The sequence below is a fragment of the Apteryx mantelli genome, chromosome 5 (assembly GCF_036417845.1).
Source record: "Apteryx mantelli isolate bAptMan1 chromosome 5, bAptMan1.hap1, whole genome shotgun sequence".
NCBI classification, from domain to species: Eukaryota; Metazoa; Chordata; class Aves; order Apterygiformes; family Apterygidae; genus Apteryx; species Apteryx mantelli.
This window is the reverse complement of record NC_089982.1, coordinates 19,062,437-19,350,794: the sequence shown is the minus strand read 5'-3', so window position 1 is coordinate 19,350,794 and position 288,358 is coordinate 19,062,437. Positions and strand designations below refer to the sequence as shown.

At 38.3% G+C, this 288,358-nt stretch overlaps 3 protein-coding genes across 5 annotated transcripts; 2 read left to right on the top strand and 1 right to left on the bottom strand.

Moving 5' to 3' along the window:
• The first annotated feature begins 92,988 nt into the window (after positions 1-92,988).
• GIMD1 (GIMAP family P-loop NTPase domain containing 1) lies at positions 92,989-97,002 on the top strand. Its single transcript, XM_013951774.2, has 2 exons — positions 92,989-93,378; positions 96,283-97,002. The coding sequence occupies exons 1-2, from the start codon at positions 92,989-92,991 to the stop codon at positions 96,553-96,555; spliced, it is 663 nt and encodes a 220-aa protein (XP_013807228.1). The 3' UTR covers positions 96,556-97,002.
• Positions 97,003-97,093: 91 nt separating this feature from the next.
• On the bottom strand, positions 97,094-140,378 carry AIMP1 (aminoacyl tRNA synthetase complex interacting multifunctional protein 1). 3 transcript variants are annotated; one of them, XM_067297591.1, is made up of 7 exons: positions 140,246-140,378; positions 118,489-118,622; positions 117,632-117,757; positions 114,915-115,073; positions 112,599-112,810; positions 106,574-106,742; positions 97,094-98,740 (listed from the first exon to the last, which is right to left on the bottom strand). In XM_067297591.1, exons 1-7 carry the CDS (start codon positions 140,365-140,367, stop codon positions 98,574-98,576), a joined length of 1,089 nt encoding a protein of 362 aa, XP_067153692.1. In that variant the 5' UTR covers positions 140,368-140,378; the 3' UTR covers positions 97,094-98,573. The 3 variants fall into 3 exon arrangements, with proteins under 3 accessions (XP_067153692.1, XP_067153693.1, XP_013807225.1); XM_067297592.1 differs by having other exon boundaries at positions 117,632-117,745; XM_013951771.2 differs by lacking the exon at positions 140,246-140,378 and adding an exon at positions 121,225-121,342.
• A 220-nt stretch (positions 140,379-140,598) lies between these two features.
• TBCK (TBC1 domain containing kinase) lies at positions 140,599-254,039 on the top strand. The gene is made up of 26 exons (XM_067297590.1): positions 140,599-140,653; positions 146,025-146,262; positions 148,763-148,835; positions 172,550-172,664; positions 174,125-174,198; positions 175,302-175,443; positions 176,738-176,798; positions 178,124-178,185; positions 178,957-179,018; positions 179,757-179,905; positions 181,026-181,164; positions 182,627-182,726; positions 184,213-184,262; positions 184,626-184,755; positions 185,608-185,706; positions 186,990-187,052; positions 187,952-188,078; positions 188,663-188,713; positions 190,321-190,404; positions 193,869-193,954; positions 201,069-201,105; positions 202,801-202,962; positions 220,375-220,550; positions 235,573-235,748; positions 240,715-240,874; positions 253,365-254,039. Exons 2-26 carry the CDS (start codon positions 146,070-146,072, stop codon positions 253,473-253,475), a joined length of 2,682 nt encoding a protein of 893 aa, XP_067153691.1. The 5' UTR covers positions 140,599-140,653; positions 146,025-146,069; the 3' UTR covers positions 253,476-254,039.
• The last annotated feature ends 34,319 nt before the right edge of the window (positions 254,040-288,358 follow it).

Here is a 288,358-nt window from a genome sequence, read left to right as displayed (position 1 = left end):
TTTTCTCCAGCTCTCCATCTACTGACCCCCAAAGAGTTGACACTGCCCTTCCCAACATGGTCACAGTTGCTGACTCAGTGCTTCAGAAGGGACTTCTGCCTCCTCAGTATGTTGGTGCTATTCTAAGGTAGTTCAACCATGGGAGAAATTTCTTACCTCTTCCCTTCCTTCATAGTGCTTCTACAGAAGAGACTCTGGGACAATACTTCCTGCTGCTTTCTACCTGATCCCAGCAAGTATAAGGCTACTTCTGTTTCATATTTGCCCTTGTCCTTCCCAGTCTCCAAAACACTTTTTTCCCTTTCTACAGCTTACCCGGCCTAGTTCACACCTCCCAAATTGAAGTTTTATTAATTGTGAATCTGATAAAGAAATCTGAAATTATAAGTGTCTCTAAATTCAAGATCTTGTTTTAAAGCTGCTTATGACTTTGCTAAACTGTAAACATTCAGAATGAAATTTTGCATGCTTGTTTTTAAGACACTAAAGCCCTGATTCACATTTGCTATGCAGCGGTATAATCCCAGGTAGTAGAACTAACACTAGCACAACAACAACACACATCCGATCAGAATCTATTTTCACAGACTGTATTCTTTAAAGGGTTCAGTCCCCCACCCCCATGACACACTGGACTTAATGTTTTAATAATTAGCATTAAAAAGTCTCAACCTAACAAAATACAATAAGCATGCAACTAACACAATCCACATAAAAGACAAAAAGCATTTCTTCTTTCATTAGACTGACTTTTCCTTAGATGCATTTAAAATACCACATCATAAAATGCACGTGAGGAAACCTTTTACTGCATGAATGATTAAAGTTTTCCCTTTCTTCCTTTATTTCTACAGGCAACTGAATAACCCACAAATCGCTTGGCCAAACAACCTGTTGGACTACTTCCAGGAAGCATTGAGACACCCACCAAAATATCAAAGCCTGTAATTACACTTTCATTGTATGTTCCAACTCATCCAAGTATAGTCAAGAAACATTAAAGACGACAGTCTCATCTGAATCTAATTATTACTGACAACTAGCTCAATACTGCCTATAAAATTCATCATCTTTGATTTGCTTCATTAAAGAAGGGTCTAATCAGTTCCCATGTTTCTCAAAGTATTTCTTGAAAGGGTTATAACTTAGTGGTGATGAATTCCATGTCTTGGTTTTCTTAACATTTTTGAACCCTGCTGCCCTACTAGGTTCTTTGTAGTGAGCCAAACTTTGGTTATAACTCTATCAATATAATGGCTGGTTGAGAGGGGAGGATGAAGGGAGACAAAACAAAAAAAAAAGCATTGCTAAGTTAAAAAAATGATTTTTTTTTCCAGATAATAAAGATTTTCCAGTCAAACATATTTTATGGTTTCTTTTCCCACCGAAATTTTCAGTATATTTAATAACTTTATCTCTCCTCACAAAAACTCGTATGTGAAAAAAGTATTGTTGTTCATATTCTACAGATAGGGAACATGGGCGCATAGGAAGTCTGTGGCAGAACAGGGAGTTTCAGCTAGGTCTCCAAAATACCAAGCTAGCATTCAAGCTACCGACAATCTTTTCCTATTGCTGTTCTCTAACAGCAGCTGCAATAACTCCAGGCTAACCACATTCCGGCTGAAGTTGTGCTGGAAACCAGATTAATTAAACCAATGGAAATATTGCTGAAATGATTTCCCTAACCAACACGGTCAGCTACTTTTCAGGGGATTTTTTTCCCCTGAGAGAGATACTGGACAACCTATGGAAAAAATGTATGTGATACATTTTATCTCTTACCTCTTGCACACCTTGCGAGTGTGGAGAACAGAAAAGGAGCATTCAGAATCCCATGCAACATGCACAGAGATTTATGAGCCCTTTCCGTGCACTCGTTTCTCCATGCTAGCTCAGGAATGTGCTTGCAGCGTTCAGAAGAGATTTTCAAGTGGGCTTTTTCTCTAAAACCAATCCCCAAAGCCTTAATAACATCTAGTTTCTTTTGTTTTGCTATCAATGCCTCTTCATGATCTGCTCAGTCTTTTTCTTTTATGTGAAGTAGAGGAGATCCTAGCACACAGAAGGAGATTCTTTAGCCTGAAAGGTTTTCCTGCAAGAGCTACTTGGGCCATCCCCAGTTTGACTGAGTAGGCATGTGTTCATACCATTCCCAAAATGGCATTTTCAGGACAGGCTGTCATTCCTACTCAATTTGAGTCCTGTTCAGCTGTGTTCCCAGAACAGCTTCTCATCTTCCATTTCAGAGCAGATTTCTTTAGTTCTGTTAGCAGCTGAACAACTAACTCTTCTGGTTATTTTATCTTTATGCCATCATCAGTAGGAAACAGGAATCAGTATTTCCATTTAAGGAACTGCATCTTTGTGCTATCATGTAGCACGAACTACTACTAAACACAATTAGATATCATCCTCTGGCAAAAGGCCTACTCAGTTAATATCCTCTGTGGGGGGGGAGGGGGGCATGTGTTTGAAGGAGAAGTATTTCACTGTGCTACAAATATTAATCAAGCTTTCAATGGTATCAATATTGTGTTCAAAACACAAAATGAAAAAACAGACAAAGAGCAATAATAATCAGAGGTCATACAGACCTGTGGTATTTTGCGAACCTCACTTCTCCTGTCAGTGATTGCTTCACTTAACTTTGAAGTATTTCATCTCAACAAAGCACATTTCTTGGTGAAACTGGTTCTGCAGGACAGGATCAGTGGGGATTACTCTCCCTCCTCCACTGTGAGGAAGTCTCAGCAGATCACAGGACTGCCACCATCTCCTACAGAAAACACAGGAGGTTCGCACTGTAAGAAGAGGTGGCTAATGGCAGGGTCAGCAAGGCGCGCTTGACAACCTCTAAAACACCTGGAATTGGCTGTCCTTTGGTAATTCGCATAACCCAGCTGCCCACCTTGGTCTGTATCCTGCTAACCCAGATTCCTATAACTGAGGAATGTCAAATACCTTCTTTACTAAAACTGAAGTCATACCAGAAAAGCTTCTATACTTAAGATGACACTCATATCTTTAAGGCTTTCATGTCTGAAGATAAAAAACGCAAACTAAAGCAGAACACCTTACTTCTTTCCTCATGCCGTTTTGACCCCTCACATGCTGAAGTAACCCCCCACTCCTCTCTCCCCAGCTTTCCCTCTCAGAGATCCCGGACGCCACTGTTTCTGCCATTTGCCAACTCTGTATTGTAGCCTTGCTGCCCAGTAAAGCAGTGTTGCCACTGCTTGCAGCAGCCCATAGGTTTTGCATTGCACTAATAGCGTGGGCCTCGGGACTTATCCGTCTTTGTCCACAGTTGTCTTGGCCTGCCTGTGTTTTAGCTTGCTTAGCTGTAGCAGCAATTATCTAATGACTACGAGGTGACTATTACCTACTTAGTTTTAGTTTTTGCTTGGCTTTGTATAATTCTGTGATGTAAGGCTTATATTTATGTAGTAGATAGCCATAACAAGTAGCTATTGTGTGAAGCATGAACTATCCTGGATCCTAAAACAAAACACAGCATGGGATGGCAGCAGAGGCCTTGACAGTACCGGCACAGGATGATCCCAGAGGCCCCAGGGCTATAAGCAACTGGCAACCAGAGGTCCGCTGCTGGCCATGACAGGGATGTAAGCTTGGAAGTTGGGTAAAACCAACTGCAGGAGTAACCAAGAGAACAAAGTAAAAGTTTCCAACATATGTCAAAACCACCATATACAGTAAATTTAGGTGTAATATAGTATTACAGACCAACGAAGAAAGAAGTATGACTGCAAGTGGATCCTAACGTGAGGAGGAGGAAAACATCAATATCAACATCATATTCCTCCCAAGGAAAGGCTCAGGATACTTGGGATGCTGACAACTCACCATAAATCTGCCTTTCTGCCAAGACTGGAATCACTAACCTTAGGACCCAAAAGACTACTGGAAGGGTAAGTAAAGGGGTAGATACTAGTAGATTTGTGTATGTATCATTTTGGCTGTATGTAATCTGAATGGTAAGTGTCAGTATTGTTGCAACTGGAATAGTAATATTTTGATTAAACTATTACGACTTTAATTGTACTAACAGTAAATTCTTGACTTTGCATATAAGGTGTGCTCTTTTTGCCTGTAACAAGATTTCAAGTGTAGCAAATTGGTGAGAATTCAAAAAACCTATTCTGCTACTGGGATACAACAAATAAATAACAGTAACATGCTCACTGGTTCTTCAAACTCAGATTAATTGCTGCTTGCAGAAGGGCTGAAAGCCCTTTTTTCTTCGAAAAAGTCAGAGTTTAATAGGAAACTTTGTAAAGAACATGATACTTACAGGAGTAAAACTCTGTTGGCACCAACCTCTTTGCTACTTTATGGCCTCAAAAATGGTCAAATTTCTAAAGAAACGGATTTCAAACCAATACAAAACACCAACTCAAACAGCACTCAAACCTTAAGCAGATGACACACATCACAGAGCACCATTAACATATGTTATTCATAAACTATACTACTACCAGCTTACATTTGGAGAGGTTTATGATATGTTCTACACGGAGTTATCTTGTCTTAAGGTATCATACACATGGATCACAGTAACAAGATCCACACCTAAGAGAAACCATCAGTCTCCCAGCCAGCTTCGATTCTGAGCAATGGTAAAGAAATAATAGTCTTTCCAATACATTCAAGGTACAGCAGAAATGGCCCCAATAATTCCTCAAGGCTGCATGCCCAAACAAGTGTCATGGCCTCAAAGGAAGAGATCAGCCTCATCCCCTACCTGTGGCTTTTTTGCATCAGCTTTGTTTTGTTTGGACTAGATATCATTATTAGCTTTTCCATCCCCCAGTATCCTTTAAACAGGGTGGGCAGTCATCCAGAACAGCCACTGAGAAGTTATATCAGCAACAGAATCTGGCCAGACTTAGCACCTCAAAAGTGAAATCCTGGTCAGTAATTCAAAGGAGATTTGCTGTTTTGCCTGGATTTTACACCACACATCAGATGCTCCCAATTAAAAAGTCTCAAAACAGTGGAATTCCTGCAGTTGTGTGATTGGCAGAAAGAATAAAGAAGCTGGGCCCATAAATAAGGAGGTTTGTTGAAGAGAAAAAAAAAAAAAGAAAACATGGATCTATAATCCCTCATCTAGCATGAGTTTAGCTTCTGATTTCAGAGAAGTCGTCCTAAATTCGGGTTTTTTTAGATTAAGACTATTAATTGCAGAATCAAATTCTCTGAAGATCACTCATTTTGCCTTTACCCTGTATTTTATTGTTGGAATAAGACACAGCAAATTTTGCCAAGGTAAAATCCTGTGTAATATAGCTGCTCTAGGGATGGCAAGAGGCTGTATAAATTCTCCCAAAGGAAAGGATTTGTATTTTTGTAGAACTATAAATATAAAGCAAATGGAATCACTTAAGAGCCGCTATTTGCCCCGTTGGTTCTTGTTCATCTTGTAAACTAAATGCAATAAAAGAACAAAGACTATTTTCCATTTTTAAGGATTGTTTCTCCATCAGAGCTGCTCAAATGCAGTTTAGTTTCCAGTTGGTGAATTCATATTGCAGAAATTTCTGTTCTGCACCACTATATTTGATGCACTTCCTCTATTTTTCAAAAATGCAGTATCATGTCAATGCTTGATGCTATAACTTTAATGCAAGGCAAAGCCCTGAACTCTGCCTACAAACCAGCTCAGGGAAAGCCAATAAAATGTCCTTAGAAATTTGCTCGAGAAAAAATTAAAATAATTTATATACTCCCTTATGGGAATTTTGGGGAAATATTTAAAAACAGCAAGTATGGTGAAGAAGTTTAGCATGCATTCAATAGTACATTCTTAATTTACCTGAGCCAGCAGATATTTTCAAAGCAAACCAAAAACCTATATGACAAATAATTTAGTAGGGCCACTGAGTGCTTTCTACCTGGATAAAAAGGAAAGTGAAGTTATTTATTTATGTACCGAGTTGTGGTTCTGGTATGCTGAGCATGGGTTTCGATTTTTCAGACTTTAACTAGGGTTCTTTGCAATGAGAACTTGGTTATTTCAGGCCATTGTATTTAAGAATACCTGTAAAAAGTTCTCAGACCCTATCTTAGTTCTTTTTTCTATGTATGGGGACAAAGTGAAAGTTAAAGATTGAGTTAATAACGTTATAATACTTCAGAAGTAACCTGTCATTTCTGAAAAAAAACCCAAAACCCAGCAAACATTAACCTTACAGTTCACTCTCCTTGGTTCTCCTGCCTTGTTTGTACTCAGGACATGTATTGATAGCAATGGACAGTCTTTATAGAGAGGAGGTAGAAAATATGCAAGAGCAATCCATCATGCAGATCTGGGGGAAAAGAAAATTTTACTACTAATGAGCATTTTACATAAAACACATTTTCCTCTCTACAGATCAGAACACATCCAGTCCCTGTTCTTGAGAAATATCTGTCCCAGTGAATATAGAGGAAAACACACCCCAGATTCATCCTCACTGTCACACACAAATCTTCCTTGGTCCAGTTGTTAGAAACAATGGTGATGAAGTTTAGCAAAATGAAGTCTTGAATGTGACTTTACATATAACCAGTCAGGAAGACTTTTGTTGCGAGTTCCACTTTATCCCTTCCTAAGCTTGCACATCAATCTACATAACATAATGAACAAGTTTGAGCAATCTGAATCACGTATGTTAAATGAGAAGCAGGAAGATTTCCACAACATGCACCACTGGACATTGTACATTTATACACTTTTTAAAAGCTACATATAGTGGTACACCTTTCCCAGATGTACTTTGATAAAGGAAAAGAATTTTGGATCCTATTAGTTGCAGAAAAATATTGCAACCTCTTTTTAACAGTTTGTTGTGACCTCTCATAAATCAGACCAGTGTTGTTTGGCAGCCAATGAAAACAGCTGTATAGAAGACAAAGAAATTAGTCCACACTGACATGCAAAGATGATTAAAATCAAGTTCAGACATCAATAATTGATCCCGGGTGTCCCTCTTTTCTTTGACCCATAGCTGTCAGTTGTCACTGATGCAGTTAGTTAGAAAGCTTTGCTTTTTTTTTTTTCTCAAGGTGATTTGGCAAGTTTTTAAAAGCTTTGGAGAGTCAAATCTAGGAAACCATGCAATAAATATCATTTGTGTAGAAGCCATAACAATTAGATTCTTTTTCCAAGAATCTTAAATCATTTGACCTGAAGCATTAAGACCATAAAAACAGTGATGGCTTGGGGATAAATGTTGCTGGCACTTTTTCTTTGGATGCTAGCCATAAGACCAAAGATTTTTGTGACCAGTTTTGGAACAGGCATTGCAGGTATGTTGTAAAGGCAGCAAATATGCTTTGACCATTCACATACTATGCATAGATGCAAATACTTTAAGAGGACAAGCTTTTTTCTTTACATAAAGCATAGACAGCTTCACAGTCACAGGACAGTAATGACTGAGTTCTCCAGTTGAGAACCACTATGGGTCCACAACAGACTTAGTTCTTGGGCTTGCTTATTTATCTTTACTGTTGCTCCTTATTTTAAAAATTAGATCAACATGTTATATGCATGGGCTACCGATACCCACAGTTGAAATTTCAAAGGGCAACCCCCAAACAGCATATGGGGATGGGAGAAGAGGAGAAAAACTATAAGGGGGGGCTCTGCTTTTGAGTCAGCAAAGACCCAGGAATGAGCAAGGACTGCTTTCAGTATGGTGGTTTGTATCAGTAAAGAGTTATAAACTGATTAATAAAACAACAGTAAAAATGTTACTGGACATTACAGAAAAAAAGTACAGATTACCTGCCAATTAAGAACTGTTAGTATCGTCTCACCTTGCTTTTATTATACACACTTAGATGAAGATTGCTGACACCTAGACAGCGATATTAACTCAGGATCACATTTGTTCTGTTAAGCAAACAGAACTTTTTCATGCACATAATACACTTGCACTCTATTTGTCAGACAGGAATAGGATAGAGAAACACTGTTTTAAATACTTATTTGCTAAGGCATGACAAGGACTGTACCAAGATAGAAAGGAGAATGGTTACTATTAAAGGCCTTGTTACTTAAAGGTATTCTGTTTAAAAAGGGTTTGCTTATAAGATGTTTGATCTCCATCCTCTGTCCTGCTACCAAGCTCTAGTTCTGAATTCATGCTTTCCCATTTTCTCTGGAGGGTGTGCAGACATAAACAATAATTTTGAGATAATGTATTTATACACTGCATATCTGTATATGCTGAGCTGAACATTTTTGTTTAGTTTTGGATTTGATTTGTTTTTTAAAGACTATATTACACTATTTACAGACTAGATATATCAGCATGAATCTATTCTGGGTAGAGTTTTTTTTTCCAGGGCTCCGGTGTGGAAGCAAGCATACCCAACACAAGGCTAAGCAGTGCCGCTCTCTTGTTGTGAAGATATGTTGCTTTGCAGTAACCGTAAGCCTGAAATGAATTTACCAGCCCATCATGTGCAAATGGCTGATTTCTTACTTGCTTCAAAGTGGAGGCACAGGAGCAACATTTCTCATGAGTTGTTTAATGCTGGAGTTGCTTTCTCAGCAGGTCTCAACTAAAGAATTTGAAAGCTTAGAACTGAGCCCTTCCCCTAGCCTCTCCTCAATTCCTGGCTTTTCTTTTTTGCTCTAACCCTCACTCTAATACAACAATATACATATACAAACTGAAATCTGAAAGCTTACAAGAGCACAACTGTGGAGCTCCCATGATTGTCATCACCCTCTCAGCCTGCTTTTCACTTGTATATCCTATCCCTCCCTTTACCTGCTTGCCTCTTCTATTTAGGCTGTCAAACTCTCCAGGGAATAGAATGAATGCCTTTCTCTTAAGCATATAAAGCGATTAGCAAAATTCGCAGCTCTGGTATCCCATCAGACAGATCATCACCAGGATGCCACCACACTTATTAAGTATCAAAATAAAGGTCCTTGTTATAACAGAGAAAAAACCACAGGGGTCAGCACTTTTGCAGTTAACAACTGACCCAGCAAAGCGATCCACAGGGTGGACCCTTGTGCCGAGGCAGGTCTCAGTTTTGCTTTGCAGTGAATCCTCTATGCAGGGCATGTTCTCAATCTGTAACTTAAAATCAGAGTTTGTAGAAATAAGCTTTAAAAGTTTGTTCTCCTTTATGTTGAAGTCTTAGGCCTTCTTCATATAAGAAAAGCCTGCATGTAGAAAGAGACATCAAGAGAGACAAAAATGACTGCCCTCAAAAAGCAGTGGCACTGCAGTAAGGCTACAGCCACATCACACTTTACTTGTTACCTTACCAATTGAGGCAATTTGTGGACTTTCCTATTTTTCCTAGAATTCTTCACAGAAAACCTGCAACCTACTATGCCTGGGAACAGCAGACTGTAACCAGCCAAAATAAAAGTCTAATAATGGTACAAATTAACAACCAAAGGCAAAAAAACCAAAGCTTCTAAGCACCAAAAAGTCATATTCATTTATTAAAGGTACTTAAAATACTTGGTAAACACTGAGAAGAAAAGAGAATTTTTGTTGATAGGTGAACATTAATACTTCTGACACTTCCTTTTCCCCCAAGGTCACATGCCAGACTGCTACACAAGCACTCCAGAAAACAGTAGCGGAGAAGCCTTGCTATAGGAAGCATTTTGTTACATCCTTGGGCACCGTGGCTTATACAGAAAAGAGACGTGTATTTCTTAATGAAAATACTCAGTTGCTCTTGCAGTGAAGGACTAAGTGCACGGGAATTTAAACTCACTGCCTCCTAACTTCACGGCCATAACTGTCCTGCGAGGTTCCAGGTTCTTCTGCTTTTCAATATCTAGCTGGAATGTCATACTAAAGAGAAAATTTCCATGAGCTAATTAAAATCTTACTGGAAATCAGCTTTTTACAGACTTCTTAAGTTTAAAAGCAGAGGCATTCAAAATGATGGCATGTTTTTGACTCTTGGAAAACATACAGTCTTTTCCTCTACCAGCTCTCATCATTGTGCATAGAAAGGTCCCCTGCAATTATCATAAAATTAGATTAAGGCCATGATCTTTCTACTGCGATCAAAGTAGCTGCAGATGTTGAAATTATGGGGCAAGGACCGCAAAAAGAGGGTCAGGGTAAAATAATTACAACAGCACTGTCAAGTAAACCAGGTTATTAGTAACTAACATAATTATGTTATCTGCTTTCAAGATACTATCATTTGTATCTGATTTGATTTACTTCTGGTTAACCTTACAAAAGGGAATATCCTAGGTGTCCTAGAAACATTTCTCACCATTTTGGCCTTTGGAAAGAATCAGCCAAACAAATATTTCTTTTTTAAGGTCATATTTTTCTGAACAATATTATCTAAAACAGACCATTCATAACCTTTACAGCCCTCTGTATTATTATCTGAGAGATTCTCATTATGCTTTTCAGTAACTGAGGGCAGGATTTTTCCAGAAGCACCACTAGAGTTCACGTTAGCTTTTTTTAAGCCTAGAGAATGCCTGCAACACAGCATGGAAGTATTTAACATGCACAGAAGAATTAGGTAAGACTATTTTACCCTTTTTCCTTTTTAGTGCCTAATTGTTTTCAAACTCCTGACAAAGTTAATTAGACAAAAAAAAATTTTTTTTTTAATTTGTACTGGCATTTGAAAATCTGAAGGCCCTGTTCTTAATTTCCTTCATTCTTTCATGCAATAATAGTTTTGGTTAAGCCTCCGGATACATGGTAAATTGGACAGAGTTTGTAGCCCTACTTCTTAATAGCTTTTCTTGTAAAAATGTCCCATTTGAATAAATACAATAGGTCCCTTTAGTGCATAAGGTATTTGGAGGGGAAATCACGGAGCAGAAATTGACTGAAACTTTGAGAGAAGATTCGTAGCTTTGGAGAAAAGAAAAAGTTCTCTCGGTGCTCTGCTCAACTCCCCCGTGATACACCACAATCACTCAAATCCACCAAGGTGCACATGCAGACAGCAAAGCAATGCTAGTTCCCTTTCCTTTTGGATCGGTATACTTGGGAGGTAATTAACTTTTGAGCATTATAGCTAGATAAGTGACTGAAGACATTACATGCTTTTTTAGAATAGAAGTGGTTAGCAGAACAGGCGAAGAATGAGAAACAGCTTCCCATAACTAGCAAAGAGAGAAGGTAGATAGTAACATACACTCCTGACCACACTCAAATGCTTAGAAGTTCATCTGAAATTTGAGTTTTCAGAGAACTACAGGAGCTGAATCTTATTGCAGTTCCAAATGAATCTCTAACTATTTTTAATTGTTATGCTAATGCAGACAACATTAATATATTAAGTTTAAAAAAGAAAAGGTATTATATGTCATAAGTCATAAGAACATCCTCATTCTCTTGGGCACTGTCCCCGCAGAGGATACCATAAATTTTTGCAACCCCCGAACTGATAGAACACAGCTTTTTCCCCACTTTTAATTTCTGTTCTCTGCTTCTAATGACTCTTTTCCTATCCCACCCCATAAGTTCCTTTGACTCTCCAGTCTGCCTAATTAAGCCCTTACTCATCTCCTTTGCTTTTGCACTTTACAGATGTCCATACAGCTGTTGATCCACTTAGTTTCTGGCAGTAGTGCTGCACCCGAAGAGGTTACTGTCTCCCAGAGCTCATTGCTGCTGCAGGTTACCCTCCTGCTGAATGCCCTGTAGGAGCGTTCCTGAGCTACTTTCAATCAAAACGAGGCAGGTTACCAAAGACACGCAATTTAAACTAATTAACCTAGCCGCAAGCCTTTTTGCGAAACCAGGTGTGGGGTCACCCACATGGCCAGCTCAGCTGGCAGATATGAGAAGATGAAAACCCCTAGGAGGAAGGATGCGATGAGCAGCTGGTAACCACTGCACTTCCTCTTCCAGCTGCATTCACAGCCCACCCTCCCTCATAATGAACAGTCCTGATCCCCCTCGTAACCTGTTGTGATCCCACTTGCTGAGGGTTATGTTTTCTTCTGCAGACTAACTGAACACGTAATTGTCACTAGCAGGCTGAAATCTGAGAAGAGAAGCTCCAGTACGACTCTTCCTTACACTCTGTCCCAATAGCTCTCACTAGTCTCTGAGGACCTCCTCTGGCTACAGCTTGGCATTTGTAGGTCACCCATTTTGTCCCCATGCCTGTACCGTCAACACCATTTGCTCGTTCCTCTTTCTGACTGTGTCTCCTCCCCAGCTTTCCATAACTGCATTCTGGTCCTCTTCCTGTCGAAGTGCCCCAGTGCTGTTCCAGCTAAACTGCTCTGCGTAAATGAGCTCATTTGGGTGTCTTCACAGAGCAGTGTGCAGTCACTCTCTGCGACCACCCCCTCCAGCTTGTTCAATTAGACTGAGAATAATTTGAGCTGAGATTTATGTTTAAGGCACTTGTAAAATACCAGCTGTTCTGAGGTCCGTAATTACCAGGCATCCCTGACGCATTCACATGCCTACACAGACTGAAATACCCTTTGCAAATAGACTCATTACGTTCTCTGGTGAACCACTGCAACATTGTATTTTATTCCTTAAGTGCCTTAGTACTTGAATTCACTATTCTTCCAAAAAATAAAAAAATAAAAAAATAAATCCTTGATTAAAAATCTTTTTTTCCTACTCCCTTTTTTCCATTTATAAACCCCCTTATTTTTGCCTCTGTACAAAAACTATATAAACATCCCAAAGTGTGCCCCAGAAGTGTCATCATCCAATAAAGTTCCACATGTGCAAAAAAACAGCCCTAAAACAGAGTTTCTTTACTGACAAAATTATAGCCGGCAAGAGGAAACCAAAGGTAATTATGTACAACTTATGAATACTGTTACTAGCCACTGAAGGAGAGTCCAGGGCATATTTCAGAAGTTTGAGAATAAAATCTCCTGGCCAGTATTATAATAGCATTCCCAAGCACGTCCAAAACAAATTTTTATTTCATTTTGAGGAAGCACTATGACTGTGCCTCCTCAAGTCCCATTACAGGACTCTCAGAAACAAAATGTCTGTGAAAACCTTTCCTGCTGTGGCTGAGGGGAGGAAAGACCTGGAGCACATCTGTGCGACACAAGGGCTGGGAAGAAACCCCTGCAGGGCGAGCAACCAGGAGAAGGAAGAGGTCTTTGGTGTGTTTTGAGTTAGCACAGGTGTAGTAGCATCAGTTCCTAGGAGGATTTATGTCTTCATACATGTGAAACCAAGATCCTGAGGAATCAAACTTAATTGTCAAACTCTGTAGCAAAGGTCTCTGTTCAACAAAACACAGTGACGTAACCACATACGTTTTAGATATGGTAAAGGAAGGCAGCGCATGGCCTAATTCTTTGCTAAACCAAAGCCAAAATAAGAAGGTTATCCTTCGCAACACATTTCTGATGCATCTTTTTTCTTCTAAGCCCGCGACCAGAAGCAAGGACTAACACTTCGACAGAAAAACAGTCTTAAAGCTTTAAGACACTATCCTCAGACTAGACATCTTACCAGTAGAGGAAAATCAAGTGTCCTCAAACTGGACTTGCTGAGAAAGCAATCAAGATGTGATGAACAACCTGCTCTAAAGTCAAAGATTATAGTGCTTTAAAGCTAAACCCTGTTCATACCAACATGAATTGTTTCAGCTACAGGACCAAGAAGTCTAAATCCTTTCTCCAAGTTTGCTCCCCTGTTCAAAGCAGCACCGAAAATAGGAAACCACAGGTGTTGCTGTTCCTCAGGGATAAAACTCCCAAGCATAAGAATATAGACCAAGTACACATTAGCAAGTAGTGCAGCGTACTAGAAACAGAACTGTAGAGTGAAACAGCTGGTGCTGAGGATGAGATATCCCCACCACTAGATCTTTGGGGGGGGGGGGGCTACTTCAGACTAGCAGTAGTCTGGTCCCATGAGCTCAATGCCCACTAGCAGGTTGGAGTGCATTTTTTGATTTAATCGTGGCTGAAAGAAATCCAGTTCTCATACTCCCCGTCTGCTCCACACAACACCAATACATGGTAAGCGGGAATGAGCAGGGGATGAGTTTCAAAGTGCACTAATACACTAGTGCAAATGTAGTTGCTAAACATGTTAATACATTAACCTAAACCTTCTTCAGGGTTTCAAATCTTCAGGCCACAAGATATTCAACTTTCTTCTCTGATTACTGGCCATCCTGGCAGATCTATGGATTTCAATGATAACTTCAGGAGTGGCTTAGCTCTGAAAACAAAGCCACTTTTTTCAGCTATCTAGTTTTAGGACCCTCTATCTGATAACCTTTTTTATACGTTTTAAGAAATAGAGAAGTGTAGCTGAGGTGAAGAGACACAGCAAGACTATTCCAGATGGCCAGAGCTGTAGGGGAAGGAAACTGGATAACACTGGTGCATTCCAGACCCCACTAAGAAGAAATTAAAATGAATAATTTAATGATAAATTATGAGTGAAGTATGTGGCACAAATACTAACCACACACAGTGTACTTTGTGAAGCCGTCTGTCTCTGAAAGAATAGCTTTGTAGACACAAGACAGCATCAGTTTATTTAGGGAAGATGGGAACACTGTAGGGAATAGGCATCCTACAGAGTTGAAGAAATTGTCCAGTGTTGTGAAAAACAGAAAATTATTCCTGACTTATAACAGCACACTAAATAATAAAGACATTAAAATTTTATGGCACTCCTAGGGATGGATGGAAACCCATTTCAACAGCAGATTTAATTCTCCCCCGTTATAAAATATCAAGATTTACACAAACTTGGGGAAGAGAGAAAGCCAAGGAGCTATACAAGAAGCATCACAGCACAGTACAGCATTAATTAATAAATTATGGAAGTGTCCTGAGACTCCAAAAATGTAGGCAGAAGTATTAATGTCAGTAAGAGTATTTTTGGAAGGGATACCTATGTGACTTCAGAATGATGTGTTTCTAAGCTTTGGAATGAGACTTCCACATGTCAACAGTAAAAATGAAAAATAAGTTTTCACTTTAAAGTTGCCTTGCTAGGCAAGTGCCTGTGTTTTAGACCTTGTTATAGGAGGAAGAACCTTCTTTTTGAACATTTTAGGGATGTACAACAGTAAGCATAGGCAGTCCTTGAGACTATAGTTTCCTATCCCTTGATAAAGGTTATACAGCAGTATCAGACATGAAGACTGTACTGGCATGTGTCTTGAACAGGGAGTCTGAAAGCACAGTGCTCCTGTCAGCCCTTCCTAAGACTCAAGTACTTGTGGTCAAACACTTCCTGACACAAACACGCAACTTTCCAGATTTCCACTGTTCTGGCATGTGTACACAGCAATGAGGAGGACACAGCCTTGGAGGCCCACACTGGCCAAGGGGGGAAGCAAAGAAACAACCCAGAAACATGCCTAATGCCTGGCTCAGGAACAGGGTTATCAGCAGGGTTCCCGCTTCAGCTATTTTTACAGCAATGAAGAGGCTGAGATGAACCAACGGTGGCCTAAGCACAAGGTGCCCAGGTTATTTGTTATCAGAAAATATAATGAGCCAGGAAGCAAGGACCTAACTAACACCACACACTTCATATTAGGAGTTAAGGCTGAACTGCTCATTCTGTGTATGCGCAATGGGTAGGAAGGGGCCAAGACACAATGTAGGGTACAGACCTGGGAGTGGTGGCAGACAGACTCTAGCACCTAAAGAAATGAAACCCTTGCTACAATGCTGAGATCTCACTGAGGCTTCCCCCCACACACCCCAGCGTTACTTTTCTTGCTTGAAATTACATGCTTCTTCAAGGCATCCAGAAGACTCCATGATCCAGCCATTGCCCTCAAAGTGTCACACATACCACCCCAGTATCAAACTTTTATTTTGGTAAAAAAAGTCTTAGTGTTAGCAATGTCACTTTTAAGGCAGAACATTTTAAGCAGAACACTTTTCCAAATACATAGAATATTATACAAATGATACCATTGGCATAAAGGGATATAAATATGAAGCATTAATAGTGACTTTAAGAATGAAAAGCCTGATGAAGTCAGGGCATGTGTAGTTTACAAGGTTGTCAGCCGTGCAAGAAAACGCCTATGTAGGATTATGTTGACAAATAAAGTTGCATGCAGTATTAAAGATAAGTGACTTTCTCCTTATTTTACTTTCCTTTTTTAGAACAGGTTTTATCTGGATCCAGTGCATCTGTCAATAATTTTCTAAACTAAGTTGACTTCCACAGCTTCAGATAAGGAAGGATAAGTGAACAACAAGCACATTAAAAACAAAACAAAAAAACCCAAACCAAAAAAACCCACAACAGGTTAACTTGACACAGACTGAATATTACTCCACTTTGCAAACACTCAAAGCTTGTTGGTTTTTCCATGTAATTTACTTTCAGAAATGGCTGTACTATTCTGGCATCAGTTTATTCAAAATGTCTGCTTCAGCATGGGAAGGTAATCCTTTTGGCTGCCTTCTGTTATTGTCTATGCTAAACAAACTTCTACAGATATTTTATGACTTTGCAGAGACTTCTGCAACTCTGAAGGAGGATCTCAAATTTGGAAACAGACTTGTGCTGGTAGGAAGGAAGTAATGTCACTGGATAGCATGCCGTGTCTCTCTTGAATACTGTTTTCCACTCTGCATACAAACAGAATGATGATTATAGAACTTGCTACTGTAATAGCTTAATCTAGCTAGCAACAGCACCAACTACTCACTAGCACAGGCTTCAGTGCATGTTCCTAATAGCTTAGGAAACTAGTGGTTCTGCACACATGCTCAGATGGTCAGGCAGACCTACAGCCTGGGTCATGGCATCCTGAAGCACAGTCATCCATGCCTTCACGTTGCTGGAAGAGACCCACTGAAATGTTCCTGTGGTATACTTATCTGTTGTGCTGAGCTATTGTTACACCAGGAAAAAAAAAAAGGGGGGGGGGGGAAAAAAGGCTGAAAGCAAGGAAGAAGAGATTCCTCGACTGGCTGTGTTTTAAAACTGCTCAATCCTACCTGCCGGAAGCCAATAAAGTGAAAGCCAGTACAAGTTCAGGCAGCTCTGCAAGGCAGGCAGCAGAGCCAGGGCGAGCTGTGGGGGAGGCTCGGCTCCCGCACAGCCTGACCTTGCTGCACAGTTTGTCTGGCCGGGGAACCGGAATCTGCATCCTCCGGGGATGCAAGTAGCTCAGGCAGCCACATACAGTTTCTACTGGGTAAGACTTATGGTGAGCTGTGCTTGCTGCCCTGTTTTCCAGTGACATCAGCGCTCATTAACTAACTTTTCACCTGTCCCCTTGTTGTCACCTTTCAAAGGCAGTCCTAATGCTATCCAACGCGTGTCAGATAGCAGACAGAGCAAGTGTATCCTGGCAAGGATAAGTTAAGTGAGTTGAAACAAATGAGGTGTTGCAGTCTATGACACAGGAAAGCAACTAAATGATTAATAGTCTAGTGAAAGATTATCCTCATCTGATATTTCCACACTTGTGAGAAATCCATCCCAGCTGCAATTTAATGCAACTGTTGTCTATTTAGAGTTCTTACCAACTCTGCCTCATGTATTTTTTTTTTAATTATTCACATCTATTCTCCAGTAATCTTTAAAAATTAGTAAACAAGTCCCTCAGAGATCTGAAGATTTTAAGCAGAAGTGTTCAAAGTACTTTGTTTTATAAGCCTAGATACCACAGAATGGGATAGCAAGATCTTCTAGTTGACAAGACAAAGTAACCTGCCAGATGACAACGAAGAGATGGGTTGCTGCTAAGGAAGTGTGAAGATGTACTTCAGGGTCAGACCTATCCTGTAGTATAACACTGAGCCTCAAATTATGACAGTTGCCAACAGCCACAAAGAATGGGCATCAGTTACACTGCGAAGGAGGTAAAAATTCCTTTCTTATTCACTGTGCTCTATTTCCACAAGGGAGGAAAAACAAAACAAACAGGTTCATACCACCAGATTTTCTTCCTGCAGTAGAATGATCTTCCTCCCTGCTTTTTAATTGCATAGTCATATTCTATTGGTGATACTGATACAGAGTATTCTGGATGCCAGTGCATCACATCCAAGAAATTATTAAAAAAAAATACCCCTCCTCCCATATAGAACAAGCTCATGTCTATATTAAATTAAAAATTAAAAAAAAACACACACTGGCAGCTTCAAACATGTTGCCCATTATGTCTCATGCTTCTCTGAATGAGGCTTCTCTGAATCCTTCCCTGCCCACAACAGAGACCCACTTCTGTAAGAGTTTGCTACTTCTGTGCTCATGGTCAGATTAAGCAGACGTTCAGGACTGTAATAATTAGCTTGGCATTAAGGACTATACAGCTAGGCAGGTTATTCAGGATATGAAGCTCAAGAATATTGTCCTTTCAAAAATACAGGTTAACCAAAAACATTTCTAACACATTTGTTTTGACTGGGGTCTAAAGCTTGATAAAACTGCAGGAGGGATTAAGCATGCAAGTGGACAGTGAAATCATCTATATTCTGAAAGATAAAAACAAAACAAAAAACAAACAAAACACCCCACACAGATGAAAGATGAAGTCTACTGCTTGAAGGCAGCGGTAAACGGCTGGCTTACAGAAATCAGTGGTAGATTCCCAGTGACAGACTTCCCAGTGATCTAATATGATCCCCCAACATCAGAACTTCTGTAAAGATGGACAATGGATTGAAACAACTGCCAAGCACAAAACCTGTGATTTACTGTATTAATCATTAAGCCTCTGTTTTACTTTTCATATCTACAGTGACCAAAGGTGACAGGAAGTCTTCTCTAACTTATCTTGCTCCATTCATTTCTTGCATTGCCCAAGGTAAGTCTGCGCAAACAGATCAGGAACTCTTACTGAAACAAGAAAGTTCTTCACACAGGGTGTACTTTTGTCGTGTACAAGAGGCAATCGGGGCGGGGGGGAAGTGTCGTTAGTAAGTCATCATAAGAACATTAGATTCTTTTAAGATACAGTGTTCCTTTTTAAAAGTTCTGCCATGACCATCTCCTTTCCTACAGTAACAGGATTTCTGTTACTTTCTGGTCCTAAAGGGGGGGGGGGGGGGGGCAGGGGAAGAAAAGGAAAAAAAAATAAAAAAAACAAAAAAGGGGTTCTGCACAGAGAGAATGCCAAGATCTGTTGAAGTTTGTCTAGTACAGGAAGTTTAGAAGGTCAGAATTTATAGGGGTAAATAGTCCCTCTGCCATAGAAAGCCCTGTTTCTAGAGAGAGAAATCAACTGACTACTCCCCATCAGTTATCCAAGACGACAGATCAAATCTGCCTTCATTTCCTTCCTCTTTTCATTGCATTTTGTATATCTTCTGATATATTGCCATTGTACGTAATAACAGGTGTCCTACCTTGCAGTAAACTTGCTAAGAAAGAGCCCAGGAAAACATCTGAAAAACCTGAAGACAATATTTTTGGTACCTTTGGGGAAGAATCCTATGAGAAAAAGAATTTCAATCTTTGCCTCCCACCTCTCACTTGAGTGGAAAGACTCAAGGAGAAAAGACTTCAAGACAGGCTTCTCCAGGGAGCAGGAATACTGCACCTGCAGTGAGTGCAGAGAGAATGCTTTATGTCAGTAGAGTTATTAAGATCTCTGTGAACATTCCCGTGACCACAGTCCTGGTAAGATTTCTTTATTTTTTTCATTGTTTTTTCACTATCCCTTTGCTCTTTATCTTTTGGATTGAATAGGCCATGGATGCAGTAAAATAATTAGCTTGGTATTGACTGCATTTAAGGGCAAGTTATATAGATGATAAAGATGCTTTGACTAAATACCATATAGAAGGTACTCAAGAGGCATATATAATTACAGACACAAGGAGGGTGGTGGTGGTGTCCCTTTGAAAAGCATTCCATAATGATCATTTCTCTTACAGTTAAGGAAATGGCATGATCCTGCAAGTCAACCTTTGAACCTGACTAGCAACCACTTATTCCTCCAATTACTTTATCTGACCTTTCAGAAACCCAGTGGTGATGCACACGGTCATAGCTGGGAGCGAGGAATAATCCCAAGGGTCACTACTATTATATTTCCACATGATTTAGTGAACTGGATGCCTGGAGAGAAAAAAAAAAAAGTCTTAGAATATCACAGCATTTTCTTGGAAATTTCATAATATTTTGCTTTCTAAGGTTTTGCATTAACTATCAACAAAGTCAACAAATCGCAACAAAATAAGCAAATAAACACACTGTATATGTAAATACTAAATCTGAGCATTATTCCTAGGTTCAGTCTTATGACTAGGTCAGTCTTCAGTTGTTACTTTCACACTGTTTTTAAAATGCTTCCTCCTTTGAGTAATACTCAAAAAAAAAAAAAAAAAAAGAAGAAGTTTTCTTAAGCAAGTCAATACGATCTCCCATTTTCCTGGGGTCTTTAAAACTTTTCTTCCTCCAAGTCAGAGAGAACTACCAGCTCTCCAGATCTGCTCTGAACAAATTGTGGGTTGGATATTTTCCGAACAAGGACTTTAACAGGTTGAACACAGCTGAAGAAAGGAAGTTCTATAGACTAATATTTCAGCTAATGCCTTCTTCATAAGGCACTCAGCCAAAACATTCATCTGCAGAATTTCCTTCCTAGTTACAGTGAGATTTACCCTCGAGTGTTTGCAGTGATAGATAGAGCTTTCAAGAGACCAGCTCTCACTAACAGTCTCAAAGGTAGACAACAAGAACTACAAACAACATATAACCTGCACCATGAACATCTGTACCCAATGTCTTTGTAAGTTTTCATCATTTTGTCTGACTGCTCATCTTTCCGAATCATTTTCAGGAACCAGCCACCATCCATTGGGGAATTCCCTCTCTTTTATTCCTTGTGAAGACTTCAGCTGCAGATGGCAATGACAGCATTTCAGTTCACGGGGGATTTGGATGCTGAGTGTTCACTATTTTACCAAGCTTGAAGAAAACTTACGTAAAGCTATATTTCATCATCTTTTGGTGTTTATTTTGGGAATAATGTCAGAAGTGTATTTCAGCTCAGCTGACAGTTACAATACAGAATAGTTATCATTAAAAAAAAAAAAGAGAGAGAGAGAGAGACAGACAGACAGACATTTGAGCCTTACTTCACCACATTTGACTCACCACCATTGACTTGAATAAATGACTTTTTAAAAGTATCTTCTGCTTTTGGTTCAAACATCTGAATTTTAACAGTTAAGGTCCAGTTCCAGTCTTGCATCCAGTTCACACCGAGGCAATTCTATTGATTTCAGTGGAATTATTCCAGCTTTCAGTCAATGTGAGGTCAGTATCAGAACACAGAGAAAACTCCTTTTCTTCAGGAATAAGGCCAGATGTCTAGACTGCTTTTTCTTTTGAGTAATTAAAGTCTACATTAATAAACTAATTCTCGATTTTTAAAAGTTACTCCACCTAGATTAGATCACAGATGGTGTCTTTGTTTTAAACAGAATAAACATTTTGTGAGCTAATATCCAATACTGTGAGTAAGACAGGATTATATTAGAGACACTGTTAATTTAAGTGTCAAATGCTTTTAAGAGTTGAACGTGTTCACTCATGAATTCAGCATATGTTATAAATTATAAGCTTATAATGTCAAAAACAGATGAATTATGCATAATGTCTTTTTTCAATTAACAAACTGATTGGCCAAAATGTTTAAAAAAAAAAAAAAAAAGGATAGGTGAGGCTGCTCTCTGGTTAAAAATAAAGGTATCAATGAACCAAAGGGTGCCCTGGTAAAATCTATAACTGTATGGGGGGGAAGGGGCATCTTTTGATTGACTGTCCACAGTAAATTTGTATGTTATTTTCGCACCGAATTTTTACAGACATAAGTGTTGACATTCTTGGTAGTCTATAGTAGCTGAAAATCTCATGGTCAGATGGAAAGCCACAATTTTTCCATCATGAAAGAGCTGGACAGCAACTGGGTATGCTATCTTAATACTTTTTATTATCCCTTGTGTAGACTGTAAAGCATTCAAAGCCCATTTAAGAGGGCAATGAATTCATTAGGTGCCCATTCTGCACCCATTCTCTTACTGAAAGAAAACTAGTAAAGAATATAACCCATACCAATTTTGAATATTTTCACCTTCCAGGCAACTCCCCCTACCCCTGAAACCAAAAAACAAAAAAAAAAAACCACCCAAGGTTATACCAGAGAACCCTTCAAGTGACCCAAGCACCTTTTCTACACCCACCAGAGTCTGGCAAGTATAAGTCAGTTACATGGTGACATTTCCTGGCAAAAGAAAAACTGGGCAAGAACCACCGAGTAGTGGTGAACAGTACTTTGTGATCCAGACTGTCAGATAAGTAGAGTTACAAGCCTGTAACACCCAAGAGCAGTGAGCTGTAAATGAAGGCCAAAAATGTTTTGCATCAAGATATACACAAAGGAGCTGTAAAGCACTCCCACGTATGCACTCTGTTCAAGCATACATGGAATGAGTGCTAAGTCTTGCCACAGTGCTTTCCAGGGTGTTTAAACAAACAAGCAAACAAAGGAAAAAAACCCCCACATAACACAAAAAGACAAAAAACACCTTTCAGACAAAATGAGCAAATGGGATATACATTCTTCATCTAGCGACCAAACGAAATCCAAGATTATCTCCCAAAATTCAAAGAAACTTTTCACCTTTTCTGGCTATTTCAAGTGTTTGTGCATTTTTTTTTCCCCCCTAATAAGTTGATGTGTAGATAAATCATAAGAAAGACTGCCCCTTGTGGTATTGACAACTTCATGGAAACCAGAAAATGCTAAAACATGAGGTTCAATCTCAAGATTTCCAGCCCATGAAACTTTGCAAAGCACACAAAACTATTGCCTTCCTCTATGGTCTGAATCTACCCACTAACACATTCTTCAACAGCCATTAGCAATGAAGCATCTTCTGGAAGATGAGATTAGGCCTTCAAGTCTTCCCAATTGCTTTATATAATTAAGGAACTGATCTTGAAAAGAGCCAAGTGCTCTCTCCTACTGCAGAGACCCCAAGAAAAGTAAATGAACAGGGAGGAAGGATATGGCATCAAAACACTTGGTATAATAAGGGTAACATTCACCTTACAAGCTTTACAGGAGAGAAAAACCAAAGTCAGCCTCAGTTAACTTCTCTACAGTTCTAGTTCTATAACAAGCAGCAAAATCTAAAACAAGGCCCAGGCCTTCTCATTCTCACTCCTCTGTTCAAGCCACTAAGTCAGTTATCTGAATTAGATGTACTAAGGAAAGGTCAAACTCCAGACTACTGCTCCATTTAATATACACCAGGAAAGAGCTGAAGCAAAAGTGAGCCCTAGCACAAACAGCACAGCCAAGTGATGAATAAACTGGGTTTTAGACCAGTTTAATTGAACAGACCAAAACTCTCTCTCAATAGGCTTTGAATGAAACCCTTAGGGTGAAATCCAGGTTCTGCTGGACTCAGTTGGAGCTTTGCCACCGACTTCATTGTTTAAGGAACTCAAACAGACCAGAGTTGACTACAGAAAATACTCAGGGCTTCTCACCTCCAAGTTTAGCTTTCCCATTTAAATTCTCCTGAGGATTACTATTGTAGCCTGCCAATTTCAATCCACAAGAGAGCAAACGGAACCAGCCAGACTCCTCCTGTGCAACGTGCTGCAGACAGCATCTCAAACTCTACTTCCATTCACGACTTCTTAAGTGTCGGACCACCACTTCTGAGTCACAGACACAGCACAGGCTCCAGTCACATTGATGGAAATGCTCAGACTGCTGCAATAAGGATCACAGAAAAGCTTATGAACAGTAAGGAGAAAGTCCTCCACTCTTCATGCAAACAGAAGGCACTATCCTGCTCCCATGAAGCCAAGGGGAAAACTCATGTTGACGTCAATGGGAGCACATTCAAGCCTCAAGTTAGGTTAAGTTTGGGGAGAACTGTTCAAGCAGTAGTTCAGCCTTTGTCTTCCCTTTCACCCTGTAAAAAAGAGAACAACTTCATCATTACTAAATCATTCTCATGCTTCTTAGCTTCCTGCCTCTCCCTGCGTGGTGGAATCCAAGCAGCCAAGCTGTTTATAGATACAGACAGATTGTGCATGATTTTAATTTTATTCAGTTCTAGAGGAGAAGACTAAGACTTACCAGGGGTGGTTTCTGACACTACAGGATTCACTCATTTTCTTCATTCCCTTCATATTTGCAAAAGCAGTGGTAACACATTTAAACTATAAGCCTTCTGTGGGTGTGGCATGAGATACAGTCCACGAATATTTGTAAGAACTCCTAGGAACACTCCGTACAGTTTTAGAAACTTAAGTTGAAAACTTTCAAAGACATTTAGGAACATATAGATACAGGAGAAAGGGATCTCTTCAAATCTTTAAAAGCATCAAGGCAGGTGGATACATAATCCCCCACTGATTTCAAAAGTAATTGGGTACCTAAGCTCTTCAGGCAGAATTGCAGAAGCTTATAAATCCTGATAGCATCTATTTGCATCAATACTTACTAATTACTTTGGAAATATGGATTGAGAATCTCGGCTCCAATTGACTTTCACTGAAACATAGGTGTCTTGGGACTTTAAAAGTTTATATCGGTGATGCCTAACTGCCCAAATGGGATGAACTGAAATGGACTGATGCTCTGAGATACTGAATGCGGTCCCCTTTACTGATGTCAGTTAAAAGTTAAGTACTGGCTGCTTAACTTGGGTATTGAACTTCAGTTCAAAAGTCACAGCTTCAAAAATTTATTTCCCAAATGTTTCAGTCTCAGTTGCATTCACCTAGAGATTTCCAACTACTCAGCCAGGTTCCACTGCTCATCTTATTTCCTTTGATTCATGAGTCTCTCTAGTAGGCAAGAGTTGAGGCAAAGCCTGAACATCTTGGAGAAAGTCAGAGAGCTATCATTAATATACTTATGTTTGTTTTGGTATGTGGCATTCACTGGTTGTTGAGTGAGTGAAAGTCTCAAGGACTACAGGAGTTGGAAAATGAACAAAGAAAACAGGGAGCAAGGCAACGCTATGAGCACACTGACCAAATATCCCTCTTCCTTCTCAAACATATGCACTTTTGAGACTAATCAAGAGAAAGATAGGTTTTACACATTAAAGTGAATTGAGTCTCTCCACATGGTTCGTCTTTGTTGTCTAGTCATCTTACTGCTCTTTGAGAAGTCACTTAATGAAAATTTTGGTATTGTTTGTGCTTAATATTGAGACCAAGTTGTCTGAAATATATGATTTCCTGAATAGCTGCACATAGTTCTTTGACAGCATTTTTGCCTCACAGAGATGTTACGGGGTGTGCTCTTCCCCCATTCCCAAATATTTCTTTTATAGTGATCTTAACTTCAGAGAAAGATCCAGGAGAGTAACTGTGTCAGGCCCCATGCTGGCTCTCCTCAGGGGTGGAGAGCAGGCACTCCAAAGCTATCCTGCACGGCAAGTGGGGTTTGCCCTAATTACTAACAGGCTGACACAGCAGTCACCAAGTTATGTGGAGATCTGAAAATTATTAAATCTCCCTGACATCACTCCAATTGTTACTCACCCCCGTTTTCCCTCTTCTTTCATAGGTGAAAAGAGGCTATGGTTAACCTTGCTGCCTATAAGTAAGGATAAAAACTGGAAGAGAAAGTGATGACTAATTGCACAAGCTTCATGGCATAAACTTTGCATGAATGTAAAGCATTCCTCAGGTACGATTAACATCCATTCCTAAAACTGCCGGCATTTGGCGATTTATCATTTAGTTAGCTTATCACCATTTCAAAGTCTCATCTTCAAGGAAACAGGGCAGATGAGCATATTGTCTGTTGTCTCAGCGTGGCACTCGGCTTTGGATGGCTTTAGCTTATTCTCTATTAAAATAAAATGGGTCATCTAAAATAAAGTTGAATTCAGTTTACAACTTGGGCAAATTAACTGGTTTTGCCAGGATTCCCTGTACAGACAGTATTACAGTAAGAGAGCAAGTTGAAAGCCTCCAAGCACAGCAACCTTCTCATATATATTACTACAGCATTGATCATAATTCAATGAAGTGGACCTGTCCAATTTGGGCCAACCATTAGTAATGCGCACAAGAAGGGACACAAGTTCAACAGTGAAAACAAGCAAGAGCTGGGAACAGAGAATACTTCAGCACGCTAGATACATTCTATACAGTCACCTCAAAGAATATTCACAGGCAACCCAAAGCAAGTCAGCAGAAACTCCAGTAACCTAAAGAGCAGGAGACCACAATATAAGCTGTTGGCATTTACGGAAATTACAAACATAAATCAGATACAGAAAACAGCACTTTTAAAAAGAATTTTTATAAACCATACTGCCATAATCCAGACCATACACACAGCACGGGCAGAAACCTATCAATTTTCACCTTCCCATTCAGGACACAATTTATAGCATCAAATTAAAAGAACATGAAATTAAGATTAGTGTCTAGTGAGTGAAGCGTTTTCTATAAAGAAATAAACACCAACAGATAAGTCTTAATAAAAAAAAAAATAGTTAAGCAGAAGGCAATGCAGAGTGGTTTGTTAGAGATCCATAACGTTGTCAGAGAACTGCTGGTTCTCAAACTTTACTGAACATTTTCCAGCAATGTACTTAGCATGTGACCTTTCTGTGGCTCCACAGTTTCCCCCCCAACTGTTTTCATAGCTCATAAAATGTTTAGGAAGTGTTTATAAAAACTGCTTGAGGAAACCATGCCACAAAGAACTTGAGCTTCATGTCTCAGCAGTCCAGCTTTGATTTAGTTCTCTTCGATGGGATTTCATATTGTAAATGCCCCACTAACATCTGCATACAGGTCCTCTTGGGATAGTACTGAGACATAGTCCAGTTTAATGTATGTTACTTGGCCAAGTTTCTCCAGCGTGTGATGGTTGACTTGCCTCCCTCATGAAATCACACATGCAAGTGTTCCCCTCACATTCACTGAAAGTGGCCATCAGTAAGTGTTCTGACTGTATTGGGAAGAGATATTACGTCATAAACACCATTGCAACATCTGCAAAGGATCCTTCTGGAACCCAACACATGAACCATCAACCCAGAGAGCACTCTCAAATCAGAAGTCCACGACTGAGGGTGCTTGACCTACCGCCCTATAAGCTTGCATTTGCTTTCTTAGGCATGCTCAAGCAGCCTATTGGGAAACGTATAGCCGGAGAAGTGTCACAAATGAGTTCTCAGTGTACAGCTCTCTAGAGAACGACTGGAAAGAGCAAGAACGAACAAGTGAGGTTTAAAGACAGTATTTAACTATGCTTAATTAACTAAAACCAACATTCATAGCATTCTAGAGGGATTCTAGTCTTCAGCCACAGACTCATGAACTTCCTGTGTTTCAGATATTTATTACTAATTATCAGTAGCTAATAAATACGCTCACTAGAGGGAACCTTGCCCCCACAAAAAGACCCTCTACTGATTTCCTATATTTTAGCTTTCAAGTTAAACATAATCAAAACATTCTACTGAATAAACACAAAAGAACTGTTCAGTCATAACCTATTTTCCTTATAAATTTGAAAGGCAACTCTACAGATAAACTGTAAACATCCCAGTACAACCCACTTTAAATATAAGCTAATGTCTTGTCAGTATAAGCGATAACAAAAGGACCATCACCTTGCAAACCGATGGCCCAGTTCACTTGGCTAGTCATATGCTTCACCAAGAGCTTCTTACAGAGTTAGTTTACATAAAAAGGCATTTAAAAAACATATTTTCCTACCTTAATATACCCAACCTAGTTACTAGGACAGTTTGTGGAAAAAAAACACCAATACTTTGCAAAAAAGTATATTATCAATGTGGCAAAGGTTTTGTTCTATTTTACTTGCAGACATGCAGTACCCTTCTGAGTAATAATCCATGCAAAGTAAGAGAAGCACTATTTGTAATAAAAATAAATTATGGCATACTCATAAAAGTTTTAGCACATACTTTTGACAACAGAACTTTTCCAGTTCAAGGCTGTTTTATGACACAAAAACAATGTTATTCAATCCCAGGAATCACCTATGTGATTTTTGAGCGTATAGTCAAGCGTGCACATTCTCACCCCTGTTAATTAATTATCCACTCCTAAGCGGTAAATAAGCAGCAGTCATTACCCCTGAGGAAAAAGCATGACACACATATCAGGTGTTAAACATAAAAAAACAGTTTCAACAGGATACTTTATTCCCAGGTTGAACTCAGAAACTTTAAATGAAGCAGTCACTGGAAAACAGCTACACAGTTCCTAGTTCTGAGGATTGCAGGACCCTTTAGGAGGTGCCAGACAACATAATGGTGCATCTTTGTTTGGACTTCAAGTTACCATAAATCTCGAGTCCCTTGGGTTTTGACTCTATGTAGACCGCTGCACGTAAGACACAGGAAAAGTGAGTGCCCCCTCTACAAGGGCTTGCCATCGTTTACAGTCACGAACAAACTGTGCTTGTTCATTAGGAAACAGGAGAAACTGTAGCATGCCTCTGTGAATCATTTTTTAAAGTCAGTTCAATTAATTTTTTTCAGACACCTGTTACTGGCTACCTTTTATCAACAAAGATTTTTCTGTAGTGCACACAACATGTTATATCAACTGCTTTACTTCATCTTTCTTATTCTCCCTCCCCCATTAAAAAAAAGACCATAATAATGCTCCGACGCTCCCCTCTCTATGCACCCATCCCTCAACTGGATGATCCAACTCAAATATTTCCTATTATCTTACTGGCTAAACAGAGACACAAGACAAACCCTTCAGACTGAGAAATAAGGTCAAATGAAAGGGGTCTGAATTGTGGCAAAGTGTGACTTTTATTACCTATGTGATTTTTAACTTATTTCTGAGCAATTAGCCACATACTGTGCTACAGGTGGTTATACATTATTACAGTCTGTATACTTGAGTACATCCTACAAATAACTTAAACTTCACAGCTATTGTTTTTCTACTTGAAAGAATGGCCAGTACACCCTTCGACAGCTGCAACACTCAAGTTACAGGTTCTGAAAAGTTAGTTTTTGTTGTGTACTTTGTTGTTGACAAGGGCAAATGTAAAAGCATAACTGAGAAGGTGTTTTGCAAGTAGAGAGGAAAACAGAAAATATTGTTCTAGAACAATGAAAAAAGGTCTCAGGATATAATCAAATCCCTGCCTATGGAAGTTCTGGAGAGAATAGAAGAGCTGATACATTATTAAGTACAAATGCAGGTAACTGATGATCTCCATGCCTATAACTCCTATTTCACAGCAACCCAGTCTCAAGAGCCTTGTTTTCTAAAGAAAAAAAGAAACCAGGGGAGAGTAACATCCATCTTCTTCAGCGGGAAGAGCAGAAAAGTCCAGTATTTCCCAATAATGGAAAGTCTCAGACAGTTCCTCTGGAACCAAAGTCAGGCTGGAAACTTAAAAAAAAAAAAAAACCCAACCAAACAAAGAACCCTCACTCAAACTTTAAACAGTTATGGACAAAACTAAAAAGCAGACTCCTGTGTTTATAGTAACAGTACAAGACAGCACAAACAATGTTTTCCATTAAAAAGGACAGCCTTATTTGAGGTGGAAATCAGGTCTGCCCAGTATCCATTACATGACTGTTTATTTGCTATCCTTCTGTTTTCAGAGGGCCATGTAGTAAAGATGTGCACAAACCCATGCTCTCAAAGTCACTGTTCCCACCACTCATCTTGGGAATTAATGCCTTTTTGATATTTCAAAGGTGAAGATAAGGTAATACCAGAAATAAAGAGGACACATATCAAAGTAGCATAGCCTAATCGCTCATTTCTTAATTAATAAAAAAAGTCTACTGGCAACACTACCCTTCTCTCCCCAATATCCACCTCCTGCACTCGACAGTCAATGAGGCAAACTGAACCTCAGCAGTTCTATGCCACCATCACAGTTTGTTCACTTTACTGATCATTAAAAAGCTTTAATAACATAAAAATAAAGGTCACCTTCAATGACCTTCCACTCAAACATATGTTTTCTTGCAGTAGTTGTCTAAATACTTGAAGTTTATCTTCGTGCTTCATCAAAATACATGGCTTCATCAAAATACAAGCCAACCTAAACTTCCTGGAAGAGAGGAGATACCTGAAGCGTGCAATTTAAATTTACTAAGCTCAGTGGGGTTAATACCCTTTTCACTAAGTTAAACTACAGTCCTTCAAACATTGCCAAATGGGAAAGAAACAGGCAGTCAGCAAAAAACATTGCTAGATGTGGAGAGCAATTCACAGAGGAAATGCTCTGGGAAGGCTCTTTGATCTAAGGCATGACCCTTTATGGTCACAGTGAGATCTTTCTTCACACTGGTATCAAACATACTCAGAAAATTTCTCCCTACACTAAGATCACTCATATTTACAGATTTTTTTTTTTTTTTTGTACATGAGAAAAACTCCTGTCTATTTAAGAAATCCCCCTTTGGGTAGCACATTTGCTTTATTACTATGCAGTTATTGATGTAGGCGTCCACTCACACGTCCATAAAATTAATTCACTGTCATGCTGTAGCTGCACTAATGAGCTACATCTGAACAGTTTTATTTTAGAGGTAAAACAGATGGAAGAATATTTATTTAAAGCAGATTAAGTATGTGAATTATGAATAAAAGCTTCTAAACAAGCCTCTTTCACAGGGGAATTAAAAATAGCAAGGTTAGACAAAGATACAAGAATGAGTACTCCAACAGGATCAAAAGCTGCCTGAGGTACCACTCACCATGTAACGTTTCTGCACTGCCAGCAGGATGACCATGAACTCTGCTCCTACGAGCACCTACCTGATCCTGCAGTCTCTTGACTTTACTCTCTTTTCTTTACTCTCCTTTATAATGGGAGAGCTGCATAGCCCCATAACAACTGCTTAGGAGCACATGCCTTTTCCTCCACCTAACTGAACTGGCAATCAGAGCAATCCAGGCTACCTCCTTGTAGTCTGCCCCAACCTACTAGCCTATGATAGTGATTGCAAGAAAGGTGTTTGGTTTTTAACATGACCAAAACCAAAACACCTTCCTGCCACCTGATTTGATAAAAGGAATGATGCTGTGTATTAGACTGAAATTTAAGGAATATATATTTTTTAAAACATGCCATTCCTCAACTATGGATGCATTTTCTGTCATTAACTTGGGAATTGTCTTAGAATTTTCTATCCCATAAAAGTACGACACTACAACTGATGTAGAACAGGTTACGTCTTTGACTGGATGGCAGGCCACTACTTAAAAGGCACCCTCCCTGGCTGACACAGTTATGTTTCTGCCAGCCTTAGAGTACAGACAACTTGGTGTCATGTGGTTTCACTTGTGCATTTGTTTCCCCCCTTATTGCAGATTCCACACCTGAATATGTAATCTTCAATGGTGTTGTTCGTGCTTGGCCAGAAGCAAAATATTTTATGCTGCAGCCTTGCATTTCCCAATACATTGATGAATATGAAGGATTTACACACAGTACTTCTGACCTCCTGCTGCGAGCAGTATTTCAGCAAGATGCCCATTTTTGGCAAGAGTAGGGGAGAGGGGAAAGAGGGAGTCCCCATCCTGTTGCGATGCAGCCAGGACCTCAGTGCTTTAAGACAAGTTGACTGAATGACCAACAGAAATGTCCCATGTCTAATATCGTTGTAAGGTTTGATCACTTTATCTCAAATTCCTTGCTGTGGTTTCCACACTTTTCATTGTATAGCAACACTCATGAAAAGGATATACAATAAAAAACAAACATTTTTGCCATGCTTGTTTTCTATTAGAAAGTGACTTTCTAGCTATGAGGAAGCATATTGTATGCCAGTGAAACTAGGAGTGCTCTGCACGCTATTAAATCTAGTACAGCATCTAGCATCTCCATTGACTATTTTCACCAGAATAGATTTCTGCTCAAATAATTATTGCCCTGACAGCTTTATACTTGTAAAAGTTTTAGTTACAAAACAAGTCCAGCTCCTCTCATGATTACCATGGTACAAAATCAGACCAAACCTAACTTCAGTAAGTACTCAGCACGTGCACAGATCCTAACAAAAGCAACATGTCACTCACAGACCCTCTCTACATTTCTCCAAGTTAGTGAAACACCTATTTTAGTCACCTCTTTTGATTACACCATTGTATAATCAAAGAAACATACTGCTGATTTCAATATTTCCAACCCTAATCAACCTACGTATCAGTTATCTTCTTTTTGGGGGACTCTTAAAAAGACTAAAATAGCAACCTACTTACGCTTGCTTGTATCCCTACGACTCTATGTGGCAACTGTAAAAGCAAAACTCCACGGGATTTTATGACCTGACTGTATCTTAAAGAAAACTTGAGTCACCTTTTTACGAGTCCTCTGCCTGTAGGGGAGAAATGCCTAGCGAGATTGGCTTACCCTGCTGAAGTAAAAGTCATTAACTCAAATCAAAAACTGAAAAAGCTAGAATGAGTTACAAGAGCTATGAGAGAAGCTTCTCCCCAGTACTAAGTAGAGTTTTCTGATAAACTCCTTTGTCCTGAATACAGAACAGTACTACACCTACAATGATTATTTACAGCATAAGCTTTAGTGTGAATATTGACAGTAAGTCCAAGTCCTGCAGTTATGAGTAAGCCATCAAAAACATGATCACACCAAGCAAGCTTGTTCAGGTACAGCCAGAAATTTGAGTGGTACACAACAGCCACTGCTTTGAACACCTGACCTCAGCATATTTGTATGTTCCCAATGTAACAAGTTATTGCTTCCTGGCTGATCGCCAATACATGCGTATGCTCGCATTGTGCCTGGGGGCAGTTATAGGTCTCCAGCAGCATTTTAATAAAATATTTTAATATATATTTTGTGAATTCTATTCATAAAGTTTCCATACAAGATACACCCCCAGGAAATTAGAGAGGGAAAAGAAACAATCTACATGCATCACAGAGCGTCCTATTGTCAATACAGCTTTACAGCTACGTTGGATTAGGTCACACTCGGGAAAGCTGAGACCTGCACCCAGGATAAAGCTGCACGTTGATGATACTTTGGTTACCTTACATGGTTTTCTAAAAAACTAAAAGTTCTTTCAAGAGACAGAAGTCACAGAAAGCTGAGATAGTCAAGGAGACACGTTCAAAACTGGAGTTTGGCAATTATTCAAAATGGCCCACTTTGTTACTATCTAGGATCAAATATACAACAGGACATCAATACCCTCCCCAGCGCTCCACTGCTCCTGGGTGCTCGCTGAACACTGGAGTCCTACTGGCACAAAGGTAGTGAACTACTGCATACTACCTTTGTAATAGGAAAAAGTAAAATAATCCTCGTAGTCCAGCTGGTTTTTTTTGTTTGCTTGTTTTTAAGTTTCTGCCTTTTGATTTAGATATTTTCTGCATCAGCCCCCAAAAAGGCATATTCACAAGCATGCACAATCCTTTCTTTAGGGACCTCTGAACTAAAAGTAGAAAGCAATTTTCAATGAATTCCAGTCAGGAGATTAAGTCCACGAGCAACCTCTGGCTGCTGTCACAGTATAATTGATAGATATATGTGTATATGTACATAAAAATATATATATATAAAATAAAAAAAAACACCTGTATGACCATGTTGCCATGATGAAGTGACAGGCTGCTGGTGTACAAAAAAACCAACAAAACATGCAATGGGGAGCAGGATTATTTAGCAATTCACGGTGTACCACAGTTCTATTTAAATTGGGGACAGAAGTGTCCAAACTATTCCCCAGTAGCTGGGGAATGTGGGTAGCTGGGGTGCCCTTTAAGGCTAGATATTTGTGCTATCCACCTACACCAGCCTCCTACCTCGAAGCCGCAGAGGCAAGGAGCCCGGCTCAGTCGCCAGGCTTCTCTCCACCGGAAGCAAGTGTCTCCATCCCGGCAATCCCTCCGCAGTCCTTCCCCCATCCTTGCCTCTTCAGCATGAGAAATGCTGCAAAGCTGACCACCACACTGGAACTAGTCAGGAAAGGTGTCGGGTGGCCTCAGGAAAGCTTGCCTGGTGGGCTTCCTATGTTTATTTTTTAAATAAATAAATAAAACCCCATCTGGCTTGTTAGGTCAGAAAAACACAGCAGTTTCTTCATATACAAAAGTCTCACCAATTTTAAGGGTAACTACACACTTCAAAGCCTGATAACAGCACAAAGGCAATGAAGTTTTTCCAGTTTACCTCAGCATATTTTTGACTCCAGACCCTTTCATGGCTAAAGGGGAAGGTATAGGGACATCAGTCATTTATAACGCTTCAAGTCACATCCTATCAAGCAAGTGCAACCTTGGTCATTGTGCCATATTGTCCCAGGACCCTTCTCACAGGCTTTTCCTCAGGAAAACAAGCCCTCAGGACCAGGCCCCTTAGCACCGCAGCAGCACCCTTAATCTCCCTTCGCCCCCTTAATCGAGTTGCCTTTTAAGGGTCAGTGACCAACACTAAATTGCTCACATTTAACAGGTCGGCCTGCTCTCCTTCTTCTGCAAGGGGTGGCGTTACTGCCACGCAGCTCCGAGCTATCCCCCGGCGTGGCAGGGCCCGCGGCCCCCCAGGACCTCAGCCCTGGCCCTGGCCCCCTGGGGCAGAGCGGAGCTCCTCAGCTGGCCCCTGCCCAGAGGTGGATGGCAACCTAGCCATCACAACTTTAAATTCAGCCTTTTTCTTAAGCAAGTGCCATTTATAGACACATCTCCTGTTTACCTCCTTGCTGGCCTCTACTTGAGGCTTTAATACTTTATTGAGATGAATAAGCACAAGTCGTCCATTGGGCCTGGCACCGTTTTTCTCAATTAGGGTTGTAACTGGTGCCTATGGTCTCTATGACGATGAGGAAACCAAAAAGAGAAAATAGTTAAATAAGAGAAAGGAACATATAAAAGTCCACATTTAAAAAAAAGTGCACAGAATTTTTTTCCCTTCTTCTCTCTCTCTTCCCACTCTTCTTTGGCAGCACCATTTAATTTTTTTACCTCATTTCTCCAACTTTTTCTCCTGATGATGATTGAATACTTGGGTAAAGTCAAATTCGACCCTTACTTCAGGACTGACTCAAGTGAGCAGAGTAGAATCTCCATTCTTGCAAGTTCTTTTTTTGAGGGCTTCATTCCCCCTCCCCAGCAACACCTTCCCAATCCAACAGATGGCAGGGGCACAGCACGGCATTCGGGGGGACAACAATTCACTGGAGAGGACTGCAGTATTTTGCATTTGGCGAACCTAAGTTTGCTGATTCCAGGAACTAATGATTCTTTTAAGCTCTAAACGGTAATGAAATTATCACAATTTCCCTATGGGATTTCAGCTCACTTGTTGCTTTTAGCATCACCCAACACTTCTGAACAGCTTCCAGTTACTGAACATCACCAGCCTTCAGGATAAGCCATCAGTAGCCATTTCCTTTGCACACAGGGCTAAAAAGCAGAAAAGCCAACCTGTGACGTCTATTCCTTTTCCATCCTGCTCACCTTTCCTTTGCTCCCCACCCTTCCTGAGGTCTTTTGTTATAATATTTACTTCATGAAAGAATCAAAGTAAAAACCAAGTGGGTAACTGAAGAGTTTACAGGGTAAGATTTTTTGTTTCAAATTACAGAGTCTGGTTTCATGCCCACCCAAGGGTCTGAAGCAAAGGAAACCTGGTGGTCTAACGTTGCTCCCATGACGGAGAGATTCGACATCGCCAAAGCAAAACATCTGATTCCACAGAATTTGAAACGTATCTGCTGCCTCTTTGCCGAGGAGAAATGAAAGTTGACATGAATGGAAATTAAATTATCTCCTTCCCCCAGAGGCAGTCATCTTCCCAGGCTTCCTTGCTAGGGAAAAATGAAAGACTTCACATTTCATTGCTTGCCCCATAGCTGTGACTAAACAGACAGTATCTTCTATTCCCCCCCCACTTTGATTTTCCAAATAATCCTCCTACTGTAACTATTAAAACGGGGGGGGGGGGAATGCAGATTTAAGCAAAGCATTAATTGTAGAAATGTGTTGAAATCGAAAATTGTGTGGTTTTGTATAAAGGAAAAGAATATTGTCACATAACCTCACTGAAACATATGGTTTGCATTGATTCTCAAAAACCATAAACAAACACTAGGAAAATCATTATGAAGATTTTAAGAAATTGTTGGTGGGAATTGGGGGGGGGGGAGACATGTCAAAAGAAAACAGACCATCAGACTTGCAATTGAAAACTAGCTGAGAATAGATACTTTTAGAAACAAGCTTGTGTTTCACAAATATTTACAGTAGATGAAAAGCCTAAAGGCATCTAAGCAAAAAAGCAGGAAGACAACACAGTTACTTCACTAAGGCCATCATGAACATTTCTGGACTTTGATGTACTAACAGGCCCTCCATTAGCCCTTTTCATCCATTTAAACAGAATTCAAGCTTAGTATTAACACAGATGAGTTCTACTACATGTGTAATCTGTAAAAATACATATACCAACAAATAAAACACACAAACATTCTAATGCTTGGAATGCTTAAGGAATCCGATTTTTTTTTTTTCCTTAAAACAGTGTGAATGACAAATTACCTTCTAGATGACCAAGAGTTTGCCTTGAAAAATTTATCTTTCTGTTTGATAAGCAATCAAAAGCATTAAAAGTTCCATAACTCACCATATTACTTCTAAGTTAAACATTTCTAGTGCACTGAAGTTGCAAAATTAAATGTTAGCCTAAGATAAAGTGAATGAGACTCCATTACTTTAACATTATTTTGTTTTTGCACTAGCCTGTCCACAGTTAATAAAAACTGCTGAGTAGCAATAATTAGTGAAGGAACAATAATGGAATCACTTCCGATTATCTATACATACCCTTCTACCCTCAACCAGCAGGTACTGTCATGAAATATTTTTATCCATAAGGATATGAGCAAGATTCATTAAACTCATATGCTTGGACGTTTTTACTGACTTGACCAAGTAAGACAGGTCATCTTTATAAGACAAGACACCAACAATAATGTAGTCTAACATAATGGAATTCTTCATCTTTCACAACATTTAAGAAACAGACCTTATGTTTAACCCATGTATTTTATGTAAACACAGCACTGAGATCCATTTTCTTTCCCCTTTGTTGCTTTAAATCTTGCCAGAAACCTATTAAAAATACCGAAGTCTCAGAGGGTTTCATAATAACCTTCACTGATCCCATTAGCAACACCACAGAATGACAATTCAGTCTCTAGCCCTTTTCTGCATGTTCATGTTTCAGTCCTATCACTCAGGAGAGAAGTTTTGCTTATTCTTATCCAAGATAATTTCCACTGTAAGTGCTGAGATGCTGTTACTGGTTAGCCTGCCCATACACTACTTGTTTTTATTTTAATTAATGGATACAATACAGGCTATGGAAGATAGTTGGATTTTTTGGGTCATTTCATTATACAAACAACACTATACTTTCAGATAGGTATGAATACCTGCCAACAACTCTAAAAAAAAAAAAAAAAGTAGCTGATGACTTTTGCTATGACCTCCTTATACATTAGTTAAATAAAAATGAGCTGAAAGACACCTTGCTCCTGACCATGAAAAGTGTAACACTTGACTGTAGAGTTAAGAATGTGTAAGCACATCTTTAAAGGAGTTGAGTCCTAGGGACTTCTAAGTCAATAAGAAAACAACAATGTCAACATGTCAAAAGAAACACTCTCTAGGCAAAAGGCACACATTTTTAAAAGCCTATTTCCCTGGATCCTTTATGAAGTGTTTTTGATTGAGGCAGTCAAAAGGAATTTGATTTTACTTTTCCTTTCCCTAAGGAGTGCTGAGGTCAGAACAGGTGACATGCTGCCTGTAACAGTGAACTCAGTTTTATGTCAAGCTGCAGTAGACTTGTGATTGTATGTGCAAAGGGAGCTTGACTACCAACATGTCTCATCTTTGGGGGTCTTCTGTGGATGGAAGCTGATGACAGCTCAGATAAGTACGTGCCATTTCAGTATGGATAAATCCCTTTGCAGCGCTGACTTCTGCCATTATAAAACCAGCAATAACAATAGTGCCCAACTTAACCTGGGGAGGGGCAAGAGGGAAATCAATCAACCCCTGACCCCATCCTCCTCCTCCCCTAAAACCCCCAAAACATGCCCAGGAAGTAACTGGGTTCTCCACTAATGCAGCAGTACAGCTATTGGTATACTGAAGACCATCAGGATAGGTGGATCTTATCCTGAATTTACTCCCTGGCACTGGACTATGGATCCCGTGAGACTGGTTTTTATGTTCAAAGCATTCTCAAGGCTTTTTTTCCTTTGTGGCACATTCTGTATCCATCAACATCAAGCCACAAACTCGATTTTTTCCCTGTTAATTATGCCTATGCTGCGCTGCTCTGGCTTTGTTTGTTGCAGGGCTTTGATAAATGAGCGCTCTGCCCTCATCATTCTGAGGACACAGACAGACATTCCCTCCAGTTCCAAATTAAACGATGAAAAATAAGGAAATGCTTGGTTTTTATACTAGAAATTGATGAAGTGTGCTGTGAGAAAAAAAAAAAAAAAAAAAAAAAGGTGGGTGGGTAAAGAAAAAGAAATTCCAGAATTAACAAGACTGGACCAGCAGCTCTGGCTTTCTGGGACTGCTGAGTCAGCCAGCTCTAGATATGCGTCCAACTATATTTAAAACACTCTCACTGGATTTTTGCACCAGTACAGCCTTCCAGTTTCAAAAGCAGTAAAGCTCCTCACACTTGATTAACTTATGACTACAGCTCGTTTACCCAAAAAGGGTCGCAAAAGTGCAGTTACTTCTATGTAGCTGCATTAGTGCCACAAGACCACTAGGAGATGTCCTGGCTTTGCAACAAGTTAATACCAAGTGACCTGTTTACATTTAAAATTAACCTTCTGTTCAGTGTTGTACTTCAGATACTACAGTTAGTCTGTCTCAACTCAGTACTACCTCTGTTGAACTCAACAGGAAAAAAACAGCCTACAGGTTAGTTCTGCAAAGGACAGTATTGTGTCCTCTCCCCTCCACACCTGGTGAAGGAGAAAAAGCACAGAAGAAATACAGGGCAGCAGGGGGGAGGGAAAACACCCACCCAACTGTCCTAAAAATTCAAGCCCATGGTTATTCAGTAATAAGTCAATGACAAGCTCTTTGTAAGGATGCCAACACCTGTTTCTCATGGTACAAACTAGTAAAATGACTGTGGCCTGCACAGATTGATCACAGGGCAGCAAAGCAATGATAACATAATGAAAAGTCATTTCAAATTACATATCCAATTAAGATTTCTGGCTTAAGCAGGTGTAATGTGATGGCAAAACATGCTTAAATAATAATAATCACCCGGCCATTCTTTATGCCAGCTCCTCTGTTGGGGAGACATCAGTACTCACTAAAACTCTAGGCTTAGAGGTCAGTTGTAGGTCAACTCATTTCAAGAAAGTACAAAAACAGCCTCTTCAAGTTCTTCACTCATCAGAAGTGGCATTTGTGAACCAGTGGTTTTCTGTGCTCTTTGCCCAGGGCATGCTAAGAAGAAAGTGGTGGGGAGCATTGTGCACTGCAACAGAGTTACGTCCAGAGAGCAGCAGCCCAATACCATGGCTAAGAAGGCGTACGTTTCTTTCACTTCTGATGTTAATTCCCTCTTTTTGTCTGTTTTCTATCAAATGAAACATTCTTCACTTTTTAGCAATAAATTACACTGAAATGTATCCAATGGTACCTAGAGGGATAACCAGCTGTATTTTAAGTTCACTTAAATTTCTTTGTTCTCAGAAATACTTGCAAGTTTCAGGCATGGCATGAAAAAGAAAACAAAAACCAAACTTGATTCAGAACCAGAATTTCAGTGTTCCCATGATTTGGCTCCTTTGTCCTTCTCCCATTTCTCTGTCTGCATCCGATTCTTCTGAAGTTCCCAGAAATATGGCACTGCTCTTTCTCCTTCACTAGCTGCAGTTCACCCTTGCACTGGACGAAACAAATACAGTTTTCCTTTAGACTCTGCAAATTGCTCACACTTTTAGCTGCTGGCCTCAGACTTGGATATCTCATTGCAACCAAGGCAGGAATACCTTAAAAGTCAGGTCTAAAAATGGGTATTTTGGAAGTATTTGTCCCAGCCTCCCTGGGACAAATTCTGCACTGAGATACATACTGTACAGTCTCCCAAGAATAAATGGGCTCATCTGTATATGCACACAGCTTGAAATAGAGCAATTTGTTTTGAAATAACTAAAAGAAAAATACAGATTTCTGGGGTGACCAAAACTGCTGCAACTGCAAGTGTAATTTCTGCATGACCAGGTTGCACAGTCCCTTTTTGAACTCATGCCTTGGTCACTGGGGCTGCAGATGGGTCTTGCTTCTCTCCTGTCATTCCTCCCTCCAAAAGTCATCTGTGGGGCAATTCTGATGAGAGGGGCTAAAGCCATTCTCTGCCCCTTCAACACAGTCATCAGTGCTCTCTGCATACGTGGACCTTCTTGGCCTTATGCTTGAGGTTCCTGACATATGTTTCTCCTATTCTCATAAATGGCCCCTCTCACTCTCTATCTTTCAGGTGTTTGGATTATCTTCGGTTTTGGGATACTCTTATGTCCCCTGGTCAACTTTACTAACCCAGAGCTTTTATTTTCATGCTGCTGCCCCTAGGCTGCTCTCCAAACTTCTTCTCTTCAGCCACCATGAACAGGATACCTAAATGTCAAACTCTGTGGGGAATTAGCTAAGCTAATTACATACGTTCATGAAAAAATAAAATTAAACAGGCAATTACAGACCATCACCTACCAAGCTAATAGACATAGCACCAGCTCAGCAATTACTCAGTTTTATAGGATATTACAATCCATCTTGTTCCATCAATTTTCTTCATGAGCTTGTTACATGCATCTACTAGATGCCTATACCAGTTATGTATGCATAATAGAGGATTTGGTGGGTGTGGGGGAAGTGGGTCTCTGATTGGGAAGCAGCTGGGGAGGAAAGCTGGTTAGCCCTAGGAAGTCATTACCTGGCTAACGTGAAGCTCTTCATATTGTGTTGTTTTTTAAGTACATATTTGGAGCTGTATTGTTTCCTTATTTCACTCTTGACTTTTGACATCCAGATATATGAGAGAAGTCTAATGGTTGAACATTCCCTTGTGCAAATACATCTATGGAGTATAAAATCAAGTAACTGGTCAGTATGGCTAATCCCAGAAACATGGGAAACCACATGAAAGTCAGAGTATTCACATGCCTAAGAACCTATTCAAGCATCTTTTCTAGTGCCTAAGTCTTCTTTCAAATAGGTACCTCAGAAAAAGCCCTGAATTCACCCTATGCTTAAGAGAACATAGTGGAAGAACCTGAAGGGAGCGTTCTTTCAAAATAAAAATAAGAGTTTGAAGAGTGTGGTGACTTGTGTGACATGCCTTCTGTTTCACTGACATGCAAGCCAGACACATCTGATATTCAGCTGTTTTTTCCCCACAAGATAGCGGGATTATATCAAACTGTGTGGCTTGCCACAGCAGAAAGGGAGGTGTGCCACATGACTTTCATTTGACTAACATGAATAAACATGTCACTAAAAGCTTTCTTAGGAAACATAGTCTTGAAATAAAAAACATGTTTTGAAAGAGAGCCCACAACAGAAGTCTTGGAATCTTTGGCCTTCGCATAACATGGAACATTTTCCGGGATAACTACAGTGGTGCAACAGTCTTGAAGGCCAACAACCAAGACAGTCCTAAAGTAAAACATACATGGTTTTTGTATACTCTGTTTGGCAGCTGGAACAAGGTACCTTGAAATATTAGCAAAACTGAAGTCCAGATACAGTGACTAGCTATTACTTTTCATTCTGGCAGTGGGCCAAATTGTGTTCATTTTACTCACAGGAGCCATCCAGCTGAGGTCAATGTGATGACTCACTTGAGTAGAGGGTGCAGTACTTGGCACAACATGTTGCAGAAGTGCAGATGTGGAAACCACTCTACAGCCAGAGACAAACAATGCGATTCTGCAAGGCAAGAAATGATTTGAATTTGTTTCTGCCAACCTGCTCATGCACTAAGACCTAACTGGACAATCAGATCTCCCTAATGGCAGAGTTTATTGCTAATATGTTATTTATGGTTTCAATAACCACTATTTCAAGAGGAGCTCACTGGTTTGACAGGACCCACTGATATTTTTTGACCATCTCCTGCAGGCTAGATCCAACTGTTCAGACTAGAAGAGGGAATATCATTAAAGATTCATGTTTCTCACAGGAACACATTGGGATATAAGCATTTCTTTACAATTAGAATATAAGAAAAGTTATTTTCTTAAAACATAATGCAGAAACCCAGACAGTTTTGAGTAAAGACTAACCTTGAAATGCTATTCCTGGTATATTCCCTCCTATACTGCAACTTAGGTCTTGTGGGGGTTTTTTGTTCAGTTTTGTTTGTTTTTTTTAAAGCCAAATTGTGGAAACTCTGATCAGTGGTATTAGTTTCTGATACATTTTTTTCAAAGTCCTGCATCTCTTCACTGTGAAGAGATATTCTCAGCTGGCCCAGCTTCATCTGTAGGATGAAGGACCTGGAATAACTATGTGGAAAAAAAAAAGTGAACAACTGCATTCTTATATGAATTTGCATTCCATTTGGAATAACTCAGAGACAGCAGGTTGGAAACTCCACTAATTTTGACTTGTGGAGTGTTCCTGCGACTTTTCTCTCTCCAAGGGCACATTTTGCTCTCCCCAAAGAGACCAGGAGTTCCTCCCTACAAGTCCACACAGATCACTAGATGTAAAGGTCACCTGCATGATAGCTTGCTACATCTGCCCCCCCCATAAGCATGCCCTTTGCTTAAATGCTCCTTCCAGGTCCTTCCCCGACTGTGGTTTTTCCAGAACATCCCTTTAAGGGGAAGTTCCAAACCACAGAAAAGGAAAACATTGCAAGCTACTGCAGACTCTGGATTGCACTATCAGTCTGGCAGAGAGAAAGAAAGAGCTGGAGAGAGAAAAAAATTGGCAGAGGCACATTCCCAATTTCTACACCATCCAAAATTTGGATATAAAATACAGAAAAAGAGCATGCAAGTAGATCTAAGAAGAATGAATATGGCATTTATGGTATGAGGGGGAAGTCTTTCAACTACACCAGAAGACTTGGCTGTAAATTAGCTCAACCACATCTCATCGACATATTAAGAGTCACCACAAAAGTGATTTTTTTATTTCATTTGGGGTTGCTGTTAAGTTTCACCCATACAGACACTAGTGTGCTTGCTTTAGTAGGGGTGTGATTAATACCATCAAAATAAACAAAGCAAGAAGATTTTTGTGAATATGTTAAAGTTTCCTTACAACTAAACCCACTGAATACAGGTTCTAGGCTTTCTTTAAATTCTAGATCATTTTGCAAAAAAAAAAAAAAAAAAACAAAAAACAGTTGCACCGCTGACTTTCCCGATGGATCCTTCAGGTAGTTTGTGTGGTCATTAGGTCCTTGCAGTCATAGCCACAACATTAGCTAGTTTATACCACTACGCACACCACAGTGACAGGTTTGATAGCCCAGGGACTGACACTATTACATGAAACCTGGTTTAATCAAGTAGAAACAATCATGTTTTCAGCAATCCAAGATACATGTGACATGAAAACATGCTTTTGAGTATGTGTCTATTCCCATTTCCTCATTTTTTGGGTGATAAAAATTGTTTGTATCTGGCCATATGATGAGCACCAGAGAAAGCTCTTTGTGTCTATTCAGCGTCTTAAGTAATATCAGTCTATCATTATTTCCCACCAATTTACATTACTCAGTATAGAAGCTGATTCTGCAGATAGCTTGCAGCCATCCATTTGCATTCTCTGAGCAACTCTGGGCAAACCAAATAAGCTCACCTGCTCCTAAATTTAAGCAGGCTTCTAAGAAACATTTTGAATGAGGCCCAGTTCTGTACATCCCGAGTTATATAGAGCTTTGTATCAGCATGCATAGGCTAATTACAGGGTAATACAGTACAGCACCAGCATCCGACACCATTGATGGTTCAGCTCTTCTTCCGCAGCAGTGTAACAACCACAGTACATCCTACTAGACTTGCTACAGGCCTCCCACTTGCCAGGCAAGGTCTGAGGAAGAGCCTTGAGTTAGTCCCAAAGGGCACTCTAACAACAGAGCCCTAAGCAAAACTCATGCTGATCCTTCACATTGCAATCAATCTTTGTTTAGTTTTGTAATCTAAGTACAACACTGTCTGCCTTCTGTCAGCTACAGAAGGCCATATGTGACACTGGGCATTGGAAAGCAGACGAGTTTTGTGTTTTCATAAGAAGCTATACCGTGTACCTCAGGATATCATAACTGAAGAGACAGGTTTGCTTAATGTTAACAAAGGACAGGATTGCATTCAGCTACACCACAAGTTTAAAGACCTGATTTAAGCCAGTCGCTAGAACATTGTCCATTACCTTTTGACTCAATTCATGAAGTGACAGCTCTTCTATCTTAGTGCTAATGGCTAGAAAGTATATTTTGAATGTACAGAAGAACCTATCAAAAGTGATTTAGGCTTCTGAAATCCTGTTTTAGACTACTCTGCAACCGTGAACTTCCTAAATCTTTCCCTTTGTGTATTTATGAAAGAAGGAGACTGCAAACACTTACGTTATGGTGGCAACATTATTAGCTATTTGATCCCATCTGCAGTGTTGGCAAACAGTTCATAAAGAAATAAGTAAGGCATTTTGGAAGGTCTGCAATATTAATGTTTGTATACTATTTTCCATTAAAAAAATAGAAATTTTAATGAGCTGAAGATCAGCATTACCATTTGTTATAAATCAGCTTGCCAGCTGCACCCAGACATTCTAGAATCACTTCAGACCCCTTTTAACAAACAGTAACAGTAAAAGTAACAAAAATACCTTCTCAGTTTAACGACTAATAGAAAGACACCTGTCTTCAAATAACTTAGGAAAACTTACATAAGCCTTTTTGAAAGAAAAAGGCATGTTCCTCACACTGAGCCAAAATGATCAGTATTCAGAAATACACAGGCATTCTGATTAAAAAAAAAGGTATAATAGATCTCTGAGGCGTTAAAATGTATAAGGCAATGGTAAAGTAGCTTAACGGAGAAATGGTTTTGTTCAACTGGAATGAACTAGCAGTAAGAAATGCAGATTTCTCTTTAAAGCGATGATTCCCAAAAAAGTGAAGTCTGCCTAATATTCAATCCAAGACCTTCTAAAACCAGATCTAGAGACCTCAGTCTGCAAATGTACATTTACTTTATTTTCAGAAGTTCAGGGCCACCAAAAATCTCCAGAAAAAGTCAAAGGATAATTTTTTCTCCTCATTAAACATACAAAATTTATTTTGGAAAACTACCTCTACAGCATTGCCTAGCCGAGATAGCAGATTTTTCAAGGGCCTTTGTTAGCCTTTGGATGTGATGATGTTCTAGGCTGCGCACACAGGTTTTTGTTTGTTTGTTTTGTTTTAATTAAAGCTCCCTGGCTCTGTTCACTTGTTCCTTCAGTATTTCTGCTCAGCATGTCAAATAGGGCCATCTGAATAAATACGTTTCACCTGCATTCCCATGCAAATTATGGGGAAGATCCTTTCAAATGCTGTAAGAAAAATTATTTTTTCTGATGCATAAAGTCTATCAGACTACCAGCTCACTATGACAGGCAGCAGGCATCAAAACACCATTCTCCGCATTTCAAAAGGTTTATTCTTCCAAACTTCAGCCTTGCGGTCAGTAAGAGTACTGCTGATTGCGAGTTTGCTCAGGAATTCTTTCTTCTTTTGTGACAAAGAAAAATTGGATAGTACCAAGCAAAGGGCAGGAGGAAGAGAAAAAGGAGTGTGTTCAAGCCATGTTTCTGCAGCATAATGTTGACTTAAAGCATTCCCAAGTCTTGCACTTAGCTAAACTCAGAACTGACTTAAGGTAAGGTTTGGTTCCAAGAGCTCACCCTGGTCATGTCCCATTTCTGTGCTGGAATAGACAAGGGCATTTGTTATCCTTCGCCATTTCTCACACACCGTTTTCCCTAAACTTGCCTTCAAATCAGACACCCAACTTGGGCATTGCAAGCACCATCTTGGGACACATCCCTGCATACTCCAGCAACACACATAAATATAGGTTCTGTTATCTCTCCTCCAGCCCAAATATCGTCTCAGAACAAGCAGGAAGAAAAACTGCTGATCTAATAAAAAAACAACAACAACAACACCCCACTCATTTGATTTCCACTCTCAGAGGACCTCACCGTACAGCATAATCTGTCTGCACCTAATAAATACCATGAGCCAGGAATTGTTTTTTAGCCTTGAGGCTAACTAGCCCAACATAGTTTGCATCCCTATGGATCAACTCTTAACTTCCAAAGTGAGGGCTGCATCCAGCTGCCTATAGGGAATGATGCATAGCTAGTGCTAGCCATGGCTGGGAACAGCGTGGGGAACAGCTACCTGACCAAGACCTGCCAGTGACCATGCTAACATTTAGCAGCATGAGTACTCCTGTGCCAGCACTCGGGCCTACGCTCTGATCCTGTTTAGCACAGCCTGTTCTCACAGACACCTCAGCTACTTTTCACAAGCTAGTTCAGAAGCAGCTTTGGGAGGGCATTTTCAGCCAAGTTCAGTGTGATCAAATCAGTACTGCTTCTTCAAATAATTAGATCACACAGACCCCTGTGTGTGTAGCTAGGTTGTTTCCGACACCTGTGCAACTCCATATGAGCACAGTACCTCCTTATATTACACTGCCCTTTCTAGCACAGTCATACTCAAAGTTTCCTTTTCTGCTCCAAAATGTGATTATGCTCGTTATTTTTTATTTGCATTTAAAAATGCCATTGTGTCTTCCACTAGCTGTTCTAACAGTTTGGAAAGTTCTTCCTTCCAAACATCTTCATCTTCTAAGACAATTTACAAGCAAAAGCCCTTGTAAATGTTGCCTTTCATATTCATTGTGCTGTCCTAATTATCACAAACTTTCTTCCCAGTATTTCAAGCACCCGCTATACCTTGCCTAACAGCCACATGCTGCTGCTGACATCAGCATAAATTAAAAATCTTTTCCTTGGTGGGAAACAATGCTATTTATAAATGGCAACAACAATAATAAATCCAAGGAAAAAATGCAAAAATTCTCCATGACCTTCCTGACAAACTACAGTAATGGTCTGAAAAGTGCAGATGTTTTTCCACTAAGTTTTTACAGTGTTTATTTTGAAATGATTTCTTCCTTTTTTTTTTTTAAATCATGTTGTTTTCCTGTTGTAATTTCTGTAAAGCAGATGTGACATCTTGAGCTTAACGGCTTTAGGCTGATTTTGATAGCTCGGACTCGACACTATTCATGCAGCACAGAAAGGCCTCTTGCAGTGGAAAAGGATCCACTGTGTAAACAACAACAAAAAAAATCACCTGGAAAGGGGTTGTCCTCACTGTGTCAGTGAGGAGACTTGAACCTTGGATTTAGTAAATGGGTCCATCTACTACGTAATCCACATGGCCGCTCCTCAGTGTTTGGAGCAACACGATAGGCCACATAACTGGCCTTACATGCTTCCAGTTCTAGCGGCCTAAGGCCATTTATACACATGCACAAGTGTTACTGTAAAACTGGGTTTGAGTACAGCAGGAACATGGATTCCATCCATGAAAGAATTTCAAGGTTAATTCTTTATCCTAAAAGTTATAGATCTGCAGGAAGTTATGAACCTGAACAGATAACTTAATCTTTTACCTAGCCAAGTTACAGTCAAGACAAAAATAAAGGTCCCCCCCCGCCATTTTGAAAGAGCCATTTAAAAGCAAATTCTTATCATCTACATAATTTTGTGTAAATCAAGACTAAATCCTCTGAGCTGTAAGTGCAGAAGATGCAATAAGGACTTTCACCAAATATATTTTTTAATGCATGGAACAGATCGTGTTAGACAAGGACACATAAAATACCTGTTTCAGGGAGCAATAGCCCCACACTGAAGTACTCGTGCTTTTCTTGCAAACTTTGAGAACTGCAAACTCAGTTTAAAATAGAAGGAACTAAGAACTGAAAACATAAAATGAATAGCTGGTAACAGCAAAATATAGGCAAGTTGCCTTGAGTTATTTTGTGTTCCTGCACGGCTCTGGTTTTGCTGCTTCTTCTTGTTTGTTCATTTCCTTTTAGCTATCACAAGTTCTCTCTGCCAGGCATCCTTCAAAGCTTACAAGTCTGATGGATGAATAGCCTTCCTGAAATATGGCAAAGATTAAAGGAAACAGATATGTACAGCTTGGCTAAATGATGATAATTTTGGTGTGCAAATAAAGCCGGAACCAGCAGTGAGTCTTTCTAGAGGAGCTAGACATATAACAAGAAATAATGAAACCGGATAAAGGAAAATTTACCCAGGAAATCTTAAGAACGATGTCAACTGAAACAGCTTCCCAAAAAGAAATGGTGAATAATCAATTCGGGAAAGGTTAAAGGAAGCAATGTGTCCTGATAGGTATGAATTAGATGTCTCATTAACCACACTGTAAACTTCTACAGAGATCAGTCAGGATTTACACAGAAAAGTGAAACAGGTGCATGAAGGCAGCCACACTGCCATTACATTGGCTTTTTTTTTCCCCCTCCTTTGTCTGCAGAACAGGACAAAAAAACCCAAAACCCCAAATCAAAAAAAAAACAAAAAACCAAAAAACAAAAAACCATTGTCTTGAGTGTTCAGCTGGTGAGAGTGATTAATGATCTTAAATGTCTTCTCCGCCTGCCGGTTAAGCTGCAAATGGTTTCAGTGAGGTCCTGAACAAACTCTTGGTTTTCTTCCATTCTACATTCCCAGGTTTCACTATGCCTACAAGTCATGCAAAACCAGATGGCGCTGGCTTGCCATCCAACCCTTTGCCCATCATATCTATCCTGAAAGTAACCTTTTGTGACGAGGACAAGTAGTGCCTGCCATAGTGTTAGCCTGGAGTTAGTCACAGATGTTCTAGCTATTACCTAAAGAAAATTAACACTTACCTGCATTTTCCTTCCACCTTGCTTGCCTTGTCCTTGGCCCTTCAGGTGGCATGACAGCACCACACAAGCCCATACCTGATGAGCCTTAGTCACATCTACAGCATTCAGTAGCTATTTACTGCTGACTCAGATGCTGGGAAATTCCCCACTTACCGCAATTGAGTCACTAAACTTCCCCATTTCGTCAGGCAGCTGGATCACTGGGTGAACTGTGCTCAAGTATTTCTCTCCTGATTCTCAGTTAATAACCTCAGACCTTTTTGGGCCTTCCCCACTTAATGATTCTCTGCAAGCCTACATGTCTGCAGAAGGATCATGTTCAGAGCTCCCAAGGGGGAAACAAAGCTGTGTTATGCATTTATGTACTCAAATTACTATGCACAGGTGCTAGGAGATAGAGAGAAAAACCAAGGTAAACACTTCAGAGCTCATGAGTAAATGCTGCGAGATGTTCTAAGTGAAAGCAACCTGCCATTGAGTGCTAGTCAGGTGCTGCTCATAAAAAGGAATATTTTAAAACACTCATTAATCATCTCTAGCATGCTGGGAATCTTTAAACAGATGTTCAGTGCAGGACAGATCAGGTGGCTCAGACAACCGTCAAACAGTCATCTGTCTTGGCCTCTTAAGGGACAAGACGTTGTTTTATAGTGTTACCTCAGAGAATTCTGGAAAATGGGGTGAACATTATCACATATTAAACACAGTTCCAGAAACAGATTAACATACCTCATGTAGGCAAAATGAAACACAGATAATAATGTGTATCTGTCTTCAGTCCTCAGGCACTCATCGCTATGGCATCTTATCACAACTAAGATGATGAATATTGCAGAAATATTAAGAATGGGAATTTCAGAGCTGCCTGGATGATTTAGATTCCCATTCCCATTAATTTTCAAGTCCCTTTGACAGCCCAAATGTTCCCCATAAATTCCTATCAATATATCAGGAGCCATACAGCTCAGACCTACAGCAAATTATTGTCACAAATAAATGGTAGGAACTGAAATGGTAAGCTAACCTAGGAAAGCAGACGATATACCCAGAATGAAGACTTATTTGATTTTCCAGTATAAATCTAGTTCTTGGTCTGTCACTTCTCCTGCTACATATGTCCATAAAGAAGCTGCTGCAATTGGGAATGGCTGGGCCATACCTTCAACTGCGTACTTGGTTTAAAAACTACCCATCAAATCAATTTCAACAAAATGCTCTTACTGGTGTTCAGCGAGCTCCAAATGAAATGTTTAATTCAGCATTTTATTCTTTTTGCACCTCAAATCAAATACCTACAGAGAGAAGCCAGCAAACAATGTAGTCTCACAAGGCATAAATAAGGTACTTCTATAATCAAGCTTCGAGACCTCCACCCTCCCTGAAGATTATTCTCTCCAAGCTGTTCAAATACTAAAAAGCTCCAGAATACAAGTAATTACCCCTTGTATTCAATCACGTGCCAAAGTTAAACTAACGAAGCATTGTAATATAATATAGTTCCTTGAACCAGCTAAACTTTCACATTGTTTATATCTCTGCCATATGTAAAAAGACCACCCAAATAGAATGTCAGGTAAAGGCTCAAGTCCCTACTCAATTAAAAGGAGGGGGCTACAGAAGATGCTGTGGATGACATGGTATGGAAAGTTATTTAGTGATACACAATAGAGTAGGAAGATCTGGGCCTTATTCCTTTATAAAAAGTATTCTCATAACTTGTTTGTCCATGACTAAGTACTTTTATTTGTAAATTGGAGGCGATGCCATCAAAATATATCTATTGCTTCAAGATTTTCTGTGGCAGGAAGAGAAATGCAATCCTTTATTAAAATAAAACTACACTTTACTTTTGGAAACTGGAAGTTTCCCTCAGTGTTGAACATGAGAAAAGAACACTGCTTCTAAATAGTCACAGAAGTTTCATTTATCTGAAATTAAGATTATGGTTTGTCTTCAGTAAAGGTCAAAAGTTTTCAGTAAATGAAAACTTCCCATTCACTAAAGCTGAAGCTAGTAAGTATATTTTATATCACTGAATAAAGTTTCAAAGCAAGAGATACTATTTGAACTTGGCCATACCACCTGCTATTAAGGGCTTTTTTCTTTCCAGATAAACATTCAAGTTTGAGACATATAAAAGTAAGAAAACACTAAATAATCTGTTCAAACAAGAAAGAATTACATTTGTTCATAGATATTTCTTTGGAAAGTGTTTTAAGATCATGTGGGGAACAGCTGATTAATTTAGCAGGATATTTTTTTAGTATGGGTCATATTAAGGACTCAGGGTCTCTTTAAAAAAAAAAAAAAAAGTCAGCACCCACTAAGCTTAAAATACAGTATTTCCTGCCTGTTTCAGTTCAGATCACTATCAGAATCAAATTTTCCTGCATTTTCCACTCTGACGTCTTTCCCCAGCCATTGTCTGCAATACAAGGTAAGACAAAGCGTGAAATGGATTTTCCATATGAAGTCAAAGAGAGGAAGACAACAATTTAAGTGAAGGAAGAGATGTTATCATTTACTATCAATACACAAGGTTGAACCAGAGTCTACCAAGTTCTAATCTGGATTCCATTACAAACCCCATCGTAGGGTAGGTCACTCATGTCCAGCTCCCCAGAAAGTGGTTATATTTCCACTGGAGTTCTGGGTTTACATCCTGGTCCAGAGGAGCACTTTACGGTTTGCTGGAACAGGACTTTAACTTATTTGCTTTACTCTCACTCTATGAAACTTGGACAGCAACACACACGATGAGAGCAAAAGAAACTGCTATGAAGACTGGCAACAAGATTTTCCAAAATACCTTTTAGGAACCCAAATTGAGGCTTCTAGATCCTCTGCATGTAACTCTGACTTAAAAAAAAAAAAAAAAAAGTGAGTCCCTAACAGTTGTCTGAATGAATTTCAAAAATGAATTTCAAATGTAGCTCTACTTGATCATTACCTTCTTTTTTGACCATTCACTTTGTTGCACAGAAAAAAGCTATCTCTAGAAAGCCTGGTAATTGCTGAACTGTGGAGAGTGTGACCAAGAACTAACTGGTAAGTTAAATGACACCTGAACCAGCGGTAAAAATCATGTGTAGGAGACAGAGGCAGGGGGCTCTCTGCTGCTTGGCTTAAGTATGTACAGTATACTTGGTACTGCTGTGCTGTACAAATCAGCAGATCATGTGTTTGAAAAGCCTGGGAACCAGTACAACAAAACACAGAGAGAACTGAGAAGGTTTCATGTTGAGAAAAATGGAGATTACCACTGTCATCCATGCTTTCACCATTCTTATTTATTTCCTCTTCTTCTCTTTTACCTTCTCCATTGTAGATCAAAAGAGAAGAAACAAAAACTCCTCTTTCACTTTATGAACACCACTCATTTTTCTTAATATCCTGTTGCTTGGCAAAAATAATAATAAAAAATATACAGTCTAAATTAAACACGACAAAAGACTTCTTTCTCTTTTCTGCTGTTTTCTGAGATGTCTTTACACTTGTCCCAAATGGCTAATCCAGCTGAGTGCCCTGTTCTGCCTCCCTGTACGCAGCTGAAGTTGCTAGGAAGAGCAGCTGCATATGCAGATTCAGATGTCTTTGTCAAGAACATTTCTGTCAGATCCAGTTCCCCTTGCACTGGAATAAGTTTCCAACTGTGACTCAAACATCAAGAGACTGTACACTCAAATAGTACCCATGTGACAGAACTATCAGGTAAGCCTCAGAAGAATCCTACAAACTCTTACGATTTCTAGATGAAAGGGCAAGATGACAAATACGATAAATTCTTCAGAAAAGTCTCAACCAATCTACAAGCCTGAATGCATACACCATGGAGAAGGCCTATTACTATGGTGAAGAGTCATCCCATAAGGATAGCTAATGATGGGATACTGGACTGTGAGTTAAAGACAGGGAAGGATTATCCTACACTTTGTGGGCCTTTAAGTTGTTAAAAGCACTTTATAAATTCCTCTGGCACCAGGAGCTACATGAGGAAAACAAAGTTGTTCTGTACGAACATCAAGTTTTTTAAAGCTTTCAAGGAAAACTCAAAATCAGCACTTATAAGTTCTCAATTAAAAAAAAAAGATAAAAAGAGGAAAAGTGATCTTTGTATGCAACAGCCCATACAACAATCCTATAACAGCTCACTTCAAGCCATCTATCCCTCCAAAACAACTTGCTGTGCTTACATAGGACATTTTTTCAAACGCCATGCAACTAAGCTGTAGGCAATGGGATTGGCAGCTGGTGCAGTTTCAGACCAGTAGAGGAAAGAGAACAAAACAAAAACACAAACAACAACAACCCCCCCCTCCACCCACCTTCACCTGCTTCCTTTCTGGTGTTCAACTCCAGAACATGCAGCAGAGAACCTCTGTCCTTGAATTCTACTTTCTGTACTGTCCTTGGTTGACTCCACGACCTTGAATATCATGTGCCATCAGAGAGCTGACACACGCATTTCTGAAGAGAAGAGTTTGTAAAAAAATTACCAAATAAAAATGAGTTCTTTGGGTTTCTGCAGGGCAGCTTTAGTCTGACATTTATTTTGCCTGCTTTTTGTCACACAAAAAGCCTCAGCTGCCACCACCGACTGCATGCAACAAAGAAAGGCTGTATTTCACTTTGTTTAAATCAAGTTACACCAAACTGCTTTAAGCCACTGTAGAATTTAATGGCATTTATTCTCTCTGTGCCTCTTGGAAACACATTAACGCCATAATTAGGGTTGGCAAATCACTTGCTACTCATTAGCCAAGAGAAACAGAAGAAAATTTGCATTGTATTTAAATTGACTGCTTGTTGCGTGTTGAAGGTAAGCCAGCTATTCTCACCAGTGGGAGACAATCAAAGGCTACAGACATATATAATTAACTACGCGCAGAGATGTTTGTTTATGAACAAATTCAGAGAGCTAGAAATAAAGATATCTCGGAGAAAAAGTCTCTAACAGGCAATACAGGTTCTCCTCACCTTGAAGAAATCAAGCCCTGTGGCCACAACACAAATTTTGATTCTTAAATACTGTCTCCAACATTAACCCCAACAAGTGGGTGCACACATGCTCATGTTTACAATCTTAAGGAAAAGATCAGTCTCCATAAGAGCCACAGCTCCAAAGACTGTTAAGTGAGAATTCAAGGTGACCCGAGTCACCACAGTTCTTAAAAACAACAGAATGCATATATGAACATAGCACTACATTATGTGGTTATATTATAATACTGTATCATTACATAATGTAGTTACATTATGTAGTTACATTACCAAGTAGAGCTGGAAATGTCAGTTACACTTGTTTTAATATATACATATTCTACTTAAGAATTATTTAATTTCTACTTAAAGGAGTTATTTGTGGTACCCAGAGCTTTCAGACAATGCGTGATTAAATAAATTCAACCAATAAACTAGAACACCCTCACTAAGAATCCCCCCTCCCCCCCAAAAAAAATTAAGATGAAAGTAGGTGACCCTTCACTCCTTTTACAAATTTCTCAACCTGTCATCTAAACAGCACATAATCAGCAGTGGTCCGATTCAGAAAAAAACAGACTCCAAGAGGGAGGACATTCTAACAGTTAGGAAACTGGCCAAGAACTACAAATGAGTTTGATTTCTTGCTCTCGCAAAAGCTTCCAGGGTGTCTTAGGTTAGATTACCACAGGGATCCATTATCTAAATCAGACCTAGTAACAAATTTAGCATCAGATTTTCCCTCAAAGAGCTGCTGCTTAATTTGGGCTATTCTAAAGCCCATAAGCATCTTTCAGTTAATGAAATAAGAATTTTTTTTTGAGAGTACAGCATCTTAGCTTTACTAGTGATGAACAACAATTCTAGTGAGCTTCCCTGGAGCATCCCAAATCAATCCCCTAGGTGTCCCTTGGAGAGCACCAGGCCCCATGACCTACTCCAAATGCTGAAAGATGCTACAGCATTGCACACCTCGATGCCCAGAGCTGGTGGCAAATGTCATAGCCCTACAACTCTGTTTCACTTCCAAAGTTGAAGATACGACACAAACAGAATATGGACTTGCAGACATGCAATGAAAGCAAGCTATATGTATATTTAGACTGCAATTATCATACTAGCTCTGCTGAGCCTGTTCCTCACTTCCAAATCATCTTCTTTGAGAAGGCAGAACTGGTGCAGGTGAGATGCTTAGGCACGGCAGTAACAGGGCCACCCTACACAGACAGAAGATATCACTATTCAGGACTGTATATAGGTATGAAAAGGAATGGAGTGGCAGGGTTTGCCCAGCAAGTATTTAAAAGCTTTTCTAGGTCATGGTCCAAGGGGAGAACAGGTCCTAGACACCACAGCATTTCCTAGCTAAGGAAAAGCTGTCAGTTAAAAGTGTCCTGACAGTTTGGTACACCTGTACTTAAGGTCTTTAGTGAGTACCACCACACAGTAAAATGTGCTTTCTCTTGTGCACACAGGGCCAATATTTAGATTAATTTTGCTTGACATTTTCCACTTCATATCATTACTTTTTTTCCATCAAAATGAAAAAAAAAAATGTAATAAGATCAATTCCCCTGGAGAAACGTTTTTCCAGTGTGAAGAATTTATCAAGGATCCTGGCCCAATGTGAAAATTTAGTATAAAACAATGTAAAGCAATTTTGCCTGTAGCTTTCTACCCACCCTAACCTAAATCTGCTGAAGGTAGTCTTGGTTTTCCTTTTTTTTTTTTTTTTTTAAAAACATCTTCTATACTATTGGAAGTACCCTATGACTCACTGTGGTAGGAAAACAGATTATCTTGTCTGATGGGTTTCGTTTTATCTGAGGCTTTAACTACAGCAAATATTAACAGAGAGCATGAATCCCTATCACTGGCTTATTCAAGCTTTAAGAACAACATGCATAAACATGAAGCTGAAGAATTATAACAAAAAAACATTTTTATCTTCAACTTTTATTCTCATCTTTTTTTTAGGACTAATTTTATCGTAGCATCTCCCTGTTTCACTGCCAGATAGACTACTGGAGTACCTGCAAGAGAACCATTAGTCAGGAGATTTTCTCTAAAGGAAATGGCCCTTTCTAATCTTCCTGGGCTACCCAACAGTCATGTAAGGAAGAACCAATCTTGCTAAGCTTTTCTGAAGGCCCTAGTACTAATGTGCAGTAGTAATCAGGGATGCTAAGGATCTAATAAGAAAAATGCTGCTTAAAGACTGCAGTTTATTTGCCAAGTCACTAGAAGTTCAGTGCAAATGGCTTACAACTTTTATTTAGTTATTATGACACAAATACCATTTGCACAGAAAGGATATTGATTTTTTTTTTTTTTCCTCCTGACTCAGGATAAATCTGGACCTGCTTTGCAGGCTCATAGCTGGCCCATCTGCCTGGACTCCTCTGGACAGAAAGCAGGCAGCAGGGTTGGTACCATGTCTGGGTTCACCTGAATGGAGTTGAAACATGGCCAACTACACATGGTGACAGGGAAGTTGGAGGCACTCCAAGACCTGCAGTTTGGACACAGCTGTAGCACTGCAGAGAGCTAATTTTCTCAAGAAAGAGGCTGTACAGCTATAACCAGACACACTGAGGGTCAGGCATGGATGCTACAGGTACAGTTCTCCCTCAGCTGTTCATCCCCAGAGGTGAAAAACCATACGAATGAGCTGATACAACAATCAGCTCAATGTTTTGACACTTCAGCTGAAGCGCTACATGCAGATCCTCACTTTAATGTTCAATTCCTGCTGTCTATAAGCTCTGCAACTTTGACTGTCTTTAGAGGTTTAATTTTTCTTACAAAGTAATGACACACCCTTGTGCAAAATACCAGTATTCCATCTCAAAATAATTTTGCAGATTAATAACAGGCTTTGAAAAGAGGGCTTACAGTTATTACAGCAATAGGGGACTCCTGCATAAACACAGATTGAGGATAAGTAGAATGTTTATGGTGAAAGGAGAAAAGCAAGAGGCAACATGATAAATTTTTAAAATAACAAATGATCTACAGAGGAGACTTATAATTAGCTAGTGGTACTCAGTGCTTTGGAGCATCATGGAGATGAGGATGACTGCAATATTCGTGTCCTACTTCAATATATAGCAGAATTTTGTACACCTTCCTCTTAGTCTAGGACGAGTCAAATGAAGACAGAATATCAGACTAAAAAGAGATCCAAGTCTGTTGCTAATTCAAGTGGCCATTTCCAAGTGATTCTTTTTCTTGATTGTTTTTTACAGTTGGAAAAAGCATTTGATCACTTAAAGATCTTTACTTACACTTTATACATACTAATCAGCTACAAACAGTCCCACACAAGCAATGATCAAGAACAGAATACTGCCCCCTCCACACACTCAAGCCACTCCTCTGAGCTATCAGCAACTCGAGGAACTACCAGGAAGTGGTTATTTCAACAGTTTTCTGATCTTCACCAAAAAGTTTGCTGCTAAGTGAAAAAGAATGCACAAGCCTTAAAGAAGCAGTATTTTCTGTTAGGGTTACTAAGGAAGAACAGACTTGACTGTTCCTTCCTTTTCAGTGAAGCACCGTCTACACTACATGCAGTAGTATTTTATCTAATCCAGGAGGGAACGTTTCTAATGTCAATGTTTTAATGATCCTTTCCCACAACCTATTCCATCATCTAATTGACCTTATTGTTGCAATACTTATGCTAAAGTCTAATTTCACTTTTAAATTTTAAGAATTTTTTTGCCTGCCAAGAGCATTTATTAATATGCAGCACTACTTGAACTCGGCTCCAAGGATACAAAGAGTTCCTAAAGTGTTCCATAAACTGTTGCAAGGTAATGCCAGAATGAAATCTCCAGCAGATATTCTCTGCTAAGAACTCAAAATTTACATTTTGATTTACTGTATTTCATATGATGCTTAGCTGTATAGAGATGAGCTTGGAGGCATGCATCTATGCTAATCTTACCTCTGAATTCTCAGATAACTAGATTATGTTTCATGCATTTGTTCACTTGGATGTTACCTTTATGAATGGCCAGTCAACAGATTAACTCACAGAACAGAGCTTTATCTACGTAACATGAAAGAGTAAACATATGTTGCAATGAAGATGAATGAAATGAAGTCTAATGGTTTAAAGCACAATATCCGCAGCTATACAGAGAATATCTAGAAAGACCAGGTCTTTTTGGAGAATAGTCACTATTTGCACTGGATGAGACTGTACTGGTCAGCAGGTAGCTGGAACAGAAGAGTCCTTTCAGCTGTACAGCCCCATAGGAAGCAAAAAACTCATGCTCCCTTTTAAGGGAATGATATGGCATGATTTATTTATTTATTTAAACTACAAAGACGTAAAGCACAGGACTTGGGAAGCAACCAGAATTAGTCATGTAGTTATTCACATCTTACTCAAATAATTAATCTAACAACTATGTTTCAAAACAAACAAACAAAAAAATAAATCACATGAAAAGATGAGTTCAGCTATTCAACGTATTACTATTAAATGTTAACTTTGGATGACTGATTTCCTCAAATCAAAACTGTTGGAATTCTTGTTAAGGATATATCTCAGTAAAATGATAATACTCTGTATCCCCATATCATTATATTACCAAATGAAAATAAGCTGCGTAAAATCAAGTTTTACAGTTAATTTTAAAAACTTTCGATAAAACAGTTATATTTGAAAACTAATGAGGAATTTCTTGTAAGGTCTTCATTTGAAAGGCTAGATTGTTGCTTTTTTTATTAAAAAAAAAAAAAAGCCTTTGAGAAACTAAAAGTGGTGGTGGAAGTGGAAGGTAAATCTAAGAGTCTGGTAGCAACACATTTTCTCCCAGCTAGGAAGGTTGCCTGGTAAATCTTTCAGCAATACAGGAACAATGGCAAAAATCCTGCTCATCCCCCAAGTCATCTGGATTATATCCTCACTAGCAGTGTGATTAAACCACTTGTAAAGAAATGGATCCTTTTTCATTATTTTTTTTTTAAACTTTAAACTAGCCCCATTAAATTAAAAAAAAAAAAAAAAAAAAACATTTGTGTGAGTTTCTCAAGACCCAAACTGAACTTTACAAGTTCTTTAGAAAGAGTAACTGGTTTGGTTTATATTTTCGTTATGTTGCAAGAGTCCCACTTATCTATGGGTACAATTGTGACTTTCCTGTGGAATGAAATTACTATAGGGAGAAAACACTGATAATTTGGAAGTAGAACGACTGGAATAGGGGAGCCTCACATCTACAGATAAACAAAATCTGCAGTCTCACAAAAAAGCTACTTAGTTGAATACACTGTAGAAGGGTCTTAACTTTAATCAATACTTGCCCTGGCACAAAAATTTCGAAGAAAGACGCTAAAATGAGTACTAAAGTAAGTCACCACACTCTAGATTTCTTCAACGTTGATCCGTTATTGACATCAAGAGAAAGATTTTTCTCCTCTGCAACTCTGGCTGAACAGCAATGATTTTGGCTAGTTTAAGCATACCTTTAAGTAGACTTTGGGATGTTTATAACCATGGAAGACAGAAGCTTCTACCTCCTGCTCTGGTCTTAATGTTGGCTTTCATAGGGCCTCTGGGACATCCTTTGATGGCAAACAGATTGGAAAGCAGCTGTGATCACAGTCCCTCTGAGGCTGCCAAATGCCGTATGTGGAATGAGACAATGCCCCCTTCAGATTCTGTCTGTTTTCTGCCACCTTTAGCTTTCAAGACATTTCATGGTACAACCTCACAGTGACAGCTACGCTGAAAGCAGCACGCCTTCTCATATGGAGGCTGTCCACTCAACAACCTCTCCAGATGTGACACACACCACTTACAACAGAGCCACCAGGAGCACTCTGAAGTCAGCTCAGCTCACTTGCCCTCCACAGAGACCAACTGATTGAGACATTTGTAAACTACATTTGGCACAATTCTGAGTACATGTGAACCGTCTTCCCTGCTGATCCAGATTATATCCTGACATTTGATTAATTCATAACATAGCCATCTGTTTCATTAGTCTCTCCTTCTGTCATTATTTTACAGTCATCACGTATCTGCATGTCAGACAATTCAGCACTTTCTTATGAGACACTTTTGGACTTTTCCCCAAAATTATTTCCTCTCACTTAAGCACATGGTATTTGCTAGCATTTAACACTAAATGCCTCACTGATCCATTCAACAATGTCTGAGTTAACAGAGGATGTTCAAATGGAAAGGTAGTTACTTTCATTCGTCATTTGCCCCTTATTTGATGCTGCATTTTGCTTGTTAAGGGATTTGAGTCAGTTCAGAACTCCTGAAGTTTTTCATATGCAAAAACGTGACAAGAACAGAATGGCCCTCTGTTATTTAGCACTATTTTAATTTATCTTTAAAAAAATATTAAGGATGGAATTTATGGTAACTCATGAGAAAGTTAATTGTAAGAACACTGTTAAGACAGTGAATAAATCTGAAGGTTCTAGATTGAAAATTAGGTTGCTGGGCCAAATTTTAGAGGTATTCCAAGTCCATGACCGATCCATTAAATCCTTTACTTTGTTCTCAGATGTTAAGTACCTAGTAGTAATTAATCATCAAGAGAATTGTCTTTTAAGACCTGTACAGGTAGGCTCTTGAGCAAAAGTGGAAATGAGGAAGATAAGTGTCCGTGTCAGCAAAGATTGGTTTGCAGAACAACTTGTCATGTTACATGTAACCACAAGCCTTTATAATCATAATTTTTTTCCACTAAACTTGTGAAATGCATAAGAAAGGAATTCTGCACTGCCCATAGACATCAAGCTTGCCTGCTTGACACAGTAAACTGGAAAAAGACAAATAAGAACTTACAATGCCATAGAATCACCTCATCTTCTCCAGGAGAAACCTTAGTACTGGCTGCCCACCATGTATAATTCACCAGAACCAACAAAGCTGAAGGACTTTTTACAGGGAAAGAATTAGTTATCACGTTTTGGAAGCAAGCAAAAGGGTGTGACATGTGTGGACGCTTTATTGGAATAGTAAAACTACTGTTTTCCACCAAAACAGAGCTTACTTTTTGTACCTGCTACAGTGTACGAAGCCGAATTTTCAAGTGACAAGTCACTATTCTTAGATTATAGAAATAATACATTCCTAATGATTTTCAAGTCAGCAGAACACTTAGTTTTGGAGTACAAGGCCTCCCTGCTCTGAGCAAAGACAGAGAAATTCTTTGGAGACCTAGCCTCCACTCTGTCTGCCAATGCTCATATATTAAGCCTCAGTCTTCATATAAACTGATTTTCCCCCTCAAATTAAACAGTGTTCTACCCTATATTTGCTATAAATTTAGAAGTATGTATAAAATGGATAAGACTACTTACCTCAGAAAGAAAGCTTTTTATCACAGAAGTTTAAGACATTAAAAAGGCATTATGTGCTCAACTTAAAGTCAGAGGCTGCTGGCTCTTTGCTCATCTCTGCATCTTTCAATACCTTCCCCACTATCAGTATAATACACTGGATGATAATGAATTAGAGTACTTTTAAATAAGGGGATGGGAGGTGGGATTTAGGATTTTATACATACTTGTCTAAGTTTACCTGATGCTGTTTCTCTTGGTCTCTGTGACCAAGCTAATCAAAGGCAGTATTATAACACAAATACACTATAGATTAGAAGAAAAAGAAAGGAGGAGAAAAAAAAAAAGAATCAGGAAATACCAAAGCTAAGTTTGAGTATTTAACCATGCTACCCCAACACATCCTTAATATAATTCTCATTTGGAACAACAAGTAAGAATACTCTCTCATTTTTTTTACTATTTGTTTGGCAACAGTCTTCAGTCTTTTAACCTTCTTAGTCATGAATGCTTTCAACAGACACTTGGCTGAAAAGCTGTAAATCAAACTTTAAGTACTGCTATAAGAGTTAATAGATAGTATCTTCATCTTTCAACAGAAGAAGATTCCAGCTTTACAGTACAACAGTAGACCTGCCTCAGAGATCATGGCTCACCCTTTGTGTTGGTTAAGGTGCTGTAGTGTTTCAGGACCCAGCATGCCCTCCTGAAGCCAAATTGTCTACTGCTGAAACTCAACTATAGTCCATAAAGTAATGCCAGCAAAGAACTTGGTCCTTTGCCTATAAGAAGGCTAGAAGCATCCACATAAGTCACTAGATCAGATCACACTTTTCTTTTGTCATTAAAGGTTGCAATCTACTTGATGGTTAAATTAGAGGGATCCATATTTATCATCTCCCATTCCCAAGTCAGATTTCTATTGGCCAACTCAACATGAAACCAGAAGCAGAACCGTACACGCTAAACAAAGATTCTGCTAGTCAAATTACCCTGTGTTGCAATTTTGCCTCTGTTGTTTCAAGATTTTATCCTGTTGCACAGAAGCAAGTGAGCAGATTTTATAATGGTGACCTCCGAGTCACAGTCTAGAAGCTGCCTCTTGTCCTATTTGGAAGTCAGCTCACCATTGTTTGCATGGAGCTTTAAGAAGTGCTAAGAACTTCACCATTTTTGTCATTGAAGCAATCGGACTTGCGCAGAGATGACTGGCAATCCTGGTATGTCATGGAGATTTTGCTGTTAAAACAATGGAATTTTGGAAGCTCTGAACACCATCAAAAATCTGATGAGCGAGCAGCAGTGACACCTTTGTCTTTTGTTCCCCCTTCAGGCAAGCTGTCAAGAAATCTCTTTAAGCATCTTTCAGGACTAACCATGTTTACCAGTGACAGCAAGAGGTCTCTTACGCATCAGTGTCCACAGTCATCTTGATATTAGGCAGCTCTGTAATAAAGTCAAAGTTCACTACTACAGCCCACCGATACTTAACATCCTTAGCAAAACACTGGTTGAGGCAGCCATCACAGCAACATATGCCTCAATGAAGCTCTTAGCAGTAGTAGTAATGCACTTGTATCTTGCTACACATAAGTGAAGATTTCCAGGAAATAAACATTACAACTGGCTACTCTTTTCCCTGTAATATTTAGGGTGTTCAACAATTACTGTTCATAGCATCCGTTTGCCTAAGCAGATCTCTCTGATCAGTTTTGCATCTCTAATTACAAGTTGCACATAGAGGTTCCTACATGAAAGCAACAACCCTTCAGAGTCTGACAGTAAGTAAAATGCATTATTTCAGGACGCGTTAGACCACCTTGGCAAGTATAGACACTGTAGAGCAATATAACCTATCCTTTATTTATTCTTTGCTATAATCTTGGGATGGAAGTGCTCTAGTTCTTTCTAGATATCACAGGGATTTAATTCATTCCTCAAAAGTAAAAATACAAGTCAATTCATAACTACAGAGCCATCACCAGCTCTTTTGCAACAACTTTGCTTGAGCTTTGAATTTACCTCTGACATCTTTAGTTCACTTTTTTCCTCATATATAATACATACTTCTGTTTCAGGCTTTCATGCTGTGTTGGCTGAGTAGCGTGCATGTGTGTGCATGCATGCGTGTGCACACATATATTATATTGCCAGTTATGAAGTCATGCTAAGATTGTGAAACATATCAAAGCAAGGAGATTCAAAGTTTAAGACATTTGCATTTCCTCCTTTTCTGCCTTAGCTGCAGTTTATGCTGCACTAAATTCAGGCATCAGTCAGATTCTGGTAATCCATCAAAAGAATAAGATAAAGACTTTAAAGATCTTTTTCAGAAGCGCTGTTCATGGGCGGACCTCAAAGGCATTGCTGAGAACACCCCATGTATTTGCTAAACCTCAAGTTTTTATGACAGTCTTTTAGGAATCAAATGCTATTTTGCTTTTTCTTCTCCCTAGTAATATGAAATAATTTATGCTCTTGGAAATTAAAATTGCAGTCTTTTATTCAATGAAACTTCAAGCGGCAATATCTGCCTTGAATATCTGCCTTATTTGCAACATACATTTCTTGTCAAACTTCAGGTATGAGTACACGCCAAGAGTAACCTTCAGAACTGGTGACACCTCCACTTTTGGGTTGCAACCTCAACCTTTTTCCACCCGCAGCTCATATGTTGCTAAAGCAACTCTTAGGTCATACATTGTCAACATCTGGACAGCCCAAGCAGTATTTGTGGTTAGAGTTGTCCACCATTTTTAGTAATCATATTAAATTTTAAACCCGTATTGCTAATGGCATAAAGAAAAAAAATATATTTCCAGTGATGCTCTTTAAGTTAGATAAAGCAATTTAACACCAGCTTAAATGTTAAAACACTGATTTTTTTCCTAACTAATCAGCTTCTCTTAGCATCAGAAAAACATGAGAGGTTCAAGAGACCTGGACATTTACAGAAGAATTTATCTATGTGCTTCTACTTGATCAGGTTTGCTGAAATATTTTGTTCATTGTCTCCATTTCCACATCTCCAAATCTCTCTCCCTCACAGGCTGCTATCCCTTTCTTCTACAGAGTACTCCATAGCAGCTTCTGATACTACAGTTGTGTTTCTTTCCTAACGGAGTGGGTCTATTCCATAACACAAATGTATCAAGGGAAATGCTTTTGCTGAGTGCATCAACAGCAGCATCCAATTAAAAACTACACCAAGAAAGCACACCTGTGGCTAGGACACCATCTATACAGATTTACAGGGTTGACAAGCACTGAAGTTTTGACTATTCCGGTTTTGATCTCATTATTGTTACAGGCAGGGCTTTCTTCCAACTCTCATCCTACAATGACACAAGGAGTTTGCCAGTGGCAATGACCAAGGTGTTAGTGGAAGCTCAGTAAGTGCCCGTGTCACTTCACAACACAACTCTCCTCTGACTTCCAGATAGCTCCAGAGGTAGCTCAGTGTTTCACTGCAGCTCATAACCCTGGCGTATGAGGCAGTGATACTGGAAGGCATCATCCATTTGCTCCTTTGAGATTTTCAGGTGAAAGAGATATTAAAATTGTGAAGCATGGCAAACAGATTCCTAGTTCTACCTAACTGTAATGTATACTCTGAGCACTAACTATATGGGATACTTTCTTCTACCACCAGCAACTTCTCTCATCAGGTTGCTCCACAAAATGCTGCATTTAACTCATTTGCGAGCCAGGCAGTCTCCAAAACACCCAATTTATTATTTCTCCTCTGCTGTCACCCTCTCCACAACCAACACACAGGTAGCTCTCCACAGAGACTGGATCATCTCCAAAGCCTCAGGCCAGTTATGCGTTACCATCTCTCCAAACATTAAGCGTGCTCATATCTTTCTAAACATTACTCTATTAACACAGTGGAGGAAAAAAAAAAAATCAGACTTAAAGTATAATGGTAAGGGGAGAATTTGTCTTCGTGTGATAGTTACGAACTTTTAGAAAGCTCACCAGCTGCTGCTGCTTTCACTCATTACTGAACCAACAAACACCAGTTAAAGCTATCTCATTTACTTAATAAGTGTACAGAATAATAAAGAGAATTTGAAAAACATTTTGTTTCTGATAAAAATCTAATTAATTGTGCTCATTATGAGCTAATCATTGTATGCTGGAGGGACAAAAAAAAAGTTTACAGAGTATTTTCCCACAGAAGGCACCGGCAGAGAGCCCAATGCTTCAGTGCTAAAAACATACTCTCACAACACTCTTAAATTGCTTTAAAAAATATATATATATACACACACATGCAGCTACTTAACAGACTTCATATTAGCAATAATATCAGTAAGACAGTTTTATATTGCATGTGGCATAGTTTAAAGGCTCATTTTATATTTAAAACTGAGTGGCTTAAAAGAAAGAGTGCAACAGTGGCCAGACTTCCATTGGCCTAATTGCTTGTCAGATTTAAGGATGACAAGCCTCTTTCTTGCAATCACAATGCATTTTTCAGGTGGAACCCAGCTTTACTTGGAATAAGGAACTGGGTGCATGGAAGCAACTGGGTTTTTGTTGTTGTTATTGTTTTAATGACTCCACCAATTAAGTTCCTGAAATCAAAATGGAAGTACTGTTCAGGGGCTGCTACCAGTGCTCCCATTCAGATGGGCTAACTTTCCGATGATGCATTTTTGTCCAATAGGACTTTCCAAGAAAACACCAAGGCAAAGTGCAAGTACGGTTAATATTTAACTTCTCCCACAATTATCCTACTTTCTCTGTTGCCAGTGTCTACCTTCTGTTCCCTAAGGACTGTCCTAAGCGTTTCCAGGCTTCTGTACACAACACCAAGCTACTCACGCGCACTCTGGCCAACACCAAGTTCTCTTCCAGGTTTTCTTTTGGTCTCTACTATCTGTTTAATCTGAGGATTGTTTCTGTTGTCCTTCAGGATGGTCAGAACAACTAGACAAGATTCTCTTCAAAAATATTAATCCACCACATACTAAAAAACCTAAGTAACCAGGAGCCAGGCTGGCCAACAGCAAATCAAAGTCTTGCTTTTGTGCCTTTTGCTCACGGCAGTAGGCACCTCACTGCCACCAGCTCTACATCGCTCAGGCTTGCATTGGGCTTGGGAGGCTGTTGCAGACTGTGAGAGGTCAGAGTCCACTCCCCAGAGAGAGGGGCCCTTGCTCTCCAGTACAACAATCCTAGTTCTCTGCTATTCAGGGACTGACTGTATTGGTTTCTGCAGAGAGAGAGAGAGAGAGAGAGAGAAAAGACAACAGATTTTTTTGTTGTTGTTTACTTTCCAAGAGTAACATTGTACCTCACCCATTCTTAGGACATTTCCCAACATGTCCTAAAGCAATTTAATCATATTATTCATTAATTGCTTTCCTAATTTTCTTTTAAAAGTTAACATCCTGTTTTAATTATGCAACGCAAACAAAGACTAGGGAATTTCAGAAGGAGAACAGCTAGGTTTGACTTTTTTATATAAAAGAGGACCACATGGATTTCTTACGAATTCTGTTTTTTATATATATATATATATATATTTAGAAACAAACAAACAAAAGTCTAATAGAGTTTGTCACTCTAAAAGACAGAGGAGCATAAGGAAAATGCTATTGTACAGCCCACTGGAACACATGAAATTTCTTTGAAAAGTCAGGACAAATGTTTAAACTCCAGCTTTTCTGAATATTAAAGACATGTTAACTTTTCCTATTGTAATTCCTCCCTAAACACCAGCATATCTATTTGTATAGCTACACAAAAACAAATTATAAAACAAGTGAAATGGAAAACAGAAAGAATCCAGCTAACATCAGATTTTGACATGCTTTTCCAGCATTCTTTAAACTTGTTTAGGATGCCATTAAGTTCTTTGGTCTATCCATGAAGCAAGGTACAGCACGAACCAAGCAAACATAAATGAGTACTTGCATGAACCAAGTATTAGAGGATAACTCACAGACAACTGTCCACGATTTATGAGCTCTTCTTCTACTGTACATCCAAGCTATTAACAGCAGCAACTATTTCCAGCAGTCACCCTGCCACACAGGTCATTTAGCATCGAACAGGTGGAAGAAGAGGTACATTCTCCACCATTTTAAAGAGGTCAAAAATCACACTAAATTCCTAACTAATAAATAGTGACAATAAACAGTGAATGACACAGATTCAATGTATAGTGAAGAGTGCAAACTTTTACTTGGGAAAGACAAAGGCAGCCAAAGCTCTAATCTAGCAGCATTTTCTTTTTGGAGATGCAGAAGGAATATGTTCTCAATCATGCAGCATCTGTACAGCTCTCAAAAATCAGAAACCATTTCTGGGTTTTGCTATGAAGAAACCTCTAAGAAAAGCAAAATCACCATGTATCTTTTTATTGATACTCATTTTAACTGTTGAGCCAAACTGTTCCTTCCTCCACAAGTGTAAGTTGCAGGATTGTTTGAGGTGCCTTACTGAGTCAAAATCCTCTAGAGTAAAAATTTTGTGGGACAGGAAGAGTTTATGGAAGCTAACGCTAGAGACATACACAGAGAGGACGAGCAGCCAAGAATCACCTTTGACAAATGCTCGTTAATAAATACTAGAACACCAAGAAATTGCAGGGCCTATGATTTTATCATAGACCTGCCTCCTCTAAGACCTTGAAAGGAGCCAATTTTGTGACACTTTTTACTTTTCAATTGAAAAAGTCCTTGAGGGAGCCAGTTTTGCAGATGCATCAAGTCTGTTACCAGAGACATTTTCTACAATAGGTGGAAGTATCTGAAACCAGTTCAGAAATTGAAGCAGACACTGTTTCAGTGGCACAAGCTGAGGACTAAAGCTCATAAGTTGTCTCCAAGGCAGCAGTAAGAAAAGCGTCCAACAAAAAAGAATGCGTCTTTGCAACTTTGATTCTTATTTCAAAGAAATTGAAACCATACTTGGACAGGATCAAACACCATTTCACTGGCAGGAGTTTCCCGTAAAGAAAATTTGAACCCCCTACCACCTCTATCGTAAGACTACTTTGCTTGACATCACAGTCTGAGATAATAAAATTGAAATAAGGACTGAAGTGCATCTCCAAGGAGAAAATCCATATCAAACATGAATGAACACATCATAAAAGAGTTTGAAATACCATAGAAATGCTCACATACAAAGAGAAAAAACAAAACACAGTCCTACAGGTACTACAGTCACTTTGAAATCAAGACATACTCAAGCTTACATTAATAGAAGTTAGCATTAAGAATGGTTTTTGAAATGAGGCCCTGGACTAAGTGACTCAGGAGTCCTGCTTTTAATTCCTTTTCTGCTTTAAAGGGCCTTGAGACATCTCTGATTTTTCCCAGTTATCTCTACAGAGACTGAGCATTACAAGTGGTGCCCTCTTCAAAAAGATCCAGTTCCTAAACTAAAGTCCCAAGAACATGGTAAGATATATACATTTTTAAAGACATTTCGGGGGGGGGAGGGGGAGAAGAATGCATAAATCACTCACTCCTATAGGTTTAAGCAGTGGCTTCAAGCTCTTTGTGGGCTGTTTGACAACCGAGTACTCATATGAAGAGTATGGCCAGTCCTAGGCAATCAGAAATAATGAACTCAGCCTCAAAAGATTTTTTGTGTGGGTGTGTGTGCGGGCATTAAAAAAGAACCAAACAACAGGAATTCTTATTTGTCTTACAGTTTAAAGACTTCAGCTTCAGGTTTTCCACATTCTCCCGTCCCCCTGCTTTTCCTTTATTCTTTTGTAGAATGATGAGAGACTTGTTATAACTGGGGCCTATTGATCTACTGTAATTGTGACCTCAGCTGCAGTCAGCAAGACAGAATTGCTTAAACATACACTTAAACTTGTAACAGTGAATCTTGATAGAAGAGTGACGGAAGGAGACAAAGTCACATTAGTTCACTAGTTCAAACCAAGAACATGTATGCTTTCAAAGGACAGCTCTCGCAATTTTCTAGTTTGCTATGAACAGCTCACTGCAGCACTTGACCCGAGAGCCAGAGACCAGTCCTCAGCTTGCTCTATGGGCTGTACAGGTAAAGCCTCCAGGCACAGGCGCTGCGGCAGACTCCTAGCAGCTGCCTACAGCACCAGGGGTCCCAGTGCATGAGAAGGGCTGCGCTATCCACAAGATGCTGTAATGGGGGAAGAGGGAAGCAAGACCGCCTCCAACCCCAGGCACGTGGAGGACTCAGCAACCCTTTAAGGACCAGATCTAGATGGCATCTAGTAAATGTGGAGAATATGGGACAGATGGCAGTGATCAACCAATCACATGTCAATGTCAGCCCAAACAGGTGAGTGAAGTGATGGAAAGATATGTTACCTAAGGCTACTACCTAAAAAGGTTCTTTCACACACCTCCAAAAGAGCATTATGGGGTCGCAAGTGGATGGACAAGGTCTCTAGAAGTGAGAAATTGCCCAAGGAGCCTATGACCAACAAACAAGTTTTTGTTGAGTTACTACTTCTTTAAGCCATGCTACAAGTGATCTACAGACTTTTATGAAACCTTTCTCTGCAGTCATGCAAAGAAAGAGAAAAAAAAAAAGTTGGCAAAGCTCCTGTTTCTGAAGTTGAACTTCCTACAACACATACATGAATATTCAAAGTAAACTGGACGAACGAAGAATGCCAGGTTAGCCATAAAAATGTATCTTAAAAAAAAGTTGAGTCCAATTAGTAGAATTCAAATATTCAATGGCCTTTTGATTAGTGAGGGCTGTAGTTTCTCTTTCTTCACATCTTTTCCCTAGACCAGTACCAGTTTGTTTATTACTGTAGTCCATTCCTTGCTAGTAAGAATGGATGAAGATAAAAATTAACAAGCCCCACATTTCATTGAACTTAATAGCACTGGACAATTAGCTTACACCTCTCCCCTCAGCCTAAAGAGCTAATCAAGCCAATGCAAGTTAGAATTTGCACTACAAATATCCCTGAAAGAAACACAGAATAGAAAACAGCATTATTTTTGTATGATTTGATAAATAAAATGGAAGAAAGAAAAACAACCAGAACAATTTCCACAATTGCAATATCAATTGGAGGCACACAGGAAATGAAGGAATGGATGCCTGGGGATTAAGGGCATTTCTTCTTCATCAGGGATCAGGTACTGTTTCCTACAGCTGATGCAAACAGTAGGTGCTGTTGCTACAGCAAAACACATTTTGCTACAGCAAAACACAACACAAAGTTCACTACAACTAGTACTTCACTATTAACCTGTATTCAGAAGCTAGGTTATGTTCAGATTACTCAATTGCTTAGGAATTTACTACTCAGTGCAAGCATGTCTCCTTTCAGGACACATTTTTGTAAGTCATGCTGTACATTTACCATCTGAAAGTGTGAACTGTATTAGGATACAGAGGATCTCATAACAACAAGTTTTAGGAAAACAATTATGGAATGATAGAAGCATAAAACTAAAAGGCAAGATAAAAAGCTTCTAGAGTCCAAAAACCTCACCGTGCAACATTACTTGAACAAGATTACTTGCAGTCAGGAGCTGCACATGGAAAGCTTCTGAGGAAAATGTTGTTAGTGCAGGAAGTAGCACTGGAGACTTAGAAGTTGGCTCTTGCACCTATGTATTGCACTTCTGTATTATCTTTCATTTAGAAAGTCCCAAAGCATTTCCCCAAATTATCTGAATTTTCCTCAACACTTCTTCAAGTCTCAGATATATAGTCATTACTTCTGATCTAAAAAGCAATCGTACTGGTGGTGGAACATAGCAACTTTTTAAATCCATATGCAGCAATCCTATATAGCCAATTAGGACAGGAAAGGCAACAGATTAACGGAAATCACATAATTTAGCTGGGGGAATAAGAGTAGGAATTTTACCTCTCAAGCAACCAAATTCTCTTCTCATAAGAGCTGTACAAGAACTGTAACGGTACAGGGCCAAGAATTCACAGAGTGGGTAGTAGGTCTGCCAAAACGACCCTGGGATCCTGGTGGACAGGAGGCTAAACATCTGTCAGCAGCCTGCCCTGGCAGCAATGAAAGCCAGCAGCCTACAGGGCTATGCTAACCAGAGTGTCGCCAATATTCTAGGGAGGTGATTATTCCTCTTTAACTGGGGAATTTTAGACTGCATGTAGTTTTGAGACCCCCCCAATACAAAAAAGATGTTCAGCTGAAGTCTGTTCAGCAGCAGGCCACATGCTCTGTGAGGAGAGGCTGAGGGAGCTGGGCTTGTTCAGGTTGTTCGGCTCAGGAGACGTAATGAGCCTCCCAGTACCTACCAGGAGATCACTGGGACGACTGCACCTTTTAATAAAGGTTCACTACAGGGAAATGAGAGACAACAGGCATAAACTGGAACAGGGATATTCCAACCAAATATGAGGACAAACTTTTTTTCCACCCCCCTTTTTCTTTTAATATTCTGAAGATAGTGAAGCATTGGACCAGGTTGCCCAGAGAGGTTGTGGACTATCCATCCTTGGACATTTTCATGACTTGACAAAGCCCTGAGCAACTGGGTCTGAATTCAGTGTTCAGTCTGCTTTCAGCAAGGAGTTGAACTGGATGACCCCCTGCGTCCCTTCTAACCCAACCGATGTCATCAGTGCCACCAAGTTGTCAGGATCATGGCAGCAGCTCACTAATAGAGAGAGCACTTCCAGCAATGCAACATCTCTTAAAATAAAACGATCTGCTCCTGTGCACTATTGTGCCCCAGGAGGTTTCCTGTTCAAGATCTAGCCTCATCTGATCCTACCTAGCTTTCAGGTCAGACAAGATCTCTACGTAAGGTAGCAAAATTATCATTTGGTATGTTTCTAACGAATGGCACCTATCATGCCAGTCGAATCAATCAGTCTTAACATCCACGCCAGCATATTTGAAAGATTACATGTACAATTCACTCATTTAATACAATTACTGTGATGTTTTTATTGGAAAACACTTGCATTCCCCAGATTCTCAGTGCTAGTCCCTTGCAAACAGGCCTATTAGTGTGGAAAACCATTTCTTCTGTTCTTTTGTTTATCATCACCAACATAGGTACCATCACCCCAGTGAGATTAAGATATTGATCTAAAGTCAAACCAGGGCCAGGTAACAAGCTGTGTGGTAAAAAAAAAAACAACAACAGTCACTATGTCGACAACGTGCATAAATGCTCTCTCTAAAAACTACCATCTGAACTGAGAAGAAAGCTACTTACTGTATTTATACTGTGTAGAGTATTGATTTAAATTCTCCAAACATACACATGCGCCTAAAGGATTCTAGTCATCCACCATATACTGCCACTTAGTTATACCTCTTGATATGACTGTATCTGGGCCTGTGTTGCTGCAGAAACAGTTAATATCTTTTTCTCCCCTGCCAAGCGGGAGAAGGAAAAAAAGGGGGGGGCAGGGAGAGAGAGAGAGAGAGAGAGAGAACCCAGATACTACATAGCATTTGAGAAATTTGTAGAGTGCGATTAGTACATTCCAGGTAATAGATTAAAATGATTTCATAGTTCAGGAATCTCACAGTGTTTAAAGGATTACAATAGGTAAGTATTACTTTAAGGAAGCACCACATGGGATCACTTATTATGAAGTCAGAATTTCAAATTAAACACATGGAAAAGAAATGCTTTGGTAATTTACTCTACGCCTACCTCTAAAACTCCCTGTTTCATCTTTTGTGCTGCCTGCATGGTTCTGTGTCAAATTGTCTTCCAACATACTCATAAGTCCTCTCTGTATCTTGTTATTGCACGGGCGTGTGCCAGGCAGCAGGCCAGCTGGAGGCATGCATTTTGATGGCTAACTGATACCAGCTGATTCTCTGCCTCCTATAGTTAGTATGATCCACTGTCGCAAAAGAATCACACTTCACTTTCATACACTAATCAAAAGCACTCCTGCCTTACACCAGTATCAAGTTGTGATAGCTTTGGTCTTAAAGTTAGTGCAATTTTCATCCTGAATAAAGACTGTTTTAATAGTTAACTAATTCCCTTCAACAGGAAAGCTTTCATATGAGATTCCAGAGGAAGAATTTACTTGACCAAGTTTAATAAAAAGGAAGACCAAAAAATAAAGCTACTTGTGGGTCTGGCATATTTGCATAAACTCAAAATGAATGGATTATAGGAGTGAAAAAAAATGTAGCACAATTTCTGCCTAACCAGTTCCCAGCATGTGGCATTTTAAGAGCAACACGAAGAAACAGAGAGGAACTCTTTGAAAAGCAGTCACCCCCTTCACACACCTGTAGACCTTTCTTTTTGATTTTGACCTCTTCTCCATTACTTGCATCTCCCTAGATACACACGATAGACTGAGATGAGCAAGAACGGCAACAGCATACATAAATTACTTTTCTTTATAGAATTTAGGCACAGCATCACCAACTTTCTCCCCCCTACACACCAGTGGATGCAAAACACACTGCAAAGCTGTACATACTTGTGACCACAGAGCCCTCCCACTCAGTACTTCCAGGACCGTATTCACCTCTGGGGTTACTAAGGCTCAGCACAAGGCATTTATCTACATTGGGGAGATTAATCAACAATCCGTGTGCCAAAGCATTTGTATGATTTAAAGCCACATGGCACATGCTCAGGGAGCTGCAGAGCTCTAGGAATAAAGTCACCATTCCTCAGGCAAATCTAAAGAGCTCTGTCTCTCAGCTAGGTCTCTGTTCAGGATTATGGGAGTCAGACTCTCAGGCAGTCTTGCCTTTTCAGAAAGTTTCAACCTCTCTCCCTGCTTCTTGTGTATATGTCTGGATGTGGAGATAGCTAGTAGGACCTGGAGCCTTTCCTCTCCTCCATCCTTCTTCAGGAGGCTGGTCAGGTACCCAAAGGTATCCTGATCCAAATGGTTTGCACCTCTCCGTAAGGAGCCCAACTGAAAGCTGAATTGATAATGCTCCCCCAGGGAGCTCAGAAGTACTGTTTGTTAGTGAGGAAAACCTCTAGAGATTAAAGCCATTCAGGCCCAACCAGTGTGCAAGTGAATTTCTTAGGCACAGACAGGAAGAGCAATAGTTTCCTAGAAACTTTACTGAAATGCTTCCAAAGCTAGAAGAGAACTAGCTTCACTAATAAGTCAGCTTTAGAGGCTCAGACACTCCTGAAAAGAAAAGGCATCAAGCCCTCTAAATCTTAACTCATCCAACAGAGGAGCATAAGGGCACAGACACATCAAGATAAACAGGGACAAACAGCTCATCCATAGGCAACAGATAGCAAGAAGCACTGAAACAGCTACAGGGATATAAGACAAGCCAGATCCTTTCGTACACCTGTAAGCGAGAACTAGTTTAACAGGATTCATCTACATATCCTCCTCTTAACCTATCAAGCGTCATCACTTTTCTAATATCTCAATCCATCTCCTCTTTTTCCCCTATCCTACCTTTGGAGTATTCACTTTGTTCATCAGGTCCCTTCCTCCTCTTTCCATACCTTCATAACAAATTCCCATACTCAACCCTCACTTCCCATTAGCAGCCAGTCAACCACCTTTTTTATGCAATACAGGAAATCAGAGGCTGCTGCACCAGAAAGGTCAGCTTCTCTTTTAGTTTTGCAGATGTAGAAGAGAATTAAACTGACCATAAACCAACAACTATTGTTCTTCTTTGGGGAAAAAATCCCACACAGAACAGACCTAGGCACACACGCACTCTCAAATAAAGGAGCAAATCCTTCACGTGGCTTGCAAGCAGGTCACAGGTGCTCCCACTCAGTTTGGATGATCACCTGTGTAGCACAGGTGGTAAGAATCAAAGCCTAAATCATCACTCAGAAGCACTTTTGCTGGTTCAAAATTTTAACAGCATCAAATCAACAATGCTTTATAGCTGTTAGAAACGTTTTCTTCATATTTTCTTTCTATTGTTTCATTTGCCAGAGTATTAACAAAGCTGTTTCTTTTAATAGTGAAGAGAGGGGCCTTCCCCCTCAGAGCTCTAAAGCCTCCATCCTTTCCTGAAAATCCTTTTGGTGCATGACCTAAAGAAATTAAAAGAAAGCTACTGTTTTCCCTGGGAGAATCAGGTTCTCTTCTCCGGCAAATCCTCTTTTCTATTCTCTCTCCACCATTTGGTCATAAGGATTATCCTAAGGAAAAGGCAAAGCTAACCAGCCCTCTTCTTCCTTCACTCTAATTCCTATCCAGCTTGCTCAGCCTGAGCTTGAACTTTGCTTGAAATTTTCTATGCTTTCTGATGTGAACAACTACAGTAAAGTAAGAATTTGACATTTTCCCTGAAAAATTGTTTTGTTGGAATTGGTGTTCTTAACAACAGGGTGATAATACCACATTAGCTATGATATTCACTGCTGCTTCATGATGAGTGTGAAAATATTACCAATACAGCACCGGAAAAGACAGTGAGCTCCGTGGAGCAGTATGCACCCATCTGCTGCAGTTCTAGTTGCTTTACAGAAGTCTGGCAATTCTCCTTGCTTAGATGTAATAATTGTACACATTGTCTTAGGCTTGATGGATTTTTCTCTGGAAATTGTCTCCTAGAGAGACTGAAAAGGGGAACCTCGAGGATGACTGGGAACAGTGTTTCAGAGCTTTGAAATAAATGAATACAATTGTATTAGGAGTCAGCAGGGCTATTTCCACAGGAGATCAGGAATGGCATTAATACCATTTTGAAAGATACTGGTAGAATCTCATCTTCATTACCTTAGTAATCCCGGAAGGAGGAGAAGCCAAGAAACTTGTGTTTAAAATTTCAGTTACGTAAGTTCCTTCATGTGTCACAAGGGACAATTCTACTTGCCCTTCTCTGTTTACTATGAGTGAGAGCCTATTTCTTCCCTTGCTTTTAGTTGCAAGTTCAGTTTGTATTTTATATTTTCATTAGTATATAACCTTTGTGGTTATAATTGGTTGTATATCACTGTCCATTACATCAAGCAGTGCATTCTCACATTTTAGAGTACTATATGAAAAACAATGTCATGCCTCAGTCTTGAAATAAATTGTACAAGCAGCTGTGGACACAGACACACATGATACACCGTTTGAATACTGTGCTTTGAAGCATCCTATGCTTTGTTAGCAAAACTGTTATCCTCAGTAGGGGGTTCTACTCTTTTGGCTGGCAAACAGAAAGCTGTTGCCAGAGTTAGCTCTCAGAATCTATTTCTCTTCTCTTATTGTCTTGTCCCATTAATACATTCAGATTATATCGTTGTACATGTACTTACAGTTTTTTTTCTCTTTTTTTAATGAGTTTTTGATGTGCGATATAGTAGGAAAGGCTGTCAAAAGTGCCCATGTCAGACTGAAAAACAGCAGTGTTGGGATGGTCTTCAGCATTTTTATTCAGAACTCTGTGCTCAGGAATGCTGGAACTGCAGGCTTGTCCAGGATCCTCTTCTTCTCCATAGACTCAACTTCTCTTGTAGTGTTACTCCTTATACAAAAGAATCAGGTCTATACCTGAAATGCGGCCACCTTCAGAGGGAACAAGGACAGGCAGCTGGCGTATAGCAATTCATGATGGGGAAAAGATTGTCCAAAAAAAGCCTTCCCTATTAATGGTTATTTTTACCTTCAACTTCCATAATATATTGATTCTGACACCTTTTTGCCTTACCATGTTTTAGATTCTTCTTTACTCTTTCGACTCGCATTGTCCTTGCCCCACAAATGCCGCATTTGTCAACAGAGCTCATGGTCTGTTTGCTCCTCTTGCATATCCCTTTGTGCCACACATCAAGGCTTCCTATAAATAAGATCAGTCTCCTTTAACGAGTGACCTGTTGCTCAGCATCTTGCTGTCTGAAATTTGAAAATTTTATCCTTTACAACAGAATGGAAATGTGAGATGTGACTGTTTTGTCAACCCTGTATCACTTCTTTTCAGAACTTGCCTCACTCTTGACAAATCTTTGTATTTTGAGAGCAGAAGCAGGAACTTGTTCAACTACAACAAATTTCTCTACCACCAATTTAAAGGTGAGTCCTTTATCACCACCAATATAAATATTTACAATCTTTTACAAACCATCACTTCAGGTGAAGGTATGTCCATCTACTAGCGGTACGTCCATCTACTAGAGGCTTCCAGTTCTCTCCAAATTATGGTTTGACCTAATGTATTTATTGGACTTTTTTTAGCATTGCACCAGAACAGGATGTCCTATAAGAACTGGCAGTGAAACCTGCAATCATTAAAAAATGCGGTACTAAATTTTGCAACAACGTTTTTAATGAATCATAGGATAAATATTTGGTCTGAACATGCTTTCTGCAAGCTTGAATTAACTTTTCCCACCCTATTTTCTTGTCCCCTGATGCTTTGATCTTGTGTAAAAGGAAGAATGGACCATAAAGTCACTTAGACAGATATTCTGGCTTCACAGAACACGTTTTTTCCATTTGACAGTTTTTAATGAGGTTTCTGATTTCTTAAAGAACTGTAAAAAGAGAAACTATGATTTCCAAGAAAAAAAAAAGAAAAAAAAGAAAGAAGGAAAAAAGAGGGATATCCAGAAGAGTTATAAATGAGATTTGAGATTATTCCATTTAAAGTCCACCAAAGCAAGTATCTCAAGATGTGTGTTATAAAATGGATATAGGCTCTATAAAGAGCAGCTATAACTGAACACCGAAAATCAGGATTTTTAAATTGTCATAAAATCACACTTGGCTAAGATGATCTACAGTGAATGCTGGAAGTTTTGCTGGGGACTCGGAAGGAAGAAAATGAGGCTACTTGTTGCTAATATAGTTTAAATGGTATCACTTAAGAAGTAACATTAAATAGAATAAACCCAGAAATTAATTTTGAAATTAGAAAATTGGAATGGCAGACAAAATTATGAGAAGAAAAGCACTGTGCTGGTTAAAAAATCATTGAACTGTAAGTTTGACTTTCCACTAATACCTTTTTTGTTCTTAATTTTCTCTGTGCAGTGCCAAGATGTTCATTGTTTTTTATTGATGGCTAAACTCTAAAAGACTTTATACAGCTATACCACAATTATCACTTGTGCACTAGGGAAAAAAAAACAACTCAGATGAGAAAAAGAAACATGTATGATATGCATCAGAAGGGAAATGTACATATACGTTTGTAAAAGTAAATTTCCTTACAGATATTTCAGTTTTCTGACTACTAAGGTAACAGTCATTAGTTCACTGAGGACTGGCCAGGCTGCTAAGAAAATGTATTTTAGTATTGTTCAGTTTTTTCTTTTCTTATTGAGACGCATTAAAAGGCACATATCCAAACCAAAATCTTAAAACTGCTCACGCATTTGTATGCTCTTCCAGAATCTAATTTGATACGGATACAATCCCCAAAAGAAAAAAGTCAGGATAACTGTTCATATGTAGCAACTACCGGCCCTCTGTCCTGGCAGGTAGGAACGTGAGGATTGCATCACTGGAGCCGTCTGTTGAGGAACCCAGCAAGGCCAGCGCCTCTCCCCATTGCGCATCCAACATGAAATTTCCGTGATGGGAACCATTTCCTTTGGCATCAAGGTGCAAAACCTGAAGTTGTTTCAATAAAGCCTGAATGATCATTAGTAACATGGAGGAATTCAACCTTATCAGTTGCACCAGTCTTAATGAGATACGAGGTAGGGAATGGAGGAGCTGATTTACAGCAAGAGAAGTACCAGTATTCACCAACATGCAGAGGTCTCCTGATGGGAACAGCAATGCTTGGTTCTGCTTAACCTTGACTGGGGCTCTCAAATAAATAAAGCAGGGACACGGGAGAATTCCATTCCTCAACACCACTAACAGAATTTAAATGCCCGACTGGGAGTAATGGAACAAGAACTTAATAAGAAAGAGGAAAAACGCTCTTTCATAGGCTTGAAAAAGCCGTGAAATTTCTCTGTCTTGTCTGCTATTCTTAATTACGGAATATCATCACTTCTTGTTCTTTTGTATACAGAATACATGACCTAAGAGAAATGGGTACCGGGGGAAAGAAAAGGCACTTCAGGATTGTCTTTCCATCACTCACAAAATATTTGTCTCCCCTTTCTTGAGAAGGGAAGTTTAGAAAAGTGTTGCTTTTTATCCTTTCAATAAATATTTTTCTCTCTCTCTCAATTCAGACTATTAAAAATAATAAGAGAAATATAATACAACTTTAAATGAGAGTTTATATATCACATGCTTTATGACAGCTGCTTTTATTTCACTTTAGATTAAACAAAGCCTTTATGTTGAGTCTTTGGAGCTGACCTTACAAAGCAGCAATACCATTAGCCCTGAAGCACATGTTTCCTATTTAATGCTTCTGAGGTAACATTCTTTGGGAGAGAAATCAGAATGAAAACTTGCAGTAAAAATAAAAATTGTGTCCTCCTTTTGAACAGATTTAAAGTCTTTGGACACTTGAAAATACGAACTGAGAGGCTATGACCTTACAAAGAGCTTCTCCATATGATCCCAAGAGTTACAATGCTTAGCTTTCCTTTAGTATGCCATAGTTCCTCGTCATTTCCTCTCAAGAGGCTGAACATATTTTGCCATCTCAATTTGAAGTGAAAGGTCTCACTTACATCAGTGTTATTTCAGTTTTAACCAGCATAACTCAAATGATTTATGATACCCAACCAAAAGAGCACTGCTGTAGTTATACTGAACGAACCCAACCAAATTATTCCAGGGTACAGCAGAAACAAATTTAGTCTATCGTATTTGCAAGAGTCATGAGTTACATTTGTGCATGGAAACTTCAACTAAACTTTTACTATTTTCTGGTGGCTCAATGCAAGAATGATGTGCTTGCTTTTTTCAGGTTAAGCTTACCAGTGCTATGCACAAGTCCTCCACACTGTTTTTGTTCAATACCTCCATGTATTGAAGCCTGTTGAATGTTCTTAAGATACTTCACATCCACAATTTCATCCAAGTTGTCCATAATGCTTGAAACACTTTCTACGCTCTTTTCAGCCAGTGAATCTAAAAAGCTGCAGACTGCAGAGCCTGAAAGGTTCAAGAGCTCAAAAAGTCTGACCAGATGCAGGAAAGAGGTGGAGAGGGGCATAGTTTGGTAGCCACTGAATGCTGTTTATATCTGGGATCCTGCCAAAGAAAAGAAAAACTGGATGCACAAGAAAAGAATAAAAACTGTATGATTCAGAGGGGAAGCCAATGAATTCAGTGGTAAAATTCCCATCAATGACAGTGGAAACTGGATTAAGCTTCTTGTAAACATATGGCCTTCCACTCTTAAATCAAATCACCCCTTTGAAATACCCTTCTTCTGCAAAGCCTTCCAATAGTAATGATACAAGATTTGCTGGAGTTGCAGCCATGTTCAAAATCCTAGAGACTGTGACTGTGTTGTGTTATCTACATCCAATTTAGAATGGGATTTTTTTTAAAGCCGCCGAAAAATTTGTTCGTTACATCCATGTTTAAGCCCTTAAATTCACAATCCTAATTCAAGACTGCAAAACTTTTCCTTTCCTACTGACTCAAATGAGAATTCTTGGATGCTGAGCACTGCTGGAAAGCAGACCTGATATTTAGGAGGCAAGATGATGAAGGAATGGCCTACTTTTGAGCATCCACCTTTAATATTCTTGTCCTAAGCCTCAGAAGTGGCAGCTGCTTTTCGTTCCAGGACCAATGTCAATTCTCAGAGACCCAGCAGCAGCTGCAAAATACCCTTTCCTAATCTTGCAGATCCTCTGAATTTACATTTCATGATATCAGATGCAAGCAGACACACAGGTTTTCTAAGGCTTTCAAAAATAAGCATGCTCATTTTAACTTGCACAAGAACCTGGGCACAAGAACTACTGGGACTGCTCCTGGGTGTTCTTTAGACTCAGGTTAAGACTCCTCCAACCAACCCAGGGTCCTCCTACATCACCCATTTCAACCACGTGCTTCAGTTCATAGCTTCTCCCCTACTTCGTGGTGTCTTTTCCTCACTTGTTCAATCCTTTGTCCTTTTCTGCAGGGCCTGCAGACTTGCAGCACTCCCTTATGTAAAAGGGCGACATGTTCTTCCTGTGTCTGCACTCCTCCTGCTCAGTTTGGGCAGGGTTTTTTTCTTTTATTTTTGTCTTGTGCTGTTTAAACACAGTAGTAGGGAAGAGAGAATAGCAAGGGCATGATCATGTTACATTTTTGCCAACAGTTAGCTGGTATGCCTTGGCAATATTCCATGTTAGAAACTACTCTCTGCCTTTTATAATCTGCTAGTTTCCTTGGGTAAATTTAATTTAACTTCTTACTCTAAACTGTTGTATAGTATTTCTATGTGCTATTAAATGGTTGCTGTGTTTCACTGGAGACATGGCTGCACTGATTCCCACGCCTAAACTTGTGTTTCAGTAAGGTCGAGTATAAAATCATAGGGTATTCGGATCCTAGAGATCTGTAAGGTGAAACACTATAAATAAAAGTCACTTATGTGCAAGGGCAGACTGACATACCTTGTATGTCTTACTCAAATTACAGTCTAAATTACCACATCATCCTTGTACTGAGGTTCAAAAAGGCTAATGTCACCACGTTACAGTCCCAATTACAATTTTTCTACCAACTTTTTGTTCATGATTAAATACAAACTGTGAAAAAGTTCCCTCTTTCCTTTCTTTTTCCATTCTTCTTTTGTTTTCTCCAATAGCTGGTATTGCTATCATTACATAGCATAAAGCAGGCCAACATTTAGATTTCTGTACATTTTTTTGTGCTTGAATTGGTCATTTTGACCTTGTTCTCTTTGATGTCTAGAAAATAACCTTTCTTCATGCTGTTTGCATTCAAAAGCAAAAAAAAAAAAATCTGTGATTCTTTTGGTGTGCTATGAATAAGCATGGACATGTTGGGACAGGAAATGCATACATGCCACTAAAATGAAAAAAGACTAATTTGTTAGCAATTCTGTAATACTCCCCAAATGCAGAAATTCTAAACACTGTGAAGTCATCTGCATAACTCCTCTTTTCAGCTGCCAGGGTCCACAAGCTGAGTCTTTCATAACAGGGATTATCACGGGGAGTAAGAAAGCATGCGAAATTTTGTGGACTAATGTTGAGTAAGTAACAATATAGCTCTAGTAAGTGCAATCTAGTGCATCCTTCATACAGCCATTCAATCTCCAATCTGCTAAAGCAGTCCTTATCTTCTTTTTTTTTTTCCTCTCCCTTCTTTCACATAATGATTTGTTATGCATTCTCAGCATGCATTGGTAAATTTGTTGTTCCCGACATATTCATTAATAAAGCCCGTCAGTTCCACACACTGCCTTCGGATGCTTACAGCGAGTTAAGAATTGCAGGTTTAAGAAGTCATTTCTTGTCACTGTTTGAGAAATTCGTTACTTGTTTTTAAAGTGAAGTTACATTTTTGAAAGACAGAGAAAATACTGCAGTACGGCTGTACTTAGAGTCCCAACAGAATGACTGAATCCTTTATGACATTCTGCCACTGTCCAGCAAACTCTGGTACATGCTACCAGAAAAATACCTGTTTTATACCAGATAGCTTAAGTGATGATATCAAATATATACTATATCACCCAGGCAGAGACTTCTCTTACTTAAACAGGAAGATTTCTCCTCTACTACCTTGATCCAGAAAAGGATATAAACATATATGTAAGGCTGTCTCTCTCTAGCCACCTACTAGCATACACTTAGTAAGGCTTGATTATAACGGTGCCCTCCCAGGAAGCCCTGGCTCACAGCCACTGTTGAAGTCTCACTCGGGAGCTGGTCATTTCTGAGGAAAATGGCAATTTAGCCACTGAACCCTAGCTGTATACATGCTAAAGAGAGCACACTTTTCTAAATCAGGATGGATTTATCATTCTGCTAGAAGAAGAATTGCCAAAAACACTGTTTAAAGCCCCAGACTGTCACAAAATAACACCCAAAAGGAGATCACAGAAAGACAATTTAAGATGCAGCCCTCTGACAGATGTGAAAAATGGCACATCTTCTGCACAAATGCAGTAAAAATATATAATCATTCAGTTATTCAAATTTGAAACAGAAAAACAAAAACATATTTTCTCCTTACAGCAAGATTACAAATTAAGACAACAAATTGGGTCTTGTGAGGTTACGGAAATGCTGACAGCTGTAAGTTTTTGTTCCCGCATTAGGGTTTTGGTTTTTTTCCTTTCCTTCCTTTCTTTTTTTTTTTTAAAATCTGTTCTCTCATTTGAGACAAATATGATTTCTAAAGAAAGAGCTGTGGGTGTAGGCTTAAAAAAATAATTAGAACTCTTGTTTGTTCTTCATGGCCCATAAATGATTGTGCTGACTCTAAATTAAAAAAAAAAAAAGATTTTGTGAAATCTTAACTGATGATACGGGCAAACACTGTTTGAGCTAGAGGGAAGCTAATGTAAAAACATGAACTCACCATAAGGTTTATTTTTTCCAGTTCAAAAATAAACTGCATTTGAAGCCTTTCATTTTTCCTGCTGGTTCACTTAACTGGTAGATATAAGCCTTCTTTAACTTTCTGGAAGTCAGCATTTGGTCTCCCTGTTAGGTGGCTGTTGCCTATGAACTGCTGTGTCCTGTATGCCTGTGTTCTGACAAAAGGCCTATTAAATATTGCATGACAATAATTTATAGCTAACTTTCTACCAGCAATGTTACATTTGCATTGCGCTAAAAATGGAATACTCTCATCTCTCCCACAAAAGTCGGTCTCAGCATGATACCACATTTTAAACTCCTCTCATGGTTTAGTGCATTGTATTGTAAAACACATCAGGAACTTAACTATTTGGATAAAAACCATAGCTGACTATATGAAGGGAAGACAAGAACTAAAGAGAAATTGTTGATTTCCACAGAGCTGGTAATTTACCAAAGATAATGACAATATTTGTTAGGCTTTGAAATGTTATACAGAATAAAGCACCAATGAAATGATAACCAAGTTTGTGTATGGACTGACTTCTAAATTTGAAGCATTATAAAGAAAGAAAAGTAGTACAGCATTTATGTTCATGCAGTGGAGAACAGAGGAAAACTCACACTGTATTGCAGCAGATGACAGTTGGGTGAATTGCACAGCAATTACTGCATCTTTGTAACAATACTTTTGCTCTAACTTACTTTATCAGACTCCATGAACTTTACTGAGCAACAGTGAAGCCATATAATCGTTAGCCTTCTGTTCTCATCCCAGTCAGCCCCTGTTGTACAAGGTGCCCAGAAGAGCAGCAGAACAGGAAGCATTGGCAAGAAAGAAGTTTTTCACAACGCCAGATACCTCAAAGAGGAAGAAAACCTGGTTCCTACTTTTATCTTCATGTATTAATACCCTTTAAATTTTCAGCTTTTAATTTTTGTTGACTTTCCCAGCTAAGGTGTGTGACGCAACAGGAACTGAGTTCACATCTTACGTGTCCCAGTGTAGGGGGTACTAGGGCTTGGGACCATTTTTATCTGAAGGGACTCTGAAAGTTTCAGCAGCGAGTAGTTGATGAAGCCTGCCAAGCAGCAACGTACCAAAGGTGGAGGACTTGGGTGGGGGGGGGAGTTCAGCCTGTGCACTTCTCATCCCTTTGCTGTTCTCTCTCCAACATCTTTGAAGCCAGAGACTGCAATATCCATTGCTCCAAGTTATGTCAGTGTTCACTGGGACTAAGCTTCAGGTCTGTAATATTTGCATAGACTTGAATTTTTCTTGTCTATACGTACAAAATTAAATTTCAGGAGAGCAAGTGGTGATGCAGCTCTGTATTTTACATCAACAACAGGTAAATTTCCAGCCACCAAATAAGATAATAGTCTATTACACTTTGAGCCCTGAAAGATACTAGAAACACTCCACGGTTTATATAAGTACCATTATTACTGAATGCAGCACATTACAGATGCTACAACATAGCACTGAAGGGAGGAAGCATTCTGATTACATAAATCCGTTCCACTGTGAAAAGTGGGCAAGGATTTTTGCCCTTTCATCCTCTCCTGCAGAAAGGACAACAATTTGAAAAGCTCCAACTTCAAAATATTTTGTGACACAGTCTATATCAGGAAGTTAAAGCATTGTGGTTAACTACTGAGTCTTGGGCTCACAGTTCTAACCCATACACCAATTTAACCATATACTTTGCACCCTTTAAGCATATATATGCCCTAGTCAGAATGTAACAAACCAGCTACAACAATTCCACTTTTCTGAACTACATCACCACAGCAAGCCACACTGGCTTGTAAAACAACTCTTACAGCATAATTCTGGCATTACATATTCAATGGCTTGAAACCATGAAATATACTGGGAAATATCCTCAGATTCAGCTTGTTTGGAATGTTTTAAATATAAAAAGCGTCTGCTTCAAGCTTGATGTCCACAAGCTATCATGGCTATCAGAAACAAGAAAGGGTAGTATTTCTGAATAGTATTCCAGTTTCTTAATTTATGCTATTAAGAAACACTATTTACAACTGAGCAGTTTGCCTATAAGGTGTAGGTATATAGAGAGAAGATTCATAAATGGAATTAAAAATAAAAATCAAATTGTTAGTTATTAGGTATTTCAAGTCCTTAACATGTGTTGTATCCTTAGAAATAGAAATACCTCACAAACCCTGAAAATAAGAAAATGAAGCAACTAAGTACTAAATCCGTCCTGAATACACACAGATGTCCATGTTATTGAGTAGAAAGTCATCATTTTTACACTTAAGTAGAAATTTTATATGCCATGTATTCCTGACATCCTATGAAACATCACTTTAAGAATTAGAGTGCAGACGAGTAGCATTGTGACCAGTTCAACCCTGCATTTAAGTGCAACTTCTGTGGTTATTAGAGTTAAAATGATTATAACATTTCCAGACATCATGGGAATACATTCGGAAAGTCAGTCAGAAGTCATCTAGGTCCCGGTGGTGCATTTGACGTAAAAAATATTTTTATCCTATCATAACCAATGCTGTTACTGCCCTACAGAAATCCATTGCCTTCAGCTAAATCTATCCCACCGCACATCTTTAAAAGAAGCAAATACTCTCTATACTATTTAGATGAGGAAACTAAGAAATTGTGCAGCTTCTCAAAATAAGGAAATGAATGTTACAGAATTAGGAGCTGTACCCAGGTTTCTGAGCTTCCAAGTACATTCCCCACTAACAGGATTTTTGCCCCTTTTCAGGGACAAAATGTTTTTGACTCAGGGTGAATTTGAGGCTAATCACAAGAAGGTTAACGAATGCGGTGTTCCATCTGACTCAGGGGGTCAATACTGAAGACATATGGGGCCGGTCACAGAGCTCATCCAGATAAATGCAAGGAAAACACTATTCTTCCGTAAGTCTATATTTTCATACTTTCTGGTTATTGTTTCTTTTCCAAATATCTGCCTTTAAAATCAAGAGTTTATGATTTGGTTATTTTTCCTCTACTGTTATTGGTATACGTATAGTCATACTTGTAATAACACCCTTTTTTTGGCTGTTGTTGTTTGGACATTTTGCCTATTTCCCTGTGAAGTACTGAACACAGAGACAAACGTATCAGCCTTGCTGCACAGTCCTATAGCCAAACCTGCCCACTAGTGACTTATGTCCAACCTTTATACTGCAGAAAACGTATCATGGCAACCCAGCTCAAAACAAGTCAGTTCAAATATCTCTAAGTAATCTGTTCAAGAGAGAGTATAGCACAATATGGTATATTAAAAACATTCCTTGTATATTAAAAAAATCTGATATGGTGCCATGGGGGAAATCATTAGTTAAATTGGAGAAGGTGGGGATTAGTAAGAGAATTAAAAATTGGCAGCCTGTGACAGTAAGTGTGACATGCCCCATTACACAGTGCATCCACCAGCCCCCTCCTCAAGTATTTTGAAAGGCCATCTCACATCGAACCATACTAACAGCAAGCAAGATGAGACTGTGCTCCTGCGGCTGGTCACAGAGCAGCACTGAGAAGCAGAGTGCTTGGAAGGACAACATTGCTGCCTCGGAAATGCAGACAGTACTTCAGCAGCCAAGAGACTGACCCAGATTAACGTGTCTAAGATACCGGTTTCTAATCTGGTATTATCTCCTATTTGTAGAGGATGAAGGGAAAGGAGATCTAGTTGTCTTGGTGACTCACTGGGACAACAGAGAAATGATTTCTTGCTGACATGCTCATTGTGCTGATACTTCTGCTCAATCTCCTTTCAAAGAGGAGGCAGGGTCCTTGATCTGCTTTTGTGCCAGCAGTATTGGCCCTGAACCCACATCCCACCGTAAGAAGTTCAGCTGAATTCAGGGGAGCTGGTTCTGCAAGCATGCCAAGAGACACTGTCCCAAGGCAGGTGCAACTTCAGCACTAGTCTGCAGCTATACCCTACCTCCTCTCCTCTTGGCAAGTCCAGTCTAATAGCACATAAGCTACACGGCCACCTACACTGCAAAGAGAGGCATGATCTTGCAGATCACTGGATGATTGTTTATTTTGGTTCAGAAATACTAAGAATATTACAGATTGGATTTAGCAAAGGAAAAAAAATGGGTTTTGAAGAAACACTACGATATTTTCTGTGCATTTTCCTTTAGCATAAGGATAGAAAATTTTGTTGTGAATGCAATCTGAAAGGAATCGAGTATCAACAGACTGTCCTGTCTTCCCCTCAGTAAACAGTGACTTGCCTGGCTTTTCTTAGAAATTAAATGTGTAACAGAACTGAAGCCATGCTGACTACATGGACTACATACCTTCCTAGATTTCTCATGTTGTTTGGGAAGGCTAAGAGCCTGTCTCCGTGTGTGGTAATCCATCAAGTGGGCTCACTGGGTTTTCTCTAAGTAAGCGAAAATCATCAAAGCACATCTTAAATTACTTATGGCATCATCCTGGGCTAAACTGAGAGCCCACATAGGGAAAGAAGCTGTAAGGGATGGGAAGGCATGGGAACTGAAAGGAGACACACGGTGAGATACCACGTGCCTAGAGAGAACCTATGTTATTTCCATTTACAACATCTAGTCTGCTTGGAAGACGCTCAGCAGCAGACTGGAGAGCTTGCTTAGGGTACTAGCAAACCAACTGGGTGATCACAGCATTGCAGTAGAACGGCAGTTGACACACTAATGTAGCTAAGACGCACTGCAGCTCTAGTTAACTCTGTAGCTATACCCAAATCCAATGCTACTTGCAGATGATTTTGTTTGATCAGCCTTGGTTTTTCAAAGAAAACTAAAGAAACTGGATACCCAAATGCCACTTATTTTCAACAGGATTGGGGGTCTTACTTCCTTTCCTTACTAGATTTATTTTGGTATTTCTATGGGAACAGTACAAAAGCTCCTTTATCACTTACAGGCAGCCTTCTTGCCTGCACCAATCCATAATAGGTGCAGCTTTGGTTTTCTCTTTGCCATTTTTTAAATAAAGTTAAATAAACACAAAGACCCAAACAATAGGTTACCCACTGGTAGCGCTAAAAACGTCAAAGGCAATTCTGTTACACCCTGTACTTGTTCTTTGCTAATTCATACTCCGAGAATGACAGTAGATTGATGACCTCATTTCCAAAGCCCCATAAATAAATGTGACCAACTCAACTAAAAAGCTAGGGAAAACTGAGGTATCTCTTACAAAAAGAACCATATAAGGGCCAGTAAATAAACCCTCTTGTTTCTTAAATGCTACCTCTTCATTATTGCTGTTCAAACCCATCAATGTGCTGTGCTGTCTTTATATTAAAAAAAAGAGAGAGAGAGAAGACTGTTTCTTGGGCAAAAGGAGGGAAAAATGCTTTACACATCTCTTATTTCAGCAGACCTATGAAGACTGCTGTAATTATCCTATATTTTCTAATGCTTTAACTCATTTCCCATCCCATATTTTATTTCAGCATAGGACTATAGAGCAAGAGGACCCCAGCTGAGTTTTATACCTGTGAAACAGGCTGATACTGCCACCTTGGGGAGAACTCTTTCCACATACTTTGAGGCGCCTAAGCAACCATCATATAAATCTGTTTGTTTTTTCCCCATCATATCTTCACAGGAAGCCTTCTTAAATTGCTCTGTACACGCTGTCGTAAGATCCTCCAGATGTGTCCCACCTCAGAGTACATTACACTCGTTACAGAACTGGAAAGAAATGCCTTTTTTGTGGGGAAGTTGTTAAGTTCTAGACACCATTAGCAGTGCCTCATTGACACCACTCTTAAGTTTACAACCATCTTGCCAGCATTAGAGCCCTGCTCCGTCTGTAGCTAGGCAAGATGGGTTCTGTGTACAACATCCCTCTGCTTCTGGGATTTTAGCTTTCTTGGTAATTTTGAATTCTTGTCTGTGCAAAACTTAAACTATTTCCCCAACGGGCTACTGGCTCAGTTGGATGCGACTGCTAAGACATATACTGCCTCAGATATAATGAGACCTATTACTGTGCACAGGACTGGTCTGAAGAAAGTTCAGAGCTGGACTGTTATAATTAGACCAAAATCAAGACTTCTGGGCAAATTAAGGGAAGCATCTGGATTTAATTGTTACAATATCCTTAAGTCTTATGAGACTGACCAACTGTTTCACTTTTCAAGTGAGTGATCCCCTTTGCAGTTGTCTTTGAGTTTGTACCCACCAGCAGATGAAGGAACCTTGCCAGACACTTTACATAAAATATGCTTTAAAAGACAAAGCCTGTGCTGGACTTAGTTGCATTTAGCCCATACACCTTTGAGCTGCAAGGTTTTTTGCAGTGAAATCTAAAACCTTGTGGTAGGTGCCTCAGCTACTCATACAATAGAGGGAAAGATTTAATGTCTCACCTCTCACCAGAATAGGCAGGCCCAAGAGCAGGGAACTGCCTAAAAGAAACTGCCTATGCAATCTTAGAAATATATAGCAATGAAATTATTACATAGCTGTCTAGAGCCAGGTAACAGAAATGAGGGGCTCATGTGATTATACATGTGGAAACTGTGAAGGCACTAGTTTGTCTGCATTAGCTCGCGCCACCTGCCAAAACACTGGCTGTGCTTGTGGCACCGCAGTGGGAGACGAGGCTTTTAGAGGAACTAAATCTCACTCCGTTGCTGCAGCGGGCAGGAGCAGCCCTGGCACTGCAGTAAACTCACAAGCTCCCACATAAAGCTACATTTTGGATGACAATATCCCTGGGCTCTGGAAAGCGCCTTCCTCTTTTCTCCTCACCATAGACAGCATGTGTACCAGGCTCTTGTGCTGCCCATAACGACGGACATCTTAACTCCCTTGGAGTGAACACCCACCCACTCACCTGGCATTTACAGTCCGAGAGGCGGCATCTCAACCTTCCCTTGCGAACAGACACGCAGGGCTCGCTCCAGTCTTTTGTTCTATTACTATAACCCAGTTATTAAAGCACTAATTTAGATTCATTTTCTGTTAAGGCACAGAAGTACTTCCCCCTTGCAGGAGAATGTCTAAATGTCTAAAAAGCAAGTGATAGGCCCTTTCTGAAGGGTCTTTTCACCCCGAGTTTTAACGCTACCACAGCATGGCAAAGAATGAAGCTTTGTGAAAGAAAGGTATTGCGCTAACAGGAAGGATCGTGGCTATCTAGCTAACAGCTGCTGCACATAACTGGCAATGGTGCAAACCTGCAGGTTTTTTGCTGATTCACAAATAACTTCCGTATTTTAATCCATTACTGTTTGTTAGGCAAACAGCTTTACGTCTGAATTAGGTTTAAATCATGCTTTGAAAACATCGCAATTATTTCATTGTAAGTGCATACGCACTGTCACACACACAGATGAACACACATTCAAGAATACACAGCACTGAATCTAATCCCGCTACCTCCACTCTCATATTAAACTCTCATACAAAACTGGTGGTAGACTTACATAACTTTCATACATACCAACTTCACACAATCTCTAAAGCGATTGCAAAAAACTGTATCTGCAGGTAACTAGCAAAAAATTAATAGACAGTTCAATTACTGACCAAACATACCAACTGGATGAGGATCTATCAGTAACAGATTAACCAGACTAATGTGTGCGTAACAGTCTCACTGTGGTACGTTGCCACTATTAGTTTCAAAGTTCACGTATGAACTTTTATTATTCAGGACAAATGGTGTATGAATGAAGTCTGAACAAAAGAAGAACTTAAGGGAGAATAAGGTAAGTGACAGCATATGAAATTAATCTAAGGACTTTAGACTGCATATAGGAAAAAAGGAAAAAAAAATCCTTAATGATGATAAAAAGCAGTACAGAATTAAAAAGGGAATACATGAATGCATGTCCATCTAAAGTAATATTATTATGTTACAGAGAATTAATACAAAGCACATCTAGACTGACAAATTACTGAAGACATCCACTTCAATAAGGCGCCTTTTTGTTAACGGGAATACACTGGTATTCTCTTTTAAAAACAGGGAATTGATCATTGAAATATTCTTGCTTTGTACGCTGTAAATTCTGTAAGGAAAACCATCATGTACAGAATTCAATACTGCCTGTAACAAAAATATGTTAATTAAGTAACTCTCCCATGTTTGACCTCTTGCTGAAATTAGATTAATTTGGGCATGGATTTAATATGAGGGAGAAATCCTGAACTGCACATGCAAGAATCTAAATAAATTAAACAATCATAGGCAATCCCAGGATGATTCTAAAATTATCCATAATCTCTCTAAAACTACATAAACATAATAGCTCAAATAATCTTTCCAAAGTTTCAGGTGCCATTGATAACTTAAAATCAACTACTTATTCCCCAATATAGGCTTCCATCTTAAACATCTCTGAATTTATTTAAACAACCAATATTCCTGCTAGACAATTAATGTGCAGCAAAACCCCTTCAGATATTAGATTACAGAAAAGAAAGATGAAAAAGAATGAGAGGGTTTATTTATGACCAGTTATAGTAACTGGAAATAATACTCACATCTCTCTTCTCCATCCACCAGTCTATGCTTTCTTTCACACTAGGTGTGCCACAGCAGTCTAAAAGATTGTAAAAGTTTCCAGAGTCTCAGTTTGGACTGGGGTTAGGATCTGGAGCATTGGCTATTTCAGGTCTTCTTGTTTCATTAAAACAACTTCCTATAGCTATCTGCATCAGAAAACCCTTTTGGATCATTGTCTATTTCAACTTTATTTGTAGCTGAAGACAGACATACTCTAAGCTGTTCTCTGCTGTGAAAAAGTGCTTTGTACAAGATAGGCTACTTTTCCCAGACCATTCTTTTTTTTTAAACAGGTAAAGATTTACTTCTGGAAACGTGGTTGTTTCATAACAACACACATTTTTCACTATTCTCTTCTTCCTCCCCTGGTTTTTCTCCTTTTCATAGTCATTCCCTGCATGCCAATGCTCCTTTCCTCAGTTGATTCCCAGCTTCTCCTTTCCCTCCCTTCTTTGTTGCATCTCCTTAGTGCATATTTGCTTTACCTGTTCCTCAAACTCTTGTTATATCTGACTTTCTCCCAGTTCTTCCAGTGTAGGCGCTACACTGATCAGTCTGTTAGGCTACGGTCTCATAGCTGTGACACCTTCCATGGAGTCTCACTACTCCTAAGCAGTAGGCTGGAGAAGGACACCAGATGAAGATCTGTCCTTGGATCAGACAGAAGTGTATGTGTTGTGGTGACTGCTTATCCACACTATGCTCTCCTTAAACATTTCAGGCAGGAAAAGGCACTCAAAAACACTGAATTTTGCCATTCTTGCGCATATTTTTTTCAAAGTTGCTAGCTGAAATAGCTCATGTTATTTGTTCTTCACTTAATGACAGGTTTGTGGATAAAAGCATACACAATGGCAGAGAGCAATGAGATGACCATCAACCTTCTTGTGCTTGGAAGAACTCAGACTGGTAAAAGTGCTGCTGGGAACAGACTGCTGGGCAGCTACGACTTCGAAAGTCATCTCTCCCCAAGCTCTGTGACTACATGTTGCAGCCTTAGACGCAGCAGTCGCATTTCAGGGATTATACGAAGAAACGGCTGTGAGCTAGCTCTCCGCGTTCGAGTACTTGACACTCCAAGCTACCCCCACAGCAGTCTGAGCAAAGAGCAGGTGCAACACAAAGTGAGAACAGCCCTGGCTCAACACTTCAGAGAAGGCCTACATCTAGCTCTTTTGGTCCTGAGGGCTGACTTGCCTCTGTGTCCTGATGAAAATGATCACACAATTCAGTTCATCCAGGTAACAACAAATAAATAAACAAACAGCCATCTCTGCCATAACTGCAACTCTTTTGTCTTCAGGTAAAAATAGAAGACAACTATGGAAGTTAACTGCTTTACTTGTTCCTCTATGGAACTCTATGGAAGAGTTAACTGCAAAAGTAAAATAGAAAAGTACATCTGAAAATTGGAACACTTTCCAAGCCAGAGGTCAAAACATATTCCATTCAGAACTCCAACCCTGCATGTCATAGTTACATTTACGCTAAATCTGAGAAAAGAGAGGTAAGAACTGGTATTTACTGTACTTGGACTCAGCATAAAGGAATTTAGGAATCTAATTTACCTATTAAAATAAGCTTTTCTCTCAGGAGTTACATTTAAAAGTTATCATGGCAAATCTAGCTCTGCTGAGGAGAAGTGCTATTTGAAGTAAAAGTCAAGTTACCTCACTCTAATATACTTTCTATAGGAAAGAATACTGACCAAAGCAGGGAATGATGGGTCCAAAATCATGCAGAAGATCTGTGACTGGGACAAGGGTTTAGGATGCTCGGCAATCTGTCCTGCACTGTCACTACTGCTGTATCTGTTCAAAAAAAAAAAACCTAGAAAGTTACAATAAATTTACTTTGGCTAAGGAAAATTTCTAGCATAACTGACTGAAAGCAAATATTTTGAAATTCTGGGGCAAAATATTTTTGGAAGTGGATGAGATGTGTAGGAGAAAGACAGAAATTTGAATGGCTTTCTTGTCCTTTTCAATCAGAAATTTCTCATTTCCATGAATACACTTCTTTGAAAAAGAAGCCAGCAAAGGGATACTGTTCAGTTCATCTACCTGATCAGACAAACCAGGCTCATTCATATGCTTTACAAAGAAACAAAGCATTTCCTTCATTATTCTCAAAGTCCGTACATTACACTCAGCACAGTATCTGTGTATTATAGGAATGAACTTTCTAAAAACCTGTAAGACTAGAAGAGACTTCCTGGTGCATCAAATCTTATCACCTGGTGCAACCGGCAAAGTACAGTCATACACATAACTTGCGAAATGTGAGTTGTTCTTCCTTTCCTCCCAATAACTCCCTGTTGGTAGGCTAAACCTTGCTTTTCTGAGAGTTAGAAACTTGGTTCTAGTTTTCATCACGCTTTTACTCATTGCCAGTTTAAATATATTTGTTCTCAGCATCACTCTCTTCCTTACATGGTTCTCCATCTATCTATACTTCATGGTATTTAAGAGAGAGCAGTATTTTCCTCAAATATTTTTACTCTGATCCAATGAAAAACCATCATGCTCCCAGTTTGAGATGCTTTTGGATCAAGTCCACCTGGGAATTAAAAGTATAAGAGATGCCAGAATACGTTTTCTCTTTAAGCTGGGCTTTAAAAACCTCTGCTGGAAAGGAAATAAAGCATGTTAAAAGACAATGAGAAAGCAACCCTGCTACTTCTCTTTCAAGATTGTAACTGGCTCTCAGCTTATGTAATGGTTGTCTTTTTAGCCGTTTTACCCTTAAGAGCCCAGATGCTATAATAATTTCATTAGCCACTAACAAATGGGACAGGACAGCTAGTGGGGTCCTGGAAAATAAACAGTAATGGTTACTCATGAATATGTCATTCCAAAAAGAATCTAGCATGAGGACCACCATTAGCTATCAGGAGTTCTTGCAATAATTCTCTGCATATTAGGGATGGTATATCGATAATCCACACAGGCTACTGGTATTTAAATCTCTCTGGATTTTTTACTTCATAGCCTAATAAATTGAGAGAGTGGCAAGGGATCACATACTGATTTTGGGAACATTAGCGCTGACTTATCTGAATCCTGAGCAAATCAAGGCATTATTCTCTCTTCCTAAAACCAATACCTGAACACTTCCTTAGACAGCATGACCATTCGTTTTTATATATTGTATTTCCCCTCCCTGCAGTTAGCAGAAGGCTTACTGTAAGGCTAACAGTTATGCCAAAATATAGCAAATATCTGTTTTGTGGGGAAGGGTTTTATTTTTTCCACCCCTAGCATCCAAAACAGATTAATTGCTGTCAATATATTAGGTTCTTCTAACTTCCTAAATTTCTTAGAATAGGAAGACATCCTTTAAAGTGGTTTGATAAAACTTATTTAGGTTATATGGTTGTTCAGGCCATAGCAAGATAGACTTTATTACTAAAATAGGTTTGTTGTCACACACACAGTAGTTAGCATGATTGCAACTACAGTAGTAATTGAAAAATTAAAACCAACTCTCTTATTCATGTGAGCATTTTCTGTACACACTAATAAAAAAAAGCAGCTTGTTTTCTCCAGTCCCTCTCCATCAGATGAACCACATCAATTAAATACAACCTCTGTGGTTCATCATTTAATTTGATGCATTTGATTTGTATCTTTCCTTAACTGCTAAGAATAACTACAGTTTTACGTGATACAGCTAGATTGCAGATTGGGGCTACATAAAAATTCATGATTCACTTTTTCAGCACGTAGTGATTTTTAAAAGTTTTTTTCAAGAGCTGAGCAAAAAGTGTAGAAATATAGATAAGTGGAAAACTACTAATTTAAACTACTTGAAATCCAGGTTTTTTTACAATGATGTGTAACTTAGCTACACAACAACCATTTTCCTTATTTACATAGACCTTTTTTTAATCCAAAAATCTCTATTAACATCTGCATTAAGAGAACAGAGAACTGCCTGTACAGCATGACCACCTATTTCCACTAAAGTGATTGTCAATGTCTTTGAAGGTCAAAACCCCCAGAAATTTCAGCAACTCAGATAGCATGAACTTGACTGCTGCCAAGAACAGAACACACTCTTCTGTTAATACATAAGTATATGAGGTGGGAGCAGGGAAAAGAAACAAGAAAAGATAACTATTTAAGATTTGTTTTTCATTACAGGAACTTCTGGGACCCACATGGAAGGATTTCACTGCAGTTTTACTTACTCATGCAGACAAGGCAGAAGAGGCTGGATTCAGTGAGGACACTTACTTGCACAGTGCCTCAAGTACCCTGTTGTCACTTTTGAGCTCAGTACAGCACAAATACATTTTCCTAGACAACCAGAAGAGCATAATTAAAGAGGAGAGAGCTAACATCTTAAGAAAGCTCTTGAATTTTATAAGAAAAAATAATTATCAGCTGCTTCTACTTAAACACACAAAGGAATAAGATTAGCTTTCAGGTGCTCATTTATCTATTTTCTATTGTACATAACATGTAATAGAAATAAACCCCTAAAAGTCGGCAATCAGTACAGTCCACACCCATACCGAATATTTTCACCTTTTAACATACAGTTGGAAATCTTTCTTTAGTACGTATACCAAACTAACCACCTTCCTGGTACTGCTGCATCCAGACTCCTTGCTTCAACTACAAAAACCAGATCAAGGTAGTGCTATAATCATGCTCCTAATATGTGTGTAGTCACAAATGAGACATTACAGTACAGCAGATTGTATATTGCAGCCCATACGGGACACAGATCTGGGGTGGAAAAAAAAAGTAAAATATGTACATGATTTCAGATGGGGCTGTGGCACTGTAAGGGGAAAGGGAACCTCTTAATTTAGTGCTCAGTTCTGTACTCTTCCAAGCAGAAGTTTCTCTGAAGCCCAGAGTTTGTAAAGAACTTTCCAATATTAAAAGCTAGGAGTTATGTAAAAATATTTTCCTACCTTGATTCAAAATTAATTAGAATTGAGAGTTTAAACTTCAAGAATTTTGTTTAATAAAACATTACTGGATACGCAGTTTACAAGGCAGTTAAAATAGCTCCCATGTGCTTAATATTATTTGGCACATTTGAAAGAACTAATTACTATTGCTTATTCCCAGATGCATGAAAAAATAGCACAGTTAAGTATATAGGCACACACAAAACTCATTCCAAAAAGGAATCTGTTATCTCTTCTTTTATGCCTGTTCCTTTTAATTTTATATCCATGTCATTTTGTTTTCTCTCCCAGCTTACTGGATGAAGCTCAAAGCCTGGGAAATTCAGAGTGACTAAGAAATCCATTTATTTCATTTCAGTGGTTAGAAAAGTGCTTACTGTTTCAGTAGTTAGACAGCAGACCATTAAACATTAGATGCTAAAACACCTGAACTACCTCTAAATAGTTACTTAAAAGGTTTATTGTAAATTGATCTAAAATGGTTCTTTTCAAATTACTAAGGGTCAGGAATCACAAAAAGTAATTTGAAGCTATTATCATACCAACTGTGACTACTTGTACTATTTTATTATAGATTAATTCAAACTGTAAGAACTGAAGAAGCTATTTCTTTTACACTACAGTATCTCTTGTATAAAATATTGCTTATAAAGATTTTAAAACCAAAAATCAATTTGTCTTATATTTGTTTCTGGCACTAGCAACTGACTTTTTTTTTTTTTTAAATTTACTAACTGTTTGGCAATCTATTCTCTATATCCACTACTTATTAGTATTTATTTGTCATTTAAAAGGAAATCTCTAGGTGGAAGAGGTGAGAGCCAAGAACTACATTAGCAAAGTGACAGCTTTGATTTTATTTAAATTATAACAGTTTAACTGTGGAAATATGAGAAGTATGTCCATTTGCATATCTTAGAGCATAAAGGGTCATACTTTAATCTTCATATTAGTGAAGTCTGCAGACTACTCAGACAGTACAGCCAAGAACAGAGTTGCAAGGCTTATAATATCTGAAAAGCATTTGGGAGAAGGGGAGCGAAACTACAGAAAGATGACAAGAGGAGTAAAGATGACTGCGGTCTTCAGCGACCAACTATTAGTCAGTCTTGCACCTCTTGAACAAAGGTTAGCAAGCAAGGAACATGGCAAAAAGTTTTCCTTCCTGAGATGGTTTTGCTTAGTAGATTCTCAGAACCTTTTAGCTGTCCAGAGAACATGTTTGCCTCCTTATACACCCTCTAGATCTACCATGAACAAGCCTTGGCAATTAAGTCTTAAACACTAAATAGTTAATGACTGTTGATAATACTTAACCTCAAAGACAGTAAGCATGGGTAATCAGTGAGGTGTGAAAATCTTGTAGGCATAACACATTCAGTATCTCTGATAAAGGAATCAAACAAAAAAAGGAATTAGCCATGCATTTGGGAGGGGCAATATATTCATGTCTTTATTGTGCTTGCATTACTTTCCATTTCGACATCTGAAAAACCTTCTAATAACCATTTATTTAATTCCACTGTTTGCCATGGTCTCTGCACAGCAGACTCCTTTCCCTCTCACTTCAAACGGAACTCCTTTGTACGTAGCAACACACTGGTCATTGGTATGAAGGTCTGGTTGGATTTGCTCCCAAATCTTCTTCTTGGGATTAAGCTCCTTCTCAGGATCTCCTGTTTAAAAACAGAGAACAACCTAATAGCACACAATACAGAAGGCAGGGCAAGAGCTATGTGTACATACATGTCTGTGAGAGCACACATAGTATCACTGCACTCTGAAAGGGAAGATTATTAACTGCAAGTCTCAAAGTGAAAACTTTAATCTGAACTGTATTATAGGACTAGGAAACGTCTCTTGATCCTTTCTCTAGATGCTGATCTTTCAGGGGCAAAAAAGGGTTGTAAGCACTTAACAGACCACAAATCCTGTCAAAAGGAAGAAATCAAACCAGTGCTAGTTGTTGGATTACAAAATTTAAGAAAGACCAAAAGGATTCCTAAGAATTGAGTAGACACTGATCATAAAAGCACATTACTCACGGAGACACAGGTTTGTCTGAATCGTAAGTTTAGGAATTAATGACATTTCAGAAGTAATTTGCATTAAGTGAATTATGGCAGGTACCCTTACAGCTGAGAAATACGGAAGTTAGACAAGAATAGTCCAATGTTAGGGTGGTGACATACAATTTGAGTCCTAAGTTTCAACATGGTTCTGCTACTTTTTGAACCATTTGGAGACAAGCTCTGAAGCCTAAAACAACTGTACTATTAGAGACCAACTTGTACTTTTGGCCTCAGTCTCTATATGCCTCAGTTCCCGGTTTTCATGTGTACACCATGGTAAGCTATCTACTCCCCAGAGGTATCGAGAACATAACTACATTAGGAAATCTGGCTACTTCAAGATCTTTAATGACCACAAAATGTAGATTTCTTCTACTAAAGCTTTGAAATACTGTTAACAAATTATTCACAATAGTGGAGTATTTCAGAGTCAAAATACCCTTCCTATTTTTTTTTAAATAGGCATGAAATGCAAAATAGAGTAACCAAAAAACTAATCTAAATGAGCTCTCTCGCTGTTGTTTTATACTGCCTGCCAACATAATCTAGATAAAGCAAGACAGCCAATCCACTGTACCATTTGTTTTCTTTTCCAAGGTCAAGCGAATTTCATTTCTAAATTCTAATAAAATGCAGATCCTCTTAAAGTAAAACAAGATTTCATTAAACAAAGTTACTTAATCATAATGCAGTCAAGTACTTTTAACCCCTTGTGTGTAACACAGGCAAGACAAATGAAAAAAATACATGGCTTGTTTTAATATAATCAGGGTACATTTAAATCCTGCAAGGGAACCCCATTCTATTTCATTGCTGATATAGAATATCAACAGAATATTTTTACTTTCTAGGAGTGCCACTTTGGCTCCATTCTGCCAATATAACTGAAATCTTAAGTTTCAGGAAAAACAAGAATCGAGTAACAAATTCCAGTGTGTAGGAGAAATTAAGTCAGTCCATATATGATATGAACAGATCCTCCCTGAGATCTTCTCAAAGAAGCTACAAGTTTCTCAAGGAGAAATGACAAAGTTTCTCCAAAGCAGAATGCCAAGTACTCTCATCTTCCACTACTCAATCCCCCCTGTGACTCAGGCTGAAATACTGTAACACAACAGGGATTTTGAGATATGCTTTTCTAATAGTTGGCTGAAATTTGTTACTGCTTGGTGTATTCTTGACTGGATGACCAACAGGTGGATAAGCAAAGTCCTGTGATTCCAGCCTGCCTTGTTATTTTTCCTCCTTTCAGCATTTTCAGTGATTCAGTCTACTCATGTTCTCAGTGCTTGCAAAAGTCAGCTACTTCAGCCTGCAGCTGGGTTTGTAACTTCTGTAGCTATCTGTAACTGTACAAAAAAAAGCAGCAGAGCAAATATCTCTGTTAAGCAGGCTAGCCTTGCCAGAGAAAGATTCAATAATGCAGTCAAGTTATTTCACCACGGCAGCGTACTTAATATTTAAAAGAAAAACACTACTACCATTAATAACCTAAATACTCAGAGCTAATTGGGTATTTTCACAAAAATAAGAATCCTGTTCAATACTAAAGTTCATGAACAAAGACAGACTTGGATTTAGACCAAAGTGAATACATACAGACTAATAAAATCATTTAACGGAATTTTAAACGATCCATTGTGCATTTCCTTCCCCCTCCCAAAATGCTGAAAAAATTCACTTGCTTTTTATAAGACCAAAACCTGACTTCTATTATAAAAAACATGTTCTGGATGTTAATAAGTTTCTTTGGAATCCCACGTCAAGCTCCCTTGGGAACTGTGGTGAACTCATATTAGATTAGCATAGGCACCAGTTTTAAATACTACCAGAGCTCTAAGCTGTGCAATTTCTTTTGCCTTCCCCTCATCACATTCCTTTCTCCCAGAAAATATTCTTTAGAAGGGTATCTATAAATAAAAAAAAATAAAACTTGCAGTGATTTAATGAGCTTCCTGCCCTTTTTACATAAGAGAAAAAAGAACCAAAGGTCCCAAATTTTGTTAAATAAGTCATTTGGCCTAGCAGTTTAAATATGACAGAGAGAAGTTCTCATAATAAGCAAGAAACCTTTCTATTCAGTAAAAGCTCAGTAACTTAGGAAAGAATCTATCCCAATGCAAAAGGAGACCAGAAGGTAAGATCTAGTATCACTAAAGCAGCTTAAGACAATACATACCAGTTTACCCTTAAAAAAAAAGAAACAACAAAAAAACAAACAAACAAAAAAACTCTAGAACAGAAGTGTGACTTTAGGAAACGTCAACATCACTTATTCCACTATGCAACATAGCTTCCACTGAAGCAAAGCATCCACACACCAAAGCTTTAATCAAAAAGAAACCTGCCATATACAGACCAACTGCATTTCAGCTTTAGCACCATTTATTTTTTAGAGCTAGTTTTAACTGAAATGCCAGGAATTTTTAGACCAGATCTAGTACTTAATCATATAACCTGTGCAACAAATTTGTGGTTCCTGTGGCACTACTTGCATGGAAAAATTTTATCAAAGCATCAATTACACTGCTACTAGAAGGAAGATTTCACAGTAAGCCATGAAAACTCCAAAAATTGCTGTCTTATGGCAATTATGGTGTGGGAAAGTATAGTATGTACATACACGAGGCAGAATTTTATTATGGCTTGTATGAGTCAGACTCATAAAGAGTCTCCCACAGATTCCCACTGAAGTTGGATATACATTTGATAAAGTTTTTAATTCAAAAAACCCCACTGTGTCTCAAAGCTTCATGTATTACAGCATAAAGCAGATTTTTTGGTATCATACACTTTGTTATAGCTCTCCCAAGGACAATGGCATTAAACAAAGGGAAAAAAAATAGTCTCCTCCAGGCAACAGCACTCTTTATCAAACCTTTCTTCCTCTAAGGCACTGAAGAGGATTCTGAGAAAACTTAAGTTTCTTCAGGAAAAAAGATCAATTAGTTTGAAGCAAGATAGCCTGTGTTTGCTTTAACTAAAATGAACAACAAAGAAAATTAGCCTGTATCTCATGAATATTTTATATGGTGGAAGAGCGTAGGTTTAAAAATAACTTGAGTCCAGGCTGCTTGACTTCAGACAGCTGTGTGTGTTTTAGAGCAGCTTTACTGTTGCTGCTCCTGTTGCTTCATGGGCTTTCATATTTCAAACTAAAATCAGACCCAGCTGTCCTTTCTATTTTCATCTCAATGACTCAAACTGAATGCTTATGGTTTAAAACTGCTCTGAAAAAAATATATATATATCAGAATATAAATGGTTATAATTAAGCATTATGATTAATTGTCATCTGAAATAGTGCAGATTCTACATTCTCGATAATGGTATCAGTGTGCCAGATTGCCTCTGAGGAGACAGCAGCTAAGGGTATGAGACTAACACATAAAAGCCATGCGGAAGATATAGATATACAGTCCCACTAAAATTAAAAGGAACTTAGTTTTTTAATCTCCCAGGTTTTTCCTCAGGAAAAAAAAAGTCCTTTAGAAAGGAGAATGTTCAGAAACCAAAAAGCTTGAGGGAAGAAAAAAAAAAAAAAAAGAAAAACAGAAGCTGTTAATGACTTGGACAGGAAGGTAAGTGGCAACAATACTAAGAAATAAAGAAAACAAAGCAAACCAAACCCCTAACAATGAGCAATGTCAATATCTTAGTTTATAAAGGCAGCTTGCAAAAGTAAAGTATACAAGAAATTAAGTTACAGTAGATATCAGTCTGATTTTATAGTCTCCATCCACTAATGCTGTTTGTGTTGTTTCTTCCCCACTCTTTTTTACTCACTCCAAGGTAATAAAACTACAAGTCTTAAAAAACCTCTGTTTAAAATTATAGATTTTATTTAACTATTTTTAGTAGGACAGACATTATACTGTTAGGCAATAACTACAAATGCTAATCCCAGCACTCAGACTAGCAGACTGTGTATTACCTACTATCATTTAGAGATCTTAATCAGTCTTATAAATTTTAGGGAAAAAAGTCATAAATCCTACAGTCCTTAAGTATTAAAATCTAATAATATTTAACAAGACTGTCAATATTTTACAAATGTATTTATGTGACACAGTAAATAAATTCTCTTCAACCCTACCTTATTTAGATGATCCACTGTCTCCAAGAAATGAGGCCTCAACCAACAGCTCATTAACAACAAATCCAATAAAACTGTTACATGCGATTATTAGTTAACTAGCTGATTTAAACACCGATATCATCGTCAACAGGAAGAGGGACTGCATGACTTCATCAGGCTCTCATTAAAGCAGATTGATTCAGTAGGATTTGGCATTTATCTACCAGCATTTTAGACAGACTGCCCATGAAGTGACTTTCCCAGCACAGCTCTAGATAGCTGCTCAAGTATCTGTATTTTCAACGATTTGTTTTTATTTACTGATCAGAACTGTGCTTTTTTGGTTGGGGGGGGAGGGGAGAGAAGGTTGTTTGTTTTTTGTTTTTGAAGTAGTTACTGAGGCATCCAATGCCTCACTTTGCTATAGGACCATCAGGAGCCAGAACTGCAGACCTAAGGCTCTCTCCCCCCAACTCTGTAATTCCTCTTGCCTTAAAACCTCACAAAAAGAAGCGCAGAAAGGAATATGGTGAACAGACTCCAGCCAATTTAATCAGACATAGAAAAGCTGAAACTTTTTGTAAACTAAAACCACCACAAGCATCCCTCCTCTACTCCTTTTACCTTCCTCATCACATTTTAGAGCCTGCATCCTATTTAAAGCTATGCATTCCTAATATTCATCCCCATCACGCATTTAGAACAAACTTTTGGGGACAGAGACCAACAACTAATTTTACGATGCCCACCACATAGGAGTCCTTTTCTTGCTTGGCTCTCAGGTACTAATAATAAGTTCCCTGTCTCTATAAAAAAATAAACCTATTGAAATATCCTAACTTGCGTCAGTATCTCATTTGGATCCTGTGTGAGCTCTTGCACATAAGTCATTCTTAAAAATCCCTCCAACCTATTACTATTATATGCATGACTTTATTCATGCTTATGCCATTATATGCCAGTTATCTTATTATAAATCAGGTATTTCTGCCAATGAGTAACTGCTGCGGATGCAAGTATCTTCCTTAGAACTCTCAAAGTCATACCTTTCAAATAAAGCTGTTTTCAGCTTCTCCTCCTATTTCACTATCAGAATTCTAGGAAATATACTGTTCTACTAATGGGTACTAATGGGTTGTAAAAGCCTTCATTTGGCTCTTATCAAAGCTCCATGAATGTCTTTGGCTCCCTATCAGAAGGAATTAGCTGTAAAGTGTACAAAACCTTATATCACAGGCTGGAGGCCATAAGTTTGGTTCTCAAGTAAAGCTTTTACACCACGTTTAGCTTATTCTACATCTTTTTAGAATCAAAAGTCTACAGAGTATCAGTATACCTTAACACCTGGGAATAATTAAAAAAAAAAATGTTGCTATAAACTATTTTCGCTAGGAAGAGGTTTTTGGAACTCTAACCACAGAGTTAAATAATTTAATTATTTTGATAAAACATAACTCATTAGTCCTCATGTGCAAGAGCAGATATGCTGGATAACACAGCTGAACAGCACTACTATCAGCTCTTATATTTTCAAATGTCAGATAAAAGACATTGAGATATGAATTTGGAGTAATGGTATGTCTTAGACAAAAAAAAAAAAGAAAAAAATCCATACGCTAAGGTTGACTTGCTCCTTATTCTGCAGGGCTTATCTGCTAGCAGGGTTTATTCTAGAGGAATAAATCAAGAGGTTGATGTATTCTCTTGCATGCCCATTTATTCAATGGCAGAAAGTAATATGGATGCATTACCTCGTGCAATAGAAGGCACACCTGACAGATTATCTAACTTTATTCATAGATAGGTGATAACCAATTAAAAGTGAAGAGTGATTACTGCTGTAGTTTAGCCAATTGTAGAAGCTTTCCAGAATTCAGTGCAGGCTATACGCATCCACCTAACCAATTCTGCATCTCAGCTAGCAAGCTTGGTATATTTTAAGTACAGAAAAGTGAAAATAAAAAATGCTGCAGGACTAAGTTCCTTCTTAAACACAGTATTGTTTTCAATCACAGCGTTAAATCACAGCAAACTGAGCTTTCCTCCTCCTTCAAAAACACCTGGGTAGACTGTTGCTTCCTTAATGATACACCAACTAAATTATTTTTATGGGTATCAGAGTTTCAATCTTGAAAAGCACCTATATGAAAGGTATTTTATACAGATGTGTTCAAGAAGCATTCAGTTTGCCAAGTGGTTAATAAATAAAAACACTACCCCACAGCTGGAAAGTGCCAAAGGCACAGTATCTTAAAAAGGTTGGTATGATTCTATGTAGAAAACAGAAGTACACATATGTGTTATAGGCACAACATACATACAACTCCTCTCAATATGGCAAAAATTGGTAGTTATAGGCCATCTTTTCTTAGCATAACTTGAAACCATGACAGAGATAATAAACCAGCATCTTTATTGACAGAGCTGAAGAGAGCAACTGGAGAAGCTGAACCTGAACATCTCCCATTCACCCTGTCAGAATAATGAAACATCATCTGGGGCAGGAGGGATGCATTCATCATTATGCTACATCCATGATGCTTATTTGACTTAACAGTATGCAGAGTCACAAATTCTGATTTGTTTTAATAGCTGGGCTGAGGCAGGGTGTTGAGGGGAAGGGGAGGGAAAAACAGAGAAAAATCATCTCGTGATAAAATTGAGATTTGGTTATTTTCTTATTTATATTCTGAAAAATAAGCATTAATACTTTTTTTTTAAAATGGAAAAAACTCCAGTGCCTTTCTTTGGGGACCCCAAAAGTTATTTCCAAAAAATAACTGGTATTTTGAATATCCTATGTTCCTCTCATAAATAGGAGATGCCCCTCTCCCACAACACCATCCTCCTCCAAAAAAAGCTTAGCTCAAGTTTTAACATGTTTATTTAAGGGTAAAGACCTGAAATCAGGACTTTATTACTTTCTCACTTACTTACACTGAGCCACTGGGCAACGCAGTTGATTTTTCTGTCTTACAGTTGCTTATTGTAACTTGCAAAGCACAAATATGTTTGCTCATACATTTGCAAAGCAGATATAACTATTCATACTTAAGCTTCAAAAAAGTGGGTAATTTTATATGAAAGCACTATTTAACTTCTTAGAGTTATAGTTATTTCTCTGTATCTTTCAAGTTTTGCCTCGGAGATAAATATTTTCAATGTTTTATTTACAGAATTCCAGCATGTTAATAATTAAAAGAAAGTTTTAATATTACTAATTCAGAAAATTCCAACCAAAAAAAAAAAAAAAAAAAAGCAACTAAAATACTGTTTTATCTGCATCAACATTGAGGTCACCTTGGCAAAGGTCAGCTGTTTCTTGCAATTTCCCCACTTCCCAAATACCTACTGCTTACCAGGAAAACCTTCAAAAGAGATTCTTTCCCCAGGTACTGCCCCTGGTGGGGGAGCCAAAATTTCCACTTTCTCGGGGGAGCTGGCACACATCACCATTGCTTGAGATACTACTCCTCTCATCTTTGCAGGCTTCAAGTTACAGAGTAGTATTGCCATCCGATTCTGCATCTTGGGGGAGGAAAACAAAAGGACATAAGTACTCATATGCCATATGCTTTGGGGGACTACAATTACTTAACTATAACAAAAGAATTACAAAGAAGGGATCTTAACATTTGTGAAAGAAGCATACAACAATAGATACAAAATTTTAATGTTTGCATACTAGTAGCAATTAACATTTAAGCCGTTTGAGAGCTGTTCAACAAATACTCAAAACAGAGTAAAGAGTGAACTGTGACAAACTTATCACAGTGATACAAAATATGCAATTCAGAGATCCAAAAACTTCCAACATTTCACCCATGTTCCATCTTTAGATCACCACTTCAATCCACTTTCAATGTTGTACGATTAGGAAAGGATTTCCATTAAAAAAAAAAACACTCTACAAACAATGCTAGGAGTTCTGTGTACTGAAAATGTACAGGTGGTTTACAATTTAAGATGCAAAGTGAGCTACTTCTGTATCTTCTAATTTAGCCCAAATGCTAAGAATTTTTTGATACACTGAGAATGGCTGTACAAACTGTGCACAGCAAATTGCTAGTGCAAAACTGTAAAGACAGGTTTCTCCCCTTGTTGTTGTAAGTTAGTAAAATGGCAATGGTAAACCAGAGAAACCACACTTTGTTAGAGGACACAGCAACATTTTACACTAGAAAACAAACCACACTTTTAAATTGAATAGAAGTTAAACCCAGAACTGTCTCAAAAGACAGAGAGAGAATGTCTTAATTGCCATACTCCTAATGCATACATACACATCCATAAATATTTCTAGATTTCAATCTTTGTACATTAATTAAGCTATAACTTTAAGTAAAACTGCAAGAGTAATATTTATTAAAACTCATATGATTAAATATTTTGATTACTGAATATTTTCCAAGTATAACATTTAAAGAAAATAAAATACAAATCTCTGAAACTAAGCAGTTAAAATGAAAAATGATAGCCTGAATATATGCTTGATCTCACACAAATTTCAAGGCAGACCATTGACTGAAAAAACTTTCATTTCTTAGGCTACTGCTATGGAAATAAATCCCCACAAAACCAACGAAATTATTGTAAAACATCAGTAGTTATAGATTATCTTACATCCCAAAGAGAGAGTTTTTGATATAACCTAGCACTGAACAACAATTTGCAAATGGATATATAGAATAAAAGAAACACAGTTGTGTTTGGTACTCAACTCTAGGTTTGACTAACTGGAAAAAATTCTGGACTTTGGAGGATCACTTTTATATTTCAGATTTTACAACTGAGAAAAGCAGATCACATCAATATAGAAATTGCAATAGTCATCTTCATCAAATTAACGCTGGGGGGAAACAACAACAACAACAAAAAACAGCTAGAGTCAAACCCATTCTCCAATCACAATGCTCAATAAGATTTCTGTATGAGAAGTTACGCATTACAGAATTAAGCAATATTTATCAACATTTCAAACATATATATTATATCATCATTTTTACCAGGAATTACCTTAAATGCTTGACCTTTAAATTAAATGATCTTAAAATGCTTTTGACAAACTGCTCTATTCCTAAACTACGTGCATTGATTTCACAGAAAAATGGTAAATGGTAAGAAATCCCACAGGACTTTTTTTTTTTTTTAGTAAAAACTAGAATTTGTTTTTATAAAAAAAATTACCATTCAAGAGTTTTTTTCCCTTTTTATTTCAAATAGCTCAAATTTTAAACCATCTTCAGAAAAATGACAATTCCCTAGGTAGAGAGGAAAAAAACCCAGCAACTAGACCCAATAAATGCTTAATGACAATGGGAGAGTTCATTATAATACTTTAAGTTTCTCTGACATCTTCACTCAGAACTTTATAAAAATAGATGGTTCAAAAAAATCCCCATACTATTTTATTGTAAGTTCATTTTAACCAGTTTGAGTATGGAGAATCATACTTTAAAATGCTCAGAAACCTTCAAATTGAAAGTTGTTAATCCGCTATGCTGTAATTGAACATCAATACACATGGGAATGGATCTCTAAAACGTTGGGATTTTTTAAAATTAGTTTTGCTTATTCTTATGGAAGAGATTTATTGTGATGTTTTCAGAAAACGTGACCTGAATTAAAACGGTAAACCCTGTGGACTTATGCATAATAAGTGCAAAAAAAACCCTTCAAAGGTAAGTATTTACAAACCAGACAAGAATATGATCTCTGCCATTCTGACTTGCTCCTATGAGGTCTTTTATAATAGCTGATAAATAAAACACCTAAATGCATCAGCTATAAAGAGTGAGATTCAGTAGTGACGTTCATGGCCTCTATCTGTAACCCTATAAATTAGAGGAACAAAAAAGATATTCTATTTTTTCAGAAGCAGGTGTAAAATAAATTGGAGTGTTTACTGACAGATAGATAAGATTGAGTAGAGAGAAAATTGGAAGAAAACTGACTCCCTTTCCCAGTACAAGAAAAGTTCTATAACAAACACAGAGCGCTACTGAAATACGGCTGAAGGGGACACAGATAGACAGTTTCCTTGTGCATATGTTTCCTTGTACATATGTTATCTTGCAGTAAGGAAAGTTCTGGTTAAGAACAACAGGGCAAATCGCTACACTTAAATGACACAAACAATATCAAGCCTGTGTCCACAAGGGAGCTGATAAGGCTTTTGCATATTAAGAGGTGCTTGATACATAAAATGAGCTGAGAGTAAGCAAAGGAAATTCAAATGTTATCTACTTGAAATAATGACGACTTCAACTGGTTTTCTAAAGACCCAAACCTTTTGCTTCCAGAATCCAGGAACTTCAAAACTGACAACTAGACTGTTGAGAAGCTGCAACAACCAGCATTTTTTGCAGAAACTCAATCAATTTCTTTGGTTGGACACAAGGATATCTCAGATCCAGAGTAAAACAGTAAGTTTTCCAAACATGCTGATAGAATGAAGGGGAAAGCATGGGGAAAAAACAGAAATCAAGCAAGCAAGCAAGCAAGCAGAAAAAGAAAAACAAAATAGAAAAATTTAGTACAGGTGTTTGTCATAGAGAAAAACAAGAGCTCATCCTTGAGGAACAAGTATTAAATTGCTCTTTTCCTTAGGTGAGCCTTGAAGTCACCTGTGTAATTGATTACCAACTAACTATCCCTCTATACATCAAAGTGAGGTACTGTGACAGCATATAATGGCTAGTGAATACAAGTTAAAACCAACACACTGATTGTTTTAAAAGCAGAGTGAGCTGCAATGCCAACAACAACAAAAAGCCCTTCTCAATTTATTATGCACTTGTCTGAATCTAAAGTTTGCCAGCAAACATAATACACAAACCACAAGCTTGGTTGCACAGATATTTCTATTCTTTTCCTATCCAAAAAGGAACAAAGTAGTATTTAATATAGCCTTGAAGTGTAATGCTACAAAAGCAGTGGAAAACTGTTTTGCTTTAAAAAGGAAAAGTGCATTATATTACAGAGCAACTGCCATGAATTTTACAGTTGCTCATGCTGAAGTCACTGCACACATGAATCTCTTTATGATTTACAGAAAACATTTTTTCCTGTAGACTAGACAAAGATTAGAAGATCAAGAATATGTATAAAGAATATGACTAGCATTCTAATTAAAAAAAAGAAAAATACTAATCCCAATACCATTTTCCAATGTCTGAGTGGACAATGCTAACCTTCAAAAAAAGATCTGGAAAGAAAAAATTGAAGCCATCTAAATGGGAAGAAAAAGTTAGTTTCTGCTATATAAATCAGAACACATAGTTCATAACAGATGCAGCTGTAATGCATCCTCTCAGAAAGGATGGTGCTCCTGGACGTTGTCTGTGGTCTCTTTCTTCCTGCTAAGTTCTGAAAGAGTCTCTTAAGCTACTTGTCCTGCATTCTTAGTCCTTGGTTTGTGATCACTTCCAATTACTGATGTGAGGCTCTTTTAGGTCAAATGGGATTCGGGGGGGATTAAAGCTCACTTGAGAATTGCTTGAATTTCAGGAACTATTGCCCAAGAAAGGTCTTGGTTGCCCAAGAAGGTCAAACACAGATGCTCTTCAAAAAGCCAAAAGCAGTGGCAGAAGAGTTGACAACTTCTGCAGATGTTTCAGAATCTTCTTGTTTGTTTGTCCCCAGTCACTGCTGAAAGAGCTCAGCACTGATGTGGTCCACTTCATGTTTCAGTACCTCATGCCTATTACTGACAACGCATGCATCTATACATGACACCCAAGCAGGCAACTTACAACTTAGCTTCATCAAGAAACGCTTATCTATGCATCAGTGGTGCACAAAAACACACCGTACAGCGTACAAAGTGGGAATACAAAAAGTTTTCACACTTATGAACAACCTGCATTGCATATTGAAATGTTAATGCAAGTGCATGCTGTGCCTCCTAACCAAAAGTCTAGTCAGATGATACACGGATACTTCATCCTGCAAAACTGCGATACTACCACTGCAGTCATAAATAGCTGAGTTTTTGGAGAATTGTTTCTTATACTTGGTGTAGGCACATCTGAAATGTACATTTTTATTTATATGGCAGTAGTCACAGGCTAGGGCCTCACATTTCTAAACACTTCAAAAAGATAGAAGCTGGCCTCAAAGAATTTATTGTCTAATGAAGACTTGGCAAAACCTAAGCCAGACACACAACTAATTGTTCACAAGGAATATATAAAAGAATGATTCCTAATTCTCTGTTAGAGTCCTCTGGATTATTTTTTCTAACCTGAAAACAGGTTCAATAGAAAAGACTTGTCTCTACATTCTGTACACTTTATATTCACCAGTTTATTTAGGAAGGCTTTTAAGATGATTATTTTTTACTATTCTATCTTGGCAACAGACTGCTAATAACGAGCAATTTGAATTTGTGCCCACTGCAAATCCAGTAACTGGATACTACCGAGTGGTCAGTGCAGTTCACAGAAGAGTTAGTGTAGTCAGTCATTTTTCTTCCCAGTTCAGTAACTTACTTTATTGTAAAACCACAATCACAATTTTAACTGCCTCCTACATTTGCAGTCTCACCATGGGGAGAGGGTGGGAGTAGGGATCAAAAACGCACTTGAAAAAAAATGCAACATTTCCACACCACTATCAATTGCTTCACAAACAGCTTTGCAGTTGGTCTGTACATCTTTTCTTTATTTGCCAAGCCTGCACTGACTGTGGAAGAAGCCTTCAGTCAATTCCTCCCTTCCTAATAACCCTCTAGAAGAGGTGTATAAGGAGAATGCAGTCTCGAAGTCTCAGGTTGTTCTACAATAAACCATGAAAGTCTCTCTTAAACATACAAGTGTACCAACTGAAAAAAGATAGGAGGCAGACAGTCCATTCCAGCTGAAAAAGTGCAAATATGTGTTTTGTATTCCACAGCAGTTGTCCACTCAGTGCCAGCTAGTTCTCAAAGTTAAATTTACCTGATCTTTACTCCACATATCAAACACTTCACTGATGTATAATGTCAGTTGGAAAGCAAAGATTTCAAAAGTCTGGACGGCAGCAAAAAAGTTGTTACAGATTCTCCACTACATAGTAAGAACCTAAAGGGAGGGGTGAGACCTGTTAGGTTTAGGAGTGCTCTGTACCAAAGGCTTCAGAGAGGAGTCAGAATAGCACCCCAGGACAAAAGCACCACAAGGAGATAAAAGTGACGGGGTGGGGGGAGGAGGGAGGAGGAAGTGCATGCATCCTTCTCCATTTTGGGGATGTTCTTAAGCCCTTTCCCACCTACAGTTTTGCTTTTGTTTTCACGACTGTAAAAAAAAATCTTTTAATTGAATGAAAACACACTGTATAAAAAGCTGAAGGTCATAGAGATACTTTAGGAAGGGAAAGGTTATCAGAAAATACTTTTGTTAATACCTGATCCAGAGGAACATGTTTCACTAAACCACTGACAACAGTCCTTGGGCTCGCTTCACCAACATCCACCTGTTCAACATACAGAGAGTCTGCATCCGGGTGCTTTTCAGCAGTTATGATACAGCCAACACGAAGATCCAGACGAGAAACATCTACAGGTTTCGAGTCACTACTTCCAGCAGCTGGCTGCTGTTTCTTTTCCTTCTTTTCACCTAATGAAGGAAGTTTAGTTCAAAAAATAAACATAAAAAATAACATAAAATCATGTATATGACTATTTGCAAGGGAAGACCATGCTACAATCTCAGAATGAAGTGCAAATTCAGTGTAAAATATAGACAAAGTGAAGAGAGTTAACACTTCTACTACTAGTTTCCAGAAAAGAATTACCTTACACACTGCAAGTTAGATTGTTACTACAAGTAGTACTGCCTTAGAACAGAGCTGTTTTTATTGCTTGTAAAATGAAGTCATCCTGACTTTAAATGTAGCTAATACATGTGAAAGTGACATATATGATCTAAAAAAAGCCCCGTCAACAAGCCTGACACTATTGTTTTAACAATTAGCAATTACCAGTAAGCCTAGCCCTGGTGTTTCACCAGCAAATGGAAACTAGAAAGTCACAAGTCATCAGGTTACTCGTGCTCAACAGCAGCTCCCAACTGTGGGCACTGCCAAATCACTGCAACTGCTGCATTACCGTTGCAAAGCAATCCTTCAAGATGACTGTAGCTACCATTCTTTACTTCACAAATACAAAAGTGTAGGAGCTTCCTAATGATGAGCAGTAATTAACTAATGGCAATGCAATGGATCCCTATCACCTATACAAGCTGTATGGTATAAAACAGAAGTGAAGTAACGTTCTTCTTTGGCTTATTTAGATATTTCTTTCAAGATTAGCTAATTACACCATTTTATATGTAAGACTGCCTTGTTTAGAAGACATTCATAATTTGTTTAATGAATAACAATCTCTAGGGGATTAAGATATGTGTAACAAGTGTTTACTTAAAATGAGTGTATTCTGTTATTTTTTCATCCAAGAAAGCTTACATATTAGGTAGCTGCAGTTAACTAAACTCCTGTCTTTAGGAAGCAAAAACAAAAGTGGACACAGCAGCTAATTTGACTCATTTACCATTGCTCCAGCACAAGACTGAAATTAAATCATATGTTCAAAGATTGGGAAAAAAAAAAAAGGCAGTATTTAACATAAGCAACAGCTCTTCAAAAATATTTCAACTCATGTATGATAAATAAGTGTTAGCATTTATGACTGGGTTTTATTAATCTACAGTATAAAATAGGGATATACAATAACTGAAGAAAACCTGAACCAGAGGTTCAAGGTTGCAGCACACTGAAGAAGATGAAATAGTTTATGACCCTGCATACATCTCATTAGAAAAATCAAGAATTACAGTGTCATATCACCATAATATTCCCATTCTGAAAAGCTGTACAAATCCATTCACAGTAAATTGATAATAATTTGCATAAGAGAATGATTGTAAGAGGCAATTTTAAGTTACCAGATAGGAACCTGTACTTTTCTGCAAATATAACCAATTCTTATATATTTTCCTCTCTTAATAGCGTTTGTTAACCCCATTAAGTCAACAGAGATAGCTAAAAAAGAGACAAACAGAATGAAATGTGTTAGAAAACCTAGATACCCTTCTCCTACATTTCCTCCCTGTTGCCAAACCAGAGTATGCTATCCACCTATGTCATTTCCCCAATAATTCCTCTTAATCACAGTCTTGACATGGATGGATCTGATCAGACTGTTAAATTTCACTGCCTGTAAGAATTTCGCAGGAAAAAAAAAAGAGCAGCATATTTACAGGATGCAGAAAATCAATTTAGCACTCTTCCTTTAGTGGTATGTTACGCTACTACATCTTACAACATATTTTTCTGAGCTGGTCTTTGGGCTTTTGCTTGAACTGTTTCCATGGCAGGAACAAAAAAATCTAACAACTAAGACTCGGAACAGGGAGTTATCCAGTCTGCCAAAAAAACCTCTCAACACTGCGTCCTTCCCCCCCCCCCCTTTTTTTTTTTTTTTAAAACAAAGGAGTTCGGCCACATTAAAACAAATCTGGCAAGTATCCCACTTAAGTAAGAGTCTACAGCTTGCTTGATGGCCTTCATTAGCTTCATGTATTTCCGAGATTTTAAGACATAGCATGTGACTTCCTACTTTGTCTATTTTAACTGTTTTTTTTCTGTCCCCAGAATGATGTAAAAGCAGTTCCATAAATTAAATCCCGTAACTGTCAACTACAGTTAAGAAAACAGAAATACCTCTTTTTTCTGCTTTTTCCTTCTTTTTCTTTTCTTCATCTTCACCTTTAATTTGATCTTTGGGACCAGGAGAGGATGTGACTGCTGCAGGCTGTGAAACATCTTCCGAAAACAAAGCTGGAGAAATGGTTGTACCAGGAGGAACTGCAATTTGTTTTACTAAAATTAAAAATACAGAAATTAGAAGGGGTACTAAGACTTTGAACGATATGACATTTTAAGTAGAAAGCACAGAAAATTTTGCTTAAAATACCTAAACAACTACAACTGCTGAGTGGTAAAGAACAATACAAAACATACCTCAGAATTCAGTCTATATATGATTATTCTGATCAGTTAAGGACAATGCCTTTGACTATCCATTTTTTAAACGTAAAAGAACGCTAAGTATAAGAAAATGCATTAAAAAAACCCACCACTCTTTCTTGTTTATTCCAGTATCTATTTATCTTTGCTATTCAACTCCTTATTTCTCATTTTTATTTGTCTGGCTTCAGTTTCTAGCCACAAGCTCTTGTCATACTGTAAACTATTCTGTAATTTTCTCCCTGTCCTATGAAATAATTTTTATATTGTAGTCAGATCACTCCTCAGCTCTTCTTTCAGATTAACTAATGAAACTGAGCTTGAATGATCTCATTCTAAGAAATTATCTACCTACAGCTGTAAAACTATATGTTGCATTCTCACTTTCCTTCCAAAAATTCTCCACATTTTCTTATTTCTTTTTAAACGGCTGACATAGAATTCTGGATACCACCTCAGGATCTACCTCACCAGATAAAAGCGTAAGAATCACCTCCCTTCTACTTTCTACTCTTCAAATAATCTCATTAGTGCTTTTTCCCACAGCACTGTACTGGGAAATCATCATCAATAACTGACTGACAAATCCTTCCAGTGCTACTACTATGCATACAGTTCTCCATTCTGCACGCTTTCTACAGCGTTCTATATTCTTCTTTTCACACTTAAGCATTTCTTTCACCTAAACGCACAGTTCTATATCCATTTGTTTTTGCAAAAAATTCTGTCTGAATGGCAACATTTACCAAAAAAACCGGACATAATTCTGTGCCATTGCGTTACCTTTTTAGTAGTTAGTACTCTGCCAGTTCTTGCACCCAGAGGAGAGATCAGAATTACTCCCAAATCATTAATGCAAATGCTCAATATTTTTTTTTTTATAATCAACCCTTTGAAGGGTTTCTGCCATGGGAGAAACACCTCTAGTAAATGATGTTTCCTAATTAACAGCTGCTTCCAAAATAAGACAGCCATCTATCAGCACGTGCTCTGTAACAAATCTGTTGGAATAATTTTTAAATTAGAATATGGTATGCAGTATTCTAGTTAGACTTCCAACGTAACCTCAAGTTACATTTAGTAACCTTCCTGAAGAATTGCAGTTTGTTCATACTTGTTCTCTTCAACACTAAACTTACTTGCATGAATTACATCCTTATAAACAATGTTTTAAATCTTTGAAATCTTGAGTCATTGTATCAACAGACACTTGCTTGCTGTTTTGCCTGATAGTTCCGAAGAGACTTTTTGTTTCTCAGATTTTTGATTTGATATTTCTCATGTTCTGTGTTTATCCGATTTCTGCATTCAACTGCTCAACACTGTCAAAACCAAAAACACTCTAATTTACTTCAAAAGAAAAGATCTAAATTTATTTCTGCTCCATTTTATATAAACTAGCTAAATGAAGGAAGACGCATGTCAAGGCAAATATTAATTCCCTTATTCTTCTACATAAAATAATCTCATCTTGGAAAATCGACATGTATTGAGACTTCTCTCTCAAGCATAACAGAGACTCTGTGAAATATCCTATACCTATCAAAAATTGCCACAGATTAACAGACAATGGAAAAGTAGAAACTAATGGTTTAGTTCAGTGCACGAAAGATTTATTCATACCCAGGAGAAAAAGAAAGAATTCTCTGCATTTACAAAATAGTGGTCCTTTTGAAGACTGAATGTATTGTTTTAACAGTGAAACAGTCAGTATGTTTGAATGCAGCACCAACACTGGATACTATCTTACCCAATTTACTGTATTGACAGTGTGGGTAAAAATGGGAATAGTTTTAGTGGGCAGAAGAGGCTTTTGTTGAAAATAATCTTAAAGAAAACATGTTCGATCTGAAACACTTCAGTTTCAGCTTTTAATTTTTTCCTTTGAAGTATGGAATTATATAATGATGGTATGAGTTGAACAGACCTACACAGAGAAGTGCAAAGATGGCAAAGATGACATTGCCATGGATTTTCTAATAAGTCACTGTCCATTCGTACTTTCAACTATGAATTGATTTTCCATAGGGATTTCAGTCTAGCTAGATGAAATATTTAGAGTATCAAGAAGTGTTTACCACTCAGCATTTTCTGAAGTATTATAAGGACCCACAGACATCAATTAAGTTCGGGGCTCATTATGAAAGGCACTGTACAGAAACACACAAGAACAAGTTTCGTGTCTGATTAAGATTTGGCATATATACCTGTCACGCTTGCAGCTTACTAAAATGTTGGCAGTAACTCTGTAGGTGACTTTTCATTGGCATGGAATCTAGGAAAATCCAGAGTTTGTAAGAGATGCCATGGAGTCATACAAAAAGACAAAGATCATGAAGAATTAAGATATCACAAAATACGATCAAAAGTGACAAGATCTATGTTGTGTGAGGATAGGACTCTTTTCCCACCTCCATTACGAATTTCTGCCTGAATCAGCTCCTGTTTCAGCCCTTCAATTTCTTTCTTCAGTTTAGCATTTTCTACACGGAGCTTCTTCTCTTCTCGGAGAGATGCCTGCAAGACTAGAGTTGACACTATATTAAAAATGAGAGGCTTCAATAATTAGTATTCATCATTTGGCAAACAGAGGTTTCATTTTCAAAAAAAAGTAAAATATGGCAAGCTGAACACCAAAAGTGGCAACTTTCAAGGAGTATATTGTTAGAAATATTTTAGAACCACATTTTTTTAAAGTTAATAGACGTTTTATGATACTTATGTAATCAAGTTGCCTCTCAATATGTTAGTTTCTCCATCTTCCAGATGGACTCACAAGAGGAAATACCAAGAAAGCTATTAAAAAAAAGTTTGAACATATTTGTAATGGAGCACCCTCATTCACTGATACAGATTGGTATAAAATATCAAAGCTGAAGGTACAATACACTTTAGAGAATCCCACAGTGGTGAGAAGCAGTAACACATAGTCTCATAACCTTCCCAACTCCCTTTCTCCCCCAAAAAGGGATTGTGTCCTATCAAATTTCCATAATCTGTTTGTGTCAGTAACCCTTCCCTCATTCATGCTTTTCTGCTTCAGAAGGAGAGACTTCAAAACAAAACCAAAATCAAAACACTCCCCCCCCCCCCAACAAACCACAAGACAGTGAAGAGGTGCTACTATTACAAACTATCTTAGAAAGCCTGAAACACACTTAAAGGCTGACAGCACCAATGAAGTTGTCTATGCTCTCATTTTTTCCTATGAGCATTTAATGGTAACCATCTGGTTAGCAAGTTTATCATAATATGCAGAATTCCTTACTAGCTTTCTCCTTGAGCAGAGCAACTTGCTGCTTGAGGTATTCAATAACTTGATCTGCCTCTGCACCTTTCTGCTCCAATCTGTTCAACACCGCATTGTTGGCTGCCATCTTTACCAAGAAACGGGCTAAAAGCCTAGACAAACAGGAGAGAATCTAAAATTAACGATTTCTTAATATAATTAACATTACCATCTCTTACCACTTGAAATAGTTCTAAAACCAGTTGCTGAACAAGAAAATTTGCTAAGTGAACAAGCTGGGCTCCCATCTCCTAACACAAAGCACAAATAAAAGGCAACGTTAAACAGAATCTGATGTTTGACAGCTGCTTTCATGTATTTTGGAAAAAAAAGCTACTTTTGTTCCCAGCTGCAGAAAACATGTTCTTACTTCATGAAACACAGTAAAAAAAATCCACCTTCTGAAGAAGAAAGGTCCAAAGATATAGAGTGAATAAATAGAAGAAAGAGAAATAAAAGAGAAAAGGTTAGACTGGAGAACAATGCATCCTGTTTTTATCTGAAAATTTATGAAGTGTATCCAAAATTCTATTAAGAGTCAGAAAATAAAAACGTCCCATAAAAATTTCCAAACTTCTCTAGTAAATTGATTTAGAACGTACAGAATGCTTTATATATTGTGGTTGTGCATAAACACTAAAAATTCACTGTTGTTTTACTTTTAAGCAGAATTCCTCAGTATCTTTCCTCATCTCAGACTAACGCAACTTTTATTGTGGGTTTCCAACTTCAGAGTTTTTCTAGTTTTCTCATTTTGATTGTCTCATTTTGATTTCACTCAAATGGAAGCAAAGGCATCCAGGTAACAAATTCAAGAAGCAGAAAATACAAATGAGCTGAAAGGGCAACAGCACAAGTAAATACTGTCTGTCCTTCTTTCAGGATGTTCAGCTTCTTTTACTGGGGCTCTCTGCTGTTCTGGGAACTAGCTGTGCCCTTACTTGTTAAAAGCCACCAAATTTGCTCCACTTCCTTCTCTGCACCATTTGCATCTAACCATAAAGGCTCAAATATTAAAAAGACAATAATGAACAGTCATCACTCATATCTGCAACAGATAGTGCTTTTACGCTCCTATCCAGTATCTAGAAAATAAAAGAATCTGTATTAACTTCTGGCTCAACTGTAAATCACGGAAGAAAACAGATTACAGGTGGGAAGAGAAGACACCTTAAAGATCTTCACTCTTAACAGTGAGGTAATTCCTGTGAATTTGCCCATCAAGTGCAACAACGGGAAGGACTGACAGGAAAACCATAATCTAGTTTATGCTTTGGCTCCTAAGCTGTATCAGTGTCCAAAAATGCCTTTTCTCATAGCAAGTTGCCAAGAAAACATCCTGTTTTATAGCAAGATTACTTTGACACTGTGACCTAACGTGTCAGTACTCTTTGTTGAGCCACGCTGAAGACAAAACCAGTTTAGAAACAACTGAAAGGAGAACAAGTACAATCACACTCGCTCTAGTGTCTGCGTATTGCTTTTGCTGCACTCTCAGTATCAACTCACATCTGATGTCGGATCTTCTGTTACAAGGAACCCAATTCTCCAGGGCCATATGTCACTCTTACCCTCTTCTGTCACCAATGAATCAAGAACAGTGTAATTAAAAGTTCTCAAAGTAAAATTCACAAAGTCAGAGATATAGTACTCTAACCGATGATGCATGGGGCATGCTCCTCCTGCAGAAGTGAGGAATAAACCAGCATCTTGCTTTCTTCGTAATCTAATAAAACGGAAGCCTGTTTTATGCACATCTTTTCCCTCAAAAGATACAAGAGTACTAACGTCAGCAAACCTACCACTTCATCCACAAAAGATTTTTCTTTTAAAAGAAAGAAAATCTTATGGGGGGAGGAGGAGCAGAAAGAATCATCTCTCCAGGACAACTAAGTAATTTTGATATTCAAATTCATCCCTGCTAATGAGAAAATAGGTAACACACAATTTTGTTTTCATGTGCACCAAGCAGAATCTATTATTTAAGTCTGCAAAAAACCAGAGGGTTTTAAAGGCAAACAGTGTCCAGTAAGTTATTTAGATATCAAATGGAAATAACACAGAACTATTATGGCACAACACAGCATAACACAAAGCCTAGGGTATTACTGTCTGCATACCAATAAGATTTCTTGCAAGCTACATATTCTCTCAGGGAACACAATACTAGCAATGGAAATACTGCCAACAACAACAGAAAAGCCACTAAAACTTCAAAGTGAATAGAATTGGTACATTTTATAGTTTTTAGCCAAGTTGGCTAATGAACTGAAGATCTGGAAATGAAGTTACGTGATTACAATGGGTAGACATTTTCCCACTTGTCAAATAAATTTCTACAGCGCTAGTATTATAACAATAACACAAAGGAACAGATATTTCCAATACTAATACAAAGAACCAATAGACTGAAATGAACTGCTGCACAGGAAGCCATAAGGCAGAAAGTGATAAAAATATATCTGAAAAGGGCAATTGTTTCTTTTAAGATCTACCTTTACTATAAAACACAAGTCATATTAAAAACATTAGTGCTGCAACAATCAAAGGTTGCAGTCAATGATTTTTTTCCCTTCTTCTGGTTCCTTTGCCCTCTGTTGCCCTGCCCCATCCCGAAAGAAAAATTATTGGTGATACTCTGAAACTAGAAATAGGAAAGAAAAACAGCAATAATATAGCTTAAAGAATTGTAACTTATTACAGATACATTCTGACCTGTTATTCAGAAAGCGTCCAAGAAGCCAATTAAAAGTAAAGTCACATCATACAGTCACGTCCAATGAGCTGCTTTTCCTTCTTCATATAAAAAACAGCTGCAGAAAACAAGTAAGGAGTAGCTACAGCAATGGCTATTCAGACCTCCTGAAAAGGAGAACCAACTGAAGTTACCTTGCTGCTCAATGGAGGGAAACTCTTTAATCTCAGACCTCTGACTACTACTTAATTACCTGCCAGACATCCTGAGCTGCCCTGAAACCTTCCTGCTCCTTTACAATGAGCCTCAAGCTTTGGATGAAACATGCAAGCCTTGCAGTTATCAGTGAAGTTATATATCAATACATAAGTTGTTTAACTTCTCATCATCCCTATTTGCTGACTTCTAAAATAGCTGCCTATCTTTTTTCAATAGCAAGCGCTGCCTCCTGCTGTCTACTAAGCAGCTGCAGTCCCTTAACATAAGAAAGCAGGCATTACTCTACTTCGTTTCCCAAGAAAACGCAATGTGGAAGGGTCCCCAAAGAGGCAAACTTTCTACAATAAATCAATACTTCTCAAAGAGCACAAGTTATCCAAAAATTTCAATATGTTTTACAAACACTGGTTTATCAAAATTGGCCTATATCTTAAATATGTCTAGTTCAAAAGTGAATCCATTTACTAACAACATAAAACTTGTTGCCTCTTGCTTTTCAATATTAACATTCTGTTTTTAAAAGCAAGAAAAAGCCCCAAAGCCCATAAAACTAATGCTAAGATTCAAATCTTAAACTCTAAAAATTGTTTTTGGAATCTATCCATAGTCTTAACATGGAACCAATTACTTTTCACTATTGGAAAAGCAATTATTTAACCAAAAAACAGAATTTGGAAGTCAACTGATTCCTAAAAACTAAAATAATTAGCTCTAAGCATTCCATTTTCCAGCTGGAGGTTAAAAAAAAAAAGTCATTACTTTTAAGTTCTCGGCTTTTTCTTGCTATGCTTTGTTAATGTCAACACACAAAGCAGCATTACTAACTACAAGTTCTAAACTGCAGGCTTAGTAAATAGACCAATATGGTCTTTCTGCATGCAGAGAGAACATCTATGGCAATGATGCAGCTTTTATTTTAGCATTTTCAATTTAGTAAAGTTTTATGCTACTCTCCTAGTTAACAGGTATTTTGTTTCATTTTTTTTCATTGTTTCCTATGGGTTTTAGTGCAACACAACCAAATGTCGCATGCATTTCAGTCGATCACCACAGGCTTCCGCTGACACACGAAGTTTTCCAAATTTTGTCTCAAATGATGTAAAATAAATAAATACATCAAGTCATCATGGCTGCCTGTTCCTCCTCTCTTCCTCTCCTGCATATATGCACTCCTCCGCAATACGGAGGATAAACTTTCACAGCTCACTGCACCTAGACAGTGTTCTCTGTCTCAAAGTTGCCTCACTCTGACCCATGATGGCTCCTCACTTTTTTCTAGCTAGGGAGAAATCGAGTACTTCTACAGCAAAGCCAATCCTGCCCATCTTCATCAAAGAGCAGACAGCAATCACAGGACGGCCCAGATGACATCAGCATATTCCTTACAGAGAATGCCACTTTTTATGAATAGTCAACCAAGTTCTAAGTTTAGGCAGGGAGCCACTACGGGAGAAAAAAAAGTCCATTAAAAAATCATGTTTGCTTTTCAACCGAAACACTTTGTTCACATTAAAGGTTGTAATTACAAAGCAAACCAGTCATTACAAAGCAGGACCAGTGCAACTAACTTTATTCTGTAAGCAAGTTATTGTAACACAAGGTAATAAAATTTCTTCAGTGGTAAATAAAGTTCACTAATTATACAAAAATATTTATGGCAATCCCTCTTCCTAAGATCTTGGTCTTAAGACTCAAATAGCTCTCAAACAAAACCCCTTTTCTTCTCCATGAGAGGTCTCAAGATGCTTCATTTCGGCCAACTGGTACAGCAGTGTATTCTAATTCTCTGTAAAAGACAGAAGTCATCAACAATCACTTTCCTTCTGCAAAAAGCATGTTCAAAGACTTCTCTCTGAGCATCTTTTTTGGGGATGGTTACTTTTGGCAGACAATCTTATGAAAAACCATAAATATAACAGAATGTGTCAGCTGTTTGCCAGATTCTGCTTTCCTGTACTTTGCACTTCTATGAACTGTCAAGACACATAGTCAGATTCAAGCATCTCACATCACACTTTTTTATTCCACAAAATATTAAACAGTAGTGATCAGATCAAAACAGAAGAAATGTAGGGTGAAAGCGTGCTTTACAGTATTATCTTTTGCTAAACCAAAAGACCAGTATAACAAGGAGATTACTTTAACTTGTCACATCTTTTCCTGTCTCAGGGAATTAGGGTTCATGCTTCAAAATGAGTTTTCTCTTACAGGTTTCTCTCAACTGCTGAAATTCTGTATTCTGGATCTGACATTGTAAATAACTTTGTCTAAGATTTGCAAAAAAATGATTTTATATTTCTGGTAGAAATGCAAAGGTTTAATTCTGCAAATTTAAACCATCAAAAAGTTGCGGCTAGCTATGACTGATTGGTTTTGAGATCAAACCCTAGTTTTGCCTTGCTCATCACCCTGCTTCAATCTAAATGAAGCACAGAAGATCAGAAGCAGCTCTCAATTTATCCTTGGGGGGAAGGCGGGGGGGAATGTTCTATAAGGTGCAGTTACATACATCCACTGCCACAGCATTTTGGAAATCAACTACATGTGGTAGGTTTCACGCACTTACCTGTCACTATCACACAATTCTGTTCTCAAAAAGCCAGGTCTTTCACTGGATTTTTATCTTTGTTGAACCTTTAGAAAATGTAATTGTGCCTTCTACATCCAAATACTGCTTCTCAGGAAAGGCAATTCTAAGTGATTAAATGTTTCTAGGCTTCACTAAGCAGAGAGGAATCAGATTTGGGTATCTGAAACTGCCACGATCACATAAACTTTCATCTGTGGAAAAACAGAATCCCTCAATCACAAAATAAAACAAAAGCAGCAGCTACTCAGAGCTTTCAATCAAGATAGGGGCTTCAGAAAACAGGCCTTTTAAGCACATACACAAATAGGCTACAGCATCAGTAGGCAGGAATATAAGCAGTACTGAATGAGAACAGAACTGACTTACATATTAGATAAGATTTTTGCATTGTGGCAATAGTTTGAGACTAATTAATCATGGTCAAAGCTATAATTTCCTTGTTCTAACAGAGCATAAAAGACATAATGCATCCCATTACACTTAAATATCATTCCCCTCACAGCCAGAAGAGAAGTGCACATCAGTAAGTTTTAACCACCCGCTCATCTGTCTTTCAGAACTCAGGTGTGAAGGATGAACCTGCATTTCCTGAGTCTCACATTATCAAAGTAAGTTTATATAAATAAAAATATGCTTTAAGACCCGAAACAAATATGTGCAAATGATCCAAATGTAGATGCTTGCCTAGGTTATTCTCTACTTCCAGCAAAGGAGACCAACAAAAACTTTTTTTTTTGACAGAATGATGGTAAATGACTAAACAGCAACAACTAGCAATGATAACATTAAAAGAAATAGCATTTTTGATGCCAAGATTTCAAGCAACATTCAAAAATGCAGTGTAAAAACTCAAGGATCTAGAAATGACTATCAGATAAATCATTACAGCATCTCACTTCTGTCACTCAGTATTAGATCGGTGATCACCCATCAGTTACTGGAAGCATGGCACAATAAAACAGCAAATGAAACTATTATCCTCATGTTTTGTTAATGAAAGAATGCTGCTTTTAATATGAGAAAAATGGAACTACAGTCTAAAATGTAAGAGAATATTGTAAAGTATGGAAACACAGTTCTGAAGACTCTTGGTGCAGAAAGACCTAAGAATTCTATCTTCCTCATTCTCTCTTCTCAAGCAAGTGATTGCCATGACTGGGGCTTTAATGAGTTAAATAGCCTGATAACTTTTCATTTTTTGGAGCTAATAATAGAATTTTTAAAGTATTCATAACCTATAAACCTCTGTGTAGTCAGTACTCAAAGCAATTTGCCAAACGGTAAGTTATTAAGCAAAGTTGTACATTTCTGCCACATGTTATTTCAACTCAAATCGTTTGCACTATGAGAGGCAGAATAATTGCTTTGCAGATTTCCAAACAACTAACATGTCTAACAGTCCGTCCAAGGAGCAATGCCAGCCCTAAGGAATGATTTTCTAGCTCTGGAGACTACAGTCCAACCCTTCTGGCTGCCAGATAAATCAGGCTCAATCCCAGCTGCAGACAGGTCCTTTAGTAGTCCTAAATCCAGATAAATCAGACTCAATCCCAGCTGCAGACAGGTCCTTTAGTAGTCCTAAGGGTCTATCCCTCCCTGTTTTAAAGAGCTGTAAATAGTAAAAACACACACAGCCAACTAAACCTTTTCATATTTAAAAATACTGCAGCATGAAAGAGTTTTATTTATTTATTAAAGATCTGATAGAGTATCACACAAAAAAAGGCCCATCCACTGGTAGCAATTTTGAGGCTACCTTCCCTCCACCTAATGAGACATTTGGCAATAGAAGTTATTCAAGTAACAATTATTTTTGAACATGAAGACAAGTGTCTCTTGAAAGGGAAGCATGAACAACAAAAGCTACCAGGGAGTCACAGCATTAATGGGACAAGCAAAATCAAATCCATGACAAGTGATGAACAAGGAAGAATGATAAGCATATGATAGAGCAAATAAAGAATTTCACAAAAGTATGTACTACTTACTTCAAATGTATGACAGACTTAATTTGAATTAAAATATCTCTCTTATAGATCTGTACGATAGACATCATCAGAAACTGAATGGTTATAGTCAGAAGTAAAAATGAATTTATTATTTTGTTCCAGTTCTCATTTCAAGACTTAGTAGATGTCACAAAAAAATGAATCCACTGTATCACAACTTAATACAACACAGCTACAGCACACAAAGGCTCAAGGAAAGTTAAGAGCACATGTTAAGTTCGTTTCTATCACTACTTGTCTCAGTTCAACTCCAAATTAACTTTGTATTGTTCTCCCTCATGTGAGCAGACATGCCAAAGACTAAACAAAGCAGAGACATGACTACAAGGAGTTCTGCCCAGGTTAAAGCAAAAGTCAAGAAATTTGGATGTGGTTTGTAACAAAATTTTTGTTTTCAGGGCTACCAACAGTTTTTCAGTAACAACAAACAAAGGATACAAAGTTAAACATAATTTAATTTCTTAATCAGAGAAGACTTGCGGGTAATTTAACATACATGCATGGCTCACAACACAGGCTCAAGAGAGACAGCTTCTTTGCATTGCTCGAGTTAAGCCTCAACAGGTTATGCACCCACTACATCTGCTAGGTCCCCTGCAAGTTCACTAGAGGTTCATCTGGTTGTGCTTATACTGCAGTCTGAAACTTAAGTAGCAGCTCATATGCCAACACAGTTGGACAGCCTTGTGTATTTTTTCAACAGTGTGTATCTTTTGGATCCTGCTGCATTAATATTTTAATAGTACTATCATAATCTTAAGGTAAATGATCACCATGTGCAGAAAGAACTCTGACATAACTCCTATAACGGAAAAGATATAACACCTACAAAACGGTACCTTATTTCTTTGTCCTTAAGCACTGACTTCCAAACCCAAAATACATCCAACTCTCTGGAACAAAAAGCTTACATTAAAAATTGCCAGTTAATTTTTTTTATTCATAAAAGCATAATATTCCAGAGCATGGAGTATCCAATAGCTATCAATGAATTAGGGGAAAACAAATAAAGAAAAAGAAAAAAAGCTGCTACTCATGCCTCCTAAAGTATCCTCATAAAACTTCTTTGACAGGTGATGGACTCTGCAATTACAGACACACACGCTGATAAATTCAGAAATATAAATGGGCTCAGCTGCATCTGAGCAAGTCTGCAAGGTCAGCAAATGCCACAGGAGACCTTGAAGAATCTGTACTGCTGCTCCCCCTCTAGGGTTGTACTGAGGAGTTATACTGAGGAGTTAAATTATTGTCATAACTCCAGAGTAACCGACCCATAAATCATGCAGATTTCAGGGCAGTTCTGGTCCTTCTTGTGCTACTGGTTGAAACCAAGTAGAACAACACTGTTTCTTAGATATTTTTGTTGTCTTTTACAACTTTATCCCAAAAACATGAGCACTCATGCTCCCTGCTTAATTAAGAACAAGCACAGCAGCTATGAAAAGGTAGAGAAGAAATATTTACCTCCTCCCATGCGTTTCCCCCCTCCCCCTCCCCCCAAGACAGGACTCCACTTGAGAACAAACACATTTTAAAAAACATCTCTCAAAATACAACTTTTTTCTTTTGGGCGACAAGGGTACTAACCCTTGCTAAAAAACTTTTGTTGTTAGAAAGGCATTTTAAAGATATCCTTTCCTTAGAAATCTGAAGAGTTTGGGAACAAAAATGCCATCTCAGCAATGTATTTAATGTCGTCAACCATCTACAAAATAACTGTATTGGTTAGGTAGTAGACAGACTGACCTGCTTTTTAATTCAGAGGAATCAAGATTTAATTCACGATACTTAGCAGTCTTTGAAAGCTGGCTATTAGTTATCTTATGCAGCTCAATTCTGGTAAAAAAGAATCTTGAAATTTATTACTTCTACATTATTATCAGCTTTTCTACATGCAAAAATATTATCTTGTAGCACAGATAAGACGAAAACAGGCTTAACCATTCAGATAAAGCAAGTGCTAAGGTTAAAAATAATCATTATTCATTCACGAAAGCATGCAGCAAACAACATGCAGCTGTACAGCAATACAACTAATGTTCTCTAAGTACAACTGCATTAACAGTTGTTATTATTTACTGAGGCAAAAAAAATTTATGTATTCTTTTATGTGGACCAAATAAAAGCAGAAGAAAACCTGAAAATGTGTGCACGTGCGAGTGTGTGTGTGTGCATGTGTACATGTGTGCATATAAGCGTAATCAATGCAAGAATAATGGCAAACACCTCTTAAGGGGCAGCAACAGAGCTGTCTTTAAAGAGAAAAGAAATCTTTACGGAAGATTGAACCTGCAGTTGTAGTATCTTATTTACACAAGCTAAACCCTCCCACGCACACTGGACTTCCCTTTTCATACGTCACATGTAAATGATTGTACTTTACAGAGTGGAAATTACTCATATAATACAGCATGACAATATTTTAATGAAAAACTTTTATAAAGATACTAACTTGCCTAAAGCAGAGAAAATGATTTGTTCAGCTTTGGACTAAAAAGCCAAAATTAACTTTTAATCTAATGCGGGCTGGTGGCAACTGATCCTTGACAGCCAGCAGCAGTTGCATGTCACTTCAAAAGCATGTGCCAAGGGTATCCGCCACTACATATTCTTGGCATCATCTCCAACACACAGGTCTTTCCTTTAATCACGTACAGAGTAAAGAGACTTAAAAATCAGAGGAAGTATCTTATCTACTTAGAAAAATCTCCACATGTAACCACCAAGTACTGTAACTATTATACCTTTTGCATCAATGATTATAACTGAAAATGATTATAACAATGATATAACTTTTATGAGGTTAGAAACATACAAAGCACTCTTCCCTTTAGGAGATAAAATAAAGAAATCCTCAAGAAAAAAAAATGTAAAAAAATTTTTCAGTAGGTTTCTGTTTCTGGAGAAGACAACCCCTCTATTCTCAGCAGCAAAATAAACTACCAGTCTTCCGAAGCCGAGACCATACAACAACTACTCAATCATTTCTAAATAAAGGACATTTGAAATCAAAATGCAAGCTTTGCTTCTGCTCAGATAAGAACAATAAAGGATGGTTATATCATCACACAGCTATTTCAGATCAACTGATTTGAAATATAAGAAATTTTACAGGAAAATGTCCTTTGTCTGTATATAAAAAAAATCCCATCACTTTCTCCTGACAGCGTGTTGCTTATAAAATATATATTATTTATATATATTTATATATATATAAATGTATATATTTTAGAATGGAAATCATCTAGCTCTCTTATTAAGAAAGAATGGCTGCTCATATTTCATATGCTTATTTTGCATTTTGCAACCCCAATCAGTTTGCTGAAACTGGTAAATCAATTGTAAAGCCAGCGTAAACAGAAGACATTTCTAACTGGTTTATGGTAGTTACTCTAGCTGACAAACAGAAACGCCCTTCCTAAACCCTGAAGAGGGCCATCTTTGAAGGGCTAGTTTTGGCACAAGTTATTTTCTACCTTCCAAACCAGAATGGAATATCAAGAGTTTCTTGGGATACCTTTTAGCATCTCCTGCAAAACTCCAGCTCTAATAGGTCAGTGCCCCACCACTTTCTCCTTCCCTCTGTTAATTTAACATTCATTATATAACATTCATATAATTCACTAATATCTTCACAGTATTGAAACAGAAGTTACAAACATCACTGTTATTAAATATTTTATGAGCACTTGTAAATCCAATTTCAAAGTAACTATACTCAATAACCCTGTGGGCACAGTTCAGAATATAATAATGCAGCTATTGAGTGAATAGCATGTCAGTCTAGGTAAACTTCTAGACTGTATCTTATATAAACATTTACACACCACTCAAAAGAAAATACTGCAATACTCTACCTTTCAATGATACCAAAAAAAGTGAACAGTCTTGTAATTACTGCCTTTCAGAACCCTCTTCACAGTTGTACACGCAAAGAAGCATTTAAGGCGAGTGCCTTTAAAACTTTTAGAACAAAAATTAATTTTCCCTCTTTAATACTTAGATTTGCACAGAGCAAAACGAACAAAAAACCTCTTGCACTCATCTTGGACATGGAGAGGGCTGTAGTCAGCTATTAGAACTAACAGCATCTGATAGCAAAATCCCCAAAGCAACTTTCTGCAAATAGCAATATTTCATCCGTGGATTCAAAACTGCAAAACCGCTTTTGTTTCCATAGCCTTTTTTTTTTTTTTTTTAAACGAGCTAAATGATATATTTTGTTATAGCCCAAATTACTCTATCAAAAATCCTATCTTTTAAAACAATTATTTCCAATTAAATATTTAATATTAGAAGAACTTGTTTTAACATTTTCAGAAAATGAAAATTTGCAGGTAAGTTCTCAGTAACATTTAATCACAGAGAAAGTAAAAGGTATATGCAAAGGAAACACTCCACCTAGTTCTTATTATTAGCATTATTTTATAGATGGGCCTATGGATGAAAAATTACTTGCCGAGTGTGTTGTAGCAGGGTAACTCAGCCCCCAAGAAAAGATTAATTTTCCTGATGTACAATTCAGTATCATATCCTAGTTGGCAATGGTGATTTCCTTAACGTGTAACTGTTACCAGTTACTACACCATTTCACACGGAAGGTTTCAGACCTTACAGTAGGACAAGCAAGACAGTCTTAATGCCAGAACAGCTGCTAACTAAGCCAAATATAGTGTCTTTTACATGCCATGTGCAAATGTGCACTCTCCTGTTGGAATAGTCCCCAGCTGCCTGAGCCAACTGAGGCTGCTGAAATGATCTGCTCACTTATCTTCAGAGCATGAAATAAGATGCCACCTCAAAGCTGTATGTTAAACTGTAATGGAGAAACACTCTGGGATTAGAAACTAGATCCAATAGCCATGGAGTGTTTCCGAGAGGGTCGTGAACTAAGAGACTAATCTTTAAGCTATCAATTCATACTCAATTGAGGTTATGTTGGGAAAGCTCCTGATGAGAAGGAAATGGAAAAAAAGTCTTCTGCAATGAGAAGTTTATGCCAAGAAATTGTACCAAATGACCTCAAGAAGAGATTTGCTAATGCAGGGCATTTTTTTAAGATGTTTTATGCATTGCCAGTCTCTCTCACGTGCAAAAAGCATTTCAGAATCCGTTTGCTTTCAGATAATTAGGATGTGAGACAACACGCCAGGGAATCAGTTTCGAGATGAATCCAATTTTCTTTAATTCATCACAGAATCTCTCTCATTTTCAGTTTTTTCCCCAGCACTTTGCAGGAAGAAAAATGGGTTCTTATATATGAATTGTGTTTAACTGATGATGGTTAACTACAGTATACGTTGCTTTCCAATATGAATGTTACTTTAAGCTTCCCTCTACATGTTTTTTGGAGTCAAGGAATAGTTTTCAGGCTGTTAATTTATTTAAAGTGGCATAAGAACTTAAGAACTTTATTCAAAATTGTGGAGTGTAAAATAAAAATGTAAAAGATAGGTTAGCAGAACATAGCTCTTTGTGTAATTTCCCTCTGAAAAGTGTATATGGCAAAGAGAAATTCTATGAAATTCTCATTTCAGTAAGATAACTAAGTCATCTTCTTTAGAAATGGCAAGTGTCAAAGAGTGATTACAGCTGCTGTTCAGGACCACTATTGATGTGTGATCATCAAAATAGATTAATTTCAGACTATCGCGATTCTTGAGATTGTAAATATAATTTAAGAGAAATCTTGCCCTTCATCTCTCCACAGGTAGAGATGATCCCCTCACTTATCTCTTCAAAAGCTATTCATACACTTATTTATGATATTTGCATTCAGTAAGGACACCAAGAATTTTTTGGATAAACATCCCCTCAGTTTCTATGTACAGAACAGGGGATCTCCCCTTACCAGAAGGTGATATAACTGGCAATATTCTGCCAAAACAGGATGAAACAAAACAACGCACAAGTATGCAAACGAACTACTGGAAGATGCTCTGCTCCAAGACCTCCAAGAAAAGATTATTCAAGATGCTGACCTATTTATCTAGCTACTTTTATGCTTCCCAGCCTTGATCCCATGGTAGGGCACAAGATTTGTTGAGTAATAATGAGGAGAGGCTGAGAGAGCTGGGACTGTTCAGCCTTGAGAAAAGAAGAATGAGGAGGGATTTTATCAAGGCATTTGAATATCTGAAGGAGGGTGTCAAGAGGATGGGGCCAGACTATTTTCAGTGGTGCCCTGCGACAGGACAAGAGGCAATGGGCACAAACTGAAACACAGGAAGTTCCATCTGAACATGAGGAAAAACCTCTTTACTGTGAGAGCGACTGAGCACTGGGACAGGTTGCCCAGAGAGGTTGTGGGGTCTCCATCCTTGGAGATATTCAAAAGCCATCTGGACAGGGTCCTAGGCAACGTGCTCTAGGTGACCCCACTTAAGCAGGGTGGTTGGACTAGATGATCTCTAGAGGTCCCTTCCAAACTCAACCATTCTGTGATAAAAAAAGAAGAGAGTCAGGGACATTCAAGAGGAAGAATATACAAGATGATCCAGAAGCAAATTCTTTGCTGGTTGCACACTGCTGCTAATGCACCGCAGTGTTAGCCCATGAGCCTCAGCGGTAGAATTACTGAAGTAGATTAATCACCATAGCAAAATAAATAGCCATACAAGGGAACAAATGAATGATTAAGTTGCTCCTCTTCTTTTCCCATTTGAATTGCTTGAACCAGGCACTTATTTTAAATATGATATTGAAAACTGAAATTGCAAACTATTCTATATGTTAACAATACAAAAGTAAGAGAACACTAAGATCTGAAACAGTTACCATGTGTTGATCCTGAAAGACACATCATTTTTAGGACAGTTTCCTCAGAAGCAAATCTGTTGGAAGCAACATTTAAGAAAAAACAGAAGATTAACTTGATTTCCTTTTGTATTGGTCTATCACCTGATATTACTGTATATCATCCAGGAGCAGACCATGGCTTGCCTTATAGGCAGCTGTCCCTTATAAAACTGAACAAGGATCCAGCACACTGAATTTTGTCCTCAGGAGTGCTAGTGACTGCCATGCCCAAAACCACAGTAACAATGAATTATAAGTTTCTAACCACAGTGTATTTACAAGCACTTGTCATAAGTATAGAGCATGCTCAGACAAGTACCTTTTATTATTTAAACTTGTATGCTTGAATAGTCTAGGAATACTCAAACGAGTATATTTTGAGATTGACAATCTCAAAATATTTGAAGCAATCATGCCACCCAAGCAAAGCAACACATTTTTATTACGCTCAGTAAGTGCTTTCCCCCCTGTTCTATCAGATGTATCACACTGACTCGAATCACAGAGGCTACATATTAAAGGGGAAACACCTGCTTGAAAAATGTTGTATGCCTGTTACAGACTTAGCCATTAGAAGTCTTCATGTGTCAAAAAGTATGGAGTCGACTAATGAGTTTATTAGCTAACACCGCCCTATGAACACATTAAAGGGGAATAACTTCTTACCTGGGACTCTGTTCCCCCTGTGGTGTCCCCCCACTCCAGTTTCAAAAAACAAAACAAAACAAACAAAAAAAACCCCCAACCACACTCAAACTTATAATAGTTCTCTAAAGAGAAGGCTGAGGCAGACAGGAAGAAATAAAGGAAAGCCAAGTGAGGAAAGGCTTTCTAGCCACATTTTATTACAGACAAACTGTCTTAGCTGCTCAAGAGATTTCCCAAACAATATTCACATTGCACTCATGCATACTTAAGACTCCCTGCAATTGCCACAGAGAATTGCTTTTTTTCCCCAGATTCTCCTTTCCCTTCTCTCAGCTTTTTAAAATACACTTTAAAAAAGATCAAAAAGCTTGAAAGAAATGGAGTTGTTTAGTCTACAGAAAAAAAAGACAGATGGGAGACTTGGTAACATTCTTCAAACACAAAGTTGGTATGAGAAAGGGACTAAACTGTTCACCAGGTCCACTGCAGATAGGAAAAAAAGCGAGGAAGATTTAAGTTAGACATTTGGAAAATTTTCAAGTAAGAGTAAAGACTGAACAGATTGCCTGTGGAGGTTGTGGTATATCCATCACTGGAAAGCTTTAAAAACAAGCTAGACAAACATCTGTCAGAAGTGATTTAGGTATAATAGATGAGAAGGTACTTAAGATGTTTTGCTGCCCTTCTGCTAAACCAGCATTACAAAACCAGTAATATTCCCCTCTTTCATATCCCTGTGTTACTTAACTTTTACAAGGATAGATTTTACTACATATTTTTAAGTGTGATACTATCACATATTCAAGTGTGATAATCTAGGAGAACACAATACATCAAAGATTTGCTAACAGTCAGGATAAATAAACTGTCTGTGAAGTGAAACATCAACTTGTTAATTTTACACTCACTTTGGTGGAATGGACATATAAATTAATTTGCAATGCTGACCAAGTAACTAGCAGTTGGGAGAGTCCACAGCAAATGCAGGAAGGAGGGCACTACACTGCACAGACCTTGGCCAAAGCACCTTTCTACAACCCTCATTTAAAATCTCATCCAGACAGCTCATCCTTTTGCTCCAGCTCCAAGCTCAGCACCATCGACCCATTTACATGTCATTTTACTGACTGTTCCTTATTGGTATGATGCTGATAAGCAGACCACAACATATTTTGGAAGAAGGACTGGAGAGGACACATCCCCACTGTAGGAGGCTACAACCCCAATTCCAGGAGGAAGCAGGAACCCACTGATATGCTGGGCTTGAGGTATACCTCATTGCTTCTGTGAGCACGGAAAGAGACTGATTAACCTAAACAGTCCTATAGGGCCCTTACAGTTTGCCAGGCATGCCAAAGGCACGAGATACCTCAAGTCCAGCACATCAGTGTCAGTCTCTCTGTTCCTGCACCAAGCTCAGCTCACATCTCTATGTCTGATTACAGTTACAGATGAAAACAGACTAAACCCTTTAAAGCCTCAACAGAGGTATCTTTATTAGACAGGTATTTCCCACCAAAAAGTCATTTTCTTATCATTAAGCCCATCTTAATCCATTTTATGGTTGATGTCCTTATTATGTAACACTGTGTTTTAACCCAAAGAAAGAGAAACAGGTTGTAGAATTTTATATTAGAGTTGCATCAACTTTATCAGTACAATTGCAGTCAGAAGGAAGGACATCTTTTTCTTTTCTTGTTTGTTTAAAAAGATCATTTTTGATAGACTATGCTGATTAGTAAAGAATTATAAGATAGAGGAACTAACCAGCATTTTATTCCTATCAGATTTCCCTGATATTTGAGCAAGGTCAGGTGACAGGCTAGCCAGTCTGTTGTCATTTACATCACTGTCCATATCCTTTTTAGGCACAATTTTACTGCCTTTATTTTCCTCTGGAATTTCATCTGTATGCCAAGTTTCACTCTGGATTTTCTTTAAAAGGGCACCTTTCCAAGGCAATGAGAGCACAAAAGGTATCACCAGTATTCCCCTCATCTTTCTTGCTACCTTTTTTAGCATCACCATAATTCTCTTGCCAACTTCTAGACCAATAGAAGACATTCTAATAGTCTTCTTTTAATAGGCTTACTATTACGAGTACATAGTACCTCAGCTGTAAAGAGATATGTGCTGAAGATGGCTAAGAAATGAAGAGCTTAAACTGCCTTCCTTATTACATGCTACACAGTAGGAAAGTATTCTACAACCTGAATAATTAAAATACAGGAACAGACTGAAATTCCATAGTCTCCACAGACCACCAACCCTGCAAGCTGCAAAGAACATCTGCTAAGAATAGCTGAGGTACAATTTTTGGGACATGTGAACAGGATAAATAACATGAGGTTCCCTTAAACCATGTTTCACCAGTCTAAGAAAACATAACCAGTGTTTACAGTTTTGTATACATCAACAGGATTCTTAAGAGCAGCAGGTAGGTTACAGTACTCTTACTAATTTAATTCTAACCAGATGAATCATTGGTACTGTATCTCTAAAGTCATAATGCAGACAGTATTATATCTTCTTGCTCTCCAAGAAGGGGGCAGAAAAAAAAAGGGGGGGGGGAGCTTTAATTGATGACTTAGTGGTCTGTGGTCACCAAGCCTAGTCAGGGAATCATTTTTCACTCAAGAAATTACTTTTAAAGGAAAGCATCTTTTCCCAAGCACAAAAACAAAATAAAAAAGTTTTGTTCAGCAGGCTGCTTTGAGAGTACCCAAATATTTCCAAACCCATATTAAATTATGGGTAAGAATAGCTTCCATTGCACAGGAAAGAAAAGCTATCAGGGAAACTTATTTGCTACTGTTTAAAAATAAAGTAACCATGGAAAGCAAAACTAAAGATAGATCCCTTCCGCCACCCCAAACCTCCACTCCACCCCACAATGTGCAAGCACTACAGGAAATCTAACAAGGGAAATATTTCTTAGCAATGGTAATGAGAACCATCCAGGTAACTGTTTAGAATAAGAATTATACAGAGGTTTCCAGGTTTCTCTGAAACCCTGGATTTTTCCCCCAGCATTCTAATTAAGTGCCCTCATGACAGACTGTGCAAAACTAAGAGGGAATATGAAAACCTATCACAACTGCAGCAACCAGTCATAAAAATCATAACAACACAAGAAACAGGAGAAGCTCTTTACTTTGCTCACATCTGATTTTCCTAGCTATTTTCCTTCTATGCTAACCATTCAGTTTGGCTACATTGTTTAGCATTTGAAATTTTTTAAGTTTTAGAGAACACTTCCTTAGAAGATACAAAGATGAAGGAATTCTTCACATGGCAGCTGCAACACACAGCCATCAGCTTCACAATCAGAAAAGTTCAAAAATATTATGGTAGATAACAGATTCCCATTCTTGCACATTTGATCAATCTTCCTATGCCAACTGCTTTACACTTACTTTTTTAATATAGATATTTCTCAGGATAACTGTAGTTTTAGACATTTACCATGCTCTATATGTTCTCTGAATTCAGCCAAGTTTGCCAATCAGCCTTACATTTTCTTTTTCTGTCATCTATTTGTACCATCAAGTACTTTGCCCCTCCCAAATTCATACAATCTGTATAATATACTGAGAGAAAAACATATTACAACTTTCAATTAGCTAGTATAACACAGCGCTTGACCCCAAAAGACTAGTGAAGTTTTGGTAGATCATTTCTACCAGATCGCCAAGATTTTCCAAGAGAAATGGGATGAAATAAAGGACAGAAGAGAAACAAGAGGATTCCCCCCACCCCCCATGAGGTATGAACATATTTCACAGTAAGGATTATTAATTGCTTAAAAGGAAATTAAAAAGTTCAATTTTCATTTTTTCATTTCACACTTGGTCTAGACATGTCTCCCGTTTTGCATCTCAACAGTTTTTTTTTTTCCCTTGCCAATTAAAGATCCAGTTTTCATTCTGATGCCATTATTTGGGCTCCTGTCCCCAAAATGCACCAGCTATCTCTGCTGCTTCTTAGGGCATTCTCAAAAAGGAGCAGAATAACATGGTGTCAATAAGATTCTTTATTCCACTTTAATGTTTTGCAAATGAAAAGCAGAAAAATTGGTACTTTTCTAATTTGACTCTACTGCTAATTAGTAAATTTACAAACAGCAGCAGCAATTTTAGAAGTGGTCTGTAGATTCTGAAAGAAAGTACATAAATCACTTCAGCTGGTTATTTCTTATAATACAAACTAGCACAATACTTTTACAGTATAAACTAATACAAAAATATTTTAATGTATTTGTAATATTTTATAAGCTATTTTTAAAGCTTCATGATGACATAAACAATTGTACTATATCTCCATATATTACAAACTAATTTAAAAATTAACAAAAAGGTGGTGACTTTCCACTTTAGTCCTAACTCAAAAAAAACAAACAAAAAATCCACAAATCACAAACAGCAAGGCTTCTATTGACTTCATGGAAGAAAAACAAACAAAGACGACAAGATTAGGAGACAAACTTTCAAAGCCTGATCAAACTTATTGTGATTTCCATGTCACTTAAGTTACCAATTCAGAACATCAAACATATAGCATGGAATTTTGGTGATAAACATTACAGTTAGATGTATATACTTCAACATTTTTAAAAACAGGACTTTGTTCTTCAAAAATGTGATTCTACAAAGGACACTAAGCAGGCAACTTCAGAAAAGACATGACCATGAAAAGGGAGGAATACCACCAATATGGCTTGCATGATTTGGCATTACTACCACAGCATTTTGTAGTCTTCCTTGTAGGAACATCTCCTAAATCAGACAGGAGAAGAAAAGTGTTTGAACCTCCTTTGATAAAGAGGCCCTAAGTTAGCCTGCCACTGGCCATTCAGTTACTAAATTCAGTTTACTAAATTCAATCATACTTATGTTAAAGCAGCTCAATCACAACTTTCTGCATTAAATATTTCAATTATTTTTTTCAGATTCAGATTGTTCTCCCGCTCGCACATGCCTCAAGTCTTAAAGGCTACAGCTACCTTAGACAACTCAAGAGTTCTGTTATTTCCAGTCTGATGTGCTGTTTTCATATTTGCAGAACATCCTTTTTCTAAGCAAAGTATTTGATATAATTCTCTCCAAACTGTTCATTTGCTTTCCATCTAGGGAACAAGAAACTGTTTGCTTCTCTACTTACATTAAAAAAATGTAAAAGAAGCAAATAACCCTACAATGTTGTGTGGAAAAGACAAACAAGCTTCACATTTATGACTGGGAAAAAATATTGCCGAGACCACAATTCCTGAAGTTAATTGTAAAAGTCATTTTGACTTAAATCACTCCGCCTTCAATACCTTGCACCTTTAGTCTTCAGTGCTGTTAAAATGTCAAGGCAACTCACCATTTTTTTTTTTTGTAAATTCTTCAAAGTCAGAATTGCCATAACAGGAATGTATTGTTAACCTGCAACATGGGGGGCAGGAGAATACTATGATGAAGTCACGCTGATAGACAAAGAAAGATCCTTCAGGCTGACTACAAAAACACTTTACTGATTATTTGATAAAAGTTACCTACGTTATAAGCATCTGCCACTCATTTCTAAGGCTGTCCAAGTATGAAAAGCATCGTACTCTTTTTAGTAATATCCCGTATTACTCTAGGGAGTTTTTGTTTTTTACATATCTTGGGTTTACCTTCCAACAGGTCTTCCAAATTGTATGCTATTATTTAAACGTAGGTGGACAATAATTTAGTAAGTGAACAAAAAGGGCATACAAAACCAAGATGATACATTTGATCACTACTGTCTAGAATTACTACTGGTTTTACTGAAGTATCGTGAATCACAAGTGTTTGTGAAGAGCAAAGACTTCAACTATTAAAAAATACAAATTAGAGAAACAGAAAGACCGTGAAACACAAGCACAACTTAATACCTGCTCTGCAGTAGTGTTATTTTCCTTTTGAGAGCAGTTAAACTCAGCACAAAGGCATTTACTGATAAGCTCAAAATATACACTATTTCAGTAATGCTGCCGTATAATAGTTGTTTAATTACTCCTAACATAAACTAGCAAGGAGTAAACCATAATATCATCCTGCTTATCTAATCTATGTATCCAAGTACAGAGAGGTGATCTCCGTTACACCTTTGCAAATATCTCTACTGAAAATAGGCTGAAGACATAATTATACATTGTTTTTCACTCACTGAAATCTGTGCACAAACCTAAAGAACCTAAAAGCACACTGTGTGCCAAAACAGAGAAATTACCGACTTTTCGATTAACACCAGCAGTTTACACGCCAAGTTCAATAAGTACACCCCGCCTGTGGCTTCCCGGCCATTACAGTATTGATTTCAGCAGCCCCTTACCAGGCCGCTTCCAAGCTGCCGTTTCGGCGTGAAACTCAACCGAGCACGGGAGCACAACGGGCCGCAGCAGGACCTCTCCGCGCGTGTCCTCCCTCCCTCCCGACCAAACGCGGCAGCGGCATTCGCAGCGCTCCCCTGCGGCCGCCGGGCCGCGCCAGAAACGCGCGGTACAAGCCACGCAGCAGCGGGCCCAGCGCTCTCGTCCCCCCCGCCGCTGCCGCGGCCCTGCCCCAACGACCCGGCCCGGCCTCTGGGCCGCCATGACGCAGCCCCCCAACCGCCGCCCCCAGGGCCGCTCCACACCGCCCTCGCGGCCCCGCGGGCACGCTGCGAGGACGCGGAGGGGGCAGAGCCGCCTCGCAGCCCCGGGGGTCTGTCAGACCCAGCCCCGGGCCCGGCCCTGCCCGCCGCCCTCCGCGGGGCAACACTCACATGAACCGACGGGAGCCGCCGCCGCCGCCGCGCGCCTCCTCCCGCCGCGAGGAAGGACCCCCTCGCAGGGCTGCCCGCGAGGGCGCCCGGCTTTTGGGAGAAAGCGCCCGGCAGAGCCTCATTTCCCCCAGCGAGCGCGTTGTTTCTCAGGCAAAAGCACTCACGACATCGTTCTCTGAGTACCTGTGCATCGGGAGTTCACATAGAAGAAAGGGGCTAAACTTCTTCTTTTTTTTTTTTTTAATATATATTAAGACAGAACTAAAAGGGATCTCAGGCATCACGCTAGACGCCTCTATGCCGAGGTCCTTCTGGAGGCCGGCGGGGGGGGTGACGTCACGGAGCGGCGAGAGCCGGCGGGGGTGGGGTGCGGAGCGGGACGTTGGTGCGGTGGCGGCGCCCGCGGAGGTACCGCCGCCCCTGGGACCGGGACCTGCCCCTGCCCCGCCCGGGGTGCCGCGCTTCCCCCGCCACCGTGGCCAGGGCCGGGCCGGGCCGGCAGCCCCCGCGCCGCGGCAGCGCCGGGGGGGGCCGTGCTGCGCGCGTGGTGCCGGGCTTGAGGGGCGCTCCCCTGCCCCTCCCTCGCCCCCCGCGCGGGCGACTGTTAGTAACGGTCGAGCTGAGGGAGGCGGCGGGGCGCGCGAGGTGCGGCACCTGCGGGGGGCGGATTTCAGAGGCAGCGCCCGTTGGGGCCTTTTGGGGTGCGAGTGCCAACCCGGGCTGCGCGGCGGCGCTCGGGGTTACATCCCCGCCGCTCAGCGGGTAGTAAGTCTGGTTGGGGGGGGGGTGTCTTAGAGGATACCAGGGTCACCTGGGGTTGCCAGCTTTTCTAACAGCTGTTTGGCAAGCGATTCCGTTCTATCCAAATGTTTTTTCTTTTTTTTCCACCCTCTAGCTAAAGGTTCTAGCTGACAATCCAAAACTTGAGATGCTCCCTAAGTCTTATTGACTCTTAAGCCTGGCTTTTTAAGCAGGAACATCTTAATCTAATAATTTTGTGTGGTAACATTGTAAATGCCCTGAAAAATGGCATTAACTTTTTTTACAGCAATACCCAGATAAGAGAAAGAGGCTGTCGTATATGTATGATAAGATTCAGCAATACTGCTGAGAAACGGCTTTTTTTAGTCTTTGCTGATGCCTATGTTTCATTTGAGTAAAATGATGCCTGGTTTTTAGAAAAAGGAACTACTATTTAGCATTTGCATGAAATAATCCCAGAAACATTTTCAGTCACCTGTGCCAAAAACACTATGACGCTTGTCTGTTTTTTTCCTACAATTTTTGTCTTCATTGAAGACAAAATACTGACATTGTAGCCCTTTCAAAATCTGTTTTGCATTGTCTGTTGATCCCAAATTGAGTAACAATATTATAATGAAAATTGACGCATTTACTTATCCTTTTGCTGAATTGGCGTAGCTGGAATATGAAGAGAAGTGTTTAGGCAAGTCATATCTACATGTAGAATTTTCATACAGGAAATAGTGATTTTGTTATACAGGGAGCTTGTTACTTTGACAAAATAATGTTTTTCAGGTATACTTAAAAGTGCTTTTTAATGTGCTCAGAATCTGTATTTATGCCTGTGACTCTGCAGTTATTCTTTATTTCTAGGTAGAATACTTCTTATGAATGTCAGAGTATTTGGAATATTTCGTAAAAGAAGTAATGAAGTTATGACACAGGAGAAAATGTTTGATTAAAAACAGTACTACTCGCGTTCAGATTTCTGAGTAATCTGATGAAATCTCTGCAGTACTGCAATGTTGTTTGCACCTCATAAATAAAAAATTTATGAGGTGAATTAAACTTAATCTGCAGAAAAACAAATAAATTAAGCTAATAATTTTTTTTTATTATTATGAAGTTAATTAGGTCCCTGGTCATTATTGTGATTGTCCTAACATACTCTTACCTAATTTCTTTATCAAATGAAAGGTTATCAAAGTAATGTTAATTTGAAGTTAAATAGAAACTTGTAAAGAACTTCTGTTTCTGGTAGATTTTACTGAGAATGTTGGTTAGTGTTTGTGTATACAGTAAAGGTTTCTAAGGGAGATTTGGATGGAGGTAGTGGGCTAGGGAGGGTCATTTAGAGGTGAGATGCAAAACAGGTCACTTCTGGACTTCAGTCTTCATGCCAGACCTGTTTTGCAGATGTGATAGACTGTGTCTCATATACTCAGTAAACCATACTCTGGAAGCAACGACTCAGTCATTTAGGATGACACAATAAGGCAAGTCTTCGCTTCCTCTTCCATCCCCACTGTTTCAGATTATCAGAATTGAATTTCCAGAATTCAGTCCCAGAACTGAATTTGCCTGAACTGTTTCTGGCGTCAATTTAAAATAACACAACAATTTTTTTCTTTTCCTCTTTTTATTTCAAAGCAATTGGGAAGTCCTGCAGACTATAATTCATTCCTCCAAATTATAAAATTAATGCAATATGTGTCTTTTCTATATAGAAGAAATGAGTTTGATATGTGAAATTGTGTGCCATGAGTATTGTGAGGTTTGTAGCACTCTGTGTGTTTATATCTGCACCAGATTTGATGTGGATTGAAGAAAAGGATGATTTAAACAGTTATATAAAGTCCTCTTTCAGATAAGTTTTAAAAATATATGTAACATTCTATTTGAATTTAGAAATGACAGTAAGTTATTGGAGAAATGACTAGATTGAAATAATTTAGTTTAAAAAGTCCCTTTCATTTAGGCTGTTAATGTGTGCTTCTGTTTAAAGGTGGTGGTAAAAGGATTTAACTTTTGGTTTTGCAGTTACTTAATTTATATTTTAAGTCAGTCTAGGAATTTATGGAAGTTGAAAGTTAAGGGCAGATATCAGAATTTAACTGTTAACTGTTGACAGAACTAGCCCTTTTCCAGCATCAGAGAAAACTTTTTTCATTGCTTTAGTGGATTCCAGAGAGTCAGTTCTGTAAAACAGAAAAACAGGGTTTTTTTGTAAACAAAAAAACTTGTTTTAATGTGTAGCTTTTAAAATTCTTGCTTGTTGGTTCTTTTTAGTAGCCAATGGGAAAGATTGTTTGCTTTTTTTGTTTCTTCTGTTTTCTCTGTGCAACCAATGAAAAGTGAGTGATAATCTGCAATTATCTAGTCCAAAACATTGAAGGTGGTCTAGTTGATCCTAGTGGGCAAAATGTCTAGGGTAAAAGAAAAGGTTAATTTTTTAAGATGATTGTTGAACTATTGTTAGTTAACAGTTCTTTTTTATTACAATTTCTTTCCAGATGTCAACCAAATGCAGATCAGATGTGTTAAAGAAGTATTATCTAGCAGATTGCTTTTTAACAGTACAAATGAAAACACTTCTTACCTGAGTAAATATATTGTAAATGATGTGTTTAAATATTTTAGACGTAGTGCATCTTATCTTTTGGCATAATTTTACTTTCTCCCCCTCCTCCCCAACTCTGATGATAGTAGCTTTTTTATTTTAGAGCAATTATTGGAATCCTGATGTGCCAAGCAAGATTACAATTGATTATCTAAATTGAGTTTTCTTTTTTCATGGTTAATATCTATTTGCCTTCAGAAGCAGGGTAGTTCATTTGGCAGACATGAAGTTCCTGGGTCATAATTTATCTGGGAATCTGGGTCTTAATTTATTACAAAAATACAGTTAAAACTTTCCTATTGGAACTTGCTGTGCACCAATATGTCTTACTCCTTGCACTCAGTCCAACTTGCATCTTTCCAATAGTATGTTATAGGTGTGAGTTGCATGGTTAGCATCCCAGAATCAATCGCTTCCAAGGAAATGTTAAATGTTCATGAAATATGAAAGTGTTGTGTTTTTACATACAAGACTTTTTATAGAAAATTATTACTAAAAATACCCGTTATTTATTTTCTTCCTTCAGAAGTTTGATTGCTTTATCCGTTTGTATTTAATATGATGACTAATGTTAGAAATTAAATGACCATATCTCACCTTTTTCTTCACAAAAAAACATGAGTAAAAAATGATAGTGAAAGCATCCATATATTTGCTTTGTGTCTTAAGCTGAACTGTATTTGTTAAAACAGAATGTGTGCTCCATACTTTCCGTTTGTATACAGTTGGTAAAGATGTTTGGTGTATAAGGATCTCTGTGTAACCTTTTATGGGAACACTATCTCAGTTAAGATTCACACAAGGAGCGTAAAAAGGTTTTTAATGGAAATTTTGTGGTGGGAACAAGATTGTTCCCTCAGGCAAAAGATAATTCTTTCTGAGTGACTAAAGTGTTAAATCCTCTTTCTTGTGGGTGACTTTCTCAAGAGAGAATAGCTTTTACTGAAAGCAGCAGGGTAATGTTGGTCAGAAGAGTTTAAAAAAAAAAAAAAAGCACTTAGCTCCTTTAGTGCTCTGAACACTCTCATTGTTTCGTGAAGTCTCTAAGATAAAGAGTTACCACATCTGTTTTGGAGGAACTGGTTTTATGCTTTAAACTTTTCCTATTGTTTTTCTTATGGGCTTAAAATCCTAAGGGTTCCACCTCCTCTCCATTTTTTATTTTCCTGGAGGAACTGCATAGCTGTTCCTACACTTTAGCGTTTTTGATTACTATTCTGTAACAGATGAGAGAGTTAGATGTGATTTCTACATCAGCCGGTGGACTCATTCTGTTGGTTATATATGCAGATGCCTCCACACTCTATGCTATAATGTCTCTGAAGTCAGAGAGAACTGAATGATACTCTTCTGCTTTAGGCTCATTAATGAAGTGATGTTTTGTTCTCTCGCATCTCTTCCTGTGCTTTGTGGCAGTGCCATCCACTTTACCATGAGGGCTTACAGGCCAGACTTCACTCTGGAGCATATGAGCTTGTCATTTTTATCTCCACTTGCAAGTGGAGATAAGTGCCCATACCCCTGTATGGGAGTTTATACACAAGTTTGTATGTGTTATGGAAACATAACATGCACTGCAGAGGTAATACTTTCTAATAAAGGCTTGTAGTGGCTTGATTCACCATCTGGGGAATCCAGAAATGGTCTGAACAGAGATTTGAACTCAGTTTTCAGATTCTGGTACTTGGTGCCCAAGATTAAATTTTTAATTTGGAAGTAGAAAAGTCCAAGCAGTTTTATCTGAGGCTGAGCTGACTGGCTGTAGAAGTGTCTGTTACTTGTGCATCTTCCTGGTTTTCATATTCTTGAACTGCATAGTGGTTGGTTATGGAAAAATGCAAGGAAAATATTTAGCTCACAGTAAATTGAAATGTATGGTTCAGAGCAGAGAAGTTGTTCTGGCTGGAGATAAAAGTGGTTATGAAACTAAATGCTTCAGGAACTGAGTTGAAAACTAACCAGCTTTGCTTGACTGTCCCATAGAAACGTTTAATGTAGATCACTTGCTTGATTTGTTATTATTTGCCTGAGTCAGTATGTGAGCAAGCACACAATCCTATAGGTAGGGAAAGAAATGGAGGTAGGAAGGAGGAATGTTACTTCCTAACTTTAAATTTAAATTTTATAGCAGCAGTCATCTGAATATTGCTTGTATTAAAGTATGTCTGCTCCCAAGAATAGTTTTATCTAAATGAGTCTTATCTCTCTGTTTACAAGTATTACTATATTTTCATCTTTAAATGTAGTGTTTGTGAAGCAGCAGCACTGTATTATTGTGTTCATTATGCAAAAATGTTTCTTTCCCCCTTTTACTGAGAAATACATTTTAATTGCCTTTTGTAGTCCCTAAAAAGCTGAGTCACAAAAATCCATATCTTTTGTATGTAAGGTTTTGCTCTGTGTTCCCTTTTTAAGGAATGTGAATTGTCTGGAAGGGCTTCAGATTGTGTGGGAAAAAAGATGTTTCCTTTAAAAGACACTGAGATGGGTGCCTCCACCTTCTTCGCCTCAGCTCTGCCACATGATGTTTGCGGAAGTAATGGCCTTCCTCTGACACCCAACTCTATCAAAATTTTGGGGAGATTTCAAATCCTTAAAACAATCACCCATCCCAGGCTTTGCCAGTATGTTGACATTACCAGGGGAAAACATGGTGAGTGTCTGTTTTATGTTTGATTACATTTATGTTTTTGTTAAAATATATCTGAAGGCAGCTGAGCAGAAAATTGCACCAGTTAAAGAAGGTGCCTGGCTTTCACTCTCAAAATGACTGCATGCCTTTGCTGTGACTAGCAGTACTGATGCTTTTGTTTCTTCTGTACACAGTCAAGGCAGAGGTTGGTTGGTTGTCTGTTCTCTTTTGTTGTACATCATGCTAATCAATAGAAGCTGGAGATTTTCTTTCTTATTTTCCTTCCTCACTGCAGATTTCTTGTACTCAAATGCTGCATCCTATCTATGTGTAGGACATTGAAATAGATGCATCTTTGATGCTGAGCTACTACATCTTATTTTTATCTTGTGAACAATTTCATGTAATGGTTAGGTCTCCTGTTCTTGTTGGCAGCTGTTCTTGTTGCCTCAACCTTATCAAATCTTGGTTGCAAGTTTTACTTTTTTTTTTTCCTCCAACTTTTGCTGTTCAAGACCTCTCTCACTAACAATTACTTTATTCTGGTATGGAGTTTTGTTTTAATAAATGTTTTCAACTGAAGCCTTATTTGAGCTAACAGTAAGTGTGTTCTTTCCACCTACAATGATCTAACTATTGTAAGCTCAGCAGGAGTGGAGCACTTAACTCCTGCAAAATAGCTGCAACACCTGTGACAGAATTTAAGTGGTTGTTAGCTTTACCTGTAAATTCAACAACATTCTCTGTACCAAAATGCATTGTCTTTGTTTGGTAAGCTACAGGATCTCATAAAGTATTGCAGGTAATTTTTTCCCTTTATAATGCGGAATGATAGGATGTTTCAGATTTTTAGAAAATTATGCAGTTGCTAACCCCAAATACTCTGAAGTGTTTTGGGTGGAGAGGGAGCGGTATCTTTGTGTGTGTTCATTTGCTCTCACACTTGTAAATTTTTTGTATTCTGCAGCCAATAGATCTAGAAGGTGTCTTCTTTTTCATTTTGTGTTTGTTGTTATCTCTTGAAACAGAAATTGGATTTTCTTACAGCACTTTTTGAGCTGAGAGATTAAGAAACGCTAGCTGACATAACACTCAGTAAATCAGAGATATGGTTACATGGGAAAATTTAGCCTTTGACAGTGAAGGTGTTGGTGACATAAAGGTTTTCTAGTATATATAAATATGAAGGAAAAAACATTTTGTGATAATTAAAGTAGCTTTCAGGATAGTGATTAAAGCCTCTGACTGTGAAGTCATGAGAATGTTTTGTTCATAGTGCTCAGAATAGTAGTTAATCACTTTCAAATAAGATGGCTTTTCTTACTCTTACAATCTCAACACTGATGCCAGATTTTATGGTTCTGGTACTGACAGAGTTCTTCACTCATTTATCCCAGGTGAAGTGATTTAATATTATTTTTCTTCCAAATGTCATTTTCTCCACTTGTGGAAAAATAAGAAAGCAGTCTAGAAAAACAAAAAAATCTAAGATATATGCATTCCCCCCCACACCCCAAAAGACCTTCAGAAGGGGAATATAAAAGTAACAGAAAAACATTCAAACTGAAGTCTAATTTTTATTTGTTAAAATTCAATTATTTATAAATCTTCTATAGCATTGTAGAGGACAGTCCCATTCTTTTCCCAAAAAAGTTTAAGTGGTCCTTTGACTTTGAAATCAAAAAAAAAAAAAAAAAAAAAAGTTGAGTAACAAGTGTTCCAGCTTTAATGTGATGACTTTTGTTCCTCAAAGTATTTTCTGTCTTTGTGTTGCTGTAACAATCTCCTTATAAAATCATATTTTTGGTTGAAATAGTGGTGTTTAGTTTGGTTTTGAATCTGGATACTTACTACAGCTGTTTTATGAGCAGCAGAAGTAACAAAGCCCAGCTTCTTTAGGAGTTATCTTACCCTCCCACGGTCTTTTCCTATTTCCCCTTACAATCCCCATCCTCACTGCAACAATCCTTTTCTCTCTTCCTCTGTACTGAGAGCCAGCTAATCAATATCTGGAATATGTGGGCTTCCTAAAAATCCTATAACTATTTGCTAGATAAGAGAAACTAGAGCTAGCAATGTGCCAGTTGACAAATCAAGACTAACTCCTGTGCTCACTCTGAATCCCTTGTCTCAAAGCTGATGTTACTTTGGGTGTCTCTCTCATCAACCCAGTTACAGATTTTTGCAGATATGCTTATCTTCTTTGAGACGTCTAGTTTTAAGTTAAATTTGGTTGACATGGGCTGAGGGGTTCAAAACTGGGAGGGGACTGGACAGATGTGTTGGCACCACTTTTTCCTAAAGAAACAGGGCAAAGATCTGCTTTAATCAGATAATCTGCTCTATCTCATATATGAAAAAAGATGGTGGTGTACCCAAGTTATACATCTTTAATTATTCATAATCTTCCATACAATGTATGACAAAATACTTTGCCATCTGCCAAAGAGCTAGCCTGAGAAGATTGTATTCCAAGTGTCTCACCTGGATTCTAATCCTGGTATATATTTTTTTCAATCAGAGAGGCTGGTTGTGGCTGCTGAACACTGTGAAAAGAGTCTAGAAGATTTGCTACGAGAAAGAAAGCCAGTCAGGTAAAGTGTCAAGCTAAACTCAGTGACCAAAGTTTCAGATGTCTGTGGCAAAGTCCTGGAGCTTTTTTAACTACTTTTAGTGGTTCATATAAATTTTACTGTGTTAATGCAAAAATTTAACAAAAGAACATTTTTAATCGGAGAAACGCATGCTTGGAAGAGGGAGTATTTACTTCTGTACAATTCAAAAAACTAGAGGAGTCGAGGAAAACTTATTTACAACTGAAGTACTTTGTAGATCATAAAATCCTGTCTTTTTTTGTAATAGTAGTTCGAGCTTTCTTCTTAAGAATAGAGTTAAACCTATGACAGGATCAAAAACTTCCTAAGAATTAATTTGAAGATTATATGTCTACCAGATGATGAAATATTTACACTAGAGGTGATAAAATTTGGTGCATGTTTTTCATATGCAGAAATGTATTAGCTTATTATCTAGAAAGCAGACAGAATGTTAGGTATATATGCCAGTATGCTAATAAACAATTTGAATTTGGGTTGATGTAGTCACTTCAGCAAGGCTTTGGTCAAAACTAAGTCCAAAGGGCAGATATCAAGAATGCTGGCTTTCATACTAGGATGTGCAGAATAGTTGACCTATAGCTTTAAAAATAAAAAATATAAAGAAAAAAATCAGACTTGTTGCTAAAAGTTTTAACTGTAATTTTAAATGAAATGCATGTATTGTCCTGTTGCCTTTGGAGCAAGGAAGTGGCCCTTATCCTAAAGAATTTATAACCCAGAAGATGTAAAGAGTGAAAGAAAAGAAAATTATCTCCATCTGGGATAGCAAGGCATTATAGACGGACGTACCTTGTTATTTCCAGAACACAAAAATGTATAAACATCAAACATGTTTAGAGAAATCCAAAGGCTTTTCACTTAGTTTCTGAGAAGTTTATAGCAAGCGGTAAATTTCGTACTCTTTTGATATTAATGTAAGTGTAGAGAAGATGCTTATTCAGCAAAATGATTGTCAAATTTTATGCGTCTTCCCAGATAGTGATGAAACTTCAAAGGGGCTGGGTATGAAGGAAATTACGTTTAAAAGATGTGGTTGCTCATGTTCCTTGTTAGTATTAGTCCTTACAGATACTGTAGTAATACTCCTGTTAAAATCTTTGATGGAGATCATTAAAGTGACAAAGAACTACTGGAAGTAATAAATAAAAACACAGTCAACAGGCATTGCAGGTGAGCTGTGTTGGATAGGATACTGTCCTGATAAACTTCCTGTGACTCATCCCAAGTTAGATTAGTATGAATGGAGTAATATTGAATTTGTAACGTTTTGAGTCTTGCAACCCCTAAACAGGATGCTAACAATGTTGTCTGGCATTGATAACATAAAATGCCTTGTGCCCATATGTGAGCTTTTTGTGCATTTTAGCTTGTATTGAAGAAGCAGTGTTGATCAGTATGAAATCTCTTCTTGTGAACACCAGTGAATGTTGCAGTGCAATATGTCTTGAAGAATGTTAAGCAAATATGGCTTCCATTTTCTCTTAAGATAAAGAGGTATCTAAAGATGATGTGTAAAGGGCTTTTCTTGTGTGATTATATATTACAGTCTTTCACACGGTTTTGCATCAGGTTCCTATTGTGCAAAGTTCCAGAAATAGTTAAAGCATCAGAAGCTCTTTTCTTCCCTTTTTCTTTCAGCGCTCACACTGCTTTTTGAACATGTGTATCTTGGTGTCAGATGAGAAGCAGGCCAGACTGTCGTCTGTCTCTTGACTGTTTTTGAAAAAGCATGCATGGAGCTGTTTTAATTTGCTTTGAATTGCTTGATAAAGTATGCTTATGTAGGTTCTCTGACAACTTCTATTGCAATTTAGTCCTGCAGCCTTAGAATTGCCTGCCTAACCAAAGGGTAAAGATGTCTTTTTTTGAAGAAAAGTTTCATTCTTTCTCTCAAAATTTTATAAATGAAACATTCTCAGATAACAGATTGTGGTCTGTGTGCATAGCCATTATGCTCCTCTGTAGTAGCAGGTGTTTTGTAGCATCCAGAAAGGTTTTTGAGACCTTTTCAGATGATTTGTTAAGGTTGTGCAACCTTGGTTTGTTGACATGCTAGGAGAAGCTACTTACTTTGTGACAGTTTGCTATTTTGTCTGAGGCTCTGTTGAAAGTAGATGCATAAAGCCTAGCTTGCTTTCTTCCTCTTGACTTGAGAAAGTTTTCACTGAAATAATTTATTCTACTATTTGATCTTTGTTTTAATGAGCTGACTGGGATTTTTTTCTGAAAGTTTGTAACACCTGAAATGGAAGGCTAAAATGTAGCCTGTGTGTCCTTAGCTTTGAGAGACATTAGTGATTCATCTACCGTAAATTACAGCCGTTGCAGTAGTAGTTAAAAGATAAGTTATGCTCACTTCAAGTTTCTTGCAAGATTGACATTTTCCTTCTACTTTTTTTTTTTTTTTAAACTTAGAACAGACGGTTTTGTTTCTTTCGTGAGACCCTTAAATATCCAGAAATAACTTGGATGGACCAATTCCCAGTTATCTGTTATCTGATCTGTATATATCAATTACCTTTGGAAGGAAGTTTTTTTTTTTTTTTCCCATATATTCTGATTGTGTTATTCAGTGATAGCAAAGCTGGTTACACATCCGGGGTTGATGTGTATGCTATTGCAATTAATTTCATAAACTGTGTATGGAATGTGAGAAGCTGCTCTTCTGGTTTCTAGATTAATTCTCCCTATGTTTGCCAGAAACTAAGTCTTTTGCACCTGTAACACAAGCTGATGTGAAATCAGCAGGAAATCTTCTGTTATATTAGTGCTGAAATTCAAGACATAACATTATGGACTGTCCATCTTTCCATACATATTGGAGAACAGGCCATACAGCTGTTTGGTAGTTATTTGCAGTTAATCTTCTCTGAAGTCATGCATCAAGTGTAGCATACATTTCTTAATATCTGAATTACGTTAGAAAAAAATGTAGCTATTTGAGTTCTTTATGTTTAATGATCCTCTAAGAATTAGAAATTCTAGTCAAACTAATGGATCAGTTGTATATAGGGCCTAGATTACTGGAAATTAGAGCTCTAACCGTTTACCTAACTTGCTCTGTCACAATGAAGTAAGCCATTTTATTGAGTATTCCACCAGAAACTTTCTAGAACCTAGATTTGTGATAGGTTCAGGAATTCATCCATTACTTGACAATATTGTGACAGCAGTCTCAGCAAATTACAAAGGCAGTTTGCCATTATCCTTAAAGTTCTGTGCTCAGCTTTACTGTCAAAATATAATACAAGTAAGTGTTCAGTAATTTGTGGTCAGTTCATTTTCTTCTTTGAGTGGTACATATTTAGGACCTGGGCTGAGCGTGTGGCACCCTTAGAACTCCATCAGGTGAATTTCAGGGACTCTCAAATGCATTAAACAAGCTGACTCTTTGAAATTCTTATCACATGTAACCAGATGCAGAAAAGGAATTTAATACAACTCCTCAATGTCTTCTGTAGGTTTTTTGGTGCGGTGGGGGATAGCTATGTGCACAGCATAACTGGAATTAATGCTCCCAGAAGTGACATTAATTTCAGTTTTCTTTACCAGACTTCCACCAGGCTCCAAAATAATGGTGGAGAAGCTCTTTTGGAGTTGTATGCCACAGAGAACTTGGGCTATAACCAGCTTTCAGCAGCTATTGATAGAGAAGCCTCTGCCTCTGATGTACCCCGGATAAGAGTTTTAGGCAGTCGTGCCCCATTTTTTCCCAGACCAGTCTTCATTGTCTTTTCTGTGTGAGAGATTGCAGTCTGGCTTATTGTTGTTTGTTTATTCCTGTTTGTGTATTTCCCTGTTTGTTGTTATTCTGAGTTAGAGAACTTTTTCCAGTATATACTTTTCCTGTGTGTGTGTATTTATATATATTATATATATATATATATATATATATATATATATAAAAATCTTAGCTTATAACAGTCACAAAATCTGAGAGCACAAAATCGGTTCTCAGAAGTATATTCAGGAGTCATTTAGTTTTTTAAAGGACTAGGACTTATGTGCACAACCAAGCACAATAGATATTACCTGATTTAAGCTCATAATAGTTTAATGCTGTTTAGAGATTTGAAAATATTTCTCAAAGTCTAGCTAACTTTCTTTGTGTCTTCTTGTGTGTGCAAGGATTTTGTGTTAATGAATTGGAAAAAAAATCACAAAAATTTTGGAACGTAGAAGTTCCATGCTTCAGCAGTCTCACTAAGGATAATTTTCATGTTTGTGGCAGTTAAAATTTTAGTAGACTTGCAAATTGACTCTTTATTTTAGCACTGTTGATACCACAGACTACAATGTAAGACATGAATTTATTTTTAAGGTTCTCCATCTTTTTAAACACATTTAGAACTATTCCTTTGGGATACCTTTTCCATACAGTGTTAAAGGAGCTATTTTCTATGCTCCTGTGTTGCTACAATAGGACTTGTGTGTTTTTTCTTTTCTGCCACGTTTGGAGTGTGTTCCTTCTTTGAAGAAGTTGGTCTGCACTTGTATTCATAATAATAAAAATGCCAGCAAATACTGACATTCAACAGACTTTTGGCACCTACAGTACAGTTTCTGGATTGGTCTTCAATTTGTGGCTTGGACAGTCTAAGCCTATTCCCTTCTTCAATAAAATATAGTTGTCATATGTTTTGAAAGTTAAAGTTTTGAAAAATTATTAGTGAACCATCAGAGATACAAGGTATACTTTGTTATACATGGAACATTTGGTGGGAAGCAGACTGTGCCTGCAGCTGTTTACTAGTTTGGAGAAAACAGGATCTGATTGATTCGGATGAGTACATTTTATTTGTCTTTATTAAACTGTTGTATGCTTATTGATTGATTAGATTTCTGTATGCCATCCTAGCTATTAATGTGCTTTTGGCAAACTTGAAGTGAAATTATGTTATAGAATATGATATTGGGGGGGAAAAAAACAATTTTTGAGTAGCCAGGGATTTTTTCAAAAATATTGCAAGACAGGTGCAAGTCATCAAAATACTGAAGGTTTTACATGACAACTTGAAGAGCTGCATATGAGCAAAACTTCAAGGGCTGAATTTATTCTGCTTTGAATCAAGTCTGTGTTGGAATTTCACATGAGAAATCCATATGTCACAATGAGGTTGCATTTAACAAGGATAAACGATGAACTAGTAAAATGAAGTAGCATTAATAAACAAACTTCTTAAAATTAGTTTTTTCCTAAGCACGTGTGAGAGTCTATACTTCGGGGCATTCAGTGGCTTCAGGGTTTTCCTTTATTTTCTTGCCAATGGTTTATTTCCAAAGCTATGATGAAAGAATGGGCATTAGTCATGACTTGTTTATATATTATCCAAAGTTGCTTTTCTTAATATATGAGTAATTTTTGATTTCTGTAAATAATTTTTAGTCTGATTGCAAAATCTTGTTGTAGCATTCCTTTTAGCGTAAGATATCTCCTGTAACAGCCTTTCCCTTCACACAGAAGAAGGATAATTGGGAATGTAAAAGGAATACAGCTTTCATGAGGTGGTCAAGGTGAACATTCCTCTTCTTGATGTTAGTGAACTTTTTAGGTATGGAACCAAATTCTATGTTTGTATAGTTGACTGCAATATTTAATGACAGTGCAAAGATATCCCAGAGCGCATATGTCCACATCTTTCTTGCATATGAAACATAGCAGTCTGTGTGTGATAGTTTTCTTTATCCCACTTTTTATGAGATTATGATAATCTCTACCTTTTTTTTTTGTTTTTTTGTTTCTAAAAAGTACATATGGTGGTTAAATAAAACATAAAAACATCAGTAGATGTGGGAAAGTGCATAATTAAATTTCAGTCTTTTGCCGTACTATGTTGCTTGTAAGCACTTTGTACTAAAATGCTAAAAGTGGTATTAAAGATCTTGAGCTGGAGACAAGTTATGGTAAGTTAATTGAGAGCAAAACTAGTGGAGTGTTTTGAGTCTTCAGTACCTAGTGAAAGAGGATGTTGAGTTACTCTTCAAAAGATAAGTACCGGCCTCAGGAGGAAAGTGGCTTCATCCAGCAGAGACATTTCTTCCAGATACTGCGTAGATCAGTGTTAGAATTCCATTCTGCATAAACAAGAAAACTACTACTAACAAGCTAATGACTGAGCAAACAAATGTCAAATTTGCACTGTGCAAATCTTACTAGGTTTATTTGAGCCACGTTATTAATCTTAATATTGATTTATGATAGTTAGAATGAACATTGTCTGCAGGCTTGTGAGAACAAGATGTGGTTAGTATATGATTATTCTAACTTAATACAATGTTTGGTATTTTATTCTGGTTATTGAAGGAAGAAAAAAAGGAAGAACTAATACTCATTAAACTTGCAATATAGTGCATACTTCTAGAAGGGGATTATATTTTTAAAGTGCAAGTTCATGCACTCAGAACTACTGAGCAATATTTTGAGAGAAGCATTTGTCTCCAGTTAGGGATTAGCTGGTTTATTTAGATGTATTGATATGCTTGCAAACATCTCTCACATCGTCATGGTTTGAGATCATTTCTTATGTACATATGAATGTTCTCTCCTTGGGTTCAAACTCCTTTATTTTACAGTGCAAAAAGGCCTGGACTTGTGCCTTCACTTCAAGCTGGCTCCTCTCCTGCCTAGAAGCTGTATTAGTCCCGTGTCATCCCTACATTAGTGCTGTGCCAGACTTGACGTGATAGAATTAAAGAACATAATGCTATGGGAAACTTCATGTCCCCTTGCCCTGTGATTTTGTGGGCATCATGTCTTGAGCACAGCACAAGTTAACTTCGCTGTTTGGCTTCTGCACCAACAGGACTTTTAGATAGACAGATACAAGTGCAGACAGAAGGAACTTCTGTTGCAGCTGTCTGTGTGTGTATTTATACATACACAAGCACACATATATGTATAAAGTGTGCGTGTATATATATATATATATATATATAAAAAAAAATCAGGAAATTAAAGATCACTGTGATTGGAGTGTTTAGAAGACTGATGGATTGGGCCAGTTTTAAACTTTAAAACTGAACTTTATTAAATTCATTCATTAACAGCACTCATCTTGCTAAAGGTTAACTTGTACATGTTATTAATCATCACTAGGCACATAAACCAGTTGGTCTTTTACATTTATATTCTAAATTAGCTGTGAGTATGCAATACCACAAACTGATGCTGTACAGTTAGCGCTGGTGGCTATGGTTCTTGGTGATTCTTAGAGAGGTCAAGGTGATCAGACTTGAGAGCTCTTTCATGAGAGAAGTCAGAACCAAAGTGGACTGGTCCGTCTTCTCTGATTTTTCTCTCTAATGCCTGATATTTTTATGCTATTGCCCCCCTTCCAAAAAGGAGCAGTCTCTTCTGATCCCAGTACTGCTTATCTTGTTTTTTTGTTTTGCTAGTCATCCTTATGTATTTGGGAGCCTCTCCTGCATATTTGCAGTCTGCTGTGCTTATCTTGTCCTTTGTCTGGTGACTTCTTTACATGGATGCCTCCTACATACAACTACATCCATCTCTGATAGCCCCTTTGAGCATTTGCTCATTTCAGTTTCAAGGCAAGTTAACGTTAATTATGTGCCGATTAATACATTTATAATTTAGTCACAGTCAACTGCTTTGGCTACAGGTGGTTTTATTGTTACCTCTCTATATAGGTGTTTCCTGCCTGTGGTGGTGATGCATACGGGATATAGATCAAAGTGATACGCTTCTAATGCCTCTTGGAATATTAGTTGGTAGCTATGAAATTCTTAAGCACCATTGCTTATTGGCCTCGTTGCAAAGTCCCTTTGATCACCTGTATTTGCAGGCTATTCTTCACTTGGAACTTTCCATTCTGTTTCGCTTTTGAGTAGCATCTGTACCATTGGTGTAAGGATTCAGGGTTTTTGAGTTAACTATTAAATTGTACCTAGGCATAGCTTTTAACCTATAGATATTTAGATTTTTTTTTATATGGTATGGCCAAATTATCCTGTTAAAAGAATATTGCTGCAAAGTCTACTGATTTACAGGAAATGCCTGGCCTTAGGAAAAGAGCTGTACTATCTTGTAATTACTGTTGGGACCAATTAAAAATTCTGTTGCACCTTTATAAAATGTCTTCTTTTTTTTTCATTAGGAACTTACTCTGTTGCTAATGCTTAATCCTCTCATGTAGAGAAGGCTAAAGCACAGTCTTTCTCCCAAAGACTGAGAAATTTGTAAAGAGGTAGCTTTAGTGCAGCTTTACAAAGTTCTGGGTGCTTTGCTGCTATCCAGTATCTCATAAAATTAAAGCATGGTCGGTAATCATTCCTACCAATATCTGTACTTATCTGAGATAGTGGTTGTATTTGTTTCTTTAAAAAAAAAAAAAAAAAAGTTATCTTCTCCAGTGTTTGGTCTGCAGCTACTCTGAGGAGTAGCCAGCAGGCCTGCTCCATTCCTCTCTCCCCCTCATTTTTTTTAAAACTGGCAGTGCTTCACAGAACTGCAAAGATGAATAATGAAAAATCAGGCTGGTCTGGTATGAGGTCAGCATTATTTATTGTTTGCTAGTCACGATTTCTAGAGCTGTCACTTCAGTTCATGCTGCCACACAGCTGCGATAATGTTAAATGCATTAAAAACTGCTTCATTTTTAGCTTTTCTTTATTTTAGATTGATCAGATTATTAATTAGATTTTTCTGACCCAACTGGGACACCACAGAAAGAATGAGAAAATACATAACTTTGAATATTGAAGTTAGGGACTTACCACCTCTTTTTAAGTGGAAAGTAGAAAGTAAGCGTGGCTAACATTAAGCAAAGCTCCATTTTTATGCCATAGATATAGACCTTCCTTAGAAATAAAGTAAAATATGTAGCTGTCAATTATGAAGTTGTCGATTATAACCTTAAATGGCAGAGATCATGCCTATGATCTTAAAAGTCTGCTCTGTACCTGGCCCTGTGTTGCAGTAATGCTAGCATCATCTACTCTGAGAGGCTGACGATGTAAGCTCCCTGACTGCAGTACGAGAAGCGGTGGTGTGCCGCCAGCTGTGACCTTCTCTCTGCTTGTGCCCTCCGGATGCCGTGTGTAGGAATTTGTGCGGGAAACGCTGGCTGAGGTTGGCAGCTGACCCGGTCAGGGGGATGGCCTGTAGATTGGCTGTATTCCCTTGGGGCCAGACTGCTAGATTGTCTCTACGGACACCAGGACCATAGGCTATTGCGGGACAAGATGAGGTGCAAAAACCTTGGATGACTTGAACTAAAAAAAGGGAGCTTTCTCAGGCCATCTCTTTATTTGCAAGTAATGTGATCCTGTAGGAGCAAAAGTGTAAAGCAAAGTGTGCTATACACCTTTTAGGAATGCTGCTTTGGTATAGATCCATTCTGCTCTAGATGAAAATGCCTGTTAGCAGCTGGAGGGCTGTAGGCAGGCTCCTGGATCCTGCCTTCTGTTTCAGTTTCATCTAAAACTGAATCCAGTTTGCTCTAAACCACTTTGTGATGTGAATCAAACACAGTAGGAGGGGATGATCAGGAGGTTCACTTTAAAAGCATGCTTCTGATCCAAGCTCAAGTGTTAATGTGGAACTCCTTATTTTGCCCCGAGTTCACTGCTGCAAAGACAAAATTGAATGTTGCTGCTTTCATTTGTTTTCATTGAATAAAATTCAGTTTTGCATAGGCTGAAAAGCTGTGAGTTGGCCCTGCATAATTAGCTTATGTATCCCCTTTGCTGATTATCAAAGTAACCTCTAAGCAGAGTCAAATCTGTCCCGTTTTCCTCATGGTTGATCAAAATTCCTGACAGATACAATTAATTTTCAAAGATGCAATACTTACAGTGCAGAGTGAAATAAGGGAAACCAGAAGTTGTGGGATGTAGTTCTGGCTTTACTGTATATTCACAGAATTATAGTTAATGCTAAAAGTTAATGAGAGTAACTTGTTCCTGCTGAGTTTGTGTTTTTGTGTGTACATCTTTGGAAGGAATACTTATTTTCCCCACATGACAATCCTGAATAATCTCTATGAATACTTTAAATGTAGCAGCTGTCAGGTTATGCATTTCTGAATTCTGAGCCACTACAGTGAAATGGGACAACATATATATCTTTCATGCAGGTTCTTGAAGTTCTGGACAGCTGTTGTTTGCTTGTGTTTTTATTCTTGACCATTTGCTACCATAGGAAGCCTTTTCTACTTGTAGTGCAGGCTTCCTTCTCCACCCCCCCCCCCCCCCGAGGATTCTTGCTAGATAGTGACGAGATCATTTTTTATCTCTGCAGGAGATCGTTCCTTAGCTTCACGTAACACTAAATTACGTGGGCAAGAAGACTGTTCTGCTCAGAGAAGCCAAATTCTTTAAGGGAGCTGAATTCTTCAGCTCTTAGGTCTTTGAGGAAGAAAAGCCGTTTTGTTTTTTCATGGACTGAGTGTTTGGGGATCGTTCTTTTGTCTTTTAGTGCACTGGAAAGGGATTTTATATGGACTTTTTTTAATCTGTAAACAAAGGAAAAAAGTCTTGGATTTCTTCAGGAGCAAAAGACATGGTATTGAGAAATCCCATTGTTTACTCAGTGAGGTTTTCTCTCCTCCTTACTGTGTAACATGTGTGGTCAAAGCCACTTTAATGCATAGTACATGATCTCTGAATCCATGCAATATTTTAATGGTTGGGAGCCCCTTGGGTGCCTGGGTATTAAAGCTGGGTTCCCAGTAGCTCATCTATTCTATTGTGAAGAAGTGCTCTCTTGCAGTGGAGTCTCTCTACAGAAGAGTGGCACATCTGTCAAGCTGGGAGAGGTTCAAAGATGGGGAAAACACTGGATGAGTGTAGTACCTGCTTGCTCTGCGATTAATTTATGTTTGTCTTCCACACACAGCTCAAGTTTATGAAGGTTTATGATGAAAATATAAAGACAAACATGTGAATTTTTTCCAGTCTGCTATGAGTAATTTTTTGTAGTCTGCAGAAGAAGCCATTCTGGCTTAAAACTTGCTAAAAAAAAATCTAGGGGTTAGTGTGTTGTTTTTTGCTTGTTTTTAACTCTTCATGTACTTTGATCTTCAAAGATTTGCAGACTTAATATGACAATGAAAAATGAGATAAGCATGGGAGACGTTTCTCTTCTATGTTTAGGCTATAGCTAGCCTTTTAGTGCTTTTTTTTATGCAAAATTTCCATCAAATCCTGAACAGACAACCCTATTTGGTTTTATTTTCTAAAGTCTTTCCTTTTTCTTCTACCCTTGTGATTTGATCAAAGATGATAAACAATTGTTACCAGCCAGCTTCAGCTATTTTACTAGTGGAGCATTTAGAAAGCAATAAAAATTGTTTGCTTGTCTTTATAGAAAAAGAAAAATAGGTGTCCATCTTGCTTGAAACACCAGTCAGCCAAGAAAAGAACTTCCATTACATGCTATGATTTTTAATTTTTTTTTGTGAACAGGAAAAAAATAAAGCTTATTTGTAGGAGCATCTAAAAAGCTTTCTTAAATATCATATTTTAATTTCAGGTGCCTTACTAAAACAGAAAAAAGCTTTTAGCACTGTGAGACCACTCTTAAATCCTCTGCGTATGTGTACGCATGTGCATGTTGTTATAAGCAGAGAAAGTGATATGCAAACAAATTAGCTTAAAGAAAGAAAAATGTTTAATTTTTTATACTTTATAGTTAAACTGATATAATGTGAACATGCTTGAAATAGACTTGGAATTCTGTGGATATTCTCCAATTGATTTATTTCAGTACATACATTTGCTAAAACCAAAAACTATCTAATGTAATACAGGAATTAAAGCCCTTGTTGAAACAGTCAACCAAAAACACTGTTTCCAAGTAAAATATTTTAACTTACTACCTTTGTGAAGAATGTGCTACTTTCACTCTAAGCAAGAACTTCTTGGAAAGCTGCCTCTTACTGATGAGTTCTCAGAATAATTTACTTCCTCACAGTTGAAAATATGACAAGACCTACAGTTTTCAAATGACATGGTTTCAGAGTTTTTCCTAAGAACAAACAGAGATTATGACCCATTCCCCCAGTCAGAATGAAAACTTCCAAATGTTGCTGTCTTGGTGTTGGTTTCTGCAGGAATCTTGCTTTGGTGCTAATCTTTGTAGCAGAGGATTCTTAGGCCTAGTAAAAGCACAGTTACCTTTATAAGGGGGATATAAGCTTAAAAATTCTGGTTTATGAGGCTCTAGTTTGGCCTAGGTAAAGGTGGGGATGGTGTGGGAGAAAATTTTTCTGTCTTCCTGTTAATCTAAGCCTGAATGGTATAGTGGTTGAGGGTTAGGTCTGGAAGGAGATGACTGTAATATCTGAAAATAATGTACCTTAAGCATATTAACATTTGTTGTTAAGTGTTTCAAACATACAGTCTAAGGTGGCCCACTGATACTGTTACTTCCTATATTCATGGCTGTGCCATTGACTGAGTAAGTGTTCTCCTTCTGTCCTTGGTATGAAGAAGAAAGCTGAAAAAAGTTGACTGTGACACAGTGAGCCGGACCTGGTGATTTTTCTCCAGTCCACCCTGCCTTCTTTTTTACTAGCAGAGACCATACTAGTTAACTGTGCAATTTTGTCTCTTTCCTTAATTGGAGGAGAGAGGAAAGCAGTGATGAAATTAATTGGGAGTATCCTATCAGGGAATCTTTGAAAAGCAGTAATTTTGAGTGAATAATGCAAATAATACTGAGGCTTGCTGATTTTACAAAATTGCATCTGAATAAGCACATGGTAGTGTCTATTTTAAGTGTAATATTGGAAGCTTTGAGTATCTTTTGCATATTCATCCAGTGAACTAACAATATACTATAGTTTCTATAATTACTATAATTTCCCATAACTCTTCATTGGTTCAATTAGAAATTTAAGTCTGGAGATGGAACAATATTTTTGTTTCTCCATGCTGATTCAGTGATCATTAAGGGTATGATTTGATTGAAAACAGGGAGAGTAGAAATCATATTGGCTTTTAAGTTTAAAATGCATGATTGATAATAAAGAAGGGTTCTATTATGTTCCTTTCCTTGGAAGAGCACTTTAAACATGCTTGAGGTCAACATAAGATGATGGGCAATCATCTATGTAACATAATGTAAGCTTTTGGAGTTTCTTTTATTTGTTTGTTTGTTTCAATGATAATTCTTAAATTATGAATATATTTTTTTGAGGAAGAAATGTGGAAGCAGTGTCCCATAAAACAGTGCAGTTGATGAGATGAGGTTTATGTTAGTAATGGTCTTGAAACAGTGGTAGTGGCAGAAAGGGATATTAGGCCAAATTGTATTCTGTTAGGTGAATGCAATACTACTGACATAGGTAGTGATCTCCAGCTTGAAGTAGAACTTTTGTCTAGGGCGTGCATCGGCTGGTATCTGGAATTGATAAGCTAACATGCCAGCTTCAGCCATCAGAAGCAGTGTCTTCACAGCATGTGTGAAGTGCATAGACATAGAACTTCCCTTCTGATAGGGAATGCAAGGATTTGACCCTCAAAATGACTGTGCTCTCAGATAAGAAGGATTCCAGACCCCCACAGCCTTCCAGTTGCATGGACGTTGCAAAGGTATATTTACTCTGAATCATTATTTTTGTTCTTGTGCAAAAATAATGTGAAAAGGAGTGCTTCTTAGCCTTATTTGCTCTTTATGTTCTCACATTTCTCAAACTTTTTTTTTTTTTTTTTGGTAGCAAAGGCAAGTATCTTTCTTCAGCTTCTTCAGCTTTTCTATATTATGAAAATCCTGAAGCTGTCAAGTCATGGATCAGCAAAATTTCTCATGACTTTCCTTCCTTCTTCCATTTTTATAGTTCCCCTGTCATCATAATTACTTTTTTTTTCTTTGACAGTGAATTACATTTTCCTACTAATATGATCGGGGTATAGTCTAGTCCCCCACAAAGATGAAATGGGCAATTTTGTACTTTGTTTTTTGACATGTTCTTTGAGTGAAATGTGTGCAAATTGCTTCCCAGAAATGTGCAATTACACTGTTAGTTTCTGTCAACCTTTTCAGTTACATATGCTTCTACAGTCTATGCTCGCCTGAGTAATTAAGAGTTTAGCTCTGGAATCCATGCAGTTTGCTGCCCTGGCACTTCAGGGTGTAGACCACATCCATAGCTGTTAATCTTTTGCTTAGTATGTTTGCTGGAAGTGACAGCATTGCAGATCCTTTGCCCTCAGGACACCTTTAGCATCCCCCAGTCTCTTTGCAGAAATAGCCAGAAATACATGTTAAAATGCTGCAGTAAGGTAGGTGAAGAGTAGCTGGCTAAGTAATAATGAAAATGTTTCGTGGAGCACTTTGCAGTGGTGCTTGATGCCCCCTTTTCTAAGTCCCTAACCATTTCTATACTGCCATATACACTGAAAGGATCTGCTCTCACTAGTGGGAGTTACAGGGATCACATGTCCTTTTAAATGCATAGCATTATTTCTGTGTAATGCTTTTACTGCAAAGTCAGTGTTGCCGGCTCTTGCTATTGGGTTGCAATTATTATGGTATTTGGTCTTTAAAAGGCCAAGTTAGTAGAATTTGATCACTTGAGTATGATTACTTGAGAATCTGTGTGTGTGGTTTTATTTGTTTATTTTGTTTTGTTTTAGTCTTTGAGAGAAAAATCTAGGCTATTCAGCTGAAACCAGGAGCTTCTGTAACCCAGTTCCCCTCCATGCCCTCCCGCTTAGTAGAACTACTCTTTTTTTTTTTTTGAAGTCAGTCTCATGAGTGTGGGGACCTGGCTTCTTATTTTTTTATTAGCCATTCTGAATCAGGCATTTACATTTTCTAATGGTTCTTGTGCTATGAAGTTACTTTTTTCACTAATAAAGCTTATGGTGAAAAATTCCCAAGCTCTGTTTTACCCTCAACTCTCCGAATTGGGATAACTTAGACTTGCTCTTTGATAGGTCTTTCCCTTTTTCAGTTATCTATATTCCATTTAAACATGTAACATTAGGCACTTAAATCTGAAAAGATTGGTAATAGGTAATAGACTGTAACATGGTAAGATTTGTGAAGCAAACAAAGTTTGTGGCTTTCACCTTCAAGCTTCTTCTGAAGCTTACTGTGTTCAGAAGATCAGTCTGAGCCAGCCACCGATCCGTAGTAGCACGTTGGCATTTCAGAGTGCAAACAGCAATTGATTCTCATTTAGGTGTTTTATTTTTAGCATGGAGGAAAGTAAGGAAATGGTGTTGTGTGACCACTCATCCTGCATCTTTGAAAGCACCTTTTTCTTCAATGATTGTGTGATTTAAGGCTATGGTGATATTGCTAGTTGTACCATTTACTGCATATTAAATGTTTAATGGACAAATGTCAAGGCCTCTTTGCCATAGGATATGTTAAGATTCAGCTCCCTGTGCCTAGAAGTTTAGAGACCAGTGCATTCAAATACAAATAGATGATGGTCCTTGGCTGAAGCATAGGATTTGATGTCTGCTTTGAAACTAACTTCATAAGAAACTAATAAGAGTCTGAAGATGCAATTGATGCTTTTTATTTTAAAACAAGAATATCCTGACTACCGTTAATTGCCTTATTTGCTTTTGATATGTCATCAAATTGGTTTCCTTAGTCTGCCATATTGTGGTAGACCATGCAGCAATGTTGATCTGAAAATGTGTGGCCTTTTAGAGGTGTGTGTATTTCAGTTTAGATAAAATCCAAAAGAAAACAAAGATTTGGTGTAACTTGACATAACCTGATCTTAATTCTACTCTTCCAGTTTACCAGGTCACTCCCTTTTAGAGAAGGAGAGGAGAATGTAAGATGTGTCGTTTCAGTTAATGAAACATTGGCAGTTTGATGCATGATATATTATCCAATTGAAATTAAGCTCTTTATTATATATTCTGAGGTTATTGCCTTGGTTTTCTGCACAAAATAGGATAGCAGACTTTCCTCCCGTTTGCTCTTGTTCTTGCTGTCACCTTTGCATGTAGTTTTATTGTGTTATTTATATAAGAATGTGTAGTCTGTGACCTGGTTTTAAATGAAGGCTGCTTTATGTAATCTTTCCCTCTGGTGATTGAAAGTTTGTTTATTGATTTGTACTTTTTGGTCCAATGAAAAGTATCATTATTGTACCTTTTATATCTGGGCAAACTGGACCTAAGGTGCAAAAAGGATTTCTCACAAGTTAATCAGTGGCAAGAGTTAAAATCAAAAACTGGGAGCATGGATGCGTCTTTCCCCTTCTGAGCCTTAAACCACATGGCACTACAGGTGTCATTAAGAAGGTGCTTTATAAGTTATACTTATTATTTTCCAAAACACTTTGTTCATTCTCTGTCCCCATTAATAGGATGGATGCTGAATGTTGCAAAGGAATTCAAGGTGCTATGTTTTAAAATTTTTGCTTTATGAGAAAAAGGTATGCTTAAATCATTCAGAGAGATAATGCATCACGTCTTAAAAATCTTTGTGTGCAATATGCTGTATATCTGAAGTTACGCTTCCTTTTTCTCTGCCTTGCTCCATTTTTATTGTGCTTTACAATTTGAGACATTCATAAAAATGTATCTTCATTTAAATGAGTTTATAATATTCAAACATTGCTTTCAAAGTTATGTTTGAGGTTTAAAAGAGGAATGAAAGAACTTTGAGTTCTGTCAGATGAGCAATATGAGCTTGTTGAAGATATCCTGTGTGAAATACCTTTTTGCATGAGTTAGAGACTTCCTGAGGACTTTGCCTGTAAAATTTGTGTTTTTTTGTATTCTCTGCTTGTTGCATTCCCTTCCAGTTCATTTCGTTCTTATAATGTGAATGCATTTCCAAGCAAACTGGCAGTGTTTACAGTTACAGTCCCTAGTGCCATTTTTTAATCAAACACATAATAAAGTGCTAAATAAACCATTCCCACCTGCATCAAACTCTTTATGATCTGTATAGGGTATTTTGTAATTTATTTACCCAGGAAGACCCAATTCATCTGCACATCTGGTTTTCAACCCAGTCCTGTTTTTTATCCCATTTCCAGCTGGTTGATGCATGAGGAGGTCAGATGGCTTTCCTGAGGACAGTGCAGTGATTCAGTCTCAGCTGGGATTATACCAAGCTTTGTCCTTTACTGTAACCACTTGGCCACACCACTCCTGAACAAACTAGTCCATCTGCATTGTTGGCTGTAATGGAACTAACTGCAAATGTCACTTTGGTTTATAGTTTTGCTTGTATTGAAATATTGTCACTTTTAGGAGTTCAGAAACACTACATCTGTTCACAACCTGCTTCCATTCCACTTTGAAGAGACACAATTTGTTGTGCTGGATCTCCTTGCTGAATTCCAAATGCTTCCTAGTCTTGCAAGGTCTGAGGTAATGATCACTGGCTTTGCTGGTTTGTGTCACTCTGGTGCATTTCTTCAGAGCAGACCCTGTCTGACACTCCTCTTTGGGAGTGGAACCCATGTTTTCGCTCCTGCATACTGTGGAACTGGTGCTGTAAGCCTCTTAAAACTTCTTGTTGGTGAGATGTGCTTCCTCTGGAGCTTATTTTTTTACAGCCACAGCACAATGTTAGAACAAGACATGCAGACTTTATAAAGGACTTCCTTAAGTGTGCAGTTCTGCACAAGCACCCATGAGTTGCAAGTGTGAGGAAACATAGTATCATTGCATAATTGTATCCAATTTGGTCTTGCTTTGGCTTCTTGAGGGAAGTCGAAAGAGTTCTAGCTTCCACTTGTTATAAATTTTCTCTTGTCTTGGGTTGCCATTGGGTTGAAGCAGGATGACTTTTAACACTGATCCTCATGCGTCTCCAATAGCTGCAAAAACTGCAAAGCTCTGTACAGTTGAAGTAGATCATGAGGTTTTTTGGTGCCAGTCCTGTCTTCTCTCAGAATTCCAGTGGGACCTTGTGCATTTCACTGGATGAAACCCTCAAAACAGTGCATTCAGTGTTGACTGCGCTGTCACTACTTTCCAGGCACACCTTTCTTCCTACTTCTGCAAAATGGTCTGGATCCTCCAGGTTGACTGTCACAATAGCATAAAAGCAAGTGGAATTTGCCACTAGCCATAAATTTCCATCACCAGTTAAAAATAGCACAGATGCATTTGTGACAATCAGAAATATTTCTTCTATCCCCAAGATTTTGCTGCTGTCTCCACTTTGCCTCCAGCCCTACCCCCCCCTTTCCCTCCCATTATCTTTGCTTCTACATTGCTGTCCAGATACATCTGCGTGTTATGGTTAACTACACTGTAATAGCCACAGCTGCCTGGGTCAAAATCACCAAAGGGGGAGATTGTTTTGCAGCTCAGATGCTTATGGAGCTGCCAACAACAGCATGCGTGCTTTGTCTAGGAGAAGGAAGGGCTAGGAACAGTAAGCAGTCAGAAAAATCTTGTGTGATGCCCGACTATGCTTGCTTGTTAGATTACTCTGTTACAGCACTGAAAGGGAACAGAGAAGATAAATTTCCGGTTAATGCCCTGAATGCACTTCTGTTAAAGATGACGAATGTAGTGATTTCATGTGCAGGTTGGCATTACTTTTCCTTTCAACTCAAGGAAAGGAAACTTTGTGTGAACTGAATGAAAACTTTCAGAATATTGAATCAAAGACTGAACTTCTTTCTTTCTTTCTGTTGTTCGATTTTTATTTTTTTTTGTTCCAGCATCTTAATAGGTCAAGTCTCCTGACCCCACTCATTTCTGATTTCCAGCTGTATTGATCTCCAGTCCTCTCATTCTTAAGTATTCAAAATACCATGTATCAAGTAGCTTTCCAGCCCCCCCCCCCCCCCCCCCAGCAATCTGTGATATGTATAGGGACTGTTGCTGCTGGCTGTCAAATGCATCTTCCAAAATCTCTTTTCCTACTCTGGCGTTAAGCAATTGTTTTCTTGGCTTAAAAACTGAAATTTAAAATTGACTTTCTGGAGGCTAGAACAACAGAGCATGATGATGATGTGATAAAATAGACAGCAAGGAAACATTACCAACAATAGTTGTTGGTTGTGAATTTATACAGTAATTGGTGGATCATATTCTGTGCATGTAGAGATGAGACTTGGAATAATGGATATCCTGTAATGAGAGCTGCTGAAACTTGCAGAGTTATCTTGTTCTGACATGATCAGATGAGATGCTGAGGAGGCAGCAAACTTTTTTTTTTTTCCTTCAGAAGAAAATAACTAAAATTATAGAGTTTGGAAGCCAGGAAAATGTCAGGAAACATTTCATATTTTTGCCCTGTTCTCCCTCTCACTTAGGATCTGCCTATCATCTTTACTGGCAGTAGGATACTAGGCTTAAATAGAATTTTTGGTCTGACCTAGAATGCCCATTTTTAGGGCTTGGAAGGCCAGTAACTTTGTCTAAAATGGAAATAATCAGTTGTGGAAATGTATTTGTTCCTGGAACATCCTATCTTACAAGCAGCAACATTACGACTCCCATTAATAATTAGAAATAATTATTTAATAAATTAATAAATAGCCATTCAAGCTGAGTCATAAATAGTTAATGTTGTCTTTTTTGCAAGAATTCTGAGTCCCAGTGTTCTGTCATAAACTTTCTAATTGCCAATCTATGTTTCTACCCTTTTTTGTTTGTTCTTGTGCTTGTGTTCTGCTATGGCTTGGGCAATTCTCCCTAGATGTTTCTTCCCAGTGCTGTTCTGTTGATACTAGCAAGTATGCTCAGTCTCAGCTCCCCATTCCACTAATTATTTTAGAGTGGATTTTTTGTTTGCTTTGTTTGTTTGTTTTGTTTTAACTTTACTTGGTTCCAGGTAAATCCCTCCTCTAGCTTCTCCCTCTGTGTTAATATTTGATCCTTTTGAAGAAAGGTAAGGCTCTCAGTATGTCATTTTTTACTAGTACAAATTTTCCCTTTCATCCTGGCCCAGAAGGTGTTCTCAGTCGTATGAAAAATTGAAATGGATGCACTAAGAAGTATCTTCTCTGTCTGAATCCAAAAACCAGCAAAAGCATCCTCAGCAATCAGGTTATCTCATCAGCAGGTTTGCAGCACCACAAAAAGTTGAAACTCTGCTAAAACATCTGTTTTCTGACAGGTTAGGTTGGCTATCCTTGAAGTACACTTCCAGAAAAAGGCTTCTAGTCCATACCAGTAAGAATCCAGCAGGCTGGGGATCAGGCTGACTGCTAAGCGGAAAAGTTAATGGTTTTTGTGAATGCACAAAGCAGCCACCTGTGTGCTATTAGACTGTGGAAATTAGTCATTTGTCTGGTATAGCTTTTAGTCTGACAAATTCTGGAGGTAATAAAACAATCCTCATTTTTGTGGGTTTTTAAGTCCTCTTCCCTCTTCTCTCTCCCCCCCGCCCACCCAAATGCTGTGCATATGTCTCTCTTAACCGTGCTGATTTTGCACTGTTGACTGAACTTGCTTATATCAGCTTGTAGAGATACTTTTCCCTACTTATAAAATGAATTTCTGAGGGAAGAATTCTGTTATCCTTTGTGCTTCCTCTGCTACAGGTCTATACACTGAAGTTACAGTCCTAAAATCCTGTATTGGGTTAATTCAGTGTTCTTTCATTCTAAAAATGAAGAATTAAAAGAACATGTAAGTAGCCCCTTTCATGGCTACTTTTCTTCTTCAAATCAGGGAAAAAATCAGGCAATGATTATAAATCAACCAGTTTGATTTTAAATCGGTGTGCAGTCCTTTGACTTGAAGATATACTCCCTTTTTAGAAGCTACAGAAAGTAGATTACAGCTCAGTAGATCTGTTGATATGCAGACTGAGGATTAGGGGGGAAAAAGTAAACTGAAGCCTGCTCCTTGAAAATGTGCCATTAGTTCTAGAGAGATTATATCTCTTTTACTGTCAGTGAAGTGTTCCTTTTGCAGAGAAATTCCTGTTTCTTCTCTCAGCTTCTGCTTACAGAGAGAGGAAGAACCTAAAAGAAGTCATCTTAGGAGAGCTAGGACCTGAAGATGACTGATGCCATTTTAGATCTGCCAGTTGTTGAAGTGCATCTCAGTCTCTTATGCTTTTACCTAATGCCTCTTACAGTATCTACTTCGAGCAATAGAATAAGCTGCACAATAGTGTAAAGTCGCAATCATGATTAGGAGCTGCTGAGATGAACAGGGTATTTCATACTACACAACTGTTGTTTCAGCTCTGTTTGGGTTAGTAGCGCACAGTGGTTGGTATGGAGCCTGTGATCGTCTCCAGTGAGTCAAGGCACTGCTGTTGTGCTTGACCTTGCAGAGTTTAAAGCAGCAAGATATCTTATGCTCACTAACAACGATGTGTGTGGTTATGGTTGTCAGGTCCTTGGCAATTAAATGCAAACCTTGTGGGTAATAACCACAAACAATGTTTTGTTCCCTAATAAATGAAGTAAAAACTAGTTAATGTGCAACAGCATTGTGGAGAGCTTGGTAGTATTTTATAAAGAGTTCTTTTTACTTTGGGGAGGTGTATGAGCTCTGCCTTCAGGGCAGATTATTTGGCTGAAAGCTTCTGCCTAGTAGGATGGCATTAAGAGGTTAAGAACCTGAAGATATATGTAATTACACGCAAATATTTTTCATTCGTGTGTTGCTGGTCATTGGAACTCCATGAAGGGTTTATCTTAAATGACAGAGAATCCAAAAGCAGTATTTTCAGGCGTTTGTCTGGGTTGTTTTTATCAATTACAAGAGAACTTGGAGAATAAATGGGCAGCTGAGGCCCCCTAGTGTCAGCAGAAGTATACTGTGCTTCTCAGGCACAGCTGCCTCAAAATTACTATAAATTTCACTTAATGCTTTCCTTTTTGACACAAAGAACCACTTTTTAGGCTGAAGTATCTCATGACAAGCTAATTATTCATATTTGATATCCTTACTGGAGACATGAATTTTCCATCAGTTACTTTATTTTTCATGTTTTCTTTTGCCAAGCTCTGCCAAAAGTGAAAGAAACAATTGAGTTTGTAACCTTTATCATTAATATTTGTGTTGTGAACAAAAACTATACAGGAAAATTGAAGGCCCGTGACATAAGTTTCTACCAAAACCATATCTGCACCCCACAGTTATGTGGGCAACACTACATAGCTAAAGGCTTCTGGTGCTGTGATGTATTTATATATACACACACATACATCAAATTTATATATGTGTATATATAAAAATAAATAAAAATTGCGGGTGGGGGGGGAGGGAGTGTGGGGAGAAGGGCCAAAGGAGAAGGAATGAGATGGTTGTGGGGTTTTGTTTTGTTTTTGTGGTTCTTAGCCATGTGGTTTTGGTCAAATTGCTAAGACCTTGACAATCACTTCCAAATGCCGTGATCTATGTTACAGCAGTGTGGACATGTGTTAGGATAGATTCCTTTTGTGCTTAGAACTTAAATCTATATGTTCATGTTTAGTGTAAAGTGGTACAGGAAAAAGGCGAGAGACCAGAGAATAACTGCTTTTAAGATAACTTATTGGTCCTGTTAGTCTATAATGAATATGTATCTTTTCAATATTTCTGTGTTGCTGTAGTATATGAATATCTGTTGGAATTGTGGCATTTGTTGAAAGATATCTGTGTATCTTCATGACAAAATTTTGACTTTTGCTTATTTATGAACAGTGGCTAATTGAACCTTAATAAAGAAATTAATTTGAGGGTTTATTCAGCTAGTTGGCTTGTCTCTCTCACCAGCCTGTAATGCCCCCCACTTAAGTTTGCTGTTGCACAGATTTTTTTAATGAGTTAGAGAAAGAGGTGAGCCTTGGCCAAAATGCTGTTGTATGTTATGTTTTAACAATCAAAGAAAAAATGGGGATGCTGAGTTGGGCCCTGATATGTTTTGTTGTCTGGACTTCCTGTGAACCAGTTTCTGCAGAAATAAAGTTGCCAGTCTTGAAATTTGCTCAAAGAGGGGAAAAAACTAAAGAAGATTAAATAAATAAATAAATAAAGGGAGTCTCTCTGGGTAACATTGCACCTAGGCCTTAGGTTTTTACTTTGAGTGCACTTTGGAAGCTTAATACTGTTGGTCTCTGTACAAATTCCTCTTCACTTCTGGAAATCAGTTTTGGTCACAAAAATCACAGTGCTCAAGCATGTAATCCTTATTAGAACTATCAGTTTTAATGGTGGATGGTAACTTTCTCAAAAGTACGTGGTCATGTCAAAATGGATTGGCTGTTGAACTTCATTGTTTCTTTCTGAAGAAAAGAAAAGATAGAGTTGATGCTTCCAAGATTTTAGAAGAAAATATGCAGAAAATGGAAGTTTTCTGCCTTTTGGTTTTGTTTTAGATGTTGAGATTACGAAACACCATGCTATAGATGTGATCCAGCAGTTTCTCTAATGTATCTTCTAGATGAGCTCTCTTTAGTGTCTGAATTTCAAAAACTTTTGTTCAGTTAAACTTTTATCTGAAGATAAATAGCAGACATAGGAAGAGCAAAAAAAGAGTTTTTAATTAGCTGAAGAATATGTCACAGTCTGTATCACAGAGAATATGTTATCATTTGTTGCTGAGATAATGATTTTCTGCTGTTTTTAAGAAGCAATTCAGAGTGAAGAAACTTAGATCTGGGATACTAAGTTGTGAATGGCACTGAATGTATCCTACCATATTTAGTATTGATCCTTTAAATTGTTCTGGAATGATAAATGTCTCACTTTTGTTTTTAATCACTGTGGAAGTCTAAATTTTTATGAATTAAAAACGGAAACATTCAGTATAACACGTTCTTTTCTTTTGCTTACAGTTCTTCAAGGATTTTATGCATAGCATATGAAGTTTTGCAGGGCTTGCAATGTATAAACAAACATGGAATGGTCCACCGAGCACTCTCTCCATGTAATATTCTTTTGGATCGAAAGGTACAGCTACAGGAATGGATTATGACTTATTTTCTCTTGCTGCCAACCAGTAGCATGCTATGTTTTGTTTGGAGACTGGGCAGTATAATCCTTCTGATAAAACTGTGTAGCTGAAAAGGGTGAACTTTTTTGTTGGCTTTTTTTTTGTTACTGAAATTTTCCCCCTGTTTTCTAAATTTCACATGTATTTCAGACTTTATTTGCTTTTCCTTGTTCCTGTGCTGTTCTATCCCAAACCACTCTTTTTACCCTTTTCTTCATAAGGTATTATTCCAAGTCAACTTGATTGTCACTTTGGTAAATAGCTACAAGTTCTTCTTAACAGTTTGAATAGGAGAATATTTTTTGGTCCTTATTAATACTTCATGTGTTTCATATTTTTTATACAAGTAACTTGATACTTAACCTTAGCTTTTAAGATATTGGCATATTTCTTTGTTCACATTAAATTACTAAAATCCCAGTATCTGTCAGTTCCCTCATCACAGACTGTTGGGTTAGCAGCATGGAATATGGGTTCCACTCATAAAAGACAAGAGCAATTAATAGAGCATAGCTCTTCTGGACAACCCCTTTCTCCCTCTTCTTCTTTACTGAGCTTGGGTATGATAGCTAGATCCTTCCCTTGGAAGGCAGAAAGAAAGGAGAAGGAAGGAATGAACATTATTTTTACCCTGTTCTTGGATAAATGACTTGAAAACAAAAATATCATAATGCTCTGACAAGCATAAGTACTTAGGATTTTAAGGTAGCCCTAAAATCAGTAAAAGAACAACAGGGAACCATAAGACCATAAACTTAAAAACTTCTTCCTGTCCTTTAAATTGGTTGCCAATGTAACCTTTGCTTTTACATCATCTGCAGGCTGACTGACTGTAATTCAAAATCTAGAAAAAACAATCCCTCAGTTGAACTTCAGTGCCTATTTTTTAATATTTTGGTTTTGGTGTTATCTTTCTGGCTCTACAGAATAAGATTAAGCACCTGGAAAACTTGTGGGCTTGAAATACATGGCAATAGAGTTAAGGGGAGGAGGGTAATAATGAGCTGATGGGAAAGAGTGGAAGAGCAAGGCTGGGTAAATGGAAGAGGTAAGGGAACAGTGATGATACTCAGTGAATTTTATGATTCAAACAGGTAAAATATTAATAGAGTATTTAAGCCTTTTTAATTTACTGCAAATATACAGTAATTTTAAAAGCTCTGACTTGTTTGTGTTCCAAAGTGTTTACTTTATGTTCTTAGAAAGTAAAAACATTGCAAATAAGCACATTATTAACCTCTAGTGGAGTTTTGCATAATAGATGAAAGAGAAATTTAAGAGGGTGACCATCTGTGGATATGTTTTCCAGACATGCAATTGACATAAAAATATCTTTTTTTTTTTTTTTTTTTTACTTAGATACAGATTCTTCTAATGCCAGATTCTGCTGATTTTGATATTTTTTTTTCCTTTTCAGGGTCATGTCAAGTTGGCTAAATTTGGACTCTACCATATGACAGCTCAAGGTGTTGATGTTGATTTTCCTATAGGGTAAGGATGTAGATGTACAGTACAAATATCTCAGGGATATATTTTTTTAGGAAAGATATTTATGTTTTGGGGAGTCATCTTCAAAAATGTGTTGTATGTGCCAGGATCTTATTGTATATTGCTGTTTTATTTCATATGCTAGATAGACCTCTTGCATAAAAGCTTCTTGTAGTGTCACCAGAGAGCTTCTGATCTGAGCAGATGAAATGAATGACAGGCAGAGGAAGGATGGATTCATGCAAGCATGTTACTGTAGTTGTGTAATGTTCATCATTCTTGTCTAGATTTGCTAGACTTGCCTTGAAATGCTAGTAATCTGTGACTGGGACCAATTCTGGAGACACGACATAATTTCAAATTTGAGAAGGACAATCACTGCTTCCTTTGCTATTTCACACCTGTTTGTTTATTATTCTATGAATTATTTTCAAGTTATCTTGAAAAGTACTGTCTGGACAAAGTGAAGTGAGTTCACAGGTTTTGTTGCAGTGTCTCCTTGCCACTTTTTGTTTGTCTTGTTGTTTACAATCAAAATACATAGCTGATCTTAAAGGCATGCCCAATAACAGTCATGATGTTTCCCTTTAAAAGTTGATTTCTGAATTTTTAAAAGTTTTATCATAAATGGTTGACTGAACAAGCTATAAATGGTATTTTGAAAAATGTATCAGGTAAATTTCCTCAAAAACTTCTGTTACTTTTTTATAAATTCAAGAGTTATTTGATTGGAATGCTGACAATGGAGGAAACTCCTCCCTCTTATTGCTTTAGGATACATATGTTTAGTCAACTTCTGTTAAAACTCAGTATACGTTTACTATAAGATACATAGGAATATACTATTTTGAAAGTTGCTGTTGTTTACTCTCACAAAAAGTACCACATTAGTGATTAAAATTCGACCTTTTATGTAATAGACTATTTGTTTCACAATTGCAGTAAAACTCTGCTGGCAATGTATGTGTTTTGACTAAATAAAATAGAACAGTCTGCATTGCTATGAATTCTAGTTTCTCAGAATGCAAACTTATTTTGATTAATGCAACTGAAAGTAAGGTTTTTGGATAGACAGGTTACTACTTAATGCTGCTGTATCTTTCTAGGTACCCATCATATCTGGCACCTGAAGTAATTGCACAGGGAATAGTCAAACCAAGTGATCATACTCAGTGTGAGAAGCCTCTGCCTTCTGGCCCTAAATCAGATCTGTGGTCTCTTGGTATAATATTATTTGAGCTTTGCATGGTACGTAAGAGAATAATTCTTCTCTTGACTGGGACTCTTGGGGGATGGTTACATTCAATTGATTCCTTTTCATTGTGAGGTTAATGACACTTTGCCCATCAACTGAGTACAAATATCAGAATTTGTTAGTGTTCCTACCTGGCCGGTGCTGGTGGTAGTTCAAGTTACTGGACACATATTGGGTTGGTATGAGTATGTGTGTTACCGTGAGGGGCAGCTGCCTGTTAAGCCCCAGCGATATGATGGCATGATCAAACTCTTAATGAGGAATGGATTTTAATTTAATTGTGCTTTTGAGCATGAAATAAGCGTTGTTGTCATACCCTCCTTCCTCTTGAAAAGGATGAGAAACTAATAACATTTCTTTACTATGAGAGCAGCACACGGAGGGGAAGGGAGAATCTGTCTTTTTGCTAGAATTTAAAGAGCTCTTGGAGGGCGTTAAGAGTTTATTTGGAAATTGCTTATTTAGTTCTAGAAATTCAAATAAATTATGACAACATAATCTTTACTATTTATATAGGTTTAAACTGCACTTCTTTCATTCAAAGGCAGCAGCATTCTATATGGAGGCATGATCTGACAAAGACCTTAGTATTGATATTTAATGTCATTAGATAATTAAATTGTCTAAAGACTGCATGGTCGAGAACCTATTTTACATAGTGATAGATCAAGACATTGGAAATGCTGTTTTGTACATTCTGCTCTACTGTAAATTTGCATGGTGTTCATAGGTTATTATTTACTATTTTGAATCAGTATATTTTAAAAATGCAATAATTTATTTTGAAATGCTTCTAAACCAATTTCAACCAAGCTTTTCAAAACGACTATGCAATGCAAGCTATGACTATTACTGTGTTTAGTAATGATCTTTGTTCACATTCATGTTCATGTTCACATTGGAATAAATATACTTTTTGAAAGCCTGTTACTGAATCAAGAATAAACCTTCGGGTTTGCTAAGGCACCTTTTGGGCTTTGTTTTACATATTTCTTGGGGTTTTTTTGCATTTGTTCCTTTTAAGTGATGTTATAAATGATACATATATACATATATACATATATTTATTTATATATATATATATATACACGATGGCTTGAAAGTGTTCCTGGTATAGTTGGGGTAAATATTGTTTTGTGTTCTAACAGAAAATTTTCGTCAATCTTCTAAAATTCATGTGTAGAAGCTTATTCTAATGTCTTTATGTATAGATGAGGGTGTATGATATCTTAATTTTTTTATGGAGTAACATTCAACTGTTGATTTAATTTTTTTTATTCACTTTAGGGGAGAAAATTATTCCAGAGTTTGGAGATAGCTGAAAGATTAAAATTTATAGTTACATTAGGTAAGTAGCACTTTTTTTTTTTTTTTTTTTAAGTTTCTAAGCAATTCTATAATCAGAGCTCTACAAACTAGTCAGCTTGTGATGCTCAGACCTAAGGCACTTTACTTTTCGTGCTTTCATTTCCAGAATTAAATAGGCATTTGAAATATGGTTGCTTGATTAGGGAAGGTGCAGAGATGTGTGCCAAAAAAATCACTTTGTAGAGGAGTCATGAGGAAAAGGTGTTAGAGGAAGGGCAAGCTATGGAAAAATGTGCTCATGAAAGGTTGTCATTTTGATGGTTATTTGTTCTGTATTGCAGGAGGTCTCTAAATGAGTCAGGAATTGTGTGAAGTTAAAGAAAACTGCTACTGCATTAGCAATGTTTATGTACCAAGCTCCAAGCAGGGAGAAGCAGGTCTCAAATAGTAAGACAGAAAATAAAAAGAGGGCTGAGAAGGATATTATTTACTACATCCAGGCTTTTTTTTCTGGTTTCAGCTACAAACTATAAAAGTGTTACTGTAGACATGGAAATTTTTAACTTAATGTAAGTCTGGAAATGGGACTAACCTGTGTTTTTTAAAATTTGGTTTGTTGTGTGGCTTGTATTTAAGTTGTGGGGAGGGGAAGGGCATAAGCTCACAGTCTGAAGCTTTATCACTAAGCTGTTAAATTTATCCAGAGCAAATAGTAATACTTCTGAATTTAGTTACTGTCAGTACAAACATCTTTTTCACTCAGCAGCTAGTGCTGTGGCACTGAGATTCTCACTATTTTGGTATGTTATCTGTTAACAAAACAAAGCTTCCTGAAGCATTACCATCCCCTTTCTTCAAGCTGAGTGTAAGTTACCGCTGACCTTCATCTGCTGAAAAATGTTCCTGACTTGGGAATTATTTTCTCAATGATGCATTGAAAACACGCCATAAAATACTGCTAGTATTACAGCACTGCAAGTAGCGACAAAGTAAAAAGTATTTAGAGCTATTTTTAAGTTCTTGCAGTGTTTTTTTTTGTTTTTTTTTGTTTTTAAGTGAAAAGAATGTTTTAATTTATTTGGCAGAGACTGACAATTTAGATTTACTAAGCCTGCAAAAGACTTCCTCTGCTAATTTAGATGTACTACTTAACTTTCTTAGGCTTCAGGTTCCTCTGTGCATAGGGGATGATAATATTTTCCTTCCTGATTTTGAGAATTCACTTTCAGATGATGTGACAGTGTGCATACAAAGCCAAAGTTAAATGCTTTGTATGGAGGTGGGGTTTAATCTGGTATCCTGCTTAGTTGGTATCACTTTTTTTCGTTGTCTTTAACTTTTACTCTTCTGTTTGTTTTTTTGAAGGCTGTGTAGATGATATTGTAACTGTATTAGCTGAAGAACATGGTTGCCTTGATATTATTAAGGTTTGTGGAACTAGTTGACTCTTCCATGCTATCTTATCTGGAGTATTTTATTGCTGTTGTGTTACATGGGATGTAATATATTTTTTAACTTTTTTAGTCACTTGAATTTATTGCAGTATGAAAAATACTTTAAATATTAGGCTACATATCTCAGATTTCTTCAAAATACTCAGTGCTGGCAATGCTCATTCTTTTCTAAATTATTTTCAATCCAAGTAAGTTTTTAACACTCACTGGATAGTTTCTTACCTATTTTTTTAAATACTGTAAGGTTAAGTATTTTTCTCCTAGAAATTTTGTCTTCTACCAGGTCAGCTTTACATGTTCTGTGTACAATATATGATTATACAGTACACCTGCCCTCTCTCCCACTACTTCCCCCCCCCAACCCCCCAAAAATTAATTACTGAATTTTGGTGCTTGCATATTTTGAGAAACTGTATAAAAGGATTCTGACTTATTAGAAGGGAGTTCCCAGGTGTTGCATTGTTTCAAACTGGATGCAGAAAATTCAGATTGGAAAAAAAAAAATCTCTATCTGTTGTGAATTTAACAAATTTTTTTCCCCCAAAGCGAAGAGGGAGATTACTACCCTGTTTGAACAGCTGTAGCATTTTAGTCTGACACAGCTAACCTCATAGGTGTGAGTATGAAATTTCATTGCTTTCAATGGAATAGCCGGTGTGTTAAAAGTTAAGTATCTGCTAAAGTGGCTTGCTGAATTAGGACAGCAATAAACAATCCTCCTCCATATTTTTCTTTATGCTCCAGGACCTTTCTGAAAATATGATAGCTCTACTGAAGAAATGCCTCACATTCCAGCCTTCTAGGAGGCAAGTATTCAGTTCAAATGCATAGTAGACCGTGCTGGGATGCTACTTAAATTAGAAGACCTGCTGCTGAATGTTTTTCAGAAAGCTGACGAGTTGTGTTACCCTATAAGAAATTCTTAGTTTTGTTACTTTGTATCCTTTGGGGGTGGGGGGGGAATGGAGGGGGGAGGGGGGGAATCAAGTGCACAAAACCCTTGAGATTGAATCAGAGTATTTAGGGGGGGAAACTCTTCAGTAATTTCTAGTTTTAAATTCACAGCTTTCACTGATTCCATGTTTAGATGTTGGTGGTGGTTACTGTAGCTGTGTTGTAGCCAGAATTAGGGCTGCTTTCTTCAAAACTCTTCTTTCAAAATACTTTTTAGTTATGTCAGTCCACCACAACTTTTTTCTAAAAAAACAAAGTAGACTTCTGTTCTTTAAATCAAGGTTTTATGTTTTCTTTTTTTCCGTCTTTGCTTAGAGGAATTAAAGGGGAATTAAAAAAAAATAGTTGCTATGTACATTAAATGAAGATAAGATTTGAACTGGGGCTCTAAACAGACTACCTGGTGTATTATGTATTATGGATTGAACAAAACTGGTAGATTCTCTGCTATTAAAATTCTCTGAAATTCAGTGATCATTTAAAATAATTTGTTAATATTTATTACTGGAGTGGGGGTGTTTCTTACTGACAAAGTTATATTTTTGGAAGCACTTTGCACTTAGTGTTTTATTGTCTTTTCTTATTTTAAGGCCAACTCCAGAGGAGCTGCTGCATGACAGTTTGTTCAGTGAAGTATCCTTGGCATACCCTCCCTTTTGCAAACCTGCTGGTCTGTTCTCCTCATTTCCGAGGTGTGCTAATTTAACGCTTCCTGAAGACATCACTCTATTATGTAAAGGTAAAGGGGGATATTGAGATGGGTGCCATTGGAGGGGAAAGGAAAATAAGATGTTTTGGAGTTTTCTTCGAATGCTTTGTTGGAGAGAAATTGTTGAATGGGATAATATTATATTCTTGTAGTAAATTGTTTAATAGGAATAGATATGGACAAACATGTTTTGAGGGATGTGTGCGAGTCAAAGGAGAACATCCTGATTTTGTGCGTTGGCCTTGGGAATAAACAGGCATCATTAATATTCAAGTGCATTCAAGTATTCAAGTGCAGCTTGGGATATCAGTATTGGCTTTTGCCTTAGTAATCTGGACATTTACATGGACAAGGTAGTTCTTTTCACTATGTTGTATTGTGAATTGGTAACTGGATTCTGCTGGGCCATATCATGCGCTCTTCCCCTCCCCCCCAAATATTGGAAAATAAAATCCTCGTGAAAGAAGTCATGTTCTAGAATAAGATTAGAAATTTCTGAGTTTAAAACTAGAATATGCTGAAAGTGTTAGCACTCTTCTTAAGTCCTCATCAACTTTTTCTGATGAACTTAAAGAATTCTAATTGCTTAGAAAATCTCATTCCACAGTTGTGGTGGGGGTTTTTTTGCGGGGGGGGGGGGGGTGCTAAGATTTTACCCCTTGTTAGTGTGTGTATGTTATGTGAAGGGAAGATAAATTAGAACCACTCAGTATGAATCACTAGTTTCTTATTTTTACCCTTAGCTCTCTGTTGTGGTAGAAGTAGTTTGGGGTTTGTTTGTTTTGTTTGTTTGTTTTTTAAGGTAGAGGCACAGGAAGCTGAAGTCCACCTTTTAATGTATTTTTCTGATTTGTTTCTGATTTGTTCTGTTTTCTGGCACCAAGGGAAATTGCAGAAATGCTTGCTGTTTTTTGTTTGTTTGATCGTTTGTTTGTTTGTTTTTTCTCCAGACCTCTCCCCATCTGCCCTTTCCTTAAATCATCCTAAAGGGCACTGCAAAAGGAAGGTCACTCTTCTTCTATTGTCACATTATGGTCTAGGACCTTTCAAACATGATAATCTGTTTCCAACAAAATGTGTTTAGAGTGATAGGAAAAAAAATAGGAGATAACTAACAAGCTGTAACTTTTTATTTGGTTTCTCCTAATAGATGAAGATAGTGATTACCTAGCAGAGAGATCAATTGAAGAGGTTTATCATCTCTGGTGTTTGGCTGGAGGAGACTTGGAGAAAGAACTTGTCAACAAGGAAATCATTCGATCAAAGCCACCTGTCTGCACGCTTCCCAAGTAAGGAAAGAGAAGCACTTTTAGGGCAGTAGGATGGTGGAGAAAATCAGGGCTTCCAAGAAAATAATTTGCTTTGGTTTTTAGTTTCAAGACCTCTCTTTGTGGAAAAATTTTGAAAGTAGTATTCTTGAGCAGCAGGGAATCATTTCCCTTCCCCTCTTAATGCCCAGTTTAAGGCATTATTTGAACACCTTATACCTGCTGTCCATCTGCACTTCACATTGCTTCCTGAAATTTGAAGAAATGTAGGTGAAATGGAAAATAATAAACTGAAAGTCTCTAAATGCAGCACTCTTTCCAATAGCATTAAGTTTTACTAAAAATGTATCACTGCTTGAATGGTATGTTTTTTAGTTGTAATTTAATTTAATAGGTTCTGTAGCAAATTCTTACACTCTGAATTCTCTTTCACAGATCAGCACTGCTGAATGGTCAACTCATTCCTTCAACAATCAGCTGTTGTTTTAAAAATTCTTAGCTTTTTTTAATGGCTTTTAATTCTGTTACCTTTTAGTCATTACTTTTATACTCCTGCTGCATACGTGCTGAAATCTTATGAATATATCAGTGTCTTGATCCTGCAATTTGATCTTAGTAAGCAGAGTGATTTGTCCATACAGACCAATTCTCGGTGTTTGAGATTTAGAAACACATGAAGTCAGTGTGTACAACCAACGTGCAACTTCTTCAAAAAGAAAAGGCAGAGCTAGATTTTAAGTGATATTAGGGTGGGCAAAAGTTGTATGACACTTTGAGTGATTGCCCATTTCCATACCCACTGGTGAATGCATTTACTTTTGAATTTCATGTGGAAAACATTTTTCATCTTACTAATTATCCTGAAGGTGAGACATTCATTCAAAAATGCAATGTAACTTCATCTTCTACAGGACAAAGAAGGATATTATTTGATACTGAAAACGTTAGCTTAATTTCTGGAAATCAGTTTGATGCTGTCTGTTTTTAAGATATCACCAAATGGGCAATTTGTGTATGCTTTCTTGGATACGTTAGTGGTCCTTCAGTGGACTGCAGCAGAGAAGGGCTGGATTAGATTTTCCATGTTTTTGCCATGTGAGAAATGGCTTTCTAATGACAGTGACATTTTATTTTTGCTTCTCATGGTAAATGGCAGTCCTAGTCTGTGTCAGCTCAAGGAATAAAAGGGACTATTAATCTCATTACTCCTCCTTTGCATGCAAACCAAAGTTCTAGAAAACCTAAAATGTGACTTTTCCAGTAAAAGCTGTTTGAATATTTTAAGATGATTGTACATTTCCTTGACGATAGGTTTCATGCACTTGATAGCAGGTTTCATGCTACACAGAATCAATACAGCATACTTCTAAGAACTAGTATCGTATTTTAGAGGAGAAACCGATTGATGTAAGGTTTTTGTTTTGTTTTTTTTAACTCAAGTCCTACATTATAAAATGACCGGAATTTTTCCCCCCCTTTGAAGCTTTTTATTAGAAGACGGTGAGAGCTTTGGGCAAGGACGAGACAGAAGTTCCCTCCTAGATGACACAACTGTGACTTTGTCTCTGTGCCAGCTCCGAAATGTAAGAAAAATACTGTGCACAGGTGCTTATGTCTTCACTGCAGAAACATTTCTTTTAAAGGGAGTATGGAACAACTCCTGCTGTTCCTACAAAAGGGCAGTATTACTAGTATTATTGGTTCCAAGAGACGACTTTCTGGCATCTGAGTCAGGTTCTGATTTGTGTTATTAAACTGCTTGGTCTGCAAAAACTTACTACATTTGATTTCCCGCCCCCCGCCCCCTTCCTTGCCTTCCTCCATCTCTCCTTCCCTCTTTTCCTTCCTCCTTTTCCTTATTTTAGCTACGTGGTTTGTTCTTATGGATCCCCAATTATTCTGTAGTACCTGATATCCTGTGCAATTGCTAAACTAATTGTGACAATGAGTGACTTCTTACGTTCTTTAATTGCTGTCTGTAGGTGGCTCCCAATATTCAAAAGAAAAATCAGCTCAATTCACTTGAAGCGTTAAAATTGAATACCAGGTTTCCAGTATCTGTTGCTAACCTTTGGAATGTATAGCTAGTTTTCAAACAATTAGTTTGAAAGATCACTTCAAAGCATTTTTGCCAAAATGTGGTCATGCAGTTTTTTTCCATCTTCAGTAGAAAAAAAGATATACAAATGATAATTTATAATTTTACCTTCTGTGACAATCAATTAAAAGATTTACTGTATATATCACTGAAATGCTTTTATTGTATTGTGTACTGAAGTTTCATTTTGGGGAAGATGCAAGCCTGAACCTCGCAATGTTAGCTGAAATATATTTTTAAGCTTATTCAGCCTTTCAAACACCTTCCATGGAGCAGAGCATGATGCTTGTAATCAAAAGAGGATCAGAGTTGAATGAACTGAGAGTGAGCTGCACTGTCAGTCTCAGGAGGGGCTGTGTGCCTTTAAGTTAAGGATTGAACTGCAAAACAGAGCACTGCAGGGAGGATGGTATTAAACATTAATCACAATGCACCAAAGATGTCTGAAAACTTCAGGCAAGAGTCCAGACTTGCTTCTCTGTCATCTTTCCAGAGAGTGTCTGTATTTCTGTGTGGCTTCAGATGCTGCTAGTAAAAGGAACTCAAATTTGCGTAACTCTTGAACTGATTAAAAAAGTTAATCCAAGTTCTGTAGTTGCTTTGCAGCTGCTAGGACAGGAAGTCTGTGCAGAAAAATGAAAAGAAGAAACTGTTTAATACTACTGATCTATTAATACTTGGCCCATAAAAGCTTTGTGTGTGTGTGTAAGTCTGTGAATGAGGTAAGAGGGTTATCTTTAAGCAGAAGAATTTCCATTAACTCTTAAAAGTCTGTAATAATAAAACTTTTAGCATTTAAGGCTGTATGTTCCTTTGCTGATTGAGGACTGAGCTAATACTTAGTCAGATCTCAGGGCAAGTTACTAAATTTGACAAATGAACTGTGAGGTAATAGTTTTCATATTCTACTAAATGTTTCCACTTGAATTCTGAGCATCATCCTGATAGTGAATTTTTATTCTGAATTTCAGAGACTGAAAGATGTTGGTGGGGAAGCATTTTATCCATTGCTTGAAGATGAGTAAGTGTGTGTGTTTTTGTACATATATCAGGCACTGACCTTAGAGTTATTAGTTGTATTTGAGTGACACAATACACAGCTGGACAAGTGTCTTCCAAAAGCAAACCACGCACGTCTTTGTTCAACTTTTAAAGTCAATGAGAGTTGAAGAGCCCTCAGCACTGGGCCTTAACACCAAACTGAGAAGCCTAGCCTGCTGCTGTGTCCTGAAAATCTTGAACTGAATCAACTATTGGTGCTGAATATTCAAAATTATCCATTTATACTTGTTTCTGACTCAGAAATGTATCTCAGGATATTCATTTTGTCACAATGAATTGTATTTGTTGCTGTTCACTATGACTTTCCTAACTTTTTTCCCAGTCAGTCAACTTTACCTCATTCAAATAGTAGTAATGAGCTGTCTGCAGCTGCCAGTCTTCCTCTGATCATCCGGGAGAGGGACACAGAGTACCAGCTAAATAGAATTGTCCTGTTTGACAGGCTGTTGAAGGTATGGAATCTTTCTGATGCTGGATAATTGAATTTGGTCTAATAGAGGATTTTTAAAGGATCAAGTAATTGAAAAAAGAAGCAGAGATGCAACAGACCACAGTGGAAAAGGAGGGGAAAAAGCTTACAGAAGTATAAGATGATTGAAAATAAGAATTTAACAAATAGGTCTTTTTACTAGTAATGAATATAAAAATAGTCTTTAAAATAAGCCTATAAAAATAGAATCAGAGTTGCTAGTAATACCTGTTATTTACTGAAGAAAGTACTTCTGCATCCTTTATTTCCTAACAGACTAAACTATTATAGGTGTAAATGCACCTGTAAAGTTTCTGCATTTCCAAGCAGGAAGGTATTCACAAGCAATAGCAGTCATTACTGTGACAGCACCATGTTTAGAAATACTGATTTTTATTGATTGATTTTTGCTGAGGAGAGCAATAGCAATCCTTCCTGCAGAGACAGGGATTCTGACTTAAGAATGCAAGAGAGCTGGCACAATGCTTCATTAGGTGCAGTACTTAACAAAGCAAAGTTGGATGCGTAGTATGAAAAGAAACATACAATGAGGAAAGAGCTTTCAGTGAAAAGCTAGCTTGCTCACTTTCTGGTATACTAAAGTACATGAATGCTTTCGCAGGAAGGAGGGGGTATTTTAACAGTAAACAGTAGTGCTCCATCCCAAGCTTCCAGTGTAGGAATGAAACTTGTTTGATGTAAAACTTGAATTTGTTCTTTGGACTGACAACATTTGTCCTCTGTGGGAGAGAGATATTCTTATTCCCAGGGCTGGAATTTGGATTGTTTCGGTGACGCAGTAGCATTTTATGCTATTAGTCTCTTCTCTTTGAAGGCCTATCCATACAAGAAAAACCAAATATGGAAAGAAGCCAGGGTTGACATTCCTCCTCTTCTGAGAGGCATAACCTGGGCTGCACTCTTGGGTGTTGAGGTAAGGATAATGGGATGGCATCTACAGAAGTTTCAGTTGGGAAAGGAGTGGGATAGGAATGGGATTGACACAGGAGCTGGGATGGATTTGAAGATTTGGTGGGTAGAACTAGTAGGATTTCAAACAAAATGAAACATGAAATTGTGTGAACAAAGACAATGTTTAGACAAACTTGCTTCTTGCTTCTACCTTTATTTGATTTCAGAGAACACATATAAACTTCACTGCCTTTATATTAAATTTTGATTATGGGATGGAAACACAGAACCTATACAACCAAATTTTGCTAGATTTTTAAACTACCAATTGTATTTAAACAGTTTTTTACCTTCTGCCCTGTCAGCAATAGCTGGGCGAAACAGGATGAAACCTACCAAAAGTTTTTTTTTCATCTGTCCACCAATGCACTTCCTCCAGAGACTGGAGAATGAATACGTTGAAAGGTATTTGAATGAATAATTTGAATGTTGTCCTTTTGGACAAACAACTTAGAAAGGGATGTCCCAGAAATGAGGGCTTCTCAGAGACATTGTTTGACCAACAGCTTGTGTCTGTCCTGTTTGCAGTACAGCAGAGAGGTTCTCACAGATAATACATCCCAAATTATTTAGGATATTTAGCTCAGGATGTGATATATACTGAGTGCTCTATACTATGGCCTAAAAAGATGTAAAGGAAAAGATGAACTGCTGGTCAGGTTTGTAGCTTGGGCCTTGGGAGATGATTCACTTTTCAAGCTTCTGCTTACTGTTTGTAAAATAAGGGTAGTATTTCCCTGTCCAATAACATTGAGGTAAACTTGTTAGCCTGTACTTATGTGAATCATAAGTCAGATATGCTCTTTGAGAGTAATGTATATTGGTAATATCAGTGCTCCTTAATAGGTAGCTGAATTTAGTGCCTTTACAAAGAGGATGTCAAAGGCCACTTGCAAGTGACTGAGGTGCACACCTAAATGAGATTGAAGGCTTCAGTTAGCTTGAAAACTGGATCAAGTGCATGTCTTTCTGCATAAACAGAATTGAAAATCACTGAAGATGGTACTGGAGAAGTCACAGAAAGGTCTACGTGGCCTGAATTATAAGAGAACAAAGATTGTTAAATTCTGCAGTAGGAATGTTTTGTTCTTTAGGAAATGCAGTATGATATGTTATCAGAAAAAGAGTTGATAACTGAAGCACTTGGCAAAACCAATCAACTTCTGTATGCCAGTGTGTACATTGTAATTTGCAATTATATTAATAAGGGCTTTCTAAATTCAGATATTTTTGTTCCACTTATAGGGTGCCATACAAGCAAAGTATGATGCCATTGATAAAGACACACCGATTCCTACAGATAGACAAGTAAGACTTTGTTTGTTTTCAAATATTGTCATTTGAGTTAATGCAAAATCTTTTCCACCAGTGGCAAAGTCATTTGTTTACTACAGCAGGTGTGGCAGATTATTATGAAAGGGTTCCCCCCAGGCTTGTGATCTCATTCATGCCTCAACAAGAATCTCACAAAGCCTATGGGAACAAATTGTTTAACTCAAATTATGTTATAACATGTGGAAAGTGAAATCCTCTGTTACTTCAGAATCATTGATTCTGTAGCAACAGCAAAGAGCAAAGTGCTGTGAACAATGGTACTGATGTAGCACTAAAAGTCCTGTTTTGATCAAATGCTTGTTGTGCCTGTTGGACTTGGTACCAGATAGTGTGTAGTACTCTGAGATCCTGTGAGCTAAGCTTGCTTTAAAGAAATGGGTTCTTGAGCAAGTAAGTTCTCCAGGAAATACTGTCAAATAGCAAAAAGATGTCACAAGCAACAGTTTTCCTTTCAGCTGGCTGAAGAAATAGTTTTCATCACATTGTGTGCTGTTCTGAGAACTCTGATTATCCTTAGATCAAAGTGGTATTAACACCTAAAATGATGTCAAAAGTTGGGGCAGAAAAACTGTAACTGCAGTCTGCTTTCTGCTTTTTTTTAAGGGCTAGAGCCCCATTTTTTTCCCCAAGTATGACTCTGAATTAAAAAAAAAAAAAAAAAAAGTACTTTTAATCTCTGAGTGCAGCTTTAATGCCCTGTCCCTTTCCGGTTTTGTTTTGTGAGTGTGATGAAGAAAACGGATCATGTTCGTGGTGGTGGTCTGACCTGTATTCTTTGGCTGCTTTCCATCTGCAGTGTTGGAAGACTGCTGTAGTTTGTAACCCCAGTTATCCTGATTTCTCATTATTTTATATGCTTGGCTATGGTACAGATTGAAGTTGATATTCCTCGTTGCCATCAGTATGATGAATTACTGTCATCACCAGAGGGTCATGCAAAGTTTAGACGCGTACTGAAGGCTTGGGTTGTTTCCCATCCTGATTTGGTGTACTGGCAAGGTGAGTCTGACAAGTTAGCATGATCAGATAATTAACTGGAAGGCTGTACCAGTGGCTGACTTAAAAACAAGCTCCTCCCATAAGCTTTTTTTGGATTGCTTTCCTTTCTGTTTCTTTTGAAGAGTGTGTCTGTGAGTTATTAGAAACTTAAATCCTAATAATTTATACTGAGTTTGTAGTGTAAATTACCCCTCACACTCTAATATATTTATTTTCTTAAGTTGTATTCCTCCTTAAATTACAGTAACTTTATTTCAAAAAAAAAAAAATTGTTACTTACAGCTGTTCAGATCAAAGGTAAAACTGCAAAAGTTACTGAGTGAGTTCCTGGGGCTGTAAATGGCATTTCTTGAAAGCCGTGGCAGAATAATCAATTTAGTGCTGTAGTTTAACAATTTGAAATCCTTTTTTGCTTTCATGCGTTTTTCACACTTGTTCTCAGCATAATGTGCAAAACCTGAGGCTGCAGGTATTATAATTGATATAAAATATGTAAGTTTACATGATAAATTTATGAATTTATCTTATACTTTTACAAAAAACAAGACCTTCATGCAGTCTCTTCATAATACTTCTCTCTTTAGGTCTTGACTCTCTCTGTGCACCATTCCTGTATTTAAATTTTAACAACGAAGGTGAGTACCTTTTTCTGCTGGGAGTGAGGGGAAGCGCAGTCTGTCACTTGTAGCTAGTTGTATGTAGATGTGTGTGTACCTGCTTATAGATGGAATTTTTCAGGAGCTGCAAAGGAAATTTAAAGCTTCTCCTGTTGCCACCAGTCAAAAGAAATGGTCCATTATTGAAAATGATTGTGGTGTTATTCTTCAAGCAGGGGTTCAACAACAAAATACAGTAATCAGTTATACAATATGAAGTACAAATAGCCTTGACTATAGAAAAGCAAGAAATGCTTCCCTAATACTTATGCTTTTCAGTGAAGCTGTAGTTCAGCCTTGTTTAATGTGAATATCAATGTACTAACTGTTGACCTATCAGACTAACGTTGTTCAGAAATTCTGACTTTGGTTTTAAACTCTTAAACGCTTACCACGTTTGAATATGTGGCCTTTATCTTCTTAGAACCTGATTTGTTGAGAATTGGTTAGTCCAGTCATTTGTTCTGTTTTGTAAAATCTGTGTGGGGAAAGCTAGTTTCTTAGAGCAATGACTCCTATTACTCCAACTGTGCGTCTTTAAAAACTTCAGTCAACAGGGTTTTGTTGCTCTTGGACATGTTACTATCAGGTTGGGTTGTAGAGGCTGTCTTTCTTCCCACTGAAGCAAAATATAATTGTAGTGAGTTATGAAAAATTTTATCTTCCAGTTTTTTATTACTTTGTTTTACTTTAACCTAATTGTGCACATTTGGCTTAGATAGTGAAATAGTAGTTTTAACACTAGTAAAGTTAAAACACAGAATTTGCTTATAACATGAACTTGTCATTTTTGCTATAAATTTGACATCTTGCTTAGCACTTCCAAAATGATATAGATTTTCTTTGAACAATTTATGACAAACTTGTATTTGTAACCAAGATGTCTTTTTTTTTTTTTTTCATCTGTGATCTAGCAGCATGACTAAGAATTGTATTAAAATAGATTGATTAATTCCTGGGGAAAAGTGGGGAAATTTTTCCTGGGGAAATCTGTGGTAAAAACTGTTTTTACCCTCTAATCTTTACTTCATATGTATGTGAGGAGTAGTTGGGAAATTTAAGATGCTTTTGCTCATCTTTCTGACAATATTTTAATAGTATTCTGCCCTGTGTTTTTCCTCTGAATTCTGTCTGTATCTGAGCTGAAGCAAGATTTCAGATGAGAGTCTGTTGTGGGCATAAGCCAGGTACAGATTCTATAGGAGAAAATGTAGAAGAATGCAACAAAGCAGTTGTCCAAAACTACCTCTTCTAAAATTTTATTCATCACGGGATCCTCACATTTTAATGCAGATATTACTATGGCTTTTCATCATCACTACTTTGTCACTGAGAAGAAATACAGGAGTAAACTGGGAGCATATCACATCCAGCCAGTTTTCTTTGTTACTCAGTGACAGCAGGAGACTTCTTTAGGAGCTTTTAAAATCCTTTAATGAGAAATGTGCCCTTTTTATGTTTTCACAATCATTCTAATGTATAGAGTGATTTAATATTTATGCTTGTTCTCTGCTTAATAATGAACACTTTTAGGTATACATATGTTTCTACCTCTGTAGTAACATCCCTTTTTCTAATTCTTTCAGCTCTGGCATATGCTTGTATGTCTGCTTTTATCCCCAAGTATTTATATAACTTCTTTCTAAAGGATAATTCTCATGTTATTCAAGGTGAGTAAGTCTCTTACTTTTTTGTATCTCTTTTATGAGAGGTAAAATTAATTGTGGATTTATAAATACAATTTTTCAAGTGGTTACAGAATTGGAACACAAATGGAATCACACTGTAGAAATACCTACCTGTGTCTTTCAAATGTTTATTTTCTTACATAAATAAGCACAACAGCTGTGATAGAAAAACAGGAACAGAATAAAGTAGGTGAAGCTCTGGGCAGGGGAAAAACCCAAGTGCATGAAAAGATATACGCTGCTCTGTGTAATATCCAAGCTAAGAGTCAGTCAATTACACAAAGCTATGAAGTGAGAAAATAACCTTTCTGGTGTTATACTGTAAAGACTTACACTTCGTGTGATCAAAATCATACCGCCACAGAGAGCTGTCTTAACAGAGAGGGGCAAGGAAGAGGAACAGTACAAACTTGAAACTCCTTGGAAAATGAAAGTTCAGAAAGTTACAAACTTGAAGGGCATTACTTACTGAAGGGAGATAATGTAGTTCAACACAGGACAGGGACTGGAGAACTCAGGAAGAGTGTTCCAGCAGCTGTATAGGTAACTCAGAGAAATTAAAACAGTGTCTTGGAGGTAGATATCTGTTCTATTTTAAAATCAGTTGTAAATTTCATAGAAAAACAAAGAAGAAATTGTCAAGAACTAGAAAGCCACCTTGGCACTATCCGTGTTGACAAGATAATTTGTCTTGGAGTTGCTTTTTAAAATTATCAGGGTTTTTCAAACAGCTTTTTCCATTTTTTAAAAACTATGTCATACGGAATGGTTTTGATTGCAAGCAATTGTGAGTGTTTGTTGAATAGCTGGTTTCAGCATTGTTTGCTGTCTTTGCATTTCTTTTAAAGAAATGGTCTTTTGTATACAACATAAACTGATAGAACTCCTCAGCTTAGAAACAATGTCTGTCACTTCTTTATCCTTAAAAATAGAGGAAATTAAGAACTGGTCAACAAAAATACAATTAGACATAAAAGCAGTTACATGATGGAGAGTGTGGAGAGAACTAACATGAGGCAAGAACACAGTGGTTAGGAGAGTTTACTTAAGAAAAATGATAGGTAAGAGACATTATGAACTGAATATATAAAATAATGAATAGTGTGGTAAAGCAATTCAAGAGAACTTGTTTGCATCCTTTTGTCTGTAGAGTAAGAGTGCTTGCTGGAAAGAAAAGGCAGTAAAGGTCTAAAGACGAAAAGAATAATTATACCAAATGTTCCTTTGGAACAAACTGCTTTAGACTTTAATAGCTTGGTAAAGACTTTTCTCAAGGAGGTATGCTCTTACATAAAATAATAGTTTTGCTTTCTAGAATTCCCTGCTGTTATTCCCCAGAACCTTTACAAAAGTTAGGAATATAGGTCAGTGTGGTTCTGTGAAACAGAGTAGTCCAGGGGTTTCTGAGTTTGTGCAACATCTGATATCATCAAGGACTCAGGAAGACTGGACTTTTTAGGATTCTTCCAGTATACTGATTTAGTCCGTCTAGTGTCTTATGCCAAATACCAATGTATAAATACAGTTTTAAAGAAAATTTCTGTATAATTTCTCTGCTTTATTGGGTTGAAAGAAAGTGTTAAAAATGTATCATCTGATTGCCTACAGCAATTTTAGCTTATCTTCCATATGAGGGTCAGTGGGAGGAATCTTTCAAACATACCTCATTTCTGAGCCTGTCCTAAGCAGTGAAGGCAGCTGTTTATTCTAAGCTTATCAGACATATTTTCTTACAGGAAATAGGATGCAAGAGCAGTTAAAGATGTTTGGATATGGAATGCCCAATTATACGAGCAAAACATTCATATAATAAAATCCCAACCAACAGCAACTGACTGAACCTAAGTGATGTGTTTTCTTGAAGGAGTGTACGTCTTCAGTAGACCCTTAATTAAACATGTAATCCCACACAATAATTATATTTCATGAACCTGGCTAGTCAAATAAAGATGGTATTTAGCAACCTGTAGTGTATCTGTACAGAACCACTCTGGGCACGAATCTCCATTTAAAATAAATGCGCTTTGGGGAAACTAATTGTAAAATTGTTTTCATCAGTGCCTACAGCTGAATGTGTAGGATTACTGGTTTTCTATACCTTGCTTGTGATTACTGACTGTTTAATGGAATACAGAGAAACGATGATGCAAGACTCACCTTATTGGCCTATTGATAATGCACTGATTTGGCAAACTGAGATGGGAGGGTTTTTCTATTTTTCTTTTTTTTTGAAATTGAAGGTCTGCTTGCAGTGTAGTATGAACTTAAGGTATAAATTCAGTTATCTCTCTAACTTGTATGCATGTGAATAAGAATATCTTTAGCTTGACAGTGAGATAGCATACTGTAAAGATGCATAAGCTAGCTGTGAAATAGTCTGGCCTCGCTGACATAAAACTCAGCATGGGCCTATTTACCCACTTAACTCCTCAGCTGGGTGCTGCTAGGGCGTCTGTGGCATAACAGAGATGCAATACCAGAGAGGAGGGACTGGTGCTTGTATGGTGTCTGATGCCTGAAGCAGTGATGCCATAGGGGTTTAGTGTGCTGTGGCTTTGTTTTTCCAGCTTAAAAAAAAAAAGTTAACTGGATGTAAAGTTCCAAAAGGCATCCTTTTTCTTCTAGTGTAATTTGTAGTAGGACTGTGGCTGTCACCTTGGGAGCGTGGAGAAAAGGGAATTACCACCTGTTATGAAGTTGCAGTGTAATTGCCTCTGCATGTTTATTCTCACAAAGCACAGGACAATGTGGACAAAATTGGGGGGCGGCAGGGAGGGGAGGGAAGTCTCAATGACTGTATTCTCCTGTCATCTTCCAATTAAAAGCAAGTAATATTCCGGCTACTTCATTAAATTGTACCTTTCAGCATGATGTGTTATTCTGAAGATGTAATAAATTAGATCTTTTACAGTATCTTTCTTTCTCTGTTCAAAAAAAGACAAAAGAGGTTGCTGGTCATGGAAGTAGTAACCTTAAAACTTGCATCAACTTCTGGGTTGTAAAATTAGACATTTTAGGAAAGAAACTGCACAATACGGTTTGAGAAGTATAAATTTTGTGTTTCCTCAGAACAGTTTGGTTCTTAGAAGTCCTTGAAACAATGTTCTAAGTTGCTTCAGTTGATATCATGTGGCTCACACTTATACTGAAATGTATTTAACTTTGCATGTCAAATATACATTACAGTCTGAGTATGAACTAAGTAAACCATTGTTGAAAATTCAAACTGAGAGGTACTAAGGAAGAGAAGTGAAACCATTCTCCCTCTGTTGAATATAATGATGACAAGGAGGATAGCAGTGGTATTCACTTACTGTTTTGTTTTGGGTAAAAAAATTTTTTCCTCCAAAATTAGTGTTCTTCCTTTTCTACAGGTCTACTGTGAATTAGCAGGATGTGGTGATTTGCATTTTTGAGAATGAATTTGAATTTGCTTGTCATTTCAGAATACCTGACAGTGTTTTCTCAGATGATTGCATTCCATGATCCAGAGCTGAGTAACCATCTTAATGAAATTGGCTTTATTCCAGATGTAAGTGCTAAGGGTTCTTATAAATATTGTTCAGAGGAGGTAAAAAAATTGGAACATGAGGGCAACTAGAATGAGATGCCTTTCAAAACTGTTTCAGCAGCAGTTTATAATAAGCAAGACAGTTTCATATTAATAGACCTTTCTGGGTACGCTGATAAAATGGTAAAGTTTTGATTATTGTTTTATATACTTCAGTGCTTCCCATTCTGTTGGCATGGTAAATACAACAAAGATACTACCAGTCAGTTATTTTATCTTTTAAGATCAGTCTGTAAATTATATAATTTTATTTTTGAAGTTTGGATTAATATACCAAAATTAATGTGGGCAAGAGGGACCAATAGCAATATTTCTGTAAACTAATTAAATGCTAAGTCAGTTAATACGTAAGATGCATTAATTTGCAAATAATACAAAAAAATACATGCAAATAAAGGTTAATCTGCATTATCGGTTCTTGCAAAATACTCAGCAATATGTTGGAGTCTATCAGAGACATTAAGCAAGTGTATAACCCAGAAGTCTGTAAGATGGGAAACTGAAAACTGAGAACATGCGGACAAAAATGTAATAGAGAAGAGTATATTGGAAAAAGCAAAACAAGACCTTCTTTATATTATAGGGCTTCACCTTAGCTGTCACTGTAAGTAGTGAAACTTCTCCCTTGTTTAAAGAGCCATGTATAGTTCAGAAAGCCAAGATAATACTCCATAAAAATGCTTGTCCACCTGCTTTAGCATTATCCAGGTTTATGGATAATGTTTCTGAAAAGTGGATATAGACAAGGCTGCAGAAAGAACATTGTTAACTGATATGGTCTGTATCATGATACATTTGACAGGATGACTGAGTGGTAAAAATGGAAGAAAGAAACAAAAGTTAGGAGATGTTGATGTAGAAATATGTATTTCATATATAAGAAATTCATATACATTTCTTCTTGCTAAAATGAAGCAGCAAGGCCAAGCCTATGAAATTCATTTGTCATACACGAATCCTGGGTGAATTTGCCTGTCTTTGGGACACTCAGATACTCATTATCACAGTTTACAAAGATTTTGGTGGAAAAACGAACACATGCTTTCTTTTGTAAAGGTGTTTTTAATGTAATAACTTGTGTATGAATGATGCAAATTTAAAAGGTACTGTGGCATTAAAATGAGCAGAAGAGAGAACCAATGTACTGCATTATAAACTGAGGTGTTTTTAGAGTGCAGCTGATGACCCACATCTGAAGTAGGGGGTTTGGGAAAAGAGGTGAAGATGAGGGGAAGGTGGGGAGAAGGGACAGCTTAGTCATCTGTAGAAGGCCTGAATAATTCTGGATGAAGGGCACAGGTAACAGCAACATTAAAGTTCCTGAAGGAGAATCAAGTTTGCAGCATCGCTGTGTAAACGCACCCATTGTTTATTTTTATAGCCTGTGGATGCCCGAAGCAGTTCCTCTGTGTATTTTGCCTGGAAGGCTAGTTCTCATTGAAAATGTATAGATGTAAATCCCCTGACAATCTTACTGGTCTCCATTTCTACTACTATTCTCTTTTACATGAGAGCTCTGTTTGCTGCTCTTTCAACAACTCGTAGTGTCTGCTTATACAGTTACAGTTCTCTGTGCTGAAAACTTTCAAGATGCAAGTCAGGTGGAATAATTAAAAGTTGCCTCTCGGTGTATTTTATTTTTTGTGTTGTACCAATCATTGGACAGGATATAGTCAAATGTGAGCCCTGTCTCTAAGTGTTACAGTCTAGAATAAAAGATGAATAAGTAATGTAGTAAATAATTGCAAAACAGAGGTATATATATATTTTTAAAACTTTGTGTTATATACAAATGCTAGTTCTAAAACTTAACACCTCCAAAGAGAAGCTGTCCTTTCTAAATCATCTCTCATTAAATAAAAAGTGTTGTTCTGCCTTCTGGATTAGTGAGAGAGGGGCTTTTTGTACCTGTAACAAGACAGCACAGGATCCATCAAGGTGAAGGATATGCACTTTAGTAATGAGATCTGAACCAGAGTTTCGTGCTTGAGTACTAATCCTATCAAAGTAAACCCTGATTAATCTTTCATCATTGAAACGCAGGCTCCCGCTGCAGGAAAGATTGTGTTTCCTGGCACCCTTCCTATTTGCTTCGGGTCATGTAGCTCCCAGAATATTGAACACTGCTGAAGCTTGAGTAGTTGTGAATATTGTTAGCTGATGTGGTGCCTGGATTAAGTACATTGCTGTGGCTATGTGATTTACATGTAAATAGAGGGATACAGAGTTCTTCTTTGCTCACCCTCCCCAAGTTTATAACCACCCCCACCCTATATAACGTTTTATAACATCTGCTCTGTATGTTACTGAATAATTCTGACATCAACAGCAGACCATTTTGAACTGAAGAAAAACAAGGAAGTGAGCCATGTTATTTAAAGGGCAACTATAGCCATAATTTATTTTGATTTCAGCTGCCAATTATGGAAGCTAGACACAGTTGTCAGCTGGCCGTTAACAGAGGTGGCAAAGTCTGGCTGCAGTTACTTGATATCATCTTGCCGAAGCTGCTATCATAGGTAGACCCCTTACATTGGTTTAGGTGATATGCAGGTGTCAGTAATAGGGCTCCCTCTTACTGGGAATTAAAAAATCCTGTGATTGAAGTATCTTATCTCCATTTGTCCCATGTTCCCCACAAGTTCTATTACACAAATACTTAGTGGTGAATCTGGAAGAGAAATTTCTTGCTAGTATTTCTACTTTGTAAGAAAATGGTCATTCTTCAAATTTTGATTTGTGTGAGCACAAATAGGTGGGTAGACTTTAATGTTAAGAATTGGATTCAGTCTTGATCCTCCTTGCATCCTTAGTCATCAAAACACTTTTGTGCCTTTCTGTAACATTTGAATATACAATTAGTTGCATAGGCACATTATATGCTTGAATTTAAGCATATGTGTATGTATTTGGAAGACAGAACAGTGAAATGAAGGTGCAAGATAGTGTGTTATTCCTTTTAGATGAGGATCATTGTTTCATCCTTTGCTCATCTTTCTGTGTAGCCATGTCAAATGGTCTTTTAGTATAGCAAGCTTGGAAAAAAAGATTGGATTCCTTAACTGATCTTGAATATCTGGGATTGTGGCTGTTGGACAATTCAAATAACAAAAAAAAGATATGAAACCTTGTGAGCTGGATTTTAAGCCAGTGCCTGCCCAAAATATGTAGAAAACAGCTTAACGTGGCAGACAAATATCTTACATCTGTCTGCTGCAGCGTTTTTAGCACATTCTTCTGAAGCATCTGAGCTACTCACTGTTGGAGGTACAATATTGTCCACGTTGCCCTCAAGTGTGAGTTAGTATGGTAGTTCCTGTATTCCTGTAAACGTGACTTGAGCTTAGAGCAGGAAGGGCTCAAACGCAAGTCTTATGAGCGTTGAAAACAGCATTAAATACATGCTATAGCATAGGGGTTTTGCTATCTATAAATTATTCTTATGGTGTGTGGAGATATGACAAATACCTTATCAGTTTAAAATAACCCACTGCATTGAATGACAGATGGTCAGAGGAGGATTATTCTGTAAAAGATTATGAGAATGATGATTAGCCCTATTGTGTGTGTTATCTTTAATGATAGGTGTTTAACCTTGATCGCAGCTCTGTATTTCTATGTGGGGTGGAGGGTGAGCTTTCTTGGACGATTTTGGTGAACTTAAATGTTGTGTAGATATATAACAAACAATAGCTTGTGAATAATGTTGGCGTTTTTGATGTTTTGAAAATTCAGACCTTCAATCTTAAATAATTAATTTTCATTATCCTGCAACCAGATGCACACAGCTCCACTGTAGCTGCCTTATAAGCATAAGCTGCAGCTGGAGCATACAGGTCAGCTACTTGGTTCTTAAGGAATTTTCACAGAGCCAGAAGCTTGTGTATACCTTCCAGTATTCCCCACCATCCCCACCAACGAACACTAATGCTCATTTTCAGCTTGCTATCCCTTCTAAAATCTCTTTAGAATTAGAAGCAAAAGCCACTAAACCTAAATAGTTTTAAAACTATTTCTTTACAACTGAAACCTGAGTCTTCTGTGGAAACGAGTGGTGCGTAAACCTCTACTTTTCCGGAGAAACAGACAAATAATGCAGGCAGTAATAATAATAGACAATAATAAAATCCTCATGAAAAATGTTTTCATCAAGATTCAAGCCAATGTCTTTGAGAGCTTTGAGTGTCTAAAGAGAAATATGCTCTTCTCAAATAGTTATTTTCTAACTATGGGCAAATGAGGACCTTCAGTCTGTTGGAAAACACTGAACTGGGTCTCCGGGCTCAGTTATAGAGCAGATTCTTCACAGCAGAACACTGTGGGAGGAGAAGCTTCAGATAAGGATAATGGAAGGAATGACAATGAAACAAAGTAATGGCAAGGGATTTCAGTTTTAACTAAAAAAATCTGTGGTTCTGTTCAGATTGACTGAATAGCTACTGATATTAGGGGACTACCACATTCTTCGTATAGAAGAAGTGGCTGAATCCTTACTTAGAAGCACAAAACAGCTCATGTTTTGCTAGCAAAGCAAAATGATAATTACAACAAAGCTCTCAAGCTCTCCAAAAAATGAAGTATTTGTTGGTTTTGTAGGCTCTTATTTTAATGTGATTTATTCCCAGGATCTTCCAAGAGCACAGACATTACTTCGATTAAGCATTATGTGTGTTTTCTAAGTGTGGAGACTTAAGTGTGAATAAAAGACACAACCCCATTACATTTTGCAGTCCAGTAGCAAAAGATTGAAAACAGTTTTAGCAGCAGTTTGTTAGTACAAAAACATGGGGAAATGCTGTTCTAACCGGTGATTGCTAGGGGGCAGTATTTACTAATAATATATTTAAAGTGAAGTCATTTAACTAAATGAGTTTGGTAGGCTGTTTGAGGACTTCAAGTCAGATGTGTGCATTTCTCCTTTTTCGTCTCTGTTTTTCAGTTTGACCTGTATGGTGAAATAATAAAACCAGTGTTGTGGCTTTTCTTTGCTTGTTATGACTAAACTGCTTGTAAGTAATAATTAGAACCCCCTTAGATTGTCTCAGAACATTGTATTTATGAAAATTAGAGGAAAAAATTTCTCTTCAATGAAAATTTGTCTAATACCTGCTACGTATTTACAATTTGGTCTATTTCTTGTTGTAACTTAGAGGTTTGGTGAAGATAGTTTGTAGCAAAGCATTGCTTTGCGTTGTAGTTACCTTTTAATAATCTGTTCAATATTTCAGATTTTGTTTTTGCTTATATGTTCCTGTGTGTCTATACACACAAGATATAGGTGTCTGTGTGTGAAATCAGGAGAAAGTGTTGATCTATTTTGCTAAAATGTTTTTATCAAATAAATGAAAAGCAGGAAGTAACTACTTCAAATTCCAATGAAGTAATGTAGTTCCAAAAATGACTTCCACAAAATGTACATCTCGGAGCAAAGAGGACCCTCAGGCTGCTAGGAGTGCTTGTTTTCCTAGTGCACGGAAAACAAGGTGTTGTATGTGAGTAAGCAGGTAAACAGGTATTAGCTGGTCACAACCACTGCTGGGAATATTCCAAGGCACAAGGGATGTTACTATTCAGTAGACAGCTGCCTATTGAAGGCATTTCAAAGATATACTCAGGGAGGTAGTATAAATATATTATAAGATTGAAACAGTGATAGTGATGGGTTGGTTTTGTTTTTAACCCTTAAAATCAGTTGGAGAGTTGGAGACCAATCTTTATAAAACCCCTTGAGTACTGGAAGTGCTGAACAGACTGGTCATCTCAGCTTGGTCAGTTTTAAGGACAGTGTGGATTGGATACCTGTCAGACACTCAAATGAAGACATAGGAATAAAATTTAGAAAGTGTGGTGCTAAAGAGTCTTTCAGCAAATGTGTGCATCATTTTGTCAATGCCACAACCAAGTTAAGAGTTTATGGAATGAGGGGTGATTTATTAACAGTATCGATTGTTTTCTGCTTCTCATTTGCTTGCTTTCAGGGAAAGCGTAATAGGAGGACTAATTTGCACTTTTTATGAGCTAAAAAGTAATATATTAAGCTTTATGTCTAACTGTAAATCTTCAGAAATGGAAAACAGAACTCATGAGCTATGTAACTGAGTAAAATGTAACAGTGGTAGTCTGGCTCTTGTATTCCTGACTCACAGGTACTTTCCATGCTGTTTGACATTTCACGAAAGTAGATTCTGTTGCCTTCAATATAGTGAATACTTTATTCAAAATTAAGACACTCTTAAGGTGTCATAAATACTTGAAGATTCTATATGCATTAGAATAGTTTACTTATGGTGTCATGAGTACTCCAGATGGAAAGTCTTGCAGAGACTAAGGGTTTTTCCATAGCCATTACAGCACAGGTTCCTATGCTGGCTCACAGTAGTATAAGTGTTGAAGCCACCTCAAATCCTTCAGATGACATCTGTCTTTAAATGTCACCTTATAACAACATAAATGCTTAAAGTGTTAATAACTGGCAGTATATGTCTGAGTAACTGTTGAGAATGAAACTGTTCTTATTGCCTTTCACTGAAAAGTATGCATTTTAATAAATATGAACATAGAAAAATACAGGTATTAATATTTCTGTTGGAAAGTGTGATTTGCACTTTTAATTATTTATCTAAAAACCAGGAATTTTTTCCATAGCCCAAATATCTATTGAGTCAAATTGTTTTATGCTTGTTCAGGCATTCCTCACTAATTCTGAGTTAGCATTATACATATGTAAGGTGAGAACTCTGGCAGTCTCATAGAGCAGGTGTTTGAGCTCTTCAAGACTTTACAGAGACTAACTTTTTGCAAATGTACTGAGTTTTTTCTTTTTTAATTCAACATCACAAAACAGTAATTTGAAAGGGATGAATGGAGGATCGGGGGAGGAACAAGCTTCTTTTAGAGGGCTAAAAGTTGTATGATGATAGTTCTGCCATTGGAGTTGTTTCCTATTTTAAATACATACATGTCGAGCTAGGTAATTTTTTATGTGGTAGAAAATTGACCCAAGCAGGAACTTAAAGTGTGGCTCTTAATAAAATGTGTTTTTTTTTGTTCTTTCTCTTCCCCGCACCTTTTGCAGCTTTATGCTATTCCTTGGTTTCTTACAATGTTTACACGTGAGTATGCTTTCTTTTTCTGATTAAATTTTCTTGTATTTAATTTTTCTTCTTATTTTCCTGTGGAATGTACCCTTCAATTTTAAAGGGAAAGGCTTTGGTCTCTGGTAGCTTGCAGGTTCAGCTTGTAGTTAGCATCAACAGGAACCCCCAGGGATCTTGAAGCATATTGGTTGTATACTGAAAAACAGCTTTCTGACTTAATGCGTATCTCAACAACCCCTCTTTTTTTTCCCCCACTCTTGGAGGGGAGGAAAAGTTATGGTTTTGTTTGAGATTAAAGTTATGTATCCTTGGTATTTCTTAAGTGTAACTTTTTTCTTTTTTTCAAATCAAGTCTTCATACTTATGGTGCAACTGTCACTTAGTAGGTCAATCATTATTTGCAGGAATGTGTATGTTGTGATTTGAGTTTCAGCAGTGCCTGTCACATTGCACTTTGTGCCCCGATTCAACAATAATTAGCATTTTCTTATTTCTGAAGGAAGAACAATATTAAATTTGAACTGGATAATATTATGCATGTGGTGTTTAAGGAATGTGAAAAGGAAGCTTTTATGTAGTGGGGAAAAATATAATAAAAGGATCTCTACCCTCCCTACCTTCCCCCCCCCCCCCAAACACACATTAAGGTAAGAAGATAGTAACTTTATTTATAAAGGCCAAAAAAACAAGCTTTATTTTATTACACCTTAATATACTGTTACTGTACAAGTACTACTGTACTGTGATGTTTGTGCATATGTATTTGGGACAAAAGGAGCTTCATAATTTGGTGAACTTTTCTAATGAGAGAGGAGAAAGAGTTAATAAAGTGAGCCTAGAAGGCAATCCAAAATCCCCTTTCCTCAATGGTATCAGTGATTTTTTTTTTCTTTTTTTTCATTTCATGTCAACATTGGCAGACTTTAAATTAAAAAAGAAGTGGAGGGGGGGAATGAAAAGAGCTGAAGGATTATTTCTCTGAAATATCAAAGAATTTAAGGTGATTCTTGACTGTAATTCCTTAAGTTCTTGACTAGTTCTTTCAGTTATCCATTCGTCTAAAACTTGATGAGAATCACCACCTTTGGAAAACTGAGAAGATGGTTTCCCTGGCAATGAATTAAAATAAAATGTCGGAACTGCTTAGTGGAAGAATACCTTATTTTAGGAAAGCCACCTTCAGCTTTATATGTAAAGTGATTCTGTTTTTTTTAATAGGTTTTCCTTCCTGTTTTTCCTTTACTCTGCTGATTTTTTTGCTCTATTCTGTCCATTTTCTTGTCTAATTTTAGGTAGTTGAGCTTACTGATTCACTCATCAATGTCTTCATGCTATTGAAAAACTGATATGCATGTCTTCCCGCACAGTTACGCTGTACCAAAAGAAAAAGAAATTGTCTAATGAGGGGAGTCTGTTTAAGATCTGAAAACCTGAACATTTCTAAGTATGTAATAACGAAAGGAGATATTGATGATTTGTAGAGTAATAAAACTACATATGAAAATAAATCTAAACAAGTTTAATCCTGTTTGCTCCCAAATAAGAAAGCAATAATCATGAGACAGGAAAGGGGAAAAAAAACTGTACAGATTACTTATTCTGTGTGTTTAAATTTGTGTGTAATAATTTAAATGTTTATAGGGGTTTTTTTGTTTGGTTGTTTTATTTTTGTTTGTTTGCTTTTTACTGTTGTGCCTGTTCATCACACAGATGTCTTCCCTTTGCACAAAATTTTTCACCTGTGGGACACATTACTGCTTGGAAATTCCTCCTTCCCATTCTGTATCGGAGTGGCTATACTTCAACAACTGAGGGATCGACTTCTGGCTAATGGGTTCAATGAATGTATTCTCCTTTTTTCAGACTTACCAGGTATAGAAAAAACTAATTCTTCCCCCTTTCTCTCTGTTTCCCGAGTGTCTTGCTGATGAAAGCATGTGCTTGCATGTACCCATATATTTCAAATCTTCCATGTGTTTTGGAATGTTGTTAAGATTTGGGTAGGCTCTGTGTCAGAGTACATAGGCCCTAGATAACAGCTAGAGGAAGTCAGTGGAAATCTTTTTGCTGTCATCAGCAAGAACTGGGTTAGTTCATCATCGTTTCCAGGTGAATGCTGGAGTAATTCCTTGTGAAATTTAGAATGATTTCAAATAATTCATGAGTGCTGAACTCTTTTTAGACATATGGAAACAGTGTAGCTGGCTGGGATTTCTTACTGAAAAAATTTAGTGCTGTTCTGAACACTGCTGTTCCACTTTGCTGGTTCAAGTAATTTTTCTTTCAAAGTTAATTAAATGTTTCCTGTGGAAACAATGTAAAAGAATTATGGAAAACAGTTGAGAAGCCATTAGAATTGCTCTGTTCTAAGGCAATTTGTATTTGAAATGTAAAGCTTTCAAAAGAACCCTCAAAGTCAGATTGGAGGCTCCATGATGACTGTGCAGAAGTTCTGCCTTCCTGTTCAGTGGCAGCCTGTTGACATTTCCATACAAACAAGTGTTGCATCTTTTAAAAAAGTACAGTTAACCATGGAGTTTGGGTCTTATTTCTGAGCAAGCTTCTAGTGAGACATTAGAATGCGTTTGAACTGAGTAAGCACTGTAAACTGAAAGATGTGTTTCCATTTGTGGTTAACTAATATTTATATAATATGTGAATTTGAAGAGTGTTTCACCTAGAATATATTCCTGTGTTTGTATTACTTCTGTCTCTCCAATCCAGAACCATACTAATATAATCTTAACCCCACGAAGACCTAGATTAAGAGGTGACACTGTTTTAATTGTGTGGCTTTTACTTAAGAGAACTTTTAACTTTTGTATGGATTTAGTGGGCTCTATTATAACACCATGTGTGCAATCCGAATGATAATTCATTTAAACAGAAGTCATTCTTTTTCTGAAGAACTGAATGACAGAATCAAGTTTGGAAGTGCATTTTAGCTTAAATGCTCTTTTGTTAAGTACAGCAGCCTCCACAGCTGCAGAGTTTTAAAAGGCTAATGGGATATGGCAGCAAGCAGGCTCTCAGTTCATAGTTCTGTCAGTCAGTCTCTCAGGGCTTCTGCGAGTTCTCACAGCTGAAGCTGTGAGGTTTCTCTAAATACTGTCTCAGCTTCTGTCTCACTGTATGCCCTTGAATGTGTGTCCCGTTTCAAAATTCTGCTTTTTTGCTGCCTTTCAGTTCAGTTTCCACTGTGTAATTGCTACTGTATTTTCCAATTTATAAGAAATTTAATTTAATTAAGCCTTTTCATATAACAGCTTTTTTTCAGTTTTGGTCTATATGCTTAGTCATTTCAAATGCCCTTATTAAACTTAACTGTATATCTTCAGATTATCTGAAAGGTGAGTGCTGAATTAAAGGATCGTCTCTCTTCCCCTCCCACTCCTCATCTATTAGCTATATATCTTGGCTAAATATAGCTTCGTTAATATTTTACTTATTTTCTTGCCTAAGGTCATTTCTCCTGATATCTTTTTCCTTGAGTGGTTCTAAATTATATATTCCAGTTTATCTTGAACCAACTGATTTACTGACAATTGAAGTACTTTTTGCTGAGGTCATGTATAAGAACATATTACTTCTCATAATACATGTTTGTATATATAGTAAAACTAAATCAATAAAATCTGTAGTATTATGTGTGTGTTTTCTGCTGATTGTGGTTTATGTTAACTTTGATATTCTAATAGGTAACATTTCAGTAGAATGGTGTTAATTTTTGAAAAGCATTTTTGAAATGTTGTTGATGTCTGCAATGTTTTTGGATGCCAACAGTGTCACAATTGAATATTGTGAGATTAATCCAAAGCACATCATAAACTGACTACTGAGGGAGGAAAGAATGAAGATGAAAGCACTAGTGTGACTTAAAATGTTATAGGGCTAGCTAAGACTTCAGTAATCAGTAGCTTCTTTGAACATATAATTTATCATGGCCTTGTGCTTTTTCTTTCTAACCTAAGTCTTATTTCCGATGAAGAAGTATTGACTGCTTAGGCTTTTTGTCACCTGTGTCTTCCAACCAGGATATTCATTATCTTGGTTAAAATAAATTGTGCACCATGCCTGAGAATTTGCTGAAACTAATTTACAGACAACCTTCACCCAAAACTGGGTCACCCTGAGGAAGAGATTTTGTTGTTCGAAACATCTGCAATAATTTCAATCTAAAATCAATTGTTGCTCAACAGCCTGAAACTCCTCTGGTTTTTAAGCTTTCTATGCACCAGAATGGCTTATCTCAGCTGCCAGTGAAAGTGACTTACCTTCCAGTCTGATAAGCTATTTTACTGCAATCTTGCAACTGCATGGAACACTTTTAAACACGTTTCTTGTTCCTTCCCTAGTTGGTTCTAAAAATATGTATCTTAATTAAAAAAAAAAATACTGCTTTATTTTGAGGTCACTGCACATAATGTGGTTTCAATTATTGTTTAATGAAGTTAATGATAGAAAAAGAAGGGACACAGTGCCATTATTGATTACTTGGTCCTGAAAATCCTTTGCAATGCCCATCTCGAGGCATTGACCGTATTTTATCTGTATAATAGGCATTGGTTGCTATTTTCAGGAGTTCTCTCTGTAGCAGAAATTTCATTTTGTCCAGAATAATATTAAAAACAAGTATTCCTTTATGGTTACCATTCTTTGCCTATGGCTTCATGTAAAAATCGACCTCTGTGGCCAGGAAGGAAAAAAATAAAAGCTAATTATAACATGCTACCTTAAAATTCCAAATATTTGAATTTTACTGAGTAGAGATGATGATACAAGGAAACTTGCTGTTTTCTTTACTTGACATAGGGAGAGTAACACCATATTTGAGATTGGATCAGGATTTTAACTCTAGGGTAGTATGTCACCATGCACTAGAGGAATGCACAATAGTTCTGTGGTATTTGACGTAGCTGAGTGATTCTACTGTCCTGACAATGTTTTATCAGCCTAAGGTAATTTCATCTGAAGAAACATTATTCTTGCAACTTTGGATACCTTTGGCAGAGGTTTATTTGAACCTTGGCAGGTGTTAAACTAGTTGGGCATTGAGATGATCTGTATTTCAGTTGTATGAAGGCTTCTCTTTCCTCAGACTTGAGATACCATGTCACCATCATTACCAAATCACTGCACTTTTGGGTAGATTTTTGAGTCTAATCTGGCAGTGCAAAAGTGCTTATGGCTAAAGATCTGCTCTGTATGGTAGAACATGCCCATGCACAAGGAGATTATGAGGAAACGAAGCAGGAGATCTAGAATGCTCTGTTCTGTGGATATAGTTCATCCAGTCAAGTTTAGATGCAAAATTTAGGAATCCTCCTGTAAGTCTTCTAAATGTGCATTTGTAAACTTCTTTTGAAGTGAGTGGAGGGATTACTTTAGACTTTGCTTCTGAGAATGATTGTTGTTTGTCCTTATAATCTTTCGGTTGCTAGTGCTGACGGTTATTCTTCTCACAGTGTATGAGGAATCTGTGCAGAAAAATAACCATGCCGTAGCACTGAGAGTGTTTCTCTTGTGGAATGCCATGTTATGCTATGGGTTTGTTATGCTATGAACTGGCTTTTGACAGTGCTGTCTTCTGCTAAAAATAGTTTGATCTAACGGAGCCTGTGACATTACAGTGTTTACATCAAAAAATGTAAACAACACTATGTTGTACCCACACAAATGCTTGCCCTTATCTTTTGTAGTGGCAGAAAAAAACAGTGGTCCTGACTTGTGGGGTTTTTTTGTTTGTTTGTTAGTAGCATGTTGTCATCAAAGCCGTACTTTGGACCTTCCGTTCCTTTCAGAATTCCTTGGCCTTGATTGCTTATGAATGGCAAAGCCCTCATTTTTCATCTGTACCCTTTTCTCTACTTGAAAGTTAGCTATAGTCATAGGTAACGTTATTTCAAGGGTATATTTTTATGTTTGAGAGCTGTTGATTTAACAAGGTTCTTCTGTATTCTGATGCCTATACCTGTAATTATAGGGAGAACAGAAACGATATGTGTCACTGCACAAAAGGAATTTAGTTTTCATTCTGTGTCGATCACAATGGTGTCATTGATAAGACTTGTGATTAACATTATTATTGCAAATTTGCAGGAGCAACAATGCTGCTCAGAATTTTCAAGTGCTGTAGTAATATTTAGTTTTAACATTATTCTCATATGTGGGGAATTCTTTTTGTAGTATTTGACAGACTATGGATGGTTCCAGAAAATGCATGTTTTAATTAAGGAAAATCCCTACTGCTGTATTAATAACAAAAATCCTACTTCATTCCTGATGGGACTGTATAAAGGGGATGTTAAGAGCCTGCTATAATGTAGGTAGAATTATATTGTTTATGAAATTACTACCCCAAGGTTTTTTTTCATGCTTTCATTCTTTCTTTTGGGGAAGGTATAAAAATACATTAGTTCTTTTCTCTTTGTTTTTACAAAACTCTTTTAACTATAAACTTTATTCAAACAACATAAATATCAAAGAAGATTTGGGAGGTACTATTTCAGACAAGCAAGCAAGACCGACCCTGAAGTCGTTGTAAATTCTTTGTGTGTAGTTTTGAAATTTAGCACCTCTCATCCCATTTAGGTGATACAAAGAGAGCAAATATATTATGAGTTACCTTTGTTTTTCCTTTATCTAAGTGTGACTTACAGGAGGACAGTGTGGCAGGGAAATGAGAAGTTAATGATAATATGACGCTACTGTGGAGTGGTTCCCAAGATACCATCAGCATCAGCAGGACTCTGTGCTCCAGACCAATGGTTACCTGTAGTAAGCCAGTTTGGATGTGTCTGCATCCTGTAAATCAGCAAATCCACAAACCAGATGGCTCTTTCATGTCTTGAGTGCCGACCGGGTAGTTTTACTTTAAAACTTGCAATTTTGCTTATATCTTAGTCTTTAACATCTTTCCTTAAGTCTGTGTGATAAGGTATGTTATACGAGTCAAAAAACAGTGATTATTGTAGCTCAGCTTGGTTATTGAGTTCTTTACTGAGTTATTGCTATAAGTAGTACAAAGTCACTGGCACCTTTTGTCGGGAAATAGACCCGAGAAGGAAGCATCCAGATGTATACAGCTCTCTGCAAACAGTTGAAGGATCCCGTAGACCAATTGACTCAAACCCTGGCTCAGCCCAGCATGGGGCCTGGCAAGCAGATCTTCTTCCAGAGGGATGCAATCCATACCAAAGTCATCAGGGAAATACTGAGTTTCCTTATGGTCTTGAAGAGGGTTCAGACAGTCTATGAAAAGACTGGGACAGATGCTATTAGAGAATAGGTAAACACCCAACCTAGCTATGAGAACAAACTCACAATCTGTACTCTCAGCTAAGCCTTGTCCATTAGTTCATACCATAACCACGTTTTCTGTAGTTTTTTAGGGGAAGGAGGGTTTGTTTGTTTGTTCTTTCTTTTTGATGTCCCCAAGGAATGTGTCTCTTTGCTGTCTTTGTTCTGGTCAGTGCTTCCAAAGGAAGATTCCCAGATACCAAGTCCAGAAAGACTGGCTGTGGAAAAGCAGTCCAGTGCAGCAAGGAGCTGCAGTAAAACAGTCAAAGTGGAAAACATAAAGGATTCTACTGTGTGAGATACAGGCATGAGGCCTTAAGATCTATCAACATATAGTCAAAGATCTAACTAGTAGCGAATGATGGAAAAAAAAAATTATTCCTCAAGAAATGGAGTTTCTGTAACATGGAAGAAACAATTATATCTGTTGTTGTAGTGATATACCAAAAAGCTGAATTCCATGACAACAAAAGCCATATAAATGCTTAGAAGGATTACATCCAGCTCAGGAATGAACTAAGCATTGAAAAATAGTGGAAAACCTACACTAATGTTGTATGGTGCAGTTCAGACAGATGTGTTTCTGCTAACAGCAACAGAATTAGATGCACATCAAAGAACTCCCCAATTCTACTTTAGGTGCATATGTAATCCCTTGATAGCTACCATTTTACTTCCCGCTCCTTTTCTTCCTGAAAAATCTTTATCTACCCACATTGGCGATCCATACAACTTTATCTTGGCAGAATTTATTGTGGTTCAGAGTTCAGTTGATTTAAGATTTGGTAGGAGGAATAAATGGTAGCTGGCCAAGCCCACACTGAGTTTGTGGATGTATGGTACCTGTTCCCATTTAAGTTGTTTTACTCTTCTTTACCTTCCTCTTGGATAAAAATTTAAGCTTTTTTGAGGTCGAAACACCAACTTTGAAGAGGTTGAAAGGGATACAGTTGGAATCCTCCATCTGTCAGTGAGCAGTAGAAAAATCAAGGTAATCTACTCTTTGGAATAAGGTCTAACTTTTTATCATACAATTTTGAAAATGTAAAATGCCCTGTTTGTTAGATTAAGGCTCTAGGGGAGAGAAGTCATAACTGCTCTTAATGAAGTCTTGACACATGGCTTTGTTGTAACTTGTCAAGGTTCAAAACCTTTGCCCTTTATGAAAGATGACACTGCAATGTGATTTATCTTAGAGTTAGTGGAGTTGGTCTGCTTTTCCAAATTACAGTACATCTGAAGGAAAAACAATGTTTTGGTCTCTATACTATAATGTGCATGATGATGGTAGTGTAACTCCATAAAATTAAAAATTAAAAATATCAAAAGATATCTGAAATAAAAAGTAAATGACATTTTTATTTTTCTTAGCACATATAGATTGGACTGGTATTTATGGAACCGTTTTAATCTCAACATATTCCCCATCCTTGTTATGCTAGATGGCTTTTTTTAAATACAAGTGGCAGGTGTATTTTATAATGCAGTTCATGAAGATTTATTATTGGTAAATAATGGCATTTATGAAGCAGAAACTGTGCATAGCTGCTGTTTTCTTTCTTTCTTTTTTTTTTTTTATTATGGCTTACAGCCCGCTGTGGGTTGGGAGCTGGCTTTGGTACAGAAGCAGAGCAATTTGTTAGGGCACACCTGCTCATTAAGGCTGTTCTGTAGTATCCAATTCTGTAAAATTGACATCACTTTACCTAAAACTGTGAATTCTTTAATTATTCATGTTTTCCACTTGTAGCTACATGAGCAACGTGCAGCTCTATGGCTTCCACCTTCTTGGCACTGTAGAGAAATGTTGGTTTGGGTGAAACACTGAAGAAAAAAAAAGCTCAAATGCTTTATTTTATTTATATTTGTGTCCTTGCTACTCTGTACTTATCACTTGCAGAAGAAAATCAAATATATATTCTTTAGCAAAAGACTGTCCATCTAAAGACATAGTAGGTAATAAAAAAAGGGAAAAGTGGTTTCATCGGTAGAACATTCCCAGTTCATGTCTTAAAATCAGTGTGTATTGTGCAACTTACTTCTCCTGTTCCTTGATACAAGCTGTATGTACTCTTTGTAGCAAAAGGAGAATTCAGAGAATGGAACAGTACATGACTATTAGTCATGTAGGCTTTTGTACAACTTTACCCTGGGGAAAAAACAAACAAAACAAAACAAAAAAAACAAAGTACAAGTAGGTAGACCTGTCAAACACAGCAGCATTTTTGGGCATGGGGACACATAATTCAGGACACTTTTATCTTAGCTTTGCTTCTTGATTAGTTGAACTATTTTCTTTCTACAAAGGTATTTCAGGAAAATCTTTCCCTCTTTTTTCAGTTTTATTAATGTTGTGAGCATATCAATTGGTTCAGCATCTGACTAGTGCTTAGAAAGCAAGAGTGTGCCCTTGACTTATTTCCTTCTAAAATTGTGGAAAATGTTGCTGTCAGAGCAAGGTGGCTAATAGGGTATCTCTTTATATCTTTGTTATGCAGAATATGTTTGTAAAGATTTAAATGGTCTTCCCAATAATCTTTAGTTCTCTGCTTGTGAATTGAGGAGAGATTTAAAATGAGGTGCAAAAATAACATTAACCAATAGTGGAAAGATGATTTTTTTCAGGAAAATTAAAGTAACAAAGTTATTAGTACCATTGATGCTGAGTGTTTGCAGAAAGTTTTGGTGGCCAAATGAACCACTGCTTTGAAAAGCAGGGGCAGGACTTGGGCTCCAAGAGGTACTGCAGCATTAAAATCCCTTGATTAAAATGTACATTATCAGTGGATCTCTATGTGACTGTAGATATATTTTTGGTGTGTGTATATCCAGACCTGTTAATAGAGAGACATACCTACTTAAATACAGAATTGAAACAGCACTGCAATCTGAGAGCCAGGAAAATATTTCTGCTAAAATAAGGACTGAGAAACAAGAAACACTCTTTAAGTGAATTAGCTCTATCATACTTTGTGATTTCTGCCAGTTCCCTTTGGTTTACTTACCCATATTCAAAGAACTTAAACTCTTGCAAGTTTGCAATAAGTTTCAGGACTAGAGTATTAGCACTGAAGGGCAAAACTTGTTCAGGAAGGACAGGATTGGTATCTAGACTGGGAAAGGCCTGCATTGTATGTGAAGAATGTTGTCTGTATTCTGAAAATGGTGATAAATGAGCTAAGTACACATCAGGGTGTGTCAGGTGAAACCTCTGTCATTGCAAAAATGAGCATTTGTAAGGGATAGGTTAGTCGCATATTATTTGGTCTCAGAGCAGGGCAAGGAGCTAGACAATCTCTTGCTGTTTCTTCCATCCGTATGTTTAAAAAAAAAAAAAAAAAACTTTTGTTGTTTTTTCCCACCAGCATAGTGTCACCTGTTTGTAGGTCTTCCAGTCAGTGATGCACATGCCGGTGGTATATTCTGCAATAAATTTTCAATTAATGCTTCAGCTCCAGGCAGAGCTGTCTCAAATTCTGAGTCATCTCATTTAAAGCTGTTGAAGTATGTGAGTTAAAAGTTGTAGTGAAACTGAATTCTAGTCAAAATAGCAGATGGTTTGGAAGGGGATGGCTGCAGCTGCACCGGCTGTTGAGACACTTTCAAGGGATTCCGTGGAACCTAAGAGCAGGAGTGTTGGAAGAGCTGCTCAAGAGAGAGGTCCAGCTTGCTATCTCACATCATACTTTGGGGGACTGTTACAGAAAGAGAAGTCTTAGCATTTACTTCCTTCGTCTGATTGAACTAGAACCTTTTCTGTTCTGTCTCTCACTGTAGCAACCAATATAAGTAAAGAAATTTCCTAGTAGACTGCATATTAGAATATTTAATAAATTTCTTAGAGTTGAAAATTTGAAGTATGGAAAGTACACAGGGACACAGATGGTTTGCCAGGTAGTGGTAAAATACTGTTCGTTACTTTCTGCATGAGTTCATAGTAGCTGTTGTTTTATTTTACAGAGAAGTGTAAGGCCAATTCTGAAATGTTGTGTCATGTATAATTTTGACAATCATGCAGTGGCATTAAAAAGTTTAAAGAAAAGTTCTACCTATGCCTTTTTCTAGTCAGATCAGTAATTTATATGAATGGGGGAAAAATCTAGGTATTTTGCCCAGAGAGGTTGTGGAGTCTCCATCCTTGGAGATGTTCAAAAGCCGTCTGGACAGGGTCCTGGACAATGTGCTGTAGGTGATCCTGCTTGAGCAGGGAGGTTGGACTAGATGATCTCCAGAGGTCCCTTCCAACCTCAACCATTCTGCAATTTTGGGCAGTGATGCTAAAATCCTAGCCAAAAATACAGACAAAATGACACAAAGTATCTTTGAATAAAATATTTTTTAAACTAAATCTGAAGAATTAGTTGCTAACATCATGGCAAAGCTACAAAACAAAATTTTTTTTGAACTGAAATAAAAATTCAATTAATGTTGAGTTGTAGCTTATGCTTTCTGCAATCAGAAATGTACTAATTGCATCTTAGTTTTTCTCCACTGTGTACACATGCATATTAGAGTTCAGTTATATATGACTGCTTTTATGTAGATGAATTAAAGAGAATAAAATAAGTTTTCTTCTAAAATTAAAAACCCTTCAAGTGTTTCTTCTGTTATGTCTTTAGCTGGTAAACTAGTTCTAAGGAAACAAATTCAGCAATGGTGTAAGCTGATAGAGGACAAACCGTAAACATCTCTGCTAGAAACATAACCCTGAAACGACACTAACTTACAAAGAATAGATGGTCCTTTTTTCATTATGACAAATATGCTATTTAGGAATGTACTGCTTGAATAGTTTCATTCCTAAATTTGAATGGGGTGTCAGAGAGCTTTATCACAGGACAGGGAAATCTTTTTCCTTCTGACTTAAGTCAGTTATGCAGCAAACTCTAAATCGTTTAGAAGTGTATGTTGACCAGGTTTGCACTGTGAAACATTAGCGTAGACTTGAGCCATGGTAAACACCAAAAGGTTTGCATCTCAGTAATTTATCTACTGTGGTGCCAAGTGGCAAGAGGATTTTGTTAGAAATGAAAGCAGTTTTAAATGCGAGTGCCTAAACAAGGTGGTTATTATCCTTCCCGTTTACAGGTGCTATATTTGTGGGAAACTAAATGCCTTACACTTGAATGAGATGTTACTTGCTCTTTGGTAGTCTGAGTGTTGTGTGGTTTGGGATACTCTTTAGACGGATACCTAGGTATCTTATCTGTATTAGTCTTTATCCAAAATTTTTCCATTGTTGATGTAGAAACCAACAGATACATTAGAGGTTTGGTGCTTTTTCCATGGCAACATGTCCTGCTTGTTAAGCTTTCTTGATTTTTGTTCTATTTCAAAACCAGAAATTCTAAGCTCCTTCATATTCTTTCCTTGAAAATATCTGGAAGGCTAACAAGAGGAAAGCTATGCTAATGGGAAGCCCTTCTTCTTTCCACTCTTCAGAGACTGATCAGTTACAAGCATTTGATCTGGTCCAAGTTTCTAATTGTAGAGTTTTTCACTATTTTATATGTCAAGTCTGGAAAACAGCTGAAGTGACTGGTACCTGCCACCCAGCTGGAAACTTAGCATGATCTTGTATAATGCATACTGAGCTTCAGTAGTGGCATATTCCTACTGTGAAGCACAAATTTAAGATAAAAGATACAAGTTTCACTAGTATTTGAGATCACTAAGTATCTGTTGAGGCAGTTTTAGGGAGGGTTGTTTGTGTGTTTGTTTTTAACAAACCATACAACACAGAAAAGCCAAACCTTTTTCCTTCAAATATTGAATGTTGCTGGAGATTGTATCGGTGGCACAAGTTCTTCATCTCCAGGCATTTCTAACAAGCTCTTCCTCTAAATTGATTCCTGTTGTTTTGTAAATCTGTTTTTTTTATGCATTTCTCTATGTGGTTATCCTCTGTCTTAAGTTATGTTCTCTTCTGCTAACTTGCTTCATTTCTTCTTATTGTTTCCCTTTACTCTTGTATATCTCTGTTTTTGCCAAGCAGCCTCCATCTGACGATTCGCATTTTGCAGTGTGAATTCCTCTCCCTTCTGCCGTTGGCCATCATCCTAATCTGATGTTATGGCTGGTCCTGTTGTCTCTTACATTGTGTTAGTTTGTAGAAACTTCTGCCATTTCCCCTGGCCCTCTTCATATTACTCTTTAAAATGCACTTTCCTGTCAGAGCTTAGCCATGAACCATAGTATACCAAGATGTATTACAGTCTTTATATAACCTTTGCTGGTCTTCCTTCTCAGTAAAACATTGCATGTAGCATTGCCTTTGGCTGATTTATAGTAAACCTTTTCTCTTAGTACGGTCATCCATCATTCTGCCTCTTTCCTGGTCATTTTTATCAATGCAGGACAACATCATATTACAGCTAGAAAGAATTCTTCATAAAACCTCTTCACTAACTGCTGAGTCAGAGCAATTTTTACAATGTTTTTTTTAATGCAGACTGAAGTGATGTGCCTTCACCAAGCAAGGGCCTGGGCCATTGCATTTTTGATATACTAACCACTGCTTGTGGGCTTTCAAAATCAAAAACAGTTTGAATTGTTTGAATTCCTTTCCAGCAGCAGGGTAATTGTCACCTATGCTGCAAGCTGCAGAATCAGCAAGTCTCAGGAAGCAGCACTGAGTATGATGAACTGTCTCTTAGAGAATTTTTTTATTCCAAGATACTGAAAGAATTGTAGAATGATGTGCTCCCAGGCCAGGCAGCCTGTCAATGCAGCACTGAAATTATTGTACCTCGTCACAGCCGTGCAACATATAATCTGTCTGAAGATGTGGTTCTCTGGTTAGTTCCCTTGCTTCTGCATCTAACCATTTTCTTAGTCTAGTTCAGTGCAACTTCTGTACACCTGCTGTGTTGCATTAAAAAACGTGATGGCTTCTTGATTTGACAGCACTTGTCTTCCTGACAGCTCTTGAGAGAGATGCACCTCACATCCATGTGGAAAGTTATAGGAAGAATAGAGCCATCTTTTTTTATTAGCTGAAGAAATTTAAAATTAATAAGTGGTATTTATATGGCCTTTGAAATTGTTTTCCCAAGAGGCATTAAAAGGGATGCTAATGTGTGTAAGAAGAAGAGCAAATGACTGTCCATAAAACAATGAAATATAATAATAATCTGTAATGTATGAAATGATATCAAAAGAATTTTTCATTGATCTTCTCATTTATAGTAACCTTTTAGCAGTAATAGGTATAGAGATGTTGGATAGAAATGTCACTTTTCTTACTGGATTTGTCCTTTTAATTGTTTGGGCTTAGCATATATTTTTGTGTGATATGTAAAAAGAAAAGGTTTGTGGCATTTCATCCCTCTTCCTTCTTACAGCAGGACTCATGAGATCAAACTGACTGACCTATTCCACTTCCCTGCTTTTATAGCACAAAGGTCTGCTTGCCTGGTTCTGGGGCAGTGCAGGGAAAGCTGAGGTAGACTGGCAGGGCAGTGATAAATTACTTGTGATGGAGAGATCAAACCAAGCCCTTATTTCGGGGCTATTTCCAAAATGCAGAAGCAGTTTATTTTGGCCGTATTTCTTAACTTGTGTCCTCTTACCCAAGCAAAGGCCTCTGGAATTGATTAACTGTGCACAAAGACTTGGTCTGTATACATTTTCATTGAATAAGAGCCATTCATTGTATGTTTTGCTTCAGTAATCACTTTTACTTGCTGTGAACACCATTTGTGCTTCCAGTTTTGCTGTAAAAATAAAAATTCTACGTGTTTTTGTCACAAGTGTGTGGCTTTTAAACTGATGCTTTGTTTTTAACATCTACTTGAAGTGCAGTCTACTTCTCTCCTGTGTCTGTGAAAAGACGCACTGCAAATACATAGCTTGACAAGCAGCTGTGTCAGGTGAAGCCTCCTTTTCAGCTGAGACTGTTGACGGAGGGGGCAGCTTGGTATGGAGTGATAGTTCAGCAGGGAAGAGAGAAGTGAGTAACATCCTAGAACAACCAGGAAGTTTAGTTCAGAAAAGGAGCAAAATATTTCGGTAGACTTAATATTGGGCAGGGGCCATGGCAAAGCTAGGCTATTGCTGTCACTTCTTTTCCCTTCCTTCCTTTTCAGTTCTCATATTATTTGTATATTTTAAAACCTCATGGGGGGAGAAAAAAAGGCTTTCGTTGCTGAGTAATGGCATAAATAGCTTGTGCCCCAGAATTGTTTTCCCTAAGGTTTGATTGCTGAGTGATTGTAAAATACTGAAGCTCAGTCAAGCTAAAACTCTTAAGGACCAGTGTTTTAAAATGAAACTAGTGATTTTTAGTTGCTAAATATTTGAGAACCAGCTTAGACTTTTTGAAATGCGGGTGCTCTGCCCTTTCTGAAAACCAAACTCTTTTAAGATGTACTAAATTTTGAAATGAGAACATATTTTATAGTATTTTTATTATGTCTAACTTTTTTTAGTGTACACTTCACAGTTAATGGCTCCATGTTATGTCAGCACATTTTCATTATAGATTTTCCAGCAAAATATTTTGTATGAATAAAAACCAAACGGTATGCTCTTTAGATTAAAAAAAAAAAAAAAAGGGGGGGGGGGACCTTGGCAAGCACGGAGATGTTGTGTGTACATCTTCACAAATGAGCAGACTCTCCCTGTCCTTTCTAGATGTTTCTCTTCACGCTGAAGCCTTGAGATTCCCTCAGATCCTGCTCTCAGAAGGATGCTCTTCTAAGTTGTTTGCATATGACAGGTACTCTGGCATCCTGATGTACTTTCTGCTCATTTGTTCATAGTCCTGACCAGGAATCTAGGCACTGACTTAATATATTTACAGTTCTGACATACCAGCAGTATGCATTTAATGATACGTAAGCTTTTAATATTGTCTGACTTGGAACACAGAAAGCTGCTTAGGAGCAGGAAGAACAGAAGCAAGGTTAATGCTGTAGGTGTGCAAAATGGTGGTGTGATGATAAAAGACCCTTCATCAAGGACTGAATAATTTCATGTATGTTTGAAAGGGCATGGGAAGAAATCCAAATTGAAGTAGCATGGCAGACCCTTGCTTATTAGCCAGATGGAAGGGAAAAGATCTTAGCCAGCCAGGCTGCAAAAGATTGCATCACATCTTGTTTACTGCCTGGAAGTGATCTTTCTTTAAAAAAAAAAAATCAAATAAAAGGTGAACAGGGACTAGAAGGTTATTCAGTTGTGACACTTATTCATGCCATGTGACTAATAAATATTCTGTAAATGATTTATACTAGTTTAATGGCTTCTTAAACTCCACTATCCTGAAACTAATAGTTTAAAAAAAAAAAAAAAAAAAATGAGTAAATGCTTTTACTACCAACAGTCCTGTCTTCCTTGTAGGTGATAAATGTTGATTTCTCTCTCTCTCTCTCTCTCTCTCTCTCTCTCTCTCTATTTATTTATTTTGTTTGGCAGGAGGGAGGGACCACAAATAATTGTTATGTTTTTATTTTGCATTACTGTAGCAGACGAATTAATCAGCAGGCTGTGAGTTGTTGTTAGGCTTTTGATGGCCTCACAAACGATTTAAAATTCCCTTGTGTTCTGCAGAGTTTCATTTTTAGGCATGGCCATTGGCCTCTAGAAATGTTTCTTAGAAGAAATGAGAAACCTCATGTCAGGGAATCACAGAATAACAGACTATTAAATCAGTGTTTGAGTTGCACCCTGAAGTGCAGAACTGGTTATCATTTTTAGCAAAATCTATTGCTGCATTTTCCAGTTCTCAGAATGGATTTCTTTTGGAATTATGCAGCTTGTTTCTAGCAGATATATTTTGATAGTCTGTCTCAATATGTAACTTTGTCAATTTAATCTAATTTCTGCTTTCATCTTTTTCATAACTTTCTATTGCACTATATAGTTCCTATTTCATCCCTTAATTCTTTGTTTTCAGTTTGAGATGTTTGCAGGGTATTATGCCCTTCTGCAATGAATGTTACTCGTGCTACTAAAAATTATAATCTGTTTGTTTGTTTGTTTTTTGTTTTTTTTTAAACCTACTAAATTCTGCTTTCATCTCACTTATTGCAAAGGTACTGCTAAAGTTTCCTTAGCAGTCTGGTATGGTATGCCAGGAACCTCAGGAGACATGGCTATAACTCACTGTAGAATGAACCAGTGTCTTTGCAGAAGAACAAAACCCATAAACATATGAGTCTTGACCTGAATTCCTAATCTTTCTATAAATAAAATATCTTTAGAAATGCAGAAAAAATGTGACTAATTACAGTGTTAGTGTATTCTGAGCTCTAGTAGTAATACTAGTGAAAGGCATCTTCTGTCTGAAATTAGAAATTCTTTGTGAATTTCTCTGGTTGCTTGGATTTTCCTTGAGGATGATACTAAATAGCAACTTTCTGTTGTGATATGTGCAAAATAAAAAAAACTAACACATTTTCATCACAGAATTGAAAAATTGTCAGTTACTCTTGAGACACCAGTTTGTCTGTTTATCTCTGACAAATATTGCCCCTCATAGCTGGGGAACCTGACATGCTTAAGGAAAACTGTGATTTACATTCACATCTGCAAGAAGGTTTTAGAGCTGGGATTAAAATTTGGCAAACTCTAACTTTAGTCCTTGATTTTTCTGAATTTCTGACCCAAGAAAGCACATAAGCATACTGTGTTTAATGGGATTAAAATATGTACTCAAGGTTTTATAATCTAAGTAACTAATCTCATCCAACTAAAATATTCTGCCTGAGGTTTCAGTTTCAGCTTTTTTTCTCTCACCACCTGTTAGTGACTGGGATTTCTGGAGTTAGTCCCTGATTGACAGCAACGCATCTGTTTTATTTGAGAAGTACAGATAAAGTTGAGCTGCGATGCCTCTCTTTTCTTTATAGAAACTGATACCTCAATCTTCCAAATTGAGAGTGCTGTAGTGAACTAGCTAAGATGCTTGTAAGGGATACAACAAAGGCTAGTATACCTGTTGCTTGTCTGAAGCACTACACTAGGCTTGTTATAAAGTGCAAATTAGGGTGTTTTTTTCTTCATGAGATTGCAGATAGGAGAAGCAAAATTGACAGGTCTTCTTACAGTGATAGAAAAGTAAATGTTTTTATGTTACATCCTGTTAGAAGACAGATACGTGCAGGATTTTTAGCATTATAGAAATGATGTTTGTAGTAGGATCACTTAATTTTTTTTTCCTGTTTTTCATTATGCTTTGGTAATTTTCATCTGACCACCGTTTATTTTGGGATGCTTCCCCTTTAACAGATGTTTGCTATCCTCCCAAGTTCGGTAATATTTTGTTACATATGTCACTCCTTCAGCCAGAATGTTCTCCTGTGAGTTATTGGGGGTGGAGGGATTGTATTTGGGGGGGTGTTTTTTTTAATAAACTGCTCTCAAACAAGTCCATTGTATGTGCCATCAAGCACGAGTACTGTTGAGATTTCCTGTTTTCCACCAAAGGAGTAGCATACAGCTTTGTCAAAACAACAGGCCGCACAAAGTTCAACAACTTTGTTTTGCTGGAAGCTTTCAATTTGGCTCGTAGCAGCTATGTAGCTGACAAACAGGACACTCAGTTGGTCCAAAAGTGCAAACACTGCATGAAACACATGCTCTTGATCTCCTACTGCGTGTACTTAAGTTTGAGTCCTCAGTCTGACATGCAAAGACAATTAATGAAGATACCTTCCTGTGACTAGGCTTTGGTTTTATTTCCACCATTTCATTGGTTACAGTTCTTTTAGACTTCTCTGAAACAGTTCGTTTGTGCTTTCATATGCCTGGGGATAAAATTAATACCAAAAATAGTCCTTGTTAGTTGTTTATAAAAATTGTCAAGTGCTTTTTGAGTGGAAATATGTTCATGAAAACTAAGTGTTTTTAGAACTGATAGAGAGCGGTAGAGATATAGATGGATATGTGTATATCCAATCAGCAATGTCACAGCTCGGTTAACCGGCTTTACTGATTTTTTCACACTTGCATTTCTTGTTTGTTCTTTAAATCCTTGGTCAGAGATTGACATTGAGCGTTGTGTCCGTGAGTCAATCAACCTATTTCGCTGGACCCCAAAGAGTGCTACGTACAGGCAATATGCGCAGCCTCCGCGACAAGGCAGTGAGAGCAACGGCACAAGAAGTTCGATGTCCTGCCTTTCAGCAGATTATCAGGAAGCACCTAAAAGCGACCTGGTAAGTGCCCTGGACTGTCTGTTCTTGACCTTGGAGGGGGAAGACATGTGATAGCCAGACACACAGTTTGCCCTTGGAAAACCACCCTTCGCTCCCCCGTTATCAAATGTATTTGTTTGCCCTTGCCTTCTTTTAGAACAAAGCTTCATTTGTTATGAACATGTGGTTTTTTACAATAACTCTGAGGAGCTCATAAAACTCTTGATCCTATTGTCAAAGCATTCATGATTAATATTGTTATATTTAGATAATTTTCAAATGTTACCATTTTAAAGTTTAAAGTAGAAGCAGGGTATGTCTGCTTCTAAGGAGGCCAGAGGAGGAGATACAAGGTAAATGGATCATTTTTACTACATAGTTGCAGTGTTGTTCAGTGAAATACTAGTTAATGAGATTATTGTTCATCTTGCTTGACAATCTGAAATGAGATTATTAGTCTTAAGGAGCTCGTGAAAATCACAACTGATAGACCCATACCTCTCTCAAACAGCTATCGTACAGAACTGCTACTGCTGTTTCACTAGGGTAGTCTAACTCAATACCGGTGGTTTTAGGACTCTTGTTAATGCCAATGTTGTCAGCACGTGTTTGGGTGGGCTTTTTTGTTTTAATGAATATAACAATTTCACAAATGTTTACTGTTGCATAGAAAAAGGCTCTGAGTATCTACTAATGTGTTACTGCTCTGTGCAGTAGAGACACACTAGAGCTTGCTTTGCACTTTGAACTGGTTACTTAATTGCAAGGCAGGATCAAGCTATCAGCTGTACAGCCCCCTTAGTTCTGTACTGATGTTCCAACTTTGTTGATACCCTGTACATAGTGGAGTAAGGTTGTTCAAGTTGCATGTTTCTTCTCTCCTAACCTTTTTTATTTTTCTTATTTAAATTTATGCACAGCAAATCTTAGTTGCTGGCACTTTATGTTGCTGCTACCATACACAGGGGTTTTACATGTTCACCACATGATCCGATTTGCTTTATCAGTTAGTGGGCAGTGTTAGAGCCTATGCTATATTATTAATTCTGATGAAAAGTACAACGCAGTAAATGAGGATTAACTGCTCTGAAATGTAGTGCCTTATTCCAGCTTTTCTTTTCTTTTTCTTTTTTGATTTCCTGTTCAGCTTTGATATCTTCTGCTGTGTATCTGTTACTTTTACTTGACATCTTTTACTTTTTAATGTTAGAGTGACCACTTTTTTAACTTTACTGCTTTGAACTTCAGCTTCTTTGAAGTATATGCCAATAAAATTATTTCTTCATGTGCCGGTTCTCTGCCTCTCGCATCTCCTGCTTTTTCAGTTCTGTGGTGTCATTTGTTACCACAGCAGACTGTTGTCCAGGGCTTACCTGCAGAACTACAAACAGGCTTTATTTTTAGGAAAAGAATAATGAAAAGAACAGTTTCCCAGTGAAAACCGGGTAACTGGGAAGTGATGCAGGCAGCAGGCAACTCTGGCTGCTTTTTCCATCTTCACATGTCAAGTTAAAGGTATAGCTCAAGTTATTGTGACGGGTAATATGCAGATTATTCCTGTATTTGTCTTTGCCAAGAAAAATTAGTAGATAAGAGTATATCTTCATTAAGCAGTTATTCAGTTCAGCAAAAATAAAGTTCCCTTCTTTTTCCAGTAAAATCTGATGCTTTTCTCTTGTCAGATACACCATCTGAAGTTAAGGATGTTGGTGATTTGAAGTGATTCCTTTCCTTCCTCTCAGCACTATGAATCAATTTAGTCTTTTAAAAAAATGAAGCAGGTTTTTTTTTTTTCTTTCACTTTCCCCCTAGAATGAGAATTGATTCATGACTATGTTACAGTAGTAGGGGAAAGATACACACATCTGCTGTATCTGTTTAGTCAATTGCATTAGGTTTTAGAGGCTTTCTGTCTTTTTTTTCCTAACTACCAGGAAACTGAGTAGTGTATTGTCACTAAAGTGTATTTCAGAATTTTAGAAGTCCTTAAATCTAAGTATGATGCTCAGTCATTTTCTTGGTTTTTACTTTGGTCTTGTTTTATTTTTAATGCTATTGCTATATTATCTGGGAACCTTAGCCACAGATCCAGGGCTCCAAGTGCTAGACATGCAGATGCAAGACAAAATGAAACTCCAAGGTATTTACAGGAGTTGTGGATTATAGTTGAGAAATAATAGGTCGATATAGAAGGGCAATTGGGAAGAAAAATGAAACAACAAGAGCATACTAGTGGCTGTCATGAAACAAGACCTTGTGCATTAGTTCATACTGTGGAGCTCTCTGTAATTTATATGGAAATATATGAATATATTCCATTTTTTCTGTAGCAAAAAGGAAATTAATCACATCACAACTGAATGGCAAGGAAGGCAATTGATACATGAAGCTCTAAACTACAACTGTTTGCCGTCGTGTGCTGTCCTTTTTGTCAGATTTTGACACACGTATATATGAGCTAAGTATGTTATGGTTCTGTCGGGGGCCACAATCCAGACTTCTAAAAACATGTGCAGCTTGAGCCATTAACTCGGTATATGTCCTTGTATAACCTGCTTTGCACCTCTGGATATTTGTCTTTAGAAGATGACAGTTCTCAGGGATTTGAGCAACATTGCTAAGAAAAATTTGAATTCTTATCATTCTTGGTTTAAAAAAAAAAAAAAAAAAATTACATCCAAAAGGTTTTTTCTTCAGGGGGTGGGGGATGTTTATTTTATTTTTTTATTTTTATTACCTTAGTCCTGGAGCTATCTTTCCTTCCTGTTTCTTCAGTCATGTTCTCTGATACAGTTTGCTGCCATGGGAGAACTTTCTTCTATTTGAAAGCAGTGGAATCCGAGTGCAATCTTCATAGCCTGTCATGGGTTTTGGAAAAGCCTGTTGCGTCCTTGCTGATCAGTCTAGCTCTTAAAAGCCACATCCTTGTTTCCCCGCTTATCTAACTGGTCATTATGTGGACAAGCACTCTGCACTGTGTTTGTGTCTCCAGTTTTATATCGGTTGCCCACCTCTGTATTTGAGGATGGGGAGAGTAGGAGAACAATTCCTTTGAAAACAAAGCTGTGGGTTCACATCTGAAGGTAGTTTATGACTTCTTGAAACTTAAGTGTTTAGCGTATTTGATTCTGAACACTGGCTGTCTCCTACTCATATATTTATATTTTCCTTCTAAGCTGCTTCGGTTTGTCTCTTAAATGCTTTTTATTGGCTACTCAAATATTTGTGTATATCTGCACATTGCAGTGATTTGGTTAATAATAATATGAGAAGTATTTGCCCCAGGTGAGCACTCCCCCCCCCCCCCCCCAAAACCAGCAGCCAGTAAAAGCAAAACTGTTTTAACTCTCTTTATCGTTAGCATTGCCTAGTTTTCATTTTAGGGGCATCTATTTGCAACTTCATTAATAGGCTTGGGTGCTCTCCTGCCTCCCTCCTGGACTTGTGTGTTGCTTAATCTTTTACTCTTTCAGCCAGTAAGCATATTTCTACTCAGATAAAATCTCAAGGAGGAAATAGTTTCAAAAAGAATGAATGTACATCTTAAGTGAATTTGCATGTTTCTTCCGAGAAAGATTTTGAGTCAATAATAATAGAGAAAAGCCCTTTAAATTCACTGCTGAATTTTTATTACAATTTACTTAAATTTGTGACTGTAATTTGTTGTTGGCCAGTATGCTGATGAATTTTTCTTTCCCTCTTTGATGCATGAAACTTAACTTTCATGCCCTGGAAAATCCCCAAGTGTTCCAGATTTTCTTGAATGTCTGGGAGTCATAAAGACAAATATCACTTGTCATGTAAGAATTTTCAGCTATGCCTGCATCTCCGTTATTATAGACATGGCAGATGTATGCTCTCTCCAGCTACCTGTATGCTCCTACATACAGGGGAGAGAATGATGCAGGATATTTTCTATTTATGAATGTCTGCTCAGATCTGACAGATGGACTCCCAGATATCTGCAGGCTGGTGCAATTAATCCTTGGTCTTTTTTTCTGCTGCTTGATCTCTTTTCAAGACAGGGAGTTCTTGGTGAATGTGGGAGCTTGAAGACGTACAACTAGAGAAGACTCCACTCGGATCGTTCTTGACTGGCATCCTCAGACTGATGTAAATGCCACCAGTCTGGCTCAGTTTTTCCTTTTTGATGAAATAGGAAGGGAAATACCTGTATGGGAAAGTGACTTAATAGCTAAATGAAGCAGTAAAAAGATGGGAAATATTTATGCTCTGTCAAAATTGGTAGGAGCAAAGTTTCCTGATGACAACTTTTCTATGTGTGCAATCAAGGGTTGCTTGAGTGACATGCTGCTTACAGATCTAAATTCAGGCCTATTTGCTATTGACTAAATCTGATAAAGCTCTGTTCCTTTTAATATCCATTAAATACCTAAGATATATTTGTCCACATAAAGTGTACTGGCTAGGTTTATTTTAAGCCCTTGAATCATTGGCATGTAAACTCCATCTACTTTTTTAATAAATTTAGATAAATCTAAAAGCGTGGTGAGTAGTGTACACCAATGTTTCTCCTTCAGTGTACCAGCTAGGAAATATCCAAATGGACTATGTTGTTCATAGCAGCTGTTATATTCCATCTTGAGGGTCTTGTGTTTGCAGTGACCCATTCCAGGTTTATTTTCTCATTCTGCTTGTATAGGAAATTTGCATTTGTTTTCTTCTTTTCTTGTTCTACTATTCAACAGAAAGTCCGTCTTCAACTTTATATTTAGCTCATATTGTGCAAAGCATTAACTTCCTTGTCAAGATACAATTTAATGTTTCTAATTTATTTAGAAGGTGCCTCTGATGCTTCGCTTTTTCTGATTGTGACTGCTAGCAGCTTGAGTGAGAAATTGGCTTATTTATAATTTTTTGAGATGCCATGCTTAAATCTGTGTTGGTTAAAATACACTTTAAGTTGCTTGCTTATGGGTGGATAAACAGTTCACTGTTTAATTAAGAATGTCATAATTAGCACATCTGTTTCTGGCAAATGTTTTTTGGCTTCGTTGGAAGCTTCAAAACTTTCCCTGGGTATTGGTTAGCTTTTCAAAGTTTTTTCATATTTGTAAGTCAGGCAGCCAACAACCAAAGAGGTGAGTGTAAGGAAATTGCTGCTTTAGTTTTGTTTCCTTGTTTTTTGTCGTCTTTTGTTTGATCAGATTTGGCTTTTTTGTTTTCCAACTCCTCTTTAGCAGTTCCAGAAGAACAGATTTGCCCTCCTGTCATTCTTACAATGACATTGTGTTAGCATCCTTGTTGCAATCAAAAAGAGTCCAGGAGTTAAAATATCTAGCTGTTAGTTGAGCATATTTTTGTTATTTCTTCCAGAACTTGCCTATATTTTGTAAGTTCTTGGTTCCTTGACACTTTGAAGATAACCTAAGTTGGCATCTCCTGGTCCAGCACATCCTCTCAACTGCATGTTTACACTCATTTCTGCTTTCTCCCAGCGCTGGAACTAATGTGATTTTTGCTGACCTGTGTCTGAGTTCCAGACGTGTTGAAAACACTCTGACTAATGGCAGGTTACTGGTGGTGGCTAAATTTCCATCTTTGGCACCAGTCAGACCTCCTAATTTTCAAGCTGATTTTTGTCACTGTAGCATTTAACTGAAGAAGAGAACTTAACAGAAGAGAACTCATAGATTTTGTACTCACTTGCAGAATTTAAATGAAAAACTAGATGAATACCAGTGTTTTCCTAATACTGCCATTCTTAGTGATCATTAGCCGTTTGCCATATAGAAAAAAGGAAGATGAGGAGTCACAGAAGTGTATGTCCTAAGATGTGGTCCAACATAATAAGCCACGTTAGAAACCTGTCCCTAACTGATTATTAGAGCTGCTCTGCCATTTTTTTCCTAAATTCTTTTTAGTCTTTTTTTAGGGCTATTAAAAGAGCAATTGCCTTCTTAATTCAAATGATGCGTTTGAAGCTATAGTCGCTATGTATAAGTGTTGCTGCAGAGCTCTGTGTTTTTGATTCAAAATAATATTTCTAGTAGTTAAAATTCAGCAAGTACAGAGGTTCAAATTGTCTTGGAAATTCCACAACCTTCTGCAGATTAAATTAATTGAAGAAAGCGTTTTAGCATTTCTTTACTCTGCTTGATTTTAAAAATATGAATATATTTTATTATGCTTTGGAACTTTTTTCGATAGAAGATAAGGCAGTAAATCAATTGCCAGAATAGATAAAACAAGAAATACACTGACTCGGTAAATAACTGATTCTGAATGTTAATTGAAGAGTCTCTAATGAATGTTGTGGTTGTTTTTTAAGTTGTAATCTAAATAGGAATTTTTTTTAATTGATGTAAACTGATTGTAACAAATGTGCTGTGTTCTTTCTCAGTTGAATAGAATGCCATTCTTTCTCAGTAGAATTAAAGGAGTATGTTTCTAATAATCTAAATGTTATTTAGATCAAACTTCAGTAGTTTGTTAGGCTCCCGCTTAGATCACATTTAAGGATTGTAACCATATTTTGCGTGGACTGGGTTTTTGAGTCTCCTTGGGACGTGTTTGGTTGCTGTGAATGTAGCCGGGGCAGTCGGAGCATTCCCTGTTGCAGCCTTAGGCTCAGGCTCTGCATTCACTGGTCGTCGGAGCAGTTCTTCCTCGCAGAACTGGGCGATTTTACCTGCTTTGAAGTGTAAAGGTTACTTGACCTTTCTGACCTCCTGTGATTAGAATGCCACGAATGATTAACAAACATGCTTTTTTTTGCCTCTCTATCTGTGAACTTAAAAAAGATCTAGCCAGTTATCTGTCTGTATTTTGTGGGCCTGTTCTTCTTTGATTCTGGAATTTTTGGAAATTTTTTTAAGATCATATTTCAGGTTTGATAGCCTTTGATCAATTAAATGTTAGGGGGTTCATTTTTCTTTTCTTTGTTTTTTTTCCTTCAATTTTGGTATCTTACTGGGGAAAAAGCTAACTAAAAATATCACAAGCAATAGCCACTTTATGGTAGAATAATGAATATGGAAGCTATTCTCACCAACCTCTAAGGTGCACAAGTTATTGAAAGAATGAATTGTATACAAGAGGAAGGAAGGATCAGTCCCATAATAAAGAGCTAAACATAATACAGATCAGTCAAGTATGTTACAGCTGTTAAAGATTTGGATTTGAGACAACTGTCTTTTCCCTTCTTCCAATCTTGGCCTCTGTTCAGTGTATCCTGTTAAAAGACATTGTCTGAAATATTTACTGTAACACTGATAATCTGTGGTTAGTCCTTGCCAACAGAAATTATTGGGATACTGAAATGAAAAACTGCCAATATTTTGTCTGCCTATCTGTGCTCAATACTGAGCTGTAGTTGACCATTCTAATCTGAGCTCTGCAAAGTGGCACAGTGATTTTTGCCTATATATATTTTTCTGTTTGCCTTGGTTGGTGCTGGTTTTCCTCACTGATTATTGGTGCATGATTTCTATGCTACATGAACTGGTTGGGTTCAATTCTTCAAAATTTGGTGTTGTGTGAAAGCTTCTTTCCACAAGTCCGGCTGGAGCAGAGCCTTATAGTATAACTAGGTTTTAGCAAGAAGGGAATCTTTGCTTTGTCTCGCTGAAGATTTCCGTAGGAATCAGGAATCACAACATTTATGGATTTCTGTTGGTGACTAAGAGCAGTATACAGTTGGGATAAATTTGGCTGGTGGCCTATGTTATCATGTCCACATCATCTTAAGATGATAACATTGGCAGATGAGAAAGGAAGATAAATTATAGCTTCCTACCTGTGCAGAATGGGCTCAATATCTAACTTTTGCTGAAGGCTCAGTGTTGCAATCAGCATGCGTTTGTTCTTTTAACTCTGCGCTCTCACACAGATCAGTTTCTGCAAACGTGGCTGAAGGCATTCAAGCTGATGTGCGTAGGTAGCGCACCTAACACCACCCCTCTCGATAGTCGCTAGCAAAGGTAGAGTCGGGACAGTATGCTTTGCTCTTTAGTAGGCTCCACAGCGGTAAATAACTGAAAATATTTCAGAGCTGTGCTGACGCTAACGCTCATTCAGTAAATAGGAACTGTGGATAAACAGCAACTATGGTTGAATCCTAAAATAAGATTTTTTTTTTTTTCCATCTATAATTGCCAACCCCAAGTGAGATACATGATCACATTGTGAGAGAGAAGGAATTGCTTTTCCTCTTGCAGTTTGAGATGGGATTTTTTTTTTTTCTGGACAGTACGGGGGAATCTCTGATATTTTGTATTCTTAAGTTTTCTTATTTCCCCCTTTTTTTTTTTTTTTTCTTTGCAAAGTAAAATAATTTCCTATCAAGTCCAAAGGGAACAGTATCTGTCAAGAGGGAAGAACAGGCACCAGTGAAAGAGGATCCTTGTGAGATTGTTCTTGCTGCTTTTGTTTCCGGTTTCATTTCACGTTAACCCATCTTGTGGGTGTTTTCAGGCACAGCTAGATTTTGGCTTAACTTCATAATTTTAAAATGCTTCCCTGTCATGGTGAGAAGTGTTTACCCCTTTTATTGACTCAGAGGTGATAACTAATGAAACTTCGCAGCATGCAAGGAATAACTTCCCCCTCTGCTCTGCTGACTCAGCTTATTCACCCAGTTATGTTAGTCCAGGGGGAAAAAGAGATTTTCTTAATAAGAGCTACTTAGGCAAGCAGAGTTCAATTACATTTTGTAGACTGCAAAGGAGCCAGGCTGCAAGCTGGGTCAATGTGCTTCCTAAAAAAACTCCTTGGGTCTCAGGGTGCTCCCAGTTAGGTTGGCCGTAGAGCAGACCCCTGGCATCTGTCCCGCTGGAAGCACACGCCATGGGATTTTTGTCTCTGACCCTTTGTAGTGCCGCATCGTGTTGCTGGAGAGGACGCTGGGGTGCCGGAAGCGTGACAGGCGAGAGGTGTGGGAGGCGGAAGCACTCTGGGGGAGTCAGGATGGTGGAGGGGGTGGAAGAGTGCAGCTTGCACACCCGGAAATAGGGCAGGCTTGAGAAGTAGGCAGTACAGGGAGATGGGGAGGGTGGAGAAAATCGAGTTTCAGTGTCTTGGCTTGGAAATAAGAGAGGCGGAGTATGATGGGGGGAGGACTGAATATGAGGCATTAAGTATGAATTTGGTGATGAGCTTGTGGGTACAGAACCATGACTGTCAACCACCTGAAAAATTTTGGAAAACAGCTCCTAAGATCTGGAAGTTTGACTGCTTTTCCTTTATAAGTAGTCTTGATTGAATATCAAAACAAAAAATCTTTTTTTGTGTGTTCAGATATTTTTATATGACTCCTTACTAATGGACATTTTCTCATTGTTCTATGAAGCATTTTTTCTGGGTGAGGGGGTCAGTGGGACAGGACACCTTTTTCCTTTTTATTTAATTATCATTAGAATACTGCCCTTCCTCTGTAGGCCCCTTTCTGTCAGTAACAGTGGATTTAAGCTTTATTCTTTCTCAGTTGGTACATGAGTAAAGCACTTTTTGCTATCAGGGCATCAGAATTCAAGGAGCAATGGGAGTCATTATGTTTGTTTAAAACAAAAAACAAAAAATCCACCAAAAATAAACCTACAAAAGAGAATGTTCCTAGGAGATTAAGTGTTGCCTTCATCTACTTAATTATAAAGGATATAAACAAAAACATTTACATGGAAAGTACTAAGTGGAAACAAACTTGTCATGATTGGTTTCAGTGCATAAAATCCTTTTAGAAGATGCAGCTAAAATCCACAACGTTCTTATTTGATCTTGTTTTCGGATGCTTCCTGAAAACTGACTTTGCCTGCGGTAAAAACTGCTTTTTGATAAAAAAACAGGATAGTAGTGACATAGCCTGACTGACTAGATGCCTAAAAATTTGTCCTAGAGGGTCCTACTCGTGTTTTCTGTCCTCCCTCATTTTTGCACCTATTTTCATCTGACTGCTATGTTTTGATTTATATAAAATAGGGCTGCTATACACAAATGTATTTACCCCATAACTTGTATGGTGGCACTGTGACCCTGAGTATTACATTTAGGTGGAAGTCGCTATGAAAATACATTAGCTTTCTTCAGTTTTGTTAAGTAAAGTAAAGAGAGGCACGAACAACCATGTCTTTGCTGCAAACTAATGTGACCCTTGATTCAGAGTTGCACCTGTTTGTGGTTGTTTTGTAAATCTGCTTTTGGCTGTTTTTCTATTTGATCAATTCTTTAGAAATCTTTTAAAACCATTTTCTTCTAAGCTTGTATTAAAATGTTATTGTTGTCTTATTCCTAGATGTACTTGCATACATTGATTTCAGAAATAAAACATTATGCTCCAAAATATGGAATGACATCTTCAGTGAAGCATGTTTCTTTATGAAGGACTTTGAAACTTTGAAAAGATTATTTTACTTGAACTCCAGATTTTAATTATATTGACTTTCAGACTGAAGTTTCTTCTGTATTAAATTTGTTGTAATAAGTAATGCCATATTCAAAGAGAAAAGGGGGGAACCCTGCTTCTACTCAGATAAAGCCATCCTTTTCATGGATAAAAAGTTGCTTTATAGCTCCTTCGTTTATCAGATGGTTCAGGTCCAGTAGAACTAGAGATACTTACTTATTTTCTCAAAAATGTATATCTTCATGTAATAGCCAGGCTGAAATGCCTCTAAGATTACAGCCTAATGGAAAAATAGATAGGAGCTATGATTGTGCCAACCACGTGTTCTGGAGTGCTTTAATCTTTCTGAAGCTCAGCTTCTAATTTGAGTATGCTTAAGCAGCTTTAATTCCTAATATTAAAAAAAATTAAATTCCTAATACCCATTTCTTTTTACTGAGAGCAATAAATGCATATGGCTTAGCAATTCCCAGGCCTATTTAAAAATTAATGGGGTGAGAAGAATAAGTACTTTGAAAGTGAAGAATTTAGGGTGTTGTCAGGGAAACTTGTGGGAGGTGGCTAGACCTCAAACTTCAGTGTTAATACTCTTTCTTTCTGTACATGCTGCCAAATAAGCAGCCTTTCTTGATGAACAACTTCTTATAGCTGACTCGTCTAAAATAAGATCCCCCTTTGAAGATGGGATATGTTAAAATAAGTCTGTTTCCTTTGCTTCAGTGTGACTTGAAACACACGTTGTAAGACCTAAAAATATATATATATTATAATAATAATAAAAAAAACAATAAAACAGAAGCAAATCGAGCAGGAAGCTCAGTATCTTAGCAAGCATGAACATGTGTGTCAGTGTGTAAATGTGTGTGTTTCTTTCTAATAATTGTTACTTTTTTCTGAGCAGTAATATGAAGTTCATCTCTGTATATGGACCCAGTTCTCAATTTCAGTACTATACTCAATATGCAATTTCTTGCAATAACTATGTAAGTAGTTGCTAAGAAATTATCAGCAACTGTAAACTTTTTCTGAGGAGGCAGCTAACCTTACTCAAAAGGATTTGTTCTAAAACGCTCCCTTTGCTGCTGTTTCTTCTGATTCTTCGTAACTGGAAAGCAATGTCTAGAAATGACACAGGAAGGCCTAAACAGGGATTTAAGCCAGCAGTCCTGATTAATGTTAAGCCTTCTGTCTAAAATGTCAGCCTGCCTGTCTTACCTCTCGTCTTAGACTTCCAGCCAGGCTAAGGGGAAGAGAGTAACCAGTGAGGTGGTAGGTAACAGCTGAGGTTCTGCTGTGCAGAAGAGTAGCAAAGATGATCTGGGCTCTTTAGAGGCCATGGTGGCCTCATGAGCTGTCTGAGCTTAAGTCCAGCGCCAAACTACAGGTCTAGGTGGCAGGATGGTGGTATGTAAAGGAGGTGTGAGGAGGCCTGGGTAGAAGGATTGACAACTTGGTGTTAGCCATGTTTAGCTTGAGCTGACAGACTGACAGATTATTAGAGAATTCCTGTGGGAAAACTTCTGACATGGAATATGGTTGTAATCAGACACAGCAGATAAACAGAAAATTTTAAATGTAGTTAGGAAAGATGATTTTATAAGTGCATGCATGTATTTCACTTGGCAGTTTGAAGGAAAGAAATTACTCTGATAAAACAGTTGTTAAAGGATGGAATTGATTCAGCAATTCTATTTCCTAGAAGTCTGTCGAGGAGCTATAGGCCACAGCTTTATTCAAAGCCTATATTCAGATATTATATCACTAAATGCACCGTATAGGTAGAGCTGGACATGCTAGGTCAGAAACATGGGAAATTAGAGCAAAGATGGTTGTGAAATTCACAACTGAATGTGTTTCTCCTTATTTTCAACCCAGTTACTGGGGGGCAGGGAGTACATTCCGGTTGTTAAAACTTATTCACAGGACGGATGGTGTCTATCTGTGGAGCACTTCTTCTGGCTTTATACTTTGTAGATAAGGAAAATATGCTTTTATAGCAATACAGGTGAATTTTGACTTTTTTGGTTTATACTGTGGAAAATGAAGAATACCAGACTTCAGGCTCCCTTCCTAAACTTTTATTCTTTCCTGAGGCATTCATCACATATGCTGAATTAGACAAGAATTGTGCAAGTAAAAGTGGGAAGTTGTATAATCAGAGTACATCACAATATAAATGTTTCTGAAGAAGACCTAATTCAGGTCACGTCAGCCAGCTGCACTGACATGCTGTTCGTTTATAGTGCCTGGCTTTGCTACCTGAATGTTTCTTATTTGTAATCGTCTGACCCTGCTTCAAGATTTGAGCTTTTGCCACAGCAGACTTGCTTCCCTTCCCTCCTCTGTGTCGCTCCACAAACATCGTCTTGAGGGACAAGCTTTCTCTTGAGGAAGGTGCAGTGAAGTCTGCTAGTGCTAGTCATGAGACAAATGAAGCTGTCCTGGCTAAACGTGTATTCATGTGGTCACTACTCTTTCTACTTCATTACCTTTCTTGGATATTGAAAACTTCTATTTGATGTGATGCCCCTAGAGGTGGGCTGCTGAATCCATAAATCTGAAGTTTTTCAGAAGAGTTTGACTTTTTTCTTTCTTCTCCTCTCCTTTAATCCAAGTAATTTCCTTGGACTCCTCCTTAGGAATCCAGCTACTCAACTGGGAGGTGGCTTTGGGCAGCAAGGGGTGGGTGGCTGTGTCCTCAATCACACTGTTATTTTTACAGAAGCAGGGTCGGGTCTGTTTTATAGAAACACACAGTAAGGGTCTATTCTATTAAAACAAATAGTGTATTATCTAGAAACTCAAGCATCTTTCTGATTATAATGTATTGTGACTTCTATTATTCTCAACTCGGGAGGAAATTATGTGCTGAGACTAGCAATTTCTGAGTTCTCGTGTTTTGAATACTGTAGCGCACAAGAGAAAAGCCGGTTTGGTGAGTTAATATATTCCCTGAAGCACAATAGAGTCTGTCTGTAATTTTCAGTGCTTTTTGATATCCTGCTTCATAGCGAAGGTATTTATAACTGCACAGCGGCTGGCTAGGAAGTCTTTTTCTGGGACCTATCTTGGGAAATCTCTCATAGAGCTGAATCTCACGTCTGGGTTCTCTCTAGTGCGTTCATGGCATTCTTCTCTAAGCTTGAAATATTCCACGAGTTAAATGGGAAATTCATATCATTTAGAAACTGAAACAAACACTAGAGCTAGCAACAATCAGTTGAACTGATACTAAGTAGTGCCTCCATTTCCTTCAGTGTGTTACTCCTGTTTGCTTGAAATTTTTTATGGACTTTAAACATGCTGTCTTGAACCAGTGTGACTGTGGTAAACCAAAACTAGGTAAGAGATGCAATATTTTTTCAAAACATCAAACTTACTACTGTGGTACTTCTAGTAAAGTCCTCTAATTTAACTGTGCTATATATACTTATTCTCAAAAGTAACACACTATAATGTTAGCTCCATTTGAGGTTGGGTTTTTTCCCCATTTTCTAAAGTCCATCTATGTATGCCTGTGCTTTTATCTTCTGAACAACTGCAGAGCACACAAGGAAATCTTCATGAGGAAATGGTTAGCTATTAATGTAGATCTTCTTCCTCAAAAATAAGAGATCAAAATAGTCTGAAGATTTTTCAGAAAATGCCCCCTATAACAAATCCCAGCAATTCTGTTTATTCCTGTCTCCTGACAAGCCAGAAAAACTCGCTAGAAACAGCTGTAGACTTAGTTATAAACAGCTTTTGCCTCTGTTTGACCTCCTGCACAATAGGAGCGCAATGGTTGCACAAGACAAACCAGTCCTATTGTAAGATGATTGAGCTCTGTAAGTGCATCTTTGATGTATGTAACTCTTGGGATAAATGGAGCTCCATGTTTTTCTACATATGTAACCAATCTGTTAACTCTGTCTGCTGGACTAAAGCATAACAAAAATAAGCTGCTTTAAAATTTAACTGTGATATTTCATATTGAAAATGGCACCAACAGAAAAAAATGTTCTTGCTGCAGAAGATGATATATAAGCATAATTTATTAACTCCTTAACACCATGGTGCATACTAATGTGTTTTTAAATATATAGCGTATGCATGTTTTCATAACGAAGCACTTTCAAAGCCTAATTGACATGATATGAGGACCTTCTAGTGCAGATACATTTCTGGAAGTTCCACCATGGCAGCTGAGAGATTAAAGAAAAAAGTCTCATATTTGCTTTTGTGATAATTAGAGAAGTGACTGTAGAAATTTCTTAACTTTAAGGTATTTGAATAGGTTTTGCTAACCCAATGTCTAAAGACAAAAACCTAGGGCATGCTCCAGGTATTTTTGCCTATTGCATATAAAGGATCTGAGTTTGACCCTCTTGAACATGCTGGAGGCTTGCTTGTTCCTCATGCTTTTTCTTGGTAGGTTGGGTTGAATTGGCTCAAGCTAGTTCTTCTGGATGATGGTATAGTTGTAATGGTACTCAGAGTTTCAGCAGTGTAAAACAGCCTCTGAAGGAAGGTGGAAACACTGCTTCAAACACTGTGGAACTATTTCTTGATGACCATATCATATCCTTTCTGTTGCAGTTTAGAGATTTGTATGTGTCGGTAATTATGAAAATACAGAATTTTTCACAAAATATGTCTCTAAATAGTTCTATCACCTTTAATATTAATTTTCTTCTTTTAAAGTCTAGGGATTCTATCAAGCTGGATGACCTGAAGGCAGAGGTATCACCACGAATTTCAGCAGAAGATTTGATTGACTTGTGTGAGCTGACAGGACCTAGTCATTCCAAAACACCTGTAAAGAAAACAAAATCGAGCAAACCAAAGCTGCTGGTGGTGGACATTCGTAACAGTGAAGAGTATCCTTCAAATCTAAGTGAAATCCGTGCCAAATCATGCTTGTAACAATGATCTCCTCTTTATCTGGTGACAGTGTGATATTAGAATGGGAAATAGTAGGAAAGGGGCATGTAAGACACAGTAGAAAACTGATGGCAGATTTTAATCATGGAGAGTCCTGGTTTGTACAGAAGAGGACAAACACTGTATTTTTACATTCACGCTTTAAGCTGTGGTTCTAGTGAAACCACTTTGTACCAGTAGTACATGAGTGCTTTAATGCTTCTTTTTTTATAAAAACTGTTATCAGCAGACCTTCCCCACTTAATGTGACCGATATTTTGGAAGTGTGGGAGGCTTTCCACATAAGTGGAAGGGAAATGAAGAAGGGTTGATAGCTCATGTGCTTTGCCAATCCCTTAGTGGAAAATCAATTCCTATTGAGTGCCACCTTGCTACTGTCAGGTAACATAGCCTTGGGGCTGCCCTAATTTGTCCTCTAGCTTGCTCACAATCAGAAAAGGTCTAAATGTATCTTGCATCTATCTCTTTATCATAGTTGCTACTCTATCTACACCTTAATCTTTCATTTGTTCATTTTCAAATACATAGTGCTTTAGGTGTGGAGGTTTTTATGTTGTTTTTCTGAAGCAGCATAATTAGGGGATTAGGTTGGTTGGTTTGTTGGAAGGGGGATTCCTTCTTACAGATGTGCTTTACAAGGAACATGCATCTTCATCAACATCCATCTAAAAGTGGGATCCATAACAAAATTTTATTAGATGTAACTCTTAACATCCTAGGGAATATACTTATTACTGTTTTATATCATTTTTAAGTGCTGCTCATTTCATAATAGCAAAGGTGATGTAAATTGTTGCCTTTGAGGGAGGTGTACTCTTAACTTACTGGATGAGAAGCTATAATTCTTCCTAAGCTGGATCCAGTGTCTCACGCTAGCAATGATACTCCACAGACAAATAAGGAAGGAAGTATCGTGAGATTTAGTCAACCTTCTACTCCAAAAAGGAGAATCATTCCTGTTACATATGTCAGGCTTGTTTTTAAAGACCTCCAGTCATAGAGGTCCCACAGGCTCTTCACTAGTAAAATGTCTTACTGTTAAGAAAAAAACACTTCCTCATGTTTAACCTACTACTGCTAACTTATTGCATGTGTATGACAAAAGAAGTGTGTATTCTAAACAGTGAAGTGAATGCCCAAGATTTCTAGGTTTCCATACTTTCTTAAAAGGAAAGTAGGATTACTAGTGAGGCTCTTGCACTGATTAAATTGTTGCCCTTTAATGGTGGATCAGGGCTAAATATTTGGGCTAATATATTCAGTAGAAGTTTAAATAAATGTTTTTAACCTCCTGTTTTTTTCATCAATTTGTAGTTTGTTGAAACACTATTTTAAAGGTAATTGTATATCCAGAAAAATAGTGCCACGAGTATTCTTCTCTATTAAGTATTTAACAATATTTATGACAAGTTATGGTGAAGCAGAATAGTAAATATGATTTTTACTATGTAAATAGAAGTAAATTTATTGTTCACATTGTAAACTGAATTATATAGTTGGAGGATTCTGAATTAAAAGAGTTGTTTCCAAGGAGTTATAAAGTTACTGTATGCCAAACTTGAACTTATAATGTGATTTGCTGTCTAGGTAAAACAAAACTGTCAAAGGAACATAAAAAAGTGGGTTTTATTTTGCTTGCGCGTATTAATTTCATGCAAGGTTTCCAATTAAGCAGAGATTCATGTGTTTGACTCTTTATTGTCTGGACTTCAATGGCTTCATTTCTCCTGGAGTTAAATTGTTGAAAATGTGGTCCTCTTTATTCAGAAAGCTGTGTGTGTGTGTGTGTGTGTGTGTGTGTGGTTTTAGACTCCTGGAATCAAAAGTTCCAAACAGTTATTGTTACTGTATAGAAAGCTTTGATACTACTGAGTTAAATAATGTTTTTATTTCTACATGCATTGTTCTGTTGATAGTTATTCAAGCTGCTTACTAAAAATCATCGAGGAGAATGCAGGAGGAGAGCAGGTAATATAAAATGCCTAGACTACAATCATTGTACTGAAAGGCTCTTATCTGTGTACAGTAATGGATTTATTTATGTGTCAGGATCAAAGGCAAGGTGTTTGCTTAAACATATTTATAGCTTTCCTAATAGCTTGGTAACAGATTCTACTATACTATCCTACTAATCCTATTCTACTCTAGTGGAGTAGAATCAAAAGTTTCAGTTATTTGAAAATCGTTTGGCTGCTATGAAATAAGGGGCTTTATGGGACTGTCTCTCATATTACAAAATTTTCATTGGACTTTCCCTTTGTAGTTCTTGAATGAGGAGACAGGCTGGAGAGAAAAAAACCTCAAGAGCTCAAACAGTGCATTGTAGTCATCACTGCTGCTATTTCTTTCTGGCTGGAGTTTATGGCAGAGTAAAGTGTGGGCTCCCTACAGAAAACAGCTACTTCTTTCTGCTTGCGACATATCTATAAATAATGGATGGACTTAAATCTTTCTGGTGTTAGGTAGGGAATGTCATTTTTGAGAAGTTAGTCTGGTAGGTAATAAACCCCTTGAATGAGTTATTCTGAATGTCAGTTGTTGGGGAACATATTGTATATGGAAAATTATTAAACTATCAGCTGTTTTGAATATGCATAGGAAACCATAGGAATAATGTATTATGTTCAGTGTTGTATTCATTCTTGCAGCAGCTTAAAGCTGTTGTCTCTGTGTTCATCACAAAGTATTGACAAACTGTTCGACAGGGTCAGACTGTGTGTTGCTGTGACACGTATGTTAAAAAGTGAAGGACCACTTTGAGCTGATTCAAAAGTATGATTACTTCTTATGTTTTGTCATTTATCTTGCTCAACATCTGTGCCTTTCGTGCTAGACTTCACTCTTCCACTTTGTTTTCAGTGTGATTTTAGAAAAAGCATTAGAGGACTTGCAGCAAGTATCGAACATACCTCATATTTCATATTAGGATGTATTTGAAAGCTAAGGCATTGCTTTGTAATGAAGTTCATATCACAGGACTGGGAGCTAGTGACCCTTTTTCCCTATAGACAGCTTTACAACAGAAGACTTTCTAATGAAAAGGTAATATCCTCAAAGCAGTGTCTCCGGCAGTTACAAGCCAGCAGTTCTGTATAAGCCTTATTTCATTCACCATGTTAACAGAAATACTGGCAGCGTTCCATTCCTATTATGAAAGTTATAGCTAAGTACTTTATGGTCTCAAAGTCTGTAGCACAAAATCTTTGCCTTTTTGTTGTCTTAGTACTGGAAAGGTTAAGATGGTCACTTAAGATTAATGAGAACACGAATGACAAGAAATACAGTCTGACTCTATCTAGTTGGATATTAGTGTTGTTAGTATAAGTAAGTAAATGTATTTCTTCTTTTGGAAAGGATTATGTCAAGGTGCTCTGAGCAGTTAAGCATCCTCAGCGGTATGAGCATGATCAGCTAAGTTTATTCAAAGCATTGTTCTGTCTAAAAGACTATTATTTCAGAACTTACCATGGTTAGTAGCAATGAGAATGATGCAGCTATAAAGCAGAGGGATTGAGGGCTGGTACGGATTAGTGAAGGAGGGGGTGTCATAATTTTCCCCTTCAAAATAGAACCAAGCTAACTACATTAATGAAAGGTATGTGATCATCCTTGTTCTTTCGAATGTTTATTTTTCCCACCATATAATAATGATAATCATGAAGCTGAAAGTGTTACACTAATCACAAGAAGTGAATGCTAGTATTAACATAAGTCAGTTAAATCTTACCTCCATTTAAGGCACCTCCCTTTAATTAAATCCCAGAATCTACTAGCTTTCTACAAGTATGGTAATAAAAAATGACTGGATATTTGACATTGTATTTATTTTTGCAGCAGTTTGCTGTTTCCCATCTCCTCAAAGCTATTAGTGTTTATTGTTGAGGAAGAGGAGCATTCCATGTTCATGTGCATACAGTCTATAAAAGTAGTTCAGAGGGGTTTTTTTAAGGTCATGACACTTAATTCAAATTCAGAAAAAGCTAGGTAGTAGTGGTCCAACTTAATTTTTATTGAAGAGATTTCATACAGATTTCATATTCAGTATTTGTTCATAAAATCTCATTGAATGATATTGTTTGAGAACAAAGCACAGCTAACCATATCTCAGAGTTGCTGGCGTTCATATGTTAGCTTTTTGCTGTGTGATAGCCAGTATGCTCTCGCTGTTAGTGGAGCTCCAGATAGTCATGCATGATGCTCTTTCTTCTGAGGATCTGAGTACATCTATGTTAGCATATAATCCCCATCTACTTCTGGTTCGCATTGTGAGTACGTGGACTTCATTCCTGTTGCATTAAACTCCTCTGGAACAGGTGCCCCAGCTGCTCATGGGTATTCAGTTCCTGGCAGACGGACTAGAGCTGGTTTGAAATAAACCCTCAAGAAACACATATAGCATGGGTTTTGAGTCCTCAGCACCAACTGTTTTGTTTTACAGATCTGTTCCTGTTGTGCCAGGCTACATCCCTTTTAAAACAAACAAATCTTCATTCTGTTGTTTTTTTCTACATGGTGTCAGAAGTTGTTTTCTTCATATGTACTGAGATTTTTCAAAATCCATTAGCACAGAAAACTAACACTAACATCAGCCAGGAGGAAGAGCAGACTTCTGAAAAGGGGATTGTTTTGATTTTATGTACTTTCTGCTGTGAATAATGAGGAGAAAAGAAAATAGAGACCAAGCTGACTGGACTATTTGAACTCAAACTATAGTTTAAAAAAATAATTATTCTTCACTAAAATGCAGAAAGTTCCATCAGCTTTACTAAAAGTGGGCTTCAGACTTGTTGTCAGTATTGTGGTAATGTTTAGGGATGGTGTTCCCACTCAGCTACCCGTTACAGCTGTGTGTATACCCCAAATGTCTATGCCTTTCAGATGCCCTTAACAGTCCTTCCTAAGCTTTAACCGTGGCCACATTTCTGGCAGCATCAACGTTCCATTTGGTTCAGCCTTTACTGCAGAAGGGGATCTCGTCCAGTGCCCGGCTACTGCCATGCTCCAGAGCTTTAAAGGAAGAGTCGTGGTGATCGTAGGAAATGCAGTGAAGAACACAGCTGCTGTAAGTCTGTTGCTATAATGTATAAGTTTATACTTGCTCATACATCACAGGTATTGAATCCAGACAGTGGTAGATAACCACTACTATCTGGATACTTCAGATGTTGGTAGCATACAAAGACTTTGGGCATCACTACAGGATTAAAAAAAAAATTTTTTTTGTTAGTTTATGCTTTTAGACAAAAACCTATTTCTCTTCAAGTGGTCAACATCTGAGAAAATTGATCTTTTAAATTGAAATTATTTAACATGGCTTTTTTCGGCTTCAAAATACTTATTTGGGTGTGTAATGAAAGTGTCGTCAGCACTTCTAATGTGCATCAGTACCTCTAGCCAGATCTAGTTTTCGAAAATGACACAGGTTTTACATTTACTCTCTGTAGCATTATGAAGCATATACAAGGTAAGTAGGGAAGGCGCAGGTTTGTTATGAAGTAAAAAGAGAAGATACAGTTCATATCTCTCCTAGTAAGAAACAGTGTACTGCCTAATTTTTTATAGTCATTTAGCTCATCTAACTGCACTCAGACTTGCCTCTTCCTTTTCATAAGTAAACACTCAATTGTGTTGTAAACTAGTAGAATAATGAGTAGAAGCATTTCTTTTTCCATTTTTCCTCTGAGGTGAAGGGAAGCTAAAACTTTTTTTTTTTTTTTTTTTTTTTTTTTTTTTTTTTTTTTTTTTTTTTAAGACATTGCTCTTAGCTACAGTACACCTTGGGTTCACCACAGTCTCTTAGGCCTATTTACTCAAAGGGTATGAACTGAAACCCCGATATGACTAGGAGGGCTGTGGACAATTTGAAGATCTTCATGTGACAGCCAGCAGAAGCATCTGCTTGGTAGATGTTTAGTTTATACGTATAGGGAGTTGTAAGTAGCATGAGAAATTTCTTTCATTAACCCATGTTTCGTTACTTAGAAAATTAACTTTTAATATGTGTCACGTCATTTAAACAATAGCAGTGATGGCATAGAACAGACTGCACAGCCATCTCAAATAGTTTCAGTGAGCATCTATTTTTGTGCAGTAGCTCTGTCTAGGCCCATTATAAGTATTTCAACATGAAGTCAATCAATGTGAATAATCAAAGTAGCTCACTAAATGCTGAATGCATAAATCCCTCCTGAAAGGAACAAATGCAAAATGCATAAAATGCCAAGTGCCAAATGGGGATGATTTAATGGCCGCTTTAAGCGTTTGATGGGGGATTATGCAGCAGCTTTCAACAATTACATTTTAAATCACTGAACATCCTAATTTATCTCAGGAAGAGCTTTATCATTCACTAACCTCCTGGGAATGGGGACAGGGAAGAGAAAATGTCTTAGTATTCACTAATGAGTGTCTTTATGGGAGATGTCCCTCATATTAGCAAGTCATTTTCCAGGAGTTGTTTTCCAGGACCAGTCAGAAATGTTGTATCTGAAACAAAGGAACAATATATGTGTTACGTCTAAAACAGAAGAAAGAAACAACCTAAAGCAAGTATCCATTGGAAGGAAGCGATAAAGGCTTTATAATACGGACTGTGGGTTACACCATAGCAAAGAGGGTTTTCCCCCACAGTGCTGTGACACTTTTTATGCAAATCTAAATTTGTCTTAGCTTTTACTGCCATCTTGCACAGTAAATGAAACACTAATTTACTAAACTTAAAGCTTACAGTGTGCTTAGTAAATTCAAACACTTCAGCCGCATAAGAGGGTGCTGCCATATCCTCAAACCCATGCTTTCTGCAACTGAGTGAGACGATGTTTTCTGGGTTTACCTGTAATTGTCAATACTATAGCTTTCCATTTAAAAAAAGAAAAAAGAAAAGAAATGGCACTTTGTCTATTGATTTGTTTTACAGTTCTTGAAAGTCTTACTGAAAAGTACAGAGTTTTAAATAGCAACAAAATGTTGGGTTGACCAGTCTGGCCACAGATTAATCAAATACTGGAGCCTAAATACTGGTAGGAACCACTACCTCTGTCACACCCTTACAGTACATACAAAACCAACCTCAATCTCACTGTGTTTGTAAGGCTTAGAACTCCTTTCTTTTGTGGGTTGTTTTTTAAGGTAACTTCAGTTGTACTTTGTATGGCTGTATGGAACTGTCTGTAGTTATTCATGAACTTAACCAATCCAAAAATTAGTAGCTTGAGGCTTGACAAAAACAATAGCTATTATTTTTTAAATTTCACTAAGTAATCTAGTTATATGAAAAATTGCAATAGAGAATGTGTGGAAACAAAAACAATTTTGTGCAAAGAAATGTTCTGAGATGTTCAATTTAAAATATATCTTTTCTAAACAGATACATACTTCCAGCTGAAAAGGAATTAGTGACAAATTCTTCCCTTAAGTTCTCCATAAAGGAGAACTTTGCAGAAGTGTTGGCTGATATTTACTCAAAAATGCAGAAAAGATTGGTGCCTTTAGATGTTTTGTTTTAATTTATGCAGGACTGAGGGAGGGAAGTGTGAAAAATGCTGCTTGATTTATGTGGCCATTTGCATTTGGGAGGTTGAATGTTTCAATTGGATTTTGCTTTAGTAGCCTGCTTGGCATCATTTTAAAAAGGGGGGGGTGGGGGGGAAGCAAAGTTGAGTGTACTGAACAGATTTGTAGAGAAAGTTTTGGTTTTTTTCCCCCTCTTCACGCTTCTTTAAATTGGAAAGAAAACGCTGTCTAGAACTTCATGGGCAAGAGAGGGGAAAAAAAATGAACAAAAACTCAGGAAAGTCCTGTTCCAGCAGGAGGCAAAGGAAGCCAGCAGTGCCACAGACTTTAGTATCACTCTGGCTTTAAGTGAACACTTCCTTAGGACAGAATTTAAACAGGGTGATTGCACTTGTTAAGCCATATAATTTATTCACCATGAAAGTTAAATGAATAGATTTGCTAATGTATGAGTGCCTTACTGAATGTGCCATTAGCAGCATAATGGTATTGCAAAGAGGAATTCGCACTTGGCATCACGTGGTGGTGCCTGGCTCGCACTTGTGTTCTGCAGAATACTCCTTCCTTTAGCCTGGTTCTAATTTTGTGCTGGTCTTTCCTCTCCTAGTGGATTCTGGGCATGTGTTACCAGAGCAGATACTTGTTTGTCTCTGAAAACAGCAGGAAACAGTTACATAAAAGGCATTATGTTGGGGTTAATCAATCAGATTCTATTCTGATCTTTAACTTCTAAATTAAGTGGCAGCACCTCTCAAGTGAATTAAAATTCCCTTTCCCACATCCACTGGTAGATAAGGAACTTTTAAATTATAGTATGGGCAGTTGGGTGTGTATTATAGTCAAATAGGCAGAGAGTGGCCAAGTGCAATTTCTTTTTTGTTAAATAGCAAATAGCATTTCAGTGCTCATTAAACTCTGCATCTCCTGATTTCAATCATTTTCAAAGTGTGAGATGCAGTGAGTGCAAAGACAGATCATAATTTTGCATATGTGGCAAGGGGTTTGGTTTGGGTTTTTTGGAAGGGTGACATTTCTTCTTCATTTTCTCTCCCCTAATCAACTTTGAGGTGCTAAGTTGTGTCTGTTTCCAGTTCCAGCTTTTTGTCTGTATTACTGCAATGTTGACTGAAATTAGAACAGGAGGAATAACTTAGCAGATATTAAATCATGCTCCAGCAACTTGGTTTTGACAATGACACACTTCTACTTGGGTGGTGTGGCTTGGATGAAACCTACTATCTTTTCACTTTCCCTGGTTATTTAATATACAAGTAATTTTATTTTCAATTAAATGCTATAGCAGATTTAAAGTACACAGTACATTTTAATTTGTCTAATAATTAGAAACCGTTCTTTCTTGCCTTGGAAAAACATGGTTAGTTAACACTCTGGGAATGGCACAGTTTCAGTTTGGTAAGAAGGTTCATGAACTGTAAGTCAAAGCTTAAAAGACCACCTCTCTTCATAGCAACGTGGTAAATTCAAAATTGTAATGTGCTAACTTCTGATGTTGCATTGTTGTTGTTTTTTTAATCTAGATGAGTTATTTTTGCTATAAATCCATTGTCTAGACCATTTCTGCAAGTTACTGAGGCAAAGTAGTAATTCTCTCTTTGTCACAAAGCAGCTAATATATAAAATATATGAACTATTTCCAAAGCAAAGACAAGCAATCGGGGTTTTCCTTGAGATCTTTTTGACCCTTTTCAAGGCAAGTAGAAGAGGGCAAGTTCAGCATTCTTTTTGTGTAACACGTTGCTAGCCTGAAAAAATTTTTTTTTTTCTGTATGAAAATAACATTTTCTGTAAATGTAGATGCTAATCCATTGACATAGACTGTTTTTGCTAAAAATGTGGGGTAAAGAAAGAAAAAAGAGCAAACATTTGTTCTATGGTACTGGCTGACTGTTAAAAAAGACCATTCTGTTGGATTTTGTTTTGGTTTTTTTTCTATGTAACTGAACAGTGGAAGTGAAGTGGAAATGCTGTTTAAAAAAATCTGGAGAATGTAAAACTGAAGTCACTTCTCCATACATTCATAGTCAGTTTTTTAAAAGCTTAAAAAGTTTATGCAGTGGAATGCATGTTCACACCCACATTTAGGTAATGCACAGTTCCCTGTGTTTGTATTCTTGTTCCTAATTCTCTTGACCCACTATCAAAATATGTTCAGATAATGATCCTTATTATATGAAGGCTGAGATTTTAAAAGACACATAGGTAAGAGTGTCCAGTTCCAACTGAATTTGTATGATTTTTGCTGCCGGATTCCACAGGCTTTTTAAAAAATCCTTCCCAGAGAAGCTAGTTCCTGCATGCTAATGTTGGTTTCTTGTTATAAGCTTGTCTTAAAAACCAAATGGATACAGATGAAGTTTCATCTGAAGATTAGGTTTTGCGTAGAATGCTAAAGGGCAGATTTGCCCATGTTTCTAAAGACAGACGCATTTAGAAGGGCCTAGTGAAACTCCAGAGAAAGTAAATAGAAATTAGACAATAACTTCTCGAGATGTTTCTGCTATATGTCTTTTAGAGTCTATATTTCTGTGTAAATGTAACTCTACAGAAAACTGATTTAACAAGTGGGATGAAAACCGAAGATTTTTTCTTTGCAGGGATGGAGGGGCTGCTTATGATTCCCACAATGGCTCTTCTTCGTTTATTTGTTTTGTTAAGGCAGCAACCTTCACTCTAGATGCTGACTCAGATCCTACTGGAATCATCAAGCATCCTTCTGTTGTCTTTAAAGAGGAAGAGATTAGGCTTGTCTTCTGTTAATCAGCAACAGCCCTGCTGGTTGTACCCCTACCCCAGACATGGTAATATCGGTATTATTTCTAGTGGCACGTTTTTCTCAGTTGGCAGAAAGATAGCCCAGCTGCAGTTGCCAGAACATTGCTCTTCCACAAGATGCACAACCCAAGAAAGGCACCTGGGCTGGGAGCCAGGAGTTGTGCTATGGTTTTCTAATTCTGCTTCCATCAGTGGTTTTGGTTAGTTTGCAGTGAATGCCTGAGGTATAACAAAGATGACCTAAATGTTCCCCCTTTCCAGCTAGATGAGAAAGAAGAGGGGAAAATGAAAGATGGAGACTCAGGAGCAGAATTGGAATGTTCTTTTTCCTCTTCTGAAGCAGGTGTTAAAGAAAGCAGACCATTTCTAAAACTCCACATAGGTTCTGTTCTTCAATCTTTTGTGAGACCGACAGTTACAGTTATTGGAAATCTTAACTGACCAGCCTGTCTGCTTTACTACTGAGTGGTTTGGATGTTTCTGAGATGAGCAATTGTGGGGCCGTCAGCTTTACCTATCAAAATATGTCAGCGACTTCTGGGAAATGCTGGCAGGCAGGGTCTCAACAGCTCCCAGCCATCTGGGAGATGTGTAAGAACAGGAGAGATGAGAGATGCTGAGCCTGAATCCTGGAGTCATGCTGTCAGGCTCCAGTTTCCTTCAGGCATGCAAGTCTTGGCTGTGGTGATACTGTCTTTGTGGGTTGTGGCTGTGCCTGTGGGCATCTTTGTCCTTGTGTGAGTTTGCATGGATTAGGTCATGTCCATACCACTCAGGGCTACTGCCTTATAACACAGAATCACCACTTTCTGGGGCTGTTTTGCAGCTCTGAGACATGGTGTTTCTTTTTTCCCAGTATTTCAGTTCAGGGAATCTGAAATAGTGATAATCAAAATAAAGATGGTGATAAACTAATAAATAGGAGTTACAGATCCAGGAGAGTTGCAAGGTGTGAGGACAGCTAGAATGGTATCGGAGATGAACGTGACACTTGGAGTATCTGTATTGCTTGTCTGGGGCAGATGCTGCTTTGCTCTGCCCTAAACTTTGTCTGAGGCTGCTCTTGAAGAGAGCTGACTGTTTGCTGCAGGAGGGACTGTGTGCTGTATGAAGGGTCCAAGGACTTGGGTCCTAGAGTGCAAGAGGAAACAGGTCAAAGCTGGCAGTGTCGGCCTGCCCTCGGTGATAGTTGAGAGCTGGTGGTTTCTGGAGGGGTCCGCTATCAGCTTCCCAGCCAGCAGTCTGTATGGTTATGCAAAGGGCCCCCAATTTGGGTAGTGTTAGTAAAAAGTATTGCGAAGTGCAAAGCTGTGGAAGGGCCACTGAGCATTTCTTTGAACATTTTTCAGCAACTAGGACAGTCTTTAGACAATTTTACAAAAAAGCCAAAACTACCCTAAAGATAAAATGGAAGAAAAGTGAGCAAAATTACTTCAGATGCTTTGGGGGAGGGAGGAGGGAATGGGAGGAAGATGGAATGTTTCAGACTCTTGCTTTCTTTTTTTTATACTGAAGTCAACTGTGTTATGTTTCTTTTTAAAAATATATTTCTGTTCATTAACAGCTTTTTTTGTTTTCTGTTCAATCAAAAGTAAAATAGATTTGCTTTCTGCATTTTTATTTCAGAATCAATTCAGCAATACTGGGTGCATTGGATGTGTTTTGGTCAGTATAAATTAGTTGTGTTGCAAGAGCCAAATCCCTGCAATTAAAATTCCATTTTTCCAGTGCTCACTTTCAGCTGTTGGGTTTTTGTTTTGGGGGCTTTTTTGTTTTGTTTTGGGGGCTTTTTTTTCTTTTATAATGCTATATTTCTAAGGAAATTAAAAATGCAGGTGGTAAGAAGTTATTACTCAGGAAAATCTGAGTGTTCACTCATACTTCATTCTCAGTAAAATGTATTCTGAACCCAGCTATTAAATATCCATTTATTTAGGCTTATTTTCAAATCTTTGCATATAGGTATTTTAAGTTACTTCTATATTTTTGTACTGGTGGAATGGAAAGTATTTCTTTCTGACCAGGTCTGTGTGTGAAAAGACATAGTAGATCTTTTCACAAAGTTGTCTTCCTTGTCTCTAGTACTTCATTTCAGTATATGCTAATACTGTAACTTTTAGCTAGGCAATGCTGTTGTTGATATGGGGACTTTGAGTGCCTGTCTTTCACCTTAGTGTTTGAGTGTCATTTCATTTATCTTTATTTTTTTAATATAAGAAGTCTAAAAATACCCTTGATTTTTTTCAGCATGCTTTGTGACATATGGAAAGAGTTCTTTTAAAAAAAAAAAAAAAAAAAAAAAGTTCTAGCCTGATCCCCTCCCCAGTGATTTGCTTTCAGAGTGGCTAACTCTTGACTGAAATACAGCAAAAAAGCCCACAATCGTCCCTGAGAGGTTTGTGTAGCATGTGTCTACAGATGATGGGGGGAACAACTTGCGACAATGGATGAATACTGCGAAGTTTGGTAAAGACTTATCTCTTCCAGTTTCTAATGTACCTCTTTGTCTTCTGACTCTTTCAGTGTATGGTATTACATTAATACACTGATAGCATCAATCACAGCAGTCTTTTTTGATATTCTTGGTACAGTATGTTATTCTTCTTTAACTCCCCTCTCGTCCTTTAATTATAACCTGTCACAGGAATGTCTGTGAAAGTGAATAATGTGAACATAGCAATCGTTACGGCCAGCCTGAAGGGAGCTGGGAATGACGCAGCTCAAGCTGTGTTGTGTTATTGGACTCTCTGCCACAGACAGTCTGACAGCATGATGTGCCTAGTGTAATACAGTCAGCACGCTTGAAAGCTGTGATTTGATTGCTTGGAACAGGGTAATATAAACATATTTTGATAATGTTCCACTGACAAATATTTCTCCTTTTAAACTGTGCAGATTTTTACAGTTCTTGATTCTTAAAGGAGCAGACCTATCATGTCTGTCCGTGTAAAAAGCGACACCAGTACAGGGTAAACTTGAATATTGGCCAAAATTTTGATATGAATTTGCTTTGGCTATGTCTGTCCTTTAGAAGCCTGGCTTTGTAACTATCCGAATGACGCATTCTTAACTGAATGCTTTCAAATGCAAATTACAATTTTCAGTCTCAGTTATGCTCACCAGGAAGGATTTTTTATGTGGAATTGATATATGCGTTACTTAGCAGAGGAACAGCATTTCCAAAGCCTTCACCAAAGCCATGGCAAAGTAGTAGTTAAACAAGTCATTCACATATTCATTCATTTATATATATTTGCTGTGAAAGTAGCAAGAGGAAATTCAATTTAAACTCTAAATGCTGATAAAAACACAGTAGCCTAACTTTTCTGGGATTACATTTTGAGGAGAGGCTACCAGAGGCAGAAAGGAAAAAGCTTAGTCTTCTAGCATTCTTCTTGTGCACTACCTCAGATAAACATAACACATTTCCCCAAAATAATGGGAACAGCACCTTGCAGTATTGCTCTCTAAATGAAAGCAGTAGCATTACAGTGGACTGTGATCCGTTTGGTGATATGAGGAAACAGATTTATCTCAAAAGTAATGTCAGTACAAGTACTTGATAAATTTGAGAAAGTATAATCACCTTATAAATGACTGAGGCTCGTTTGTGCAAAATCACCCTGTATAATAAGAATTTAATTGCACACTACTTTTATAAGTTTCAATATATCCCTTTAAAATATAGGTGTTTTACAGGTTGCTAAAGATGATGTAAGCTATTTGCTTATCTCCTCACCATGTCAAATACTGTCTTGAGAGCACCTCTGTAATTAGGTTATTTAGCAAATTTAAAATTAAGTATTCAAGTGCTTCATTGTAGGCTTCCAGTTTGACACTTTGTAATTGCATTTATAAGGGAAATACAGCCCATGTGTGAAGTCCAAGGTGTCAATTTCTGCTGCAGAAGCTCAGTGGTATCGTTCAGCACAAAACCTTGGTCATTTTTAATGCTTGAAACTTTGCTCATTTTGGATCACTGTTTCTTCCAACTTTTTAGGAAACATTAGATAAGAGGAAAAATTAATTCTTTAACTTACTGATATTTGAACATAAATGATGGTTGTGTTGGGGCAGGAGAAGAAGGGGGGAATGTCCATGTAACTATTTCAAATAGTCCTTCCTGTCTTGTCCCTCCAGCAGTGCACATGCCAGAAATAACCCTTTCATCTGTTTGAAAAAGCTAAGCTTCATACGGTATATTTTGGCAGGGAAAGCTATCAGGTGGTGTTGGAACATTTCAGAAATGTGATGCACAAGCTCCTGTTCTCATCTGTGACAGACAGATATAGAAGAAGAAGGCACAAGCATATCCTAGACCAGAACTATAAAAAGTCAAAGCTTTAGGAAGAGTGTAATAATAGTAAGATGACAACTTCTAAATCTGTTCTTTACCAAAAGTTACTTTTTCCCCTTTCAGTGACGTAATACAGAAAACTGGATGGTAGAACTAGGAATGTCTTTAATCAGATCAAATTCTGTTACTGTAAGAGTTAAACCTTGACTCTTTTCTTCTTTGCAGTGTGCAGCCAGGATGTATTTTAAAGGCAGATGCATTTGCAAAGTTCTTGGAGGCTGGGATTTGGAGTTTGAGGGCAACTCTCAGCTCATGACAATGTATAGGCCTCTGGCTTCCAGCTACTTCCCACAGTAGTGAGGTACCAGAGGTAGTACTTTACCTCCTCACTGGATTCTCCCTGAATAGATGTTCAGACACAATATTTTGAACTGCAATTGTTGCCTTTCTTGGACGGCTGCAGACAGTTCGGTGACAACTGAGAAAAAGCAGTTCATAGCATGGCGTATAGTCTTGTCACGTGCTCTTGTGCTTTCTACCTGCCATTTACTAACCTTCACGGGTTCTTCAGTGCTTGCTTTGAGGACGCCTTGTGAAAAAGGCAGAAAGGTATTCCTCAGCATAAGGTTGTAAAGGTGCTGCTTTACATATACAGTAAAGAAAATCTGTTTCCAGCCATACCTTGATTATTAAAACAATTCTAAAATACAGTGGGTCAGAGAACTTAGTGTCTGAACCCTAAATACAAAGCAATTGTTTGATGCTTTTTCTTTTCTTTTTTCTTTTTTTTTTTTCCCCAGATAACGTGTGCTAGTAGTTACAGTAAGGTAGGGCATTCAGAAACTTGGAGCAGAGTTTACAGTTTATTGTCAGAATTGTGAAACTATCAGTAGAGACAGAGTAGAATCTCTGCTGGCGCATGGGGCACTCAGCAAATAATGTACTGCTTCCTGTGAGTGAACACTTGAGGTCATTTTTCGTTTCTACCCAGCTGTGAGCAACGTTGGATGGTGTCTGAAGTAGAGCATTATCCATTAGTCACAGGTGGAGACCGCTGTAAAGTGACAGATATGTACATAAGAAGTAGAAATGTGTGGCAGGAGTGTTTCACTAGGAACATATACATTTTTGTAGCTCACAGTATGCACAGTTGAGCACTCTTTTTGTCTCTGTTGTTCCAGTATATACCATATGTTTATGGACTGTGAATAGAGCGAGGGGTAGTCAGGCTCTTCTGGTGATAGCTGCATGCGTGTTACACCACCTCTGCATCAGAGGGTCTCTATAAAAGCATGGCATTTAGGTCTGTTGTGCAAACTGGCATCCCCATGCGGTGTAACTTAGCTGTTAGCTGTTTTGATTATGGGAAGGGTTCCCTGTGATCCTTTGAATCCTTCACTGACTGACCCAAAATAATGGAGGAAGAGATGATCAAACTTACTTTTGGTCTTAGGCAAGTACCCGAAACAGACATGACAGCCAAAATGTCCTGATTGATCTGTTGTGACCTCTTATTCTGCTTTAACCTCTTATTTGGCCTCAACAAGTCCTCAGTGGTCACAGATCATGTACTAGTTGCTCACTCCCTTTTCAAATCCATCCTGAAACACTGGGAAAGGAATGCAATAACTTTGACATACAGATGTACAGAAATTAATTCCATGTGTATATAAAAAATACCTTCACTGTGAAACAAAAGTTCTGGCTATGGAAGACATTTAAAACTTTGCTACTGTGAACTTTTGCCTGTCTCTGATAAAGAAACTATTTCAATATTTGTACTTGATCAGGTAATAATGTAGTACATCTTGTTCTGCCTTAGTATCTGTTCTACTATCACAGCTAATAAGGAATGTAAGCAAGAAACAAAAAAAATCCATGTATGAGATATGGAGGGGGGTTTATTGCTGTTCTGAAGTTGGTAATTTAGTTGTTTGTGCAGAACTGGTTATTTGCACATCATACTTACATGGGGTTCTGGAAAAGTATCACAAAACATTTTAAAGGGTCAAAAAGGGAAGTATGAATGTTTTACAACTTTCCTGTTAGGCCATTTGGAACCACTTGCCTGCTTTACAAATGGTACTAATTTGCCAACCAAGTATAAAGCAATAATCTGACAGACGAGGATGGTAGTGCAGTTTTTCTTACAGCTATCGGAAATTATAAGTTAAAACTGTTGCAGTTTCTCTTTGATTCAACCATTTTAGTGGCTTCCTCTTTGGGTTATTACAGTCAGTATTTCGAAAGTAAGTTTGAGGTGTGATGTACAAAATACTGTTTCTTTGTAGGCCTCATCAGTGTAGCAGTTTTTCATGAAGCTGAGTGTTAAGTTAGATGTTAGGTTGCTACATGGAGACTGAACCCGTGTGTTTGGTTTATGGGATGGATGAATTGGGGAGAAGGGCTTTAAAGGACTGTTGTGTGCTATGTAATCAGCGTATGGGCAGATTAAAACAAAAGAGACTGCAAGAGAGTACAGACACTAGAGCTCAAATTCAGATCTGGTGGCTGTGAAATAAAGTCATGTCAGACACATTTGACAGGTAAATGAATGCCTGTACTGTCAAACTGTGATGCTTGCACATTTGGGAACCTGCAGAAAACAGCTGGGAATTAGATTATTCCAGAGAAAAATAACTGCTATTTCACACTGTTTGAGAGGGGTTCCAGTGAGTACTCTGAGATCAAATAATCATGCTAGCATGAGGTAAAAACCTGGCAAAACAGAGAAAATAATGTTCAAAGTTATCAGTGTGACACTTTCATGACAACTAAATTCATTCCAGTTGTTATAACATACAGGCCTGTGTTTCTGTATTGGACTAGGTGCAAAAAAAGTTGTTCTGGAGCCTGTTTTTTCTATTGTTTAACTTGGTTTTCTTACCATTAGAAGTTACTTTGATTTAAGGACTATATGTGCAATGTGCTAATGAGATATCTCTTTCAGTTTGCAGCTCATCTAGTGAAAAACAAATACCCACGGGTCTGCATCCTGGATGGAGGAATAAACAAGATAAAGCCAACTGGTCTCCTCACTGTTCCTTCTCCACAAATATAAGTGACTGTAAATGATCGGGACAGTGTGTCTAAATAAGGAGGTTCTTCAGTACAATGTGAATATCATGAACCCAACGGGCATTATGATGTCTCCACTATACAAGCTATCCAGCTGATCAGTGACTTTCCCTGCAGATCTAGAGCAAGGAGTTTTGTGTTTATTCTTTGATACAGAACTTGAGTCGAAACAGATGAAAAATGTGAAGCTTCAAATCTTCTAAGAAACTTCTTTCAGCAGTGATGAAGTGTGCAACTGGTTGAGCGAGTTTGAACACACGAAGTCAGAGTAACTTATCTGACATTTGGTATCTTAGAAATATTTCTGCAGAACAAAATAAGCTGGCACTTGATGGCTCTAAGTTGCACTATATGAATTATTTTTTCAAAATATTTTACTGTGAATATTGAGAGTAACAAGCTCAAACTGTATCCTGTGTATCAAACGAGGAAAAAGTGTGTTCTCTAATATTTTAAAGAATAATTGTTGTATCGTGTGACCCACTTTGTTTTTGAGAAAGCATTTTTTGGTCTGGATTGGAAATAAAGATGTGTCCTAGATTAGAAATCACTGTACGAGCTGCTGATGAGTCAATCCAAATGGTATCATCTGCTGGAGAAGAGGAGAAGACCTACTCTTGTGTGAATTTAACATCCTATTTCCTGAAACACAGCAAAACCAACAATTTTGGAAACAATTACCTATACCAGAGACTTAGACTTTGACAATGCTTCGGGTTATGACAAAAGATTAGTTATTCCAGAAATAGTGCCTAAACATGTTAGAAGTTCATGCTTTAAAAAGAAACAATGCAGTTTTAATTTTCATATCAGAACAGTCTCACGTAATCACTTTTGTAGCAGTTCAATCTCTAATAAGAGGCAGAACATTGTATTTAGTTCACTTCACTGTTCTTTCTGCCGGTGGTGCTGATTTTTGAATGCCTGTTTCTTAAACCTGAGCCCTAAAACTAAGAGAGATCAAGGCAGCAATCCTATTTTAAACCGTTTCGATGCGAGTGCTGTAGTTGAGTGAAAGCAGGTTCCACAAAGGGCCTAAGGTGACTGGCTGCTAGAAGATGTGGAAATTACTTCGCAATCAGAAGCCAAGAGCATTGAAAGCACAAAAGAAACAGGAATTGGGGTCTCTCTGTTGCCAAGGAGCTAAGAATAAACTTGATTCAGACAAACAACACCTTTCAGGAGATGTAGGAAAACACCTAATTTCTCCCCCTCAAAATTCTGGGTTGACCTTGCTGGCATGTCAAATCCATTATTCTAAAAATAGTTTTTAAAAAAGGGTTAGGAAAAGAAAAGGATCTCTGTCTTCATGAATATCACTTGAAAATAGTACCTTTAATCCAAAAACACCGGTTGTGAAAATACGAGACTGACAGTATGCTCTGAAATTAAATGTCCTGATGGGAATTTGGAAGAATTTACTTTAGTCAGAGGGGGAGAAGAAACTTAGAGATTTCTCTTTCTAGATTTTTAAAGTTAAGAAAACACTGGCCTGGCATGAGGCTTAACAATCACTGAAGTGTGGGATATAAACAGTATTTTGTAAACAAACAAAATGACACCAACGATGATCTGAACACCTGGCCACAGTGGCATAGTAGTTGGCCATGTGAGTTTGGCAGCGTGCTTTTTATTAGAGCCTATGAGAAGGCCGGAAGCTTTTATTCTGAATCTTCAAAATCTAATCTCTAGCACAATGTGATATCTGCAGGGAGATTTAGTGGTTTTGATACCCTATTGGAAAAGTATGATGAAGAAAGAAGAGACTATGGAGGAAGGAGGGCACCCTTTAGCTCCCTTTTTCTCAACTGTGTTCTGTCTATAGTGTGAAATTACAATGCCGTATAAATGTGTTAATGTATATGGGCTTTCTTTGGTCTAAGGTAAACATAGTTTACTGAAGCTGTCAAGAAGTTTTCGAGTCTTTAAGAGTCTAAGGTGTCTGTCAGATTGACTGTGTAAAGGATAGGAAGCAAAAGATAGGGAAAGATGGAAGGGTTCCTCAGATAGCAGTGGGATTCTGCAAAGGTACATGCTGAGGCCAGTGCTACTCAGCTGACTCCAAAAATGACCTGGTAAGGGAGAGGAGCAGTGAGGTAACAAGCTTGCTGATAATACAAAATCATCCACGATGATCCAACTTTTGCCTGGCTGTGCAGAAAACAAGAAGGATCTTGTGGTGCTTGGTGACAATGATTCATTAAGAGTGAACGCACATGGGGCCTTGGAGAACAACATTTTTTAACGATGCTCAGCAGTGAATTCATTGATAAATAAAGCATCATCTCAGTTGTTTAATAGCAGCCAGAAAGACACAGAGGTTCCTAGTGGTTGTAATGAAAGAAATGAACAAAACAAGTTGTTATGCCATCATGGAAATAACCTGTATGGTACATTTTGAATGCAACACAGACTTTTGTAGTACCAAAAAAGATGCACAGGATTAGAATGGATATAAAACTGGGTCCGTATAAGAAGATACTACATTGACTAAAACTCTTTAGCTTGGCAAAAGAGGCAACCAAAATAGAACAACAGAGAGGTCTCTAAAATCATGAGTAACTAAAATATGAGAACTAGGGGAAACACTCATTATTTCTTGCAGTACAAGAAGCAGTGGCCATCTGTTAATATTGCCTCATAAAGATTCAGCACCAAAACCAGAAATTACCTTTTCCTAGAAGTACAACCTAAAAGTGTGGAATTTGTTGTTATGAGAGGCCAAAAGTACAAAAATACTCAAAAAGAAGGATTAGAGAGCTTTATGGAAGAGCTCTATCGTTGACTCTTAACCACAGTGATTGAAACAAAGTTTTCAGCTCAGGAAATACATGATCTGATGACTAAGGGAGGCTGGGAGAATACACCAGAGAAAGATCTCGCTCTACTTCTTCAACTATCCTCTCAAGCGTCTGCCTTTTGTAAATGGAGATTGGGCTACACCCAGTGCAGCAGTTCTGATGATGTTACACGTTTAATCTCAGCTCAGTGTTTCCTTCTGCTTTGTACAGGTGCTTAGAAAAGGACTGTAAGCATAGAGAATGGAATGCATTTGGGAAAACAGGATTTTGTGTGTACCCAGCTACTTGTTCCTTTGGTGCTCAAGGGTAGGAAGTTTTCTGTATGCCCTACGGATATATTAATTTTTAGAGTGAGAAGTCAAGTTATCTTTTGAGGGAAAAATATCTAATATTTAACAAGCTCGATGATTTCTTTTTGACTCATGCAACTATTTTTAGTATTTAAATATTGAATATCTATAGCTTTCAGCTATATTGCAGTTTGGTCTTAGCTTTTAATTTAGCTGAGTAAAATTTAAAGCCTATGTATTTCATTTGTGTATGGATTTATTTTTGACAGAGGACTTAGAGCTGCCATTAAATAAGTTTACATTATGAAGTGATTTTTAAATGTATTTTTCAGGAGAAATCATGAGAGATGATGTATGTAAAAGCAGGAAATGCGAAGAATTGCTGAACAACATCAATTTTTCCCATGTAAATACAAGGATTTTTTTATATATTCTTATCTCTCTAGATAATTCTGTAGCTAACAGCTGGGTCTGACTGCAAGTTGCTAATGTACTACTACTTGCTACTTTAGTCAGCATTTTTGAAACTGTGCCTATAAATAGTACTATGTCTGAATTCAGTTATGTGGGACAAGCATTTGGTCACAAAAGTAGATTTTAGTCTCAGGGAAAATTCTTGCATTTTGTGGTAACTTCTTATCACAGAATATATTTTGGTTTTGTGGTGCTTGCCCAGTTTAAGAAAAGAGCATCAAATGTGTTTGCTCTGTTATTCCACCAATTTTGGCACTGCTCTGGTGCCACAAGCAGTTGTCTGTTTTCACAGAGTTCTTGAAAGATTTCTGATTGCTTGTATAGCTATAATGTGGTCATTTTTGGTTTTGGACTGCAACTGGATGCCATAAAGATCTAGTAGGAGAAAAAAATTACCACTCTTCCATGTTCACATCTACTGCCAGCAGAAAAACGTCCCAAACAAATATTTCCCACTGTTTGGCCTGGCAAATGCAGCCTCTCCCAGTCTGTTTTTCCCTTCCATTTTAAAAACATACCACATCTGCCCCAGCCACCCGTGCCTATAACTTCCTGCCAGTACAACCAGATTCTCCACAGGGTACCCAGATGGACATCCAAGGAGAACAGAGCACAGGATTTAGACCCTCTTTTGGCCATCTCACTTCTGTTGGTCATTGCAGACCATTACACAATTGCTGTTTAACTAGAGTATCCTTAGTTAGACCGAACATAGTCCTTTGAGAATTTTTATTATGCTTTGCCTCGAAGATTTTCTCTTGTGCAAGTAGGTACTTGTCCTACTTGGCCTATTTTTCAAGTGACCACTATTTGTCCTTATCCTAGAAGTCTCTTCTGGCCTAGATCTGTAAGGAACCTTCCTTCCTGCACCCATCTGTCTCTCTTTTTCATCCTTATTTCTCTAAGTCTAAGTCATCTGTAGCGATGTCAGCTTCCCAGCTGAGGATGGGAACAACTCACCTTATGTAGCAGAAAGGAGGGACAATGTGGTGTTTACCTCTCTTTAGCTTTCCCTAACCTGGTTCATTTCAGGTCTTTCTGGTTTGTTATTTTTAAAATATAGCATGATTTGTCCCTTTTGATTTATATTCTCCCCTCCAGCATTCTTGGGTATTTGGTAGATGGTCTTCCCAATATTTCTGAAACAGAAACAGTAACCATAGCAGCTAGACCAAGTTGGGTATGTATTCTTTTACTTAGGTGATTTTTTTTTTCTGATTTCGTGGATAATCTCTAGAAGTGTGAAGGGCTAAATAATTTGTTGGAGGGGATGGGGGGTTAAATTTCAGCAACAGCCTTTCCTTGTGCATTTTTCCAGGCTTTAATCTGTCATGAGGCTGACTTTAAGTTCATTCCAATACAGATGACCTTCTAGCAAAAGACTGTATCAACAAGCTAACTGACAAGACCAGTACACTTCAATTCATTGCCTTCCTTCCATGCCTTAGGATGATTTGTGTAGACATAGTACAGTGGTGCAGTGTTTGTTCTGTGACCTTCTGGATATCAGTAAGTATGTATCCAGCTATGAATCTGCTGTTCCTTCCTTATGAGTGTTGCCTTTCATATGAGGACTCTAGTTTTCCCACCTTCCCTGTCTCCCTGGAAAAGTAGAGCCTGCTCTATGAGCACCTGTGATCAAATTTTTAAGAGAGAGAGGTATAGTACAGTCAGTTATCTAGAGTTCCCTTGCTGTTCTGGTCAGGTAAGATGCTTATTGGAGTATCTCTAAGCAGGACTTCACAGCTACATATCACACGACTGAAAAAAAAAAATCCGAGCTCTTTAGCAACTGCATCATTCATCATTCAGAGAGGTACTGTGAGAACCTGTTATGTTTTTGGTCTGAAACACTCTTCCTGTTTGCAAGGCATAATGAATGTTGTCCAGAATTGATATTCTGGTATATTTAATTTACATTTTCAGTTTGGGTAGCTTATGAAGCTTCTTCAGTTAAGATAAAACCTCAGTATTCTTTTACTATCTTTCACGGTGTTCATATTTTGTTACTAGGAGGTCTGGGAATTGTGTGGAAATAAGTATGGCCTTTTAGTCTCCCATATCTAGTTATATTTTCTTTGCTGATGAGTCAGACTGGTTTCTTCCTCTGTCCTCTACCAAGTTGGAAACTCAACTGCTTTTATCAGTCTTATCTTGCTATTTTTGACTCCTTCTCCTGGGCCCAGTTTGCAAAGGTTGACTGAATGATCCGTTAGTCCTCCCAAAAGAGTATTTCTTTCCAAGTAGTGATGTTTGACTGAGGTAACATCATATTCGTATATTTGACTAGCAAAACAATAGGTTTTCTTTTTTCTTTTGATCCCAAGCTGTAATGCAAGTATTGTCATTCTTTTTGATTTGCAGCCTGGGTTGAGAGTTGATGCCAGAATTTATGGTCTGTTTGGGAAGTAGTATATCTTTAAGTTTGGCTTTAAGTTTGCTGCTGGTGGTGTCATTTTAAGAATAGCACCAACATATCTGTTAGGTCACTGAGTCTGTATTCTGTTAATTTAGGTTGACAAACTCATCTCGTACTACCATAATCATGTTGCTGAACATAATTTAATATTGCAGTATGGCTCTCTTATTATATCAGCATTAAATAAACAAATGTTATGTAGAGTTTAAAGAATCTGGTCAACAAAATAAAGAGGTTCAGTAAAGTATTATTACCACTGAATCAACTTATATATAACATATTGCTTGTAAAGCTTTCTCCCAAAATACGTTTTTAACCGTGATGATAACACCTGTTCACAAATTTGCCCGTGGTAGTGGTCTTGCGTATGACAGTAGAGTGACCACAGTACAGGCACTGTTGTAATTCATATATTTTATTTCCCCACTGATAGTCCTTCAATGTTTTAGGAGCTATACTCTGTAATGTATAGACACTAAGTTAGATTCCAGACACAGGAATCTGTGCGAAAGAACAGTTACAATAGAGCAGCTCAGAAATCAATGTGGTAATTGTTATATTCAATGGGATCAACCTACACAAAAGTTGAAGATCACTGTTCTAATTAATATTTGCTAATGGAAGCAGTATTAAATTTGTGTTTTCTTTGTCTGTCTATGGTATCTGGCATGACCTTGTTTTAAAGAATCGTAGCATTTGGTGGTGTCAGCTCTTTCCATCTGAGCTGGCCAAATGAATGAAGTCCTATTAGTACAGAGCAGCTACATGGAATAATCTAGTTATTTAAGGGATCCAGTGATTATAGGAATAGCTTGAGTTATCAAGCTTCTATTGCCTGTCTTGCTATAAACTTTTGATATGTTGGGTGATCTGGGTGGCTCAGTTCCCCTCACTAATATGAGGCTAATAATGCTTCCTAATTTTACACCATGTGAAAAAGAGAAATTCAGTAAGTAGTGTGATCAATTCAAATGTGAGAGTATGAGGACAATGCAGGCACTTTGAATAAATATTTCCCTCCTAAGAACAAATGTTTCCTTGGGATGCCAGGGATATATGACAATATCAATTCTCCATCGCTTATTTTGTAAACACTTCTTTCCCTAGTAAGTACTACTAAGGAATGAAGTTCAGCCTTCCTGCAAACAATTCAATTCAAAACATCTATCAGGAATATAGTATCAGTGATGAAGAAGGCCAAGTATTACAAAGCGTGTTATAAATGTTGGCGAGCTACATCCAACAATCACATTAATAGTGTATGTGAAAAACTTAACGAATGTTCTTGTGCAGACAGGCAATAAAATAAAAAAAAGATGTATTTTCAATGACTATAATATTTAAACTTTTCTTTGATGTTGATCAGGATTTGCACCTCCTGTAAAAATAACCCAATACCAGGCTTTACAACCCTAGAATACCAGCAATAAAAACCTCCCTCGTAAGGCAGAGGTCAGAAGCATAATAAAAAAGTATATATATTTTTATTTTCAATTCTTTCTTTTCTCTCAGCAATTTGAGTGAGTTTGTGTTGTGTGCAGGAAAGCTATGTGTAGAGGATGAGAAGCAGATCAGTTTGCATAGCTCTTTCATGTCCTGCCGTGGCTGTTAAGGGATGAGAGCTTTGCCTGCCTCAGCAGTGGTGAAATGCCCAATTCTTTCTGCTAACAGTTCTCTCACAGATTCTCACTGTAGAAATATATGCATTGAGGGCTGCATGAAGGTATAGCCAGGGGTCTAATCTCACTGGCATGTTTATATGCTATATAAAATACCAAAGCTAAAAAGTGTGAAGCACTTCTTTTAGGATGGATCTCTATTTTTCTGTCCCATCCTCCTTTTCTCCATTTCAAATCTCTGTTAAAAGGACTTGATAATAAATAAATCGTGTGTGTTAACAGAGATAAATCTAGACCAGAATTTTGGAACTGAATGTCATGGCATCGATCATGTGACATTGAGCCTTTCCTAGCAGTCATTATTTTAGATAAATTAGCCTGTGATATGCTGCAATTCTTCTGTTTTCCATAGTTTCAGACTGTCAGTGTTCTTATACAAATTGAATACGTTCATCCTCTGGGTATTCCTGACATGTTGCAACAGCTGTTGAAAGACAGATTTTTATCTGTAATCTTTTTTTCACTTGGCATTATCTCAGCAAGCTGTCTCAAAACAGTCAGAGCTATAATTTTTTCAGTCATATCCATAGAGACAACTTTATGCTGTTTGGGAGGTTAGTGCATAATGCTGGCACCAGTGAACACAAAAGTGACATAATCAATCTATCTTCTGCTATGTAATTATAGTTATTACTTTAAAAATCTTGTATGTTTCTGGAGACTCAGAAACATACTGGTAGTGAGCACACACTATTCAGCTTCCACAAAAGGGTTAACTTTCTGGCCATTATGTCAATTAATTTGATTTGCTTTGGTTCAGTTCCTACCCTAAATACAAATTTTCTCAAACCCTTTGAAATTTGAATGAGCCAGAGGGCACTTTAAATCTTTATTTCAAATAAAGCTGTTTTTACAGCAATGCTGTTTCTCCAGTCCCAAAGCAATAGGTGACAATCGGATGTAGGATGTTAGAGAAGAACTTGGTGGATCTGTTGAGAATTACATGCCCTCAGTGCAGGACCAGTTCAGAGTTCTGTGGTTGCGACTCTTCAGCAACAGAGACCCTCCAACTCCAAATGTGGAAAAGCTGCCTTAGTTACAGCAGGTACCTGGGAGAATGAAGATGGAGAGTTTAGTTTAGCATAGTTTACTGCCATACAGTTAACAAACAGCTTTCTTTAAACTGACAAGGCTGTTAGAAACTCAGGTCTTTTTGAAAGATCCTCTGAACTATCTATAATAGCTAGAAGGGATTGGAATACTAGAAATTCCTCTTTGGCAATATTTGTAATAGGCATGTAGCACTTAACATTTATTATATCCATGAATCTGAGTGCCTTGCAAAAATAGGTAACTCCTCTTGCCATTTTTGCAGAGAGAAATTGCACCATCAAAAGCTGCAGTGACTTTTGAAGGGGAAACCAGAATTAGAGCCCAGTGCTGTTGTAATTTATCTTTGCTCAGTTGTTCAAACTTCTCACTTTTGAAATGCCTTGTGCTTCTTGGTACTCTGTATGCATACAGATTTGCCATACATTTCTTCTTATAGTCCCTTAGGTAAATCAGTATTTGCCCAGGCTTCTTCTGTCTCTTTCACCCTATCTGATACTGATTTTACTGTGTATTTTACAGGTCCACCCTCCCTCCAGGATTTAATTGAAATTTTCACAGGCCCTTCCCTTCTACTCACCTTCCCTCTTGGTAACATGTGTTGGGTTTTCTTTCTCGGAAGAGTTTTTTAATGCACCCATAGTCTCCTGCTCCTGCAAGTTGCTTGTTCCTTATTAGCAGATGCCCAAAGCCACTGACATTAGGATCCTGGTCTTGTACTGAAATGAGATTGCTGCCGTGCAAGGGAGGAGGGGGAGAGAAGTAGAAAATTCCTCTCAGTGCCTCCCTTGGACAGGCAGCCTTCTCCTAATGAATCACCAAGAGAAGTCTTCATGATGATGGATGGGGACCAGTGGGGGTGGCAGGAGAGAGTTGAAGTCAACAGGGAGTTATTCACTAATTACTCTTTCCTGACAAGGTGGAATAACTGCCACTTAGAGCTGTACTTCAAACTGCTGCCTCTTGCTCACTGATTGTTACAGGAGCACCAACATCCCTCGTGGACTGTGGCTGCTCTTGGGTTATCAGATCCTGAGACAGTGGCATGAACTGTCACCTTCCATTGTGGCAATGACAATGTGGCTACGCTTTTTTTTTTTCTTCCTTTTTTTTTTGTGTGAAGTACAGGAAAAAAATCAGGGAGTGAAAAAAGCCAAGCAGCCCTACTGTGTGTGCTGCACATAGAATTTGTGCAATGAACAGTCATTGCACAAATTAGACATTAGCAACTAATCTAAACATGTGGGTGTTAGAAATTTATTATATTAAGTTTTAAGATTTCCTGCCTTTCTGGTGGTCATATAGTGAATGTTGAAAAAAAGTAAAAAAGAACCTCAGTCTTCCTCCTCTTTCCATTTTATTCAAGCTTCTTCTCATTCTGTCTTATCTCTTCTCTGTGACACCCCTCTGTGTGAATCCAGATCTGGGTGAATCCTGTTAGGCTTGCAGTAGGACAAACCTCAGGCACTCAGCACGCTTGCTGAGAATTTAACACAACACGTGTACATAAGGCTAAACATTATACTCTGATTTTGACAACCTGCTCATTATGATGCTATGTTACAAAAAGGAATTTTAGTGTTTTGGCAAATGGAAATTTTGCCAGTTACAGAGCCCTAGCAGGTTTTTGCCTTTGGGTCTTGTGCAAATATAACTATGTATAGAAACTGGCTACTCCTCACTTTTATACCTTACCTGCGTATGTGCATGTCCATGGAGGGAGAAGTCATGCCTAGGTGGAAAAGGAGAAGTGATTGTCCAAGCAAACTGGCCGCATCACCAATGCCTTTCCTTGGCAAACCAGAATTGCGTTTGGTGCCCCAAAGAATTGAGAGGCCTTTCCAGAAGCAGCACTGGGTATCTCTGGTCCCCTGAGGCAACAAGGAGGGCAGGTCTGGCTCACCTGCAGCCTTCCTGCAGCCGTCCCTCCATTACAGCTCCTCCCTCTCCAATTTCTGTGGCATGAGTGACCTCCAACCAAGCCTTTTATCCTCCAAGGTGACAAGAATAAATTTGCTAAGAGCACTGGGAGGCCATGAGCTGGTGCATATAGCGCAGTGCATGTATCTCTCTCTTTTTCTATAAATAATCCCTGAGTGCACATAGGCAAGGGGAAGACCCTAAAAATGAGGTGCAGTCAGTCTAGGAAAATGGGAAGAGGCGACAGAGTTTTAGATTGCAGCCTTTCTGTTTGTTTTAAGTATTTACAAGGAACTGACAAGTGAAGCCGGAATAAATGTGGGAACCAAAACTTTAATCAGTTGTTAAAGATGGTTTCTAAAAGGCAAGAGTTTACGATCACTTCAGTTCCAAACTATCCTTAACTTCAGGTAGGAGTTTAGAGAGATCACTGCAGAGTGACAATGTGGATATGATAGACTGCTAAGAAGCCCTTAAATAACTGTTACTGCATCCCATCCCTGACCCTTTGCTACTGGCACTGTCCAACCTATGAGTCCTTTAGAGATGGTAGTCTAAGGTTTGTGCAGTAGCTGGCATATGGGACCCTAATCTCTTTATGATGTCCAGTTACTACTGTAATTGAAGTAGTAAAAGCATGTAATAGTTCTGAATTACAAATTACCACAGAACATGACTAGTGATTTTTCTGAAATTTTGGCTTGGTGTTCTAAGGGATTTTTTTGGTTCATTGCACAGGCAAACAGGAAGATGACAACTCAGGGTATTGTGAGATCAAAATTATGCTGGAGAAGCCACTAATCATTACATCATACCCAATTTGCGAAGGAGTCGTTCATAGCAAGCAACTTAGATGAACATGCAGCAGTGGATAGGTCCCTAGTTTGAAGGGAGAACAGGGCAGGAGGGATAGGAAGTTTTGATTCAATGTGTGAGGCAGTTCAAGGTGTGTAGAGCACTTTTATCCTCTATGTAAATTTACATCTAAATCTAAAACTGGAGTCAGTGATCAGAAAATAATGGTCCCCAGGCTTGTATGTTTAGCTAGTCTTAAGCCTGTTCTTGCTTGAGGTGCATGGAGGACTGCCTTTTTCTAAATTTTTGAGTGGTTGGCCAAGTCTTTCTGCATGTATGGCGCAGATGAAAAGGACATGTGCCTGCCCCAGCCTGTCAGTGGATATATCACGTTTACTCCACTGTCCCTCTACATTAAGTGTTAATGTAATCTCCATTGTATACCTGTTCACTTACTGTAATGCTGTGTTGTTCTGTCGCAAAGCCTCACCTCTTTGTGATATATAATATCCCCATAAGTTATTACAGTTTTGGACTCTTGCAGTTTTGTGCAAAAACATATCAGAGTTCTGTCTGTGCTACTTGGTATGAACTAGGTTAAGTAAAGGTTGCTTCTTGCAACAGAAACTGCTTCTTGCAACACACAGCCCATTTTCAGAGGTCTTCAGTTACTTACACAAAGGACTTGGGAAAATCTCCACCTTATGTTAAATACCTAAACAAGACTCAAGTTCCTGAAAATCTGGCCTTCACACCGGATGCTAAACACTTAAAAAAATTGGACTTGAGCTTGGAAAATCTGCCCTCATAAAGGTCAGGATTTACATGCAGCCTGTTTGTAAATGATTTCAGTGGGAAGTGCTGGCAGAGCAGTCCTTCCCATATTAATTGTTAACCTGTTTTGCCGAGTGTTTTGCAGACCACCCATTCTGCCTGCGCAATAGAACAAGGCTAAGTGAGTCATTACTTGCTGAGATTTGTCCTTACTGATTTCATTTAGCTGATTAAAAAAACCAAAAAAACAAACAAAAAAACCCCCAAGAATTGCCTACTGCATCTGTTTTCCTCTTGAGCTCTTAGGCTAGTTACAAAATCCTCTTAGTCTTTGCTGCCCCTATTTCACTTTTCATTTTCAAGGGACTACTTTTTAATAAGAAAGCTTAACAAGTTCAAATACTAGTGGACGTGAAGTTTGTTTTCCTTCACTGTTTTCCTGATTCAGCAAAATACTTATGCAGATGATCTGGGGCACCTTCAGGTTGACAATAATGTCATGACTCCTAGTTTTAAATTAGGCGTAGGCCTAAATACTTTAAATACTTTATGCTGATCTGTCTACAGTCCATTAGCAGGGATGATCAAAATGTTAGGCTTTGGCTGAATCCACTTCATAACCTGAGGGTTCTTTACTGTGTTGTTGTTTTGTTTTATTAAACAAAAATTTAAAATATCTCCTATAGCCAGAGAGTCTTAATAAGGCTAAGGAAGAGCAGTTAGAATAATAATAATAACAATGGTACTTTGGGGGGAAAGAAGGAATAGAAACGATAAAAAGCAAAACAGAGAAAGGCCACCCACCAAAGCTGTGGTGAAGGGATGTAAACAGCCTTGAGAATATACACACGGGTCCTGGAACTTCTCACGTTCAAATAACACATCCCACTTGTGAGCAGTTACTGTCAGAGAGAGGAGGAGTCTTTGATGGCTGTAGTTGTTGAATTGCAGTCTACAATTAGGTAATGTTTTGTTTCAGGAGCCTGCTCCCCGGGAGGTACTGCTTGTGCAAAGGCTGTCTTTACTGTTGGATTTTAGCAGTGGCATAGTCTTCAAGGAGAAAATTATCTCATTAGCTCTTGGTGAGGAGACAGTGCGCAGCCAGAATACTCCACATGTGCACAACATGGTTTTCATCACACAATACATCTTGTAATTGCTGATTACTTTTTAGCTGATGTTGAAAGCCAATCCCCACCTAAAGTGCAGAACAGTAAGTAATCATACTTCCCCACCTCCAATCTAATTCTGTTAGAGCTCCACAGAGGAGGCAGTAAAGTCACTGCAGGAGAGGCTTATAATCTTTGATCATATACAACCCTCCAAAAATATAAAGTACAGTAAATTTCTGAGGGATCATCCTGTAGTTAGATTGTGTCTATGAGTGCACATGTACTTAATTCATTTCAAAAATGTTTTTCCATCCCTCTTTCTTTTTTTTTTTTTTCCTTACCACATTTCTGATTAGCTTGATTCTGACAGAGCTGGGTGGCCTTCCCCCCCCCCTCCCCAAATGATAACCATGGAGCTTGGGAATTGGGATTTCTCATGTCTAGCTACATTTAGTGTAGTGCTGGGATTGCTTGCAGTCAGCAGTAATAGTTGTCCCAGCACACTGTGAAATATTTAGAGGAAGAAAATATTTGGACCAAAAGCCATTTTTACTGTAGCTTTTAAAAGTGAAGGATTAAGAAAGTTGACATTATTTTGTTTTCATCATGTTGATTAAAAGCTTGGAAAGCTCATGTTAGTGAAAAAAAAAGAGTAAGGCAGAGCACAGGGATGCTGAGTATAATAAATGTTCTGCCCAGATCTGTCAATCAGTGAGTCAAAATCTTGAGATTTGGAAAAGGACTGTGATTTTTTAAGTGTTCAGCCTCTAACCATACTTCCTTCTGAGACCTGTCCTATACACTACCTTTTTCTTCTTCATAAATGTATATAGTCTCTCCTTCCTGCCTCCCTTCCAAGCCTCTTTCTCCCCAGGTGCTTGTATGCTCCTGAAAGCAGAAACGGTGCTTTTAGAAAGTCTGTACAGTATGTTGTATTATCTGTTAATCCAAGTAGATAACTAATTTAGTTTTTTTAGATGCGGACCATTCCGGACATAATGACATAACAATTAATCATAAATAGCAAAATTCTCTGAGATCAAAGGACTATTTAAAACTCTCGTGCAGGAGAGAGAGGAGGGAGAATCTAAACTTCATACTCTGTGCATTTCTTCAGGATTAGCCTCTGAGTGCTAATGTCCCTTCTTGGAGGAACCAACAGAATATGAACCTGCTGATCTCTGATACATCACCATCCTTGCAGAACCAGGTAATGGCATGCAAGAGTCTCTATTTCTGTACACTTCCTACCATGCCCAGCTACCTGCAGGGAACAGTTATTTCCTTCACTTTGTTATGCCACCATACCCTATAAAATAGACCAAAGACTTGTACTATGGGAAGATAGTACAGGATTATCCAGAACTCATGATTGATGGTCATGAGGCGAGAACAGAAAAAAGTTTTATCACAGACCAAAGTTCATTTCTGTTTGATTATCAGAGAAAAAATTCTTTCTAGAGGGGTCTGTCCATTCCTCAGCTCATACAGATCAGCTACAGGGGAACACTGTGCAAGCCTGTGACTGTGCCTTGTGTGCATGTGCCCAGGCTGTGCAGAGTAGAGATGACCTAAAAATGCACTGTGGGAATGGTGCCCTGCATGGGCTTGAGGCCTGAGATGTCCTTTTCCCTGCAGTTTTAAATATTCCCTTCTGAGTTTTTCTCCCTTCCTGGTGCAATTGTTCTCAACACAGCAGCAGGACTGGAAGGGAAGATTGTTGATACTGCATAAAATGAATCCCCAAATCATGATCATGGTGGAGCATGTCTTCCCTCCCCCAAGCCGAATTAACAAAGCTGATGCTCCAGTGGGCATCATGCACTGCATTGTGCAGCCCTAGGTGTACCAGCGAAGTCTTGCACAGTTTTAAAAAAAGTGGAAGACAGCCTAGATTTTATTAGATCAAAACAGGATTGCAGGAATGGTTTTCCAAATGGGGCAAGTTTGGGGAAACTAGGCTGCCTAGTCACTAGGGTTGTGGTTGAGTTGGCTCATACTGATGACTCCTGGGTTGCCGACAGATGCAAAACACCAAAGCTGTGAATGGAAAGTCTCAGTGATGCTGACAGATTGGCTCTACAGAGCGTCTTGTGGCAGGATTTGTTTTTGCTTAAGGCTGGGATTCATGTGTATGCTGTACATGGCAGCATTTCTATTTTGATTAGAATGAGCATGTGGGAAGGTTTTTGTACTTGCAAGCCAAGTTATTAAGGTATGATGATTTGTAACGATAGATGTGGGCATCACCTGAGCTGTAAAGCTTTTCTCTGGGGAAATATGAGATAGCAAGGTAAATTAATGCTTTCTGTGCAGATTAATTATACAGAATTATGGTTAATTAAAAGGAATATTTTACTGTATCTTAATCCAAAAGATCCAGAGTCTTCAGGCTCCCAGTGGGCCTCTTGATAAATCAGCAGGACTGGAGAATGTTGGCAGTGCGGATGGCAGTTACAATCAGATATTACTGAAAGTGTTTGGACTTCAGTTGCATTCAGAAGGAAAGACGGACTGTGGGAAAATCAGAGTCCTGCAAAGTCAAATCAAATGTTTGTGCAGGCATTCAGAATGTGCCGACAGCAGAGCAGGTTTTTTACCTTAAAAAAAAAAAGAAAAAGAAAGAAAGAAATTGTGCTCTTTCTTCAGAGTTCAGAATACTTGCAAGTAGTAGACAGGTCCCCATAGTCTAACTGTTAACTATTGAAAACATACGGGAGCAAGTTCAGCTGCACAGAGAACAAAGGGATTAATGTCAAGTGTTGCTGAACAAATTTGTTGTCCAGAAACTCCTTAACTGAGTACAAGTCTGGAATACATCCGTTCTCCCTGTATTGCGCTAGTGTAATTATTTGTTTAAGAAGTATTCATTTGTTTACTGCCTTGACTGAAGCTGATGTTTGCTTTGCAGAGACCCACAGGTAGATATGGCCTCTTTGTGAAATCTCAGGCATAGTCATGCGTGACAGAGGCATACCTTTCGTTCAGTGAGCAAACAGCTTAGATCCTCAGGATCCATTCAAAACATGCAGAGCAGAAGGTTTCATGCAAAAAAAAAAATTATATACTTTTGTCTATGTGGACAATCATTTAGCACAACAAGTGTGCCATAGTACACTCATTAAATATCAGTATTGTGAGAAATATGCAATTTGTTGGAAAACATATAGCAGATTCTCTCTTCCAGTTTGCTTGCTCCCCTTTTTGTACCCATCTGCTATTTCAGTTATTGTTTCCTGGGTGTATCACTGATGGCAGCACTGTGATGTTTTTTCTTGCCCAGGGCTTTTGGTTTTAGTCAGCTTTCATATCCTGCTGTTTCCCTTATTGTTTGGGGGATTTGTATCCAACTACTGAGCTAGGCTTTGGTGTTTTCCACTGGCAGTGCACTCAGCTTAGAGCTGATAGCTGAGGTGCTAACTAGGAATTTGGAAGATGTGAGTCTCCAGTCGTCTTCTGTGCTGCAGATTCTGTTTCACAGTAGGCCAGTTATTGACTCTTTTTTGCTTCCACCTCTGACTTTGTATATGTTACTATCACTCAGATTTAACTGTGATCAGGCTTGATAATTTCTTTACAGTTAACACCGAGCACAGGAAATCTTCTGATATTAATTCACCAACTTTGATAGTGAATAGCTGCAAAAATCTTTATATCTACAGTACTGGAGCTCAGTCTGCTATTGAAACATGGAGGAAACCTGATGGTCCTACTCAGCTGATTATTATGCATTTTTAGCTGAGAGCCAAGCTGGTCACTGTCTCCTGTTGGTAAATGCTTCTGCCAAGAGCAGCAACACATATTTGGACCCTGAAAAAGAAAAATAGAATGAAGCGTTCCAGGCTTGGGTTTTTGGATGTGTCTTATTCCATGTGCCTCTTGTTAGGATTCATGGTGGCCAAAAAGATTTTCAGTTAAAAAGAGAACTATTTGAATCTGATATGCCCATGTATGAACACCATGAGATGAAACCTTGAAGCTGGTAGTAAATAACATTTGTTTGGCCAGAAACTTCAAGATTGAACTGTTGGAGGGAACCTGATGGCATGCTCCAGTAGTTGATTTGTCTCCATTTCCTGGTCTTTAATGCAATGATAACTGTCGTGTTTGTTCTGCATGGCTTCTGTACATTATTAGGTCTTGATTTTTTTGTCTTTGTGCTGGTACACCACTGCTGCAGTGAATTCTGCTATTGTTACCTCCTTTTTGGCTCCTGGGGTTATTGTTTTTTACTTCTGGGTATGTGCGTTAATGAAGTTTTTTGAATGTATTTCAGAGAGTGTATTCCAGTGCAAGTTGATGAGATGATATGATAGTATGTCATTTGATATTTCAATTTTGGCAGAATTATCTGAGCTGAGCATGAAGCTGTGATAGTTTGGGCATTAAAGAGCAATGTTGTAGTTTCCTTGTGTGCTATGAACTGATGAGCTGTAGGAGCTGTAAGATTCCCATTTCTTAAGTTGTGCTGAGCTGGGGATGATATGCTTCACCTCAGTTTCTTGTAACCACCAGTGAGGCAACATGAACAAGCAGATAGAAAGCTGCCTTTGGAAGACTGAAAGTTTATTCCTACCTCTGCCATTCAGTTGAGGCTGCTCAGTTGACTTCATTATGGCTCTGTTTCTTCTCTCACCATGTGCCTGTTTTTGACTCTTTCAAATATGCACTGTTTGGGAGAAGGATGTCTTTTACTCTGTCTTCATGCAGACTATAAAGAAACAAGATCCAATTGCAGCTGGATTTCTTGATGCTATTGTAGTTCAAATGAAGATTATGAGGAGTGTTTACATATTGCTTAATGCTTAATCAGTATCATGGTTTGCATGCAGAGAAATAGAGTTCTATCAATTAAATAACCCTGTGGCTTGTGTGGGGATCCAGAACTAGACATATACCTGTTTACCTGTTACAATACTTAAAAAATATAAATCCATTAGTTATAATAGTCACAGAAATGCTCATTGGGAATCACTGATGTAACAGTGTAGTCCCGCTCCAAATAACGCCCTTTACCCCATCCGTTTTATCTTCTGTAGTCTATAAGCTCACTGAAATTGTCTGTATTTTACTACTTCATACAGTGTTTAGCATAATGGGAGCCTGCTCACAAGTGGAGGACTGTGTGCTCCTGCAGATTAAATACTCTTAATGATAATTGGTCTGTCCGGTTTTGGCTTAAGGACTATTGCAAGCTTATGTGGAAAGTTTAAAAATCCAAGAACAGCCCAGTCTTAGAAGGCTTATATGCTATATGGGTCTTGGTTACTCCTATGAAATTGCGGAGCTAACCTTGGACAGTCTCTGTCAAGACAGAGCCTACAAGACAAACTGACTAAGTTGTTCATCTCTGTGACTGTTCTGGCATGATGGTGAATTTGTAAGGAGTGTGCCTGCCCGGGAGAGAAGTTGTCTGGCCACCTGTGTCTGTAGGAAGGGAAGTGGAGTGTGAAAGAATGTGCAGACGAGAACAAAAGGATGGAAGTGGTAGATCAGAGATTTAAACCAAGGAAGGAGGGGATTTCTGCTTTTGGGGTGTGCCAAGGTCAAAGGCAGCTGGCAGGATGAAAAAGAGAACAGATTGCATTTTCCAGCGAGATAGCAATGAGATGAAATCGCACTTGGGGTGCTGCTAAGATGCACTCCCAAGCTCTGAACAACAGTCCTGGAGAACAGAGGTAGACACCAGTGCCTCAGTGCAAGTCCTTTGTCTAGTAATGTATATGCCTCTTGCAGGCTAAAGACAAGCCTCATCAGTCAGAAAACCCCTTGCAAAGTCCATGTGGTACCTTCTTTGACAAAAGGCACTCTTTGACTTTGAATTAGCCAGTTCAGCAGGCTGAAATTGCAGCACAGGCTGTGCTTGAGTACCCGCAGGTGTGACTGGCTCAGAGATAGACATAGTCTCTGCTTTAAGATATGGGTAACCAGAAAGAGGACTAGATCCTGTGTTTGGGTCTAGCACCACAGATGTTGCACTCTGCTGGTACTCTGCAAGCTAAAAGGTCATATGCCTGGAGAGTTCACTGAGATAGAACTTCCAAACAGCACAAGAATTTATTGCAAGTCACTAGTCCTGGCATGGCATTTGGCCTGTCTGGCTTGAGGAGTGTTTCTCAGCTCTTAGCTGTTCTCAGGCATTTCCCTTCAGATCCAGGTATGTGAGCACCACTGACAGGTGTCTTCTACATTGGTGGTTCTCCTGGAATGCCTTCCTTCAAGGAAGGTTCACCAGATGCCCAAGATTTTAGCCCTCTTTCTTCTTTATGCTACAGAAGGGACCTTGTAAGCCTGTTTTCTGAAAAGAACGATGTCTAAAGTCTGTTGGACAGTTTCTGTGACAGGTAACCTGTGACTATTACAAGGTACATCCAAAAACCAACCACCTTTTTGAAGTATTTTGGGGATGAGAAGATCCTGCCACTGACCAGAGCAATTTTATGAGGTGGAGAGGTTGTTTATTGTGTGTTACAGACATCATACAGTCAAGAGGAGTGGTAGCTTGTGTGTTATTTCAGTGACAGGTCTGTGAAAAGACTATCCCTTCACCTCCCATAACCAACTCCCTGTGAGTTTTGAAAAGTGATCAGGACTGTGACATTAGATTTCTAAATTCTGACGAGCTCATACGTTGAAAGGACAAAGGTTGGGAAAATGTATGCAATGACTGGTGGACTTTTTTCTTGCCTTTTGTCTGTTTTTAAACATTCTCAATTAAATTAACCCCTTCTGAAGGAGAGACCGTTAAGTGTCATTCACGCATTGGCTAAGTGAGATCAGTAGTCCTTCTCTCCAGCAGTGCAGGGCTGGCAGAGAACGTTCAGTGAACAGCCATGCTTCCTACTGGCAAGCACAGGGAGTGTCAAAATATGTCTGGATGTAAGAGAGTTGCTGTTGACCACCTGATTTCCCAAACATGAAAATGACTAATTTACTCAGCTTTTGCTTTCATCAGGTGTTAGGGCAGAAGTGTGATGATAAGTACATTTTCTCTGTAGTTGTGCCAGTACTTCCTCATGGAAAAATACACCCACTCTGATTGTAATAAGGAGGCATCGGAAAGCAGAGTTAAAATAAAACTGAGTTTAATTTGGCTGACAGGCAGGATGTGATAGTTTTATACAAATGGAGAGCTTTCCTGTAAGAGATTGAATTACTCCACACTAGAAAGCATCTCAATTTTTTTTTTTTTTTTAAGTAGATGGTCAAGAAGTGGAGCTCTAGACAACTGTACCACTGCTGTGTCTGATCTGTGGAGTTAGTTTCCTCTAAGAAATGTCTCTTGCTCCTTTAAAATGTGTTTTGTTTTCTGTTTTGTTGTTTTCTTTTGAGAAGGGAATTATCAAAGGTGACATCTTTTCAACATTTATAAAATGTTTTCTTTATAGGGTTTCACTTCCCTGTGAGATATTCTCAGGAAAAAACCTTTATCAATTATGACAAGACAAGAAAAACTGCAACTGGTTTTAAATCAGGAGAGATAAAGCAGGCACCTAAGTCATGAACTCAGGGAAAGGCTCTCTCAAGACTGGAAGAATATATCTGCTTTACAGCTTACAGAAAACCTATAGTCAGAAGAGTGCTGACTGCGCATACCACAAAGAGGAATGCCGTAACCACCTCTATAATGTTAGATTAGCAACCTGATGCCCTGCTGCTGCATTGCCTTTGTCTGCTAGAGGCATAGAATAATTGCATGAGAAGAAGAATGGAAATTAATAGGTGCTAAATTTGTTTTGACATGGATGAGCTGTGAGTCGAAGGGGGGAAACCTGCAGGCATAATGCATTCAGGAAATACAGTGAAGCAGTCAAAATTTGAAAGTTCATGTAGCACGTTTATATGTCAGTGTCTCTGACAAGATTCAGTAATATGTATTATTGCTGAAAATGAAAATGGGCAAGTTTTTCTATAACTGTCTGGAGGTTTCTTGGGTGCATCAACTATTGGGGGCAAGATTCTGAGTTAAGTAGGCTTAAATTAGTCTGTTCTAGCTTGGTAAGGCAGACAGCAATAGCTGGACCAGATGTACTGTTGGTGAAACTCTGTAGCTGAAAGTCCAACCAAGATAAACTCATATTGTCCATTCATGTATGTGTTGATGTATGTGTTCGGGTATGAAGGTCTCTGCCTTGAGCTAAATAGATTATTTCTATGGATGGCTTATCTTTCATTATAAACTTAGTTGAGTAACCAAGACATTTTGAGGAGTATGGAGATTACTGAATTATAAACAGTTTCCACAAAGAGTTTCCACCTTTTGACAAGTAAAATGTGCATAGTTACATTTCAGCAAACTATGCCTTTGCATTTTATCGGGGCAGGCATTCATTCCAGGCCAAACACTGTAAAAACCTATGGGTTAGTTTGGAGACGAGATTAAGTATTCAAGGTGGCCCAGAATTTCTCTGGCAAAGTAATAGTAAAAATAATAATTACTGTTGTTGTTATTAATATTAATATATATCCAATTTTAGGGGGAAAAGAACACTTAATTCAGAGGGAAGGAAGGAGAAAATTATGAAAATTGATCTGTTTCTGTTTTTGTTTTGCTCCCTTTTCCTCCCCCCAGTTCCTGACGTTTAACCCTTCTTGGAGGAGGTTGATGTGATGGCACTTTTTCATCTAAAGCTCTGCTCCCTGCAATTCCCACATGAAATACTGATTTCTTTTTTTCCAGTGTCGCAAGTCAAAGCACCTCAGACTTACAGAGGATCGCTTCTTTTTCGACATCAGAGGAAGGTAAGAACGTTGAGTAGCTGAACTTTTTTGTCAAATCCTGCTTGCATTCAGAAGACTGACATTTAGGATAAATGTTCATTGTCATGTTTTCCTAGACGTTATGTAGTAAACTTGAGGTGCTTAAGAGTGTTCCCACTAGGCCATGAGTGAGGCGTGTATTTACCCTGCACGTTTCCCTAGGCTGAACTCAAAATGAAACTCAAACTCAGGAGACACGCAATTTTATAATACTGAATGAAGGGAGAGTTGCCTTAAGTGCTGTCAGCAGGCTGTGCTGAATTCACCTGAGATGGAAGTTCCTTTTAGGTGTGTTGTGCTGTACCACTGTTAGGAAGGTGTTGCAAGGTTTAAGGAGTTTTTGTAGAACACCGATTCTCAGGAAAATAATCTGTTCAAATGTAAAATATGCTATGAAGAGATGGAAAACAGAGTTTAGGGGGTTTTGTGTGTTTAAATAAATAACATCATAGGTGAGATTTCACTGAACAGAAACTTCCCTGTTCGTGCAGCACCTAGGGTAAGATCTTTCACGGATAAATATGGCATAGTATAGAAGTATTTATTAATTATTACAGCATTACCTTTTTGGATACTCTTTGCTTTTCAAAAGCAATCATTCTGTCGCAGTGGCACAGGATTTTCTCCATCAGTTCTTTAAAAGTTTTCTAGTCTGAGAGCCAGATGCTTCCTCTCCCTGTGCTTTGCGGCATCATTTACACCAGCTCAAGGGTGGCATGAAACACACCCCAATCCAAAACTCAGCATTTGGCATTTAGAGTGTGCTGGTGCTAACAGAGATAGATTGTACAGCAGGTAGAGCAGACTAGAGGCATTGCTAAGAGGCAGTAAACAAGGGCTACTGTCAGACTTCGGCACATTGCCAAAATATTGCAAAGCTGCCATGCAAGAAGTCTAATTGCTTGGCTACCTCATTGTGCAGTATATAATATTCTTTTATTTTACTTAGTAGGATCAGTCACATGGTTATCATTTGAACTGAGAATAAGACGGTGTGTAACTGTTTAATATTAGGGGAAATTTGGAATATGTGAAATCTGCCCAACAAAGAGGTAGAATACTGATGGTGGTTGCTTATCTGCATTAACTGGATGTTGCTATTTATGTCCTCTGTTTCTTGATCATTTTTATTTCTCTCTATAGCGGTTTTTGCCTCTGATTCCCCCAGGCTGTGGGAAACAGGTTGATCACGGGGTGAAAGGGGAGTGAGGGGTGTAATTGAATGGGTCAGCAGAAAGCCTTGGGTGTGCTTAAGCCCTGTGACATTTAAAGTTGCTGTGTAAGCTGTTGCAGGGGGTATTGTCTGCACCATGAACAAAACAGACAGGAGAGGACTGTAAACTGATGTTTGGGAATGGGTTTGGTAATAAAACAGTGTGTCTGTGCTGCAGCACAGCACAGACAGACCTTATCCAGTTGAAGGATAAAGAGCAGTCTAGCAGTAGCAACAGGGAAGGCGGTGTGAGCTCGTGTACGCGGCTGTTGAGCCCTGCCTGAGCTTTGCGCTGCCTTCTTGCCTAAGCAGCGTGTTTAAAGCTAGCTCGGATACGTCTCTGCGCTGCTGTCTGTGGTGTCAACAATACCCTGTATTGTCTGCTCTCCTGGTCTCATTAGCGTCAGCTGTGGGAACGCGCCACCATCTGCAATTACAGTCCTGCCCGGCGCTCTGCAGCTCTCTGAAGTAGGAGGAGATCACTGTATGTGAGAGAAATCCTGAGAGAAGCCTCAAAAATGGCTAAGCAACTGAAGAGTTTGATTAATCAGGAGAGATCAAAAGCGCTGCAGGAATTAAGTCTGGCCAGATGATTAAGATGTGACCTGAATCGTATAAAGGTATTTTGGGTGGTCTCCCAAGAGGAGGAGTTTCAAATTAGCTGAAGCAAAAAATGCTGGCTGAACATCAGGAAAAGTACTCTAGCGGGAGCTCTCCGGTGTTTGTTTACATTGGGTACCACCTGGAGGTGCCCGGCTCGGCTCAAAGCCTCTTTGTGCCAGGCACAGTCCAAACACACGCACATACAGATTGCGTGTCTGCCAAGAGAAGGCAGGGGGCCACCTGGGTCATTTAAAGCATACCAGACAAGGCAACAGAGCAGATATTGTTACGGAGGAGTCCTCCGGGGCGGAGGGATAGGCAGGATGAGCTATCAGGCTGTACAGACTTTACTTTCTGTGATTTAGGGTTAGAGTGGGGTGAGTGTGTGTACATACTTCATGTGATTTTTTTTAACTAGTTCATTAGATGTTTCTTCAAACTCTCTTAAAATGTCAGGAGACTGAAGGCTTTTGTATAACAAACAGAGTCTGGCAAACTGCTGAGGACTTGCACCTGTGAAATGGGGGAAAACTGCTGCGAGAGGAGGTGGTTCCTCCTTAGGTAGCGCTCACTCCCCCAGTGAGCCCAAAGGAGGGGTGGAGGGAGGGACTCCATCTCACTGTATCTCATTTTCAACAGCTTTCTAGGACAGGGTTTGAAGATGGACTGGTCAAATAGAGGGAGGAGAACAGCAACATGTAGTGGAAATAACAGATTTTTTAAAATTTGAAAATACAGGAGAGCAGTGTACTGTTTCCAGTTGCTGTACTCATGGTGTTAGTAAGTCAGGCCTTGAGCTGTAAGAAGCTTTTTGCTCATGGTGCATTTGCGGTGGCAAGGGGAGTGTGACAGCGTGCAAACCAGAGCAATGAGGGGCTGCTCTGGAGCTTGTACAAGCCTGTACGCCTTGTCGCCTGGCTGTGGTGCTGAGTGCGGTAGCAGCAGTGCAGGGGAGGGCAGATGCCTGCAGACTTGCTCTGGCAGGTGAAAAAATACGGCAGAAAACAGTTCCTCCTTCATAACGACAGGATGCCACTGCCTCTTCTCTTGGCTCAGGCAGCAAAAAGCTGTGGTTTCACCTCTAGGAAATGGAGAGAAGGCTGGAAAATGTAAAAGGACGGGCAAAAAGGCATGGGATCAGGAGCTGGGAGTGAAGGGTTCATTGCTCAGGGGTGCTCTCTCCAAATGTAAGGGCAAACAAATAAATTGTGTTTATGGACAGAAAACACATGGGGTCAGAGCTTGCTTACTGTGGAGTTTTATGTGGGTTTAGATAATGAAATCAATGGAAAGAGATATTTTCCATTATTTTAATTCTTGTTTATTTTTACAAAATCTTACAAAAATATTGTTTTGTATTTTAAATCAGTGTCCAAGTGCAGAGAAGAGAGAACCCCTAAGTATTCTAATTGTATACTGTATTTTTAAAAGAGGTCCCCAAACTAATACAGGTATACTTCATACTTTTCTGTGGACTTAGTGCTTATTAAACTTACTAGCAAAGTCACAAACTCAATTCATCTGTCATCTCTCCAGGTGAAATAGCATGATTGTTGGAATGGCTGATGTTTGTGATCCCTTGTCATTTTAAATAACTAATGTTATTTTTTTTCAGGTACAAAAACACGTCATTACTATATGGTTGGCAGCAGTACTTCTCTGTTTTTGCTTGTTGAAATGTTGGCAAGAGGTACAACATCTTTTTGTTTGTTTTTAGTATTCAGAAAGCCCAAGTTGCAACACACAGGACTTAAACGTTTCCAAAATGTGATGGACTCCTAGGGCAGGACCTGAAAGGTGTTTCTTTGCCAGGTTGTCCAGGGAAAACAAGTGGTAGAGTAAAGGTTATAGAGAGAGCTTTTTTCTTTCCTTTTTTTTTTTTTTTTTTTTTTTTTGGACAGCTGGCTAATCTTTCTGGATTTGGAAGGTCAGGAGGTGTAGAGGGGGTAATAATAGCTACGTGTGTCTGACAGAATGCCCGGCTGCCTTACGGCTATAAGGAAAATTCCTCGGGAATTAATTTTTTAAAAATAGCTCAGTGTTGCATGCACAAAGGGTGTGACCGTGGCTGCAGGAAAAAGTTTTGACATCTTAGTTCCTAAAGTCAAAAAATTCCTGTTTGCTTAGTATTTATCTCGAGGAGTAAATTGGCCTCTAGTGCCAGAGAAAACAGTGTTTGGGTTCAGCAGGTCCTGAGGCAGAGAAACTTCATTATTGTTTGGGCAGGATCTGGCAAACACTGCCAGGTGCAGTGCTTCATACTTAACATGGATCTTCGTGGTAGATTGGGCCTAAACTGAAAAATATGCAGCTGAGGAGAAGGGCTTTGTTAGCCTGCTGGAGCAGTTGTCCTCAAAAGCCCAAGACTACAGAAGCACCACGGAGCTGAAAGAGCAAGAGAACGTCAGGGACCTGAAACAAACAGGACGGTAAGAGAAAGTGTGCGGCTGAGAAACTTGGACTGCCGTGTGAGGTGGAGGAAGAGGAGGCGGGGGGAGAGGAAGCAGCCCGTGCAGAGGAGGGGAGCTGCACCCCCACGTGGTAAGCTGCAGTGGATGCCTCCAACTCCAAAGCGCACACACTCACCATGGGCAAGATAAGGAAATATTCCCATTCTGAATTCACTCTCTTTAGTGACTTCCTGCTTAATTAAAGATTTAGTTCTGCTTAGAAGCAACGCCAGTGCCTGTTCTCATGTTGTCTGTCGATGGCGCCTGCTAGGATCCTCATTGCTACAGCTCCCTCTGTGCTGTGGTGTGGCCCGGGGTTGATATGCTGTGTAAATTCATGTTGTTACTCTTTCTTTGTGGATTGCCAAACCGTGAAAACTGAGAAGCAAATAGGACTTCTTCCAGTTCGATTTGCAGAGTCTTGATGTGAGTCTGTTCACCCCGGGGGCTCAATCCAGTCCTCGGTGACATCAGGGGCAGTGGCTGCAGGACTGGGTCCTGCCAAGGGTCCAACACCCCAGCGTGATGATGTGTGCGGGTGCTGCGACGCCCGTAGCTCCCGGCTGAGCTTCGTTGTGGGTTGCACCGTGCAGAGGCACCCAAGTGGGCCAGCACCTGCTGGTAGGCTGCCTGTCTTTCTAGTATACAGCTTATAAAATTGTGGGTAGGTCTGTTAAAGAGGCTTTTGACAAGTTGGTGCTGCTATGGGCTACATTGGAAGCTAAGCAGTGAAACTCTAATGGTTGAAACAGGAGGCTCCAAGAGCTCTTTCTTTGTGTTGCCATGAAGCTGCCATGGTTTAGTGTTGGTACAAATACACTTTGTAAAAGGCTTTGAATGTTGATACCTATTGTCTAATTAAAAAACCCACTTTGGAGACTTGTAGAGCAGTCTGTGTAGGAGCTAGTGATGACATGTTGTATCCACGTTTTAAAAAAAAAAAAAGTCATAACACAAAGCTGGGCATGGTAGAGTAGGGGGGGATGTCTACATGTTGCATTTCAGATGTTTTATGTGGAAAAAAAGGGGGTTGTTCATTTTCAGGTGCAGCAGCAGTATGATTTTAAACAACAGTTGTTACTTTGAGTAAGAACTCCATTTACTCCTTTTGCTCTGAAACACTGCTTGGAGCTTGGTTACTGGAGCAATGGGGATCTTCTGAAGCATATTTGCCAACTGCGTGACAAGGGACAAGAGAAATGACTTAAAAATGAACTAGCAACTGAATATAAACCAGACACAAACAGCTCACGGAGAGTGACAGTTTCAGTATCTGATCCACTTTTTTTTATCTCGGAGCTGCCTGAGTTCTTTTTTAATATGTGTTTGGTTTTCTCTGCTTCCTGCACAGCAGCCTTCTAGATGCCCCATTCAGCTATTCCTTCTCCTCAGGAGAGAAAGTCAGATGAGTTTCTCTGAGCAGCTGAGAGGATTCATTTAAATCAGAAGCAAGGTGTCTTGTATGGTAATAAGTAAGGACCTGATCTTGCGCTACTGAAACCGATGGAAGCAGGTACAAGAGGCCTGCAGATGCTTAGCCTAGCAGTGGCAGTGACCAAAGGGCTGAGTCAGAGGTCCCTGCTTCTGGGAGCTACAAGCAAATTAACCTTGTTTGCAAGCTTCCCCCATTAATGGTGGTGAATAGTAGAGGCTTTTTATCATGCTGCATCTTTTTAACTAACTGCTCTTTGCACGTTGAGCTAGTTGGCCTGTCTTTGCTGTAGCTGTGTATCAAGAGAGCACGATTTAACAGTAGCATTTGTGAGTAATTTCAAGTAAATGGAGCTTGCCTACTTCTGTCTGGACAGTATAAGCATTTACCCAATTCTTTTATCTGCCATGTGGGTGAGTTTATCCACCTTACAACAGTATAAATAGTGGGTTGGAGAGCGGCACAGAGCAAACTCCTGCCGACACCTTGAACATGTCCAAGGATGGTGCCAGGCAGCCTCATCCTTGGCCGAAAGGCTGGAGTGCAAAGCCTGAGACTGCTGCGATAGTCTCTGCCTGTTCTGCTGCAGCTGCCATGCTTGAACTCCACACAGTTCCCCTGCAGGTGAGTGTTAAAGTGATTTACTACAGAAACAAGTTTTAATCGTGATGAAACGCAAGGGTGGGGCTTCAGAGTAAGGTAAGGCCCACGGACATTTCGGTGAGTAAGACTGAAACTGGCTTCCAGTTCTCCTGCCAGAGGCTCACATTCCCGAAAGCTCTGCAGTCAAAGGGCAGTGCTGGTCCGTGCAGTCCATCCCATAAGGGAATTGTCGCCCTGTCGCTGGGATGCGAGGGCTGGGTGTCCATTTTGGCAGTCTGAACACAGCCGTTATTCTGAGGATGTTTTTAGTGGTGAGGTTTGAAACCCGCCTCCTCCAATTATTTTGCACGCTGCAAGATTACTTTGCAGTCACTGTTGGTAACCTAATGTGGTCTGGAAATGCTGTGTTCCCGGGCTGTCCCGGAGAGCCTGGTCAGTGGAAAATTCACCTGTTGAAGTGTCACTCAGTGCATTTCAGGGCCAGAAGTAGAATCCAGTTGTTTTCCAGCCCCAAACTGGGGAGTGCAGTTGTGGCCGGGAATTGCTTGCACTCCGCATTTGTGCCTTCTGTGGTTTAGCCTGTAGTTAGTTTATCAAATTGCTGCTTGAAGGGTCATGAACATAGCTCAGATTTGTTCGCTGCACGTTTGGGATACTGCCCTATTTGTTTGTTTGGTGCAGCTTGCTACCTGCACACTTGGACTTAGTTGCAGTATGTGCCGGGTTTGGGTTTCAGCAGCTAGTGTGTAGGGTGCTACTGAACGGGTCTCCTCTGCTGAAGGTCCTTCGTGAGGAAGGAAGCAGACTTGCAGTAACTAGTACATCACAGAAGGAAAATCTTCTTACTTTCGCTAGGGAATCCAACACAATATTTGAGTTTGCGTGGTGTCCTCAGGATCACAGCTTATACTTCTGACAAAACTGGAGAGGCAAATGAAGAGAGCACGTGCCTTAGGGATCCACCCAGCCTCAGCCAGCCTTGGAGGCTTGTGCGTTTCCTCCGATGCTGAGCACAGACTTTAGACTAGGAAGTGTCCGGAGGGGAATGTATGAACAGGAGATGGCAACAGTGTTATGGAGAGCCTGAGCGACAGGCCTGCGGGTTTGCAACTCTGTGACAGAGCCATATTTGAACCCTCGTAAGTTTGGTCTAACCACCTATTTAAGCTGATGCAAGGCCATAATTTCTTTATGGTGATGAGGGCATCCCTTGATGTACCATGTACCTCCTCTGCCTATTTTTTGTATTAATGAAACATTTTTTCAAGACTCCGTTTTGTATCTTCATTTGAAAAACAAATGACTGGAGTTAAAGATGGCAGGGCAGCTCCCAGCGAGCTTCGCAACGTGAGCGTGCCTGCCAGGCTGCTTGCTGACACGCAGCCGAACCGCCAGAATGCTGAGAGCTCCTAACACCCCACAAAACTGCCTAACGTACCTCGTGGGCAATTAAACATCACTCAGTTCTAGTCATCAGCCTTCAGTAATGGAGTTCAGCCAATTGAAATATCCTTTTATAAGCAGGATAAAACCGGTGGCATACAACACGGGGGTGACTGACTTGCTCGTAGCTTAACGACACCTATAACTATGCAATAAAGGTGTCTGGTTTCTATGTAAATTGTTGTACACTATGGAATTGTGGGTTTAAATATTAGTGAGCGGTTTTACTGTCTTAGAGCCCTGTTTATACATTCCAAGGCACAGTGACTATAACATGAATCATGTGTATTTGATATTTAAGGGAGAACACTAAACATCCCATCTGGGCATGGAAACCTTGAAGAGCCCTGTGGGATCGCATTTTCTCCTGCCCTCCAGCCGGTCCAAGAAACTGAGATAAGATGCCAAAATTTCCTGAGCTAAGTCAGAACATCAGAGGAATGGAAGTTGAAGGAAGAGAGATCTCAGTGTCTCTCTTGACCACCCCACTGACCCCTAGTAATCAAATTTCTTGCCTTAAATAGTCTTGCATTTATTTTTTTTCTTGTCCTCGTTTGAGAGCGTAACTGGCACTGCTCAATGCTCATTTGAGTTTAGCTCTTTACTCATATCTGGCTGGATATCGAAATGGTCTTTGCTGTGAACTTTGGTGTTGTGATCTCCAGCCGGGGTGGCACACGTTATGAGTGCGCTCCCAAACGAGGAGTCCTTGCCTTTGTGCTAGAACTGAAGCCAGGGATGTGGCAGGTCTTTGTGCATCTCGCCGTGCCTCGCTTGACATTTATGAGTAGAAGGAAGGGTCTGACAGAGGAGGAGAAAGCTTACTGGAGCTTGGCATTGCAAAACACTGGCATTACGATCTGGTGAATATGCTCCAGCGTTTCCTGGAGCAAAATAATAGGCAAGAGACTTGTTCTTTTAAGTCAGACTTGCTTTTTTCTTAATTTAAAATTTGGATGTTGCCTTTCATCTATTACTGATCACATGTCATGATACACTTCTGGCTGCTTGCCTCTTTCTTTGAGCAGTTACGGTACATGTGTATTAAGTTTCCTGTGTTCATCTGGGAACAAAATTGTATAAAAACACACTTTAAATCGGTAGTTTTTCCTTTTTCAGCAGAACTGCTGCAGAGCTGCTGTGGGACAAGCCGAGACAAGGCATCTGGAGGATGTGTTTAAGAGTGACCTGTGTGGATCTTCCAGCATGAGCATCCGTGGGGCTTCCCACTGTCCTGCCTGCGCCACTGGGCGATGCGCCCCGAGGGGTTTCCCTGATGAGGTGCTGCGCGAGGGCTGCGGCAGGAGGGCGTCCAAGGGCAGCCCTTGGCCTTCCAGGTCAGACCGCTGCCTGGGCCCAGAGCACCACAGCGGCATGGCCGACAGAGCAAGCTGCCCGTCCCCCTGTTGTTTTCACAAGGTTGCAGGACCTGAGGGTTTTAACTGCAGTCAGTGGCCCTGGTTTTTCCGAGGGGGTGCAAGAAGGCGCCCTTTCATGGTGTGATCGTTTCTGGGGACGCCAGCCGTGACCCTTGCTAGGAACCAGATCCCAGGGGGTTCGGATCCTGGGCTTTATTCACGGTGCCTTTTGAGAGAATGTCCCACAGCCGCAGCCCGGCACACGTAGAAAGGGACGGAGCATGTGTGCGCCAGGTGTAACTGGAAGCGCTGCTCCGTCCTTCTCCCCACTCCTCCGTCCTTCTCCCCACTGCTCCCACTCCCTTCTTGCTTTAATGCCATGTGCCCTAGCTCTGGCTTTTGGTGATGGGTTTCTTGTTTGCTGGGTCTATTGTATATATAGATTTGCAAAGCACATTTTGCAAAGCAGCCATGCTAAGCGCAGGCCGGCCCTACCAACTGAGAGGCAAACTGTGTGTGCATGTCGGGACGCTGGAAAAATGGCCCGGGGAAGTGTTTCTGAAGGAAAGGTGGTACTTTACTGTCCATGTCGTGCTGTTCCCTCCTCGGAGGGGACTCTCTTGACCAGCCTCGGTGCACAGGGCACACCTGTCATTGCTTAAATGGCGACTCGCAAGACGGGGCTGCGGCTGGGTGGGTTTGGGATACCCACCCACTGGGTGCGCGGCACGGCTGTTTCCATGGGTCCCGTGCTCAGGCACAGCCCGTCTCAGTGCGTGGTGGGCCCCGACCTCCACCGTGCTGGGGAATCGGTGCCCGCAGTGACAGCGAGCCCCGCAGCTCCAGCTGTGGCGGCAGACACTGCCAAGGGAGCATCACCCGGCGCTGGGGTGGCGTCAGCCCTGCCAGCTGGCACCCCTCCAAACGGCTCCGGGGTTCGGCTCAGCAGTCAGCGCACCCTGAGCACAGCTGAGAACAGAGAGATTGCACACAGACACCCCATTTCCGTGGGGAGGGGGATTTAATAGTATGGATGAGTGAGTATAGATTCAATAGTATGGATGCAGGCATCACGTGCTAGCTAACCTCAGGGCCGGGGAAAGTCCCAGCCGTGTTTAATAGACCAATATAGCTGCAGCCTCTGTGGATTTCACGAAGAATTAATTTCTATTAAGTGATATTATTACAAACTGAACCATTTTAAAAGAAGAACCTCTCTTAAACCAAGCTGATTATTATTTATGCAATTGTGCCACCAGACCCAAGAGGTTTTACAGTTTCTGTGGAAGCTTGATACTACCGGCTTGCTTGAGAAGACAGACAGACAGACAGTGGCTAAGACAGTCCTTTTGTTGTTTGAAAGCTAGTTTTCTTTGAAAGGCTTTTTTACTGTTTGCAGTAAGAAGTTAACAGGTACGGAGCAGGAGTTTATGCATGCCGTGGTAATCCTGGTTCATGCATGGGGGATTCTGCCTTGGACCGTCCTGAGGGAGGAATCTCATAAGTCCGTTTCTCTGGCTTGAGGTAGCAGGGCCCTGGGGGGGACGTGGGGCAAAAGGCAAGGGAAGAGGGGAGGTGGTGCCCCCCTTCTGCTGGGCACCACTGGTAGCAGTGCTGTCATCTCCTTGAAGTCCTGTGTAAGTGGCAATTCCAGACTTCAGCACTGGGGAGACTTTCAACAGATGTTGCACGAAAATTCAGTAAAATCAGTCTTGGCGTACATGCGGCACCTTGTTGTTCTAGGATTACGCCCAATGTGGAATGAATCGAAATGATTCTGGCTGAGATTTGGACGCAGGAGACTGGGCTGTCAAAATGCACAATGGGGAGAAACCTGGGACAAGAAGAATGTAAAAAGGACTATTTCTGGCCTGAATAGAAGGTAAAAAGTCATAAAACAGAAAGTTAAAAAAATAACTGGAAAAGTTAAAAAAAAATGGAAAAGTGCTGTAGGATCTTGTGGTCGAATGAAGCCAGGACATGGCTGCATTGCATAAAGAGTCCTTAGTCTGTGTGTTTGTTAGATAAATGCCTGACTTGCTTTCTCAGCTGCTTCACATTGACATCAGCTGTTGGGTCCAGTGGTGAGGCTAAAGATGAAGTGTGCTTTGCACAACTGAATGTACGCATATACACAGGAGTGTGTATATCTATATATATGTAAATGGCACAGTGTGTACAGTTACAGTTAATGATGTTCCCAGTACAGAGAGCACGGAGATGCCTCGGAGGTGTCCCTTTTGTTCTAGGGATGCGGTGTCCGTGATCTCTGTAGCAAAAGAGTGGTTTGATAGCACTGAAGGCTTGTTCCTGGGGTTTGGAGAACCTTTAATGGCTGGATCATGGGAACAGCAGTAGAGTGGCAAAGATCTGCCCATTTACTACAGCATGAGGTTAAATACTGCTAAAACAACAAGAAAAAAAAAAAGAATTAGTTGATTCTTAACAGATATTGGGAGGCAACAAGAGGAAAAATAATGGTGGAATGCCTGATCTATGGAGAGAGAGAAATACTTCTCTGCTCTACAGAAAATTCATGACCAGTTTGCCTCTTGTTTGACATGCTGTTGAGGAACTCAGGGAATGGAGCTACGCTTTTCATATGTATTGAGCGTGTGTAAGCGTGATATCCTATCTGGTTCTCTGGAGTTAAATTAGTGATTTCTTTGGAGAAAAATGGAAAAGAAAACAAACTATATGAAGCAGCCCGGTGAGCACTCAGATACAGTGATTGGGTTATTTGCTATGAAAAGAAACTACTGCCTTGATCCCAGTAATGTTATACAGGCTGCCTGTCAAGTTTAAGAGCAGAGGTATCAAAAATAAACCATGCCTTTTCCAAAAAATAGGCTAGCTCAAGCCAAAGAACCAGCAAGAGCACTCTCTAGAGGACAGTCTGTTTTAAAGCAAGGGAACAGGGTTCGGACTTGGAAGAGGTCATGAAAGTGGGCAAGGAAAAGTGGTAAGAGCAGATCTAGAATAGGATTTAATTAATTCATTTTTTGAACTTGATATCCTGAAAACCCACACTGAGCTGGTGCCTGAACTCTGTAGGGGCTTCAGGTGTCACTGTTAAACTTGCTTTTATGTCCCCTGAAGATCTTCAGTCAGTTGGCATCTTCCTCTCATACAAATACTGTATTAAGAACTTTCAAAATTTATTTTCTCACCTGTCGTTAGGTCAGTTTGCTACAGTAGACGTGCACTGGAAATGTAATAATTTTCAAAGCATGAGAGAATTTTTTTGTGTTCTTTCAGACCACCACCAGAGCTTATCACTGAAATGTCTTGTTACTTCTTTTTTGAAGTTGCAGGTTTACACTGAGGCTTAGCTCTTCTAGATTTTTTTATTGCTGTGGAAAAACTGAAGTGCTAAAACCTTGTGTGTGTGGCTACAGGACATCAGGATAAATCAGCAGATAACAGTGAGTGTCTGTTCTACAACCAGAAAAACTTTAATAATTTGGTGTTTGATATTTAAGACTATATAGATATATATAATAATAATAAGTGAAAACTGAATAGAATTTAAGTGGATCTCAATTGAAAAGTAGTGACTCTTCATCTTACTAAAAAAAAAAAAAAAATCAGAATTGAAGATTTAAAGAAAGACAGGTAGAGTTTAGCTCATTGATTTATATCTTTAAGTAAGTGCAGAGTGACCAGATTTCAAGCTGACCCTGGTGATGC

Coding starts and splice junctions, on each gene's coding strand:
- GIMD1 (XM_013951774.2), top strand. CDS start 92,989: ATGGCAGAGAGCAATGAGATGACCATCAACCTTCTTGTGCTTGGAAGA. Junction 93,379..96,282: donor ACACAATTCAGTTCATCCAG/GTAACAACAAAT, acceptor TTTTCATTACAG/GAACTTCTGGGACCCACATG.
- AIMP1 (XM_067297591.1), bottom strand. CDS start 140,367: ATGAGGCTCTGCCGGGCGCTTTCTCCCAAAAGCCGGGCGCCCTCGCGG. Junction 118,623..140,245: donor GGCGGCTCCCGTCGGTTCAT/GTGAGTGTTGCC, acceptor CTGTTTGTCTAG/GCTTTTAGCCCGTTTCTTGG. Junction 112,811..114,914: donor GGAAAAAGCAGAAAAAAGAG/GTATTTCTGTTT, acceptor TTCCTTCATTAG/GTGAAAAGAAGGAAAAGAAA.
- TBCK (XM_067297590.1), top strand. CDS start 146,070: ATGTTTCCTTTAAAAGACACTGAGATGGGTGCCTCCACCTTCTTCGCC. Junction 148,836..172,549: donor CGAGAAAGAAAGCCAGTCAG/GTAAAGTGTCAA, acceptor TTTTGCTTACAG/TTCTTCAAGGATTTTATGCA. Junction 188,079..188,662: donor TGATTTGGTGTACTGGCAAG/GTGAGTCTGACA, acceptor TTCTCTCTTTAG/GTCTTGACTCTCTCTGTGCA.